This window comes from Capricornis sumatraensis, chromosome 17 (genome assembly GCF_032405125.1).
Source record: "Capricornis sumatraensis isolate serow.1 chromosome 17, serow.2, whole genome shotgun sequence".
NCBI classification, from domain to species: Eukaryota; Metazoa; Chordata; class Mammalia; order Artiodactyla; family Bovidae; genus Capricornis; species Capricornis sumatraensis.
In genome coordinates, this window is record NC_091085.1 from 70759932 (window position 1) to 71003500 (window position 243569).

At 48.2% G+C, this 243569-nt stretch overlaps 6 protein-coding genes across 8 annotated transcripts; 3 read left to right on the forward strand and 3 right to left on the reverse strand.

Annotated features, from left to right (window-relative positions):
- Positions 1–10337: 10337 nt before the first annotated feature.
- Positions 10338–21110, reverse strand: UNG (uracil DNA glycosylase). The gene is made up of 7 exons (XM_068989984.1): positions 20982–21110; positions 20121–20327; positions 19311–19406; positions 16692–16789; positions 15996–16084; positions 14811–14989; positions 10338–11445 (listed from the first exon to the last, which is right to left on the reverse strand). Exons 1-7 carry the CDS (start codon positions 21108–21110, stop codon positions 11305–11307), a joined length of 939 nt encoding a protein of 312 aa, XP_068846085.1. The 3' UTR covers positions 10338–11304.
- A 2317-nt stretch (positions 21111–23427) lies between these two features.
- ALKBH2 (alkB homolog 2, alpha-ketoglutarate dependent dioxygenase) lies at positions 23428–28148 on the forward strand. Of its 2 annotated transcripts, XM_068989571.1 has the most exons (3): positions 23428–23815; positions 25422–25620; positions 27435–28148. In XM_068989571.1, exons 1-3 carry the CDS (start codon positions 23539–23541, stop codon positions 27739–27741), a joined length of 783 nt encoding a protein of 260 aa, XP_068845672.1. In that variant the 5' UTR covers positions 23428–23538; the 3' UTR covers positions 27742–28148. The 2 variants fall into 2 exon arrangements, with proteins under 2 accessions (XP_068845672.1, XP_068845673.1); XM_068989572.1 differs by lacking the exon at positions 25422–25620 and having other exon boundaries at positions 27435–27726.
- Positions 27974–51846, reverse strand: USP30 (ubiquitin specific peptidase 30). 2 transcript variants are annotated; one of them, XM_068989569.1, is made up of 13 exons: positions 51758–51846; positions 49705–49814; positions 48230–48412; positions 41404–41507; positions 39611–39709; positions 38956–39001; positions 37640–37734; positions 35517–35576; positions 34946–35032; positions 33885–33965; positions 33078–33297; positions 30836–30956; positions 27974–30411 (listed from the first exon to the last, which is right to left on the reverse strand). In XM_068989569.1, exons 1-13 carry the CDS (start codon positions 51838–51840, stop codon positions 30147–30149), a joined length of 1554 nt encoding a protein of 517 aa, XP_068845670.1. In that variant the 5' UTR covers positions 51841–51846; the 3' UTR covers positions 27974–30146. The 2 variants fall into 2 exon arrangements, with proteins under 2 accessions (XP_068845670.1, XP_068845671.1); XM_068989570.1 differs by lacking the exon at positions 51758–51846 and adding an exon at positions 51639–51710.
- Positions 51847–63164: 11318 nt separating this feature from the next.
- Positions 63165–130155, forward strand: SVOP (SV2 related protein). Its single transcript, XM_068989625.1, has 16 exons — positions 63165–63199; positions 82979–83139; positions 85647–85732; positions 87406–87504; positions 90951–91022; positions 98591–98715; positions 112225–112288; positions 113714–113839; positions 115469–115597; positions 117239–117312; positions 121486–121562; positions 123793–123900; positions 125158–125269; positions 126210–126291; positions 128328–128417; positions 129949–130155. The coding sequence occupies exons 1-16, from the start codon at positions 63165–63167 to the stop codon at positions 130153–130155; spliced, it is 1647 nt and encodes a 548-aa protein (XP_068845726.1).
- A 6305-nt stretch (positions 130156–136460) lies between these two features.
- On the reverse strand, positions 136461–149775 carry DAO (D-amino acid oxidase). The gene is made up of 10 exons (XM_068990145.1): positions 149582–149775; positions 147465–147579; positions 146380–146456; positions 145270–145335; positions 143577–143631; positions 142008–142112; positions 141030–141112; positions 139078–139195; positions 138319–138417; positions 136461–137148 (listed from the first exon to the last, which is right to left on the reverse strand). Exons 1-10 carry the CDS (start codon positions 149773–149775, stop codon positions 137017–137019), a joined length of 1044 nt encoding a protein of 347 aa, XP_068846246.1. The 3' UTR covers positions 136461–137016.
- Positions 149776–165573: 15798 nt separating this feature from the next.
- SSH1 (slingshot protein phosphatase 1) lies at positions 165574–217117 on the forward strand. The gene is made up of 15 exons (XM_068990181.1): positions 165574–165642; positions 171356–171396; positions 191768–191871; positions 196428–196492; positions 196966–197087; positions 199140–199208; positions 200781–200846; positions 202335–202529; positions 203571–203664; positions 204556–204684; positions 207723–207769; positions 209570–209716; positions 211231–211431; positions 213843–214413; positions 215918–217117. Exons 1-15 carry the CDS (start codon positions 165574–165576, stop codon positions 217115–217117), a joined length of 3120 nt encoding a protein of 1039 aa, XP_068846282.1.
- The last annotated feature ends 26452 nt before the right edge of the window (positions 217118–243569 follow it).

The window sequence follows — 243569 nt, forward strand, 5'->3', positions numbered from 1 at the left end:
GGATATCTCAGCTGAGACAGAAGGCATGTGACTTCACCAGGCAGAGGTACAGGATCAGGAGGAGACAGAATCTCTCCAGGAACCCTACACGGTTGGCCTGGCACTGAGAAAAGGGTGCGGGGGGCGGGGCGGGGGGGGTGGGTAGCAGACAGGGACGGTGAGCAAGGTGGGGGCCACACCTCCTTCTTGGAGCTGGAAAGGGCTGGAGCTATGGAGAGAGCCCAGAGAAGATGCTATAGCCAGGCCACCCCGGCAAGAATCTCAGCTCTGCCATCTACCTACAAGCAGAGTGGGTAACCCGAGCCTTAGTTTCCCCAACTTCAGCAGCCCACCAGGGCGATTAAATGCACTCACAGGGTGGGTGAGTTGTTTGCTGTTGTTTAGTCACTAAGTTGTATCTGACCCTTTGCGACCCCATGGACTGTCACCCGTCAGTACACAGGATTTTCCAGGCAAGAATACTGGAGTGGGTTGCCATTTCCTCCTCCAGGGGATCTTCCCGACCTAGAGATGGAACCCACGTCTCCTGCTTGGTAGGCGGATTCTTGATCACTGACCTACCTGGGAAGCCACAGGCAGACTGTTTAGCCTGATGTAAATGAAGGCTGGCCCCTGCCTTGGGGGCCGGGAATCCAATACATTGTTTTCCCCGCTGTGGAGCTGTTGTGTGATGGCGACTTCTTCCTCCCGTCACCCCTGGCTCTGTTGGCTGAGCGCCTCCACTCAGGGTGGTCCCTGGGCGAGGCCACTGCAGCATCCAGCCTGGAAGGCAGTGGTGTAACTCGGGGCAGGGGGAGGGGGGGCACCTCCTTCCCATCTGAGCCATACACCACCCTGGGGACTGCGGTTCACTTTCAAGGCTGCCCCCATGCTTCCTGCCAGCTTTGGAAATGCAGTTGCCAACTTTAGAGCTGAATCGATTGAGCCCCACAGACGGGTGACTCACCTCCCTAAAAAGAAGCAACCTCTCCTCTGTCCTGTCCCTTCTGGACTGAAAACAAAAAACTGGCTATAGACACAGAGTCAGAGTCTGGGGGCTCGAGCCCTGGTGCCCTCACCCCAAAACCCTTTAACGGTGTGTACCTGAGTCTTGGGACCTCGGCTTTCTCATTCTGAAACATACCAAAGCCTGCAAAAATAATGAGGATATTTAGAAGAGCTCGTAGGCTGTACAGACAACAGTAGCAGCAGCGGTCTCAAGGGCCACTTCCTGCTAAAGTGCAGCCACACAGAAATGCCAGGGGGCAGGGACAGGGTCTGATGGTTGGCTCTGCCCATGGGACCCATCCCTCTCACCCTGGAATCCTGGTTTACAATCTCATGAAGTATAAGCAAGTCGGCCTCACTGATGAGGGATCAGGTTTAGTGCCAGAAATTAATCTAGGTTTTTCTTTTTTCTTTTTGAGTTTGAAATAATGACACCTATGGGCAACACAGTGTATTGGTTGAAGTACTGGATCTGGAGATGCTAGATTCGAGATTTCTGCTCTTTATTTCCTGCATGATCTTGAGCAAGTTTCCTCACCTCTCTGAGCTTTGGTTTTCTTGAGGATTCGATGGGGATGGCAAGAATGCCTTCCTCAGAGAGTTTTGGTAAGGTTTCAATTCACTAATATACAAACAATGCAAATCATGAAAGCATGTTTCTTTTATGCATTGCCCATTGGCTGCATTTCCCAGGATGCTTCAAGCCTTATGCTAAGTGCTCTGCCTAAGACCAACTTTAAGCCACAGTTCCCTCTCACGGGGACCAGTGTGCCAGCCTCCTGACCCATCTACCTGCCCCCAGTCATGTCTCTCCAGTCCATTACGAACAGAGCAATCACGGGAATCGTGTCATACAGTCACGAACTTCCATGATGTCCAGATAATGATTTCTAAGTGTATTTCCCACTAAAAGGAACCAGGACCCCTTGGAGAAATGACTGACTCCAGGGCTTGGGCAGACTTGTAAACACAGCAGGTACACCCTGAACAGGCTTCCCTGTCAAAAAAAAGATACCTAGGGCCAAAAATATAAGACGACACTTGCAGTGGATTGAAATACGTCAAATATACTGACACTTTTAAAAATCATGAGGTCATAATGTTATGAAGACAAACACAAACCCTGCCCCTCACTGACACCTTGGAAGGTTGCCGTGGCACCACTTATTACTTTGGAAACTGAATTACCAAAAAAAGGGATGTGATTGAGCATCTCTCCTGCCTTTGCTGTAGGAAAAGACCCTGTATACTTCAAGGTTACCAAACGGTGGGTGAAAGTTCTAAGTTATAGAACAGGGATGGCTCATAAACGCAGAATGATTGATGGCAATAGGAAACCATGATTCACAACCATAAACTAAATAATAATGTCCTAGGCTTCAACCATCGATGACTTGTAAAGCCATCTGGGGAAAGGTTGAAGAGGAATTTCACAGCAGAGATCAGGTTATCCCCAGACTCTGTGATGAGTCAATATCACTGCAAGTGGGATAATCAGACATTCTGTTCTTCTCGACAGGACACAATGAGAAGTATACAGCAACAGCTCTAATTTGGACCTGAGTTCATCCAGGACTCTAGACTTAACGCTTTATTAAGGACAGAGAAGCTTGCCACATGATGCCTTGAGGGTGCTTATTCAGCTTAATCAGCCAAATCCAGCATGGGAAAAATTCTACAGGACACAGGATTCCATTTCTTCAATAAGCAACTGTCATTTAATAAAGAAGGGTAGTGACTACTATAGGTGAAAAGAAACTTACTAGGACCTTTCGTGGGTCCTGATTTGAACAAAACAACCTCAAAGACAAAATCTTTGAGATGACCGGAGGACACTGAGCATGAGCTGGATACTAGATAAAGGAAACAGCGTTAGCTGCACTTGAGGTAGATAATCATGGCAATGACTTTATATTTTTATTCATTTAACTGGCTGTGCCAGGTCTTTAGCTGCAACTTGCAAACTCTTACTGGCAGCGTGTGGGATCTAGTTCCCCGACCAGGGACTGAACCTGGGCCCCCTGCATTGGGAGGGCGGAGTCTTTGCCACTGGACCACCAGGAAAGTCCTGGCACTGGCTTTGGTACAAAGTCCTCGTCTCTTTTAGAGCAATGTACTAAAGTATTTATCTGGCCCTGAGATTTGTTTGAAAATACGCCAGAGAAACGGAACTTGAGTTAATGATAGGAACCTGAGTTACTCAGTAACTCGAGTTACTGAAGTATTCAAGGGGAAAGGTATTGAAGACTACAATTTCTAAGAAATGTGTACAGGACTTCCCTGGCAGTCCAGTGGCTAAGCTTCCATACTCACAATGCAGGGGACCCAGGTTCGATCCCTGGTCAGGAAATTAAGATCTTGGCCAAAAAAAAGAAATGTGTAAAAAGCGTAGATAGAGAGACAGACATGTGATGAAGCAAATATAATAAATCTGTTAATGGCAGAATCTAAGTGGTGGGTGTATGAGTGCTCACTCTAACTTTCTTTCAATGTTGTTGTATGTCTGAAAATGTTCATAATAAAATGATGGAGGAAAATACAGGAGGGGAAGGTGTACGTGTGCGCAGGAGAAACTACAAGAGCAGGAGGTCGACCGCTATTGAAGGCGGTAGTGAACGCCTAGGGCTTGCTGTGCTACTCACGCTACCTCTGAATGCGTTTCCCAAAAAAGCTCATTTGTTGTACTAAAAAGTTTAAAAATACACAAAGCAAGATGGAAGTCATCCAGCCTACTGACTAGAACCTGAGTAGTCAATGGGCTCCCCAGGTGGCATTACTGGTAAAGAACCCACCTGCCAATGCAGGAGACTTAAAAAGAGACGCAGGTTCGATCCCTGAGTCAGGAAGATCCCTGGAGGAGGAAATGGCAACCCACTCCAGTATTCTTGCCTGGAGAATCCCACAGACAGAGGAGCCTGATGGGCTACAGTCCATGGGGTCACAAAAATCTGGACATGACTGAAGCAGCTAGAATACACACATAGTCACTGAGTCGTGTCCAAGTCTTGCGACCCCCTGGACTGCAGCCCGCCAGGCTCTTCTGGCCGTGGGATTTCCCAGCAAGAACAATGGAGTGGCACACCGGGTCAGAATGGCCATCATCCAAAAATCCACAGACAGCAAGTGCTGGAGAGGGTGTGGAGAAAAAGGAATCTTCTTGTACTGCTGGTGGGAATGTAAATTGATACAGCCACTATGAAGACAGTATGGAGATTCCTTAAAAAACTAGGAATAAAACCACCATATGACACAGCAGTACCACTCCTAGGCAAATACCCTGAGGAACCAAAATTGGGAAAGACACATCCGATGTTCACTGCACCACTATTTACAATAGCTAGGACACGGAAGCAACCTAGATGTCAATCGACAGATGAATGCATAAAGAAGGCGGTGTACATGTATACAATGGAATACTACTCAGCCATAAAAAAGAGCACATTCGAGTCAGTTCTAACGAGGTGGATGAACCCAGAGCCTATTATGCAGTGAGATGCATGGAGAGAGGAGCATGGAAACATATACACTACCATATGTAAAACAGCCAATGAAAATTTGCTGTATGACTCAGGGACTCAAAGCAGGACTTGGTAGGAACCCAGAGGGGTGGGGAAGGGTGGGGAGGCAGGAGGAAGGTTTGAGGGAGGAGACACATGTACACCTATGGCTAATTCATGCTGATGTATGGCAGAAATCAAACCAATATTGTGACGTGATCATCAGTCAATTAAAAATAAACAAGTATAATTTGAAAAAAAAAGAATACTGGAGTGAATTGCCATTTCCTTCTCCAGGGGATCTTCCCGACCCACCCCCAGGGATCAAACCTGGGTCTCCTGCATTGGCTGATGGATTCTTTACCACTGAGCTACCTGGGAAATTAAAGTGTTTATTTCCCCATAAAGATCAAGTATCTGGTATAAAGTCATACTCTAATTTCTATCTCAGATCTGAAGGTAACAAGAGGCTGAGGGAGTTCACGCAACATCCAAGCAGGGGCACATAAAACTCTTTTGCATGAACACAAAACGCCTTTCCAGAGCTCTTCAAATAAAGTCACGATCTGGGGATGCTTGCAACTCTGATCACTTAGGATGGGCTGGGTCTTTCCATTTAAAACCTGGAGAGGTCAGTCAGTAAAGAAATCGCATCTTGGAAAAGATGCCCCAAGACACTGTTAGAAGCAAAAATTATTTAGAAAACAATGTCTATACCTTCCAGTTTTTAAATTGAAAAAGACCTGCTTCCTGGGAACTCCCCCTCAGTCATGCCTGTGTCAAAATAACAGTAATGACTGATGTGAGAGACAGGATGGAGAACACAGTGCATTTTCAGAACAAAAAGTCTGAAGGACATAAGGTCTGTGCATTGTAAAGGGGCTTCCCAGGTGGCGCTAGTGGTAAAGAACCCACCTGCCTGTGCAGGAGACGTAAGAGACTCAAGTTCGATCCCTGGGTTGGGAAGATCCCCTGGAAGTGGGCATGGCGACCCACTCCAGTGTTCTTGCCTGGAGAATCCCAAGGCCAGAGGAGCCTGGCGGTGTATGGTCCATAGGGCCACAAAGAGCCAGACACTGAAGCAACTGAGCACGCACACACGTGCACTGTTAAAGGTAAGGCTCCCTGGAAGGAGGAGAGACAGACGGAAGGGTGGTTCAAGGAGGAGCCCTATTTTACTGCGTGCTTGATTCAAGACTTCCTTGGTACTACGCTTTTTAAAAATGAAACAAAATCATGTCTTTCTAGCCACAGAGGACACCAGAAATGCTTGACTCTTAAGAGTCTGTATTAAAAAAAAAATGAGCAAGCTTGAGAAATCAGACATCTATACGAAACAGAATTCTCGTCCTGAAGACAGAAGCTTTGGGAGTCAAAAATCTCCCCCCTTGCCTTTTAGTTAAGCCTAAACTCTTGGTTTGGGGAACTGATGAAAGTTTGCACAGGGATCCCCAGCAACGTAACCATTTATAGAAGCAAAGAAAGGTCCTTCATCTATGCTACATTTCCAGCCCTTTACATCAGCTTCTCACAACCAGCCATGCTTCTGTCCAGAGGCTGCCCTCACTACGTGTTAAATTCCTGTTCACCTGGACACTGGCTGTGTGGTCAATGACCCCAGGGAGAGGGGAGCTCACTTACCACTTATCTCTGCCTCTTTCCTTTCCCCATGTCCTTTCAACTGGGCATCCAGGCTGAATTTTCCAGGTTCCCTTTTTGCTGTGGACCTGAATGTCAGCTAGCCAGCTGCTCACTGCAGGGACTATAAATGTCACTTTCAGATGAACTAGCTCCTGCTGTTTAAAAATATCCCCGGGGCACTCCACTTCCAAGGCTCTGAAGAGCAAGCATAAGCCAGGCAAAGTGGGAAAAGTTCTGTCCCCTCCTTCTAATCCCATTCCTCGCTTTATTTCAAAATCCCTAGATGTCATTTAAAGCCCAAGCTGCCGTCAGCAATACAAAGTCATTTTGGCCCTCCTGACGTGTGCAGAAAATTAACCCCAAGCAGGTCGGGTGTTTGTGAAATGTTTTCTGGAACAAGCCCACAGTGAAGGCCCAAGACGATCACTTTCAAAAGATCTCCTGGCTTCTCTCTCCGCAAGAGATTTTGTAAAAACCCTCTAAAGCAAGATGCCACCTGATGAAATGTCTCCTATTTTTCAGGACCCAGGGGAAAAAAAAAACAGAACCAAACAGCTCCGTTCCCATGCAGGGTCAGATGGCTGTCTCGGGGACTGGCGGAGGACATAAATCGGCTCTGTGCCACGGTTACAGAGTGTTCTGCAGCTGGGGTGTGTGTGTGGAGGGAGCGGGGCTTGTAGGACAAAGGTCACGTCCAGATCCGAGCCAGAGCTGGGCAGGGAGGGGAGCCAAGGCCGCACAAAAGGGCATTCCACTGTGCTCCGAGAAAAGATAAGGGGACCGCAGTTCAGTGGTCTGGCAAGTGGAAAAACCCGAAGGGCGCTGAACTGATACACACGATTTCAGCGGTGGGTATGCCAGGTACAGCTTCACCCTGCCAGAGTGACTTCATTTCTGGGCACGTTTTTCAAGAAGGAAGAGTTAGCAAATAATGAGTCTCATGGGATTTTCTCCAGTGGACTTACAAGAAGGAAACGTATTTCTTATCTGCTGCCCGGGTCTCCTGAGGCCTGGGTATCATCAGAGGGAGCCTGGAGTTGGGGATGAAAAACATGCAGGTCAGGGACTCAGTCAAAGGTGGGGCTTAGGTTGTTTCTCGAGACTGCTTCACTCCAGCAGAGCTCACACAAGCCTTTGGAAGAGCCATCTCTCTAAACACAGACATGTCCTCCGATGTCTCTGGGGGGAGCCATTCATAACTCAGGGAAATTTTTTTAACACTCCATTGAAAACACTCTCCCTAATGACTCCAAAAAATTATGATCTGGGCAGAGGGTCAGTAAGTGGCAGGACTACTGGGCTTTGAAATCAGATCAATGTGACTCTGAATCCTTGCTCTGTCACCTGTGGCTTTGGGCAAATGGCCAAGCCTGTTTTTTCATCTCATGACTTCACCACATGGTTGAGAATAAATAAAATGCTACAAACTTCCCTGGTAGTCCAATGCTTGTGAATCCACCTTGCAACGCAGGAGAAGAGGGTTCAATCCCTGGTCAGGGAACCGAGATCCCACATGCCGTGGAGCAACTGAGCCCTCGCATTCCGGAGCTGAAGGGACGCAACTAGAGAATTCCATGTGCTGCAAAGCAAGATTCCTCACGATGCAACGGAGATCCCGTGTGGTGCAACTAAGACCTGAAGGATCCTCCAGCCTACCCCTTTATTGTACAGATGGGGAAACTGTGGCTTGAACCGGGGTTGGTGGGTCACATGATCTGTAAGCAGAGGAGGAGTAACAGAAATCCTCAAGTGGCCAAGACCTGCCACCTCCGGCCCCCGACCCTGCGTGGTGTAACCCCCGCCCTGGGGGTCCCAGGTGACACCAACGCAGCTCTAAACTCCAGCTGCCCAAGGGGGAGGAGATGGAGCTAAAGCACAGAGTTCCTACAGGTGCAGCGAGTTGCCTTGCACAGGGATTTGCCCTGAAGACTCTGGCTCCCCTACCCTGAATTCTTCCTACCTCCCAGCCAGCCACCCTGACACCCCTGGGGCAATCACTGCCTTTCCTGGCGGGGCCTCAGGGCCCCCTGGTGGCCGTTCAAGGCCCAAGCTGCAGAGTTGGCCCATTGCCAAGCCCAGCTCACTTGTGGCCTTTTGCCCAACTGAGTTCCAGAGCAGGGTCCCACCCTGGATGCTGCGGCCCAAACCCTCCTCCCGGGGAGGGAATGATTCCACCTACGGAGTCCCATATCAGCTTTGTCCCCAGGGTACCCCAGTTCTAAGAGTTCCATTTACCAAAATCTCCCTATGGCTCAGAGTATCTGATTGTTACGTAGGATTGATTCTGAGTTTCCCTGTTTGGCCCATGGGTCAGCAGGGAGTTGTAGCTTTTTGTTGTCAGTGCCAGCCTGGAAAGGGTCTGTCCTCCTCCTCCACTGATAGCTACAGGGCAGGTGAGAAAGCTGGATTTGGAGCAGGCCTGCTGGGAGGATGCTGATGCTGACGGCCTTTGGAGGCCCTGAGCTCTAAGGACCCAGCTGCTCTGAACCAATGTCCCTTCTCTGACTCAGTCAGGGTTCAGGTGGAAACAGTCAGCCAGAGAGGGTAAGGGATCTGTCACAGGTATTTGAACTTAGGTGACTGCTGTCTGTTGTTTAGTCCCCCAGTCGTGTCCAGCTCTTTATGACCCTCCCTCATCCCCCCGCCCCCACAATGGTAACCCAACAGGCTCCTCTGTCCATGTAATTTTCCAGGCAAGAATATTGGCATGGGTCGCCATTTGCTACTCCAGGGGATCTTTTTGAACCAGGGATTGAACCTCCATCTCCTGCACTGGTAGGTGAGTTCTTTACCACTGTGCCACCTGGGAAGTGCTAGGTGACCTGTAGGGGTTACTTAATGTAAGCTGTCTCTGGAGGGCTATATCCTTGAGTCTGATGCTGGAGCTTGAAGCCCCAGGCCAGGCTGTCGGGACAGAGGGATCTGAGGCAGCCAGGAGCAAGAAGGTGCTGGAATCCACAGGCACAAGCCCACGCAGAACTAAGTAATCTTAGTTCCCTGAAATGGTGTACCAAGAAGGGCACATAGCTTCTGTGGTATTGCCAAAAATGTATAAATTGATAAATCAAGGGAAAGACTGAGAACACATCACAGACCAGCTTTGAACGAGACATCATAGTAAAGTATAATGTGGCATCCTGGATCCTGATACAGAAAAGATATTACTGGGAAAACGAGAAACTTGAATAAAGCTCGTATTTAGTAGGGACCATTGTACGAACCTTTTTTTAAATATAACTGCAGTTTTAGTCCTTCTGGCTGCACGGGGGCTTCATTGCTGTGTGGGCTTTCCCCTAGGTGTGGCAAGCAGGGGCCACTCTGGATGCCTGGGCTTCTCTTGTTGCAGAGCACAGGTTCTAGGGTTCGTGGGGTCAGCAGTTGCGGCTCCCAGGCTTAGTTGCTACTCAGCATGTGGAACCTTCTGGGACCAGGGATCAAACCTGCACTCCCTCCATTGGCAAGCAGACTCTTTACCACTGAACCACCAGGGAAGCCCCCATGCCGTTTTGATTCCTGGTTTTGATCCTTGTACTGTGGTTCAGTAAGATACAAACATGAGAGGGAGCCAGGTGAAAGGTAAATGAGAACAGAGTTTAACATAAGTTTACAGGTTCAAAAGGAAATTCAGTGGGAAATCTGCTTCCCTCCTGTCCTTCAACTACCCAGGTTGCTTCCCCACAGGGATCAATGTTAGCAGTTTCTGATGTTTCCTTCTAGAGTAACCTCTGTCTGCCGCAATTAGTCTCCAGCCCATCTGCCCTATTTGCCATCTTGGCCTCTGACTCGCACGTGCTTCAAATGCCTGGTGACCCATGGCTGCTCTCTCAACATCAAGAGCGGGAAAAATATTTTTTCCAGCCAGAAGAGGTTCCCAGCAGATCCCAACCCCATCTAGCCCCCGCCCACGCTCCACAGCACCCAGGGTGCTACTCAGGGTGGGGAGGGGTCCCAGCTTTGAGCATGCCTCACCTCCTCCTGCTTGTGCCCCTCTCAGGAGGCCCAGGGCTTCTGAGGCTGCCAGGCAGTGGAGCGGGGGCAGGGGTGGGAGGAAGGGGGAAGCACAGGCAAGTGTGGCCCTTCCTGCTCACAATGACTGTCATGGTGACCCAGGGTTAAGACTAGTCCAAGGGCATTCGCCCAGGGCCCAAAAGAACTAGGCACAAGTGAAACTTCAACAGTCTTTTATTATCAAACTCAGGCAGCTTTAAACCCAACTGGCTTAACCCTTTAAACCCAGCTTACAGCAAATGTCATCTGGGGATGGAGGTGCACATCTAATAAAGGCTGTCTCTTAAAAGAGGATTAAAAATCTATATACATATCTGCGTATCTTTTAAAAAAGTAAAATTCACCAGTGTCACATAAAAGAAAAATCCTAAAGTGATTTCAGCCCAACTCCCACCCCTCTAAATGAAAAAACAGCATTGGCAGTCTCTGGTGCCTCAAAACCTCCAACTCAGGATGTACCCAGGAAGAAAGCATTTCTTTCCTCTTAAAACAATGCTTTCTGCTTCATGTTCAACTTCCATAGCTTACTCCTTAGAAACACCTGAAGAATTACGATATAAATAAGACCAGATTTGCTTTTCCCAGCTTCTATTCACTGAAAGTTCACACCAAGGATGGTTCCTTAGCAATATTCACCTCTACTACATGCAGGAAATCAATCCCTAATTTCTGGGAACTGACAAAACATGCTCAGTCTTCCTAAGGGCTCCATGAAAGACCACAGATCAGACTGAAATGCCAGGGTAGGCAAAGGGGGCCTTTCCAAATAAACACAGTCAGCATCCCCACATCTAAAGTCTAACCTATCAGTAAAAACAAGCAGCAGCTGGCTGTAACAGAAAGGGATTCTCTCCCTGCTCTAACCATGAAGGTGCTAACAAAGAGGACGAGTCAGCACTCGACCTCAGGTCCCTCCCGGGAAGCCTGAGCCACGCTGGTGTGGTCCAGTTATCTCCAGCTGAATAAAGCCGCCACCCCCAGGAAGCCTGGCTCATGGCGGCTCCACGTGAAACATGTTCCCTTGTGCAGGGTGCTTGAGAATCACAAGGGAGATTTTCTTCTTACTTTGACTTCATAAACAACCAATACTTCTATTTCACAGCGTTTAGAAAACCGCTCAGAGACCCCAACCCCCAGGGTCAATGTCACCCCCAGGATCCAGGTCACAAGGTCACAGGTCCTTCCAGTTGATGGGCTCTTTGCCGGACTTCTGCAGCAGCTCGTTGGTTTTAGAGAAATGCCTGCATCCAAAGAAGCCCCTGTACACGGACAGCGGTGAGGGGTGCGCGGTCTGCAGCACGTGGTGCCGCTTCTGAAAGAGGGGGAGACGGGCGGTGAGACCGTGGGGGCACATTTGAATTTTTAACCAAACCACTCTGGCATTTGCCCTTTCCTTCAGCTCTGCCGCTCTGCTGTGCCAGCTCTAAATTCACAGCGTCTGCACAGGTCTGTGCATGAGTTCATCCTCCAATGGCTGGTAGAGCCACTACCCAGGGAGGAGGGTCCGAGAAAGCAGAAGACCCCTCCCTCTCCACCTTCTGCTGGGCACTCTGTGTGGGTGCCTGTGTCCTCCTATGACCCAGCAGTCCCACTGCTGAGACTGCCTCTGGTAAGGGACTCAGCGATGCATGCATCTCCACAAAGATGCAGGGCCGAGCAGGGACACTGCTGCGCAGCTCCTAGCTGGTGAAACCTGCTATAAACCCAGTGCTGTGTGCAAAAGAGAAAACATATTTTCCTAAAGGTTCTGACAATGCAACACCGCATAGCTACCAGAAGAACAAGGTCAAGCTATACATGCTGATATGAGGAGCCCTCAAAATCTATCACAAGTGGAAAAAGAGAGACAAGAAAGGATAAATGCATTAAAAAAAAAAAATCTTCTGGGGGAAGGGGAGCAGATAAGACCCAAGACACTAATTATAGTAGTTCCTTTAGGGGAAGGAGTAGAAGGCATTTCTTTTCCATCCTGTACCTTGCTTTGCTGTTTCAATCATCTCACCACAAAAATAGAATATTTAAAATTTACTAAAATGTCACCTGTAGCTAACTGAGTGGGAAGATCCTGGGCCATTTTTGCTTTCTTCCTAATTATTTCCTGTATTTAACTAAACATCACCCAACAAGTAGTTTCTGTCTCAGATGGTGAAGAATCCTCCGGCAGTGGAGGAGATCCCCGGTCGATCCCTGGGTCGGGAAGACCCCCCGGAGGAGGGCAGTAGAACGGCAACCTACTCCAGTATCCTTGCCTGGAGAATCCACGGACAGAGGACCCTGGCGGGCTGTAGTTCATGGGGTCACGGGGAGTCAGCCACAACTAAGCAACTAACACAACACCCTGCGATTAATTGTCTTTCAAGACAAGGCTGCTTTCAAGGAGCTCGGTCCAGGAGGCGCTGCTGGGGAGGCTGGGCAGCCTGGATCCAGGTGCTGGCCCTGCCGTTCAGCAGTGGGGCACCCTCCAGAGTCGCTGACTGTCCCTAGGCCACTTTTCACCTGTGGCCTGGGAGTAACAGCAGTGACAGCTTGGTTAAGATTCCATGAAGAACAAAGCTGGGTCTTGTGCACAGAGCATCAGGAAGGGATGCAGGCCAGGTACTCAGCACAGGATCCGGTGGGCAGGGCAGGTCCCTGTGTGCACTCCAAAGGGCAAGTCAGCAGCCAGCCTGGGGCACACAAAGACCTCCACGTGCTGGACAAAGGCAGGCAGGAGAGTGGGGCGCCCACGAGAAACCCAGGTGGTTCGGGGGTCTGGAGTTCAGAGGCTGAGAGGCAGGCCAAGGCCACCCCCAGACCCCAGCTGGTGACCCCAGTCAAGGCCTTCCAGGGAGAAGGCGTCTGAGCGCTCTGGGCAAGATGAGATGAGGCCGACCTGAGGCTGAGATGGGCAGGTGGGGAGGGCGGGGCAGGGGTGGGGTGGGGTGGGGCGCCTGCAGCGGAAAGGGGGAAGAGAGAGGTCTAGATCACGTGTGATTGTTTACTTTCAAACTAAACCGTATTTAACACTACAGATTACAGATATACTGAGTGAGCGTGCTTCTGACCACAAACCTCCCTAAGACACAGACTGGAAATGACTCCCATACACATTTTGTTACCTAGGTAAGCAGACCTTACTGAGCAGTCAGTTCATTTATGCCGGGTTTTATTCGTACTGTTCCCTCCCCAAAAGAAAAACACCTGAAAATATCCTGCTCGTTCACAAAGAACCTCTACAGAGAAAAATTAAGATGGAACTCCACTTCAGAGAAAATGGAGAGGATAAATGACATGCGAGTCCAGTCTCTGGACCCGAACTTGATGGCTGGCTTGGTACCCTCGCCCGCAGGCCCACCTATGTCTGGGCAGGATGCTCACATCAGAGTCAGAAGCTCCACTCACAAGTGAGCGGGCAAGTGGCCTCGCCTCCCTGAGCCCGGCACAAAGGGGAGCCCACGTATCCCCCATGCCTTGCCCTGGACGTAGCCTTTGTTAAGATCAGGTGAGTCGCGGCCTAAGAAGGGCTGGACTTGCTCCGACGGGGGCGGGGCTTCAGCATGTTTGCGCATCTCTGACACACCATCAACTGCCAGGCCTCCCTGATTTCTCCTTCACTTATCCAAGTGTCTACACTATAATTTCTCCACCCAGCTTCACTGCCCAATTCAGTGCCTCCAGCAGCCCAAGCTAAGCAGCCCTCCTTGCTGCCCGCCTGCATGCCTCCCCGCCGTCCCAGCCCCACAACAACCAGTCTCCTTCAAACCAGCTTTACCTGCAGTCCGTGACAGGCATCCCAGAGAAACGCCAGGGCTCAGCCCAGAGTGGTGGCGACTGGGGTGGTTTTAGGACTGGGTTAAAGGGCATGAGGGAAAGGCTTGGAGGATGACTTCTGGGTGGGCTTTTTTTTATTTGGTCAAGGCGCACGTGGGGATTCAACTAGGGCTTGAATCCCAGGGCCCCTGCAGTGGAAGCATGGGATCTTAACTTTTTAGGATGACTTCTGGTTTTTCATCACAGTAACTGGGTATGCATGGGTGCCTCGCTAAGTAAGTGGAGAAGGAAGGAACAACTTGGGGGAGGATGCGGGGAGGGCAGAGAATGACAAGCTGAGTTAGTGGTGTCAGGGACTGGCAACCAGAGCGCTGACGGTGTTTCCACGGGGGAAGTTAAATCTGCGCTGAAGTGGGACTCTTCGTGTTCTGTATACACCCTCAAACTTGCTGAAAGCAAGACTCACCTGACTCGCCATCTACTGCATTGCTACATGAACGGAGCCCGAGGACCTCTGCAGCTTCCCATGTCTACGGCAAGCTTATGCCAGTGCCATCAACTGCATCCAAGCAGAAGCGGGCCGACCGCTTTCCTCATTACACAACTAATCATTTTATCTAAGGTGTGTTCAGTCTTCCTTCTTGCTTTTTTTTTTTTTGCCTCACCATGTGACACGTGGGATCTTAGTTCCCCAATCAGGGATGGAACCCAGGGCCCCTGTATTGTGAGAAGTCTTAACCACTAGACCGCCAGCAAAGCCCCTGAGTCCTGTTCAATTTTTGACGGGAAACCTAATACTATCATAGTTGTAAGGAAAAACAAGCTTCATTTTAAGAAATGGATTTTCTAGGACCACATAACTGAAATTCTTAGAATATTCTAGCCTGCTTTAAACTATTAAAAAAACAAAAACCCCACACAACATACCCTATCGATGGCACTGCCCTTCTTCTGAGCATAAGAGCCCCAGAGCAAGAAGACAAGGCCATGGGTGTTCTGACTGAGCCATGACACAACGGCATCGGTGAACTGCTCCCAACCTCTCTCTCTGTGAGAATTGGCCTGGTGCGCCCGGACCGTGAGGACGGCGTTGAGTAGCAGGACACCTGCGAACAACAGTGAGAAGCGGTTTCCAGGGAGGCTGACGCGCGGAACCCAAAATACGGCACAGATGAACGAGCCCAAGAAACACACAGACTCCCAGATCACAGAGAACAGACTTGCGGGTGCCAGGGGAGGGGTAAACTGGAAGTCTGGGTTAGCAGACACAAACTATACAGATGACGGGCAAGCAACACGGTCCTGTGCAGAACAGGGGCTCTGCATCAGTATCTTGTGATAAACCAAAATGAAAAAGAATCTGTATAATGGAAGCATTTTGCTATACAGCAGAAATAACACAACATTGTAAAATCAACTATATAGCAATAAAAATTAAAAAAAAAAAAAAAAAAAGAGGCTGAAATGAGTCAGCCCCAAAACCCAATAATGAGCTCAGTGCATGACAAAACCAGGTAGCATCAGGACAGGATCTGTAGGTGCCTCTGGGTGAGATTTATTTTCACCTCTACACTTTCAACATCTTCTGAGTATACAATCATACATTATATCCATCATGGGAAAGAATTGTTAAATATATATATATAAAGATATATATCCTAAGTGACATGAAATAACCTCAGAATTTAACACAAGGAAGCCAAGACATTTCGCTGCAACAAAAATCTCACTGTAAGAAAACAAAGAGTAAATATTCTTTCCTTCTTCTGGTTATAGTTTATTTGTTCAGAAAGAAAGAAAAAGTCCTGTAGATAGGTATTAAACACATAACACAAGCCGTGTATTGAAATGAGAAGACTGAGGCTGCCTCCTGAATGGTCCAAGTGGGTAACCGTGAAGTATGGATGCCAAGCAACCAATTTTCTCTTTCACGTTACAAATAAACATGAGAAACACTGGCTGCAGGATGAGACACGTCTTGACTTAAACTTAGCCATTTTACTAGAGCTTTCTAGTTCCACATGGATATCTTTTAAAAATATAAGCCGGCCGGACAGGAAAGAGAAGACTCTTGAAATCCACCCAAAACACATCTAGCCGTGGTTAGCTTACCTTGTTTGGCCCATCCGGATAAATCTCCATGACCAGGGTGAACAAAACCATCTATGTCTGTAGACAGCTCTTTATAAATGTTTTCCAAACTGAAAGCAAGTCAAAAGAAAAACAAAAACCCCACAATCTTAAGTACCATTCTGAAAGTTTAGGACCCACCAGCACACACACAAATTACGGCCTGCAAAGCCAGCCCTTGGGGCTGCCCGTCCTCCTTTCCGACAGGCACACCTGGGGAAGCCCTTTACCTCAGTCACTGCTAGCGTTTAGGGAAGAGAACTTTGGAAAACCCAGCAAATTAGCCCAGGATTTACCACCACCCTCAGGTGATGGGTTTAAAGTTTATATCTTTAATAAGTTTATTACATTTACAAATGATACATGAAATCCTCCAAAGCAGGGGTTCTTGACCAGAGGTGATTTCTGCCCTCCGGGGTACTTCTGGAAATGTCTGAAGACACTTTTTATCATCACAAGTAGGGGGCAGTACTGCTGACCAGAGGTGCTGCTGAGCATCGTACAGGGCAGTCCCAGCCTGCACCACAACAAAGACCCAGCCCCAAATGTCAGCAGTGCCGAGAATGAGAAATCCTGCTCCAAAGGTGAGTGGAGGTCCCACAGACAGGCGCACCTGTAACCTCCAAAGCACGCATCTGAAAGTAGTCACGACTGGAGACGCCAGTACAGCCTGCCTACCTGGGCGGGGGCGGCACGGGTCTCTGAACACTGAAGCAGAGCCCATGAGCTTGATTGGGTCCGTGATATGGATCCTGTCCCAAGATGACAACCTTCACCTGTGAACACCAGACGGTGAGGATCAAACAGTGCGAATGGACACCTGGCTGCTGCCAACTCACACAACGGGGCACTGAGGCAAGGGCAGCCCCAACCCGATCCCACTCAGGGTCCCGGAAGGGCGGAGGTGGGGCCTGGCCCTATGGCTCTGCATGACCAAGTTATCCTTCCCTCAGTCACCTCCTGCAACGTCCCTTCCCTTTTCCGACCTGGATATTTGAAACAATTGGGGATCAACTTTGCTTCCATCCCCTTTGTTTTTCAAATTACAAAAGGAGTTACGCCCTTGTCACAGTATGACCATCCAGAAACATGCCAAGCAGTCACTTCTGTCCCATCTTGATCCAACTGTTTATAATCAGCCATATAATGAGGGTCACTGGACTCATCACTCTGAAGTTTTTGAGTTTCTCATGTCATACATTGTGAGTCTCCTTTAAGTCAATAGAGCTCAACCATTAACGGGCAGTCAGTTGGTTTCCCAATTTTTTCCCTTACAAAAGACAATGAGGTACACTTCCTACTCTATGTATCTTTACATACTGTTGCTTTTTTGGCCATGCCATGTGGCATGCCGGATCTTATTAATAATTCCCTGACCAGGGATGGAAACTGTGCCCTCTGTATTGGAAGTGAGGAGTACTAACCACTGGATGCCAGGGAAGTCCCATTGTTGCTTTTATTTCTATGGAACAGATTCAGAAGAGTGGAGTTGCTGGTCAGAGGATAAGTGTATTTAAAATTTTCAGACATATTCCAGATAGCTTTTCGACAGATTAAAAGAAATTCCCATCCTCCACCAGCTGCATTATGAAGGTGCCTGTTCCCCTGGACAGGTACACCAAGGAGATACTGTGGGTTTGATTCCAGATCTCCTCATTAAGTGAGTATGGCAAAAAAACAAGTCATGTAAATGTTCTGGTTCCCAAACTGTCGAACTGCATGAGGTCAAAAAAAAGCACAGATAGTATTAAACAGTACTTTATGGCTAAAAAATGCTAACCATCATTTGACAGTGAAAGCTTGCAACAAAACTTCAATTTGTAAAAACTGCAGTTATCTGTGAAGTGAAATAAAACGAGGTCGGCCTGTGTCCTCTTAAGGGATGGCCCCAGAGGAGACTGAGGTCATTGTCAAGGTCAGTGTTAGCATACTACTAGGACTTTTTGATGGATGCCCACCCACCTCTCTTCATACCGGCACTCCTGTCCTGTTCCTTAACATCTTCCTCCATAGCTGAAGTACACTGTATCCTTAAGAATCCAGACTGGACCCAGCCACTTTCATGGACCTCTCTGTCCCCCTGGTTGGTATCCACGTGGGCCCCAGCATATTCTTGAAGAAACCTATCCAGGAGCAAAGCTTTCCCCTTCTGGTCCTAGATAAGGGCCTAGGCGGAGCCAGGTAACATCCCTGCCCTCCATACGCTCATGGGCAAAGAAGCCCCCAGGCCATCTGATTCTCAGAAGTCTCATGCTCGTTACTTATTCTTTCTTTACAGTATTGCTCGCTGATATTCAAAACAGCACATACTTTGAACAAGGGGCAACCCAGCACTGAATTTAATAGGACTTAAGGGTTTTTTTTAAACTCTATAAACAAGGAGATAAGTTCAAAGTACTTGCTCTAAAATGAAAATTAAGACGTTTGCTAAGTTCTAGGAGTGGCAACCTTATCATGATGGCTTCCTCAACAATTTTGCTTCTCTTTGATTGAAGACACTTACTAAGTCATGGGATTCCCACCCTCAGCTTATAAAATCAGTAAGGAAAAAGGAGAACAAAAACTAGAACACCTCCAGTGCAAGCAGATACTGAAGGTTTAGAGGGAATCCACATCACAAAGGTGGTAGGGGACAGGCTTCCTTCCGGGAGGCGCCAGAGACGGCTCCAGCTGGTTTCCAGAAGACAAAAGTGAGGAGAGTCACCAACCGGTCCTGCTCCAAACCAGGAGAACGGGAGGTGGGGGTGAGGCTGGGAAGCAGCTGTGTGTTCTCCTGTGAGCTCGCCATGAACTATGCGAAGGCACCATCAAGCTTCTGAACAGGAGTCTGAGGCGACCAGAGCTCCCAGCGCTCAGCCATTGCACACAACAAACTAAAGCAAAGAGATGTCTTTAGCAGACGTGTTCAAGCCAGAAGTCAGCAATAAGGCAGTGCGGTCACACAGAAAGAACAGAGATACCAGTCAAGGTGGAGTTGCTGGGAACCAGCTGAAAGACACTTAACTGCTTTCTGCCTCAGTTTTCCCACCACCACAATAATACCTCGCATGGGCATGGGGTCCATTCCAGAATGAAAAAAAAGAAAGAAGTCACAGCACTTACACATATGCACAAACTTCTCTTTTTTTGTTGCATAAATGGCACACACTAAGACAGCCTGCCAAACCTCACAATTTCAGTGTTCTTTCTACCTGATGAGCAGTGGTTTAACTCCACTGCCCCGAATTAAGAAATGCCATTTGAATCCCACTCCCGTTTCAGTAATTTTAGTAAAACTCAGCCACAACTTGTACTTACGTCTCTTATGTCACACATCTGGGTCCACGTGAAGACTTGATGAGGGGGAGGGTAAACAGGGTAATGTTTTCTTTCTTCTGCAACAAATCCCATAAGCTGACGGGAAGATAAACTAGGTTTACAAACCACATTCTCACAGGAAAGCTAAGAATTCAGTAAGAAAGTTTCAGCTGGAAGAACTATTACCTAAACCTTTTCCAAGTCTTATACCCAAATTCTGCTGGGGAAATCCGAAACAGTCCCCGCACCCCACCGACCTTTCAATACCCTCCGGCTTTCTTTGGGCTGGGTCCAAGTTGATTGGCTCTGCCGCCGGCCCTGATTTCCCGCGCGGGTGCAAACCGCTACCCCTTTTTTATCTTTTTTTTTAAACCCAGATTTTTAGTCTGTCGAGTTTGTGGTTTTACTTCGCCACTCTTTCCTTGAGAGCAGACTAAGTAACTGAAAGGGTTAGTAGAAGCTGTGATAGTTATCACAACATTGTAGAGCAACCACACTCCTATTTTTCAAAAAAATTTAAAACCCAGCACAGTCAAAACTAAATAAAAACAAACTTTAAAATATCAAAATGGTAGTGACATTAAAAAAGTTTTTTTAGTTACTTTTAGAAACTTTTAAAAGAAGCTATGATATCATCTCACAGCCTTTTAAAAACTTTAAACTGCAGATTGAAAACACCTTGACTGTATTTTACCTCCTGAGCATGAAAAGAACGTTGAAGGAGGGAAAGGAGGAACCAAGAAAGCAATCTCGTACAACCGTGGGCTTGGCCCGCTCTATGCACAAGATGCCCGCAGCCTCCAAGTTTACCTTTATGAAGTATGGCTTCCCGAACTCCCCGCTGAGGTGCTTCTTCCAACTCTCACCAAAACCCACTGGCACGTTACGCGCCGCGAGTCTGAGCAGCGCGGCCGCCTTGTTCCTCTGGATGCGGATCAACTGCTCCGGGCTCAGCGGCGACGAGGGCGGCGTGCCGGGCTCCTCCGGCCCGGCCCGGGGCTTCTTGGCGGGGCTGGCCTGCAGGTAGTCCCCGCAGAGGCGGCTCAGCAGCTGCAGCGGGCCTCTCCCGGGCACGCACAGCTTCCGCCCCCATCCCAACGGCCCCGGGCAGAGGACCCCCATTCGTGGGGGTTTTTAGGCCCGGGGACCCTGGGCTGATCCCGGTCAGGCACTAGCAGGCCGCGGCCCCCATTTTCGAGTTCGGTACCACAACAACGCGGGAGCAGAAGGGTTTGTGAGGAAGACTCGCGGCGCCTCGCGAGGGGTTGGCTGCGAATGGGGCTCGGGACGCCGACGCCCCGCCCCCTCGGGCCCCGCCACTAGCGTCCCCACGCTGTCTTTTCGCGGCAAAAACCTTCCCCGCCGGGGCCCACCCCTTCCCTCCTCTGATTGGAGGGCGGGCCGGCCCCCTCGCCTCTGATTGGCGGCGTGGGCCCTGAGGCTCGCCCCCATTGGCTGGCCCCTCAGCATGGCCGCCGATGGGGCGCTAAGGCGGCTGTTTTGAACACGTGGAGGCGGCCCCCGTTCACCCAGTCAGCTGCACATTCCCGCAACCCCCTCGGCCCGGGTCCCTCTCGCGCGGTCCGCCGCCCTCCTCACCCCCCTCACCCTCTTCGGCCTCCCTGAACCCTGGCCCCACGAGAGGTCCCCCCACCCCTAACCGCTTCTCACCGCCACATCCCCGCTCTGCGCTACGGCCGCCACGCCGGTCCCCGGGTCGGCCGGCTCGGGGCTGCAGGCACTTCGCTTCCTGGCGGGGTTAGGGGAGAAAAAGGAGTAGAGCGTCTTCTGGCCGATCATCCCGAAGCCGAGGAAGAAGCCAACGCGCGCCGCCCGGGGTCCCGCGAGTTTGGCGCCAGCCGCGGTGGTCAACAGTTGGCGCCAAGCCGCCCGCGCATGCTCCAAATGGGATTCTGGGCGGGGGGCGGTGGAGGCCCCAGCGCGCATGTGCGGGAGGGGCTGAGACGCGAGAACCCTGGGGCCTAGTGGGGTTTCGAATTGTCTTTGGAAAAGGGCGGAGTTCCTTAGGTCGGTTCGCTCAGCTATTTGACTCTTTTATTCATTATTCTCAGCCATCGTCCCTCTGCCCTGGGCAAGTCCGTCCACCTTTCAGCCAGTAAAAAGAACTTAAAGTCCCGCCCCATAGGGTTGCTATGGGAGTGAAATTAGCATTCAAATTAACTATACTTCAATTTTTTATTTTAATGGTTTAAAAAAAAAGTCACGGAACATCCCGAGTTTGTCCCTCCTGTGGTCTTTACACCTTGCGGGCGCTGTCCCCCTGCCTGGAAAACTTTTAAGTCTCTACTCGACACCCGTCCTCTGAAGGGTCTTCCCCTGCCCCACTTTCTAGCCGGACACTATTTACAGCTTCATCCAAAACGATCTTATTTAGGGACTTCCCTGGCGGTCCAGTGGTTAGGTCCCTGTGCTTCCGGTGCAGGGCGTACAGGTTCGATCCCTCATCAGGGAAATAGGATTCCACATGGTGCACGCCCCCCGCCAAGTGATCTTATTCTTTCCTTGCTTATTTCTGTCTTCAGCCGTTTTAAATTATTTTTAAAAATAATAACATAAAAGCCACTTTGAAAAACAGTTTGGCAATTTTGTATAAAGTAACACATACACTCGTCTGTCCTTAGGATTTCCCAGCTAAGAATACTGCAAAGGGTTACCATTTCCTTCTCCCAGGGGATCTTCCCCACCCAGGAATCGAACCCGCGTTTTTTATGTCTCCTACATTGGCAGGGGGATTCTTTACCATCTAGCGCCACCTGGGAAGCCCATTTAACACATAAACTTAACATGTGCCCCTGCAATTCCATTCCTAACTATTTATCTGAGTGAAATTAGAATCTATATTCACAGGAGAGCTTGTACATGAATAGATAGAGTGACCATATCTGGATTTTCCCCAAACTGGAAACAACCCAAATGCCCCTCAAGTGGCAAGTGGGTGAAGGAACTGTAGACAGAAAGTAATCAAAAACCAGCGATGATGAAAGCTGACGTTTGTTTGGAGAACAGAAGCATCGCCTCACACACCCTCTCATTATTTAATCCTCATGGCATGGGTTTTGTAGCTCATACTGTGCCTAGAAGGCAATTCAAGACCAGAGATGTTAAGGGATTTGTAGGAACCACACAGCTTCAGTGGAGGAGACAAGTGGAAGTTACAAGGGTCTGATTGCAGAATTCGTGCCCCTACCTACGACAGTATGCTGGTGGCCCAGCTCCCTGTCGGGACACCAAGTTAATCCCCAGGGACAGATGCCATCAACCAGCTGCTCCCAAACCACTGGTGATCCCGCACAGCTGCGAAACAAGTAACGACCCTGCACCACCGTGGTGCTTGCAACGCGCCCGGAGGGCCAACAGATGGCGCCCAAAGACCGCCCACGGCTTTGTTTTGCAAATTTGCCTGGATTTTCTCCAGAGCGCCGCTGCAATCGACCCGGAAGCAGTTCTGTGGTGGGGGCGGGTAAATGTTTTCTCTTCCCCGCTAGCCCTTTCTAGAGTGTCTACAGGAATCGGAGTTTAGCGGGTGCTGAGATTTTAAAGAGAACCCTCGGTACCACCACCCCACGCACGTATTACAGTTATTATTTTCTATCAGAATTCGGCGTGCTTATGACCACGTTTAACCGTTGTTAAACATTTAGATTCTGAATCATGTCCATTTAAAGATCTCAATACTTAATCTGTTAATACTTGTGTGGGAGGGCCCGTCAGTTATCCACTCCCGTCCTTTGCAGGGTGGCAGAGGGAGAGAGAGACATGCTTTTCTGGGTGAATTTGGGCAACCCCCACCTCTCACCGTGTCACTTTCCCAGGTATAAAGTGAGGGATTGGATAGTAGTTTCCAGGTTTGCCAATGGCATACGTATTCCTCGAGGGCGGGGAGAGGGGAGTTATTTCTTAAAAATTGCTCTTTTGAGGGGATGGGTGGCAGGCACGTGGGTTTTGCAAGCTAGGCAGCTGATTCTGATACCAACCCGGGTGTGGGAGACACCTGACCAGATCACCTCTAAGGGATCCTTCCAGCCTTAACCTCCTCTTACTTCCTTTATAGGACTTGGTGTTAAACTTTTAAAATGGAACGGTAAAAACAGGAGGAATGCCCCTGTGGGACCACTTTTCAGAGTAGATTTTGGTGTTTGGGACAGACCCTGGGCAATCTCTCTTGGCCTGGCCACCAGCTTCCAGGTCTTCGTGTTGTGGAGACAAGATGGACAGATTCCTGGTGAAGGGGGCTGTCGGGGGCCTTAAGAGAAGGATGGAACAAGAGCAGACTGGAGGAGGCCCAGCAGGGTTGGCAGAAGAGGAGGGAAACAACAAGAAAAACCCCAGAAGAGCAGCCCCGGGGAATGAAGTTGACTCAGCAGGCCTCAGCTGGCGGCGCATTCAAGCCGAGGGCCTGGACTGCGATTACACAGTCCTGTTTGGCAAAGCCGAAGCAGACGAAATTTTCCAAGAGTTGGAGAAAGAAGTGGAATATTTTACAGGTAAGCAGAGGGATGGTGGGGTTGTGTGTGGAAGGCTGATTTGAACACACTACTGGTCTGTGTTTAGAGAAATCTGAACTTAAGAGCCATTAATAACGGATTCCAGCACAAGCTGGAATCAAGATTGCTGGGAGAAACATGAGTAACCTCAGATATGCAGATGATACCACCCTAATGGCAGAAAGCAAAGAACTAAAGAGCCTCCTGATGAAAGTGAGAGTGAAAAAGTTCTTAAAACTCGACATTCAGAAAACTAAGATCATAGCAGCCAGTCCCATCACTTCATGGCAAATAGATGGGGAAACAATAGAAACAGTGAGAGACTTTAATTTTGGGGGCTCCAAAGTCACTGCGGATGGTAACTGCAGCCATGAAATAAAAGACGCTTGCTCCTTGGAAGAAAAGTTATGACCAACCTAGACAGCATGTTAAAAAGCAGAGACATTACTTTGCCAACAAAGGTCTGTCTAGTCAAAGCTATGGTTCTTCCAGTAGTCACGTATGGATGTGAGAGTTGAACTATAAAGAAAGCTGAGCACCGAAGAATTGATGTTTTTGAACTGTGGTGTTGGAGAAGACTCTTGAGTCCCTTGGACTGCAGGGAGATCCAACCAGTTCATCTTCAAGGAAATCAGTCCTGAATATTCATAGGAAGGACTCATGCTGAAGCTGAAACTCCAATACTTTGGCCACGTGATGTGAAGAACTGACTCATTTGAAAAGACCCTGATGCTATGAAAGATTGAGGGCGGGAGGAGAAGGGGACGACAGAGGATGAGATGGTTGGATGGCATCACCAATGCGACTGACATGAGTTTGAGTAAACCCCGGGAGTTGGTGATGGACAGGGAAGCCCGGCGTGCTGCAGTCCATGGGGCTGCAAAGAGTTGGACACGACTGAGCGACTGAACTGAATAATGGATGAGTTTGTTAATTAATACATACTCCTGGCGTCTCTGGGCCAAGCACCTTACTGAGTGCTTGCGATACAAACTTAATAATGGGAATAACCTGTGCCCTGAGAGCTGGGAAGTTACCAGGTAATCCCTGTGCACCAGTTCTCAGCATCACTTGGAGGACTCTGTTGCTTGTGAGCACTCCATTGCTGGCCCTGCCGCCTGCAGTCTAGTGTCCAGAGTTTCCAATGCTGCTGATGCTGGAACCCACGCTGAGAACCACTGCAGCATGGCAGAGCACGGGGGCATGTAGAAACGCCCATGGGAGACCCAGCCTCCATCAAGAGCTGCATCAGCGCCATCTCCCCTGGATGCCCACACCCCTGCATCCCCGCAGTTGGCAACATCACCGTGCTAGCGTGTAACCTCACTTCATATTGCTCCAATTGTAGTCTCTTTTTTTCTGGTTCTGCTGAGCAATTAAGTTACAGTGTTTTGTTTTGTTTTTTAAATTGGACTAGAGCTGTTTCTCTCAATGTTGGACAAGAATCACTGCCCTCACAGGAAGGCTTTGGGTGAGCCACAATCATTTTTGAGGAGGAGGTCCTCGGCCAGAATAATAGATATTACTCCTGTTGTACTTTAGCTCCCGAATGCTCAGGGAGCATGCTCAGTGGAGACTTCTGAGGCCCCATGTCTCCCTTGCACAGGTGCGCTGGCCAGGGTCCAGGTGTTCGGGAAGTGGCACAATGTCCCAAGGAAGCAGGCGACATACGGCGACACTGGGCTGACCTACACCTTTTCAGGCCTCACTCTGTCCCCAAAGCCCTGGATCCCCGTTCTGGAGCGTGTCCGGGACCGTGTTTCTCTGGTGACTGGACAGACTTTCAACTTTGTGCTCGTCAACAGGTGACAGTCTGTCTTTTCCTTTTTTTTTTTTTCCCCCAGGAGCATGGACTGCATTTTATAAATCTTCTGTCTCTTCCAAAAGGAAGAATTTAGGATTCCCCTATATTTTACTCATTTGTACAACAGATAATTCTTTAGTGTACTTGGGGACCTAGTAGTGAACCAGCACCAGCATTTCGTCTTTATGGAGTGCTCACCTCGGGGGCGGGGGGGGGGGCGCTTTCCAGGTGGCTCGGTGGTAAAGAATCCGCCTGCCAATGCAGGAGATGGGGGTTCGATCCCTCGGCTGGTAAGATTCCCTGGAGGAGAGCACGGCAACCCACTCCAGTATTCTTACCTGGAGAATCCCATGGACCAAGGTTATGGGGTCCATGACCTCATGGACTGTGGGATTACAAAGCGTCAGATGTGCCTGAGCACACATGGACGCACCTTGGTGGGGAGGGAGGCCGAGAACTGATGAACAGGTGAACAGGATACCTTCAGTCATTGATAAACGTCTTGTAGAAAATTAAACAGACTGATCTAAGAACATCTGGGAGGAAGGAGTCTGGGTTTCTCAACAGCACTCGATGCTTTCAGCCAAATAATCCTCTTCTTGGGGCTGACTTCTGTGGTGCCAGATGTTGGGCAGCATCCCTGACCTCCACTGACCGGATGCCAGGAGCCCTGTGGATGAGAAATGGTTGCCTGCCGTGTCAGCACACGGAGGATGCGGGGCCACTGCAGCCTCCCCAGTGGTGCACCATCCGGCCTGGCAAAGAACAGGATCCTGGCCCCAGATCACTGAGGTGCCTGTCAAAGGAATGATTTCAGTGAGCCCAGATTCTTGCATCTTCCCATACATAGAAAGCACGGAACTCATTAACCTGTGATGTCTGGGTTTTCTTTAATTAACAAGAATCTTTTGATGTTCCAACTACCTGGTTTTTGTTGCAAAACCCCTCTGTATCCTGGCTCATGCCTTATCTCTGGGGCCATCCCTCAGAGCTGAGAGACCGCCTCCTGGGCTTAAGTCCTCAGTTCTGCCTGCAGAATTAAACACGGTTTTCAACTTTTAGGTTGTGCATTTTTTCCAAGGGTCCCTTTGGAGCAATGGAATGTCTCCAGACATCGCTTGAGTGCCCCCGGGGAGGGCAGAATTGCCCTGGTTGAGAATTTGGGGTTTAGGGGAAGATGGTTAGAGGAGGGGTCAGGAAAGGGTGACATTGGAGCTTATAACTAAACTAAGGGACCATGAGCCCCACAGGCCTCTGCAGGGAGAGCAGAGGGAGTTTGGAGTGCCTGTGGAGAGGAAATCCCACTGGTGTATGAGGGAAAGGGGTGTGGGGTGAGCTCAGCTCAGAGGTGGGCAGGGGCCAGGCGAGGAACACAGATTTTATTCTGAGTTACAGAGAGAAGGCATCTTATGTGATAAAGGTTTACAAATATGAATCGGGGGACTGTAAGACGTGTGTTTGGCCTCTATCCATGTGTGTGGCGTTTTTGTTTGTGGCTGCACCGTGTGACTTATGGGATCTTAGTTCCCCAACCAGGGACCAAACCTGGGCCGTGGCAGTGGAAGCGTGGAATCCTAACCACTGGACCACCAGGGAATGCCCTACTGGTGGGCTGTTTTAAAGCCTGTGATCAAAGAGGGCTGATAACAAACTGAAAGGCTTGCTTCACTGTGTAGACCAGGTGTGGCCCTTCAGCCCCTGCAGGAACCTGGGTTTGTGGCACTGTTTCCTGGCTGGCGGACGAGGACCCTCAGTGTGGGTGACGTGTTTCCAGAGAGGACTGTTCTGTGAACTCTGCTCGTTTTCTCACTGCAGGTACAAAGACGGCCAGGACCACATTGGTGAGCACAGGGATGATGAGAGAGAACTGGCTCCCGGGAGCCCCATCGCCTCTGTCTCCTTTGGGGCCTGCAGAGACTTCTTCTTCCGGCATAAGGATTCTCGGGGGAAGCACCCCTCCCGGAGGCTGGCGGTGGTCAGGCTCCAGCTGGCCCATGGCAGCTTACTCATGATGAACCACCCAACCAACACTCACTGGTACCACAGTCTCCCGGTCCGAAAGAAGGTTCCGGCTCCCCGGGTCAACCTGACATTTCGGAAAATCCAGCCTACTACAAAGTGAGCAGCGTTGTTAACAGCAAGTGCTTCTGTTGGCTCCTTCGCGCTCCACTCCTCGAGGGAGCTGCTGTTTCTTTTACCAACGGGGAACACGGAACGGGTTTCACCCAAGCGCAGGGCTTCTTATGGGTACAACGCAAAACTCAGAGAAAGAGGACACTGGTATCATACTGGTGAATTACGAAAGAATACCAGATGATGTTTTTCCTAACAAAATGATTCTTTTATTGCTATAATACAGCAGATACAAAAGGTACCTTTAGCAAATACATAAATCAACAGTTATTATGGCATAAACTATGAGTATGACTCGGGTTTTTGCAAAAAGAAGTGACTGTAAATAACTGAATGCTAGAAATAAGATTATCTGGCTGCTAACTAACGCCTAATAATTTACAACGTGAGGAAGCCACCCTTAAGTCAGGGGTAGAGAATGTGCCAGGAGATCATTCACATTTATGGCCGTAGCCGTGGCTCAGTCCCTGGCCTCTGACCAAGGGTCTGCTTACAACCAAACGTTCAAAGGAGGCACTGTTCACACCCGGCACCTCTTTGATGGCAGGTTTCCGAGTACATGGCGGCAGAAGGGCAGGTGCACAAAGCTACGGCTTGGTCAGGCAGGTGAAGGCCACGCGACCTGGGCACGTGTTGCCCCAGGCTCGGGTATCACGGGGATGCTCCTTTCACCATCAGAGCTGGGGTCTGCGACGAAGTCGGGAAGGGACATCTGCGGGAGCAGAGCAGAAGCTTCACACTGCTCCCTTCTCCCTGATGCTCACGGTCTGGAGAACCTTCACAGTCTGTTTCTGTCCATAGCAGGACTTCCCAGTCCTCGGGACGCACACACACCTGGCCCAGTGGAATGGGGACTGCCCAGGCCTCCGGTGGGTTCAGCTGACACCAAGGTCTTGTCTGGGAGTGTCACCAGCCCGCCCACCAGGGGAAGCATGGTCCTCAGCCTGACCTCAGGTGACCTGGATGCACCTGATTCCAAATCTTACCTCTGAGGAGTCAGTCTGGATTTGGTATCCTTTCTTTTTTAAAGAAAAAAATCTAGCTAAAACAGAGATACCGCTATGTCCTCGAAATTCCTTTGGCCCTGGGCTGCCTTCATGAGACTTACCTGAGGATGGGGGAGGATGATCAGATGGGGCCTTGTGCATGAGGTACTGGAAACCAACACGTGTAGAATATGAGTCTAGGGCAGGATGATGGGGCCAGGTGTCAGCCGCCGTTGTGTGTTTCAAAAGTTTTCTTAAACTTCTTTCTTCCTTTTTTGTGGGATGGGCTGGACTTTGATGGCCATGGAATTGAACTCTTCACTTTACAGATGAGGAAACCGAGGTGTGGAGAGGTGGCGGCCCCGAGTGAGGTCTGCACCCTTCCTTCTGAATCCAGTCCTCGCGCGGAGGCCAGGATTGTCTGTCTGTTATGGCCCCCGGCTTCACCTGTAAACCTCAGGAGCTCCACGTGGGCAACAAATAAATGGGTGAGAGTAATGGTCCATGGTGGGTCCTGGCGTGAGAAAGGGTTTTCTATGGAGCAGGGTGGTCATGGGTACAGTGCAGAGGCCGCCAGGTTCTGGCTGTCCAGGCAGTTATGTAATAAGTGGTGGCCACACTTCTCAGAGTCCAGGACACGCAAGATGACAGCAGCAAGGATGGTCACTTGTCACTGATGAAGTAGGAAAGAATTCCCCTGAGGGGCAGGTTTGGCAGATGAGCTTTCACTACATATAAAGACTCTGAAAGGTTAGAAAAAGACATACAAAAAGGGAAGGCGGGTGTGCGCCAGGCGTCTTCTGAATTGTCCCTTTGCTCTCCATTCGGTCACTTTGGAACGATCAGAGCTTTGCAAAAATTGTTCATGTGACTCCCAGATGAGGTCTGTTTTCCAGAAGGGACGTGCTACAAAAGCAGTTGAGAGTGAAAGGCACTTTTTTTTTCTTTGAAATTGTTGCCTTTAATGATTTCACTAATTCATCCGTTTTCGTGGGCCTTGCTTGCTTATTAAAAATAAAATATCTACGCTGAAGCCCTGGAGGATCAGACAGATAACTCCCCTTTGAGAATACCTGATGCATCAGAATATATTAAAAAAAGGTGGCTTCTGGAGTCTGGTTCCTTTTAATTACCTGTATCGGATGAGTGACAAGACACGGTCTAGACACACATGGTGCCCGGTGCCACCCTGGTGCCCACGGGCAAGCTGTGCAGGGAGGGGGTAGGGGCCTCATCTGGTGTGAATCGGGGCCGCCAGCTCCTCTGTGGAGCCTGCTCTTACACCACACCAGAACGCCGCAGGACTCTAGTGGGGCTGCTCACACGTGCACACACACGCCACACACACGCACAGACACACAGGGCTGGGACGGTGCCGGTGGCTCTCCAGCCCTGGGGCGGGGCAGGGTCATTCCTCAGACTTGTACTCCCGACCCTGCGGCTGCACCTTGGAGAGGACACGCTCGTAGAACAGGAGGTAGGCACTGGAGGACAGCACCTCCTGCAGGCTGGCCTTGCGGACAGTGTCGTCAGAGACCCATAACCACTGGCTGCTGGCAGAGACGGGGTTCTTGGCCGAGGGCGGGGAGCGCCGGTAGGTCACAAAGTGTCCAGAGTGCATGTCCCCATGGTGGACGACCACGGCCATCAGCTGGAAGAGGTATGTGGAGGAGCTGAACGGTAGGAACAAAGGCCAGTGGTTTACAAATACGACGAGGAAGGTTTAGAGGCAAAAGCAAAGAGCAAGAGGACCCCAGGATTCAATGACGGGGGACTGATGATGGTGCAGCCTTATACAATCGTTCAAATGCAGACGTCCACTGACTGGCCTGGTGGGCCGTCCAGTTCTGTCAGTGTACCTACGTTGTGTGGTATATACACACGAACACACACCTTTACAGAGAGAAAAACGAAGATTTAACTAGTGGTCTCTGGGTGGTGTCCCAGAGGTAGAATTTCTTTATACTCTGTGTACACACTTTCTTACATATGTACATGTATACACACATACCCATAATATTTAAGATTTTGGACTTCATAATTCTTATTTTTAAAGCAATCAGTGAATGAGGCTTGTGAGTCTAAGGAGCAGCTCACCTGTAGTCAGGAACAGCTGGGAGGGGGAAAGGCATGGGGGTCGGCAGCGCAGGCAACAAAGATGGGGAACAGGCGCCATTCATGAAAATCTGTGTTTTGGGGCCCCCTGGGTGATTGCAAACTGCAAGAGAAAAAGGCCCGAGGCAATTAAGATGAGCAGCGGCTCTGGGTAAACAAAACGTGGTTTTTGCTTACCTTGAGATTTAACTCCCTGATAAGGCTACAAAGGAAAAACAGATAACTTGATTTTGTGCTATGTTGATTCATAAAACTCCCTACTTTTTTGTTTCCACCTGCTTTACTCCCAAACAGAAAAACCGTATCCCCCTCCCGGCCTCCTGCTCACTGTGACAACTCTGTGGATCTTTGAGATTTCCAGGCCTGGCTGCTGAAGACACGTGTCAGAGCCAAGCAGTGGCCCACTTACTGGCCTTCTGACCAAAACCGAAGCTTCTCAACCCTGAGGCCCTGGTCACCCTCTGTGGGCGCTATCCTGGGCACTTGCAGGATGCTGAGCAGCACCTCTCTCTAGCCTCCGCTCACAGCAGCGCCTCCTCTCCCGGCCGCGACAACCAAACACGTCACCAGCCCCAGCCCGGTGCCCCCTGGGGGCCAGACTCCCTGCTGAAAAGCACTGATCCAAACATTCTCTTTTCTCCGACTGTCAGCTTCTGAGGAGTGGCAGTCAGAGACAGCGGGGATGTGTTCACGGGTGCAGATGAGATAATTAAGGAGATGTTTACATCTCCTCTCCTTTCAAGTGTCATATTTGGGGGCCTTTAATACTGCCCAGCTACACTGTTGGCCTCTTTAACCACCCCGCTCTGAACACTAGCAGACCTGTGCCCCTACCTGGGAGAGGAGAAAGGGAGGCCAAGAGGCCCTTGATTTAAAACTGGGCCCTCTTCCACCCCTGCTGCTCTACTCTCAAAGTTAATCTGCGGATCTGCTGAGAAAGGACAGAGCTCCGTCCCCCTGCGAGTGACGTCCTGCCAGGCCACGTGGCTGGGTGTAGAGACGAGAAACAGCAGTGAGGGGCGGGGGCTGCCTGGCGGGCCAGCGGCTGAGACTGTGCTCCCAGTGCAGGGGGCCCGGGTTTGATCCCTGGTCAGGGAATTAGATCCCACATGCCACAGCTAAGACCTGGTGGGCCAAAGAAAAAAAGAACAAAAGCAGTGAGGGGCACTAGGTGGGGAAAGGCCAGGGTGCAGGGAAGACAGTCCTGGCTTGACTAGGAGCAACAAACAGGGTGGGGGGTTGTGGAGGGAGGGTGGAACAGGACGGGATGTTCAGGCTTGGAGCCTTTAAAGTCAGTGCGTTTTCCCTCATTAACGAAGAACTAAACACATTACATACAAGACCTTTACAAAACTGCCCCACACTCCGTTCCAGTTCCAGATGCCCCGTCTGGCACTCAGCCTCTGGGAGCATCGGTTCTCTCTTGAGTGAGACTGAAGGTGATAATAGCTACCTGGCTTCACTGGTGCCTGAGTCAAGGATTAACCTCAAGGGAGGATTGTAATGGGATCGGATAAATCAGCAATTCAGTAAAGAAGTAGCAACCCAAGTAAGATGTTTAGGCATCTTCAGCCAGGATACCGCCTCCTCTCATTTCCTGTCTAAAGGAGGTGATGGGAGGGAGGCTCATGAGGGAGGAGATATATGTATACCTATAGCTGATTCCCTGGTGGCTCAGATGGTACAGAATCCACCTGCAATGCGGGAGACCAGGGTTCGATCCCTGGGTTGGGAAGATCCCCTGGAGAAGGAAATGGCAACCCACTCCAGTATTCTTGCCTGGAGAATCGCATGGTCAGAGGAGCCTGGCAGGCTATAGTCCACAGGTCACAAAGAGTCGGACACAACTGAGTGACTTTGACACATAGCTGATTCACATTGTTGTACAGCATAAACCAACACAACATTATAAAGCAATTATCCTCCAATTAAAAATTGAATATATACACTAGGTGACTGTATGGGGGCAGAAAAGAGAAGAAATTCAGTGGAATGAGGTGAGTCAATTATTATTTAGCCAGAAGATCAGAAAGCAACCTTCCACCTTCCTGCCTGTGTGTTTCCATCCGTCATAGAGCTTTTAAAAACTAGGCATCACTGTATCATATTAACCCCTTTTATGAAACCCGCCTTCTCTCACCCCCAATCCTGCACCATCGGGCAAGCCTGGCCCTGGTGGCACCAGGGCCCAGAGGGTCCCTCTCTCTGCCCCTTGGACACGCACCTGACTTGGAGGCTGCCGGCCCGTCCTGCAGCTCCAACACGGGCCCTGCCTTCTCACACCGCTTGGGGCCGCGGTGACCGGGCTTGTGTCCCAGGAGGTGGTACTTGTAGATGTCCATCATCAGGAACTCGCCGAACTGCACGTGCTCGTGCCGCTTCAGGGGCGTGCCCTGGCTGGACCAGCTCAGCCGCTGGAGGTGGATGCACAGGCACTGCGGGAGCTGCGGCGGGAGAGACGGAAAGAGTGGAGGGCCAGAGCGGGACCCAGGGGGCCCCCAGAGCAGAGCCAGACCCGGGGGTCCTGGGAGCAGAGCCGGATCTCAGGGGCCCCCAGAGCAGAGCCAGACCCGGGGGTCCTGGGAGCAGAGCCGGATCTCAGGGGCCCCCAGAGCAGAGCCAGACCCGGGGGTCCTGGGAGCAGAGCCGGATCTCAGGGGCCCCCAGAGCAGAGCCAGACCCGGGAGTCCTGGGAGCAGAGCCGGATCTGGGGGGCCCCCAGAGCAGAGCCAGACCTGGGGGTTCTGGGAACAGAGCCAGATCTCGGGGGCCCCCAGAGCAGAGCCAGACCCGGGGGTCCTGGAAGCAGAGCCGGATCTCAGGGGCCCCCAGAGCAGAGCCAGACCCGGGGGTCCTGGGAGCAGAGCCGGATCTCAGGGGCCTCCAGAGCAGAGCCAGACCCGGGGGTCCTGGGAGCAGAGCCGGATCTCAGGGGCCCCCAGAGCAGAGCCAGACCCGGGGGTCCTGGGAGCAGAGATGGATCTGGGGGGCTCCGGGGACAGAGCTGGCCAGGTGTGCGGCATAGGCTCACCTTCCCCAGTTTTAACTGTTTGACAAATGTGGTCCTCTGGTGTTCCACCTTCTCCCCATTCAGCGTCCCTTTCGCCTCAATCTGAAATAAAGGAAATATCTCTCTGAAGACATTCTTGAAACAGGACCCTCAGAGAGAGCAGAGGGCCAGGCTGGAGTTACCCCAGCATTCACTGGGCACTTGGCATCCATCCATCTGCTGAAGGAACTCAGCTGCCCAGATATTTGCAAGTTGGTTTTGCTGTTTGAAATGGGCTTCCCTGGTAGCTAAGCTGGTAAAGAATCCACCTGCGAATCCACCTGCAGGAGACCCCAGTTGGATTCCTTGGTTGGGAAGATCCCCTGGAGAAGGGAATGGCTACCCACTCCAGTATTCTGGCCTGGAGAATTCCATGGACTGTATAGCCCATGGGGTTGCAAAGAGTCGGACATGACCAAGCGACTTTCACTTTCATTGTTTTAAAGAGGATGACATGGTTGGATGGCAACACCAACTCAATGGATATGAGTTTGAGCAAACTCCGGGAGATAGTGAAGGACAGGGAAGCTTGGCATACTGTAGTCCACGGGGTCGCCAAGAGTTGGACATGACTTAGCGACTGAACAGAAGCAAGAGTCATTAAACAATTGTGACCATGGCAGCAAGAGAGACAGAGGCCTCAGTGAGACTCCGGCACTGGCTGCCTGTCATCTGTTTTGTGTCTTCAAAAACTCTTTCCCATACACTTCCTCTTAATTCAGAGGATGACATTCCTGGGGCAGTTGGGCAGGAGTGAGACAGGTGGGCATGGAGGGGACTGTAGCAAATTGGAGCGGGCATGTCTCACCTCAAAGCATATGATTCAATTTTTTTCCTTTAAACATTCTGTGAATGAAACAACTCATCTGGGAAAAAGGTATAGTCTGTGGGCTGCCAATGTTCTAAGCAAGTGAGGTGGAGGTGGCTGTGGCTGCAGGGAGCCTCTGGGCCAGTCAACAGAGCTCAGGGCTAAGGGTGTGCGAGGCCCTGTATCTGGACACAGGGGCCAGCCTGGGAGATGGCGGCCAGGGCTAAAGTCATACCTTTGTACAGTTGTCACAGACGACATCCCGCACGGATTCCGATGAGATGAAGTGGTGAAGGCAGTGGTCCAGGGTCAGGGGATGACCCTATGGCACAAGAAGCACTTTCATGAATACAATTCAAGGAGAGCTGGACTGACACTGTTAACAGGGCGAAGCCCAGAGCTTTATTCTGCTTAGGTAGGCTGCGAGGCTACAGACACAAGTGGGTGTTTCCCGAACAAAATGGGGAGCTCAAAGCATCCTAGATTTGTAATTCTGGACGGATTCCAGGGTATGAGGACCCAATACTGCAGAAAAGTATGCGCTTCCGTGCTGTTTTACGCATCTCTGAACTTGAGAGGTGTGTGTATATGTATTCGAAAAAGCCAAAATTTCTGCAGCAAGAGAGAAACCACCTTCTTCTTCTCCCAGACAGGTCGTGGTAACCACAGATTAAAACTAAGACAGGTTCAACTAACTATGTGTCTGAGTCATGTGCAGTACCTGAGTTACACAAGACGCCTCAAAGCTCTTTCAGATTCAGATGTCTCTGAAACAAATTCGAAATAAACCAGAGGTCGGTACGTACCCATGTGGCGGCTGGAATACTGAGTGATAGACTGTCGAAGGTATCAAATCGAACGGGACTCTGAAACATGAATTGCAGGAAATACAGAAAGGACTGAGGTTCAATTCAAAGTTTTATAAGTGGGAAGATATATGCCTATAAAACAGTTTCATATTTACACACCCAACAGTAACAGAGTCAAACGTAATATACCTACCGAGAAGCAAAGTCTATTAAGAACAACTTTGTAAACATAAGAACTACAATAATACTAAAGGACAGCTTGGAAAAACTGTACAATAACATACCTGACCCAGCAAAATGAGGATATTATCCTAAGGAAATGATCATGGACAACATAACTACAAGGATGTAGTTATCACAGCACCATTAAAAACAGCAAAACACAAATGGGTGAAACTTCTAGGGAATGATAAAGTAAATTATATCATGTCCACATAGAGTGGAATACTATATTTAAAATACTGTAGTAGAAGTATACATGATTACACAGAAAGATGTGCATGTTAAGAGTTCCTGCTTTGGGGACCTCCCTGGTGGCCCAGTGGTTAAGAATCTGCCTGCCAATGCAGGACAGATGAGTTCAATCCCTGATCCAGGAAGAACCCACATTCCATAGAGCAACTAAGCCCGTGCACCACAGCCCTACATAGCCAATGCTCTAGAGCCCATTCTCTGCAACAAGAGAGGCCACCGCAATGAGAAGCCTGCACACCACAGCAGAGAACAGTCCCTGCTGGCTGCAACTAGAGACAGCTCACATGCAGCAATGAAGACCCAGCATTGCCAAAAATAAATAATTAATTTTATTCATAAATAATAAATGTCAAAATCGATAGAGAACTTATTAAAAAAAAGATTCAACATCATTAGTCACTCAGTCATGTCCAACTCTTTGAGACCCTGTGGACTGTAGCCTGCCAGACTCCTCTGTCCATGGGATTCTCTAGGCAAGAACACTGGAGTGGGTTGCCATGCCCTCCTCCAGGGGATCTGCTCGACCCAGGGATCAAACCAGCGTCTCTTACATCTCCCACATTGGCAGGAGACATGGAAGTTCTCATGATAAGGCCAATTAAAAGCACAATGACAGGAAAAAAAAAAAATGAGACACCATGTTGTACACAAGAGAATGGCTATAAATAAAAACTTAAGATAATAAGTGTTGGTGAAGATGTAGAAAAATTTGAAACTTCATTCACTGCTGGTGGAAATGGGAAAATAGTCTCGCAGTCTCTCAAAAGGTTAAACTTAGAGTTACCATATGAGCTAGCAATTCCACTCCTAGGGAAATACTAAAGAGAGATCAAAACATGTTCCCACAAAAATATGGGAACTATTCACAGTAGCATTATACATAATAGCTGAAAAGTAGAAACAACTCAAATGTCCATCAACAGATGACTGGGTAAACAAAATGTGGCCTAGTAGTGCAGTGGAATAGTATTGGTAATAACCAGGAATAAAGCGCTGGTACAGGCTACAGCATGGCAGAACCCTGAAAACATTATGCTGAGTCAAAGAAAGTCTCAGGGCACCAGACAGTGTACGATTCCATTTATATGAAATGTCCCGAACAGACAAATCTACAAAGACAGAAAGCAGGTTAGTGGTTTCCGAGGGCTGACAAGTGTGAGGAGAAATAAGAAAGGAAGCTAATGGGTACAGGGTTGGTTTTTGTGTGTGTGTGTGGTCGGGGGGATGATAAAAATATTCTAAAACTGACTGAGGTGACAGCTGTACAATTCTCTATTTTTGCATCATGTTCAAAATTTTACATAATAACATTTTAAAATCTCAGAAACAATACACACACCAGAACTAAACAAAACTAAACAAACCAGCCCTAGAATCTGTTGTGTTTACCAAGAGTATAGACCCAACCTTAGGACTCAAAACCCTGCTAATCCACAATGGGTGTGCTGCTCCTGGTACAGAAGATGCCATCTGAGAGTCAACTGGTATGTCCGCACTCAACACACGTGGGCAGTCAGCTGACTGTGCACAGAGACCCCAGAAAGTCACAAAAGCCAGACGCCAATGTCAGTCCGCACACTCTGGTTCCTGCATGAATCTTAAATAAAGCCTTGCCAGAAAACATCAGGCACTGGTGGTGTACTCACCTGGTGCTCACAGTGTTTGCAGACCATGTTACTCGTGAGTCGTCCGTGAAAAGGATGCTGAGACTTCCAGTGGTTGGACGCGGGATGCGGTGACCCTGAAACACAGAACACCTTTGGGTAGGCCACCTCTAGCTCTTTGGCACCGACCTCAAAATTCACCCTCCTTCTTAGTACGTGGTACAAACACCCTCTTCAGAGAAAAACGTTTCTGGGCTTCCCAGGCAGTCCGTTGGTTAAGACTCCAGGCTTTCACTGCACAGATATTGGACCTGATCCCTGGTCAGGGAACTAAGATCCTGCATGCCATGAGGCAAGGCCAAAAGAAAACAAAGGCAGGAAAAAAAAAAAAAAAGACTTCTGAAAACATCAGAATGAGCAGGTTCTAAAGAACTGGGGTTTGGAGGGGTAGGATGGGGGTTAGTGGAATAATCACAGCGGAGTGGTGTGCCAGTTAGAACCACGGGCAGAAGACAGGCCGGCCTGGGCTGGGTCCTGGCTTTGCTTCTTTAGTCACTGGCCCAGAGCCAGACTTCATGTTTATAAGCCTCAGTTTTCTGGAAATGGGGATAATTATGATCCCACTATGCCCCACACCTGGGGCTTCCCTGATGGCTCAGCAGGTAAAGGATCCGCCTGCAACATAGGAGACATGGGTTCAATCCCTGGATTGGGAAGATTCCCTGGGGAAGGAAATGGCAACCACACCAGTATTCTTGCCTGAAAAATCCCATGGATGGAACAGCCTTGTGGGCTACAGTCCAATGGGGTCACAGAGCCAGACACGACTGAGTGACTAAGCGCGTGCCCCACACCACCAACTTCACAGAGCAAGCTTCTGTGAGGTATTATGGTGACTGGCACACAGCAGGGACCCAAAAGATAACTGTTCTCATTACTACCAATGCGCAAAGGAATTGACGTGTCATTTTCTTAAGAAAACAATGATTTCCTTCTAGGGAGGCCTGGGATCATTTGCAGGAACAGCTGGCCACAGTGGAAACTCGGAGGACATGGCAACTTCGCCTTATTAAGTTACAGGACCAATTCAAGAAGGTAGAGAGACCACCGTCTGAGGCAGAAACAGGTCCATTAAGCAGAAACTGAGCAGGACTCGGCTGTGATGGAATACTTGAGGTGCTCACTGGGGGGACGGTTTAGAGCTGTTTCCAAAACACAAGTTCCTCTCAAATGCACACACTCCAAGTCGGGATGGATGTCACCGGAAAAAAACATTCTTTTTAGAAAACATAAAGCAAATTACTGTCCTATCGAAAAGGTACACATCTCACATGTTACAGTTTAAGGGAAACGACTACCTCTGGTGCGGCAGGTGATCTGTCTGGGAGTTATTTCTGTCTGCTGCTGCAGGGGAAGAAAGAGAAAGAGGCTGAAAACCCTACTGCTCTCCCTCTGGCCACCCACCCTCAATCCCCTCTTAAATCTCTCATTTCTGTCCTGACTGCCCTGTTCAAAAATCAACTTTGAGCTAAGCTTCCTAAAAGCAGCCTTAACTGTGCTCTCTGACTGATTTCTGTACCTATTCCTTCACCAAATGCAACTGAACACCTTTCCTCTCTGGAATATCTGCACCCCCGCTCCTTTGACTGGTTAACTTTTATCAACTCCCTAACATTTACAATGTGCCAGGGAAATGAGATTCATTGAGCATTCTTGTGGCTCCTTGCTCTCCTGTATTAAAAGGGTGGGGGGCGGGGGGAATACACTCTTTCCTCTCAAGGCCAATGCAAATTGCAGCAAGGGATTGCTTTCAAGAACTTCAACACTGCTAAGCACAGTCACTGCCTGCCAATTGTGATGTTTCAGACCCTCCCCCAGCCTCACTCCCACTACTGGCTTTTGATCGAATTTTACTTTTCAGTTTAAAGTTGTAGGAAAATCACACTTGTGTCCCCTGGACCTGCTCGATGTGCACAGACCACACTGGATGTACTGTGAGTGTTAACGGTTTACCTCCAGGGAATGCACATCAAACAGATGTGTGACCCGGGGCTGGCGGTCCCGCTCATCCTCCAGTGACGAAGTGATCACGTGGAACAACTCGTGGGCGTCCTGTCAAGAGGGCAGAGCACTCTTCAGAGTGGCTGGAGAGGCCGGGCAACGTCAGAACCACCTGCCGTGCGTACCGCCAGGCAGACCCTCTATGGCTAAGCTGGGTAGAGTTTGCTTTCCAGCTTCTCAAGACCCAGTGCGTTCAACAGAAATGGCTATAAAAGTGGCTGGCTGACCTGATCACTAACAGTGAAGGTGTGGACCAGGTCCTATGCTAGATGCTCTGATGTGCTCAGAGAGGAAGGGAACCACAGACAGACGTGCTTTCTCCCCCACCACACATCACAGCGCCATGCGGCTCAGTGTCAGACCCTGGAAACACTCCCCAGGAGCATCTGGGACCCAAGGGGGTCCTTGACAGGAGAGCAGGACTTAAGGAAGGTGGATAAAGAATGTCACCTGTCACATCAGTAAACAAAGGATGGTGTGGCCACCAGACCAGCGGCCCTGCAGTCGCCCCCACTGTGCACCCTGAGGGGATTCAGGATGGAGAAAAGCAGGATATGGGCCCGAGATAGCTAAGGTGCGCACTGAAGGAATGATTTCAGTGAGCCCAGATGTGTGCATCTTCCCTTACGTAGAAAAGTATTTAATTCATTAACTTGGGAAGTCCAGTTTTTCTTTAATTAACAGTAATCTTTCGATGTCCTGACTACTGTGGTTTTTTTTTGGCAAACACTTGATATATCCTGGCTCCTCCCTTACCTCTTCGGAGAAGCCCCCAGAGCTGTCTGAGAGGCTGTCTCCCTGCTTAAGGACTGCCTTCAGCATGCCAGTCAAATAAAACCTGATTCTCAGCTGTAAGGTTGTACGTGTTTGTTTTCAGCCAACAGGTATCTGATGTCCTGAAGGACTAAACTCCAGTCGCTCTCTCTGTTTAGAGAAATGTGAATTGTAGCTAAATAATTCCAGTTACCAGAGGAGGATTACAAAAGTAGCTTCTAAATGGAAAAATATTTTGACATGTAATGGATTAGTCAAGAAGCATCATGAGAAAGCAGAGATACTCTCAACATCGTGTTTAAAAAGTAACACATACATGGCTTCCAATTAAAGTGGAAATGGAGACCATCTTTAAAGAAACAGGGAGTGAGAAAGCCTTCCCACCTCACTTTCCTGAGTTTTTAAATGCCTCTCACTTCAGCCCCGCAGTTTGGGGAGCCCAAAGGCTCTGGTCCAGGGGATGGACAGTGGAGGCGGCAGCAGCCAGCACAAAGCAGGCCAGGGCCAGCCTGGAACACTGGCAGACAGGAGGAGGCGCTGCCGGAAGTGTGCACCCACGGGGGTGAAACCGTCGGTCCCCAGACCTTCACGCTCTCAGCCTCAGCGCTGTCCTCCGGGGAAGGGGAGGAGAAGGTAGAGCCACTCACCTCTCTCTGAAGGCCTCACATGTCCCCATCAGCCACTGAAGTGTAAAGTCACTAGAGAACTAAAAAGATCTCCCCCGCTTGGCAACAGTGTGCCTACGCCCTGTCCTGTGAAACTTCTCTGTCCCCAGTCACAATCTGGTCTCAGGACACTCAAGCTGTCTGAAACGTCACAGAAACATCCGTGCAGGCCTGGCCACTAACTGCGAAGTCAGTGCTGGCATTTACTCCTCCCGCTGCAGTGATGCAGCTGTTTCTGGAGCTCAGGTCCCAGCTCATGAATGGGAAGGAGTCTCCGAGGAAACCTGTTTGGAATATTGTGTTCACCTGCTCTTCAAATGAAGAGATCTGCCATCGGTACATTCTTAAGACGTCCAACAAGCAGCTTGCATCCAAGACCTCTTCGTCAGTGACCTCTTGGCAGGATAAAGCTGGAATCAAAAGAGGCAACACAGTTATTAAACAACTAGCCAAGAAAACCTGTCCAGAAAGATGTGTCAAAGCTAATTAAAAACAGAAGGACTGGAAAATTCACCCTGGAATTATATCTCTTTTGTTACTCTTCCTTGTAGCCTTACCCAGTTAGGATGCTGGTAGACACCTGGAGTTTCCTGAATGCATGTAATTTTTCACACGGCCGCAGCATTTAGTAACCGACTTTCAGATATCTGAATTACTATTATCAACAGAAACTTACTGTTGCAAGATTCATGTTGAATAAATGATTTTAACTCTCAACTTGGAGGGACAGGAGGGCCCTTAAACATCCAACTGGTCCCACCCTACACTTTCTGCCTATCTCCTTCTCTACAGGACTGTCCCAGGACCACCAGGCCTTGTTTGCGTTAGAGTTTCTGACTCTTGCTACAAAGCATCAAGCTCTATGAGGCAGCCTGAAAGAGTCCTCTGAATGGTTTACTTTTCTTTTTTCTGTCATTGTCGTTTCTGGTCGCGCCACCTGCCTTTTGGGATCTTAACTCCTAGAGTAGATATTGAACCCGGCCTTCAGCAGTGAAAACACAAGGCCTAACCCCTGGACAACCAGGGATTTCAATCTGAGTAGAATCAAGCCTAACAGATACACATAAAAGTTTGATAGGCTTATGAATTTATACTGCAATTAAATCTACATCAGGGGTTGGCAAACTTTTTCTGTAAAAGGTCAGCTAGTAAACATTTTAGGCTTTGCAGGTCTCTGTAGCAACTACTCAGCTCTGCCACTGTAACACAAAAAGCAGTCACAGATGATAGATAATATGTAATATTATATAGATATGCAATATTATAAAGATGGTATGTAATAGTATATATTACATAGATACATAAGTATTACATAGATAACATGTAAACAAATGGACATGGCTGTGTTTCTGCTGCTACTGCTAAGTCACTTCAGTCATGTCCGACTCTGTGCGACCCCATAGATGGCAGCCCACCAGGCTCCCCTGTCCCTGGGATTCTCCAGGCAAGAACACTGGAGTGGGTTGCTGTGTTTCAATAAAGTTTTATTCACAAAAACCGGTGGCACGCAAATTTGGCCCCAGGGCCAAAGTTTATTGATTCCTGATCCTGACCACCCTCTTCCCTGAGCATATTATTAAGGACCAATATATCACACTGAATCAGCACTGCCATGAGATAAAGAAGATAAAAATATAGGAGGAGCCTGCCTCTCAGTGCAGTTTCTGGGAGTTCAGTGACTCTCCAGATAAATTAAGCCGGTGTTTCTTCTCTGTGATTTGCAGTCAGTGAACTGGCAAGATGGCTGTGATCCTGAACACTGCCACCCCACGCATGTCGAAGCATGGCTGGTGACCTGAGGAGAAGCAGCAGCCTGGACAGCTGGTAGCCAGTTACTGGTGCAATAAACCCTGGCGTCAGACCCTTACCCTACCCATCTGAAGAGGTATTATTCCTTCCCTCTTCCTCCTAGAGCCCCAGGCAGCCCTGTTAGCTTTTTCCCTCCCAAAGAACATCTGAACGTCCCCTTTAGCCCAGTTCTGCCTACAACACTGTGGGGCAACGCGGCAATGTCTACTCATTTTCCTGTCTCACAATCCAGCAACCTGACTTTCTCAGGATCTGCCCAGGGAAACAAGTGACTGTGTGCTTGACAGCCATGTACAAGGAGGTTCACTACAGCCAGTTTATCTAGGCAAGGCACCAGAAGCCAATAGCTAAGTGGACGGGGGACGTGGCACAGCTGCAAACGTGCATGAGGTTTTGCAAACCACGTATGTGATACGGGATTAAGAGTCAAAATATATTAAAAAAAAACTCTTAAAAACTCAAAAACAAAAATACAGAAAACTGATTTCAAAAATGGATGAAAGATTAAAATAGACATTAAAAAAAACATATAAATGGCCAATAAACACATGAGAAGATGCTCAACGTGACCTATGATTAGGGAAATGCAAATCAAAGCCACAGTGACATCACTTGCACACCTACTGAGGTGGCTGTTATCAGAAAGACAGACAGGAACAGGTGCTGGTGAGGATGTGGAGGACTGGAACGTCTGTGCAAAGGGAAGGGAAAAGGCTATAGCCGCTGTGGAAAGCGGTGTGGCGACGCCTCAAAGTATTAAACGAACTGCCATCTGATCCAGTGAGTCCCCCAAAATCAAAAGCAGGGGCTCAAACAGATATATATGTCCACCAACGTCCACAGCAGCACTATTCACAATGGCCAAAAGGCAGAAACAGCCTAAATGCCCACTGACCTATGAACGGGTAAACAAAATGCAGCGTGTACATAATACACACGCACACACACACACTGGAAAGTCGCTCATATTCAGCCTGTAGGAACGACCTTCAGACACATGCTCCAGTGGGGATAAGCCTCGAACACATCAGGCTAAGTGAAACAAACCGGGCACAAAAGAACAGATATATTGTATGATTCCACTTAAGTAAGGCACACAGTCAAACTGACAGAGACAGAAAGCAGAATAGCAGTGACCAGGGTCTGGGGGTAGTAGAAAATAGGCAGTTACTGTTTAATGGATGTAGAGTTTCAATACGGAAGATGAAAATGTTCTGGAGATGAACAGTGGTCACGGTTGCCCAACAGTGTCAATATACCTATTACTACTGAACTGTTTACTTCAAAATGATTAAGATGCTAACTTTTAAGTTAGGAATATTTTATCACAATTTTTTAAATGGGCAAAGGATATGAGCTAGTAGTTCACAGAAGACAAAATACATGAGACCAGTAAATTCAGAAAAAGAAAAAAAACAGTGCATGAGGGAGAGATATGTGTATGAAACGGCTGTTTCTCTAATGCACATAAGATTATTTGGTCATAAAAAAAAACAAAGAAAATAATATACCATTTCTGTGGGTAGGTAGAAATGCAGTTAAATGCACAGAAATAGTCTGGAAGGTTACACTTATCTTTTGCTTCGGGAAGGAAGGAGGGGAACAGGGCTGGGATAGTGGTAAAGAGAACTTCAGGCCTCTCTGTAATGCTTTAACTTCTCACAAGGAGAATTTATTCAGGCTTTATCACGAAATTAAAAATTATATTTATAAAAACCAAAATAAAAGACACTGGGCTGGAAGAAGCACAAGATGGAATCAAGATTGCCGGGAGAAATATCAATAACCTCAGATATGCAGATGACACCACCCTTATGGCAGAAAGCGAAGAGGAACTAAAAAGCCTCTTGATGAAAGTGAAAGAGGAGAGTGAAAAAGTTGGCTTAAAGCTCAACATTCAGAAAACGAAGATCATGGCATCTGGTCCCATCACTTCATGGCAAATAGATGGGGAAACAGTGGCTGACTTTTTCTAGGCTCCAAAATCACTGCAGATGGTGACTGCAGCCATGAAATTAAAAGACACTTACTCCTTGGAAGGAGTTATGACCAACCTAGACAGTATATTCAAAAGCAGAGACATTACTTTGCCAACAAGGTCCATCTAGTCAAGGCTATGGTCTTTCCAGTGGTCAAGTATGGATGTGAGAGTTGGACTGTGAAGAAAGCTGAGCGCCAAAGAATTGATGCTTTTGAACTGTGGTGTTGGAGAAGATTCTTGAGAGTCCCTTGGACTGCAAGGAGATCCAACCAGTCCATCCTAAAGGAGATCAGTCCTGGGTGTTCATTGGAAGGACTGATGCTAAAGCTGAAACTCCAATACTTTGGCCACCTCTTGAGAAGATTTGACTCATTGGAAAAGACCCTGATGCTGGGAGGGATTGGGGGCAGGAGGAGAAGGGGACGACAGAGGATGAGATGGCTGGATGGCATCACTGACTCAAAGGACATGGGTCTGGGTGAACTCCGAGAGTCGGTGATGGACAGGGAGGCCTGGCGTGCTGCGATTCATGGGGTCGCAAAGGGTCGGACACGACTGAGCGACTGAACTGAACTGAACTGAAGAGGCAGAAGCAGAGCAGGCAGCATGTGGCAAGAGGACAACACCTAACTCTCTGTTGTGATAGCACCCAGCCTGCGTTAGGACACCCATGTGGACATGCCAGTTTTTCACAGTCTTTGGGATGGTAATCTTTTTTGTTTTTAAACAGGGCAGTAAAAGAAAAGAGTTTCAAGTTGCCTCTTATGTAAAAGAGAACTTGCTTTTCATAAAGGTTTCTGGTCAAGGTGAGATCATACCTCAGGTTAAGCAACACTCAGCTAACTGTTTTCAAAATCCAACTTTTTTTCTAATAATACACAATCATTATTGAAAGTTTTAGTAGGTTTTTTTTCATCTTTTAAAATTGTCACCTGTACCATACCAAAATATCCATGGCTAATGTTTTGGCCTTTTTCTGTCCACCCTTTATCTGTGTACATTTTCGCTTTCCTGAAGTCAAATTATACCATATTCTGTATCCTGCTCTTTTAAACTTAATAAGATAGCCGATGCCTCCTCCCAAATTAAAACTAAAACTAAAACACTTCAGAAAGATGATTCTTAATGGCTGTGTAACATTCCATTGCTGGCTTAACCACCCTACTGCTGGATAACCACATTCTTCCCTTGCTCCCCAAACCCCCATTACACAAGGTGGTGGAAGTCTTTGCTCATACACTCGGCCATCCATACCCACTTGCTCCATATCCTCAGAGTCTACCAACCAAAGATTGAAAATACTCAGGGAAAAAAATTCCAGAAAGTCCCCCAAAGCAAAACTTGAATCTTCCAGGCACTGGCAACTATCTACATGGAATTTACATTGTCTGACACGACTGAGCGACGTCCCTTTCACTTTTCACTCTCATGCATTGGAGAAGGAAATGGCAACCCACTCCAGTGTTCTTGCCTGGAGAATCCCAGGGACGGGGGAGCCTGGTGGGCTGCTGTCTATGGGGTCACACAGAGTCGGACACAACTGAAGTACTACTTGGCAGCAGTAGCAGTACATCGTATCAGACATTATAAGTAATGTAGAGATTATTGAAAGTTGATGGGAGGATGTGCACAGGTTATACACAAACACTACGACATTTCACATCAGGGGCTTGAGCATCTGCAGGTTTGGGTGTCTGCCTGTAGGAGTGTACAGATGCTACAGGAGGAAAAACCAGTTCTACAGTTAAAAAAAAAAAGTGGTTAAAAACAAAATGAGAGGAAGCAACTTAGATGTCCATCGACAGATGAATGGATAAAGTTGTGATACATATATACAATGGAATATTACTGAACCATAAAAAGGAACTGAGTCACTTGTAGTGAGGTAGATGAACCTAGAGCCTGACACAGAGAGAAGAAAGAAATCGAGAAACAAATACTGCATATTAACATATATCTATTATGAAATCTAGACAAACGGTACTGATGAATTTATCTGCAGGGCAGGAAGAGAGACACAGACGTAGAGGGTAGGCTTGTGGCCACAGCGGGGGAAGGAGAGGGTGGGACGGACTGAGAGAGTGGCCCCGACATACACACTGTCGTGTGTAAAACTGACCGCTAGCGGGAAGCTGCTGCCTAGCGCAGGGAGCTCAGCTCAGTGCTCGGTGACGACCCAGGGGGTGGAATGGAGAGTGGGAAGATGGAACTCAGGGCTGGAAAGGAGGCTCAAGAGCAAGGAGACATCTGTGTGCATGTGGCTGATTCGTGCTGTTGTCCAGCAGAAACTAGTACAATACTGTAAAGCAGTTACACTCCAATATATTTTTTTTAATGAAGTTAGATTGGTGGCTTCCTAAAACCTTTACCAAGCCCATGTACACAGTGGCTTTCCAACCTCAGGGCTAGTACGGGGCCATTCCCAAACTTGCCTGCCCTGGGAACAAACTCCACTCCCAGCTAGTATAGATCACAGTCCATTGAACTACTAGGTCAAATGGTCCTGGGTGTTTTGCAAGCTGCTACTATGTGGTTCCAAACTGCCTTCCGCCAAGGCTGTCCCAAGTGACACCACTAGCATGTATGAAAGTGTCACCCAGGGGCAGGTCAGGATTGTAGATTTGCTTTTGAATCTTTGCTGACAGGCCAAAAAGCAGTACCTCACTATTATGCTATTAATATTTCTTTGATGGTGGACACAGTGAATATTTACTTTGCTTGTTTTATTTGTTAGATACATCCTATGCGTTAGTCGCTGAGTCATGTCCAACTCTTTTGGGACCCCAAGGGCTGGATTGTAGCCCACCAGGGTTCTTTCTCCATAGGATTCTCCAGGCAAGAATACTAGAGTGGATTGCCATGCCCTCCTTCAGGGGATCTTTCTGATCCAGGGATCAAACCCGGGTCTCCTGCATTGCAGGCAGATTCTCTATGGTCTGAGCCACAAGGGAAGCCCAGATATAGCCTGTCTCTACCTAAATACAATCTGTATTATTGCTTTTGTGAATTACCTCATTTCCTAGGGTAAGATACTTTTTTTTTAACCTTGATGTTTTTGAAACTGGAGTATTTCTTACAATCCAAATGCTTAAATGGCAGTGGGGTTTTTTTCCCTTCCTTAAAAAGCTATTACTAAACTGACAATTTTTAAAATAAATGATTACATCTTTGATTTAAAAAAAAAAAAACAACAGCCTGAGTGTATCTATTGGGCCCTTAGTGCTTTTTTCATAAGAATGTGTGTGATTTTTTTCCTACAGGAAGGTTATTAACCCTTCGCCTGCCATCTGGGCTGCTGCTTTGAAAACGCACACAATCCCCTTTCCATTTCCAACTCAGTACCTTTCAGGAGGTGCAACAGCGTCAACGATAAGTACTGGTGTTGCGGGGGCTCCTTGTGACTCCCAGTGTACTGGGTGGTGAACTCTTCCAGCCACTTGATGAAGGTGGGGCAGGCGGACAGGCCCTGCAGCAGGGAGTTCATGAAGCAGGTGTTCCCCAAGTTGACAAGGCCAGGCACAAGCCCTAAGTGAGGGGGAGAAGAGAACAGCACATCACAATGGACCGGCTCTTTGTTCCTCTCCCATCGGGATCCCAGAGCTCCTGCACCATGGCCTTGGGCTGGAGACCCCAATCTCAGAAAGCCCTCATCCACAGAGCCCAGGGGGCCAAGCTTTACGTCCCAGCCGAGGCCTGGCCCTAACGCTGCTCCTTCAGGACATCATAGGCTGCAGAAGGGCAGGTCCTGGCCACGTGGGACTTGTGAAACTCACCAGAGCACCACAGTGTCTGGCACAGCCTGGCTTACATTAAATGTACAGAAACACTTAGTAACCTCTCTCTCTCTTTCTCTCCCTCACTCTCTCTCTCTCCTTTGTTAAGAAAGCAATGTTTCTCACAACAGAAGAAAACAATCATTTTGTTCTTGCTCCCTCAGGACAATGATTTTGTTCTTATAATCAGTGGAAAAGACACTGCTCCTGCCATTCTGATCAGTCTTTCTGCAAAGAGATTAACAAGATCTGACATACTTCCCTCTTCTGCTGAAACTGAAAACAACAAAAACAAAATTTTTATCATGAAAGTTCTCAAACATCCACAAAAGAAGAACAGATATCTAATGAACCCCAATAACAACCATCCCCAAACTGAACAATGATTCAGGATGGGGTGGGAGGTGGAAGGGAGGTTCAAGAGGGAGGGGACACATGTATACCTATGGCTGATTTATGTTGATGTATGTCAGAAATCAGCACAACATTGTAAAGCAATTATCCTCCAATTAAAAATAAATAAATTTTTTAAAAATGATCAATATTTTGCTACATCTGTCCCTTTTATATATTTATTTTGGCTGAATTTTAATCAATATAAGTAGAGCAACATTGACAAAAGGGGGCATTTTTAAAAATAAGAAAATAGTTTTTTTGTTAATGAAGAAATGAACTTGAAACATTTACTAGTGACTAGCAGCCATTTGGTGAAAGCACAAAGGCATCACACAATTAGGCAGCTGTACAGCTGAAAAACACAATGGCCATAATAATGAGGACGTTTAGACAATTAAACCACTTGAAATTTCCCATTACGAAGCATGTCTCAAACTCATGCCCTTAGTGGAGGTGAAATAGAAATCTTTTTACTACAGGATATAAAATAATGAGTCATTAAAATTAACTTCTGCTTAAAAGCAAATACTGTTGACAAAACTGAAGACACAAGAGAACCATACATGTCCTCCCCCTTTGGTAATGTTTTTGAATAATGAAAGGTTTGGGTCAAGTCTACAGACTATGATGCAAAGGCTTCATTCTTACCTTTTCTACGCTTCTTTCTTTCTGTAATGGGACCCCAAATAACATAGATTCCTGCTGCAAGAGCAGCGGCAATTCCACCTATAACACCCCAGTTCTTCATGACTTTGTATCTAAAAAGGAAAATAAGTTGACTGTCTTTCCTCATGACAAATACAACACGTGTATATATAGGGACAGGTACACAGATATAACATTTCATCAAAATAACCCACTGGCCCACCAAATACCTAGCTTTCAAATTAAAGTAACATACAGTATAGGATATGTCTTGAAAATCTACAGACACAGATATTAGGATTTAAAACCTAAGTCAGAGCACAACCTCCCCAAGCCCCACCTCACTCGAGAGCGGGGTTCAGGGCTTTCCTCCTGCTCTGTCTCTCATTCTACCACCACACTGGCCACCGCCCCAGCCAAAGCCATGCTCCTGCCCCAGGGCCTTTGCCTGGCTGCCCTCTCTGCCCGGGGTGCTCTTCCCCCAGGTCCCACTGCTTGGCTCATTCCCTCCCCTCCTTCCTTTTTTAAAATTATTTTTTATTTTTTTTCCTTGCCATGTGGCATGGAGGCTGTTAGTTCCACAACCAGGGATTGAACCTGTGCCCCCTGCAGCGGAAGTGCAGTCTTAACCACTGGGCTGCCAGGAAAGTCTCTCCCTCTCACATCTAACAAACTATTAGAACCTGCTCTCATGACATTTTACCCAGTTCTACTTTTTCTTTTCACCATAGTGCTCTCCACTTTCCAACATAACATTCACTGATTCACCACGTTTATTTTCAGTCTCCCTCAACTAAAATGCAAAGTCCCCGTGGACAGGGATCTTTGTTTTACACACTAACATATTCCAAGCGCTAACAAGTGTTTAGATCACACAGTAGGTTCTTGACAGTATTTACTGAATGACTGGAGAAATACAGAAATGGATTTATCTTTTAGGTTATTAAATGGGGGGAGATCTTTATACAACAGTATAAAGATAGATGTATAAAGTATAAAGATAAATAGATGTATAAATAGGTCTTTATACAATCATATAAAGATCTTCTAAATATTTATTAAATATTAAATATTTCTTCATTTGAAGCTTGACTTCAACACTGAAGTTATTCTTTTACTACAAATAAAGAAATTTCACCAGCAGTTTAAAACACTGTCCACACACAGTTATGTATTTCCACTAAATAAGGCAAACAATATATATAGAACCTATGCAGGAAGTGGGGGCTGAGGGTAGCCACAGTGCTGAGCTCTGAACCTGGAGCCCGTGGGAGGAGGGCAGACAAAGAAGGCACAATGGGACCCTGGCAGGACTGGGGACTCATACTGTCGGAGGTCCTGACAGGAGTGGGGATCTCAACAAGACTGGGAGCCTTAACAGCTTAAGGGGTGCTGATTGGTTTAGGAGCCCTTGCGAGATAAGGAGTCACTAATAAGGGATACAGACTAAGGGATCCCTGGCAAAACGAGGGGGGCGGGGCGGTGACAGGAAGAGGGGTACCGACAAAATGGGGTGGGGGGACACTAGCAAGCTCGGGGTACTCTAACAGGGTTGTGAGAATCATGGCAGGTTTAGGGGGCTGGGCAAGGTTTGTGAAACCCAGCAGGCCAGGAACTGACATAACTGGGGAGCCCAGAAGAACTGGGGGTATCCTGATAGGATGAGGGAGTCCAGGAAGTCCTCCGAGGCGCTGAGAGCTCCGAGAGGCCACTCACGGAATTCGGGGCCTTGACAAGCCTGAGTCTCCCTGGAAGGGCTGGCGACAGTGACAGGGTTGGAGGAGACACTGGCAGGTGGAAGGACGGGGGTGGAGGGGGCACTGATAAAACTGGGGGCCCAGCAGAACCAGGGAACGCGGACAGAATCGGCGTTGCCTTGAGGCCCTGGAGGCCCGACACCCCCACCCCCGCCGCAGGGCCTGGGCCTCCAGCCCTACCGACGCAGACGTCTCCGGAATGCCGACTCCGGCCCCGGGGACCCTGACTGGAGCGTGGAAGAGCCTCCACAGGCGCCCCGGCCCCGGCCTCCCCGGCCGCCCCGCCCCCCAGAGCTCACCTGACGGCGGCCCCGGTCCGCAGGAAGCGCTGGATGGCCCTGTCGGCCGCGGTCATCGCCGCCGAGGCCCGGGAGCTCAGCATCGCGGCTGCGCGGGAGGCGAGCCGCCGCCCCCGCCGCTGTCGCCGCGGCCGGACCCAGGCCTCCGAGGGCTCCCAAGGCGGCGGAACCCGTGGCCAAAGTCCCAGCTCCTCCGGGGAGGGTAGACCGAAGGACGGCCTGCCAGAAGAACCGGAAGTAGCTCTCACCGGAAGACTAGAGTCGAAGGACCACAACCTGTACTTCCTTTTCCCCCTTAGCAACGGATGTCGGCGTCGGTTACTAAGGGAGGCCCTGTGGCCTTCGCTTTGTTTTAAAGTTGAGTTCGGGCCCCGTTCTTATATACAAATGTCCCATTTGCAAAAGGGACCCTGGCTTACTTTTATTTTTCGGTGTGAAGAGGGCGATTCCCTCCTGAAAGCGGGATCACAACTTGTCTTCGGAGTGGAAACAGGTCGCAGAAGGGCCTTTAAGGAGCGTGTGGACCATCCTGATGGCATCTATAGATTAATCAGACCTTGAATAATAACAGCCACCAAACCTATTGTTTAATTCAGTGCATTGCTAAGTACTTCGCATGCATTATTCATATTTAATCTTCGCACTTATCCACATTTTACATCCCAGGAAACGCAAGAAATTCAGAGAAATAGTAAGTTTTTGACACAGGTGTAAGTGGTGGAAACAAGATTGTCAGGCAAATCTGTGTCTCAAGAATAGCACTGTCCAATAGCATATATGGAAGGCCATATTTTAAATTTTCTAGTAGCCACATTAAAGTGAAAAAAACAGTAGATTACTTTTATCAGTATCTTTCACTTGCCCCAATATGTTCAAAATACTGTCATTTGTATGTAGAAATTCTTAATGAGATAATTTACATTCTTAGGGAGTGGCAACCCACTCCAGTATTCTTGCCTGGAGAATTCCACAGACAGAGGAGCCTGGTGGGCTACATACAGTTCTGTTTTCAGTCCAGTCATTCAGTCATGTCCCACTCTTTGCGACCCCGTGGACTGCAACATGCCAGGCTTCCCTGTCCATCACCAACTCCTGGAGCTTGCTCAAACTCAGGTCCATCCAGTCGGTGATCCCATCCAACCATCTCATCCTCTGTCATCCCCTTCTCCTCCTGCCTTCAATCTTTCCCAGCATCAGGGTCTTTCCCAGTGAGGCAGTTCTTTGCATTAGGTGGCCAAAGTATTGGAGTGTCAGCTTGAGCATCAGTCCTTCCTAAGTATATTCAGGACTGATTTCTTTTAGAATTGACTGGTTGGATCTCTTTGCAGTCCAAGGGACGCTCAGGAGTCTTCTCCAACACCTCAGTTCAAAAGCATCAATTCTTAGATGCTCAGCTTTTTTTATAGCCCAACGCTCACATCCATACGTAACTAATGGAAAAACCATAGCTTTGACTAGATGGACCCTTATCGGCAATGTCTCTGCTTTTTAACATGCTATCTATGTCGGTCATAGCTTTTCTTCCAAGGAGCAAGCGTCTTTTAATTTCATGGCTGCAGTCACCATCTGCAGTGATTTTGGAGCCCCCAAAATTAAAGTCTCACTATTTCCATTGTTTCCCCATCTATTTGCCATGAAGTATGAGACCAGATGCCACGATCTTAGTTTTTTGAATGTTGAGTTTTAAGCCAACTTAAACATAACTTAAACAACATACAGTTCATGGGATCGCAAAGAGTCAGACATGGCTGAGCAACCAACACTTTTCACATGTTTGTACCAAATACCTCGCCATTTGCACCAGCTGTTTTTCATGTTCTCGACAGCCGCGTGTGACCAGTAGCTACTACACTGGATAATATTGGAGCCAGAGAGAACTTGCCCTCCCTTGTAATCAACTCCCCCAACTCCAGAGCAAGTAATTGCAACTGCTTTAGTAAAGAAATCAATGTTTTGGTTCAGTGATTCTCAAAGTTTTTCATCTCAGGACCCTAAAAATTATAAAGCTTTTGTTCATGTACACTATATCTAATTATACTTACACTACTAAAAATTAACATTGAGAAATATGGAGCATCCTGACTAGTACACTGGGTTTCACACTTCCTTTGTCTATAAACATAATAATTGAAACCTCTTGCCAAACATTTGCTAGCAGCTAGATCCTTGTGCTGAATACCTGTGTGCACTGTCCTATTCCATCCGCCCAACAAACCCACCAAGTAGGTTCTATTAAAATTTCCACTTCAGGGGACTTCCCTGGTGGTTGAATGGTTAAGAATCTGCCTTGCAATACAGGGGGCTTGGGTTGAATCCCTGGTCAGGGAACTAAGACTCCACATACTGCAGAGCAACTAAGCCTGCCCGTGGCAACTACTGAGCCCATGTGCCTCAAAGAAAGATACTGCATCCCTGTGGGAGAGTAAATGGGTACCATCTTCATCCTGGGCAGTTTGGACTATTTACAAAAATGGCGAATCTGCATACCCTGTGATCCACAGAGTAATCTATTTATCACACACACACATAAGAATAAAGCTGTTTATTGCAGCATTGTTATGAATAATAAACAATGAGAAGAAATCTAAATACCTAGAAAAATTATAGTAATCCCATACAGTGGAATACTATATGCTATGAAAATAATACTGCAGCTCTTGTGTATTGATAAGGGAGATTCTAAGATTCATTGTTAAGGCAGAAACAGTAAGGTGCAAGGCAATCGAAGAGAATGCTTTTAATTGTGTGAGTATAAATGTTTATAAATATAGAGATAATTAAGAAACTGGAGACACTGCTGGCCTCTGATAAGGCAGCTGTGGGATTGAGGGCAAACTTTCGTCCTTGGGAATTTTGTGCCATGTGGGTGCATTATTATTCAAAAAATAAGAAAAAATCCAAAAACAATTTAAAAACTTTAAACTTGAAAAGCATCATTAAAACACAGGGGTAGGACTTCCATGGTCGTCCAGTGGTTAGGAATCCGCCTTGCAATGCAGGGGACATGAATTTGATCCCTGGTCTGGGAAATAAGATCCCACATGCTGGGAGGCAAACAAGTAACTACAGAGGCCTAATGCAGCAACAAAAGATCTCCTATGCTGCAACTAAGACCTAACACAGACAAATGAATACATTAATTTAAAAAAACTACAGTGGGAAGACAGCATCAAAATTGATGTTCCTTCCTGTAAAAAAAAAAAAAATTCATTAGAAGCTCATGAAAATTAAAAAAGCAGGCCACTTAATAGAATAAACATGAGCCCAAATTTGTAAGAAGACATCTTTGTTTAACTGTCCCTGTGTCAAAAAATGGCTGGAAGGCTATAGCCCCCAAATGGTAACTCTGGTTCTCTCTTTGTGGTGAATCAGTAGTAAGTTTTATTTTCTTCTGAATGCTTTTCTTATTATCTGAATTTCTATCATGATCATTCATTTCTTTCATAACTAGAAACACTTTTAAGAGATGACTATATAAGTGTATCTCTATGCAGCGGCTCTAAATTGCTGCAACCTTTGTAACTGAAACTCTCCTTTTCTGGTAGGATCTCCAGTCTCCAGAGAGACCCTAAAACCCAGTTTTTAAGTTCGCCTTACCTCTCAGATCCTCACAATAAACCCACATTTAAGCCTTCCTAGGTAGCTCTTCAATATAAATCCTTTATAAAAATAATAAATTTGCAATAAATAATTGCGGGAATTACTACCTAATTTATGTGGTTGATCAATTCGTATTTCACATGTGTTAACTTTCTAAAACCAGCAAGCCCATAAAAGTTTCTAAGAACTCGTTTATGTTTTTTTGCGTGTCTCCTCCTATCTGCTGTGAATGTATATGTTGTCAAAGAGTGACTAGATTCCTGTTTCATTTTCCAGTAACAAAGAATGGCAGTAGTTTCAAAGTCACTTTCTCCTGTTCAAACAGAAGCCCTGTAAGACTTCAGCACGTTGGTTCCCAGAACATCTGATCATAATATCTTATGAATCACCATTATTTATTTTTCTAATCAGGAATGATCTTGACCAAAGAGGCATCAGAGGTCAGTTCATTGGCTGGTGAGGAAACTGAAGCCCAGAAGAGTTCACTGATAGCAGAATTAACTTCTGCCATTAGTTAAACTAGTCGCCTCATTTCCTTGCAGAGACTCTGTGTCTTTTTCCAATTGTCTTTTCTGAGAGTTTCAAACATGTGGAACAACATAGAAGGGAAGCTGAGTATAGTAGCCAACCTCCAAGACATGACCCCGAAGACCTTACATATCCTGGATTCACACACCCCATGTTAAATGCAGCGGACATATGTAACCAAACGATTATTGTGAGGGACGTTCCTGGTGGTCCAGAGGTTAAGAATCTGTCTGCTAGTGCAGGGGACATGGTTCGATTCCTGGTCAGGGAAGCCCCACATTCAGAGTGGCAACTAAGCCCATTCACCACAACCACTGAAGCCCACATGTCTTAGAGCCCGTGCTCCGCAACAAGAGAAGCCACCACAAAGAGAAGCTGGTGCCCCACAACTCGAGAGTAGCCGCCGCTCGCGACAGCTAGAGAAAGCCCACACACTGCAATGAAGACCCGGCACGGCCAGAAATAAATGCATAATTTTTTTTTTTTTTTTACATTTTATCTTTTTACTGTGAGAAGGTTGGCATGTAAATTTCAAGGTCAGGTCATAAATGGCATTCCTGTATCCACTTTGCTTTCTCTTGGACCACTTGCTATGGAAGAAGCCACTCACTATGTTGGTTGTGAAGATGCTCAGGAGAGGATCTGCCTTTTTCCTTATTTTTTATAATTTATTTTCAATGGGAGGATAATTGCTTTACAATGCTGTGTTGGTTTCTGCCATACAACACGGCAAATCAGCCATAAGTATACCTATGTCCCCTCCCTCTTCAACCTCCCTCCCACCCCCACCCCATTCCACCCCGCTGTGTTGTCACAGAGCACCCTGTTATGCAAACTGTGTTATGCGTTAGCTATCGGTTTTACACAGCTATCCCATTAGCTAACTAGGTAACATGTGGTATGTACATGTTTCAACACCGCTCTCCCAATTCATCCCTTCCTCTCCTTCCCGCACTGTGTCCACAAGTGTGTTCTCTGTGTCTGCCTCTTTATTTGTGCCCTGCAAACAGGTTCATCAGTACCATTTTTCTAGATTCCATATATTTGCACTAATATATATTTGTTTTTCTCTCTCTGACTTACTTCACTCTGTGTAACAGGCTCAGGGTTCATCCACCTCACTAGAACGGACTCAAATTCATTCCTTTTTATGGCTGAGTAATATTCCATTGCATACATGTACCACCACTTCTTTCTCCATTCATCTGTCAATGGACATCTAGGTCGACTCCATGTCTTGGCTGTCGTAAATAGTGCTGCAATGAATACTGGAGTACGTGTGTCTTTTTCAATTATGGTGTTCTCGGGGTATATGCCCAGTAATGGGTTTGTTGGGTCATATAATAGTTTCAGTCCTAGTTTTTTAAGGAATCTCCACACTGTTCTCCATAGTAGTTGTAGCAATTTACATTCCCATCAAGAGTGCAAGAGGGCTTCCTTTTAGGAGAGGATATTCTTATGGAGAGATCTACCTGTTAAGAACTGAAGCCCCTGCCAACAGTCATCACTAACTTATCAACCATGTTAGTCTACCACCTTGAAAATGGGCCTTCCTGTCTCATTCAAATCTTCAGATGAGACCACAACCCTGGCTGATATCTGACTGAAGCCTCATGAGCAACCTTGAGTTACAACCACCTGGATAACTGGCTCTTGGATTCCCAATCCAGAGAAATTGTGTGAGATAATAACTGTTAATATTTTTCAAAGGTCCTAAGTTTCGGGATAATTTGTTATGCAGCTATAGATAACTAAGACACTGGAAACAGTGTTCTTTAAAATGTGGGCCTTATACCACCTAGCTCAAAAATCCCCTGACTTCCTGGTTAAAAGTACATGTCCCTGCTCATACACTTTTGTAGGGAATGTAAATAGGTGTGGTCACTATGGAAAACAGTTCGGAGCTTGCTTAAAAAATGAAAATTGGAGTTGCCATGTGATCCAGCAATTCCACTCCTGGGTATATATTCTGAGAAAGCAAAAACACTAATTTGAAAAGATGTATGCACCCCAGTGTTCATAGCAGCATTATTCATTTACTCACAATAGCCGAGAAATGGAAGCAACCTAAGTGTCCATCAACAGATGAATGGATAAAGATGTGGAATATTACTCAGCCATAAAAAAGAACAAAAATCTGCCATTTACAACAATGTGGATGGGCCTGAAGGATATTACTCATAATGAAATAAGCCAGACAGAGGAAGACAAATACTGTATATTTTTCACTTATATGAGGAATCTAAAAAATAAAATGAATGAAAATAACAACAACAAAAAAAGGTGCATGTTCTTGGCTCCATCTAAGCCAAATGTATTAGAGGGTATCAGTGTGATACTCACGCGTCTGCATTTTGACAAACTGCTGTTGTTTGGATAATATCCTTAATTTTTTTGGACATATCCAGACATCACCTTTACTATTTAATTTAATTAGCTTTGTTTTTTTTACCTGGGGTGCCTATATCACATAAATATTTTATTTTATTTATCTATTTATTTTTATTTTTAATTTTTACTACATAAATATTTTTAAATTTCTTTTGTTTTTAATTTGTTTTCATATTTGGACAAAATATATTTTTCTAATATATATAAAAATAAGTAGCTGTATTTATTTTAAGTAGGATAACTGTTTACCCCATGTATCAACTAAAATCATCTTCCTTACGCTCAGAATGAAGTGTAGTATCCTCTATCTTAGGTAAAATGCTGAGATAGAGAAATAGAGATTATCGGAAAATGATAAGAGCTAAAGCACCCCACGTTTTCTCTGAAGCTGGACCAGCTCTCAGTGCTGGCACCTGTAGCATCTCCTCCCAGCCTCACCGCATTCTTGGGCAGCGGGCAGGCTAAGGTCTGATCAGCGCCACTCTTACAGATGAGAACACTGAGCCACATACAGGTGCCCAGGCCTGTCTAAGGTCACAAATGCTATCACAGAACGCAAGCCCTGTCTCCGGGCTTCCCATTCATACATTTTTGCAAGATATGCTGTTCCTCCATGGCCAAATAACCCGTAGAGATCAGGAGAAAAGGAAGGATACCTAAGATATAGAGGGCATATTATTGTGAAAGAATGTAATGAAACACTTAGACTTACTGGAAATTTTATAGTTTTGGCATAAAAGCTAAAAGCTAAAACTATAAAACTAAAAGCTAAAAGCTAAAACTATAAAACTCTCTAAGGAGGTTTTCTTGTAGGAGAAAAATCTTTGCAACCTTCAGGTAAACAAAGATTTCTTTGCCGCAACTAAGACCCAGCACAGCCAAACATATATATAAACCCCAAAGATTTCTTAGGTCACAAAAGCCCAAATTAGAAAAGAAAAAATATCTGATAACCTCAATCTTATTTAAGTTTAAACATTTTCTTTGAAAGATACTGTTTAGAAAATGAAAAGGTATGACACAAATTTCAGAAAATTTTAAAGGTGCACACATCTAACAATGACTTGCATCCATAATGTGTAAAGACATCTTACAATTCAGTAAGAAGACATACAATTTCCCCCAAACTGTCAAAATATTTGGACAGACATTGCACACCAAAAAAAGGTATATAAATGGCCAATAGGTACATGAAAATATGGTCAAATAATAATTTGTCACGAGGGAAACAAAAATTAACACCACAAGACACTATACTAGAATGATGACAATTAAAGAAATGGTCAATACCGTTTGTTGGTAAGGATTTGAAGCAACTGGAACTCTCTCATACATCACTGATGGGGATGTAAAATGATACGTATGCTTCCCAGGTGGCACTAGCGGTGAAGAATCCACCTGCAATGAAGGAGATGTCAGAAATGTGGGTTCCATCCCTGGGTTGGGAAGGTCCCCTGGAGAAGGAAATGGCAAGCTACTCCAGCGTTCTTGCCTGGGAAATCCCATGGACAGAGGAGCCTGGGGGGCTACAGTCCATGGGGTCACAAAGAGTCGGACACGACTTAGTGACTAAACAACAACAATAAATGCTTTGGAAAGCTAGCAGTTTGCTATGAAGATAAACATAACCTTACCACAGCGACCCAACCATTTCACTCTTCAATATTTATTTACCCAAAAGAAATGAAAATGTAAATCTATAGAAAGACTTGTATATGGATGTTCACAGTTACTTTATTCATAAGAGCTCCAAATTTGGAAAACTTTAAATGGTCATTTCTGTCCCCTTCTGATGCCTATGTCAGATGCTTTCTCTATCTCCTTTATACTTTAATAGAACTTTATTACACAAAAGCTCTGAGTGATCAAGCCTCATCTCTGGCCCCGGATTGAATTCTTCTCCTCTGGAGGCCAAGAATCCTGGTGTCTTTGCATGGTTCAGCAACAACCTTTCATCTTGGGGGCTTGTCTGATTTCTTCAGGACAAGATGGGAGCTAACAATTCCAGCCTCACTCCCTTGAACTGTATCCTGAAAAACTGGGATAGATTTGATCCCCCGGGCTTAAAGAAGACATACCTGGTCTTCCTATGTGATACTGCACGGCCACAGTATCCGTTGGAGGATGGCATCGGTGGCCAGTTGGAGGGTCTCTTAAGTATCATACTGTTTTACAATTAGACCTGTTCTGTAGAAAACAAGGGAAATGGGTAGAAGTAGCAGGCAGTGGCACCCCACTCCAGTACTCTTGCCTGGAAAATGCCATGGACGGAGGAGCCTGGTAGGCTGCAGTCCATGGGGTCATAAAGAGTCAGACATGACTGAGCGACTTCACTTTCACATTTCACTTTCATGCATTTGAGAAGGAAACGGCAACCCACTCCAGTGTTCTTGCCTGGAGAATACCAGTGACGGTGGAGCCTGATGGGCTGCCTGCCGTCTATGGAGTCGCACAGAGTCGGACATGACTGAAGTGACTTAGCAGCAGCAGCAGCAGCAGTATATATGTCAGAGAAGGCAGTGGCACCCCACTCGAGTACTCTTGCCTGGAAAATCCCATGGACGGAGGAGCCTGGTAGGCTGCAGTCCATGGGGTCATAAAGAGTCAGACATGACTGAGCGACTTCACTTTCACATTTCACTTTCATGCATTTGAGAAGGAAATGGCAACCCACTCCAGTGTTCTTGCCTGGAGAATCCCAGGGACGGGGCAGCCTGGTGGGCTGCCGTCTATGGGGTCGCACAGAGTCAGACACGACTGAAGAGACTTAGCAGCAGCAAATAAGTAAAATGAAGCATATCATACAATAGAATATTACTCTGTGATAAAAAAAGAATGCCCTATTAAAAAATGGTAACATTTATGAATCTCAAAGCCATGCTGAATGAAGAAGTCAGAAAAAGAATATGTACTTAATGATTCTGTTTACATAAATTCTAGAAAACACAAATTAATTTATAGTAATAAAAGCAGATTAGTGGTTGTCTGAGCAGCCAGAGAGGAAATTTGGGGATGATGGAAACATTTTGTATCTTGATTGCAGTATTGTTACACTTTTTCTTTTCAAGTGCATATTGGTTATTTACACGTCTTCTTTGAAGAAATGTCTATTCATATCTTTTGCCCATTTTAAATTGAGTTATTTGTCTTTTATTACTAAGTTCCAAGAGTTCTTTACATATTTTGAGTTAGTCTCTTGTTAGTTATACGGTTTTCAAATATTTTTTCTTATTCTATTGGTTGTCTTTTCACTTTCTTGATAGTATTATTTGTAGCATAAAAGATTTTAACTTTGATATAGTCCAGCATATCTGTTTTTTTTTTCTTTGTCTCTTGTGCTTTTCGAGGTCGTGTCTATAAAACCATTGCCTAATTGAAGGTCATGAAGACCTACTCCTGTGAGTCTTATAGTTGTATGTAAAGAGTTTTATAGTTTGAAATCTTGCACCTAAGGGTACTCAAAACCCTTTAGGCATGAAAACCCTTCTCTGGCTTACAGTTGTAGAGCAACCGACTGTCAATGTTTGCTTCAGACCCAGCACTTTCCAGGACACCGAGCTTTCAGTACTATAACTCAAGTCCTGAGCAAACCAGGGTGAGTTAACCAATAACCCTCCAACTTGCCAGCTCTGATATAAATTATTATCCCAACTCTCCATGGCTTAAGAAAGATACTGAATCTCCTCACTTGAAAGATGTGTGTTTTCAGTTTAACAAGCATTTATTGAGTGCTCACAACAGCAAAGCCCTGGGGTTGAGTGTAGTGAGGAATATTAAATTTCAATTTCAGTGTCCATAAATAAAGTTTTATTTTTCTAGGCCCTTGGGGGTACATCAGAAACCTTTAGGAAGCTTACCTTCTAGAGGCAGAGCGGGGGCGGACATTCTAGTGGAAGAGGGAGGTGTGCCACTGAACAAGATAAAGAGGAATTTGAAGGCAGGAATTGGGTTTTATTCATCTCTGATTCCCCAGAACTGCAGAGATCACTCGTGAACGATTGTTAAATAAATGAGCGATCTTTGGCTTTCTCCTACACAACTTACCCAATTTTTTTTTCTTGATTCATTTCATAAGATCTCATCTCCGTAATGACAATGTCATGTCTAACTTATTCTCTTATCAGTTACCCAGTGACTATCACCTTGCCCAGCATACAGTTGTTAGTCGCTAAGTCTCGTCTTGACTCTTTGCGACCCCAAGGACTGCAGCCCCCCAGGCTCCTCTGTCCATGGGATTTCCCAGGCAAGAACGCAGGAGTGGGTTGCCATTTCCTTACTCCGGGGGATCTTCCCCTCCCAGGGAACAAACCCTGCTTTGGCGGGCGGATTCTTTACCCCTGAGCCACCAGGAAAGCCCTGGCGGACAGTAGGTGCTCAATAAACAATGCTTCAACGCATGGAAATTTTGTTTTTCATTCTTTGCGTTTGTGACAGCCGCCTGGTTTTCAAGAATATCGAAGGCAACCTTAAATGAATCCATACACACAAACCTTCAGAGAGGCATCGTCAACCGAAGAGCCCTCATTGGTACCCAGACGGCCATTTCACAGGCTGGCGGGCGCCCTGTCGGCACCCCAGAGCATCACCACCAGCCCCAGAGAGCCTGTAAATTTCGCTAACCAGAAGGGCTCTCCCCGCCCCCTCTCCGCGCGCATCTCGCTCTGCCCTCCGCCGCCTCCTCTCCGCCCACTCTCGCCGCGGTCTCCTGGCGGCGGCGGCTTTGTCTCGTGGGCTGGTCCCTGGCGGCTCCCTCCCCTGAACAGCTGCCACCGAGGGAGGCAGCCGCGCGGGTCCGGCATCCTAACGCTGAAGCCCCCGAGCGCGCGCTCGCCATCCACCACCACCATGTAAGGGCCATGAGCAGGGCTCGTCCTGGCGCAGCGCGGACATGGAGGAGGACTTATTCCAGCTCAGGCAGCTGCCGTGAGTATCTTAAGGGCGAGTCAGAGGCAGACAGGCTTTTCTTAAAAAAAGAAAGAAAGAAAGAAAGAAAACCTGCAGGAGAGCATCTCGGCATGCCTTCCCGAATTTAAAGGGAACGGTTTCAGGGGGAGAGACTCAGGCCTGGAGGAGACAAGCCATTTTCCCAACCCCACCGGCTCAGCCTCTGTTATCTCTGACTCAGTCCGGTTTTTTCTTTTTCCCCCAGATCCGTCAGAATCTTAACGGGGACCTAAACGTGTAATATTTTCCCTTGGAATTGCTCTTCCTCCTAAAGGGATTGGGAGGGTCTGTGTTTTAAGAAAGCGTTAGCTGCTGTTTGGAAATGTGGAGTGAATGTATGAGTCCGTGCAATGACATGGGTCCTTTCCAGCCCTTCTCCTATGCTGTGAAATTCCGAATTTTCCTGCAAGGTCTTTTAGAAGGGAAACTGATGTTGCATATTGTTTTCTGAAAAGCTGGGATTCCTTCCTAGAGAGGAGGCTTCGGCGAAGTCCCCGTTGTTTATGAAGTGTGTGAATGAGAGGGCTGTGTATCTTTGGTGAAACCTCTTGCCTTCTTCTGAATGAAAGGTTTTTGTAACAGCTAGCTAAGTGAGGCTCACTGTCAGGGGCTATCCTTGGGAACTCAGGAATACACTGCTTAGAGGACTGGAATTTTTCTTTCTTTTTTTTTAATTTTTCAAGGATACCAAATTTGCTCTGAAAATCTTGGGGAAATACGGTCAAGCAATGGAAAGGGCTTGAAAAGGGGCATTCAAAATTCTCCAACCTCAAGCTGATGGTGATTTGTTAAGCAAATTCCAAGAGTATGAGATGGAGCAACAAAAAGAACATTAATGGGATTTTTGTTTTAACTTTTAGAAGCACTGGTCACTTGGATGGTAAAAGCAGACACTCCTTTGGAATTGTTAGAAAGGATACATTATTGTTAGTATGTATATTTTCTTGACTTAATTTTTTTTTTTTTTCTCTCTCTCTCTCTCTAAACCACTGAGGAATTCTCCCAAGTGACTTTTAGTGTGACTGCTACAGCTCTCTGAGGCTCTGAGTACTGAAGGGTATTGAGATGTCTACTTCTCATTCAGTGTAATATTAATTTGGATTAAAAATTTTAATTAGTGAAATGTTTACTTTTAAGCTTTTATTAATTGATCTGCAATGGCCTGTCTTATGTAACACGGCATTATTTCACAAATGCTGAAAGATGCCCAGTTATACTATCCAAAGTCGATCTATGAATCCATAAAAATGTATGTACCTGAGTGCAGATCTCTCAAGGAAAACATTTATTTTCATTGAAAATAAATATGTTAAAAACCAACCTATTACCTCAAAATAAAAAAATAATCCAGAAACTAAAATATGAAATTTGGAATTCAGGATAAGGATACATGTTGGAGCTGCAGTTTTACTAAATTTTCAAATGCTGTCAGGGCATGTGAACTTTGCAAATTACTCAAAGATTCATGTATATTTAATCTACTAATAGATAGACATACACTGGAGTGACAAGCCCTTCCTTCATTAGAAAAAAATCAAACCTAATAAGAGGATTTTACTTAAGCTTAAATTAATTTAGTTTTTATACTAATAATAGTACATATATAGAATAAAGTCCAAAAAGAAGCACAAGAATAAGTCTCTGTCTCCCCAGTGTTAAGTTTCTTGATAATTTTCCTGATTTTTACACACATAAATACATGTAATATCTATTAGAAAGGCCACATTGTGTGCTAGCTAAGAGCACTGGCTCTTGAATAAGACAGACTAGGCTTCAAATCCCTACTGTGCCATTTCCTGGCTGTGTGACTTTGTGCAAGTGACTTAACCTTTCTGAAACTCAATTTCCTTAGCCATAAAATGGGAATCATAATAGTACTTGATTCAAAGGCTTATTGGGAAGATCATGTGAGGTCATTGTGCCAAATGCCTGGCAGACAGAGACATCAATACATATGAACATCTGAAAAATAATTTATAAAATTATGATTATGATGATATCTGAAAAAAAGTTTGTAAAAACAAAATCTGTAGGCTCTTTCTGCTGGAGTCCCCCAGAATGTAATCTGCAACCCCCAAATTACATTTGAACAAGGTCAAAATTAGCCCTGAAACATGTTAACATTCGTTTATTTAAAAAAAAAAAGTAAAAGGAACGGCTGTGTAAATCTGAGTGGATTTCACATCACGACATAGGTGTTTTTTAAACCACACCCTGTGTATATTATTCACAGACTGCCGGCAACAGATGGCCTGAGAAAAATATGGGTTTTTTAAAAATCAGAGTGCCTTGTAGAGGATTGGCAAGAGTGGACCTTGGAACAGGCTCAGTCTTGCGGGAAGCCAAGTGTTAATAGATTTACAAGCCACTAAGTTGTTTACAGGGTCAGGGGAGGAGGAAGGAGTGAGGATGTCTAAGACACAGTCCTTCCCAGGACTTGGAGGTGCCTTCATGAACAGCTCCGCGATGGCTTGTGTGAGACCACAGACAACCTCTGCCTGTGCACAGCACTATGTGCAGGAGATTCAGAAGGCTGGATTTTGTATCTAGTTCTGCCTTATTGTGAGATCTTGTGCAAGTCAGATTTTCCTGGGTCTCTCCTTTCTGGGATGAGTTTCCTGAAAACAGATTATGCAGACTACATTGACGGATTGGCTCATCCATTCATTGATTCACTCATTCACTCAACAGTTTTCCTGAGCATCATCCTACATCGGGGAATTCTATGACCAAATAAGATACATGGTCTTTGCCCTCAAGGAGCTCACAGCTAGAGCTTCAGTGTCCAAGACAGTGTCCAATACATGTGGCTATTTAAACTTAAATTATGTAGTTGGTATATGAAATAATGTCCATGTGTAATACACAGTGGGCTTCCCAGGTGGTGCTAATAGTAAAGAACCTGCCTGCCAGTGCAGGAGACACAAGAGACAAGGGTTCAATCCCTGGGTCAGAAAGATCGCCTGGAGAAGGGCATGGCAACCCACTCCAGTATTCTTGCCTAGAGAATCCCATGGACAGAGGAGCCTGGAGGGCTACAGTCCATAGAGGCGCGAAGAGTCGGACACGACTGAAGCGACACGTGCATTCACATTATAAAGTATGATTTATAGGTAAAATAGGTCCTGTTTAAAAAGTCAATTCCTTCATTGCGTTGGTTGCATTTTGAGTGCCCAGTAGCTGCATGTGGCTCAAGGTTGCTTTAGTCCCATTGTGACAGCCTGGGCCCAGAGCACTTTTGGAATTGCAGAAGGTTCTATTGGACAGCACTGGTCCCATGGGAGAAGCGAATATTGAAGACACAGTTTCACAATAATTATGAGAATTGTCTTAGGGGCTACTTACTTCAGTTAGTATGATAATCCACCTTGCTGCAAATGCAAATAGCATTATTTCCTTCTTTTTTAATGCCTGAGTAGTATTCTGTTTCGTGTGTATCCCCCACATCTCCTTTATCCATTCATCTGTCGATGGACAGACAGTTAAATTGTTTCCATGTCTTCTTGGCTGTTATAAATCATGCTGCGATGAACACTGGGGTGCGTGTATCTTTTTGAATTATGGTTTTCTCTGAATATATGCCCAAGAGTGGGATTGCTGGATCATATGGTAACTCTATTTTTAGTTTTCTAAGGAAACTCCATACTGTTCTCCATAGTGGCTGCACCAATTTATATTCCTGCCAACAGCACAGGAGGGTTCCCTTTTCTCCGCACGTGGAGAAGGGGCGACAAGTCTAGTTCTAGATGGCAGAGAGGCAGATCAGAGAAGGCTTCTTGGAGGAAGTGACATTGGCGCTGAACCCCTAGACATGTGTAGAGATCAGCCAGGAGAAGAGATAGGAGGGAGCTTTCCAATAGGAGGAACTGTGTGAGGGGAAGAGCTCAAAATCAGGCCAGTGGGGCTTCATGAGCAAGTGAGTAGAGGGAAGGCTGCAGAGGATGGCAGGGACCAGGCCACACAGGACCCTGTAGTAAGGACAAGAAATTGGACATTTATCTTGTGTTTGCTTGATCCACTCACTCCTTTCTTACTAACCCTGTCTTTCAAGATTGAGCTTAGGGACTTCCCTGGTGGGCCAGTGGATAAGAACTCTAACTCCCAATCCAGGGGGTCTGGGTTTGATCCCTGGTCAGGGAACTAGATCCCACATGCCACAACTAGGAGTTTGCATGCTGTGAGTAAAGATGCCGCATGCTGCAACGAAGACCTGGAACAGCTCAATAAATAACATAAATATTAAAAAAATAAAGATTGAGCTTAAGTCCATCAGCTCAATGAATCTTCTGACTCCTCCTGGGGCTTCCTGGGGTAAAAGTGCAGGCTCTGAGTCAGGCAGATCTGGGTTCAAACCCTGGCTCTGCCACTTACCATCTGGGTAACCCTGGCCTAGTGACTTCATCTCCCCATGGTTGGGTGTTTATCTATAACGCTGGGATAATAGTGATATCTGCATGGCAGGGCCGTTGTGAGGATCAGGCAGGTCACACCACTGGGAAGTCCCAGCACAGTGCCTGGCTCCACATAAGGGCTCAACCAGTTGGCACTAGTGTTATTTGTCTTCTTTCACTCTGGACATCTTCCCCTCATCCTCCAGCTCGTTCAAATAGCAAAGCACCTGGAAGCCACGGTCTCCTTTTCAGAATCCTAAGATGTCCTGATGAAAGCTCACAGAAGCACACGTCCAAACATGAAGTCTGATCTTTCCTGCACTCTGCTCCTCTTTCAGCCTCTTCCAGTTGATGGTGACTCCATCCTCCCCATTTGGAGTCCGTTTTGACTCCTCCTTCCCTCAGATTTCACTCCAACCCATCAGGAAATTCTCTTGGTCCTGCCTTTAAACTCCATCTAAACTCCTATCACTTCTCTCCAACTCTACTGCTACTCCTTGGTTCAAGTCCCCGTCGTCTCTGAACCTGGGTAGATTCCAGGGGTTATCTTGCTGGTCTTCCCGGTCCTGCCCGTGTCTCCCTACGGCACATTCTCAACACAGCAACCAAACGTATTCTTTTTTAAAAAAAGAATTATTTATTTATTTGGCTGTGCTGGGTCTTAGTTGAGGCATGCAGGATCTTTAGTTGCAGCATATGGGATCTAGTTCCCTGACCAGGGATTGAACTCGGGGGTCCCCTGCCTTGGGAGCGTGATGTCTTAGCCACTGGACCACCAGGGAAAGTCCCTGGAGGGATTCTTTAGATGTCAACTCAGAAGCCTCTTCAGTTCCAAAACCCTTCTAGGGCTCCCATGTCACCTTGTCTTCTCTACTCTTTCACCCCCTCATGCAGCCATTCTGGCTCCCGTGTGCATGTGTGTGTGTGTGTGTGTGTGTGTGTGTGTGTGTGTGTGTGTGTGTGTGTGTGTGTGTGTGTGTGTTAGTTGCTCAGTTGTGTCTGACTCTTTGCAACCCCATAGAATGTAGCCCGCCAGGGTCCTCTGTCCATGGAATTATCCATGCAAGAATACTGGAGTGGGTTGCCATTCTCTTCTCCAGGGGATCTTCTCGACCCAGGGTTGAAACCCTGGTCTCCTAAATTGCAGACAGATTCTTTACTATCTGAGCTACCAGGGAAGCCCATGGTCCCCTTGTTGTTCTTAAGCACACCAGGTGGATTCCTGCTTGAGCACCCACTGTTCTCTCTACCTAGAAAGCTCTTCTCCTAGGTATCTGCTTTACTCAGATCTCAAATGTCACCATCTCGCCCAAGCCTACCCTCATCACCTCCTTAAAATCTGTAGCCCTCTCTTACTGCCATTAGGATTTTTGTTGTTCAGTTGCTCAGTTGTGTCTGACTCTTTGCAACCCCACAAACTGCAGCACACCAGGCTTCTTGGATGGCTACTATCAAAAATAAATAAAAACAACAAGTCTTGGTGAGGATATGGAGAAAATGGAATTCTTACACACTGACTATTGGTGAGAATGAGAAATGGGGCAGCCTCCAAAGAAAACAGTATGGAGGCTCCTCAAAAAATTAAGAATCACCATAGGACCCAGCAATTTCACTTCTGGGTATATACCCGCAAAAGAGTTGAAAGCAGAATATGGAAGAGATATTTGTACAGCCATGTTCATAGCAGCATTATTCGCAATAGCCAAAAGATGAAAGCCACCTAAGGGTCCCTTCATGATGGGTAGATACACAAATGTGGTCTATCCATACGATGGAATATTATGTAGCCTTCAAATAGGAAGGGAATCCTGAAACATGCTACAACACAGATAAACCTTGAAGACATTATACTAAGTGAAATAAGCATAACCTCCACTCTGTGAGGTTTCTAAAGCAATCAAGTTCATAGAGACATAAAGTAGAATGGTAGTTGCCAGAGGCTGGGGAAGGGGAGGAGGGGGATCTGTGTAGTGGGACAGTGTGTCCGTTTTTACAAGATGAAAAGAGTTCTGTGGATGAACAGTGGTAATGATTGTGCAATATTGTGAATATACTTAATGCCCACTGAACTGTACTCTTTAAAAACACTTAAAATGACAAATGATATCTTCTGTGTATTTTACTATAGTTGAAAAAAATCATAGCCCTCGTCCCCCATCCTCCAATACCATGTTCAGCTTTTCCTCTTTTAAGATTTTTTTTTTTAATGTGGACCATTTTTAAAGTCTACTGAATTTGTTAACAGTATTGGGTCTGTTTTATGTTTTGTGTTTTTGACCGTGAGGCAATGTGGGATCTTTGCTCCCTGACCACGGGTCAAAGCTGCACCCCCTGCATTGAAAGGCATAGTCCTAAGCACTGGACTGTCAGGGAAATCCCTGCTTTTCCTTTTTTTTCAATTGCATATTACCTTCCCACATACCATATAATTTGCTTATTTATTGTTCAGTGTCTGTCTTCATTTAGTTGTATGAAAGCTTCACACACCAGGGGTCTGATGGATCCCAAGTTCATGGGACATTGCCTAGATTCCATCCGATACTGGATTTTAGGGTAGATCAAGCCACAGGATTAAGTAAAAACGTTATGCATTGAAAAAAATCAGAAAAATCTGTTCATCAGCTTAATCATTCTCCTTGACAGCAGGGGCCACCATTATTAAGTTTTAGCAGCTAAAGCACTGAGTCCCCATGGAAAGATCAGACATAGCCTTGTTTCATTATATTCACTCTCCCTCCAAGTTGTGACAATCAAAACTGTCTCCAGACATTGCCAATGTCACCCCATTGAGAACCACTTCTCTGAAGCGTTTTAGTTTAGACAATACATTTTTCGGTCTCTCCATTTACAGAGCATCTTCAGACCTCTCTTTACGCCTCACTTTTCTCACATTAGTCATGTAGGGACTATGGCTTGTGCCCCTTCCTGCAGCTTCAGGATACTTTTGGTAAAAGACTGTAAACTCCCCGAGGGCCAGAATGTGGTCTGACACATAGAATGCCCTCCCTGCATGTCTGTCCTGTGTTAATCTTTGTGCATCAATCATGCTTTTTATTTTCTGTATTCTGATGTTTTGACCTTTTGGGGCCTTGCAGATTCTGGAGGGCTCTCCCCTCCCAGGGTTAACTAGTAAATAAGTCGCCTGCCAGTGGACCTTCTGTGTGCAAACCAACCAATCCAAAGCCACTAATCCACCTGCACTAATCACACCAGGGCCAAATACCAGGCAACTGGAGACAGTCCCTATGCTCAGAGCCTGGAGAAATGACTCAAACTAGCTGATCCTCAACTTGCTTGCCCTGCCTCACCTGCTCCTTCCTGTGGAAACCACAGCAAAGACTCTGCCCCAGATTTTATCTCACCCTTGCCTCCCCAGTTCTATTCCTGGGTCGGGAAGATCCGCTGGAGAAGGGATAGCCTACCCGCTCCAGTATTCTTGGGCTTTCCTGGTGGCTCAGCTGGTAAAGAATCCACCTGTAATGTGGCAGACCTGGGTTTGATCCCTGGGTTAGGAAGATCCGCTGGAGGAGGGAACGGCTACCCACTCCAGTATTCTGGCCTGGAGAATTCCATGGACTGTAGAGTCCATGGGGTCACAAAGAGTTGGACACGACTGAGCGGCTTTCACTTTCACTTGCCTCCTTACTGATCCCAGTGTTTCCCCATTTGGCTACCCCCTGCCCCCAAAATGTGGCATGCCCCCCTTCTTGGAATCTGTGAGTATAACAGAGTCTGAAGTCTTCAGTTGGCAGTCATCTCCTGATCTGTTTGCCACACCTAAATGATAATAAAACCAATATTTTAGGGACTTCCCTGGCAGTCCAGTGGTTAAGACTGTGCCCATCCAATGCAGGGTCTCAGGTTCGATCCCTGGTTGGGGAACTAAGAGCCCACGTGCCACACAGTCAAAAAATAAATAAATGTAAGTTTGACTCAGTGGGATTTTCTAGGCAAGAATACTGGAGTGGGTTTCCATTCCTTCTCCAGTGTTTTAAAACACTGCCCACAATCTGTTCATCCTCTTATAGCAAAATATGCCTGAATGATCTGAAAATCAACTCTGATCACCTTCCCCCGTCTCACTCTACTTGTAAACCTTTCAGGGGCATCCCACTGATCTCAGGAAAACATGGAAACCCTGTGGTCTCTGTATAATCCAGCCTGTCTCTCCCACCTCTACTCCTTGGTCCTACTCCCTGGGTCTGTGTCCCCCATCTCTGCGGGATTCTCCTGGTCTCCAGACCTCAGGCAAGTCTATCCTGACTACTCTTCCCTCCAGTTGTTCTTTATCTTGGCACCCTATTTGTTTCTCTCTCAAGGCTCATTCATTTGCAAACGTATAATGATTTCTTGTTTACTTGTATATTAACCGTCTTCTCAATAGGGAATCCATTTCAGGAGGGCAGGTGTATTTTATCCCGTTTTGTATCTCAGCCTTCAGCGCACAGTCAGCACTCAGTAAACATTTATTAAAATACTGAAGAATAGGGACTTCCTTGGTGGTCCAGTGGTTAACACTGTGCTCTTCCAGTGTAGGGGGCACAGGTTCGATCCCTGGGCACTAAGATGCCACATGCTGTGTGGCATGACCAAGTAAAATAAAATACTAAAGAAGGGGGCCAGACTCTTTTGAGATGCTCTCTCTGTTGACTCCTTTAATCTCCATGGCAACCCTGTGAGATGGGAATTACCATCTCCATTCTACCAGCAGGACACTGAGACCCAGAGAAGTAAAGTAACCTAACCTCAGAGCTGCCGAGTAGTGGGGGCAGGAAATTCAAACCCAGATCAGTCTGTTTGCAGAGTTGGCGCTCCTTTCTGTGACACCCTTACCCCATCTTTAGGCATGACTTGAAATGCTACCCTGTCATAATCACAATTAGGCACAAGCTTCCTTTTTCAGTCTGATAGATTCATGAACTCAGGGGATAAATACCCAGAAGCTCAGATGAAAATAGAAAAAAAAAAAAACTTCCTCACCCTAATCGCGTCTCAGACCCTAATTTAAGGTACTGAGGTGAATTACATGATGGTTCAAGCAAAATCTTTGGGTTGACAGTTATTTCCTCAAGCTCTTCCCTTCTTTCAATAGAAAAATTATGTAAAACAAATGTTCCCTGCTATTTTGGTAAATTATATGCTATATATACACAACAAATGCCAAGAAATTGTGAGCCAGCTTGTTTCAAAGCCCTCATATAGTTAACATATGCCACTGCTATTTTCTTTTTCTTTCATATTACATTTTTTTCCCCTTGGAAAATCTTGGCTTATGTCACTGATAACTGCTTTTAGGAACCCATCTGATTCAAAATGTAGTCTGGCTTTCTGAGTGTAATTTAATGTCAGAGGTCTCTCTTTACATCCGTCTTAAAACAAGTGTTAATAAATAAAGGGCCCTGGCTTCTAGTGGATTGCCAGAGAAGGAATGTGAACAGATCCTGGCTTAAAACGCCAGGGAGCTAAGCCATTTCTCAAAGTCAAATTTCACAAAGGTCAGTGTCCTCCATGCTCAAGGTACAAAGGTGACTTGAACGAAGCTGGGTTGGAGGAAAGCCAATATTGACACAAAGCCTCCACAGTTTTCTGTTCATCAAGCTCAGTTTATCTTCACGACAGTCCTGTAAGCCTGTCTTCATCCCACTTCACAGATGAACGTGTCTGTAACATGCTTAGCTAATGTTACAGATTGACAAGTGTTCTGTAAATAGTCACTATTGTGATTTATCTTGATTATTTAAATTAATAGATGTGCAGGTTTAAAAATTTACATATTACAGAAGGATCCAAAATGAAAAGTAAAAAGAAATTTCTTTCCCTCAAAACTCCCCATCCCCATCCGTCCTCCTTCCCAAAAATCAACCAGTCTCAGGCTTCTTAAGTATCCTTCCAGAATGTTCAATGGCAGCAGAGAAAATATTCTTGAGCACACTTGAACATGCACATGAATTCATGTACATGAATTCCCTGGGGACCTGGTTACAGCGCAGATGTTGATTTAGAAGATCTCGGTCAGGACCTGAGACTCAGCGTTTCTAACAAGTCCCTGGGGAGGCTGGGTCTCTGGTTTGAGACCATACTTAAATCTTAGTACCGAGAACCTAGATCGTGGGACTGTAGCACATTTAATAGTGAGCCCCGGCAGGAGTTCCCTGGCAGTCCAGTGGCTTTCACTGCCACGTCCCTGGATTTGGTCCCTGGTCTGGGAACTGGGATCCTACAAGCTGTGTGGCCAAAAACAAATGAGCCCCAACAATCTTTGCCTGTTAGTTCTTGCAACCGACTTGTGTGTCTGTTCATTATGTGTGTTTATGGTGTTAAAATAGTCGCTATAAAGTTTACTATTTCAACAGCTATGCGGTTAATGGGATGAATTACATTCAGTCGTGTCACCTTCACTACCATCCATCTCCAGAACTTTCCCATCTTCCTCAACTGAAACTCTGTGCCCATTAAACACTAACTCCCCTTTCCCCTCTGTCCCCCCAACCCCCAGAGCTTGGGGACCACTGTTCTACTTTCTCTCTGTGTGACTTTGACTATTGTAAGCCCATTTAGATAGGCGGACTAGTACAGTCATTGCCCTTTGGTGTTGGTTTTATTTCACTTAGTGCTGTGTCTTCAAAGTACATCCATGTTGTAACATGGGTTAGAATTTCCATCCTTTTTAAGACTGAGTAATACTTGGTTGTATGGATAGACCACAGTTTGTTTATCCATTCATCCACTGATAGCCACTTAAGTTGTTTCCACTTTCACCTGTTGTGACACAGATCAACACAAATTAAAAAAAAAAAAAAACTTTTTTTTTTTTTGGCCGCACCATGCAGCCTCCAGGATCTTAGTTCCCTGAACCAGGGATGGAACCTGCATTCCCTGAAGTGGAAGTGCAGAGTCTGGACCGACAGGGAAGTCCCAATAAAATGTTTTTTAAAAAAAAAAAAAAATTTTCTGTAGTGGCTGTTCCATCATCTATTTAATTACTCCTCTCTTGGTAATTATTTCTGGTTTAGTATTATTTGCAGCAAAGCTGCAAAGAGATGCTAGCACCAGAAGAGAATACAGAGAGCTGAAGTGGGGATGCTGAAATCAGATAGCTTCACCAAAGCCTAGACACTCACTGTGTGACCTTGGGCAAGCTCCCAGCCCCTTGTGCTTGAGTGTCCTCCTCTGCAAAATGGGGACAATGAAAGTGGGAATAAATAATTTAAGGATGCAAAGTGCAAACATTGGGCCTGACGCATGGCGAGCTGATGATCCACATCTGCCATCACTGGGAGGGTAAACCATTGCTTACCGTGACTGTCCCCACAATGAACTGCCAGCACAGCCTCACATTCCGGGTTGGCGCTCAAAGCACTGAAAAATTGGAAAGACATCATAGCTTGCATGGGTGCTCAGCCGTGTCTGACTCTTTGCGACCCCAGGGACTGTAGCCCTCCAGGCTTCTCTGTCCACGGGATTTGCCAGGCAAGAATACTGGGGCAGGTTGCCATTTCCTTCTCCAGGGGATCTTCTTGACTCAGAGATCGAACCTGCATCTCCTGTGACTCCTGCACTGGCAGGTGGATTCTTTACCACTGAGCCACCTGGGAAGCCCATATCACTGTTTACCTTCCCAGAAGGTTGCAGTGGAAGCTGTTATTCAAAGAAGGAAGCACAGAGCCCTGGACCGTCCTGGAGGAGAAGGTGTGATGAAAGGGAGAGTGTCAGACCACATAGCCATCTTCTGTGATGTTACCCTCAGAGTCAAAGGCGAGCCACGGACCTTCCCTTCACCCCTGAAAAGGCATTGATAATGCACGTAAATGTTCATTTCCTTCCTTCGCCTAGTAATTTTCCACATTCTATCTTCTATTAATACCTCAGGGGACTGTTTGTAGTTTTGAGTTGGGGGGTTGCTTCCAGGGGAGCAAGAGCCCTACTCTTTGTTGCTTCCTTCCTGGAACCCCATTTGTATCACCCCTCAGTGGATTACAGAGTGAAAATGTCTCCCCGCCTCACCACACCCCCAGCCTCTCACTGCACCCAGTTCATTTCATTTACAGCTTTTCTCGCAATGTATAGGATATCTGTGTAGCAGTATATGCATCCACATGCATAATATTATATATAAATACATATTTATATTTACAATATTAACATATACTGACATAAAATTATATGTTTATAGCTATAATATTTATATATGCATGTATTTATAATTATTCACATTTAAAATACAAAACTGCATGTGGATATATACATGAAATTTTTATTGAGGTATAAAAAATTATATGTGTATATCCACATGTATTTTTGTATTTATATATGTAAATAATTGTAAATACATACATATATAAATAACTACATACTTATGCATTTATATATAATACTTATATAAGGAGAAGAGGACAACACAGGATGAGATGGTTGGATGGCATCACCGATTCTATGGACATGAACTTGGGCGAATTCCGGGAGATGGTGAAGGACAGGGAGGCCTGGCATGGTGCAGTCCATGAGGTCGCAAAGAGTCTGACACAACTTGACGACTGATCAACAAAAAGTTGATTTACAATATTATTTTGGTTTCAGGTTTAAAACATAGTGATTCATAATTTCTAAAGATTAGGCTCCATTTATGTTATGAAATATTGGCTGTATTCCCTGTACTGCACAATATATCTATTTTATACACTGTAGTTTATATCTCTTAATTCCCTACCCCTATCTTGCCCCTAACCCTTTCACCCTTCCCACTGGTAACCACTAGTTTGTTCTCTATATCCACAGGTCCTGCTTCTTTTTTGTTAAATTCACTAGTATATTTCATTTTTAGATTCCACATATAAGTGATAATATACAGTGTTTGTCTTTCTCTGATAAATTTCATGGAGGTGACATTCACGGCGGTGCTAAGGGTTGAGGGTTTGGGGGTTTAGGGGAGAGAGGGGCATGGCAAAATAAGGTAAAATTCACCATTGAAACCATTTTTAAGAGTACAAGCCTGTGGCATTAAGTGCCTTCGCGTTGTGCAACCATCAATACCATCCGTCTCTAGGACAGTTTTCATCTTCCCGGACTGAAACTCTGCCTGTTAAACACGAAGTCCCTATGTCTTCCTCTCCCAGCCCCTGGGAGCCACCATTCTGTTTTCCGTCTCTGAGTCTGACTGCGTATGGAATCATGCAGTATTTGTCTTTTGTGACTGGCATATCTCACTTAGCATAATGTCTTCAAGTCTCATCCATGTTATGTAATGTGTAGAATTTCTTTCCTTTCCAGTTCCTTTTTTTTTTTTTTTTTTTGATGCACAGCTTGTGGGATCTTAGTTCCCTGACCAGGGATCGAAGGCCCTCAGCTATGAAAGCACAGAGCCCTAACTGCTAGGCAACCAGGGAATTTCCCCTTCCCTTCCCTTCCCTTTTATTTATTTATTTTTTTTTTTTGGACTTCCCAAGTGGCTCAGTGGTAAAGAACCTGCCTGCCAATGCATGATCTCCTGAAGGAGATGCCAGTTCGATCCCTGGGTCAGGAAGATCCCCTGGAGAAGGAAATGGCAACACACTCCAGTATTTTTGCCTGGGAAATCCCATGGACAGAGGAGCCTGGTGGGTTGCAGTCCATGGGGTTGCAAAAGAGTTGGACAGAACTGAAGGACAAATACTTTCACTTTTCCCTTTTTAAAAAAAATGATTAATTTTATTGAATCTTCACCCTAGTATGCACCTCTTTTTATAAAGCCATTTTTATTTTATTAGTTATTTTTAATAAATTATAAATCAATAATTTTTACTTATTTATTTTGGTCACACTGCACAGCATGCCGGATTTTAGTTCCCCAGCCAGGGATTGAACCCACGCCCCCTGCAGTGGAAGCAAGGATTCCTAACCACTGGACTGCTGGGGAGTTCCCTCTTCCCTTCCTTTCTGAAGCTGAATAATAGCCTACTGCATGTATAGACTACATTTTGCTAACACACTCGTCCACTGATGGACACTGGGGTGTTTCACCTTTGGGCTGTCCTGAATACTCCTGTCATCATGGACGTACATTTACAATGTTGTACAACCTTCCCTTCTGTCTAATTCCAGACCAATTTCATCATCCCCAAAAGGGAATTCTGTGCCATTAGACAGTCACTCCCTCTCCCTCCTTCCCCAGCCCCTGGCAACCACTGATCTGCTTTCTGTCTCTCTGAAGTTGCTTCACATAAATGGGATCACGCATATGTGACTCTCTGTGTCTGGCTGCTTTCACTCAGCAGGATGTTTCAAGGTTCTGACAGTGACTCGAGGACCTTACAGTGGTTATGCTGGAGACTGCTCAGAGCGGCTCCAGCGAGCAGATTTGATGGTTAGATATTCAGGAAATCTCAGAGCCTTTTATTTAACTGTTGAGAGCTTAAAGCGGGTCGTGGTGGGAGTTATTTACCCCATAGATATTGGCAAATGCTACACATCAGTATGGTCTTGGGGGGTTTATGTGAGACTGAGTTTGTAGGCACTGCTTCAGAGCCTCCCCATAATCTCCATCAGCACCACCCCCCTGCAAAGCTGCTGTTTAGTTGCTAAGTTGTATCCGACTCTTTGTGACCCATTAGACTGCGGCCTGCCAGGCTCCCCTGCCCATGGGATTTCCCAGGCAAGAATACTGGAGTGAGTTGCCCTCTCCTTCTCCAGGGGGATCTTCCCAACTAAGGGCTCAAACCCGCATCTCCTGCATTGGTAGGTGGATTCTTTACCACTGACATCCAGGCTTAAGCCTTGGTTCTTTCAAGCTGTATTGAGAGATGGAGATTGGAAAAGAGACCTGGTGGCTTCAAATGAATTAGAATCAAATGTTGGCAGTTTCATATAGTTCAACCTTCTAGTAGGGTCCTTAAGCTGGACAAGAAGCAAAGATAGTTCTCTCATTGTTATCTATTTATTTTTATCTGTTTTAGATATTTCAAAATAAAAGATTTTGTGGGGGAGGAATGGAAGGGTTTAACTGGTATCCTGTCTTTGGCCAGAAACACAAGGTTTTGACCAGACAGACCTAAGGGTGACCCCCGGCTCCATGCCTTTTTAGCTCTGCGAAAAGTGAAAGTGAAGTCGTTCAGTCGTGTCGGACCCTTTGGGACCCCATGGACTGTAGCCTATCAGGCTCCTGCGTCCATGGGATTTTCCAGGCAAGAGTGCTGGAGTGGACTGCCATTTCCTTCTCCAGAGGATCTTCCCGACCCAGGAATGGAACCCGGGTCTCCCGCTTTGCAGGCCGACGCTTTACCGTCTGAGCCACCAGGGAAGCCCCCGTGACCATGGTTAAATTCCATGACTTCTGGGGCCTCCGTTTTCTTGTCTGTACAATGGCTATAAAAATACCAACCTCACAGAGCTGTTGTGCTTCCCTGGTGGCTCAGCGGTAAAGGATCCACCTGCCAAGCAGGAGATATGGGTGTGATCCCTGGGTCGGGAAGATCCCCTGGAGAAGGGAAGGCTACCCACTCCAGTATTCTTGCCTGGAGAATCCCACGGACACAGGAGCCTGGTGGGCGACAGTCCATAGGGCTGCAAAGAGGCAGACATGACTGCGACTAAACAACGAACAACAGGGCTGCTGTGCAGAGCGAGTGCGTCGAGAGCAACATCTAGAATGAGGCACAGAAGCTGCCGGACGGTTGGGGGCGTGGTGGGGAGGGGGCGTGGTGGAGAGGGGGCGTGGTGGAGAGGGGGCGTGGTGGAGAGGGGGCGTGGTGGAGAGAGGGGCCTGGTGGAGAGGGGGGCGTGGTAGAGCTGGCGGCGAGTGGTGGAGTGATTGCTCCAAGGTTCAGTCCCGGCCGCTCTGCCTGCAGACCCTGTGCGCTGTACTCTGCCCCGTATTTCCAGCCGGAGACGAGCTTGACAGCTGGAGCTTTCCCAGTTCAGCCTCGCCATTGAATGGTGTTTCCGGTATTTACAAAATTACTATGATATCATCTGCCTTTTCTCCCAATTCACAAGCAAGGAATGTTCCCCCAGGCTTCTGGAATCTGGAGACTTACGCTTTCTATGCCAGAGCACTAGTTATTCTTGGTGAAACGTGCGGAATAAGGCAATAGTTAATTGATGATGATGATAGCAATTTTTTTTAAACGTAGAAATTTATCCATTTTAGGGTGGTGGGAGGGGGGTTCACGGTCGGGAACTCATGTACACCCGTGGCGGATTCATGTCAATGTATGGCAAAACCAATACAGTATTGTAAATTAAAAAATAAATAAAAAGAAATTTATCGATTTTTACCTTTCAAAAATGCCCAAATTTGCCTTCTAGTTCCTCATCATCAGGCTTCCTTGATGGCGCAGTGGTAAAGAATTCACCAGCCTATGCAGGACACGCAGGTTCAATCCCTGGATCGGGAAAATCCCCTGAAAGAGGAGATGGCAGCCCACTCCAATATTCTTGCCTGGGAAATCCTATGGGCAGGGGAGCCTGGTGGCCTACAGCCCACAGGATGGCAAAGAGTCAGAGACGATGGAGTGACTGGGCACTCACACACGCCCTCATCAGCCCTCTGCCCTCTATGCCCTTGGCATCGCAGACTTCTTTTTTCAAAGCCCAGGGAGGAATGGGCATCACTCATTCCATATGGCTGTCTCCTGGGAAGGTAGGGACTCATCTCTTCTGTTACCGCCGTGACCTTGCAACTCATCGCAGGGCTGGCAGAAAGCAGGAGTTTTGTTTCAGGGTGAGGAAGCTAGAAGGAGACAGGTTATTATGTTTTTGCCTGGGTCTCAGATAAATAAGTTGCTGCTCAAAGAAATCAAGGCATTTCCCAGAGTCACAAGAAGCTGCACAGTGTGAAGGAATGTATTGTATTGAGAGTAAAGTCCATGGGGTCTCAAACTCAAATGCCTATGAGGGCAAGGGGAACAAAGTGCCAAGTGAGAGGAACACAGAGTTAAGTGTAAAGAAAAATGGCAAGAGACCGTAAGGGCTGGAGGTCCTTTGGAGAGGATAAGACTGTCAGTCATCTGGGGATCGAGTGGCCCATATACAAGGGACACACTGCTCTGGTCTAGCCATGTTGGTCCCTTATTAGAATGTAGGTCCCAGATGGCCAGATATTCTGTTTTTTAAAGAGACATCAGGGATCTGGATTTCTTTGTGAATTCTTCTAATTTTAAAACTTTGATGTTCACTTTAAATTAAAAAAAAAAATTACTGTGTGGGCAGCTTTTTGTAAGCATAAAGCAATCCTTATGTGACCAAATTGTTACTTACATTCATTTCAGTTCAGTTGATCGGTCGTGTCTGACTCCTTGCAACCTCATGAATCACAGCACGCCAGGCCTCCCTGTCGATCACCAACTCCCGGAGTTGACTCAAACTCATGTCCATCGAGTCAGTGATGCCATCCACACATCTCATCCTCTGTCGACCCCTTCTCCTCCTGCCCCCAATCCCTCCCAGCATCAGGGTCTTTTCCAACGAGTCAAACCCTTCGCATGAGCTGGCCAAAGTATTGGAGTTTCAGCTTTAGCATCAGTCCTTCCAGTGAACACCCAGGACTGATCTCCTTTAGGATGGACTGGTTGGATCTCCTTGCAGTCCAAGGAACTCTCAAGAGTCTTCTCCAACACCACAGTTCAAAAGCATCAATTCTTTGGCGCTCAGCTTTCTTCACAGTCCAACTTTCACATCCATACATGACCATTGGAAAACCATAGCCTTGACTAGACAGACCTTTGTTGGCAAAGTAATGTCTCTGCTTTTTAATATGCTATCTAGGTTGGTCATAACTTTCCTTCCAAGGAGTAAGCGTCTTTTAATTTCATGGCTGAAATCACCATCTGTAGGGATTTTGGAGCCCCGAAAAATAAAGTCTGACACTGCTTCCACTGTTTCCCCATCTATTTCCCATGAAGTGATGGGACCAGATGCCATGATCTTTGTTTTCTGAATGTTGAGCTTTAAGCCAACTTTTTCACTGTTCTTTTTCACTTTCATCAAGAGTCTCTTTAGCTCCTCTTCACTTTCTGCCCTAAGGGTGGTGTCATCTGCATTATCTGAGGTTATTGATATTTCTCCCAGCAATCTTGATTACAGCTTGTGCTTCCTCCAGCCCAGCATTTCTCGTGATGTGCTCTGCATATAAGTTAAATAAGCAGGGTGACAATATACAGCCTTGACGTACTCCTTTTCCTGTTTGGAACCAGTCTGTTTTTCCATGTACAGTACTAACTGTTGCTTCCTGACCTGCGTATAGGTTTCTCAAGAGGCAGGTCAGGTGGTCTTGTATTCCCATCTCTCTCAGAATTTTCCACAGTTTATTGTGATCCACACAGTCAAAGGCTTTGGCATAGTCAATAAAGCAGAAATAGATGTTTTTCTGGAACTCTCTTGCTTTTTCCATGATCCAGCGGATGTTGGCAATTTGATCTCTGGTTCCTCTGCCTTTTCTAAAACCAGCTTGAATAACAGGAAGTTCACGGTTCACATATTGTTGAAGCCTGCCTTGGAGAATTTTGAGCATTACTTTGCTAGCATGTGAGATGAGTGCAATTGTGTGGTCTGAGCATTCTTTGGCATCGCCTTTCTTTGGGATTGGAATGAAAACTGACCTTTTCCAGTCATGTGGCCACTGCTGAGTTTTCCAAATTTGCTGGCATATTGAGTGCAGCAGTTTCACAGCATCATCTTTTAGGATTTGAAACAGCTCAACTGAGATTCCATGACCTCCACTAGCTTTGTTCGTGGTGATGCTTTCTAAGGCCCACTTGACTTCACATTCCAGGATGTCTGGCTCTAGGTGAGTAATCACACCATCGTGATTATCTTGGTTGTGAAGCTCTTTTTTGTACAGTTCTTCTGTATATTCTTGCCACCTCTTCTTAATATCTTCTGCTTCTGTTAGGTCCATACCATTTTTGTCCTTTATCGAGCCCATCTTTGCATGAAATGTTCCCTAGGCAAACCATTCAGTATCACTGTAATCCAAACCTATGCCCCAACCAGTAATGCTGAAGAAGCTGAAGTTGAATGGTTACTTACATTAGATACAGACAAATGAGTATAAATTCTGAAACACATATGCTTCCAAACGGAATTTAGGTCTAGGACAAAGATATCTTTATTCACATGGCTTACTATGTGAATAGGGCTCCCCTTGGAGTTGTGCAGTGCCCAACCTGTCCAACTGTACTAGACAGCCCTGATACATAACTCTTAAAGTTGTCACCCTCCCCACAGCCCAACTCAACAGAAATGCCAGCCCCTACCTCTTTCACCCATTCACGGACCATGAGAGAACTCTCTGGACCACAAGAGAAAGCTTTTCACCTGTCTTGGGCACAACTATACCACAAGGTCATCGAGGAGGAGTTCTAGCCATCATGACCAGATTTGCTCTCTCCTCTAGGGTGGTGAAATTCCGTCGCACAGGCGAGAGTGCAAGGTCAGAGGACGACACGGCTTCGGGAGAGCATGAGATCCAGATTGAAGGGGTCCGTGCAGGCCTAGAGGCCGTGGAGCTGGACGATGGGGCGGCCGTGCCCAAGGAGTTTGCCAATCCCACCGACGGTGAGGGGGCCCTGCAGTTGGGGCAGGCCATCGTCAGGGGCTCTGAGGCTCCAGGGTTGCTCCTGCAGGTGGCACTCAGAGGGGTCTTGTGAAGGGGCAGGCAGGAGAGCCTGGAGGGCCCAGGGTGACACTGGCAGTGGGGGCTGGACCTGCATGGCCTTCTCAGCAGGCGAGATTGCATCACCATCCCTGACAGTCAGCATCGTCGACTAACACTTGGCCGAGGATGGCAGCCACAATGATGACGGAGAGGGTGATGGTGGTGATGACGAGCAGATGGTGCTGATGGTGGTGATGGTGACTGTGAAGATGATGACAGTGATCAGAGCCACAGACGCAGGCTGAGGGTCTACTCTGTGCCAGGCCCGGTTCTAAGCACTTTACATGTACTACCCATTTCATCTTCACAACAGTTCTGATTAGAACTATTGCAGTCATCTTCCCCATTTTGCAGGAGAAGCCACAGAAGCACGGAAAGGTTACGTATCTTGCCCAGGGTCACACAGTTAGAACTTAGCCAAGCTGGATTCACACCCAGGAAATCTGGCCTCAGAGACCACATCCCTACCTGTGACCTTGTGCTCCCTCCGAGTAGAGATGGTTAAAGGAGATTTGAAGTGCTCATGGGGGACCTGGTCTCCCCACACCACCTGATAATGCTGAGGCATGAAAACGTTCCATTCATTCCTCCAAGGGCCCAGATTCCCAACCAGAGAGAGGGTTAACAGCTTGAGCCCAAGGCCGTTGTTGGCAGATCTAAGGAGGCAATGACTGGAGTGGGAGTGAGGCAGCGGTTAGAAGCAGTGGCCTCAGGTCCAGGCTGATCTGGGCTAAATTCCCAGATCTGCAGTGTGCCAGCTGTATCAACACTGGGCAAGTCCATGTCCTCCTCTGAAAAATGGGGCTAAGACTGAGCCTTTAACTAGTAGGTGTCATAGGGACTCAGTGAGATTATGTACAGCAAGCTCTTAGAGCCTTGGGTCCCCAACCCCTGGTTCCAGTCCGTGTTCTGTTAGGAACCAGGCCACACAGCTAGAAGTGAGCGGTGGGTGAGCAAGCTTCCTCTGTCTTTACAGCCGCTCCCCATCGCTCCCATTGCTACCTGAGCTCCGCCTCCTGTCATATCGGCAGCGGTGTTAGATTCTCATGTGAGTGAGAACCTAGCCATAAAGTCAAGACGGAATACTCTGAGGTCACTACAAAACAGAGACAAAGTGCGCAACAGATGTACTGCGCTTGAATGATCCCCAAAGCTGCCCCTGTCTATGGAAAAATTGTCTTCCATGAAACAGCTCACTGTTGCCAAAAAGGATGGGGACCACTCTCTTAGGGCACTGCCTGACACACACTGAGCTCCCAGTAAATATATAATTATATTATTACTATTACCGACCTTATTACCGATGCCGTCACAGGACTCACTCTGCTTTCTCCTCAATATTATTGAAGGAAACCAGACCCCGCTGGTGTGATAACCACCAGTTCATACTTCAGGAGAAAATGACGGTTGATGTAAGAGGCTCATGATTGAAATCCTAACAAGATGACAACTCCCAGCAGGGGCAGATAAGATCCTCAGAGGCACCCCCACAGGACGGCCACCCAGCATGCTCCTTTAGTGTTTTTATTTTTCAGTTAATTTTTTTTTGTCTTGGAATATTTTAAAAGTACAGAAAAGTTGCAAAGATAGCACAGAGAGTGCTTATAAACTCTTTTTTTTTAAATCTTTTTTGTTATTTATTTACTTATTTATTTATTTTTGTATACTCTTCATGCAGCTTGCCATAAAGTCAGTATCTTACCTAATCATGACATACTTGTCAAAACTAAGAAATTGAGACTGGTGTGATACCCTCCATGAAACTCCAGACTTGATTCAGATTTCACCAGTTTCCCCAGCAGTGGTGTTACAGGAGTCAATTCTAGCACACCACATTGTGTTTGTCTTTCAGTCTTTCTCAAAGCCACCTATGAGCTCCGAAAGTACATCCTTATTTTTTTCTGAGCACACAGATACCATGTGTTTATTTGGAAAGCACTGGGACGTGATCAAAATGTACAAAAAAGTGAATACTGACACACACATGATCCTATTGGCAGTCTATGGGCATTCAATCTGACTTCCTCTGCTCCATCTTACTTTGTTTTCTAAAAATTAAATCACAATATATTGTATGCATCTTTCTATATCTGGGCATTTTTTAATAGGTGGGTTGTATTTTAGGATGTAGATATATAAACATTCATATATAATACATTAAATAATTTAACCAGTTCCTTGTTGATAGGCATTCTGGGTTGCCCACTTATTCCCTTTGTAGAAACCACGTTGTATTGGACTTTGTAGCACACTTCACACTTGCCAGAAGGTTTTCCTAGGATAAGTTCTAGAAGCAGCATGCACTGCTTTAAAGAGCTTGGCCAGGGATCCCCCTAGATCCCCCCGGAACTAGGACAAGGACAAAATGCTCTAACTCCTTCCTTCCCCTCCCCTTTCTCCTTCCCAGATACTTTCATGGTGGAAGATGCGGTGGAAGCCATTGGTTTTGGAAAATTTCAATGGAAGCTGTCTGTTCTCACCGGCTTGGCTTGGGCAAGTATCTCTGGGGACAGTGATGTCATCTTCAGTCTCCAAGGAATACCATGCTGCTCAACTGGGTTTCCATGCTCTACAAGGGAGGACACGGTTCCCTCCTCTTAGAGTCTTTGCTTGAATCGACAAAGTTTGAGTGACCCTGGGTGATAATGAAGTCTGAGCCTAGGGGGAGTTGGGTGTGGTTGACAATTGCCCTCAAGGAGGAGTTGAAGCTTCCGGTTAATTAAGTGGTTCTCAACCCTTTGAGGCTCAGGGCTACTCTAAGATTCTAATGTCATCTGTGGGACTCACCCTAGAAGAACATGCACAGATCAAAACGTGCCTTCTCTTTCAAGGGGCTCATGATTCCTTATTAAACTTGCCAGATCTACCTATAGCAAATGATGTATCTAGATCATTGCTGTTGTTCAGTTGCTAAGTCGCGTCCGACTCTGCAGCCCCACAGACTGCAGCCCACCAAGGTGCCTCTGTCCATGGGATTCTCCAGGCAAGAACACTGGAGTGGGTTGCCGTGCCCTCCTCCAGGGGATCTTCCTGACCCAGGGATTGAACCTGAGTCTCTTGCGTCTCCTACGCTGGCAGCTGGATTCCTTACCACTAGTGCCACCTGGGAATCCCCACTATCTTCCAGAGCTTTCTCAAATTCATATTCATTGAGTTGGTGATGCTATCTAACCATCTCATCCTCTGCCATTAATCTAGACCATTAATACAAGTGAAATGGATTTTTATGAATAGTGCAAAACTGAGATTCAACTACCTGTTTTTCCAAACAGTCATCAATTTCCCCACCTCATTTCCCCCACTAATTTGGATTTTATCATCCACCACATGCCCAGGGCCACGTGGGTTTCCTTCTGGACTCTCATTTCTGTTCCTCCGCTCTGTCTGTGTAATCCTGTAGAGGTACCAGAGTGTTTCATCCCTGAGGCTCGCTAGTGTGTTTTAATATATTAAAAGATCACACTGTTTAATGTTAATTATACTGACAGTTCTCCATAAACAATGACCAAAGAGAAATTAGTTTTTAATTGAGCTGCAAGAGAAAAAGATCACTGTCTCTCTACCTCTATAAAAATGTTTTTCTAAAAAAAAATGTTTTTCTGATTTTCAAAATATGCTACTTTCCCACTCCGTTTGGGGAGTGTCCCTAAATTTTTTTTCAAACATGGGAAAACACACCCAAAGAATGTTAAATGTCTAGTCGCGAGTTCCTGTGTGATACCACACTGTTTTAACTTTTGGAGCTTTCAGCGTGTTTTGATGGGTGATAGGGCACTCAGCAGAAGGTAGAAGAGGGAGTCTCTCTCTCTTTTTTTTCTTTTTTTAATTAATTGATTTATTTTATTTAAAAATTTTGGGGGGGCCATTCTTCTCAGCACACAGAACTTCCCAGACTAGGGATTGAACCCAAGCCCCCTGCAGTGAAAGAGCAGAGTCTTAACCACTGGACCACCAGGAAAGTCCAAAGGGATTTTTCTACGCACTCGCTTGGGGCTGTGGACTTGTGACATTTTAAATTACCGTTTTAAATTTTCTGAGATCATAAGGCTCTAAGGTTTGAATTCTTCTCTCCTGCAGTAAGTTACCATGAGAATTTTTAGTGAGGGGCCAGCCGTCCCCCTACCCGGGCAGCATCCTGGCCTCATGTGTTTGCTTGCTCCCTGCAGATGGCCGACGCCATGGAGATGATGATTCTGAGCATCCTTGCGCCGCAGCTGCACTGCGAGTGGCGGCTGCCCAGCTGGCAGGTGGCGTTGCTGACCTCGGTAGGCAGCCCAGCGGCCCTCTCCTCTCGTGCTCAGTTCTGGTCCCCCGGGGGGGTGTTCTGTCGGATGCCCCCCACTTCCTCCTGCTGCTGCCAAGGGCTCAGCAGACAGGAATTAAACCCTCAATGGGATCACCAGGACCTCAGCGTCCCTTCTCCCTTCTCCATCTCATGCATCTTGGCAGGTCTGCAGCCAACTCTAACCACATCCGGGGGCCCCAGATATCCTGCTCAATTGTGGGGAACTTGGAACCCACCTGATCGGATCACGTAAACCTTATAAACCTCGCTCTTCCAAAAAGGAGACACCAGTTCCTTCCACATGAAGGTGACTTCAGGGTTGGAAACAGCATAGTACCTGTTCAGTCAGCTGTAGGAACTGGTGCTCCCTGGAGCTAAGGCTTGGAGGAGCATGAAGCAGAACCCTTCATTCTTGTCTTGTTTTCTTCTTGAACTGGTATTTTCATTCAGTTTCTCCACATAATTTTATCTTAATGCAAGGTTGTGAAAGTGAAGGTTGCTCAGTCGTGTCCGACTCTTTGCAACCCCGTGGACTATACAGTCCATAGCATTCTCTAGGCCAGAATACTGGAGCGGGTAGGCTTTCCCTTCTCCAGGGGATCTTCCCAACCCAGGGATCGAACCCAGGTGTCCCGCATTGCAGGCGGATTCTTTACCAGATGAGCCACAAGGGAAGCAATGTAAGGTTTTACTAGGCTTGAAAGTTTCATCAATCACCCTATTATAATTTTTGTGAGATTTTCAATTATCGTTTTTAATTTTTTGAGACCATAAGGCTCCAAGATTTAAGATGTTTCTCCTGCAGTAAGTTAACCATGATAATTTTTAGTAGTAAACAACCGATCAAAACAAGATATAATTAATTTTGATAAATACTTGCTAAACGTAAGTCATTTTTATCAGGAATGCACCTCTTGAGGAGTATGGAGTGTTTCTCAACTGTGTCACATATTCTTGAATTATTGTTGTTGTTCAGTCGCTAAATCATGTCTGACTCTTTGCAACCCCATGGACTGCAGCACGTCAGGCTCCTCTGTCCTCCACTATCTCCCAGAGTTTACTCAAACTGATGTCCATTGAGTTGGTGATGCCATCCAAACATCTCATCCTCTGTCGCCCCCTTCTCCTCCCGCCTTCAATCTTTCCCAGCATCAGGGTCTTTTCCAATGAGTCAGCTGTCGAATCAGGTGGCCAAAGTATTGGAGCTTCAGCTTCAGAATCAGTCCTTCCAATGAGCATTCAGGGTTAATTTCCTGTAGGATTGACCGGCTTGATCTCTTTGCTGTTCAAGGGACTCTCAAGAGTCTTCTCCAGTGCTACAATTTGAAAGCCTGTTGCCAAAATGAGACAGAGTTCAGCTGTAATGCTATTTCTGTTTTTCATTTTTACTGGATAGATATGAATATGAAAGGTTTTGTTCACATATAAAAAGTTTTGCTGGAGAAACTGAAGGAGTTTTATAATAACTCAGTAAACTAATGCCACTTGATTCTTTTCAGCAACTTCCAAGTTTCGTGCTGAAGAGCACACAGCAGTCGTTTATGAAAAATTATTTTTAGTGATCTAATTTGCTGACAGCTTGATTAGCCTCTCCTGCAATTTGGTTAAAAATAATAAAATGGAATTGGAATCAAGATGACTTGTGAATGGATTTGTATCTGTGTCGTTGGTGTCCTTTTGGAGGCAGCCTAGAGGGTTTAACCTCAAAGCAATGGCTATGAAGTACATCAGGGGCCAGGGTATGAAGAAGTAGGGGAAGGGTGGTTGAGAAGGGGACCCGGGAACTGGTGAGACCCCCTAACCTATTCTCGGGAAAGAGTTTCTATGGAAGTTGAGGATGTGGAAATTAATTCCTTTGAAATTATCCAAATTTGCTCTCCCTTGGAATGCCTCTGTGTAGCCTGTTTGGAGCCCACTGCTCTAGGACGTGCCTGGAGGAATTCTTTTGGGTTCAGCCCACACTAAGCAATGCTGTTCCTATCTCTGGGCCTCAATTAGTTGCCTTATCTGTAAAATGGGATAATAATGGCACCCACTTCGTGGAGCTCTTGGGAACATTTGGTAAGGCGTATGTAAAAGGTTCCAATACTTTGGCCACCTCTTGTGAAGGGCTGACTCACTGGAAAGACCCGGATGCTGGGAAAGAGTGAAGGCAGGAGGAGAAGGGGACGACAGAGGAAGAGATGGTTGGATGGCATCATTGACTCAATGACCATGAGTTTGAGCAAATTCCAGGAGATGGTGAAGGACAGGGGGGCCTGGTGTGCTGCAGTCCATGGGGTCACAAAGAGTCGGACACAACTGAGCAACTGAACGAGAGCAACAAATGTAAAGAACATTCAGTGTGGTCCCTGACACTTGGTGAGTGCTCCAGAAAGGACAGAACAGTGAAGAAAGCTCTAGGCAGCCTGCTTGGGCTTAAGACCTGTCTTTACCCTCTCCTCCCTGGGATCAGAGCAGGTTTCCAAAACCCTTCTTTTTCTTTTTTAAAACTTTTTGGCCGTAGCATGTGGCACATGGATCTTGAGTTCCCCAACCAGGAATGGAATCTGCACCTCCTGCATTGGAAGTGCAGAGTCTTAACTGCTGGACCTCTAGGGAAGTCCCCTTAAACTCTTCTAAGCCTCAAGCTACCTATCTATAAAATGGGTATGAGTAGTCATACCTCTTCAGCTCTGATCAAGGACTAACAAGGGAACCAGAATTTTGCCCAGCACGCAGTGAGCACTCCAGGGGTGCTCTCTCTTGCTCATGGCTTCCAGCTCCCGTCCTAACCTCCTGTCTCCTGTTTTCATATCCTCCAGATTTTATTCAGTACCTGGCAACCTTTAATATTTTCTTAGCCATAAGACATTTCTTGGGTTCTGTAAGAAACTGGAAAAATACTAGCTCTGCAGCCAGGCAGCCTGACTCCAGCCCAGGCTGCTCCACTAACACATGTATGACCCTGGCCGCATGACCTCACCTCTCTGAGGCTCCGTTTCCTCATGTTTGAAATGGGGATCATGGTAGCACCCACCCCGTAGGGTTGTTGTGAGACTTAAACAGTAACAGGAGACACATAGGCTAGTGTTTGCATCTTAACAAGATCTCAGGAATGCTTGCTTGCGAAGTCGCTTCAGTCATGTCTAACTCTTTGCCACCCTATGGACTGTAGCCCAAGCTCCCCTGTCCAAGAAATTCTCCAGGCAAGAACATTGGAATGGGTTGCCATTTCCTTCTTCAGGGGACCTTTCCAACCCAGGGATCAAACCCATGTCTCCTGCTTTGGCAGGTGGGTTCTCTACCACTAGCGCTACCTGGGAAGCTATAAAGCTTGGTTCATTCTTATCACTAAGAGTGTGACCCCACAAGCTCACTTCGGTGTTCCCTTTCTCTGCGATGCTCCGTGTCAGTGTCTAACAGAAGCTGTCTTTGCCCCCACAGGTGGTCTTTGTCGGCATGATGTCCAGCTCTACCCTCTGGGGAAACATCTCAGACCAGTATGGCAGAAAAACAGTAAGGCGACTTCCCCTAAGCTTGTGTTCTCTGGGTTTTCTCCTTGACAACAGCAAAACTTGTGCCAATTTTTTTTTTTGGTGGAAGTTTCATTCAGAGCTACATTGAAGGGCAAAGAAAGACATTGCTATGAAGTTGTGGACTCTTGGAAAAAAAATCACACCTCCTTAGGGGGCCGAAGCATGTGTGTTTCAGAACATAAAAGATGCTGGTAGTGGTGCTAGCCCCATCCCCTTGGTGCTTAACCCCTCTGTGCCTCAGTTTCCTCATCTGTAGATGGGAGAGTAATAGTCTTCCCCATAGGGCTCCTAAGGGGTGTAAATGACCCTTGTACAGAAAGCCCCTGGTTCAGAGGAAATGTTTCCTCAATTCCCGTTACCTGTTATTCACCATGCTCGTGGTGCCGATAAGTATGGCAAGACCAGTGCTAAGATGAAGGTGTATCTGGCTCCAGAGTTCACATCCTTCACCCTGACCTGGGTTGCTGAGAGACATCACCAAATAGGATGCCGGAATTTGGTGGATCAGTTGAACATTCATCTACTCTAAATAGATGAAGCCTGGGGGGCTACCTGTAGGGGGTGCCTCCAGCTCTTCTGACCAGCTTGCTAAATCCCACACCCAACACAAAGCTGGTGTGACTGGAGAGAGGGAGAGAAAGTGCCCCCAGATTATAGAGCCTCTCCTCCCCAGCATGGAACTCTGGCCCAATATCAGGAAGGATGGATGCGGCTCTAATTATAAAGCTTCCCCAGAACTCCTCTAGGACTAGAGGGCGAACCAGACAGCTGGCGAGCCTTGGCAAGCTCGGAGAAGCTCCTCCTAGCTCCTTGGTCTGCCTTGGCCCAGCTGAGAGGTTTCTGTGAGAGCCTCTGCTGCATGACTTTGCAGGAGACTCAGTGGGCCACTTCTTTCTAAGTCGACTTTTTTTTTTTCTGCACTGAGGAGAAGTGGGATCTTAGTTCTCCAACCAAGGATCAAACCTGAGTCCCCTGCATTGGGAGCACAGAGTCTTAACCACTGGACCACCAGGGAATTCCCTCAATGGGCCACTCTGATCCCTACAGAAGTTTCTACAGCCTGGGGACGTGTGGCAGTCATGGAAAGGAAGGGCAACCATGGGTGTGTAGCTTCGTGGGTATGGAAACACATGCATCTGAATTTATATCATAGAGACCCCTGTCGAGTGAGGTAACTTTGGGCAAGCTGCTCTCCCTCTCTAAGACTCAGTTTTCCCATCTGCAAAATAGGATTGACAATAGTAGGAACTCACAGGACCACTGGGAGGATTAAATAAGAATATGTATATAATACATTTAGAACAGTATTTACTGATGAATAGTTAGCCTGTGATTGGTGGTAACTACTATTGATTGGGACTCAAGAAAAATTTAGAATGGGATCAGGTCATCATCTAGTTCAAAGGCTCTAGGACCATGTTAACTTTAAGGAATAAAAAGGGGTGGCTGGCAGGCACCAGGCCTCTCATTTCAATGTTCTGAACACGCTTGGGTTTCCTTGCCCTGTGAATATTTTCACTATACTTGAGCATGATTGGAGAGTACCAGGGGCTTGGGTCAGGCAACCCTGCAGGTGACTGAGCAGTGCTCCTGGCAACGAGATCAGTGTACTTCTCTGGAGCTGGGGTTGCAGGTCTGGCATCCAAGTGACAGCTAGACATTCAGCATCTTAGAGCCAGAGCTTGAAACCTTTCCAGGCTATGGGTTCCAAACAGGTTGGCTGTGAGCCAAAGGTGGCCCCCAGATGTGTTTAATTTATCCCATGCAGTGCTTAATGGGATTTTTGAATCAGTTGCCTCTGTTTCAAAATGGCTGTATTTTGCATAAAAATAAAAAGAGTTGTGGATTTTTGGAAAGCTGGGCAATCTGGTGGCTTAGGACCCACATTCTGTGATGGTAGCTTTTGGCTGGAGCTGAGGCTGGCAGGGTAAGACAAGTTCCCTTTCATTCACCCAGGTCCACCTGCATCAGGCCTGTATGTTCTCTACCGGGGGTAATGGGGAGCCATTGAAGGTCTTGGAGGAGGGGAGTGTCTCATTCCAAGTACAGCGTTAGAGGTTGGAAGTACTTAGCTCCAGTATTGACTCTGCTGATCCTGGACAAATCACTCATCTCCTCTGGCCCTCAATGTGCTGTTTCTAAAGTGGACATGAAAATAACCTCTTTCCACAGTGCATGGTGAGGACCCAGCATCACAATGAGGCAGTGATTTCAAAATGCAAACGAAAGTTCCATGAAGTTAGAGCCTCTGGCTGTCCTGTGGCCTGCTGTGACGCAGGATACAACCAAGTATTTAGCAGCCAGTAGGCCATCAATATGTGCAGAGTGAAAGGATGAATGCCAGGCCCACAAGAGGTACTCAGTCCATGCACAGTGAACCAACGAGTGAACGAATGAATGATACATTTCAGTACCTCTAGTGCGGCGTGCACAGCAGGTGTTCAGTACTTGTGTATTGAATGAATGAATAGTATGTGATCAGTATCCCTAAGGGTCTGGCATACTGCAGGCATTCAATACCTGCTTATTGTGAAGTGAATGAGCAAATTAGTGAGTGCCTAATGTCTACGCGTTCCATCTCCAGAACCAGGCGTACAGAGGCTGCTGAATAAATAGGGAAGGAAGGAGGGAAGGAAAGGGGGGAAGGGTAGCAATCTAGAAGGCAGAACAGATGTTAGGCAGAGCGACAAGTGCAGTTAATGAGAACCCAGAGGACATTTCCGCAGAGGCCCTGAGCAGCGCTTGGATGGGGCTTGCTGGCAGCACTCACGCCTTTGCAATGCCATGACGGCCCCTCCAAATGGCTGCTGAGTCCTTGTTCTCTGGGCACCTGGAAAGCGCTGGCATCAGCGGGCAAATGCAGGGCCAGCTGCACTCTGCTGTGACCTGATAGGACCAGTCGGCCTGCTTGTCTTTGCTGCCTGGCATGAGGGCATCCAGTGACCTCACCAGGGCAGCACGGCTGCCAGGCAGCCCCGGGAGAGAAATATAGCTCCCATGTGTCAGTCTGGGCGCCCTTCTCTCTCCCCACTCTTCTCCAGCTTTGTTTTCCTTCTGTTCTTTTATTTTCTCTGCCGCTGAAAGTGAAAGTCGCTCAGTCGTGTCCGTCTCTTTTCGACCCCATGGATATACAGTCCATGGAATTCTCCAGGCCAGAATACTGGAGTGGGTAGCCTTTCCCTTCTCCAAGGGATCTTCCCAACCCAGGGATCGAACCCAGGTCTCTCGCATTGCAGGGGGATTCTTTACCAGCTGAGCCACCAGGGAAGCCCAAGAATACTGGAGTAGGTAGCCTATCCCTTCTTCACCAGTGGATCTTAACCACCCAGGAGTTGAACCAGGGTCTCCTGCAATGCAGGTGGATTCTTAATCAGCTGAGCTACAAGGGAAGCCCATAATTTGGGTTCTCTGTTGCCTGGAAAATCCCATGGATGGAGGAGCCTGGTGGGCTGCAGTCCATGGGGTTGTGGAGAGTCGGACATGACTGAGCGACTTCACTTTCACTTTTCACTTTCATGCATTGGAGAAGGAAATGGCAACCCACTCCAGTGTTCTTGCCTGGAGAATCCCAGGGACAGGGGAGCCTGGTGGGCTGCCGTCTATGGCGTCACACAGAGTCGGACACGACTGAAGCAACTTAGCAGCAGCAGCAGCAGCCACTAATGATGTCTTATTTCTGATTCAAGACTTCTCAGGTTCTAAGGAAGACGATCCCTAATGAAGGGACATATGTATACCTATGGCTGATTCATGTTGATGTTTGGCAGAAACCAAAAGAATGATGTAAAGCAATTATTCTTCAATAAAAAAAAAAGATAGTCCCTAGTAAGTTAGGCCAAATCGGAAGAAAGGAACTAAGCCTGTGGCAGGTACCTGTATCCTTGTTGTTGTTTCGTTGTGTAGCCCTGGGTTTAGAAAGGGGAGCAGAAAGGTTGCTTTTTAATTTATTATTATTTATTGCAGTAGATCCAGATCTTCCTAGACTTTAATCATTCCTGCCCCACATATTCTCTTATGTACTTAATATCTTTCTTTATATCAATATTAAAAAAATCCTTAGATGCATGTGTTTTGAAAAGGAAACTTGATTTAGAGTCTTAAATGGGAAATCAATAGCAATTGCCCTAAGTAAGATATACCTGCAAAAATAAATACAAGGAAAACAATGTTATAAAATTCTAGCTGGTATGGTTGCCTCATTGCTCTCTCTGTAAAAGAATAAGATTAGCGGATGTTTGAAAAGATGTTAAAGATGGTTACCCGGGTGAAAGGATGGTGGGGGGGGGGGGGTAAGGGATACTTAGAGAGTTTGGGATGGACATGTACACACTTTTGTATTTTAAATAGATAACCAACAAAGTCCTACTGTGTAGCAAAAGGAACTCTGCTCGATGTTATGTGGCAGAGTGGATGGGAGGGGGGGTTGGGGGAGAAAGGACAAATGTCTGTGTGTGACTGAGTCCCCTTGCTGTCCACCTGAAACTCTCACAGCCTTGTAAATCAGCTAGACTCCAATATAAAATAAAATTTTTTAAATGGTGTTAAGATAGACCAGCATCCCACGGACACTTCCTTTTAAGCATAATCAGAAGAGTGAAGATTAAAATGAAAAGTTAATCACACTCTTACAAAGTGGTGCAAAGTCATTTAAAACATTCTCTCTACAACCTAAAACCATTTTCCAAAAGACTGAGGTCATGTGTGGTAGACTTCCAAATTCCCTCTCTAGTCTCTTTTAATTCATTTTCATTTTAAAGCTAAAATTAGAATATCTCACACTTTCTCCCTGAAGCAAGGGTTGAGGGGTAGGGGGGTGCCGAGAAGGCGGTGGACAGAGGGTGAACTCAATCCTGCAGATCCAGGAAGGGTGCTGCAAAGGGCCGTGTTGGGGTTCTTTAATGGACTGGGCCCTGGCAGTCCGGAGTCAATGGTAAGAAAGTGAAACAGGCTGATATTCCCTGGTTTTCTTAGAGAACCAATAAAGCCCTTGACACAGGGCTTGCATCGCTGACGAAGGCACAGGGCGCCTTCTCAAGGGGGTCTTGGAAGCCCGGGCAGGAGAGTGAGCACAATGGGTCTCTACGCTCCAGAGAATTAGCCAGAGAGAGAGAGAAAGAAAGACAGACAGAAGGACACGGGGACCCAAGCTCTGATGGAGCAAAGGTGCTTTAATAATCTTTCTGTGAGTACATATAGGCTGTTGTACAAGAAATTTCTTTCGACAATGATAAAGATCAGAAAACCAAACATACAGCAACCGTTACCGAGGGAACAAGGGATTAAGAATGGTCACGAGGCCAGGAGACAATCCGTATCTCAAGAAAGGGGATCGAGACTAAGCAGTTTTGTCGTTAAGAGAATGTTTACTAAACGAGATTCAAGCCTGTCTCACATAATGAGCTCAGTTCCTGGGAGCAGCTTGCTGCTCCACTTGACAAGAAACAAAGGACTTATGAGAAACAGCACGTAGAAATCCTCCTGTTAAACACTCCCTGACAGGGTAGTCCGCCCAGACCTCATGTGGCAGGTCTAATATTCATGGTACATTTGCATTCTACTCCAGAACACTTTTGGTGTTGGTTGTGTTATAAAAAATGCCATTTTCAATCACATTCGCCCTTAATTTTTTTCTCCATCTCTAAGCGTAATTAACACTCCAGGAATATATGCCAGATTTCTCCTGCAATGTTGTGTTCCTAGGAGAAGGGAATGGCACCCCACTCCAGTACTCTTGCCTGAAAAATCCCATGGACGGAGGAGCATGGTAGGCTGCAGTCCGTGGGGTCGCAAAGAGTCGGACACGACTGAGCGACTTCACTTTCACTTTTCACTTTCCTGCATTGGAGAAGGAAATGGCAACCCACTCCAGTGTTCTTGCCTGGAGAATCCCAGGGACGGCGGAGTCTGGTGGGCTGCTGTCTATGGGGTTGCACAGAGTCAGACATGACTGAAGCGACTTAGCAGCAGGTGATTCTCAACCCCATAAAATACAACATCTTTTTTTTTGTTTCCCAGCCATGCGGTGTGGCTTGTGGGATCTTAGCTTCGAGATCAGGGATCGAAAATCCAGGCCACAGCAGAGAAAGCACCAGGTCCTAACTGCTGAATTGCCAGGGAATTCCCTACAATGTCTCCTTTATTTAAAAAAAAATTATAAAATTTTTGTAGTGCCCCCAATAATCCAGAAATAATTTCCGAGATAAAGTAGCCTAGTCATGTATACAGTTTTTTCCATTTAATTAATTGTTTTGGCTGTGCTGGCTCTTTGTCGCTACACGGGCTTTTCTCTAGTTGCAGCAGCAGGGGCTGCTCTCCAGCTGGAGTGCACAGCCTTCTCGTGGCAGTGGCCTCTCTTGTTGCAGAGCGCGGGCCCTAGAGTGTTCGGCCTTCGGTAATTGTGGCTGTGGGCTCAGTGGTTGTGGCTCCCAGGCTCTAGCGCGCAGGCTCAATAGTTGTGGTGCCTGGAATTAATTGCTCCCTGGCACGTGGGATCTTCCTGGACCGGGCATCAAACCTGTGCCTCCTGCATTGGCAGGCGGATTCTCTACCATCGAGCGCTCAGGGAATTCCCACTTACACAGCTTTTAAAAAGGAAGTCAGTTATAATATCTTAACTAGGCCACAAGGGAGGACATTTTTTAAAGAAGTAATTAATAAATTTCCTTTCAATATGCAAATAGTCACATACTACTCTGCCTAGATCCTGAAAGGAGTTCATATTCGCCCCAATTATAAGTAAGTTTGGATTTAATGAAATCTCGATGCTTTTTCTTTGTATATCTGACATTTCAAAATAAGATTCGGATCTATTCATAGACACACATAGTCCCATGAATGCAGACGGATGCTGTGTTCACACTCGGTCACTCAAATATCACACATGGCTTTTCCACTGGCAACACGGGTTTCCGAAAAGATAATTCTGTAAAATTCCAGGTAAAACAAAGTGTATCTTACTTTGATTGATCTAGAAGTTGCTTTCCTGAAAAATTACCCGCAGGAATTCTTTTGGAGGGTGTGACCCACCTTCCCAAATCCTGTTTATATGTAAACCAGAAAGGTCTAGGTGCAGAGAGTCATAAACAGTTAGCAACTGCATGGTTTAGTATCTGGTGGGAAGTTCGATTCAAGCTTGTGTGAGGTAAGTCTTCATGTCTCATGTGCTGTGGGACATCTAGCATCTCTAGGACCTGTCTATTAAAAAAAAATCTTGGCTGCACCACACAGCATGTGAGATCTTAGTTCTCCGACCAGGAATTGAACCCCATACCTCCTAAAGTGGAAGTACAGAGTCTTAACCACTGGCCCACCAGGAAAGTCCCTGGGACCTGTCTCTTAACTGCCAATCACTGGGACTGCTAAGAACACCCCACAGTTTTCCCACACTCCCCCTCAGAGTTGGCACCACCACCCAGAGAACACCTAGTATCCCTTTGGCTGTGTGGATTACCCTTTACCGCGACCCTATGGTGACCTTGAACATGTGCAGGGGCGTGTGACCTGGAGATGCTGAGAAGCCCTGTGACTGGGTGTCTTCCTTCTCCGCAGGGACTGAAGATCAGCGTGCTCTGGACCCTGTACTATGGCATCCTCAGTGCGTTTGCACCCGTGTACAGCTGGATCCTGGTGCTCCGGGGCCTGGTGGGCTTCGGGATTGGAGGGGTCCCGCAGTCGTAAGTAAAGACCCAGCTCTGGCCACCCAGCCAGGCAGCCAGGCAGCTATGTTCATGGGCTCGGAAGGATGCAAAGATGGTACATACACGAGGGCTGCTGCTACCCAGGGACTCTGATGGAGCCAGAGAAGAGTGTCACTGTCAGTACTGTAATGATTAACAGCAGCAAAAGCAACACGATAGCTGGAAAGACAGAGAGGTGAAATGATAATCAAAACAGTAGATCTGGCTTTGACGGGACATTTCTCTCGGACATAGTGCGGCAGCCTCAGAAGATGTGCAGGGGTATTGAATTAGAGCAATTCCCATTTTACAGCTGAGAAAACTGAGGCTCAGCGGGTGAAATCATTTGCCCTAGTCACACAGGGTGCAGTTGGAACTAAGACCTGGAAACTGTCTGCCTGCAACATCCATGCTTTTAACTACCCTGCCTGCTCCCTTTTACCTGTTTCTAACTTGACCACAAGGCAGGAAGTCAAAGTGAAAGGGGAAGTCGCTCAATCGTGTCCAACTCTTTGTGACCCCTTGGACTATACAGTCCATGGCATTCTCCAGGCCAGAGTACTGGAGTGGGTAGTTTTCCCCTTCTCCAGGAGATCTTCCCAACCCAGGGACTGCACCCATGTCTTCCATATTGCAGGCAGATTCTTTACCGGCTGAGCCACAAGGGAAGCCCAAGAATACTGGAGTGGGTAGCCTATCCCTTCTCCAGCAGATCTTCCTGACCCAGGAATCGAACCGGGGTCTCCTGCATTGCAGGCAGATTCTTTACCAACCGAACTATCAGGGAAGGGGGTGAGGCTAACTATTTTGTAAGTTATGTGTTATTTTGTTGTTACTGTTATTAAGATACTGAGAGTAGTCAGGATTGTAGGAAGACATCACTGTGTCCTGGGAGACTGGGGAATTCTGAAGCCGAGATTGGCAGCTTGTGGCAGCTGGACCGAATCTGAACTGCCAACTGGATCTCTAAATAAAGTTTTATTGGAACACAGCCACACCATGCACTGACGTGTTATCTACACCTGTTTTGGTGCTTCAGCAACAGGGTTGAGTAATCTCAGTAGAAACTCTGTGGCCTGCAAACCTGAAGTATTTACTGTCCAGACCTTTGTCAAAAAAGTGTTGACCCCACTCTAAAGGATGGTGATTAATAGCCGATATTAAGGGGCAAGTGCTGTTTTAAGCAGTTTGCCCAGACTGTCTCATTTAATCTCCCCAATTTCCCTACGAGGTGGATTCTGTTATTAATCCTATTTTACAGATAAAGAAACTAAGGTTACAGAGAGGGGAGGTAACTTGCCCCAGATGACACAGTTACAAGAGGTAGGGTTGCAATCGGAACCCACACCCTCTATCTCCAGAGCCTGGGCTCTAACCATTGATTTCCACTGCCTTGCTATGAACAATTAAAAGGACTTAGAGAGACCCAAGGAGATGGGGAATATGTAGGATATTTCATAAGAAGGGAATTTCGTGAAAAAGAGGAAGCCATAGCTGAGTCTGAGGAAGGCTAGTGGTCCCGTTCAGTTAGCTTGTTTGGCTGAGAAATGTGAGAATCGAAAACCCTGAGATGGGCCACGTAGACCAGGTGGCTGCTGCCGTTTAGTTGCTAAGTCGTTTCCGATTCTTTGTGACCCCGTGGACTGTAGCCCACCAGGCTCCTCTGTCCGTGGGAATTTCCCAGGCAAGAATATTGGAGTGGGTTCCCATTTCCTACTGCAGGGACTTTTCCCCACCCAGGGAATGACCCACACCTCCAGCTTGGTAGGCGGATTCTTGACCACTGAGCCATTTAGGAAGCCCCGATAGGCTAGGGCAAGCTTATACAAGGTCTTGAATGTCAGGTCAAAGGGATTGTCTGCAGATGAGTGGGAAGCCACTGAAAGATTTCAAGCAGGAGAGGTACTTTAAAAGAATTAATCTGGCAGTGATGGGTTGGCTAGGCTGAAAGTAAGGAATCCGGTTGCAGTAATTTAGGACCAGGGAGTTTCTTTTTAATTTTATTCATTCATTCAACCAATTTTCTCCCCCCTGGTACCACATAGCTTGTGGGATCTTAGTTCCCCTCCCAGGGATCAAACCCAAGTTCACAGCAGTGAAAGCCCAACTGTTAACCACTGGACCACCAAGGAATCCCCTCAACCGGCATTTTCTTGAGCTCCTGTGGTGACACAGGCCAGTGCTAGGTACTGCGGGTACAGCAGTGAGCCAAACAGACATGGTCCCTGTTTCAGGCTGACATCCTGGGACACAGACAGAAATCGAGATCTGTGTGCAAGAGGCCACGAAGATCAACACCTGTAAAGGAGTCAGAAAAACAGGGCTGGGCAGAGGGAGAAGCTAAGCTGCAATGTGATTGTAACAGCTGATGGGGCCTCAGCTGATCCTTAGGGTTCAGAAGCTGGGATGGCCCTTTAGATGTCCCATACTGAGGATGGGGGCTGGACCTTTGTCCGTTCACATCAGCCACCTTGGATGTGGGCTGCCCTCAAGGAGGGAGCATGACCTTGGGGGAAGTTAGCTACTTTGGGCCAAGGCAGTTCCTGCAAGGGGCTCAACCCCGAGCTCTTAGCAGGCAACGTATCTGGTCATGCCAGAGGGACTGTGTGCCTCAGCCCTGAAGGGGGGATCCAGGCGATACGTCCGTTACAGTCCCTCCCCTGGACCCTTCCGAGGTGCTCGCGTGCGTGTGCGCTAGGTCGCTTCCGTCGTGACTCTTTGCGACCCTATGGACTGTAGCCTGCCAGGCTCCCCTGTCCATGGGATTCTCCAGGCAAGAATACTGGAGTGGGTTGCTCTGTCCTCTCCAGGGGATCTTCCCGACTCAGGGGCTGAACCTCTTCTCTTACACCTCCTGCATTGGCAGGCAGGTTCTTTAGCACTAGCACCTCCTGAGAAGCCCTTTCTCCCACTTAGAGACTCTCAGTTCCACTCAGCCCTTGCCTGGGTTATTATTCATCATCGATCCTCCAGGGCTGTGCAGAGTAGGTATTTGACATAGACTCCTGGATTGGGGATGAGCTTAAGAACCACTGGAGCTTAAAGCAGAGGCCATTACGCCAAGCCTGTAGGGGCTGGCAGGGGCTTGTGGTCAGTCTGTTCCACTTCTGGCCCAACTCCAGGAATTCCTGCTGTTCCAGCCACTGCCCCGTTCGTGAGCCATTCATTGACTTTGGGACCGTTTCCCCCTCGTGGCTGGAAGGGATGAACTCACAGAGGAACACGTGAAATTCCTCTCCCAGGGATGCTTGGGGAGATGGCAGTAGGTCCAGCCTCCTCACATCCCCGCCCTGGAATTTCTGGCCATAGGAGGGTAGGGAAAGGAACCGGGGCTTATGAACATCCCCAGTGATTCTTGTTGAAGATGGTGCCCGAGAAGTGCTCTTTTCTGGGTCATCTTCTACATTTTCTGGAAGTAATACAGAAGGTATAAGAAATAAATCTCAAATGGTGCTGGAAAGCAAGAAAAAGGTGCTGTCAGTGAAACAAATTCTCAGGAACCTGTAGAAGGCTATAAGCTGATGAGATTCCAATGGCTGAGTCACTGGAGGGGAGAAAAAACCACCTCCGGAAACTGCAAAGGGAAGAGATCTTCAGCCAGGGAGGGCAGGACACCAAGGGAATAAAATTAAGGACACAGAGCAGCTGGGAGGGCCTTTACCCCCTTACCGGATATCTTGACGGTTCCAAGTTGGCCTGTCTGCCCCCTTCCCCTGCTTCCCAAATGTCATGCCTCCCCATTTAGCTGTTCATCTATTTAATGCTGCAATAGCACTTCTGTCTGTTTATTGAGCTATTACTACATTCCAAACACACGACCATTCTAAACTTGCAAAACCTTAAGGCGTAGATATGACGACCTCCATTCTCCAGGTAAGGAAACTGAGGCTTTATAGCAGTAGCATGTGTAAGATCACATGGTTAGCAAAAGGAGGGCAAATAAAAACCACACACAAAATTACAGAAGAGGGTCTTCCCTGGAGGTCCAGGGTTTAAGACTACACTTCCACCGCAGGGGACACTGGTTCGATCCCTGGCCGGGGAGCTAAGATCCTGCATGGTGCGTGGCGAGGTAAAAAAAAAAAAAGTTACAGAAGAAATATTTTAGCCATCCAGGAGACTCACTTGATTCCCAGGCACTTTCATGCCAGCTATTTACATAAAATAATCACGCCTTAATTATGCAAAGCTCTTATCTAGTTATAAAAACGGCTCCCCTAAGTTCATTATTTGGAAACATTTAGTTGAAAATATTTTTGTGTAATTAAATGTAACTAAGAGTTTCCATTCCTCTAGAAGGACTTTTCCCCGTTGTGCCACTTCACAAAATCAAGTGAGGAAGATTTTGCTATATTATTTTTAAAAGTTCAACAATCAGAAATCCTTATAATATACTCTGTATTTAGTATAAATGCAAATTATATTATTACAATTTTTTAATTGAAAAGATGTTTTTCTCTTAGTTTCATTGAGATGGAATTGACATACAGCACTTATAAGCTGTGGGCTTGCCAGCTGGCTTTAATCCCTGGGTTGCAAAAACCCCCTGGAGAAGGAAATGGCAACCCATTCCAGTATTCTTGCTTGGGAAATCCCGTGGACAGAGGAGCCTGGCAGGCTATAGTCCATGGGGTCGCAAAAGAGTCGGACGTAACTTAGCCACTAACAACAACAAAACAACTGTTTAAGGCATAATGACTTCTGAATCTCGCAAATGATTAACAGTATGTTTAGCTGACATCCATCAATTCATATAGCAATTATATTGTTAATAAAGAGCCCATCCCTCTGCCCTAATTTTTGCCTTTCTAACTCCTCTCCCTTAATTTCTTGTTTCTTTTTTTGCTTCACCGAAAGAAGGTGTTCACATGGGTCCTTGACGATAATAACAATGACAGTATCATTGGTAGTGATGCTGATAATAATGAGTGGAGTACCTCCCTGGCGTGGGGAGCCATGCCAAGCCCTCTCTTCACACTACCTCTTCTTGTCCATCGAACAACCCTACTATCCCCATTTAACAGATAAGAAAACTGAGGCTCAGAGAGCCTGAGGCATTTACCTAAGGACAGGTGGTTATTAAGTGGAATGTAGTTTCCTTTTGCTTTGTAACAAACTACTCCAATGCGTATGGCTTAAAATGACAATGGATTTAACCCATGATTCTGCAGTTTGGTATTTTGGTGGCTCTCACCTCTGCAAGACTTACTTTTGTGTCTTTTGTCAGCTGGCGAGTTGGCCGGGCGCTGGCTAGGCCAGCATGGCCATAACTGACTCATCTCTGTTCCCTAAGTCTCTCCCCCGCCTTCCCCTTCGGTAACCAGAAGTTTCTTTTCTGTCTCTGGGTCTATTTCTGTTTCGTATTATATAGGTTCACTCGTACCTTTTTTCTAGTTTCCACATATAAGCGAATTCATACGATATTTATCTTTCTCCCTCTGGCTTTCTCCACTTAGCATGGTGATCTCTAGGTCTGTTCCTGTTGCTGCAAATGACATTATTTCATTCTTTGTTTGTGGTTGAGTAATAGACTGTTGTATAAATAAACCACATCTTCTTTATCTATTTCTTTGTTGATGAACAGTTAGGTTATTTCCATGTCTTAGCTATTGTGAACAGTGCTTCAGTCAACAGTGAGGTGTATTGTCTTTCCAGAGTATGGTTTTCTCTGAATATATGCCCCAGAGTGGTATTCCAGGATCACATGATAACTCTATTTTTAGTTTTTTAGGGAGACTCCATACTGTTCTCCATAATGGCTGTACCAATTTACATAGCCACAAGAAGGAAGAGGCTTTAATCCAAGCAAAAGAGTTAAATGTAACTTGATCATTGCAAACAATACATTTTTGGGGGAAATAATGAATGTTTACTCATTTAGGCCACAAAGCAGTTTATTTTACAATGAAAATTAAGTGATAGGATAGTGGAATCCAGTAGTAGTTTTAGAGTATTCATTTTTTTGGCAGTGTTGACATTTTAAAGTTTTTGTTTTGCTTAATTTTTAAATAGGCTTAAGTGCTAAGGAGTAGAGATAACTCTCGAAGACATGTCTACGTTCCAGAAAAGAGAAGTGATATTTCTAGCTAACACTAAATGAAAACTAAATAGTGTCTAAATAAGAAAAGTTGGATGTGGGAAGATCTATTTTAATAGAAAGAAAAGCAAAGCAACATGGATTGTTCTCTTAGGGTTTGGTGTTGGGAAGCTTTTTGTTCACTTTCCATTTTCTTACATAGGGCCATCCACTGAGCCTGAGAAGGGGGTGATTCAGTGTTTTAAATACCGATGTGAAGAGGAGAGGCAGGAAACAATACATTTTTGTTTTAGAAACTTTAGAAAAACGCACATAGGAACCCCAAAACAATAATCACCTCTAATTGCTCAGTCACTCAGTCGTGTCTGACTCTAAGACCCCATGGACTGTAGACCTCTAGGCTCCTCTGTCCATGGAATTTTCCAGGCAAAAATAGTTGCACATAGTTAAGTAACTAAGTTCAGTCTCTCAGTTGTATCCAACTCTTTACAACCCCATGGACTGCAGCACACCAGGCTTCCCTGTCCATCACCAACTCCCAGAGCTTGCTCAAACTCAGGTCCATCCAGTCGGTGATGCCATCCAACCATCTCATTCTCTGTCATCCCCTTCTCCTCCCACCTTCAATCTTTCTTAGCATCAGGGTCTTTTCCAGTGAGTCAGTTCTTCGCATCAGGTGGCCAAAGTATTGGAGTTTCAGCTTCAGCATCAGTCCTTCCAGTGAATATTCAGGACTGATTTCCTTTAGGATGGACTGGTTGGATCTCCTTGCAGTCCAAGGGACTCTCAAGAGTCTTCTCCAACACCACAGTTCAAAAGCACCAATTCTTTGGTGCTCAGCTTTCTTTATGGTCCAACTCTCACATCCATACATGACTATTGGAAAAACTATAGCTTTGACTAGATGGAACTTTGTCAGCATAGTAATGTCTCTGCTTTTTAACATCCTGTCTAGGTTGGTCATAGCTTTTCTTCTAAGGAGCACGCATCTTTTAATTTAATGGCTGTAGTCACCATCTGCAGTGATTTTGGAGCCCCCCCAAAATAAAGTATGTCACTGTTTCCATTGTTTCCTCATTTATTTGCCACAAAGTGATGGGACCAGATGCCATGATCTTAGTTTTCTGAATGTTGAGTTTTAAGCCAACTTTTTTACTCTTTCACTTTCATCAAGAGGCTGTTTAGTTCTTCTTCATTTTCTGCCATAAGGGTCGTGTCATCTGCATATCTGAGGTTACTGATATTTCTCCTGGCAATCTTGATTCCAACCTGTGTTTCATCCATGCCAGCATTTCACACGATGTACTCTGTATATAAGTTAAATAAGCAGGGTGACAATATACAATTTTGAAGTACTCCTTTCCTGATTTGGAACCAGTCTGTTGTTCCATGTCCAGTTCTAACTGTTGCTTTTTGACCTGCATATAGATTTCTCAGGAGGCAGGTAAGGTGGTCTGGTATTTCCATCTCTTTAAGAATGTTCTAGTTTCTCATGATCCACACAGTCAAAGACTTTAGTATAGTCAATGAAGCGGAAGTAGATGTTTTTCTGGAATTCTCTTGCTTTTTCTATGATCCAACGGATGTTGGCAATTTGATCTCTGGTTCCTCTGCCTTTTCTAAATCCAGCTTGAACATCTGGAAGTTCTCAGTTCATGTACTGTTTAAGACTAGCTTGGAGAATTTTGAGCATTACTTTGCTAGCTTGTGAAATGAGTGCCATTGTGTGGTAGTATGAACTTTTTTTGGCATTGCCCTTCTTTGGAATTGGAATGAAAACTGACCTTTTCCAGTCCTGTGGCCACTGCTGAGTTTTCCAGATTTGCTGACAGCATCATCTTTCAGGATTTGAAATGGCTCAGCTGGAATTCCATCACCTCCACTAGCTTTGTTCGTAGTGATGCTTTCTAAGGCCCACTTGACTTCGCATTCCAGGATGTCTGGCTCTGGGTGAGTGATCACACCATCGTGGTTATCTGGGTCATGAAGATCTTTTTTGTTTAGTTGTTCTGTGTATTTTTGCCACCTCTTCTTAATATCTTCTGCTTCTCTAAGGTCCATACCATTTCTGTCCTTTATTGTACCCATCTTTGCATGAAATGTTCCCTTGGTGTCTCTAATTTTCTTGAAGAGATCACTAGTCTTTCCCATTCTATTGTTTTCCTCTATTTCTTTGCATTGATCACTAAGGAAGGCTTTCTTATCTCTCCCTGATATTTGGAACTCTGAATTCAAATGGGTATATCCTTCCTTTTCTCCTTTGCTTTTTGCTTCTCTTCTTTTCTCAGCTATTTGTAAGGCCTCCTCAGACAGCCAGTTTGCCTTTTTGCATTTCTTTTTCTTGGGAATGTTCTTGATCCCTGCCTCTTGTACAGTGTCAGGAACATCTGTCCATAGTTCTTCAGGCACTCTGTCTATCAGATGTAATCCCTTGAATCTGTTTGTCACTTCCAGTGTATAATCATAAGGAATTTGATTGAGGTTATACCTGAATGGTCTAGTGGTTTTCCCTCCTTTTTCAATTTAAGTCTGAATTTGGCAATCAGGAGTTCATGATCTGAGCCACAGTCAGCTCCTGGTCTTGTTTTTGCTGACTGTATAGAGCTTCTCCATCTTTGGCTGCAAAGAATACAATCAATCTGATTTCGGTGTTGACCATCTGGTGATGTCCATGTGTAGAGTCTTCTCTTGTGTTATTGGAAGAGGGTATTTGTTATGACCAGCGCGTTCTCTTGGCAAAACTCTGTTAGCCTTTGCCCTGATTCATTTTGTACTCCAAGGCCGAATTTGCCTGTTACTCCAGGTATCTCTTGACTTCCTACTTTTGCATTTTAGTCCCCTATAATGAAAAGGACATCTTTTTGGGGTGTTAGTTCTAGAAGGTCTTGTAGGTCTTCATAGAACCGTTCAACTTCAGCTTCTTCAGCATTACTTGTTGGGGCATAGATTTGGATTACTGTGATACTAAATGATTTGCCTTGGAAACGAACAGAGATCATTCTGTCATTTCTGAGATTGCATCCAAGTACTGCATTTTGGACTCTTTGTTGACTATGAGGGCTACTCCATTTCTTCTAAGGGATACTTGCCCACAGTAGTAGATATAATGGTCATCTGAGTTAAATTCACCCATTCCAGTCCATTTTAGATCACTGATTCCTCTTGCCATCTCAAGGTACATTGACCACTTCCAATTTACCTTGATTCATGGGCCTAACATTCCAGGTTCCTATGCAATATTGTTCTTTACAGCATCGGAGTTTACTTCCATCACCAGTCATCATCCTGCCTCACAAAAAAATATAGAAGATGCAGGCTAGCACCCGGGGAGATGGTTTATTATTTCCAGTAGAGGGCACCGTGTATCTCAGCAGAAATACTACTTACCTATGAGCTGGAAGCCTGCCTTACCTGGCATCCTATTTTTGTCTTTAAGAGTGACAGAGTGTTTTAGCCACTCTTAAAGACAAATACCCCAGGTAGCTGCCCATCTGTTCTACCTTGAGCCCTGCCTCAGAAGTTTCTTCAGATTTGTTGTCTAGAATCAGCTTGCTCACACATCTGACCTTGACGCTACTCTTTCTCCAAAGACCAAGCAGAAATGCCAGATGGAGGTCCCAGGTTATTTCTCTCCAAGCGTGTGATCCAAATGGCAATCTCTAACTGCCACGTGCCAAAAATGCAAGTACTCACAGAGGGGATTTACTCACGTCTGTATCGTTTGCTTCTTGGCGTTGCTAATTTCATTGCTCTTTCTTTGACTCTTTAACGTGATTGCAATAATCCCCTACTTTGAATGAATCCCAAATTACTCTTTTTCATAATGAACTGCTATAAATAATGGCCAGACGCGGGGCACAATTACAGGAAGAGATGTTCCTTGTGGCATAGGCTACAAAAGCAAGAAATTGAAAACAATCTAAGTTCATCAATAGGATTGGAGCTGTTAAAAAATAATCTGGTAGATCGATAGAGATTATTATGGAAAGACTTCCGAACTGTCTTATCAGGAGCAGGTCCCGACATAGGCACTCAGGAGCAAGGACTTTCCCCTGAGAGAATGCAACACATTCTCCAGATTGTCCTGTTCAAGAGACGAGTGAACTGTCGTTTGTTGAGAGCTGCTCCTGGGAAGTTTAAATTCCTTGGCACTTCTGGTCTACCACATGGGTTGGCAAAGCAAGCTTTAATGACCAGGGAAAGCACTCAGGGAAGACTTCCAGGTGCTGACAGTTGCGAGTTGGACTGGCATAGCCGGAAGTGGTAAGAATGGGGCCATGTATATGAATGGAACATTGGCCATACACTGCATGTGTGGGAAGGAAGGAGAAGGGAAGGGAAGAAAAAAGATATCGTGGTTAAATTTATTATTACTATTGTGCTCAGTCGTGCCTGAATTTGTTGCTCCGTGGACTGTAGCCCACCAGGCTCCTCTGTCTATGGAATTTTCCAGGCAAGAATACTGGAGCAGGTAATCATTTCCTCCTCCAGCAGGTCTTCCCGACCCAGGGATCAAACCCATGTCTCTGCCATCTCCTGCATTGACAGGCGGATTCTTTACCACTAGTGCCCCCATGGAAAGCCCAGTTATTATGTAATTAATTCCAGCGTGTAGACCTCACAGCATACATTTCATACCCATGACTCATTTATTTGCAGCTGGAAGTTTTTACCTCTTCATGTCTGTCACCTGGTCGTCACTTTCCCCACTGCCCCCCGCAACCACCTGTCTGTTGTCTGTATCTACGACTCTGTTTCTGCTTGCTGCGTTTGTTTATTTGTTCTGTTTTTGAGATTTGACATGTAAGTGAAATCACACAGCATTTGTCTTTCTCTGACTGACTTCTCTTAGTATAATACTCTCTAGGTTCATCCATGTTGTTGCAAATGACAAGATTTAATTCTTTTTTAGTGGTTAATATTGTGTATATATAAGTGTATGTGTGTATGTGTATATATATATGTTTATAGCCACATCTTCGGAGAAGGCGATGGCACCCCACTCCAGTACTCTTGCCTGGAAAATCCCATGGACGGAGCAGCCTGGTAGGCTGCAGTCGATGGGGTCATGAAGAGTCAGACACGACTAAGCAACTTCACTTTCCCTTTTCACTTTCATGCATTGGAGAAGGAAATGGCAACCCACTCCAGTGTTCTTGCCTGGAGAATTCCAGGGACGGGGGAGTCTGGTGGGCTGCCGTCTATGGGGTCGCACAGAGTTGGACACGACTGAAGCAACTTAGCAGCAGCAACAGCCACATCTTCTTTATCCATTTGTCTGTTGTTGGACACAGGTTGCTTCTGAACCTTGGCTATTGTAAATAATGCTGCGGTGGACACGGAGGTGCATATATCTTTTTGAATCAGTGTTTTCATTTTTTCAGATGAATACCCAGGAGTGGAATTGCTGGATCATATGATAGTCCTCTTTTTAATTTTTGAGGCAGCCCCATAATGTTTTCCATAGTGACTGCACCAATTTACATTCTCACCAACGCTGCATGTGGATTCTTTTCTCTCCACATCCTCATCAATGCTTGTTATTTGTTGTCTTTTTGATAATGACCATTCTGACAGGTGTGAGGTGATAGCTCATGGTGGTTTTGACTTGCATTTCCCTGATGATTTGTGATGTTGAACATCTTTTCATGTGCCTCTAACCATCTGTTATGTCTTCTTTGGAAAAATGTCTGTTCAGTTTTAAATTTATATATTCATTTACATAGAGAAGGGGCTGGAAGTTTGCAAAGCAAACCGCTATTAGTCATGGCTTTGGGGCAGGGGAATGGAAGCAGGGGTAAGGAGGAAGAGGAAGATTCTTCAGATACTTTGTATTCTTGCATATTGCTAGATTATTTACAATGAGAATGCATTCGTGTACCACTTTAAAATAAAAAGGTTGCATGCTCTAAGTTCATTATAGCATGTCTAAACAAATCCTTGACATCTAAGGATTAGCTTTGCCCTCAGAATATACTATAGCACATTTTTTCATGGTTAGTAACCTGACTTTAATTTGGTGGAGAAAAACGCAAACACACTTCTTATTTCAGTATTATTGATTTTTAAAAATAATACAGGAACACCATTTGGAGAATATTAATAAAATTTCAAAGTCATTCGTGATAATCACTGTCATCTTTTACAATGCTGGCAATTGGTCTCCATTCTCAAATCTGAGTTAATGAAATTCCTAATGGTTTGTGTTGAGAGAGGTACTTGTAGGAATATAAGTTGGAACAACATTTTTGGGAACCACTTTGGTGATATTTATCAAAAGCCTTAAAATATGCATACCCTTTGACTCAAGTTCTACTATAAGAATCCATCCTAAGGAAAACACATGCGGACAAAGATTTAAGATAAAAGATGCTTGTTGAAGTATTGTTTATAATTCTGAAACCACCTAAATAGGGACGTGAATGAAGGGGTGCATAATATAGATAGACCTGGATTAAAAGTATGGCTCTTCTACTTGCTAATTTACTAACTATGTGATCCTAGTCAAGTAACAACTGATCTGACTGGCTTCCCCGGTAGCTCAGTTGGTAAAGAATCCACCTGCAATGCAGGAGGCCCTGGTTCGATTCCTGGATCAGGAAGATCCACTGGAGAAGGGATAGACTACCCACTTCAGTGTTCTTGGGCTTCCCTGATGGCTCAGCTGGTAAAGAATCTGCCCACAATGCAGGAAACCTGGGTTTGATCGCTGGATTGGGAAGATCCCCTGGAGGATGCAACAGCTACCCACTCCAGTATTCTGGTCTGGAGAATTCCATGGACTATACAGTCTCAAAGAGTCTTCACTCACTCGACGCAGATACAGAGATGAAAATAGGAGCTAAAGATACACACACACACACACACACAATGGGAATTATAATTACCTACCCTGTTGATTCTCCATGTTTGTCGTTTATTGAGGAAGATAATTCACGTAGATCGTCTAGGAAAACATTTGGCATATAGTAGGTCCTCAGTAAAAGGTAGCTATTATTAAGGAAAATATGGCCCATGAATATGGTGGAATATATGTGTGTAAGGGGATAAATAGCTTGGAAATACTATTAAAATAGCACAGAAATACTATTTATATATTCAATAAAAACAGGGCACAGAGGTTTTTTTTTTTTTTTTTTTGGTCATGTGGCATGCAGGATCTTAGTCCCCTCACCAGGGACTGAACCCATGCCCCCGGCAGCGGAAGCATGGAGTCTAACCTACTGGACCGCCAAAGAAGTGCTGGGTTCAATATTCTTGAATATAGTCTCAGCTAGGGTTTCAAGCAGAGAGACGGAGAGATCAAAGAGAGAGAGACACCAAAACAGGGAGAGACTTACTGAAATATACTGAGAAGTAAGACCAAATGACATCGACTTTTTTCTTTGGCTGAAAAAAATCCAGAAAACCAGAGCAATCTTCCCACTCAGCCCTGACGTTAATTCCCTTTCTCTCTTTTGCTTTCCCAGGGTTACACTGTATGCTGAGTTCCTTCCCATGAAAGCCAGAGCTAAGTGTATTTTGCTGATTGAGGTAAGGAGGATGGTCTGGGAGTCTGAAGAATACTCAGTCTCTGGGCAGATTTCCTGTGTCTTGAGCCACAGGATGAAGAAAGTGGAGTTTAAGAAAAATACAATATGAAAGGATTAAAATGAATCGGTTATGTTGATTTCAACATGGTGGTTTTGCAATATGGATAAATTCCTCCAACAACAAGCAAAATCAGCCTACCATCCCTGGGGAAAAACAAAACAAAACAAAACTGGTGGCAGGCAGGTAGAATGTCCTTCTTGAACTAGAAATGACTTTTATCTGAGAGTAGGTTTTGAATAGTGTAGCTTGAGGGGACCAAACTCCTGCCCTTCACCCGTCATCATTCATTACCTCTGTTTCTATCCAGACTCACTCGTGTCATATGTGAGATCCCCATTCACGGCCACCTCTGTGGCCAGTAGACTGCCTTAAAACTCTCCTGGACCGGTCAGTCCCTCTCAAGCCCTCCCTCTGCCAGGGTCCTATGACCTGTTGTCCAACTATGATCTGGAAGCCCTCAGGACAGATTTCCAACTGCTTAATGGCCCTCCTCCATGCAGTGGAAATATTATTCATTTGTCCCTGCTGGACACTGAGTCAGAATCTTCCCTAATCACCATGACCACATGACAGTATTTTTTTTTCACATGATAGTATTGATCACATTGACCCCACTGCCCAACCGTCCTGACTGTGTCTACCCCTGACCAATCAGGGGTGGGGGTCAGCTGATGCTGGTATGGATGAACCAGTTTAAATACTGAAATGCGTCTGCTGATGATGCTGAACCCTGAGTGGCCCTCAGTGCCTGCTCCCTGTCCTTTCTGAGGACCTTAAGCTGAAGGGTGCAACCAGCCCATGCCCATCCTGGTGGAATAAACACCCTGGTCTGTCTTTCCTCTCATCTCCTATGGGGTTCCCCATTGGCTGCACCCAGTGTAAAGCCAGAGGACGAGGAGTCCGTGGATGAGGTCCAAACAAAGAGCAAGGTGGGAAAGCATGGAGTGACTCAGAGAAGCAGACAGATGTTCAGCTCCACAGGGGAGTGGCAGTTCTGATAAAGGAGACCGGGGCACTCTTGGACAAGGAAGGTGAATAACGTTAGTCAAAAACCAATGTGTCCACTTCTCTGTTGACCTCACACAGCATTGATTGTTTTGATCTCCGTAACCAGAGCTGCCACAGTGCACACTCCAGTGGGTGCCATGCAAATATTATGCAGTGTGGGTGGCACCCGCAGGAGTTGGACAACGTGGAGGCCCTGGCCCACCCATATGGACCACAGGAAAAGGGACGGCCATTCTTACTTTCCTGACCTCAAGGATCCTCTCGCCCACATGGATAACCTTGTCTACAGTGGCCCTGGAATTGCACACTGTGTTGACCAAAGCTGCGCCGTGACTGACCCCCTTTCTCCCCTGCCAGGTGTTTTGGGCCATCGGGACAGTGTTCGAGGTCGTCCTGGCTGTGTTTGTGATGCCCAGCCTGGGCTGGCGCTGGCTGCTCATCCTCTCAGCTGTCCCACTCCTCCTCTTTGCGGTCCTGTGTTTTGTAGGTATCCTTTAAGGGACCTCAGCCTTTGCTTTTGGTCTCTTGCCATTCACTGTATTTTGGTGGGGAGGGTGTGGAGGAGGGCACCAAAGCCACGTTTAAGATTATTTCTTTTGATCAAGAAACGAGACAAAGGAACAGGGCCAGGGGTAGGCCCGGTATAGGGCGTCAGGTTTCCTCCAGACAGACTCTGCTAGGATGTCCTTGAGGGAAATATCAAGGGGCTGGGAGATCTCTTGCCCCATCCCCCCATGCAGGATCTCCACTTAAGGGGAGTGTGTTCAGAATAGCTGGCATTCTTCAGTTGCAAGTGACAAACACCCAATTCAACCCATATGAGAGAATTTTAAATATCTGGCTTCAAGCATGGCTGGGTGCTTTTGTAACAAGAAAAGCCTACAAATTCAGTAACTTAACACACTAGGAGTTTATTTCTCATTCACAGAGCAGTCCAGATGGGCGCTTCTGTTTGACAAGTGTGATTCTGGGCCCAGCTTCCTTTTAGCTTGTAGCTCTGCCATTGTGTAGGGCTTTGTAATCTTCCATTGTTGTTTAGTCACCAAGTCATGTCCAACTCTTGGCAACCCCATGGACTGTAGCCTGCCAGGCTCCTCCATCCATGGGATTTTCTGGGCAAAAATACTGGAGTGGGTTGCCATTTCCTTCTCCAAGGGCTCTTCCTGACCCAGAGACAGAACCCATGTCTCCTGCAACGGCAGGTGGATTCTTTACTGATGAGGGCATGACTTGGCCAGGAATATTCTGCTTATATGCCATTGGTGAAAGCATATCACATGGCCTTGCCTAGGTGCAAGAGGTGCTGGGAAATGTAGTTTCTGGCTGGATAGCCATATCTGAAGACAGCTCTATACTATGGAAAGGGAAGCATGAATTTTAATCTCTGCTACATTCTTATTTTACTGATGAGGAAACTGAGGCCCAGCGAGGTCGACTGACTTGTCAAAAGGCACACAACTAATAAGCAACAGAAATCACTTGAACCAGATCTTCTGACTCCAAGTCTCATACGCTCTTATTTCACAGATGACTGTTTCTTTGTTTTATGGAGATACCTTTATCTAGTCACGTGAGGTTGGGACTCTATTAGGCCTAAGGTATTTCTGGTTTCTATCTCTTAGATTGAGTTTGCAAGATGATGCTAAACACAGGTGAGGTGTGGTTTCTTGAGAGGTAGAGGTGGTGATGATGATGGTGTTGAGAGGTGAAACTTTTTATATTTTGGCAGCAGTCTTAATTCAGCTGTCACCTGGAACTCAGAAGCACCAAATTATGGTCATAGCAACAACCACAATAGCAGCTGTATCAACCATTCCTAGCACTGTGCTGAGCACTTAGGATAATCCCATCTAATCCTCTCAACAATCCTAAGAGGGGGGATCTGTTATTATCCCCATTTGATGGATGAGGAAATGGAGGCACAGAGAGGTCAAATTATTGTTTAAGGTCACAAAGCCATTATAATCAATGGCAGCACCAGGACTTGAAGCCAGGCTTCTGGCCCCAGAGCCTCTGGCCTTAAGGACTTCACACACAGGTGAGAGCATATGGGTGGGACCAAGGGTTCTGTTCCACCCCAACCGGCCACATCTCGGTCTCCTGTCCCCATAGTGGCTGCCGGAGAGTGCGAGGTATGATGTGCTGTCCGGGAACCAGGAGAAGGCCATCGCCACCTTAAAGAGAATAGCCACGGAAAACGGAGCTCCTATGCCTCTGGGGAAACTCATCATTTCCAGACAGGTCAGTGCCAGGCGGACAGACTGCACGTGTTACCACGTGAGCTGGGGAGCTTGTGTACTTGAGAGGGTGGGGGTGCAGTGGACAGGACCCGCAAGGGGAACTTGGCAACTTCAATCTGTGTATTTTCATTGCCAAGTCTTAAAAGTGCCACCTGGAGCGTTTAGCCAGTGACTAGAGAAATATTATCGGAGAAGGCAATGGCACCCCACTCCAGTACTCTTGCCTGAAAAATCCCATGGACGGAGGAGCCTGGTAGGCTGCAGTCCATGGGGTCGCTAGGAGTAGGACACAACTGAGCGACTTCACTTTTCCTTTTCACTTTCATGCATTGGAGAAGGAAATGGCAACCCACTCCAGTACTCTTGCCTGGAAAATCCCATGGACGGAGGAGCCTGGTAGGCTGCAGTCCATGGGGTCGCTAGGAGTAGGACACAACTGAGCGACTTCATTTTTCCTTTTCACTTTCATGCACTGGAGAAGGAAATGGCAACCCACTCCAGTACTCTTGCCTGGAAAACCCCATGGACGGAGGAGCCTGGTAGGCTGCAGTCCATGGGGTCGCTAGGAGTAGGACACGACTGAGCGACTTCACTTTCCCTTTTCACTTTCATGCATTGGAGAAGGAAATGGCAACCCACTCCAGTGTTGTTGCCTGGAGAATCCCAGGGACGGGGGAGCCTGGTGGGCTGCCGTCTATGGGGTCACACAGAGTCGGACACGACTGAAGTGACTTAGCAGCACCAGCAGCAGCAGAGAAATGTCATATAATGTCCCCTCATGGGTCATGTAACTACTCATGCTTCGATTTTATCTTTGAGCACCCAGGAAGTCTGATTAGCAGATGTGGTTGCTCAACAATAAAACCACATTAGGAAGTGCCGTGATAGACTTATATCCGGGGCACTACACTGTGCTCGTGTACACATCCTTAATGGATGGCGCATCGCTCCCCATGGCAACACCATCAGGGACTCCACCGCAGTACAAACAGCTGAGCACCTACCCCAGGTGCAAGGGGGGATAAAGGAGCCAGGTTTGAAGGCTGCAGTCCCTGCCCTCAAGAATCAACCCTGCAGCTTATAGAAACATCACAAACACCGTTAAGCAAACAACAGAGCTTACGAGGAAATTATTTTAAAAAATAAAATTATATTTCTGATTGTTTCTATATTGGGTGAAAAGAACTGAATGGGATTTCACCAGCTCGAGAGGAAGTGTTAGGCGGGGTCTGATAGCGTGGAAGCCAAGAACATACCCCAGACTTGCTTTGGGAAGCACAGGGGTGGGGCAGGGGGCCTCCCAAAGAGCCTGGGGGGCAGGAGGCTCGCTTAGTTGCCTTTGGGGAGAGACTGCGTTCTCCCCGCTCCCTTCTGTGTGAAGATGCTCTGGATGGAGAAAGTATACAGTGATTTCCAATGTGTGTTGCAAAGCGAAAGTGACAAGACTGGACGCCCCAGTGGGGGGCTTCTCTTTGGAAAGGAGCGGCTGCCGCAGGGGCCTCCCTGTGTTCCAGGGCACCCGGCAGTGAGTATTTTTTTTTGGGTGGCGGGGGGTGGATATGTCCTTCTGGGGTAGGTGCATGGCCACGGCCCACACATCTGCAGGGGAGGAGAGTAAAGGGCATTCTTTGTCTTGAAACAGGAAGACCGAGGCAAAATGAGGGACCTTTTCACACCCCATTTTAGATGGACAACCTTGTTGCTGTGGTTTATATGGTAAGAGCTGTTTGTTCATGCTTGGGTCCCCCTCATCTGCACCCTGTTTGGGGTTTTGTTTGAACTCGATGCAATGACAACTCTTCCATCTTGGGCAATATTTGCAAAACTGAGCATCGTTTTCCTGGCCTCTGTGTTATTCAAGTATCCCCTGTACTATTGTTTGCTTAGTATTCTTTTATTTGACTCACTTTTTACTCTGATAATTTTTTGAAAATTGAAGTATAGTTGATTTACAATGCTGTGTTAATTTCTGCTGTATAGCAAAGTGACTCAATTATACATATATATGTATATTCTTTTTATATTCTTTTGATATATTTATACACATATGTATATATGTATACATTCTTTTTATCTTCTTTTTGTTATGGTTTATCCCAGGACACTGAATGTAATTGCCTGTGCTATACAGTAGGACAGATAAATGTCTTTTAAAAGGAAACTTTGTATACCTGCTTTAAGGAAGAACTGTAATTGCAGACCGTACACAGAAGTCGCTTTTAAAGATAAATATGGTCAGCCCTCCCTAGCCGCAGGCTTCACTCAAGGATTCAGCCAACTATAGACGGAAGATAATAGAAAAAAAAAAAAAAATTCCAGGAAGTTCTAAAAAGCAAAACTTGAAACTGCTGTGCATTGGCAACTATTTACATAGCATTTACATGGTAGTTACAATTCTTTACACAGCACTTACACTGTATTTGGTATTAAAAGTAGTCCAGAGATGATTTGAAGTATACACGAGGATATGTGGGATTCCCAGGTGGCTCAGGGGTAAAGAGGCAATGCAGGAGTCCAGGATTCGATCCCTGGGTCAGGAAGATCCCCTGGAGGAGGAAATGGCAACCCACTCCAGCATTCTTGCCTGAAAAATCCCATGGACAGAGGAGCCTGGTGGGCTGTAGTCCATGGGCCTGCAAAGAGTCAGACAGCACTGAGCATGTATGCACACACATGTGTAGGTTATGTGCAAACACGGCACCATTTTATATAATGGACTTGAGCATCCAAGGATTGTGGTGTCCGCAGGGGCTCCTGGAACCCATCCCCCACAGATCCTGAGGGATGACTGTACAGTAAAAAGTAGCTAAATTGATGGTTTACCAAGGCGGGAGGCACGAAGCCTCTGTGCTTAAGAGACAGACAGAGAGGAGAGGTGTTGGGGACTTGTTAGCACATAAGTAAGACTGAGATATGATTAAAGAGTCAAAGGGAAACTTAGGGGGATCTTATTTTCACAAAGAGATTCTTTTGCTGTATCCAGCCCACTCTCCATTTATATTACCTTGGGTATCACCCAGCACAGGGCCCGTATTTTGGGAACCCCTGATTTGATCAACATGGGCATTCTCAGAACTTTCCGTTTTTATCTAGTTCCAGTTTTTCTTAAATAACAACCATGGCATTGACTGGAGGGCATTTGTAGTGAGAACTCACCTGACACCCCACAGCTAGTCAAATTTCAGCCATTTTCTCAACTCTTTCAACTGTGTAATTTCTATGGCATCAACAGTGCGGAAAATTAGCCCGGTTGAGGCTTTGTGACATGTTTTCACCAGTTCTCACTTTTCCTATTCGCCTTTGAGCAGAGGTGCTAATGAGCAGGGGAGTGTCCTCAAAAAGGGCAGTTGCAGCGGAGTAGGGGCATGGAGTGTAGCAGGGGGTGGGGGGAAAGCTTTGATGATATACAGCACCAGGTTCCAGCCCTGCCCTAATGTCCCCCAAGAACTGAATCAGCTCACCAAGGCTTTAACACCTGCTGTGTGCCCAGTCCACGTATGGAGCTGGCAGGATATTTTAAAAGGTGGGGAAACAGAAATGAGAGTATATATCTGAGTGCATGTGATTCTGTTGGACGGACACTACTTAAATCCTAAGCAGTTGATTACAGCCCAATTTTAGAATACTATAGAAATCACATTTGGGAGCACATATTGTAAGGCAAGGAAATTAATCACCGGCTTCTGATAATGACTGAGCTCCCACGTAGCTGTACTATAGGACACGATATTCTGACCCTACAGACTTGAGTATTCTGGTTCCTGGGACAGTTGGAATTTAGTTAGCTGCGTCATTCTGATCTGAAATGCCCATGAAGTCTGCGGACTCCACACTTGACTGGGCACAGAGCAGGTGTTTAACAAATGCTCGGTGAAGTGATCCAGTTGAACACAGAGACAGAGCTCTGCAGTTTCCTCGCCCCTGCTATCCAAAAGTAGCGTATTCCACATTTGAGTCAGTTCTGACAACTATAATGAAGGAGACCTGGGTTCGATCCCTGGGTTGGGAAGATCCCCTGGAGAAGGGAATGGCTACCCACTCCAGTATTCTGGCCTGGAGAATTCCATGGACTTTATAGTCCATGGGGTCGCAAAGAGTTGGAGACGACTGAGTGACTTTCGTTTTCACTTAATGAGGTGGATGAACCTAGAGCCTGTTATACAGAATGAAGTAAGTCAGAAAAAGAAAAACAAATATCATATACTAACGCATATGTATGGAATCTAGAAAGATGGTATTGATGAACCTATTTGTAGGGCAGTAGTGGAGATGCAGACATAGTGAATAGGCTTGTGGACACAGACCAGGGAAGGAGAGGGTGGAATGAATGGAGAGAGTACGTGGAAACATATACACTACCGTATGTAAGATAGGTGGCCAGCGGGAATGTGCTATATGACCCAGGGAGCTTAAACTGGGGCTCTGTGACAACCTAGAGGGGTGGGATAGGGTGGGAGGTGGGAGGTGGGAGGGAGGTTTAAGAAGGAGGGAGCATGTGTATGCCTATGGCTGATTCATGTTGATATATGCCAGAAACCAACACAATATTGTAAAGTGATTATCCTTCAATTAAAAATAAGTAAATTAAAATGTTACAAAAGTAGAGTGTTGCAATGAAAGCTTTCTCAAGCTGAAGTGGCATAAAGCGAAGAAATAATTACCTGAGGATACATCTTGCTTGAGGCTTCCCAGGTGGCTCAGCGGTAGAGAATCAGCCTGCCAAGCAGGAGACACAGTTTCAAACCCTGGGTGGGGAAGATCCCCTTGGAGAAGGAAATGGCAACCCACCCCAGTATTCTTCCCTGAGAAATGCCACGGTCAGAGGGGCCTGACAGGTCACAGTCCATTGGGTCACAAAAAAAGTCGGACACAACTTAGTGACTAAAGAATGAAGAGCATCTTGCTAATCAAAGAAATAATACATGGAAATAAAGTACAGATGCTCACAGACAACAGTTCCAAGGGAATGGCAGCTTGAATCTGAAAAGGAGTGTATTTCTAGGTATAACTGAATCACTTCGATGCACAGCAGAAATTAACACAACATTGTAAATCAACTATACTTCAGTAAAATAATTTTAAAAAAAAAAGGTAATGGCAGCTTGATGCTGATGCTGAGTGTAGTTCTCGGGGAAGGAGCTTGGTGGCGCCACTGTCGCTGCTTGGGGCAAGAGTTGCCTCTATAAAATAAACACTGGATGCTATTTTTGCTTTCCTCCCTTTTTTTGTAAAAGTGAAAACCTCTTCAGATTTCTTCTGGTGAGCAAAAACAGGTACTAATACAGATTTCGTAAAAGTGAAGTATAGCGAAGCAAGCTTTCAGAAAGTGGGGAATACCTATATTATTAAATGTATCTCCCTTCTCTTCCCTATTCAGCTCAACCCAAAAGCTCTAACATCTGTTGACATCTGTCAAAATGATTGTTTTCTACCAAATTTTGGTTCCCCCATTTTTTTTTCCCTCCTTTTGCCAGTTGAGTGAACAGCTTGGGGGTGGCTTGTTTGTGATATAATTCAGTTCTTTGGTGTTTGTATTTTTTTTTTTTTTGGCTGTGCTGTGCAGCATGTGGGATCTTAGTCCCCTGATCAGGGAGCAAACCCATGCCCCCTGCATTTATCTTAACCACTAGACTGCCAGGGAAGTCCCTATAATTCAATTTTCTTGATCTTTCAAAGGACACAGGATCACTTCCTTTTAGTCCATCAGTATGTTTTGTACCCGCTATCTTCTTGCTCAAGCAGTCCAGGAAAACCCCCAAAGGCCCAGTGTGGCCTGAGCCCAAAGCCTAGTCTCTGCTGCTATGGGTGGAAGTCCTTTGCAATGGAATGGGAATTGGGGCTTGCATCTCTCCCATCATTTCCTTACGCTTCTTGCTTGCTTCCTGGCAGGTTTTCCAATGCGTTTTCTTACTACGGATTAGTCCTGCTCACCACCGAGCTCTTCCAAGCGGGAGATGTCTGCAGCAGTGAGTATGACAGCCATCTAGCAGTTAACACCCTCCACCTAACACGCAAGGTCATCCACACACTCCCAGCCCTGGTCCTGCCCTCACAGGGCCCAGCCTTGCACAGACTCCCAGGAGCAAGTTTCTGCAAAATCTGAATATGAAAGAGCTGGGTTGTGGTTTCTGAGAGGTTCTGTAGAAACCTGGACAATCTTATTATCATAGGCATGACCTTAGAGCAGAATCTTATCTTACGTCCCCTGAAGAGGTCCATGAAGTCCATCCCTGAGTTTTACGGTTGTGACCCTGTGGAGCCATCCTCTGTGTGTGTGTGTGTGTGTGTGTGTGTGTGTGTGTGTGTGTGTGTGTGTGTGTGTGTGTGTGTGTGTGTGTGTGTTAAGTCTGAGAACCAGGTTGGAGCTCAATCCTGGCCACACAACAGAATCACCTGGGGGAGCTTTTAAACATGGCAGTGCCATTTAAACAATGCCTAGGGCAATTTAATCAGCATCTCTGGGGGTGTGGCCCAGGCATGAGTGGGTTTTTAAAGCTCCCCAGGTGATTCTGTTGTGGAGCTGGAGATGGGACCTGTAGGACAAGACGAATGAATAACAATCAAAATCTATATATAGATGTCTGGGCTTTCAAACTGATCTATCTTTAAGAGAATATTAGATTCCTAGCATTGAACTCAGGATGAGAGATAAAGGGATGGAGCTCTTGTCTGTTTGTAGGATTTGTCCAATTATCTTTTTCATATGAAGCGTTCTTAATCTGAGTTAATTGTTTTGTTTATTGGTATGAAGATTGGTATTATTAATGAGATAGCAGAGTCCCATCTCCCTGGGGGGTGTGAGAGAGTCTTAAAGGAACTGCCCTGAGGAAGCAGTTCAGTTATAAGTTTGGGGTTTGGTATGGATTTAAGCCTAAATCCTTTGCTCCCGTGACGGAATACAAATTCATGTGCCTGACTCACAGTGAGGCCAGACAAACCAAATCACTGGAGTTTGGAGCAGAGAAAGGTGTGTTGCAAGGCCAGGCAAGGAGAATGAGTTGACTCTTGTTCAAAAACCCTGAACTCCCCGGTGGTTTAGGGGGGAGATTTTTATAGGCAGATTTTGGTGGTGGAGGAGGAGAGCTGCAGGTTGTGTGGCTTTCTTCTGATTGGTTGGTGGTGAGGTAACTGGGTGATGTCCCAGGAATCTTGTGCTCACTCTGGAGTTGCCACCCTCCTTCTGGGTGGGGACCTTAGTGCCTACAGAACTCAAAGATATTCTGATGTGTATTCCTTGAGGAGAAACCAGGCTGCACAAGTATGTCTTGACGACTCCTCCCTTGTTTCTGCAGCCCCTCCCTTCGCAGGTTAGCAACGTGCCAAAAATTGGCAGTGTGCGGAGGGCTGATAATCGAATGCATCACTGCCAGACACAACTTGCATTTTTGTGGACAAGAATCCTTGGCATTAGTGTTAGTATTCTATCATGTGAAGTTGTGAAAGAGCTTAAGGATGTGAAAGGTGAGATAACCTGTAAGGATTCACAGGACAGGATGCTACGCCATTTCAAAGTCTTTCACTCTATTTCCTAACAGATGACATGAGGGCAAAAAGATCACACAAGGTAAGGGAGGTCAGGAGTGTGGGGCAGAGTAAGGGGCCATGGGTAAGTCAGAGTTTTAAACAGGGTGGTCAAGATGGAGCAGATGAGATTTAAAGAAAGACTTGAAAGAGGTGAGTAAATAGTCACGGTGTGTGCTAAGTCACTTCAGTTGTGTTCCACTGTGCTAACTTATAGACTGCAGCCCGCCAGGCTCCCCTGTCCATGGGATTTCTCAGGCAAGAATACTGGCGGGGGTTGCCACTTCCTCCTCCAGGGGATCTTCCTGACCCGGGGATTGAACCCACATCTCCTACATCTCCTGCACTGGCAGGTGGATTCTTTACGACTGTGCCACCTGGGAAGCCCCAGTTCTGGTCTAAGCACATTCATGTACACAGCCTGCTTCCAGCCTCTCAACCATTTTGCCCCCGAGGGTGTATTAGCCCCGGGATTGTCAGGAAGCTGGGGCTTAAAGAGATGGAGCTCTGACCTGCGGGTCGGGGGGAGGCACGCTGAGTTGGTCTGAGTCCTGAGCCTGTGCACCTTTCCCAGCATCCCAGCCGGATCACCCCAGGGAAGGAGACATGGGGAATGGGAGGGTGCGATTCAACACCGGGTGCCTCTTCCTCTTTCTCCCTCTCTCCACCTCCCAGTCTCCAGCCGGAAGAAGGCAGTGGAGGCAAAGTGCAGCCTGGCCTGCGAGTACCTGAGTGAGGAGGACTACATGGACCTGCTGTGGACCACCCTGTCTGAGTTCCCAGGTGAGGGGCCTGCGCCAGGTGGGGCTGGGACAGCGCAGCCTGGGAACGAGGCTGTAACCTCATGCCAGCTGGAAGCAAATCCCGTCTCTGGGATTTGTTTTCAGCCTTTAGCTACAAGCCAAGAACTGTGAAGGGGCTGACATTGTACTGTATGCTTCACAGAAAGCAAAGGTGATCTGTCTTTTTCCGTCATCCTTTTTTTTTTGGCTGCACCCCACGGGATGTGGGATCTTAGTTCCCTAACCAGGGATTGAACATGAGCCCACAGCAGTAAAAGTGCTAAATCCTAACCACTGGATGACCAGGGATTGTCAGTCTTATGCCAGTCTTATAGACATATGTCCGTTTGTCACTAGGGAGGTCACTTCTGGCGTAAACTTAATTTTAAAAAGCTATAATCTTAATCCCTGCCCAAGATTCACAGATATACTTTGTAATAGACATATAACCGACGTGATGAGTTTGAGTAGGCTCCGGGAGTTGCTGATGGACAGGAAAGCCTGGCATCCTGCCATCTATGGGGTCGCAAAGAGTTGGACATGACTGAGCAACTGAACTGAACTGGAAACATATAACACAATGCATTTTTTAAAAAATCTAAGCACCAGGTTTTTATTGTGCCTGTACAAGCACTCTGAATTGTAGGCCATTCTCGCTTTATTAAAATAGCATTATTTTTAAGCACTTCATCACAGTAATCACACACATGGAAAAAACAATTGTACTAGGGATTATAATGAAACCATAGTCTACTACCCTAGCTCCTCCCACCCCTCATTCGATTTCCCAGGAGGAGTCACTTTTGTTTCTGTGTAACTCAATGCATTTTAAAGCAGACTGTAGACGTCTAGTAACATTAATGACATTTACGGAAAGTACAGTTTTAAGTGATTGTTTTTACACTTTTGTAAGTTTTGTTATCATAATCAAATATTGATATAAAATAATTTTTGCCTGTTCCATGTGGTTTATGGGATCTTAGTTCCCCAACCAGGGTTTGAACCCACACCCTCCACAGCGAAAGCACAAGAGTCCTAACCATTAGGCCTCCAGTGAATTCGCCATATAAAATTTTTTGGCTCAAAAAAATGAAGTGACATTGCATCACTTCAGCCATATTCTAGTCGTTAGAAGTGGGTCATGAGACCTAGCCCACTCTCAAGGGGAGGGGAGTACATAGCATGTGAAGACCAGGATGGGGGGGTCGTGGGGGCCGTGTCGGACGCCACCTCCCATGGCACCCCTGCTCCCTTGCAGGTGTCCTTGTGACTCTCTGGATTATTGACCGCCTGGGCCGCAAGAAGACCATGGCCCTGTGCTTCGTCGTCTTCTCCTTTTGCAGCCTCCTACTGTTTATCTGTGTCGGAAGGTGGGTCATGACACCAGCTTTCTGTGGCCAGCTGGCTTATTTCTCAGCTGGTGGTCAGTGGCTCCTTGGACCTGCAAGCCGTGGATTACGCCCTCTGGGGGTCATCTGAAAGATCCCTCCAACCCCTCACTAGGACTGAGTCTATTGGCTGCCTCATAACTGCCCCATGCTTAAAGTTGGGGCCTCTGACGGGGGTGAGGGTAGGAGGGCACTTTGGTCCCAAGTTTGCTCCGTCACCATCACATTTAGACGTTTGACATCATCTCCCAGTGAGCGCATGCATTTAGCTGTTTAATTCATATATGAATTATAAGTGTTCATTTGTTCCATGGCACTATTTCAAGGTCCTTTTTTATAATCTGCTTTCGGCATTGCTCCATTTTTTCCATCTATCAAGCACCTCCAAAGGTAGAACTGGCCTGTGCTGACCTTGGAGAGACCCCAGACCAACCTGCAGATGAGAGATCTGTGAAGAGTCTGGAGATGTAGCTTAGATCTGGGAATGCTGATATTCAAAGACATTGTGGGAACGATGGAACAGGGGGGTGGGGATCAGGATTGTCCTCAAAATACTGAAGAGAAGTTTACTTTCTCTGGTTCAGCTGGTTCCTAGCTCAATTCCTGTCCCCACTAGGTCCTACCTGGACTTTGGATGCTTTATGTCACTTCTCCCCAACCTCACCCCCACCCTGGGCACCACCGATGTTTCCATCTCAGCCTGGAACTTTGGAGAATGATAAACTTATAAAAGCCGGCCTTCAGAGAGACCACTGGGGTGTGTGTGTCTGCATGCCTACCTGAATGTGTGTTGGGTAAGGTGGGCTTTGCCAATTTCTAGGGCATAAATTCTACCTGGGCAGAGAAGACTGCTGAAAGAAACTGTCAGAAAAAAAAAAATGTTAATACTTGCTCATCTGCTTTTTTTTTTTCCTCTTCCTAGAAATATGCTCACTCTGTTACTCTTCATTGCAAGAGCATTTATTTCTGGAGGCTTCCAAGCAGCCTACGTTTACACACCTGAGGTAGGAGGGTGGGAAGGGATGCCTGGGAGCAGTGGTGAGGAGGGGCAGATGGAGGGAGAAGCTCTACTTCCAGAAACACGAAGCGTGGGCTCCTCTGACTGAAATTTGTCCTTGAGAAAGACTGAAAAAGCACACCAACCTCTAAAATATTGCCTGAAGTTACACTCCACGTGACAGCGTGTCCGTTTTCCCACACTCAGGGATGATGGGTTACTTGTTTTATATTTATTTTATCTCACCTTATTTTAGATAGGGGCAAAGAGAGGGAAAGAATAGTATGTATCAGATGCTGTGCTGAGAAGGACCCCCCTCCCCCTGCTCAGGTCTGCCCAGCTCTCCAGAGCCCTCACTCTGAGTCATCATCCTAAGTCCTGACACCTCCACCCAACCTTCCAGGCCCAGCTCCAACCCTGCCTCCTCCAGGAAGCCCTCCAGGATATCCCCCCTCCCCTGACTTCATTTTACCCTCACTGTCTGTGTCCCTCTTTGGTATTTTTAGTCCTGCCACATGGCCTGTCCCCCAAGGAGACTCCTACTAAGGCTCCCTGTGGACAGGGCCTGGGTCTCCTTCGCTTTGACCCTCATCTGGCCTAGTGTCCCCTCAACAGAGGCTTGTGGATTGATTGCTGGAGCCTCACAGAAAGGAATCAGGAGAAGGCTGCTGGCCCTGCAGAGATTGGAAGGCCCGGCGTCTACAATGGCAAATACCAGGAATCAGCAAACTACGGGCCATATTCAACCTGTTGCCTGTTCTTGTCTAGTCCAACAGTTAAGAATGGTTTTTATGTTTTTAAACAGTTGAATGCCAGATCAAAACAATATTTCGTGACATGTGAAAATTATATGGAATTCATGTGTCAGTGTTCATTAATAAAGCTTTGTCAGAACAAGCCACAGCCCTTCCTGTACTGTTGTCCACAACTGCTTTTGTGTTACAGGAGCAGAGCTGAGTAGTTGCTGGAGACCAGCTGGCCCCCAGAGTTCAGATTATTTACTCTCTGGCCCTTTAAGAAAAACTTTGCTGACTCCTGGCTTAAGCTATTCCAGCTGGCTAGGCCCAAGGAAGAATTGGTTAAATGAATGATGATTGATCCAAATGATAGAATTCTACATAGCCATTAAAAATCACACACTGGAAAAGACCAAATATGGACATCGGAGATGTCCGCAGTCTTTTTCTACGAGGAAAAACAAAAATCTTCAAAGTAGCATATACAGAAATAGCTAGTGGATAAAACTATATCCCCTCCAGGATTTGCCTTATCATAATTTAGGAGGGAAAGGAAATGAATGTCATTGAAACTAACACAGGCAGGACTTTCCTGGCAGTCCAGGGGTTAAGACTCTGTGCTTCAAGTGCAGGGGCACAGGTTTTATCCCTGGTCTGGGAACTAAGAGCCCACATGCCATGAGGCATGGCCAAAAATTTTTTTAAAAAGCAAAAACAAAAAACCCAACACAGGCCACTGTACTTGGTCCTAGATGATTGATTCCATCATTCTACTTTAGTCTGTGCTTGAAATTCTCTATGATAGAAAAAAAAATAGGAATTTCATACTTACTCATTTATTTATTCAGCTATAACCCCCCAGGGCAGAGGCTTCTCAGATGATTCAGCAGTAAAGAATCTGCCTGCCAATGCAGGAGACCCTGGTTCAATCCCTGGGTCGGGAAAATCCCCTGGAGGAGGAAATGGCAACCCACTCCAGCATTCTTGCCTGGAAAATCCCATGGACAGAGGAGCCTGGCAGGCTGCAGTCCATGGGGTCGCAGAGAGTCAGACGTGACTGAGTGAGTGAGCATGCACAGCTCGCAGGGCAGAAAGGACCCCCGTTCCTAGGTTCCCACTGCCAGCTTCCCTCCTGCCTTCTTAGTTGAGTTTCCTGGCCCCTTTGGGGTAAGACTCCCCACCCCGCCCTCACAAGACTGACCCTAACTCAGGCCCGCCCACAGGGTGAATTCCATCATTCCTGAGCTAGAGAGGAGGGAGGGGCCTGCATTTTCTCATGGCAGCCACTTGGGCGGCTGTGTTTCAGGTCTACCCCACGGCGACCCGAGCGCTGGGCCTGGGCACCTGCAGCGGCATGGCGAGGGTGGGCGCCCTCATCACTCCATTCATTGCTCAGGTAGGTGTCACCCCAAATATAGGGGGGGTGGGCGTGACCAAAGCCAATGGTGGCAAGCCGTTACCAGACGCTGAGCCTCTGCATGGCACTTGGTGTGTGTGCGTGACCTGATCTCAACTTAGCAATCCGCCCTACGAAAGCAGCCATATTGTACGCAAGGGAGAAAGGGGAGGCTCAGAAGAGTCACAGGACTTGTCCAAGCTCACACAGCTGGGAGGTAGAGGGGCTGGGAGTCAAACTCTGCCCTTTCTGATGATTTGGCCAAGGACAGTTTGGATTAGAATAAACAGACCACCACGCCTTAGAGGGAAACTAATGTCCCAGTCCCCAGTTTCTGATTTGGATGATTCAAATGTCCTTGCGGAGTTTTTCAGGTCTTTGTATCTTGAAGCATTTCTGTCTATTTGGGGGGAAGCTTATTTTATTGGAGTCTTTTTGCTTTTTTAATATCCAATTCATTTTTTTTCCAGTTTTTAATAATATTTTTTTAAATTGAGGTAAAAGTCATGTAATATAAAATTAACCGTTTTAATTCAAGGACTTCCTTGTCAATCCTGTGGTGAGGACTCTGCATTTCTAATGCCAGGGCCCGGGTTCGAACTCTGGTTGGAGAACTAAGATACCACAAGCCACGTGGTACAGCCAAATAAATAAAATTTTAAAAAGAAAGTGAATGATTCACTGGCCTGTAGCACTTTCATGATGTCGGGAACCACTATGTTGATCTAGTTCCAAAGCATTTTCCTTGCCCCCAAATAAACCTCCGGATCCATTAAACAGGTACTTCCCAGCTCCGGCCCCTCCAGCCCCTGGCAACCACTGGTATGCATTCTGTCTGTGTGAATTTTTTCTCTTCTGAATCTTCTGTGTAAATAGAATCCTAATATGTGTTTTGGCCAAGTTGTTCTGTCCCAATACCGTTGTGTTTGAACATTGTCCATTAACTAGCACTGGTTGACAACTTGCCAAGTGCCTGCATGTTGCCAAGTGAGGCATCTTCTCATTGGGAGGTGACCTCTGCCCTTCTGCCCATTTGGCAGCTGAAGAAATGAGGTTTAGACCTGCTGCGTGATTTGCCTGGGTCATGAAGATAAGAAGCCAGCAGATGTACTGTTTTGAGAGGAAATAAACAGACTCTTGAAGGACTGTGGTTAAGACTCTGCACTTCCAATGCAAGGAGCGTGGGTTTGATCCCTCATCAGGGAACTAAGATCCCACATGCCTCCTGGTGTGGCAAAAACAAAAACAAAACAGACTCTCGAGTCTGATGGGATCTGTGTTCAAATCCCAGCCCCATCCTTGGTCTTTATGAGAACTCGGGTATGTTACTTAATCCTTTTTGAGCCTGTTTTTCCCTCTGTAAAGTGGGGTTGGAGTATGTACCTCATAAAGCTGTCATGAGGACTCCGTGGGAGTCCAGTGACAAAGAGGGCTTCCAGGAGGACCTGGCATTCTCAGTATCGTCTGTATGATTGGTGGGGCCCGTGCGTCATTAGGGACACTCTCACCAGCGTGTGTCTCCCTCCCCCAGGTGATGCTGGAATCATCCGTGTACCTGACGCTGGCCGTTTACAGTGGCTGCTGCCTCCTGGCCGCCCTGGCCTCCTGCTTTTTGCCTATTGAGACCAAAGGCCGCGGACTGCAGGAGTCCAGCCATCGGGAGTGGGGGCAGGAGATGGTTGGCCGAGGGGCGCATGGCACAGGTGTTGCCAGGTCGAACTCGGGCTCTCAGGAGTAGTGACCGATGGGGGGCTGCACTGGTCTTTGAGGCTGTACAGCATGAGGAGCTGGTAGAGCCCAGCGGGGGCACCAATCATCACTGCCCACATCAAGAACTCATCCAAGGGTACCACCCAGACCAACAAGGTTTTGTGTCTTGACTGTTTGCTCATATTCATCAAGATCCACCCGGGGATGGGGAGGCCTTTGCTTTGGGAGGTTCTCTGTGTGTGTGGAGGCCTGTTAATAACCTGTGACTCTGCATGGGAAAACTGCCACCTCAGAAGTGCCCAGTGACACCAGCCAGCCGGACACCATCCAGAGTCAGCCAGTCACACCCTTGGTGAACAACAACCAAAAGATCTCTGTAGATACAGTCCAGGCCCGGACGGACCCTTGTGAGATCTGGTGTCCAGTAAGATGACACAGGCCAGGCACCCACTGAATCTGTTCCTAGGTTTCTCCTGCATCCCCAGCCCCAGGCTTTCTTCTTTGAAAGCAGGTGACCTGGGTGTGGCCTGAGCAGCTTTTTCTTGGGTCTGAGAAATGCTCCTGGGGAAGGGGCCCCTCAGTTTGCATCCCCAGGGCTTGAGTAGCAGAGACTTTGGAAGATGGATATGCATTTGAACTTGAGTCTCTTACATGCTTCCACCTAGCCTCTTCTTGGAGTCACTGTCTCTGGTTCCAGGGGATCCAAATGTGACCACGAGAACAGCTGGGCTTGCACCAGATGACAACCTCATAGAGTTGTTACCTCCAGGAATTGGAGGTGGAGGTGAAAGGAAAGTGAGAACCAAGCCCACAGCTGAAGCAGGGGCCTGCCCTTCAGAAGTAGAAAAGGCCACTCTGGGGGGCTTCTTTTCTGGCTGCCTCTTCAGTCAGGCTGACTGCTGACTCTTGGGGCAAGAAAACAGTTAAGTCAGGTTTCAGCATTTGGGAGTTGAGTGTGGTATGTGGCTAGGGAAACAGAAAGAGGCTTCCCCCAACCACCCACTCCCATCAGGGTCAGGGGACCAGGATCCCTTCCTCCCTGGATTCTCTGCCACCCCTGCAGTCAAGGGCTGGTTTGGTCTTTCCGTAGAGGCAACTCCTTGGGTTCCGGTGATGGACCACATGGCAGAGATGCTGTGCGGAGGAGGAATGGGAATTCCAGATGTATGAAATGTGTATTTTCAAAGAGCAGAGAGGTCAACCAGGTTTGGGGGTTGCCTCCAGAGGAAGGGCAGATGCTGTTCTCAGCAGACAACATCCACTGCCAGGGTTTGGTTTCTATGAGCCTTTTCTCCATCATGAGGCAGAAACCTAGGGAAGGAGGGCAGAAGCTTCCAGATCCCATCAAAGGCCAGAGAAGAATGACCCTCTGCTTGGAGATGTCTGCTTGAAGTAAACATTTCGAGGAAGCCAAATGTGTACGTTCATCTTTATTAAAACATGTTGGTGATGGACATTGAAAGGATTGGAGTTTGTCTGTTTGTCATAATGTCCTAGGGATGGTTCGACTTAATGGTCTTGCCAGCTTTGTCCATTCAGGGTAAGTTTGATGCTTTTGTATGCTTTAATATGATGATCTTTCCAACAAGGGGGGAAAGGTGCACAGTTGGCTGCTGACTTTGAGTCTGTTTGGAAGCAACACTCTCTGCTAATGGTGTAGAGATCATAGTGGTCAGCTTCTTCAGGCCCAGGCTCTAAATCAACTGCAAATGATCCCATGTCCCTGGATATATGGTCTGCAGCACCCCCGGGGCCCAGGCAGTCAGAGGGGGCAGTTTGGCAGAGCTTCCTTTCTCTGTCACCCACATTTCTTGGACCATGAGTAGCTAAAGCTCTAATTATTTCTGGTCTGCTGAACTCTCCTGGGTAACAAAGAACCTTTGCTTGTCTTTTTTGCCTTTCAGCTGACCAGACACTGCCAGATGAGAAAGTCCACTCTCTTCACCCTCAAATAACCTGGAGTAACTGGGGACTGTGGTGGGGAAGGAGAACTTGGTGGGCATAGATGTGTTCCAGGGGCTGGAGTAAAGAAGCTTGTAACTGTGGGTTTTCTCAAGAAAATGAAAGGTGAACACTTTTGGTCTTCTAAATTGCATGCCCTTTTATAAAATCGATATTATTGAATGAAATAAGAGCTGCCACAAACATTGTGCAAGCCTCTGAAACACATGAGACCTTTAGCTGAAAACCTTTGTATCTAATTTTGAACCATCCAAATGCTTCCCTTTCCATTAATGGAAATATCATCTGTCTCTCTCAGTGTTAGGAAAGACTAGAAAATGGTAAAGAATGTTCAAGGTAGCCAGGATTACATGGTTTCTTTCTTTCCCTTACTTTAAGTGTGCTCAGGAATACACACATGAGATGTGTTGGCAGTGAGAAAAAAAGAGTATCTTAGAGATGGACTTTGAATATGGATATGTAGTATTTTTAAATAATGGTAAGCAACATAGAGCCTTGAAAGATGATATCAGAAGTCTTCCTTGGTTATGACAATAAACATCAAAGGACTGGAATAACCTTGAGCTGTCAGTAACAGCAAAACCAACCAATAGTAGTTTAACCCTTTAGAGTATTAATTGTTCATTTAACAACAGGCCCAGAGTCAGACAGTTCCAGGGAAGGTTCTGCAGCTCAACAGTGTCATCAAGGACCCAGCATTTTTGTTTTGTTTTGTTTTCCCTCCCCACCTTCCTCTGCATGTCAGCCATTGACCCTAAGTGTGAAACCTCATGGTGGCAAAATGGCTGCCAATGTGCCAGGCATCAAGTTTTTTTTCAAAAGAGGTAGAATGGGGAAGGAGCAGTCACAACAGGTTTTCTTTCGAAAGAGTCTATTGTTTTGGCTGGAAAGAGAAGTCCTACAGATTTACTATTGCTTTGCGTTAGTCAGACCTGGGTTACATGCCAATCCCAGCATGAGCTCTCCCGTAGTTGGGGAAGGAAGGGCTTACCTCCCACTGGATCAAGGGATACCCAGAGCCTCTTGAACACAAAATTGAGATTCTGTTAGTACAGAAAAGGAAGGCAATGATGGTGGGATGGGAGATAGCCAAGAGAAACCTTGACACAGAGTTCTCATGAAGGCTGTTATAGTTGCAAGGAATAGAACAGCTTTAAGAAGTAAAATTTTAAAATAAGACTGGGAACAGTAGTTAACTTCCTGGGGAATATAAATGTGGGAAACAGAAGTGTAAGGAACAACAGGAAGAGGGGAAGATTGTGGCAGAGTACAGGACATGGGCCCTGTCCAAAGGCAGTAGCTGCTACTCAGCTCCAACTGATACTGTACCATAAGGTCACCTGATTTTCAAGACAAAAATCTGGATTCTTATGTGAAATCTCCAAAATATTGAATGCTAGATCAAAAAAAATTTTTTTGACTTTAGTGTGTTGGATTGTTAAAAAATTTTAAACGTGTGAGTCTAATAAAATTCATCTGTAGGCCAGATTTGGTTGATGGGCAACCAGTTTGCAGCCTTGGAAAGTTCTCTGAAATAAATGGAACTGCAAAATAGCCACCAGGGCTGGAGCCAGCCCTCTCTCTGGATCTGAGGCCTTGGTTTCTGTCCCTCTCTGCAGACTGGCTTCCTTCTGCCCCCTCGTGGCTGCTGCGTGTACCTAACCTTGCATATGGCTTCCACTCACCAGGGTTCAGCTCTGCAATCATAGCTGACTCAGCTGTTCAGTGTCCCACTTTCAAAATCTGAAGAGAGGAAGTTGATTGGTCCAGTTCAGCATTGGTCCAATTGGTAGGGTCAGGGAGGGGTGGGGTCAAGAGGTACAAACATGGCAGCTTTGGTCATGACAATTATTGGTATGCCTGGAACCCATAGCAACACATAGGTAAACTCTCAAGTCTGTTCATCATAACTGTTATGGGTTATGTCTTGGCATATGGAATATCTACCATGTATTGGTATGATATTCAGCACTGAGGATGCAGAAAAGAATTAAGACATGATCCTTATCTTCATGAACTCATAGTGTAGTGTGGAGAAAACACTGCACACTGGGACACAGAGCCATACGGGCATTAATGGAGGAATACAGAGTGCTGTGGGAGGCACACAGGAGGCCAGTCCCAAAGCTCTAGAACATTCTGAAGTCCCTTCTGGCTCCTCATGATTACAGTCTAGATTCCATGATTACAGTCAGACTTAGTCACTGTTGGTACTTTACTGTATTCCGATTCCTTGACATTTGAACATCTAGATACATCACATATAATCATTCTCCATTAATCAAGAATATTTGATGATGAACCCCTTCAAATATTCCTACCCCCACATGCCAGAAAACAGAGCACTTCCTGAATTAAACAATTCTACTCACAAAGCATCAAAAAGGATAAAACAGAATAAATTTTACAGGAGTCCAAGACATTTACAAACTATAAAACAATCCTGAAAGAAATCAAAGATCTAAAAAAATAGAGACATTCCATGACCGTGAATCTGAAGATTTAAAACTGTTAAGGTGTCCATATTAGAACTCCTAAAATTGACCTCATAAATTTAACAAAATCCCTATCAAAAATCCCAGCTGGGATTTTAAAACTTACTACAAAGCTACAAGTAATCAAGATAGCATGGTTCTAGCATGAGTGTGGAACAGGCATTACATGTTGTTCAGTGTCTCACCTCTTTGGCCTCCTCCTGCCGTGAAATCTGTTCCAGCGCTCCCTCAAGTGCTTTCTGTGGCCTCACTGCACCATGGTTTCTACATCCTCACTCGCGCGAGCTGCATCACGTTAACCCTTACTCAGGACTCCCCACACTCAGGCTTTCCACACCCTCTCCCTCACTAGCAGCCTCCACAACCTTCCTCCCTCGGAGCCTCCTCACTAGAGCTTCCACTCCCTAACTTTGAGCTCCCTCCCTCAGAGCTACCTCACACCCTGCCATACTCAAAGATTCCTCACGCCTGCCACACTCAGAGCTCCCACACTCAGCACTTCTTCTACCCTCCAACACTCAGAGCTTCCTGAGTGTTGGGAATCTGGGAAACATTCCCACTTTCACCCTCCCTTAACACAGCTTCTTCTTACCTCTCTTCATGCAGCGCTTCCTCACACCTTCCCTCACTCAATGTTTCCTTAACCCTCCTCACTCAGAGCCTCTTCACTCAGAGCTTCCTCACACCCTCCTCAGTCAGCATTCCTCACTGAGGGCTTCCTCAGACCCTCCTCACTCAGCATTTTTTCACAAGCTCCCTCCCTCAGCGCTTCCTCACATCCTTCCTAACTCAGCATTTCTTCACATTTTCCCTGACTCAGAGCTTCCTCAGCCTCCCTCACTCAGCACTTCCTCAATCCTCCTTCACTGAGCACTTCCTCAACCCTCCTCACTCAGAGCTTCCTCACACCCTCCTCACTCAGAGCTTCCTCACTCCCTCCTCAGTCAGCATTCCTCACTGAGCACTTCCTCACACCCTCCTCACTGAGCACTTCCTCACACCCTCCTCACTCAGAGCTTCCTCACTCAGAGCTTCCTCTCTCAGAGCTTCCTCACACCCTCCTCACTCAGAGCTTCCTCACTCCCTCCTCACTCAGAGCTTCCTCACTCCCTCCTCACTCAGAGCTTCCTCACTCAGAGCTTCCTCACTCAGAGCTTCCTCACACCCTCCTCTCTCAGAGCTTCCTCACTCAGAGCTTCCTCACACCCTCCTCTCTCAGAGCTTCCTCACTCAGAGCTTCCTCACACCCTCCTCACTCAGAGCTTCCTCACACCCTCCTCACTCAGAGCTTCCTCACTCAGAGCTTCCCCACACCCTCCTCTCTCAGAGCTTCCTCACTCAGAGCTTCCTCACACCCTCCTCTCTCAGAGCTTCCTCACTCAGAGCTTCCTCACACCCTCCTCTCTCAGAGCTTCCTCACTCAGAGCTTCCTCACTCAGAGCTTCCTCTCTCAGAGCTTCCTCACACCCTCCTCACTCAGAGCTTCCTCACTCCCTTCTCACTCAGAGCTTCCTCACTCAGAGCTTCCTCACTCCCTCCTCACTCAGAGCTTCCTCACTCAGAGCTTCCTCACACCCTCCTCTCTCAGAGCTTCCTCACTCAGAGCTTCCTCACTCCCTCCTCACTCAGAGCTTCCTCACTCAGAGCTTCCTCACTCCCTCCTCTCTCAGAGCTTCCTCACTCAGAGCTTCCTCACTCCCTCCTCTCTCAGAGCTTCCTCACACCCTTCTTACTCAGAGCTTCCTCACACCCTCCTCTCTCAGAGCTTCCTCACTCAGAGCTTCCTCACACCCTCCTCTCTCAGAGCTTCCTCACTCAGAGCTTCCTCACTCCCTCCTCTCTCAGAGCTTCCTCACACCCTTCTTACTCAGAGCTTCCTCACACCCTCCTCTCTCAGAGCTTCCTCACTCAGAGCTTCCTCACTCCCTCCTCTCTCAGAGCTTCCTCACACCCTTCTTACTCAGAGCTTCCTCACACCCTCCTCTCTCAGAGCTTCCTTACTCAGAGCTTCCTCACACCCTTCTTACTCAGAGCTTCCTCAACCCTCCTCACACAGAGCTGTCTCACCACTTGGATTTTCTGAGCTTTCCTTCCTCTGCAAACGCACTGGGTAACAGCTCTGGCTGTACTTCTTCGTGTCTGCTGTCCTGCTCCAGACAGGTGACCCTCCTATGTTAATAGATTCTGCTACCCAACTTAGGAGGAAAAAGGAAGCAATGACACCATATAAGTGGACTCGAGAGATACCTCGGCCATCAGAAGAGCCATACTCACTTCTTGGAATTAACCTTGTAGTTTCCTTTCACGTTGTGCTTCTTGCAGAAAGAAGTCAGGAGTGGGGTGGGGTGGGGTGGGGCAAGTGATGGAGCACAGTTTTTAGTGACTGAGAGAAGCAGGGAGTTAGTGAGGGGAGGCGGTGGTCACTGGCATCTTCAGAGGTGGGATAGTGGTGTCCTGAGCAAATTCCTTTCTTCCAGAATTTTCCCAAAGAGCTTGGCCACCTCTTGGGCACAGCCCCAGTGGATGGTGAGCCCGAAGCCTCCATGGCCATAGTTGTGGATGACCTGGGAGAGGCAAGAGAGAAGTTCTGGGCTGCCCTGGAAGATTCAGGAGCTTCCTGAAGAATCCTGGGCCAAGCCTGATGGTCTTAGAACTTCTCTTGGTACCATGGTAGGATGGCAGACCCCAGGAAGAGCAGTAAGGGGTGGGTGTTTGGAAAACTGGAGTTCAACATTCTAGACTTTTCTACTTGGAAGTGGACCTGCTTTGAGCACTCAGCACAGAAAAAGTTGAATCATCTAGAACTTGATCAGAGATTTCCTTCACCCCCACATCAAATTATCTGAAGTTCCCTAAATCACTTTCCTCATTCCCATACTGCTCCAGACAGCTGAACCTCCTGTATTAATAAATAGATTCTCCTACCCACCTTGGGAGGAAAGAAAACCAGGGGTACCATATAGGTGAACTTGGGAGAGGTTAGACCCCAGAGGCCTTTTTCAAAGCTGAAACCGTTAACAGGGAGTTACAGTCTGTATGTGACTCTCCCCCCAACTCCCCCACCCCACCCCTGCACAGACAACTTCTCTTACAGATGGACACCCAATTCTCTGTACACATACATTACATACACAAAACTCTCCTACACACACACACGCCATATGACCGGGGTAAAGGAGGAAGGGTGACCTAGATTTCTTCAACCCCAGACAATCCTCATCTTTTCAATAAGCCCAGTTCCCACCCTATGAGAGAGGAGATGAGGGGCCCTCAAGAGATGATGGGCAACCCAATATGGACATCTGAGAAATAGCACTGGACTCAAATTCAAATTACTTCCCAGCCTTGCCCTCACCACTGGTCTGACAGAGGCCAGTGAATTCCACCTCTGGGAACCCCAGTTTGCCATCTGAAGCGTGGGGACAACCATCCCTGTCCCAAAGCGCTGTAGGGGAGATTCAATTGGGTCATTCTTGTCGTGGACACAAACTAGATGCTCAGTAAACACCCCCTTTTCCTTCTACTTCACACAGACTTTAGCAGATGGGAGCACTGCCCTCTGTATAACCTTGAGCCTGTCCTTTGCCATCGCTGGGCCTCAATTCCCCATTTATAGAGGAGGGGCTATTAGCCATTATGGCCCCTGCCTGAAGTCAGTATGACTATTCCTCAGAATGCTAGTGCATTCTTAGGTGTCAGGAGAGGGTGTTGCTTTCCTTGCCAAGAAAACATACCTCTGTGTTTGAAGATCCAAACTGAAGCTGTTCTCTTTCTAGTCGAACCTGGGGGCGTACTGGCCGGAAGCCAGACCATTCACCGATAATTTTTGCATCCTGGGAGAAAAAGCATTGGTAATTCAACTCTGGATTTTTTTTTCCCTGATGCCATTTGTAGGTGGTCGAGACAGCTTTTGGAACCTCACCACCATCACCAGTCATGGTTTTTTATTAGCCACCATCACCACCAGCCACCACCATAGTATGGTCTCATCACCATCATTATCACCACATTCAGATTTGTTTTTCTTTTGGCCAGGCCATACTCCATGCAGGATCCTAGTTCCCTGACTAGGGACAGAACCCACACACCTGCAGTGGAAATGTGGAATCTCAAGCACCAGACTGCCAGGGAAGTCCCATGAGCTTTCCTCACCGCCAGCACCAACCACTCCATCCCACCGTCACTGCTGTCACTATTGTTGTCAACACCAGCAGACACATGTGAAAACAGATTTCTGCAAAGAGTACAACTGCTCCACGCGAAGACAGCCTATGGTGTCTGGGGGATGGGATGTCACCTCAAGAGAGAGCAACCCTTAGCCATGACTGGATAGGTTTCATTGGCCCACAGCAGGACTTCCATTGCCAGTCCCTTCTTGGAATTATTTTGCTCAGTTGTCCCAGTCACAGTTATCTTCCCACCCTCAAGTTTCCTTATGATCATCAAGCTGCTAGGATCCTGGTCTAGAGCAAGAATATCTCTCTCCACCTTACCTTCAGTGTGGGCTCCAGTCTGCAGCAGCCTTCCCAAATGGTGTTGTGATCTGGGATGTTATTTGTCTCACTCCAGTTCCCCAGCTGGAAGATGCCGCCAAGAGTTATTGCCTGGAGCCTGGATAAAGTGAACAAGGTCAAAGATGAAGGAAAATGAAGCCTTTGAGATAAGGGAGGAGGAGTCATTGCCATGCTCACCCTTATCACCGTATTTACCTAGATCAACATTATAATCCCATAGATATGGAAAACAAACTTATGGTTACCAAAGGGGGGATGGAGGGGAAGGAATAAATCAGGAGCTTGGGATGAACACACACACACACATACACACACTATAAGACAGATAACCAAGAAGGACCTATTGTGTAGCACAGGGAACTCTACTCAATATTCTGTGTTAAATGAGGAAAGAGCCTAAAAAAGAATTAATATACGTGTAAGTATAATGGAATCACTTTGCTGTACACCTGAAACTAACACAGTATTGTAAATCAACTAGACTCAATAAAATAAAATATTAAATATAAAAAAACCTCAAAAAACCCCAAACATTATCATCCCTACTAATAACACCAACATCACTACAATTGCCATGGTTATCACCATCAACAGCTACCACCTCCACCCTCACCATGAACATCACAGTCTTTATTGTCATCCCTTCTAATGTACAGCATGATAATGATAGTTAACAATACTGTATTATATCCTTGAATGTTGCTAAGAGAGTAGATCTTAAATGCTCTCACCAAGATCTACACACATATGTATGTATCTACTTACATACACAAAACTATAATTATGTGACGTGATGAATGTGTCAACGAACCTTACTGTGGTAATCATTTCACAGTATGGACATACATCACATCATCATGTTGTACATCTTAAACGTACACCGTGTTATATGTCAATGACATCTCAGCAATATTGGGGAAAATACTCTCTTCTCCATCAACATCATCTTCACTACTGCCTCCCTTGCTACCAGTAACATGTCGTCACCATCAACTCCTTTCACCATCTCTACCACCACTATTAGCGTTGCATAAGCACTATCCTCTCTGCCGCACCACTAAAATTGTCGTCGAGGCCGTCAGCACAGTCACGCCATTAATGTGGCCTTTGAGACTGTTGTGACTGCCAAGTTTTAAAAAATGGCTGCACCCGGTCTTCGTTGTGGCACGTCGGATCTTTGACTATTGTGGCATGCGGAATCTTGTTCCCCAACCAGGGATCAACGTCGACCCCCTTGCATTGGGAGCAGAGAATCTTAGCCACTGGACCACCAGGGACGTCCCCGCCTCATTAGTAACAGTCAACATGAATAGTGTCATCTACATCAGCACCAACTACCACCCCCAATTCCCACTCACTTACCATCCATCATCCACACTGATCTCATCTATAACAACATGACCCTGATGCCGGGAAAGATTGAAGGCAGGAGGGGAAGGGGATGACAGAGGATGAGATGGTTGGCATCACCGACTCAATGCACATGGGTTTGAGCAAGCTCCAGGAGTTGATGCACAGGGAAGCCTGGCGTGCTGCAGTCCATGAGGTCGCAAAGAGTCAGACCCGACTGAGCGACTGACCTGGACTGATCCCTGCTCCCGCTATTCCTCCATCAACACTACTATCATCAGCCCCACCACCACTCCGTTTATGGCCGTTCACAACGCTGCTCATGTTACTGCCGTCCGCATCCACTACCTTTGTCTCCAGCCTCATCGCTACTGTCATCCCAAATCAGGTTCAACATAAAGCCCAGGTAAGGCTAAGTCCTGTCTTCTCAGGGATTGAATTTTTGCTCAGCCTCACTTAAAAACATTGGAGGGAAAAAAAACCTGAAAAGATGAAGCAAGAGCCCTGGAGCAAGCAGGAAGGGCATAAAAAGAACAGGAAGGTATTCCCTCCTTCGCCCTACAATGTCAGATTCTTTTTACCCTGGGATGATGTATGGAGACTTGTAGATGCCTCTCTCAGGGTCATGGGTGATAACGAAGTGTTTCAACCATGGTGCATCCACCTGTTGATTGAGGACAGAGAAGTCTCACCAGGAGAGTCAGATCAGTGGGCTCCCTTCCCCTGGTCCCTTTATGACCACATGTTCTGGTAGGAGTGGCACAGTCATCCCTTGGCCTTCCCATGACTCCTCTGTCCCAAGTCTGCACGTGACCACTTACTTTTGCAGGAAGAGCTGTCCTAATGGACAGTCACCCTTGGTGACTCTCCCAAAGCATCACACATTCTCATCCACAGAGAAACCCAATACACGTGTAAATGCACACACACGTTCACTCACCTTGGGAACACACATACCTATGAATGCACTCGTGTGTGCTCACATGGGCACACATAAGCACACATACTCACAAATAGGCATGCCTCGCACATAGACAGATGTACACAGTGAGAGGTGGGGTGGAACAATGCTTACACACTCAGGCACCTGGGTTCTAATCCCAGTTGCACCAATTACTATGGTATGTATGGACTTGTACATGTTACTTAATCCCTCCATGCCTCAGTTTTCCCATCTGTAAGATGGTAATGGTGATGTGATAGTACCCATCTCAAAAGGTTCCTGTGAGGGTCAAATTAATTAACAAAATGAAGTGCTTGGGTCTGGCATTAGCAGACATACGCTCTTTTTATTTTGATACTGGCATATGCAGCTCCCATGTACGAACAAACACACACATATACATGCTTTACTATTAAGAACTCTGCCAAAAAATAAAAGAGTATATTTGGGAGGGTTGTGTTCTTGGTTCTTCTTGTTTCTTTAACATGCAAATTCCCTGAAGACCTGGTAGGGGCTCCTCTCTCAGAAGTCTTGATTCAGCCTCTATCTTTACAGATGAAATAAGCAGGCAGAAACAATCTATCAGCAAGAGCTCATCCCTCACCTTCAGACTTACCTTAATGATCTGCCCTCGGCCTGGCTGCAGCAGGGGATCTGGTTGCAGCGCCCCAGCCCACACCCCAGTGCAGTTGATAATCACATCAGCGCCTTCTCTTACCACCTGGTAGCAATCAACAGGGCAGGTGGGTTGAAAGGGATTGAGGACCCTAGGATCCCTTGGCTTCTTCCACCCTGCAGCTCCCTGCTCCCTTTGGAACAGCTAGGGAGTGGGGCTCAATGAGGAATCCATGGACCTGCCTCCAATACTGCCCTGCCATTTACCTACTGTGTGACCTCAGAAATGCCCTATGCCCTCCACAAGGTTCAGCTTCCTTAGCTATTAAATGGGGCTGGTACTGTCTGTTCATAGGCTGCTGGTTTCAGTGTGATATAAACGCTATAATGTGTTTGGAAAGGAGTACTACAGAAGGGGGAAACCTTGGAACCTTCCAGAAGAAGTCAGAAAGGATGCAGAGATAGTTTCTCCCTCGTCCTGCCTCCTTTTTATTTCATTCTCTTCCTCCTTCTCTGCCAAGACATCTGCAGAAGGTGGGTTGGAAGCCCTAGCTCCATGCATTTGTATTCGATGCTCCATAACTCAAAGACGTAGCATCATGGGTACCCAAACTCCCAGCCCAGCCCCAGTGACTCTCCTTACAGGTCACTCCTGAAACACACTGGTATTGTTCATAAGCTAGTATTTGCTACACTGGACTCTGAGCCCCTTGGGAATGAGAGCTGTGTCTAATTCAAGTATGCATTCCAAGTGCCCATCAGGGCTTGACCTAGAGCAGATGCTCTTTTATTTTAGTAGGTACCAAGGGGGCTTCCCTGGTTGCTCAGTGGTAAAGAATCCACCTGCCAAAGCAGGAGACGTGGGTTCAATCCCTGGGTTGGAAAGATCCCCTCAACCCAGGTTGCCATGCCCTCCTCCAGGGGATCCCCTGGAGGAAGAAAGGGCAACCCACTCCAGTATTCTTGACTGGAAAATCCTATGGACAGAGGAGCCTGGTGGGCTACAGTCCTTGGGATCACCAAGAGTTGGACACGACTAAGTATGCACCCATGCAAGTACCAAGAGTCTTCCATGTGCTAAGCACTTTTCTGGGTGCTGGGATTGAGTGATATAGCAAAGCTCCTGGTACGTAGCCAGGGCCTGCTAATGGTGCATGCTACTATCATTATTACAGATGGTGGTGTCACTCTGGACCTAAGTCACTTTGTTTTGTATCAACATCAACCCAGATGTTGTTAAGAAGCAGCCAAACATCTAAAACTTGAGGAGTGGGCTGTGGCTGAGAGTGAGACGAGGCAGCCAGCTCTCTGGCCCTAAAATCCACTGAGGCCCAGACACAGGTTAGCCCCTAATGGCCACCATGTTTCCATTGTTCCTTTGCTTCTGCCTCCCACATCAAGGCAGAATGCCCGAGTCCTTCTGGGATTAAAAATAGGCCTAAAGTCTTGGACAGGCCTCACAGGAAATCTGGGAGCCTGAGAAGGCCTTCCCCAACCCTGTAACAGGAAGCAAAGGCCTCCCTTCTTTTCCTCTCTCCCACACCCAGCCCCTTCTGGCCCTTCAGCTCACCTCCTCAAAAGACTCCACCTTCCGCAGGAAGAATTTCACTCCTCTCTCAGTTAACCTGGGATGATCAAACACATCCAAAAATCAAGCATTCAGTTCTCTGAGGACGGCAGGTGGGGGGTAGACATTTCCCAAAGAACCTTTTGAGGATGTTAGTCCTACAGGATGCTCCTTGAGAATATGACTATACAGTCCAGTCGGTTCATTAGCACCTTGATGGACCAGTGGCCTCTGAAATGTCCCTTGGGAAACCTGAGATGATCCACGCCCCTCATTGAGCAGATGGAGATGGAAGAAGGGCCTTGTTGAAGGTCGTATCGTGAGTCAATGATGGGACTGGGACCGAAACCCAATCGAAACCGAAACTCTTACTACCCGTGATGCTGCTCTGTATTATCAAAGGGGATGAGATACAGAGCAGAGGACGGGCAGGGTTGGGTCAATGCCGAATGCTCCTTTGTCAGCAGCAGAGCATGAGGAAGGGGGTAGGCTGGGGACACCCACCTCTCCCCTTAAATTTCACAGAGGAAAAAAATGTATGTCACTATTAGGAATATAGTAGAAACATTAGGAGAAGAGGAAGTAAAACACTGTACAAGCTAAAGCACAATCTCGTAATTACTTTACCCTTCTAGTTTCCTCAAGATATCAGTAGAAAAACTGGGGACACTCTTCCCTGGAGAGGCTGGACAGGAGTCATGAGTGTCCTAAGGTTAGGAGATGTAACCATGTTTTGATACAATGATTTCCAAGCCTGGTTGATGATTAGAGTCACTCAGAGGACTTTTTAAAATATAAATTTCTGACTCCCCCCACCCCAGAGAATCTGATCAGTAGCTATAAAATAGGGTCCTGAAATTTATATTTTTAAAACCTTTCCAAGTCATTTGAGGAAAGTCACCATCCATTCCAGATTTTTAAATATTAATAAAATAATAACATACAGGAAATTTATGGAATCTTCCTTAATATGAATGTTTGTGAATATAGATACAGATATAGCTCTCAAGCTAATGTTTGCTAATTGAGAATACTACAGGATTCTTATCAACAAAAGGAACAAGACAGGGACACCCACTATCATCTGCATTAGTTAGTGTTGTTCTGGAAGTACTGGCCAGAGCAGTCAGACAAAAAACAAACATGAGGTATAAAAATAAAAGCCAGCTTATGCTTGATGATGATGTCTATATACCTGGAAAAACTTAGGAGAATCTATTTAAATCTATTACACTAACATCACAGATTTTGGTGAGGCTGACAATAAATATCACATGTAAAAAGCTTCTTGAGTGGTTTCAACCAGGTGTGGAAAGCACTGTCCTACTGCACAGAGGTGGTCAGGACCACGGATAGCTCCCACCAAACCTAAAGGTTTTCATCAACATTTACGGCTTACCAGGCGGCGCAGGGGTAAAGAATCTGCCTGCAAGAGACACGGGAGATACGGGTTCAATCCCTGGGTTGGAAAGATCCCCTGGAGAAGGAAATGGCAATCTGCTCCAGTATTCTTGCCTGGGAAATCCCATGGACAGAGGAGCCTGACAGGCTATACACTCCATGAGGTCGCAAAGAGTTGGACATGACTGAGTGACTGAGCACGCACGCAGTACAAAGATAAATCCCATGAACTGTCATTCACTACAACCCTCGTTCCTGGGAGCTGCTTTCTTCAAAGTAAAGTTGAAAATCTCACCTTTCAGTCAGCCACTGCAGATACTTCCTCCCCTCCAAAATCAGGCTTGTGTTGAACCAGCCATAGCTAGAATCACAAGAGGCAAAAGGTGGGAAGAGAGGATTGGAATCAGAGCTGTATTTGAAGGCTATCAAATAGGGGTGGCTGTCACATTCTCTGGGCCCATAAAAGGGTAGAGCAGGGACCGTCAGGTGACATTCAAGGGAAAGCAATTTTCAGCTCAAAGCAAGGAAATATTTTCTATCAAAGCCCTCCTTGACATTGGGGTGCATAAGAGGGATTTGATGTGAATCTGTAGAGAAGATTCAGACATGGAGCAAGGTGAGGAGAGGATCATAGAAGCATCAGACTGTAGAAAAAAGAATAGAGGGGTTTGGACAGGGTTGGAATTCTATTGTGGTCACTTTGCTGTGTGACCTGGGGAAGTGACTTGGTCTTTCTGAAGCTCAGTTTCCCCATCTACATAGTGGTATGGAACTTCCAAGGGCTTCCCTGGTGGCTCAGTGGTAAAGAATCCACCTGCCCATGCAGGAGATGTGGGTTCAATGCCTGAGTCAGGAAGATCCCCTAGAGAAGGAAATGGCAACCCACCCCAGTATTCTTGACTGGTAAATCTCATGATCAGTGGAGCCTGGCGGGCTACAGTCCATGGGATTGTAAAAGAGTCAGACAAGACTTAACAACAACAAATGGAACTTCTGGGCTTGAGATCTGTATCCATACCCCCTACCACCATAGTCTAAGGCACAGTTTGGATAGATGGGTTTCCAGAAGGGGTTGGACAGAACACTGAGAGATCAGAGTCCCAGGGGCTCTAGGCCTGGGATGGAATAGGAAATTTGGCCTTCCCTCGTAGATCAGTCAGTAAAGAATCTGCCTCCAATGCAGGAAACCAGAGTTTGATCCCTGGGTTGGAAAGATCCCCTGGAGAAGGCAACGGCAACTGACTCCAGTATTCTTGCCTGGAAAATCTCATGGACAGAGGAGCCTGGCGGACTTCAATCCATAATGTCACAAGGGTCAGACAAAACTTAGCAATTAAACCATATTCCCTATAAGTCTATCTGAATGGTGTGGCCTCAGCTCCTTCACCCATGACAATAATCTTACCTGTAATCAGGAAACATGTCCAGCTCTCTGGGAGTCAGCTTCCGAAATCCCAGAACTATATCCTTCCAGTAAGGGTCCTTTAGAGGAAGAAGAGAAGGCGGCACAGAGATGGATGAACATCAGCAAGACTGATGATAACTAATACTTATGTAAGTTTACCATGTGTAAGGCACTGTTCCAAGCATTTTATTCATACCAATCCATTTAATCTTCACAACCCATTGAGGTAGATGCTAGTTTTAGTCCCATTTTACAGATGGGCCCATTGAGGCTCAGAGAGTTTAAATAAGTTGTCTGTGGTCACCCAGCTAATTAATGGTGGCACTGAGATTTGAACCCACACAGTGGGGCTTCAGAATCCATGTTCTTAACCATGGTGCTACGCGAGGGTAAGAATAAGGCTGAAAATGAATGATATGGTAGAGTCATAAATAGGGGAGGGAAAATAAGGGGTGACAGTGAAGGTCACCAGGGATGATAGGGGAAAGTTGCAGAGGGAAGGGTCAGACAACCCAGTAGGGGGAGATTTTGGCCTCACCACTGACCACCTTGAATTCTCCGAGACTCAGTTTTCTTGTCTGTATAATGGAGTTAATAATCACTCTCTCTTTCTTTTTTTTTTAATAATACTCTTAGAAGGCAGTTTAATAATAATAAATGGAAAGCAAAAATAATTTTTAAAGCAAAAATAGAACTTTTTTAAACCTTAGTTATTTCTTTCTCCTTTTTTTCAAGACTTTTTTTTTTTTAATGTGGACCATTTGTTTGTTCAAGTCTTTACTGAATTTGTTACAATATTGCTTCACTTTTATGTTGTAGTGTTTTGGCTAGGAGGCATGTGGTATCTTAGCTACCCAACCAGGGATCAAACCCACACCTCCTGCTTTGGGAGGCGAAGTCTTAACCGCTGGATCACCAGTGAAGTCCCACAAAGATAGAACTTAAAGCAAACCTGTTTTGAACGCAGGAGTCTGCCTAAGGGGCTTAAAGGACCTCCCTCTCCTCCCACCCTGCTTTGGCATGCCTTGATCTGTGATCAAGGCTCTGCTGTATGTACGGTTCACGGCCAAAGATGTCTCACTCACCGGAACGGCTTCACGGAAGAGGTTGTAGCCTGAGACAGGGGACAGGCCCATGTTTGCGGCGTTGGGAGAACCGATGAGGCTCAGGAGATAGTTGAAGGTCTGCTGGTTCCAGTGCCTGAAAGGATCCCCCAGAGTCTTGGTCACCTAATACCCTGAGCTGGACAAGAGAGCTCCAAGGGTCGGCTTGCATGGAACTGTGCTCAGGCTGGTAGGATGTGTCCAAATCCAGAAATTCACCCCATTCACTCTGCAGTGACTCAAGTGCTAATCACCCTCCATAAACTTTTTCATATTTCAACATTAACAGGGAAGAGGAGGGACAAAGGATCCTCCACCACCACAGAGAACAGGCTTGTGGTTGTCAAGAGAGGGGGGCTGGGGGAGGGGCGGAGTGGGAGACTGGGGGTGGCAGATGTAAGCTATTATATGTAGAATGGATAAACAGCAAAGTCCTACTGAACAGCACGGGGAACTACAATATATTCAATATGCGCGTGCTAAGTCACTTCAGTTGTGTCCAACTTTTTGCAACCCTATGGACCATAGCCCACCGGACCTCTCTGTCCGTGGGATTCTCCAGGCAAGAATACTGGAGTGGGTCATCATGCTTTCCTCCAGGGGATCTTCCTGACCCAGGGATCGAACCTGCATCTCTTACGTCACCTGCATTGGCAGACAGGTTCTTTACCACGAGGACCACACCCACTATACTCAGTATCTTATGATAAGCCATAATGGAAAGGAATATTTTCAAAAAAGGTGTATATAGATTATATGAATGCATAACTGAATCACTTTGCTGTACAGCAGAAATTAAAACAATATTGTAATCAAATACGCTTCAATTAAAAAATTTTTTTAATGCTCCAATTTCCAGGGCAGAAATGGAGAAACATAGAAAACAGACCTAAGGACATGGCGGGAGGTGAGCAGGGAGACGGTGAGATGTATGGAGAGAGTAACATGGAAATTTACAGTACCATATGTAAAATAGACAGCCAGTGGGAATTTACTGTGTGACTCAGGGAACTCAAACATGGGCCCTGTGGCAATCTAGAAGAGGGAGACGTGTACGGAGATGGAAGGGAGGTTCAGGAGGCAGGGGACACAGGTGTACCTATGGCTGATTCTTGTTGATGTATGACAGAAAACCCACAAAATTCCATAACGCAAATATCCTTCAATTAAAAAAATTAAGTGGCAAAAAAAAAGACAAAAAAGAATCCTCCATCACGACTATTAATATTTGGAGCCCACCTCCAGCTTGGGATCATGTAGCTGCCAGTTTAAATGAAAGCTTTGACTGCTTTAGGGACTGGAAGTCCTGTGGTTCAGGCTCTTTCTCTGGGAATACCCCCCACCCGCCCTCAAGCCCCCATAAACACCCAGACATTGCTTACCGCTTCCAAACGCTTTATCTTTCTCCTGGGCACACAGCTCGACCACGTTTCCTAGACTGCCTTGCAGTTAGGGGTGGCTGCGTTAGGGGTTCTTGCAGCCATGTGGCTGCATTCTGGCCAATGGACTCTAAAGACTCCTCCCTTGTGGCCCTCATGCTCTCTCCTTCCACATTCATTCACTGGCTCCTGGCAACATCGACAGCCACGAGCAGGATGGCAGAGCCATGAGATGGAAGGAGGTCAGGCCCCTGAATTGCCACTGATCAGGAATATTGGTTTCATAATTTATGGGCATGAAGATGAAATCAAGCCAATATTCATTTGAGGGTTCCTGTGTTGAAGCAGTCGGTGGCTTCTAAACTGAAACAATGACCTCTGCCACTTCTTTGCTAACCTTGAACATCAATCCACGCACTTAGACGTCTTCCTGATAGCTGGATGCACTGGGCACTGACTGCCACCCAGTTTAAGGAAGAGATGGAGACAAAACCTTCATCTGTCTGGCACACATGGCTTCTTGGCCTTTCGGCCACAGTTAGGTGTAGCATCTGTCTGGCACACAGTAAGGACTTAATATGTGTTAGTATTGTTTTTACAGCATGTCAGGACAAAGCCTTCAAGAAGAGTCATTCTTGGGGACAGGAACCCTGAGAGGGGACATCCTCTCTGCAGACTCTGCCCCACCAACCCCGACCACCCACTAGGGCCCTCACTCACGCCTCCTGTGGGTTGTTGGGCTCCGAGAGGTAGGGCTGCCAGAGGCCGGCAGCCACGTCGGTGGTGGTGAGCGGGGTGAAGCGGTCTGCATAGACCATCACATTCAGCGACTGTAGGACCGAGCGATAGCACTCATGGATGCAGAGGGCTGTGGACAGCCCGATGACGCCCGCTCCGATCACGACCACGCGCATCGTGCCAGCCTGCGGGAAGGAAGGGTTGAGGTGGGCCACCATCACTGTCACCTTCATCGTCATCAACACCATCCACTGAAGGCTTAGAAGATGCCTGACACTGCCCAGCCCTTTTTATACTTGATCCTTTTGTTGACCCTTACCCAGGGGAAAACTGAGGCCCAGAGAGGCAAAGCCACTTGCCTAAGGCCACACAGCCAGTAAATGATGCAAGTTTCTCTGGGGAGCCTCCTCGAATATCCTGTCCCCAGGCTGGGAGAATAAAAAGTACACAGCAGAGTGCCTAGCCCAGCTGTTGGCTAGGTAGTCTGGTGGTTAGGACTGTGTGTGTGTTTAGTCTATAAACCGTGTCTGACTCTTTGCAACCCCGTAAACTGTAGCCCTCAAGGCTCCTCTGTCCATGGAATTCTCCAGGCAAGAATACTGGAGTGGGTAGCCATTCACTTCTCCGGGGGCAGGGAGGATCTTCCCAACCTTGGAATTGAACCCTAGGCCTCCCACACTGCGGGCTGATTCTTTAGCATCTGAGCTACCAGGGAAGTCCAGTGGTTAGGACAATGGACTTCAAATCTCAGATGTCAGCTCTGCTGTCTGCTGGCCATGACCTTGGGTAAGATGCCTCTCAAGACTCAAATTCTTTCTCTGGAGAAATGAGAAAACTAACTCATGCCTCAGAGAGTAGATGGAAGTTTTCACAAGGCAGCAAATGTAAAAAGCTTAACACAGTGTCCAGGGCAAAAGAAGCGATTTCCTGACATTTCTGGGGCACCTACTGTGGGCCAGCCCTGTGCTAAACACTTCTTGTGCGTCACTGCACCTAAATCTCCCACATTCTTAAGAGTTAGGGGCTGGTGTTATTGATCCCATTCTGCAGATGAGGAAACAAAGACTCAGAGAGGTGAAGTAACGTACAGAAGTTCACACAGCCAGTAAATGGTGCTGCCAGAATTTCGTTTTAATTCACGTAAACTCGATACACATTTACTGCACACCTACTGTGTGCCAGGCTGGCAGCTGTGAGCATCTGGGATGCATTTTTGGGCCTCAGAACTCAGACCTTCAGAGTGCATCCCCTCCAGGCCTGCCTGGGGATACTGGGCTGCTAAATTTCTAATTTCTCCTCAGAAATTTAGAAGACCTAGCAGCTTTTGACCTTGAAGCTGCTTGGTCCGTGCACAGCAGGGAAATATTTTGCCGGCTCCTGCTAGGGCAGAACAAGGGGACTTTTTGTGCCCGGAAGGGCCAAATTCAACTTTCCCTCCTCTTTGCTCACAACTCTCCTCCCACGGACCTTGCCTCCTGGCAACTGCAGCCCGTGGCCCTGAACGGCAGGACATTCTCAATATGGCCTAGTTTTATAAAGGAGAAAACGGCTCCAGCCCACAAGAACTGGACTCTGTTGGGATTTCAGCAGCCAAGTTGGAGATAAACCCAAAAAAGGGAAAAGCATCGTCCTCTGGTGATTCTCCTTCTAGCTGCGAGCCTGGTTTTGGTGGCGGGGGACCTGCTCAGGGACCCCCTCACCATCTCCTCCACCCCTTGCCTCAGGAGATCCAATCCCTTCAGCCATGAAATAGGGTTAACCCCCATCTCCCGGGTCAGCCTGAAGACTGAATAACTATCCTGGTGAAAGTTCCTGGTATGCGGCCTGGCCTCAGTCTGTAGTGACCTCTTTCTGTCCCCCAGCACCTTGAGAATAACAAGGGAAAGAACATTGGGTCTGGAGGAGAAGACAGCAAGGGGAGTCAGATCTGGCTTCACTGCTGGCTTGCTGTGTGATCTTGGCCAAGTTATTTCCCCTCTCTGGGCTTTCTGTCTCTACATAGGCTCTGGAGATTTGACCACTTTCGTACCTTGACAAGAAGAAGGCTGGAATAGAGGCTTTACCTGTATTTTCCAAAATTCCCTGTAATGAAGGAGGTGTTATGGTGTGGAGGGGTGTCAGTGACAGCCCAGGCTGGGGGTTGAGCAGCCTGGCACACACCCTCTGTGTGACCCTGGGTAAGTCACTTCACTTGACTGAGTGAGAGATCTCTGGGCATGGAGAAAGAGACTTCAGACCAAAGCCGTCACGTGGCATGTCTCCGGTAACAGGGCTGCTCAGGGATGGCAAAGCCTCTGGTTGGAATCGAAGGCAGGTGCCCAAGAGAAGAACATGAGGCAGGACCCAGAGCAAGTTCTAAAACCTCTGGCCATTACAAAGAGGGACAGGTAACAGCATGGAGCTCAGTTTCCCCAGCGTCTAAAATCTTAAAGATAAGCACGATAGCATCATGCAGAAGAAGAAACTGGGGCTCACAGAAAGAGGGTCCACTCAGCCAAACTCACACATTTGTGATCAAAAGATTTGTAGAGTTTTGGGGTTAAAAAGTCTCTGTGAAAGGAAAAACCTGCCAATGGGGAGAAACAGTAGCAGCTGTGAGCTTTTTAACTCTTAGTATGTGTCACTCATCGTGCTAAGAACTTGAGATGCATTATCTCCTTTAATCTTCTAACAACCCTCGGGGTTGTCATCATGCCCATTTTACAGATGAGGCGACTGAGGTTCAGGCACCTGCTGGTAAGAAGCAGAGCTTGGGCTGGCCTGACTCACAAGTCTATGTGCTAATCCCACAATTTGATAAAAACATGAAATCAAGCAGGTGAAGAGTAACAGCCAAAGCTTCTGGGTTTTTTTTTTTTTTTCTGCATTAAAAACAAACAAACAAACATGAAATTCAATGAGTGTAGGAATTTTTAGTGTGTTGGTGGTAGGCACAGAATTAAAGGAAAATGTGTCCTAAGTCAATTATCTCAATCGAATAAATGAATCAGATTTGACACTAATGGCAGCAACTGTGTATTTCTGCATGTATTAAAGTGGAATATCAATGGATAAGGTCCTTATCAGAATTGGCAGTCAGACTGTAGGATCTAACAGAGCCAGCCTTGGGTGAAATCATTTATGCATGTTGATAATTATTTCTTTGACTCGGTTTGCACACAGCTCTGTTATCCTTCTACCATTTTCTTATTGTTACTGATGTTTCTATTAGTGTTGCTGTTTTCTGCTTTATGCTGTTAGTTTAACCAAACATGCTTGGAGTGTACATTCAGGAAGACACAAACAGCTGGGGTTGTTAGGTGTGTGTGTGTGTGTGTGTGTGTGTGTGTGTAATTATAATATCTACCTGTACGTGGAGCATGAAGGGAATTCTGGCCGTATGCCGCTTGCCAGACATACATGGAAGCAGTACAGACATCCTCTTGCTTTATCCTCGCAACTGCTCTGAGAGGTTCTACAGACTGGGCACTGAGGTTCAGAGAGGGGAAGTCACCCCCCTAAAGTCACCCAGCCGGTGTGGCACAGAGTTTAGCTGGACCCCGTTCTGTCTGAGCTTCCTGGGCTGCACCATAGATCTCTTAGGCAGCCATCGAGAAATTGGCACATGACATTGATTTTTACTTTCCAGTCTTCTAATAGTTTGCTTATAACCTCCCTTGTCCCTAGAACAGACCTTGAAGCAGCTCATGCCTTTGATAGCTGCATGTGCAAAAAACAGGAAAGACTTGTTTTGTTTTGTTTTTTAATCAAGTCACAGGTGAGTTATCTGAATAAATATCATCAGCTCCCTATGGCTACCTCTTATAAAGTTTCAGAGTTTATTTTTAAAATGAAACATATACTATCAATGCTGGATAACCAGGCCACCGCTCCCAGCCTCCCAAATAATAATAATTAACCTTTTATTGAGTACTTGCTACGTGCCCAGTTCTGTGCTAAGCCCTCCGCAGTCATCACCTCTTTTAATATCCAGGTTAACCCTGAAAGAGGTGAGTTATGATCCCCATGTTCTAGATGAGGACACTGAGGCTTGGAGAGGTGAAGGCACTTACCTGTGGTCCCTGCAAGGTTGTCACCTGCTTCGGGCTCTAACGTGGACCTTCTCTGGCGACACCGGGAGGAACGCTCAGATCTTTTGTGCCCCCACACCTGCCCCCAGTCACCTGGTGTGCCAAATCTCTGCAGCAAAGAGGCAGCTGCTGTGGGCCCAGGGTCCTATCTGCTGAAGGGAGGCTCCCGATTCTGGGCGTCCTGTCCTCGGCCCGAACTGGAGCTCAGGGTCAAAGTCTGAAGGGATGGACAGGGCACGGCAAGGGGTGGGGCTGGGCACCCGCTGCCGCTCTCAGGGGCTGGATCCTGGCCGGGTTGGGAGACCTCACCTCCCCTCGCTCTGGTCCCTGAGAAGTTGCCTGACTTTTCTGGCTGACCCCAAGTCCCCATGGACAGGCCTCAGAGAAGGAGGGAGGAAGAAGGGGGGTTCTTGGAGGGCTGATGGGCACAAGGAGATCTGTCTCCCGGGCCAGCTGGAGACAATCCTCTTTCTTCCCTCTTCCTGTTGCCACCCTGGGGGAGGGGATGGCGGCCTCCTGAACCACTGTGCATCTTGCCTGAGGGGGTGGGGGAGTGGTCAGGCTGGCGGCCCCTGAGGGGAGGTCAGAGGTACAGGACAAGAGCTCCTGGGGCCAGCCAGCCAGCCTAATGCATTCTGGGATGCCGGATGGATGAGACTCAGGGCCATGCCTCTTTGGGCCAAAAAGATGGGTAGGTCTTTGCTCCTCTATCCCAGAGACAGGCGTGGCTGGACGCCAGGTCCCTCCTCTGCCAGAAGGGGACCTGGAGCAGTGATTCTTAGAGCCTAGAGAGCATCAGGCACCTCACTGTACGGATGGAGAGACTGAGGCCCAGGGACAGGGACCAACCAGCCCTGGGTGAGTCACCCTTTGGGTTAGCTTTGAAACTCCAACCTCTAACCCCCTACCTTCAGCACCCTCAAATAACAATGTGCAGATGACATAAGAAAATGCCTGAAAAGATTAGTGCACTCCATTTTTCTTGAATAATAAAGAAGATGGGGTGAACTCCACCATTTGCTTATATGATTCCATTTTATTTGCATTTTTTTAAACAAATGTCATGGGTCACATTTATCTATTTATGGCTACACTGGGTCTCTGTTGCTTCGCACAGGCTTTCTCTAGTTGCAGTGAATGGGAGCGACTCTCCAATTGTGGTGTACAGGCTGCTCATTGCCGTGGCTGGTCTTGCAGAGCACGGGTTCTAGGCCTTCCCCAAAGAATATGGAATCCGCCTGGACCAGGGATTGAACCCATGTCCCCTGCCCTGGCAGGTGGATTCTTAATCACTGGGAAGTCCCATGTATCACTATTATGTCTCACAACCTTAGGAAATTGCTTGTGCCTCTAATTCATTATGGGAACACTTAAAAGTTAGCAAAAGTCAGCTAGATATCTTTGTGCCCTCCCCATTCCAACAATGATTTGGGTTTTGTGAATTTCAATGTGCCAGTTCTAAATATTTTGCCTAGATTATCTCGTTTAATCTCGCAGCAACCCTAATAGTAGGTAGGGTCGCGATTAACTTTCTCTTCATAGTTGAAATTCAAAAACTTGCTCCCAGTATCCACTATAGCTAAACGTATGTCTATCTTAAACCCCAGCAAACCTCCTTTTATGTACATATCCAAGAGAAATGAAGACAAACACCACCCAAAAGGACTGTACAAGAACATTCATAGCCCCAAAGCAGAAACAACCAAAATGCCTATCAATTAGAGAATGGGTAAACAAATTGTGACATTTTCAGACAATGCACACCATGGAATATTGCACAGCAATGAGGAAATGAAATGCTGCCACACACAGCAACTGGGTGAATCTCATAGTCAATTTGTTGAGTGGAAGAGGGAGGGAAGAGCCCACACAACGTAGAAGAGGTGAAACTAGGAGATGGTGGTTGAGGATATGGGAAAGATGCTTACTTCTGGGGCACAAGGAATTTTTATTGGGATACTAGAAGCATGTCCCTTTTCTGGGTGGTGGTTGTGGGAGTGTGTCATATTCATTGGTAGGACTGATGCTGAAGCTGAAGCTCTAATACTTTGGCCACCTGATGCGAAGAGCTGACTCATTGGAAAAGACCCTGATGCTGGGAAAGATTGAAGGCTGGAGGAGAAGGGGGCAACAGAGGATGAGGTGGTTGGATGGCATCACCGATGCAATCGACATGAGTTTGAGCAAGCTCCCGGAGTCGGTGATGGACAGGGAGGCCTGGTGTGCTGCAGTCCATGGGGTCGCAAAGAGTCGGGCATGACTGAGCAACTGACCAACAATAATGCATACGGGAAAAGCCATCAAGCTGCACATTTAAGATTAAGATGAAAGGACTCAACATGGAAAAGAAAGTGGTGGGGAGAGAGGGAGTAAAAAGAAAGAAGGGAAGGAAGGAAAAAGGAGCGAGTATGAGAAAGGAAGGAGGGAGGGAGAAAGAGAAAAGAGAGAACTTGCCCGTAGGAACACAGCCTACAAGCAGAGGCTCAAATTTGAACCCAGCCTAGTGTTCCCAGATCCGACAAATAAAAATAAGTGTTACAGTTTTTAAATAATTTTTCTAGTAGGACTTCCCTGGTGGCTCAGACGGTAAAGGGTCTGCCTGCAATGTGGGAGACCCAGGTTTGATCCCTAGGTTGGGAAGATCTCCTGGAGAAGGAAATGGCAACCCACTCCAGTACTCTTGCCTAGAAAATTCCATGGACTGAGGAGCCTGCTAGGCTAATAGTTCATGGGGTCGCAAAGAGTTGGACATGACTGAGTGACTTCACTTTCTTTCTTTCCTGTCTGTACCAGAAAATCTGCCATGGGGAAAAAAAAAATACAGGACACCCAGTGTTGTGTCCAGTGACTCTCACCCAGGCAGTCTGTATCCAGAGCTGGAACACGCAGCCACCACCCTGGAGAGTTTTACTGAGAGTCGAGAAAGGCATCAGGCACCCAGGGCTCCCCCACCCCAGCGTGGGAGCCTGGCCATGTCTTCAGAGTCCTGCGGTGTGGGCAAAAAGCAAATTCATTATTTACTATATCCCCCAGAAAAGATGTGAGATTTTTGTCTTTATCAGAAGGGAGTATGAGTTTTGTTTTTTTAAAAAAGAAAAAAGTGTTGAGAGACACTGAGCTGGTTGAATCTGCCCATCTTATGGTTGGGTAAACTGAGGCCAGAGAGCAGGAGGGATGCACCCTTCTTCTTGCAGGGGTATAGGGCTTACTTGGTCTGCTGATGACAAGGACATTGAGAAACTACTCTGAAGTCCAAAGTTCACTGATCATACTGATAGGAGACTCCAGGAGTCTCCAGGAGGCCCCCGAAGGACCTTTGGAAGCGATTTCTGTTTATGTGGCTGGAGCTGTTGAAGATTCTTCTGACCCATTGGCTGGCTGATAACAATATGGCCTTCTAGCAGCTCTGAAATATACTCAGGCCAGGACAAAAGGATCCTTGGCCAGGAGAGTTCTCTGCAGGAGATTGAACTCTGTGGACCAGGTGAAGTTACAGAATAGCCAGTTAACCTCACACACCCAGACACACTCTCTCAGATGAAATTAGTTTTATTAGAACTTTTCTAAGTATTAGCATCATCATAACCTCTATAAATGTGTATAACGCTGATAGTAGAGAGAAGAAAGTACTAGTTACTTCCCACCACTAATCCCACCACCAAGAATACGGGCCATTAACATTTTGAGTGAATGTCCCCAAATGTTAAAATACATTTTAACATTATGTTAAAACATTATGGGGCTTTTTTGACTTCTATTCTGTTATCAATATGGCATATCCTGAACACCCTTCCGTAGGACTGTCACCAGGGGAATCCGTTTCACACAGGTGGCCATTGTATGTGGATATAACAATTTTTTTCATGGAGTTTGGTCTTAGTGTTTATTTATTTGTTTGTTTGTTTATTTTGCTGCATCAGGTCTTAGTTGTGGCATATGGGATCTAGCTCCCGGACCACTGATTGATCCCCGGAGCCTCCTGCATCGGGAGTGCGGAGTCTTAGCCACTGGACCACCAGGAAAGTGCTAAGATGTAACAATTTGTCGTACAAAGCTTGATAATCTCTTGAATCCATCCATGTTGCTGCCCCCAAAAGTTTAAACATCTCTTGTATGACAGACAAACTGGAGGCTCAAATGTCACCCTGGCCAGAGGTTTCCCTGACCACTTAAACAGCCGCCTCCATCACCATGTCCCCAAGACTGCTCTATTTCTCTCTCTAGCCCTTTCTTTCTTATAAGGTTTTTTTGATGTGGACAATTTTTAAAGTCTTTATAGAACTTGTTACAGTATTCCTTCTGTTTTATGTTTTGCCTTTCGGCAGTGAGACACGTGGGATCTTAATTCCCTGCCCAGGGATTGAACCCACATCCCCTGCATCGTAAGATGACGTCTTAACTACTGGACTGCCAGGGAAGTCCTTCTCTCAAACTCTTTTTTACTACTTGATATCATATTTTATTTATCTGACACTCATCTGTGCATGTCATGTTCTAAGAACTTTACTGGAATTGATTCATTTAAAAATGACATATTTAAATAGTCATATATTATATGCATATGTTAACATGTGTTATGGCAAATCTATTCACTCACATGCTGTTTGGCTTTATCTCCCACCTAATTGGATGCCACCAAGGACAGTGACTCTGCTTGTTCCCTGATGGACCCCAGATTCCAAGACTGGTCCTCAGCAGAGGATGCACGCATGCTCAGTCACATCCAGCTCTTTGCAACCCCATGGACCATAGACCGCCAGGTTCCTCTGTCCGTGGAATTTTCCGGGCAAGAATACCTGAGTGGGTTGCATAGGCACTCCGTAAATTGTTGTCCAATGAATTGAGTGAATGTGAAAATGATATAGTGCCCAAGAATTGGCTACAACATATTGTATTATGACATTCTAATAATTTTTAATAGTTGTTAAATAGCACAATTTTAACTGAGTAAAATTTTAGGATCTAATTGACTCAATTGAATGATTCACAAATGATTCACAAATGGATAGAATGCCATCCAGCAAGTAGAAAGACGCTCTGAGGAGCTGGACAAAAAGGAAGCCTTTTATAGTAGAAAGGAGAAAAGAATGAATTGTTTTAGGCTTAGGAAACCTACCTATGAGGGACAGAAGGGGGCTGTGGCAGATTACCTCATTGGTACTGACCAGAAAAGTCCAGACTGACCAGTTAAGACTACGTTCCTGGAGGACTTTGTAACTGCAATTAGGTTAGATATTAAGTCTTGATTTCCTGATGTGGGGTTTAGCCTGGTCAACTACAAATTGGCACTTGCTATTAGGACTTGCTACCTCTATAAGGATTATATCATGAGCTGTAACAGCTGCTGACTTTCAACACCCCTTGAAAGGAGTTCAGGGTGAGGGCAGAAATAAGACCCTCTGTGCTCTGGGAAAACCTGACGGAACAGGTCTTCAGATAGATCTTTTCAGGAGCTGATTTTATGGACCCAGTTCTTGCATCTCCTCATACCTAGAAAAGCACTGAAATCTTTCATGGTGATGATTGCTCCTCATGACCACCAGAAACCTCCTGCAAAAAAATGTGTGCTTGATTGCACGTACTTCCCCTTCACCAAAAGCACGTATGTGCTGGCCTTCCCCCGACCCCTTGGGAGTAGTTCTCAGAACCATACAAGATGCTGTCTCTTGGGCTAAATAGTCCTCATTTTGCCCCAAATAAAACGTAACTCACAACTCCGATGTTGTGCATTTTTAAAAAAAGTCAACAGCACAAGTAACTCCATTTAGGGTCTGTTTTTTTTTTTTTTAATACAGTATATATGTATTGTTTTATATTCATTTTCTATAGCTCCTACAACCAATTACTAGAAACTAGTGGCTTAAAACAACAGGAATTTATTTTCTTGTATTTCTAGAGGACTGCAAGGAGATCAAACCAGTCAATCCTAAAGGAAACCAACCCTGAATATTCACTGGAAGGGCTGATGCTGAAGCTGAAGCTCCAATACTTCGGATACCTGATGTGAAGAGCTGACTCATTGGAAAAGACCCTGATGATGGGAAAGATTAAAGGCAAAAGCAGAAGGAGGCCACAGAGGTAGAAAAGATTAGATAGCATCACCAACTCAATGGACATAAGTTTGAGCAAGCTCCAGGAGATGGCGGAGGACAGGGAAGCCTGGTGTGCTGCAGTCCATGGGGTTGCAGAGCTGGACACGACTTAGCGACTGAACCACAGCTACTAGAGGTCAGAAGTCTAAAGTCAAGATGATGGCAAGTCTCTGTTCTTTCTGGAGATGATGAGGAGGGAATTCACTCCGTGGCCTTTTTCTGCTTCTAGCGGCCACCTGCCTCCCTCGGTTCATGGCCTTCCTCACATCACCCCAACCTCTCGTGTTGTCACAGCTCCCACTTCTCACTCTGATCCTTCTTCCTCCTTCTTATAAAGACCTTTGGGTTTGTATCAGGCCCACTTAGATAACTCAGGATAATCTCCCTACCTCAACACCCTTAACTTAATCACAGTTGCAGTCCTTCTTACCATATCGGGTAACACATTACAGGTGTACATGGACATCTTTGGGGAGCCGTGATTCAGTCTATCAGAGCTTTGTTATTTAATATTTGTGAATTCCAAATCACTTGCTCTGAAAATGGAATTATCAGTAGGGTTTTCTTCTCTTTTCCCCTCCTAGGCTATCCTGGAAGAACCTCTGTCTCTCATCTGACTTCTAAAGTAGAAAAGCAAGTGTCCAAGTAACCAGCTTCACCACGCCCTAGCTCTGTGACCATGGGCGTGCGACTAAACCACCCTGTGCATCAGCTTCCTCAGCCATAAAAGAAGAACCACAACCATGTGACAAGAAATAAACAAAGGGGTTCAAGCCAGGACAAAGCAGAGAGGCTGCAGGAGCCTTGATAAGGGATACCTAATCTGGCCTCAGGTCAGGGAAGGCTTCCTGGAGGAGGTGGCCCTGGGGAGTAGCATGGGGGACATTCACATAAAAAACCCCTGTCCCCAACACATTTGCAAATCACTTTGCCTACCACCTAGCATACAGCAAATAACTCATTAACTGGCTATTTATAATAGTTGCAAAACTGAGACTACAAGAACTATGGTAGTTAAATAAAGTATGATGAAAAAAATAATTATGATACTGAGCAGAAAAGACTCTACTGCATACAAGAAAACTCTGGAGCTGGGTCTTCCACCAGGTTCCCCTCCTCCACTCCTGGGATTCCCTGAAGCCTAGACCAGGGAGCTCTCACTTCTTTTCTCCCTGCCCCATCTCCTTACAGGCCACAAGGCAAGCCCACAGGTCTTTTCAGAGCTGGGTTTTCACAGAAGTGTTTAGAATGATCAAAATTTTAAATACAGACAGGGTCAGATGAAGACAAGATCAGTGAAAGTGCCGAACTGGAGGCTGAGGCAACGGGAAAGCCCAGTAATACAGTACCCATCCCATTCAAAATGTTGACATTTTGTACATTGAAGATTTTTGGCATACCGTTTGATTCCTGAAACTATAATCTTTCTGATATTCCCTGGTAGTCCGGTGGTTAGGACTTGTGCTTTCACTGCCAAGGGCCAGGGTTCAAGCCCTGGTCAGGAAACTAAGATCCCACAAGCTGTGCTGTGTGGCCAAAATAGGTGAGGAAAAAGAAAAAAAAAAATGTAGTCTTTCTCTTGGTTGAATTTTTGTTGTTGTTGTTTTGGTTGCCCCTTTACATTTTGGGTTCTCACCCTGGTCCCAGCCCAGCTCCTGAGGCTTTTCTTAGAAACATGTGACAAGACAGGGAGTTGTGGCAATGTTGAGAGAACTTGCTGTGTGCTTGGGGGTAGGTGGGGGGAGAGGTGACATCCTGGGAAAGTGCTGAGTCCAGTCTAGGGAGCAGGGAGGGATTTTTGGAGGTGGTGTCTGGCAAGAGTTAATGTGGGAGGGAAGAGGGCCCCTCAGCTGTAAGAGGAAGTGAGAATGGGTGGGGATGGCCTCTGGGCCAGTGGGTGTGGGTAGAGAGGTAAGCAAGGCCAGGGTAGAATCATTAGGGTTTAGGTTTTTGTTTTTTTTCCCCCAATTGAAGTATATAGTTGATTTACAATGTTGTGTTAATTTCTGCTGTACAACAAAGTGATTCAATTATACACACACACACACACACACACACACACACACACACACATACATGTATGGGCCTCAGAGGCGGCACAGTGGTGAAGAATCCGTTTACCAATGCAGGAGATGCAAGAGACTCAGGATTTGATTCCTAGGTCAGGAAGATCCCCTGGAGTAGGAAAAGGCAACCCACGCCAGTATTCTTGGAAAATTCCATAGACCGAGAAGACTGGTGGGCTACAGTCCACGGGGGTCTCAAAGAGTCAGACATGACTGAGCACACACACACGTGCACACAGACACACACATAGACACACACACATATACATTCTGTTTTAAGATATTCTTTTCCATTACGGCTTATCACAGGATACAGACTATCCGTGCTACACAGTAGGACTTTGTTATTTACCCATTCTATATATAAAAGCTTACATCTGCTAACTCCCATCTCCCACTCCATCCCTCTCCCAACCCCTTCCTCCTTGACAACCACCAGTCTATTCACTATGTCCGTGATTCTCTTTCTGTTTCATAGATTGAATCATTTGTGTCATATTTTAGACTCCATATATAAGTAATAGCATATTGTTAGGGGAAGCACACTGACTGAAACCAGCCACCCTGGCCAGGCACCATAGTAACCATTTGCATGAGTTGTTTTATGACAGGAGATCCTGATAAGGAATACAGAACTAATAAGCCACCACCAACCGGAAGAGTTTGGGAAAGGTCTAAAGGAGACACCGCGTGTCCGTCCACTTCCCAGAATCCCTCTCTCTAGCATCCATCTTGGCTGAGCGATGAGTGCGCCACCAGGAAAGACTCTGAATTAGAATGATTGGCCAAAGACCACCTGGAAACCAATCTTTTCACCATAAAACCTGACACTGCGAGCCACGCGGCAGAGCAGTCCTCCTGGGTTCCCGTACCCTACTGCTCTCCACCCGGGTGCCCTTTCCCAATAAAATCTCTTGCTTGGTCAGCACATGTGTCTCCTTGGACAATTCTTTTCCGAGTGTTAGACAAGAGCCCACTCTTGGGGCCCTGTAGGGGTCCCCGCTTCCTACAACAATATGGTATTTGTCTTTCTGACTTACTTCACTTACTATGATAATCTCTAGTTGCATCTATGTTGTTGTAAATAGCATTATTTCATTCTTTTTCATGGCTGAGTAGTATTCCACTGTGTATATGTATACAGAGGGTAAGATATATATATACACACAGTGTAAGATAGTTGGATGGCATCACCAACTCAATGGACATGAATTTGAGCAGGCTCCCGGAATTGGTGATGGACAGGGAAGCCTGGCGTGCTGCAGTCCATGGGGTGGAAAAGAGTCGGACATGACTAAGCGACTGGACTGACTGATAATGCCCTAACATATAAGGAAAATTCATTATGATGAAATAACATCCCTGGAGGACACGGGGAAGTCTCCGTAGTATGTCTGTCTTTTTCTTTCTTTCTTTCTTTCTTTTTTTGAAGTATAGTCAATTTACAATGTTGTGTTGAAGTGTCTGGGTTTTTAAAATTTTTATTTATTTATTTATCTAGGCCACATGGCATGTGGGATCCTAGTTCAATCACGAGGGATCAAACTCGTGCCCTCTGAAGAGGAAGCTCGGGGTCTTAAACCCTGGACTGCCAGGGAAGTCCCACATATCTGTTTTCAAATGAATGTGTTCAGAATTGAGAAGTATATAGTCATTAGTCAGTTGAATACTGCCCATAATTTTGTCTCAGGCTTGACATTTAAAAATAGGTGCTAAATAAATAGAGCAGTCTGTCTACCAAGATGCCAGTGTGTTGGGTCAACTTCTCCAATATTAGGAGTTATGTTTCCCTCTATAAACTCTTTCCCAAATGGTGAATAGCTCCTGACAAAGCTCTCAAACAAAACAAAGTATATTCTGCCCTCTGTTTAAACATAGTTGTGTTTCTTAAAATTCAGTGAAAAATACTTTGTGTTGATATGTCAAATGGAGTCAGATAATTATGAAGGGTGCTTTCACCCACACAGGAGTCTTATGGGAATTGAGCAGTTCTTCTTGGGAGTTGGGAAGGGTGGAGGGCACTGTCCTGTGAACTGTAGGACTTTCAGCATTTTCAGCATTTCCGGCTCCTGTCCTCTAAACACCAGAACCACCAACAACTCTCTCCATCTGCCAAGCCATTCAAAAATACTCACACAAATTAAAAAAGAAAATAAATAAAGCGGGGAGAGGGGAGGGCTTCCTTGGCAGTCCAGTTAAGACTCCCTTCTTCCACTGCAGGGGGTATGGGTTCATCCCTGGTGGGGTAACTAAGATGTCACATAAAAAAAAAGAAAAGTCCAAACCACCCCCCAACCCGCCACACACCCCGTTGAGAAGAATGATACTGAGGGAATATGGAGGCGGTCCCAGCCCCTGGATCTACGGGAAAGAGCGGGAGTATCGCCCAGGCTGCCTGTGTTGCTGGTTTGGCAGTGAGATGCACGGAACAAGGACTGGACCAGTAAATTTGCGGTTGCCTGCGTGCTTGGGCTGGGTGAAAGAAGAGAAGTAGGGGATTTGGGTGAAACTGACGCTAAGTCAAGCCGCCCTCTTAGTATCTTCCTGCATGTCTCTCTCTCCCATCCCCACACTGGTCACCTCCCGCAGGACAACAAGAGCAGCCCATCCCTGGCCTCCCTTCACGCCTCTGTTCCACAGTCCATTCTCTAAGCCTTAGCCAGAGCTTTCTAGAGAGCACCCTGACTCCCTCTTCCCCATCCCTGGGCTTCAGCGGCTGATGAAAATCTTTCCGTTTCCGGCCACTGTGCAGGCTCTCCCCTGGAGATCACGCCCAGCAGTCCACTCCCACTCTCACCCGTTAATCCTGCTCATCCGCCAGGTCTGAGAGCAAATGCACCCTTTTCGGAGACACCCTCCCTAACTTCCCAAGGAGTTAGCTGGGTTTCTGGACACATGGTAGGAATTCATATAAAAAGATGGGCAAAGTGAGTTTCTAGCAATTTAATTTACTTCCATAAAATCCCCTGAAAAGTGAAAGTGATGTTACTCAGTCGTGTCCAACTCTTCAGGCTAGAATACTGGAGTGGGTTGCCATTTCCTTCTCCAGGAGATCTTCCCAACCCAGTGATTGAACCCGGGTGTTCTGCATTGTAGGCAGATGCTTTACCATCTGAGCCAAATCCCCTAGGGCAGGTCAATTCTATGTTGTTTACTGTCGAATACTCCATGCGGGGCACTTGATAAGTGCTCAATAAATATTTCATAAACGAATGAATGAACGAACAAACGAATTTATGCAGACCCCTCCTCGAGGTTCAAGGCGCAGGGACGAGCATGTTTTTATTTTCTGTCTCTATGCCTGCTTGCTCCGCGCATTCCAAGCTGCGCGGCCACGGAACCTCAGTTTCCCCGGCCTGCGCAGAGGAGGGGCCTCTTGGGGAGGACTTGCTCGCCGTCGGGCGCGCCCCCGCTTGGCGGGCTGGAGCGGGAGCGCGCGTCGGGTGCGCGCGAGGGATGTGACTGGCTGGCCTGGGCCTCCCGCCGCCCCTCGGGCTTCCCGCGCCGCGCACGCGCACGCGCGCCCCGCGAGGGCCACGCCCCCCGCCCGCGCTCAGGCCCGGCGCGCGCCGGCGCGGGGGGCGGGGGCGGCGGCGGCGGACGCCGACGGGGAGGGGCGGGCCCGGCCCCGCTCGGCCCGGCCGCCCGCGCGCGGCTCCTGGAGCGCCCCGGGCCCGGCCCGGGCGGCGGCGGCGGCTTTAGCCGGAGGCCTCAGCGGCGCCCGGGCGCCGTACCGCGCCGCAGCCATGGCCCTGGTGACCCTGCAGCGCTCGCCCACGCCCAGCGCCGCCTCCTCCTCCGCCAGCAACAGCGAGGTGAGCCCCGGGCCCGCGGCCCTGGCCCGGCCGAGCAGCCGCCGCGCGAGGCCTGGGCCGCGAGTGCGGGGCGCGGGGCGCCGGGGGCTGCGCCGGGACAGCTTTGAGGGGTCCTCGGGCCTGCGGGGACCCCGCTGGACGACCCCCTGGGTTGCCGGCCTGGGGTGACTGCAGTGAGACTGTGCAGTGCCGGTGTACCCCCATCTGGGGTTGACTCTGTGTGTGTGACCCCTATTTGGGGGTGACTGTGCATGAGACGTTGTGTGTGACCCCCGTCGGGGGTGACTGTGTGTAAGTGTGACCCCCGTCTGGGGTTGACTCTGTGTGTGTGTGTCAGTCCTGTGTGGGGGGTGACTGTGTGTAAGTGTGACCCCCGTCTGGGGTTGACTCTGTGTGTGTGTGAGTCCTGTGTGGGGGGTGACTGTGTGTAAGTGTGACCCCCGTCTAGGGGGTGACTAAATGTGTGATACTGCCCCCTCGCCCCATCAGGGGTGACTCTGCAGGGTACTTGTCCTGAGACTGAAACTCCTGATTGGGTAGACTGCGTGAGATGCCGGTTCTGAGATTCCGGACCTTGTGTGTCTCTTCCTGTGTGTCCCGGCCTGTCCCCTGGGGGCCGTGCCTGTGTAGTGCTGGGGGGAGAAGCCGCAGGGGTGCCCCGTGAAGGTGTGAAATTGTTTCTGTAGTGCACGCCCCTGGCTGTGGGTGTGAGTGGCAGTCCCTTGTCACTGTCTGACAGTGAGCTCAGGGTGCTGGGTGACAGTGTCTTAGGTCTCTGTGTGCAGCTCAATCTGGGCTCTTCCTGTCCCTGATATCGCCCCAGGCTGGCTGTTTATGTGCAGCTGGCTGTATGGCTGAGGCCGATTCTGGGGTTCCTGTGATCGCCCCCGTGCTTTGGGGGGCTGAATGTGCCTCTCTGAGCAGTGCGGGTTTCTCTGGGTCTGCCTGTGACCCGGCCTGGCTCCTTGCCCTGGAGTCCCTGGGGAATTCGTCCTCTGAGCGCACAGCTGGGCTGGACTGAGCTCGGCTGGGCCTCGGGCCTCTGAGCAGGAGAACTAGTTAGGGCCTTGGGTCTAAACTCAGCATCGGTGGCCAGGCTGAGTGTTGACCCGTAGACACCGCAGCTGGAGGAGGAGACGGGAACTGTTTATAGAGAAGGGAGAGGAGGCTGCTGGGGGAGGGCCCTGCAGGCAGGCCCAGGAAGTGACCCCGCCAGCATCTGGGCAAGTCAGGCCCCTTCTCCCTGGGGGAAGTTGACTGATAACACTGATAACGTTTGTGTGTGTCTGTGAGAGAAGAGGACCTGTTTGGGGTTTAACAGCCCTGCCTGTCGGGCCGGCTTCTGGTGGGCAGCTCTTCAGCCTGTTTCTTTGGGACTGGCAGGAACATTTCTCAACCTGGCTGCAGGTTTGAACCTCACAGCCCTGGCCCTCTCAAGGAGAGGCCGTTCATGAGTTATCTTGCCTGCAGACAGAAGGTTCTAACAACCCCTGCTCTGCACGGCAGCCAGTGGCCTGCAGCTGGGAAGTGAGTGCGGCAGCTTCTCACTTCCCCGCAGAGACATCTGTTCCCTTACATCATTTCTACTACTGCTGTCTTGCAGTTTACAAAGTACTCCTCTGCACTTAATTTCATGGTCCCTTCTCAAAAACAAAGGGTGAATAAATCAGCTCCAGGAAGAGGTTATTCGGACAGCCTATCAAACCTGAACGTGGAGTGAAAGTGAAAGTCGCTCAGTCCCGTCGCACTCTTTGCAACCCCATGGGCTATACTGTCCGTGAAATTCTCCAGGCCAGAATACCGGAGTGGTGGGTGAAAAGTGAAAGTGAAGTCACTCAGTTGTGTCCAACTCTTTGTGACCCCATGGACTGTAGCCTACCAGGCTCCTCCCTCCATGGGATTCTCCAGGCAAGAGTACTGGCGTAGGTAGCCATTTCCTTCTCCACAGGATCTTCCCGACCGAAGGATTGAACCCCGGTCTCCCGCATTCCAGGCATTTAACCTTTGAGCCACCAGGGAGTGGTGGGTTGCCTATCCCTTCTCCAGCAGATCTTTCCAACCCAGGGATCAAACCCAGGTCTCTCACATTTCGGATTCTTTACCAGCTGAGCCACCAGGGAAGCCTAAGAATACTGGAGTGGGCTATCCCTTCTCCAGTGGATCATCACGACCTAGGAACCGAACCGGGGTCTCCCGCATTGCAGGCAGATTCTTTACCAACTGAGCTATCAGGGAAGCCTGTCAAGCCTAGGCCTCTGATTCTAAACCCCACCTTCCTTGTGTTACTTTGCATCCAGTCTACTTCTGCTCTAAACACGTTAAAAAAAATTTTTTTTTGACTGTGTTGGGTCTTTGCTGCCCCAAGGCACGTGGGATTTCAGTTCCTTAACCAGGGATCGAACCCTCCTCCCCTGCATTGGAAGGCAGATTCTTACCCACTGGACCACCAGGGAAGTTACCACATGTAAAATTTTTTATTATTATTATTTTTAACCAAGATGGAATTCACATACCATAAATCCGCCATTTTAAACTGTACAATTCAGTGGTTTTTAGTACATGCCCAAGGTTGACCAGCCATCACCACAGATTCCAGAACGTTTTCATCACCCCCAAAAGAAACCTCACAGCCCTTAGCCATCACCCACAGCCTCCCTCCCACCAACCCCTGCCCTGCCCTGCCCTGCCCTCACCAAACTGTAGGCAACCACTAATGTTCTTTCTGTTTCTACGAATTTGGCCTGTTCTGGGCATTTCATGTAAGTGGAGTCTTACACTGTGTGGCCGTTTGTGTCGGGTCGGTTTCCCTCAGCCTCATGTTTTCGGGACTCATCCACGTTGCAGCGTGAGGCAGGACCTCGTTCCTTTTTATGGCTGAGTAATATTCTATTGTATGGATGTGCATTGTGTTGGACCTGGGGGTTGTTCTCACTGAGTATATTTTCACTTTCACTTTCTGGGCTTCCCTGGTGGCTCAGCCTGCAATCCTTGGGTCGGGAAGATCCCCTGGAAAAGGAAGTGGCTACCCTCTCCAGTGTTCTTGCCTGGGAAATCCCGTAGGCAGAGGAGTCTAGCAGGCTACAGTCCATGGGGTCGCAAAGAGTCAGACACAGTTGAGCAGCTAGCACTTTTTTCTTTTCGATATTCTACTGTATGGTGGTACCTTTTGTTGGACCTTGGGATTGCTTCCACTGAGCATATTTTAAATTACTATAGAGAAAGCATTATTTTCACCAAGTGCCAGTGACCTCCGAAATAATAAAACTCAGACAGCTCTTCCTTACCTTGAGTAAATCAGCAGCATTAGTGGCTCCAGGAGCTGGCAGAGGCTGGGGTGTTCCCCAGAAGGTGAGGCATCTTCCAGGTTGGGTGAGGCATGAAGATGGCAGGGAGGACGGGCGAGGGCAGCGTGCGTGCCATCTCTGAGCCTCTGGTCTGACCTTCCTCTGGTTACTTCCCCTCTCTGGGCCTCAGCTCATCCGAAAGTTCCTGCTTCCCTCTCTCGTGTGTTCCTTGGCATAGGTAGCTTCCTTCTCTGGAATAATTGATCTCTCGTTGCCTTTCGTCCCAAGACCGTCAGAGAGGGAGCAAGAATTAAGTGATTTTGCATCCCACCTCTTCCACTTCCTTACTCAAAACGCGCATCCTTCATTGAGTCAGACACGCTCAGGTCACTTCTTTGCTTCCCCAACCCGTGGTCCTGCCCGGCATGGGAACTAAGGGAAGTCAGCCCAACCCGCAGAGCAGTGCTTCCCTCTTTTTGGTTTTGTTCCTTTCCGCTCCATCTTTATCTCACTTACATCATTTTACCGTGAACCTTGTCTCATTCTTTTGTGAGAACAGGCAGAGAGCCCAAGAAGAGATAAAGCAGTAGCTTTCACGAACTGTGATTTTTGACCACCATTCAAGGTGACTGATTTTCACGGGTGGATCTCCAGTCGCTTTGGGGAGGGGAGTATCGGATCAGGGTTTTTCAACCTCAGCATTGCCGACGTTGGGGCCAGAAAACCCGTGTTGCAGGGGGCCTGTCTTGTGTGTTGCGGCAGGTATAGCAGCACCCTGACCGCTACCCACTAGATGCCACTAGCATCCTCCCAAAAAAGGCTCCGGCCTTGCCTGGCATCCCCCGCCAAGAGCAGTGGTCCCCAGTTGAGCACCACTGGGTTAGACCCAACAGTCTCTTCCGAGTTTGTTCCTGTGGTCGTGTGAGTTGTTTCGTGTTATTGTTTCACTTCGGTGGCCCTGTGGTCAGCAGCGCCGTCCCCGGTGTTTCCACTTCTCCTTCAGCATGGGGAGGGGAGCATGAGAATGAACTGATGCTCTCTGCCTCTGCCCAGTGCAATACGTACATGATCTTATTATGGCGTGGGGATTCCAGGACCCTGTGCCAGGCTCATTCATTGGTGAAATTGCCACCTGCGGTGTGTGTCCCTGGCTGCCCGGAGCCCTCCACACATGACCTCTGTACCCTTTTCCCACCACTGCTAGCTTCTGTCTGGTTTCTGTCCTCAGTCAACCTTGCATCTCTCCCAGCCATCGCTGCTTTCCAGGTTTCTCTCTTTCCCATTCAATGGGCCCTTCTGTGTAACGTACTAAACATGCCAACTCCCAGTGGTGGAAAGTTGTTGGGGTTTGAGTTTTCTCCTTGAAAGAAAAAGAAAAGAAAAATTACAGTTGGGGCTTAAATCATGGTTACTTTTGGAGCCTTTAACCCTCCTGGTCTTGTAACCTTTAGAAGATATTAAATATCCCTTTCTTTCATGTCTGGAAATACACTAAGAGCCTAGGAAGTTTTATATTAAACATGAAAGCCTTTTTGAGAACCTACCAAAAGCTTTGACACCCACTGACAGCCTGATCCTGGCTATCTTCTGTTAAGAAAGACTTGCCTGGAATGGTGGTGGTGGTGGTTGTTTCTTAAACTTGTGTGTTGTGGCTTAAAATGGTGTTGATCATTTGTGATTACCAGAGGGTGGGGATTGAGGTGAGGGGGAAGTGGATAAAGGCAATCAAAAGACATAAACTTCCAATTATAAGTAATAATAAACTTCCAAAAATAAGTAATACAGACACAGTATACCACATGATAAGTAAAATTAACCCTGCTGTATATTGTATTTGAAAGCTAGTAAGGGAGTAAATCGTAAGAGTCATCAAAAAAAAAAAAAAAATGGTGTTGATCACTCAGCTGTTGCTTAGACTGAGGAAGGAAACAGAGCCTCCTGAAACATCACCCCCTTCCCCGGTGATCCAGCGGTTGAAGACTCTGCGCTTCCAGTGCAGAGGACAGGGTGCGATTCCTGGTTGGGGAGCTAAAATCCCACATGCCTGCGTGTCCAAATAAACAAATAAAATTTTAAAGAAAGAAAAACTGGATGAGCTCCGAAGCAGCACTGGAAAAGGGAGCGCTCAGGGCGGAACGAATGTGTGGAGTACCTGGGCTGGCTAGGAGCACTGCGTTAGCAGGCACCCATCTGCGATGCCTTGGAAGGCCAGCGGGAAAGCTCCAGGAAACCTGAACATTCCTCCACAGGAATTCTTCAGGGGAACAGCAGAGCAGGACTGGCCTGGGAAGGGAGCGGTGTTTGGAAGGAGCCAGGTTTCCCGCACATCTGGGCCTTTTGCAGACGCCAGAGCAAAAAATGTGAGCCTTGTGTCCGAGGCTCATTGATAGCGGCGTCTGGGCTGTGACCTTCTCTTCCTTTCTCCGCAGTTGGAGGCCGGCAGTGATGAAGATCGCAAGTTAAACCACAGGTAAGCAGGCTTCACGTTTTCACCCTGGAGTCTTTCTTCCAAGCAGGTAAGAAACACTCTTGTGCCTTTCCAAAAGGGAGAACCCTGGAGAAAGACTACACCAGCTTTTCAGTAGGAGGAGGGCTTTACAGATGAACAGATATTTAACTGTAAACAGCTTTGATAATTATGGAACATTCAGAGAAGAAGAAAAATAATTGCCAGTATTCCACCACCCTGGTTTTGCCTTAATGAGTATCTTTACAAACTTCCTTCCAGGTTTTACCTCTGCTTTAAAGAAAGTAATCATTCTAATGTGTTTTCACTTTTCCATCCTGCTTTTGGGAGGGTATTCCTTTTGAGGTAAGTACATTGCTGATTCGAAACAGACATTCAGCCCCTCAGTTTATTAATTCAGGATGTGTGTGTGTGCACCCGTGAGCATGTGCCTGTTGAGAGGTTTCTCAAGCTTGTAGTCCTCAGTTGCTATATTCCCAAGTAGACACCAGAAGTATAGTTGTTTTTCTTTGCCAAAAATTGGGTGTTGTATTGGCTTGCAGAAGCTTTAGTACTTATTATATAATGCATTCTTCTGTTCCAATGACCTGGTTTTAAACGCTGGCTCTTAAGAGTTTAAAAAAGTAAACAGCTAGATTAAGAGAAAAAAAAAAAAGAAACTGCACCGAATTTCAAGAATACTGTTCTTTTATTATTGTCTATTTCATCTTGGGAAGGGGAGGAGAATTAACTGGAAGAGGACAGAAGTGTTGAGAAACAAGGGTCCGCCATTCATTGCCGAGAGCAGGCTTTCCTCCTGGGTAAATGCTCACACAGGAGTGGTGGAGCTCCGCCCTGCCTGTCTGTGAAGTTTCCTGTGTGTTTGAGGGAAGGAGGCACCCTGGTTTCTGAAATTCACGTGTGCAGGAAAATAATTGTGTTAGTACAGTGGCCAGGTCCTCGTTTTCACGTTACGCTGGAGGGATGACCAGGCGCTGAGACACATCTCCTTCAAACTGGGAGTTCTCATTGCTGAGTCTCGAAGGCTGGAATCAACCGGATTCCCAAGTGGGGGCAGTCACGGGCCGTGTTGTGAATCAGCCGGTGGAGGCTGGGAGGGGAGTGGAGGTCTACTCCGGAGACTGTTGGGGCAGGGAGATCGGGGCAGAGGGCCTGCGAAGCGCCCTGCGCCCCCAGCTTATCTCCAGCCCTTCCCTGGACTTGGACTCTCTTCTCCCCCTCAAGTTGGTCCCTTTCTTCCAGGGCTCTTCCCCAGGAGGTGGCACTTCGGTGGTCTTTGTGGCAAAGAACTATTTTGTTTTTTACTTGCCCTTCCTGCGCTGACAACATAGCACTTTGAATTGTTTCCATTAATAAAGAACTTGTAGCTAGCAATGATAGGAAAACGTGTATGTGCTGCTGGCCAATAAAAGGCCCCGTTCTTTGCACCGTTCGGAGCTGAAGAGGGCCATTCAGAGGGAAGTAAAGGCAGCTCTCTGTGGGGCCACATCTCGTCCTCACAGCAACCCCAGGAGGAGGGGGTATTCCCACCCTCTACCCCTCAAGTCGCAGGTTGCGTTCCAAGTGGGGCCTCTATTGTCCGTAACATTTGAATTTGTCATAGGACTCCACCTTTCCAGGGAACAGTTTCGTGATTCAGTTGGACACCAGTGTTGCAGGTCAGGGATGCGGACTTGCTGAGGTCGCCCAGGTGGTTAGAGGCAGCATCAGGGCTGGAACCCAGGACCCCTGCTGACTTGTGACGGTGCCTCCCAGGAGGTCAGATCACCCTGGTGACCCCGGTGAGTCCCTCTTCGCTGCTCTCAGCGAGTCCCCAAGGCCATCGTGAGTCCTGGGAGACCCAGGCTGGCTCTGGGTCTGATGCCTGACCTGGGCTCTGATCCCGTCCTCACAAGCCTCCCCTTTCTTCTGCTCTTCACTCACCTTGACATTCAGGCCCCGTTTCAGGCAGAGGACAAAGTCCTGCTGTGTAGCCCTCTGAGCCCAACGAGAGAAGTGCTGAGGTCCCCGTGTAAGCGGCGTGACCGCAGCTCATTGGCATCTGCGTGGGGATTTGCGTTTCCAGACCTCTGCTCTCTGAGCTTCTCCTCGAGGCAAAAATGTGTGGAATGGCTGGTCATTCTTTACTCTCTGGGGGGAGGAGAGTTGGAGCGAGGAGATATCTCTTTGCTTCACATTCATCCTGAAGTTAATCTGACCTGATTTGGTGTCTAAAGGGTGCTGGGGTGGGAGAGAATCTGGGGCCCCTCAGGGTCGTCCTGTTGCCTCGCCCCTTTGTCTACCCTTAATGGACAGCTTCATCTTGCCGATCCTCCAAGAAGTGATCTTGGACCCAAAGTGTAGCCAGTGAACTGCTGAATTCGTGGGTCAGATCTTTCTCACCCTGCCCTCTTCCCCACCCCTTCCCCCGCTGGGAGCACCATGGTCAGGCCCCTGTACCTCCCCTGTTCACTGAGGGGCCGCCCATCAACCCATCCTTGGACCTCAGTTTATCATCCAGCTGTCAGAGGGCTGGCAGTCTGGACGCGCCCCCAGCTTCATCCTCCTGGTCCACACAGCCTTTTTTGCCTTCAGCCTCACCGCTGGCCTCTCCTTGCACAGACGTGCTGTTTTTCAGTTCTGCCGCTGCTCCCTGAGCAGGCTCCTTCTCTAAGCCAGTTTCTTTTCCAGTTGGCTGCAGTCCTCACGGCCAGCTCTGCGTGCTTCCCCGCAAACCTCTGTGGCTTCCCTTTCCTCAGCAGGTGACTCCTGGTTTCTTTCTGGGCCAGGTACCGCACCTGCCTTCCCTGGGCAAGTACCTATGTTTTTGTCTCATCCCTAACTGTTGGGGCTTCCCTTAGTGACAGGGCCTTAGTGCTCCGCCTGCACGTAGCACTTCAGGAATTTTCAACATATTAACTTGGTTTTGATTCTGCAGTAAATTGCATTCATGTACAAGAAAGACATTTCGAGGAAAGATGATGGGGTTCGGAGCCTGGCTCCTGCACTAGTAGAGAAGCCCACACGCCTCTAGGAATTGTCTCTGTAGGTCTCTGTCCTTGCATTGGTAAAACAGAGAAAGCGCTGGCCTTTCAGGGTTGACCAGTAGTTTGTACGGAGCTCCCTGCCCAGAGCCAGGTCCACGATGGACAGTGGCTGTGATCGGTCTTCAGAGGATGGTGTTCCATCAGTGTTAGTTTCACAGGCCAGCAGTAGAGAGTCAGACTCCCTGCAGGCGCCGGGCTCACTGCGCGGATGCCCAGTGACTCGGACCGGGGACCAGCCTGCATCGATCGCTCAGCTGGTGACGTCCCCATCCGATGGGAACAGGAGCGCACCTCTTGCAGAATCTTGACTATCACCCAGTCGGTTTCTCCGAAGGCCTGGGGCCCGTCTGGGGAGCTGCTGTCTGCCCACGCAGAGGGAAGCTGAGGGACCCAGAGCCTGCACTGAGCCCTTGCTCCCCCTCTGCCCTGCCTGCTCTCTGTGCAGCCTGCTGCCGGCCTCCGGCAATCCCCTCTGGGAAGCTGCGCTGTTCAGACTGTGGGAACCGGTGAGCAGATGGCTCTGCCACAGCAGCCCCTGGCTCCCTCGCCATCCTGGGAGCTGCCTCGGTCTGGCAGGAGACTCAAGTGGTTGTGTGCCAGGCAGGGCCCCGGGGAGGGAATAGGGTTGTGTTGTTTCCAGACGGTGGATCTGGAGTGAATGTTTTGCTGCTTTTTTTTTTTTTCTAAATCCAGCGTTTCCAAGTCAAGCACGTGAACTGATCATCAGAGTTCTTTTAATTTCTTTTCTTGCTTGCCCCAGCAAATACTTGGGCCAGAGCAGCAGGATTTTGTCTTCTCTCTTTTACCCAGTTTTAGTGGGAAACTGAACTCCCGTGCACCCGCCTTTCCCTCGCTCCTCTCCCCATTTCGGAAATCCCCAGAGGACCCCGATCTCTGTGTAACCTTCTGTGTAACCTTCTCTCCCTTCTCGTGGGTGAGTCAGGATGGGGTGTGTCCCATCACTCTGCAGACCCCGCCTCCCGTCTTTCAGAACCTCTTCTTCAATGCCTATCTACCCTTGGAGCTTCCTCTGACTTCCTCGATGGTTTCTCAGCCTGGACTTTGACTGTCCCTGTTGAGAGTCAAGTCTGTCTGGTTAAGTCCTGCCCAGATGTGTTGTGCTTCTGCCACGTCCAGGCTCTGTGTAGGAGGCTGCCATATCAGTGATCTACTGCTGTGTAACAAGCCACCCCAGTCACACTCAGCAGTCAAAACGGCACACAGGTTTACTCCTCAGCTCGCATGAGCCAGGAACCCTTGACGTGATTGAGTTGGATCTTCTGCTCGGGGTCCCACATGGCTTCAAGCAAGGTGTTGACCAGGGCTGGGGTTGCATCTGTGCCTTGGGTCCTCTTCCAGGTTCACACTGATTCTTGGTAGAATGCATTCTCTTGTGGCTATAGACATGGCTGGCAGCTTCTTCAAGGCCTGCAGGAGAGTCTGCTGCCATCCAGGAATGCCATCAGGAGAGAGATGATTGCCTTTGCCGTCAGTTATAAACTAATTAAGGGAGCAGCTCTCCCATCCTGGTCCCTGGTCCCAGCACACACTCAGCACAGGGTGCTTGCCCGGGTTCTTCCTGGGTAGAATCTGCCCAGAAGTCTCAAGCCACGGGAGTTCTCGAGATGCTCCAGTCTAGCAGAGAGAAAGATGCATAAACAAGTGGCTTTCTGTTCAGTGTTGCAGACATGGTAGGGTGTGTCACGTAGAGGCGATGCTGGCTAGTGGGAAGGGGCCAGGAGCCCCAGGGAGCCGGCAGGGTTCGACCACCTGCCAGAGACCGTCCTGTTCTCGCAGCTCCGTGCCCGCACGCCCCTTCACCCCTGAAGACCTCAGTCTTCCTCCCTTCCAGCCTGAACCCCAGGGCCCCACTGTGAGCGGTGTGCCCTGTCCCGTGACCTCCCTGACTGTGGGGCCCTGCCGTGAGTGGTGTGCCCTGTCCCGTGACCTCCCTGACTGTGAGCTCGAGTGAGACTGGTATTTGATGTCCCTTCCCAAGCAGTGGGTCGCCTGGGTGGGCACCAGGGGTGGGGGGTGTGTGCACGTCAAGGCTCCCATTCACAAGGGGCCTGTAGGTGCTGGGAACTTGGGCAGCTCGTCTCATTTCTGTCACCCCCATGAGATGCCGGCCTCATTGTAGGAAACCGCAGCTCCCTGGGGCCGGAGACAGGGTTTAGATTCTGGTGGCTGTGATCAGAAACCTGCGTCCCTTCCTGTCCCCTCCCTCACAGCTTTACTAGCAGCCGCCTCCCACCCCCCACCCCACCTTGAAACACTGGGGATGCACACACTTGGAACAAGTGAAGAGTTAATTTGATTCTGTTGGAATGTAATTAACATTACTAAGGTTAACTTAAAATGAGTTTTGCTCAGAGTCTAGTAGGTTTCATTAAACGTTTGAAATAGCAGTGCTCAGACTTCTAAAGCGTGCCTCGAGGCCCTTGTCTCATTTTCCCGTGCACTTAGCACGCCAGGGAGACGTGTGCACCGGTGAAGGTGCGTGTGAGCCCTTTCTTCATAGTGGTACCCACGATCACCCTGTGGTAAACAGGGTGTTTACCTGCTAAAATGGGTTACCTGCCTTGTAGCCTTTAGGCCAGTTACTAAATGTCTCTGGCCCCCACCGCCTCCTCTGTTAAGTGAGGTGAGATTAGATAACAGCTCCCAAACCCAGGAATAAGCATCTTCAGGCCCACCAGTTTAGTTCTGTGTCACCGTGGTGCAGCTTCTAACCATCCTCTGTAGCTTTGTAATAGCGCATCCAGAGTTTCTTCTTTATTCTCAGGCTGAGAACAAGGTCAGCTGTATTTGGGGAGGTAAGGGGGGCCATCTCGCTGAGTCACCCTGAGATGGTGAGAACTGGTGTGGCCTCTGAGAGGAAGTGGACCCTCTGCTTGGACCCACTTCCCCCTTAATGCGCTTTGCCCTGGGAGCAGGGCCACGTCCTTGGTGGTGACTGCCTGGGCAGAAGGGACTCCCGCCTTCAGAGGTCATCTTGGCATATGTTGTGCTGCCGTGAGACACTCTAGATTTGGGCAGCTTATTGGGAACATTCTTAAGACTAAGAGGGGGCCCACCAGAGTCTTTCTGCTTTGAGGAAGGCTACAGGAAGAAAACAGGATTAATCAAAATAGGATTAATCTGGGTTGGGAGGTGCCACTCCCAGGGGCATGCCAAGTGATGGGGCGGGGGGTGGGGGGTGGGGGATAAGACCAAGAGTCTGGCCTGCGAGGCTTCCACATTGGATCATGGAAAGCCTTGGAGAGGGTTCGCGCTCCCGCAGTGGAGATGGTGTGTGTTGATGAGAGCGCCTTGCCAGGAGCCCGCCCTGCAGTGTTGGGCAAGAACCAGGGATATATGACTGCCGTGTAAATTACACAGTCATGTTCCTGGCTGTGCTTGGCTGGGGCGGGGCCTCTGGGCCAGGTCTGTACACCCCCACCCAACCCCATGTGTGACTGTGACCTCAGGCCAGCCCTCCTGCCCTCCCTGAAACAGGAAGAATCCTCCTGGGCTTCAGGGAGCTTCTGTGAGGCTGAGAGGGTGTCCTATATATTGTGTTATGTGTGGTCCTTGTCTGACAATGGGACACCGTTATTTTCACTGATGCTGGGAAGCGACAGTCCCTTCTGCTGCCTTCCTGACCTACTTACCCCCACCCCCCCGCCCCAGAGGCGTTCTAGATCAAAACCCCAAAAGGTCAACCTAGTCGAGCCCAAGGGAAAGCAGCAGCCGCTGCCGGACCTGCCTTCCTCCAAGTCACATGGAGCCTGGCACCAGGTTTCTGTCCGCAGAGCATCACTTCTTGTGTGCCTTTGTTTATTTTTACAATTAAAAGAATTTTTTTTTCCTTGAGCGGCAACTTTGTGGCAACTTTTGAAGCTGTTTTTTTATTTTTAAGATTTTGTTTCAAAGAAGGCCCAGAGGCCCAGCCTTAGGAAATGCCCTGGGGGCCTCCGTGCACTGGCAAAAGTGACCCCCACATGCTTGCTTGCCGAGCTTTGGGACCTGCTGGGGAGGGGACTGTTGATGTGGTTTGGAGGGAGCCGGGCCTGCTGCCACCTCCGGAGATCGCTCATCCCTTCTCCCCAAACTTCCAAGCCCACGGTTCTGTGCCGTGTGTGAAGCCGGTGGAAGTTGGGAGTAATCTGTTCAGGTCTGCAGTGGAGACCGCTGAGCCCCACGGCGAGCGAGCTTCCTCAGGAGCCCACTTGCCAAGCCCGGGCGCCCCGTGTGGGCCCCGCACGCCGGGTGGGGGGAGGAGTATATCGTGAAACGACCTGGTAACGGAGGCGCTTTTTATCTAAGAGTGGTTTGCCTTATCAAGTCAGCCCAAGTATATTTGGTGCCTGTGTATGTTTTGGGTTCTGTGCCAAGTGCTGGGAATTCCATGTTAAATATAAAAAGATGTTGTTAACGTTCCAGAGGTACCTTGTATGTGCCATGTCCACTGTGGCCCCCAGAAGGGATTTGAAACAGCGTGTAACATTCGAAGCGAATCGTCTGATTTAAAATTGAAAAGTGGGACCTGGAGAACCTGGGGGAAAATAAGCCAAGTGAGGGGACAGTTGTATGTGGAATTCAAGGCATAGTGTGGGTTGGTGTAATTACCAGAGTTTGAGTTTCTGAGGAGTCAAAGCAAAGAGAGAAACAACCATCAGTTGCTTGGTTCATGGTGTCCTTAAAAGACCACCAGGTTGGCCCCCCTGAAGAACTGTTCCTGAGGGTGGGTATTTGTGAGGAGACCCAGTGTGATGGGCGTGAGTCAGCTTGTCTTAGGCTGAGCCCTGAGGCCCATCCCACCAATTAACCTGTATGTTTGTGGTCTGGAGAGGTGAAGTTGGCGGCAGTACGTGGTGCCAGAGCCGCCCAGCCACCCAGCTGCCAAAAACAGGATGCCAATCCGCATCCTGCAGGCCTGCAGCATCCCAACTCTGCCTGCCCGTCCCAGCTCCGTGTGCCGGTCACAACAGGAGGCTCTCTGGGGCAGGTCGCCCCCCCTCCCCCAACTTTTCCTGCTCTGGTGGTCTCAGAGCAGGAAAATGCTAAAATTAGGATTCATGTGGGCCAGGGACCTGCGTGTGTACTTGAGGCCTTCAAAATCTGGACACCCTGAGACCGGGAGGAACTGGGAGAGGGGAGTTTCCCATCATCCTCCACGGCCTTATGCACAAAGCAGGGCTGCTGCTGTTCTGGAAGTGCGGAGGGGAGGTGGTCCTGAGGCAGGGACAGATCTTGGGCGCTGAGGGGCAGAGCATCCCTGAGAAGGAACCGGGAAGCCAGGACGTCTGCCAGCGATGATGACCAGTGTGAGGGTCTTAAGTGTTTATCACTGGCCAATAAGGAAAATTGCTGTTTAGTCCCTCAGTCACGACTGACTCTTGTGCAAACTCCTGGACTGCAGCCCACCAGGCTCCTCCGTCCGTGGGATTCTCCAGGCAAGAAGACTGGAGAGGGTTCTCATTTCCTTCTCCAGGGGATCTTCCTGACCCAGGGATCGAACCTGCATCTGCTGCGTCTCCCGCATTGGCAGGCGGGTTCTTTACCACTGAGCCAGCCACCAGGGAAGCCTAAGAGGAAAAATGAGAGGGAGTGTTTTGCCAAAATCCAGTTAAGTGGAATTTTTTTAGAAGTAATATTAAAAATTTAGAAGCAATTGAAAACATACATAAAAGTTGCAAATGGAATACAGAGAACATTTTTCTGAAACGTTTTGAGAGTAAGTTGCCAGCCAGATGCCAATTGAATACAAGCAAGGACATTCTACAGAGCAGGCCATTAACCCAGCTTGACCTGATCCATGACTCCATCTAATCCTCAGACCCCGCTCGGGGTCCGCCATCTGTCCCAGTGGTGTCCTTTGTTGTAAAGGGTCCCGGCTAGTATCGCCCACTGTGTGGCATGGTCCTGTCCGCTGCACCTCCTTCAGTCTGGGACATTGCTCAGTCTTTCTTTGACTTTCACGACCATTTAGAAGGACGGGCCTGTTAGTTTGTAGAATGGAATGACCCTTGGTTTAGGTTTGTCTGATGTTCGCTCAAGTTGAGGTTTGGGCCGTGCAGTGCCGAGTGATGTTCACCGTGGCCATCTGGTGGCTCTGCTGGGCTTCCTCCCTGCACGGGTGTTCTCTTCCCTTGTGTCGCGAGGTGTTTCTTGTGGGAATACTTTGGAACTGGCTCAGGGCCCAGTGCCCCTCAACCTTTCCATTTATTTCTGTCTGTGTGGACACCTGTTTGTTTCACACAGTGGTTCACAGTCTGTTCATTGTATTCTGGACTCCAGGGTTCACATTGCCCCGATTCGGCCCGTGGGGTCTCGTCAGGTTGGCTCCCGTGCCCCTGAGCGTGCGCATCATCGTTTGAGCACAGCCTTGTTTTCCGACACCAGATGGCAGACCGTGCCTTGTAGTTTTTGCCCCGTCCCTGGAATCCATCGTTCCTCCGCGCAGCCCCAGTTGCTTTTAGTAGAAAAGAGATTTCAAAGTAGGCAGGTGGTTTTTATGATGTGTGGAAATAGCAAATCACTATGTTGTATGCCTGGAACTGGGGCTTCCCAGATGGAGCAATGGTAAAGAGTCCTTGCCTGCCAACACGGGAGATGGCAAGAAAGGCAGGGAAAATCCTGGGAAATCTCATGGACAGAGGAGCCTGGTGGGCTACAGTTCATGGCAGTCCATGGGGTCGCAAAGAGCATACACACACACGCCTGGAACTAACAGTGGTGCAGATCAATTATACATCGACAAAATTTTTTTAAAGTAAAGAATTTATGAATCATTTTAACCCTGGTAAATAATCATTGAAAAGGATAATTAATGGATGAGATTAGGAGCTGGTGCTACACCTAGAAATCTGACAGTGGAATGCAGAACACGGGAAGTGGAAGATGCAGGTTGCCAAGTTCTGTTTGTTTGGGTGTTAGTTGATTGATGGGCCCAGCTGAGAACTAAATGTCCACTAATTTGAAAAAAAAGCAGAAAATATTTCCCTTTTTTTCACGTACTCTGTAAAGCCTCCTTGAAGCTCGTCCTGCTCTCTAAACCCAAATGATATTAACAAGGGCTTTTTTTTGAAGAAATAAAATTACACCAAATTAATCTGGAAAACAAAAGCAAAGACACTGAGGTAGGTATGCTTATTATTACTATTGGAGGTGTTCTCTGCAGGTCTTTCCAGCGGGCAGAATTTGGGACCGTGTGGCTGTATGTGCACACACAGACACACACACACGTTATATATTTGCATCTGTATCATTCTATTTATGTTGAAAACCGTGAGTTCAAACTGAGACCTGCAGTTCTGACCCAACATCTCTGGGTTCGTTCTAGCTTTTTCTTGCTCCATGTTTGCAACCCCTTTTCTCATAGAGAGAGACAGCTGCCTCCCGTTGCCCCTGAAGTGTTGCTTCTCTGATCAGCCCCGTCTGCCACCAGCCTCTCGACTCTGCGGCCACCTCTCCGCTCCTTACCACCCCCCCACCCCCACCAACCTGGAGGCCCTCCGTGCTCTGCCTGCCAGAGGGTTTTCAGTCTGACTTGTTGGGAAAAAGAGGCAGACTTGCTCTCTTGATGCTGTTTTCCCAAGGTGTCCATTCAGCAGAGGTTTGACGCTTTCTGGTGAGACTTTTGGTGTCGTTTCCTGGCTTTTCCCCTTCTGGGCCACCAGGACTTGGATAAGCCATGTAACCTCTCCGAGCCTCAGTTTCCCTGTGTCTGAGATACTCACAGATGGATGCTGAGGGTATCCATGACGTGCCCAGCAGGACACACAGCAGAGATGTTTCTTACTGACTTTACCTTCGCTGAGTGCACAGTACCTTCTGGGCGCTGAGAGATGGAGGAGTCACAGCTTTGACGCTCCAGACTCTGGTGACCTGGACAACTTAGTTGTTGCCAGGAGGACCCGACCTCCGTGTGGCTGTAACAGCATTTATACAGCAGCGAATCTTTTTTTTCTTTCCCCAAAGGTTGTAATGCTTAATCAGAGGTGTCTGATAATTGATTGAAGCTTGAGAAATATTTTCCCAGGTCACATGTTCTCATTGAATAATCGGACATCTCGTTAATTTATTTTTAAAAAAGATTTGCATTAATTTATTATCTTAGCCTGCGGTGGGTCTCCGTCGCCGCACTTCGCCGCCTTCTCCAGTTCCGGCGAGTGGGAGCTCCTCTTGAGCGGCAGTGCACCGGCTTCTCGTTGCGGTGGCTTCTCTTGTTGGGGAGCACAAGCTCTGGGGTGTGTGAGCTCAGCAGTTGAGGTGCTCGGGCTTAGTTGTCCCGCGGCATGTGGGATCTTCCCGGGCCGGGGATCAAACCTGTGTCCCCTGCGTTGACAGGCAGATTCTTAACCACTGAGCCCCCAGGGAAGCCCTTGAATTGGTTTTTTTAACTGAAGTTTGGTTGATGCGTGACATCCTGTAAGTCACAGGTGTACACCGTGACGATGCGCGCTTTGTAAAGAGTGCGCTCCCTTTGTCGTCGTTGCCAGCTTCGGGCTGTGTCCCGCGTCGCACCCCAGCTTCGGGCTGTGTCCCGTGTTGTACCGTACATCCTTGTTGCTTGCTGTACACATGATGGTTTGTACCTCTTAGTCCTCTGCCCCTGTGTTGCCCGTCCCCACTGGTAACCGCAGATTTGTTCTCTGTATCTGTGGTTCTTACGTCTTCTGTCCATCCTGTCCGTGTTGAGCACCCAGTATTGTAGCCACTCAGAGATGACCAAGGTGACTTAGTCACAAAATGGCTTTGAGGCTGGAGGAGGTACATAGCTCAGTTTGTGAGTATTTACTTCTGAGTATAGCCTCTGCTGTATGTCAGGCAGAGAGGGAGACTTAAAAAATGATGTATGTCCTGGCCCTAGAGTCCCATCGTGGAGTTAAATATGCTGACGTGAAGATAATATCATCGCCAGTTCGTAGGTAAACAGGGCCAGGAACACAGTTTGGGTCCTTAGGGTTCTGTCCCTTTCTAAGTATATGACCTTGAACGAATGACTCACCCTCTCAGTGCTCAGTGAGAGAAGGTGCTGTAAAGATGTTGAAAAGCGTGGCTTGTAGCCAGGGCCGCAAGGGAGGGCTTCCTGGAGGAGGCATGAACGTGGTAGGTGGGCAGGACGTGAGGAGGCTGTGTGTAGAGACACAGCGTAGAAGCGCTGACAGGCGCAATGACAGGTGGGGTGGAGCAGAGAGCGTGTGGCGTGTGGGAGGAATAGTGTGAGAGGCGATAGGAGAAGCTTTTTATTATACATCACTTTTGCTAACTGCATTATAAGCCTTGAGGTCAGAGCGTGTAAAGCTTAGGTTAGCAACATGAATGGCTGGGGCTGCCACAGCAAGCAAGTGCAAATGGGTTCTCTAGGTGAGGCCGCATCGTCAAAAGCCCTGGAGCTGGGATCTATGCAACAAGGGCAGTGGCTGGGAATGGCATGGAGCAGGTTAGAGGCCAGGGGTCCTCTGTTCTCCACCCTGATTCCCACTAGGCTGCAGGCTCCCAGCGTAGCTGTGCCATCCAAATCATAGCTGCTTGCCACACGTGGCTGAGTAAAGCCCAGTATTCTTGGGCTTTCCTGGTGGCTCAGACAGTAAAGAATCCACCTGCAATGCAGGAGACCAGGCTTCCATCCCTGGATTGGGAAGATCCCCTAGGGAAGGGAACTGCTACCCGCTCCACTATTCTTGCCTGGGAAATCCCATGGTCAGAGGAGCTTGGTGAGCTACAGTCCATGGGGTCGCAAAGAACTGGACATGACTGAGCAAATTTCACTACTAAAGTCAAATAAAAAGACAAATTCAGCTCATCCGCCTCACTCATCACCTTTCAAGTGTCAGACTGTAGGCCTCTCCGGCTGTCCTATCAGACGGCACAGGTGGAGGAGGCCTCCTTCCTCTTGGACAGCATTGCCCCACAGGGACGCTGAGGACTCCGCACAGAGCCGGGCACACGGAGAGTGGACGTTGCACGGCTCACACAGCTGAGGGCCTGGGAAGGAAAGGGTGCCCTCGCCAGGTTAGGACTGGGCGACCCATGAATATGGCATGGGGCTGCCTCCCAAAGAAGGGGCCGGGACCCGGGGACAGCTGAGACAGTCCGTTCTTGGAATTTCTGAGTTGTTTCGGAAAGCGTTTCCTTCATGTGCCTGTTATTTCTGGCTGGCTAGGTTGTCTCTGCTGCCACTGCATTTCCTGCACCATGTGGCCTTTCTCCCTCTGTGCTCACGAAAGGGGCTTCAATTCTGTGTACCAGACATTCCCAGGCGGATGCACCAGCTCCAGCCTCCACAGACGGGGCCTTAGGGCTCATGGGGGCCGTCGAGGAGCCCTCCCGAGGTTTGCGGAGCCAGCCCAAGGCAGAGTATCTGCTGTCCTACTTAGGCAGGGGGAGAAGCCCTGCTTTTGCGAGCTTGCTGGCATATCCAGCTGCTCGCCCCCGCCCGTTGCCATGAAGGCACGCTGTGTAGCTGGCTGCAGAGGACGTCTCTTACTGTCCAAAATACTTGCGGACATTCCTTCTCTCTGAGAGAAGCCCACGCCTTCTAGCCAAACAATACATGCCCCAGCAGCAGAGACATTTGTAGCGAGCCCTGCCAGCATTGCTTGCTGCTGACCCCATTCCCTGAGTATAAGGCCCTGCAGAGCTGGAGTTTCCCTGTGGTCAGCACTCTGTGTGGAGCGGAGCCTTTGAGGAGAGGGCTCTGACTGGTAGGTGAATCAGGTGAGCTGTGGTCTTCACTCAGAGCCCAAAGAATGGCCTTTGGGACAAGGCCTTACCAAATGGCCCTGTGAAGCACAAAATGGAAATAAGGTGTTGGTACACCCTGGGGTCTCTGTGACTTTTGAACTTGAGTTCAAAATGAGAGAAACGTCCGCGGGAGAACAGGGGAGAGTGTTCTGTCTCCATCTGCAGGGTGCCTGCCTTACTCCTATAGTATGTCTTCCATTCCCTTGTTGCTGTTGAACCACTAAGTCATGTCCAGCTGTTTAGAGATCCCATGCACTGTAGCCCACCAGGCTCCTCTGTCCATGGGATTCTCCAGGCAAGAACACTGTAGTGGGTGGTCATTCCTTTTTCCAGGGGATCTTCCTGACCCAGGGATCGAACCCAGGTCTCCCTCACTGCAGGCAGGTTCTTTACCAATGAGCCACCAGGAAAGCCCAGTCTTTGTTAACCTCAATGGAATTAATGGAACCCCCTCTTGGAGTGTACATGGGGACCACCTTTCCTATAGTGACAACTTTATGAGTATTCCGTAAAGAATTATCGTCGAGTCCACTGGACAAACCAGTCTATTCCATAATCACTGTGCAGAGCTGTGTGCAATCGAGGGTTAATTCTATCCATGCAAAAATTATTCAGTTCATTTCAAACATTTCAGTCAGTATGAAACCTTTTTAAAATTGGAGCATAGTTGATTGACAGTGTTGTGTTCATTTCACCCTTTTTCAGAGTCTATACGTTTAAGTCCATGTTCTCTGGGGTTTCCCCCCGACCAAGATGTAGCATCAGAAATCCTAAAATAATAACCAGTTAAGCAACTTCTTGTATCCTCTTCTATAAAATGAGTATCATGATGCCTGCTGGGTTCTCCTTAGGAGAGCTTCTTGAAGATCAAATAGGCTGACATCATCCAGAGAGCTTTGTCAACAGCTGAGCTTATCAGAGGTCTGGCTCATTGTTGTGATTGTCATCTCAGATGACTGTGAGGCAGGACTGCCTTTCAAGGGCAGGAACACCTGTGACTCTGAAAGCATTTGGTAGGAAAAGGGCATGTGTAGTTATCTGCTAACCTGTTGTGCTACTTCCGAGGATGGTATTATTTTATTTGTTTTTTTGACCTGGCGTGGCCTTCCTTCATTGCACCCAATCGTGTTCATATCCTTCTGAGAAGAGCAAAAACATGGGTCGTGTACCTGCTGTGTGTAAGGAACTCTTATGAAGGGAGCAGCTTCCTCTGTGTCGTTCTTAGCCCTGACTGTGCTTCAGTAGCAGTTTTGGGACTTTAAAAAAAAAAAAAAAAAAGCGGGTGCCGAGGACTTGTCACAGACCTTCCGAATTAGAACCGGCTGGTATTAGACCTGGACGTGAATGTTTTAGAAGTTTTGTAGATTCTTCCCACGTACAGCCAGAAGTGGAAATTAGAAGCGTTAGTATCATATTCTATTGTGCAATGTCTCTACACTGAGTGTTTCCCTTCTTCAAGGAATTATGTTTCCGAGTGGCCTGGCACACATCCAGACTGCCCAAATGTGGACCCATCCCTTAAAGATTGCTGTCTTTACCTGGGCAGCATTCATTTGGGCTTGGCGTACTGTGATTCTCCTTACTCTGCAAGTACTTGGCTATTTGAATGGCTGAACAGAGCCCTGTAGGTGAATATCAGAACATACGCATAATAGACCAGGTGTTAGAACCCAGAAATATGGATTCCCAGACCAGTGCATTGTACGTTTTTAAACTTTGACATGCGCTTAGAGTCACTGAGGCGGTGGGTGAAAGATGAGGTTGCCCAGCCTCTACTCTGGACACTTTCAGGAGCTGGACTGACCTCCTTCATTTGTGAGAAAGAAGAGAATGTCTTCCCGCAGAGCTGGGGGAGGAGACGGGGTGGCACGTGGTGGGCGCTCGGGCAGTGGCGGTGCTGTTGCTGAGAAGCAGCTTCTTGGCCAGCGTGGCTCTGCCCCTCCCCAGCCACCCCCTCCAGGACCCCCATTCAGTCCAGAAGGACCGGGTGACATGTCCTGTCCCGTAATGGTGATGGTGGCGCCCCTGGGGCTGACGCCGGGTCTTCTCTTTCTGAGGCTGTTTCCCATCTCTCTCCAGTGCCTGATGCGTCCACATGCTGGGAAGAAGGACTGGGGACTGGTCCTCTCCTGACTCCTCAGTGCTGCTGGGCCTGGCCCCAGAGGGGGCTGCAGGGCCTCCACTCTGGTCCTCCCTCTGAGACGGGCAGCGGCAAGGGCATTCCAGGGGTTAAGAAGGTGGGCATGGGCCAGAGAGACATGGGTCTCAGCCTATCTCATAAAGATTATGCTCCTGCGGTTGAAGTTTCCTCAACCACAGAACAAGAACGATCGTAGCGTGTGTTTCCCTTGATCCTCTTGTGAAGGTTAATTTTACCATTTGGGAGCTGGAAGAACCTTGCAGGCGAGACCCTCCCAGAAGTCTCTCAGAGCCCTTCCTTCACAGAACGTTGCAGAACCCACCGCTCAGAAGCACTCTCTTCCCAGCCCTCCAGGGTTCCTTTCTCAGGGAGCTCATCCCATCCTGCCTGGCATCGTATATGTTAGTTGCATCCTAACATAGACATTTCCTCTGCCAAAAGAAGCAGTAAAAGCAGAGCTGGCTTCCGCCAGGTGGGTTGCAGCGTCTCATCCCACACTCTCTGGGACAGCCGCCTGCTCTTCCTTCAAAGCCCACCCTGTGCCCCTTGCGAAAGGGTCTCAGAGCCCCTCCCCTCCCCTCCCCTCTACCTGGAATGCCATCCCCCCCCAACACGCACCCCAGATCTGCCTCGAGGAGCTGTTAGCACGACTGAAGGACTTCCAGGACGTATCTGTGCTTTTAAAAAACACCCAATAACCGTGGCAGCTGCCCACAGTCCCTGTTGGGCGAATGGATGGTGATTTGAAAGAAACAGAAATCCTTCAGTCTGTCGGTTTGAACAAGAATGGGGTCCTCATGGCTCGGGGTGGGTTTCTGGGCCGCCAGCTGTTTTCCCTCGCAGTTTCTAACGCACACCCTATCGCTTGTTCCCGAGGCCCACAAAAAGCCGTAGGAGTAAAAGTGATTAGAGGAACTTCAGCTGTTTTGCTCCCTCTGAATAGCCCTCTTTCATCAGGATAGGCAGGGACAAGGGCCTTTTTTAAACCCAAATATCAGGGAAGGACGAGGGTTCCAGCAGAGCCATTTGCCGTCGGTGGGAACGCCATCCTTCCTTCCATCAGGACGGGCACTCTGCCGCTTCCCTGGAGGGCTCCCTCCAGCCTCCTGTTCAGACGTCCATCCTTCTCCGGGGAGCGGGGAGGGCAGGGGCTGGGGGCAGTTCAGATCACACGATGTGACCACGGCAGGCGGTCCGGGACCTCTTCTCTGGTGCTGACATCTGCCTCTCCAGCCAGCCACCCCCCACTACTTCTGCTCCTCAGAGGTTTCCAACAAAGCTAGTATGTATCGCCACCGCCGATTCCTCTTTCCGTCCCGCGTCCCGGTTTCTGGGTGACGCTGGCTGTTGCTGCTCGGAGGGTGGGGTTTTCCGGAGGACCCTGTCTGTCTGTAGTGCTTATGACCCCACGTCATCTCCTAAAACCGGCCTCTGAGATTCCTCTCTATTGTGGAGATAAAAAGCGGGGAGGGTGGGGGGCTGAACTTGTTCTTAATCCCCCGTTGGGATTTTTCTTGCAGCGACCAAGAGAAACATTTCCGTTTTGTTTGCCTGCGTCTGAGTTCCCGGAGCTTTAGTCTAAAGAGCTGTCTTTCTGGGGACCAGCATCTTTGGGGAAAAGGCTGATTTCACTGGGATGAGGATGGGTGGTTTGTGGGTGTGTTTTCCTCATCCAGAGAACCTTGAAAAGGAGGTGCGCCATCCCCGAAGTGGGGGTGTCTGGAGACTGATGAACCCGGGGACCGTATGGTGTCAGAGCCCTGGCTGCAGGACACAGTTGCTCACATCGGCCACCCAGCGGGCGAGGGAGGCTCTGAGCCCAGGGTGAGCTCAGAGCAGAAGACGGGACGCAGGGCCATAAAGAATATCCGTGTCCCATTTTCGTAGGTCCCGTGGCTGCCAGGCTCTGTGGCCTCTGGGCCCCGGGAGTCATCCAGCGAGGTTTTTTTGCTTGTGCCCCATCTGCTTACTGTCTGAGCTGCAGGGCTGTCTCTGAGCCTGGGGAGGGTGTGTCCTCTGAGCCTCCCTGCCTGCAGCTTCAGATCTCACCCTGCACAGAGGAAGACAGAGGCAGAGTGTCCCTGGGGAGCCCAGGCACACAGCCCCCTGAATTGACATGTAGCCTCAAGGCTCTTGATTCTGTAACAGCCTCAGAAACACTGAGGAACAACTGGCCTCAAAAGCGATCACGGGATGAAACCAGCCTATTCTTTTGCGTTGTTCCTCCTCCACCCCCACCCCACCCCCCAAGGAAACATAAGGGAAACCAAGGGGAATTTTTGCCCATGATTTCCAAGGCAAAGGTCACCGTCACTGGCTGGCTGTTTCCAGAGGTCTCAGGTTTCTGGTCACTATGGGTTTGTTTTTTTTAAAACTTATGAACAAAAAGAGGTTGATGATGCCTTGCAAAGTTCCCCCCCCACCACCCTGCCAGCTGCTTCGATGAACTGATTGCTGTGTGAAGTTTCATGCGTTTTGTTGGAGTCTCTCTGGCAGCGATGAAAGTAGGTAGTAAGTGATCCGTGTCTTACCTAAAATAGCATAGTTCAGAAAACAAACTCAGTTGTAAGATTTTAAGGAAAGGGTGAGTGACAAGTTTCAGGGGTAGAAAAGTGTTGGACAGTTCTCTGCCATTTGCTCGAACTAGACAGCCTGGGATGTCTGTCGGCCAATGGATGCTAACAAGCTTTTTGCCTGCCGTGGGTAAGTGAGACTCCCAGAAAGGGTGCATCTCGTTTCTTCCATGATTTACAGTCCTAGACTCAGCGCTTGAAACTGGCACCACAGGTACAGGACTCACAGGGTGGAAAGGGTGACTCGGCAGCGTGTGACGATGGATGAAGAAGCGCCGTCCAGGTGTGAACTGTTTCCCATAGGAAAGAGATAGAGCCAGTTGTCAGTAGGATAAGGGGGCAGAACTAGAACCTTAACGTTTGCTATTTGAGCCGTTGTGATTTTTTAGCGTGCGAGGCGGAAAAACGAACGGATTTCGTTGGCGGTCTTCATAGTGTGGAAGATAACCGTTTTTTTTTTTTCCAATTCCAGAAACTGCTGACTTGGCACTGGCCCCTGCGATGAGGTTTCTTAGCTCCTGGAGTTGTATTTTAGACTTAGCTGAATATTCCAGGATGACAATGTTAAACTACCAACTTTAGCTGTCCTGGGCAATGATGACTTTGTTGTTTTATGTTACACAAGATGTTCTTGTGTTTCTGTCAAGAATTGATTTGTTTTTGTTTTTTTTTAAGTGCTTCTGTTTCTTAGAGATTTTTCTTTCAATCAAATATGTTAATTGGTTGCTCAAGAGAAAATGAATAATATATATGGCTCCCTATAATTTGAACTGCGATCTTTCACAAAATTAATAAAAATGAAATGTTTTTGCATTATGACTTTGAAAGTTAAAATATCATTTACAAAAGTTAATATTTGCTCAATACAGTAAATTTGGAAGATGCTAAGAAGTAGAAGGAGGATAACCTTAGCACTATTAATAATTTTGGTGTGTCTTATGTGTAGTTTTCAGAGATAATGGTTTTTTCTAAGTAATTGGTGGTAATTAATAGCTAATATAGTCTATCAGTTCATACAGGCTGGATTTCTGCATAAGCTGAAGATTTTCTTGGTAGCCAAGTCATGAAAGTGAAATTTTTTATTGTAATTCTTAAAATCTTACGTTGAATATGGATATTCAGTTCAGTTCAGTTCAGTTGCTCACTCGTGTCCGACTCTTTGCGACCCCATGAATCGCAGCACACCAGGCCTCCCTGTCCGTCACCAACTCCCGGAGTTCACTCAGATTCACATCCATTGAGTCAGTGATGCCATCCAGCCATCTCATCCTCTGTCGTCCCCTTCTCCTCCTGCCCCCAATCCCTCTCTATTGCCTGTTAAAATAACAAAGACCAGAGATTCCCTCTGCTGAGAAGTTCACTGGGTTAACTTGAGCTTTTCTATGGGAATAGTGAGCAAGCCACCCGTTTTTCTTGAGATGCAAACAGATAGTGAAAGTGTGATTTCATCTTCCTTATGCTCTGTAAACCGAAGACACCAGGAAGCAGTGAGGTTGTTAAAAGTTCAGAGCGCTGAGGGAAGAGATCAGCAGCAAAAGTCTGAAAAATTCACGAAAAGAACCAGCCTCTGCTCGTCAGAGAGCTGGTCTCTGTTTCCAGAAGACATCGTATTACAGTGGGTCCCGTCACAGTGTCCTGAAGGAAGGGGCTCTGAGTGCTGGAGGAGCCTGTGGAGACCCTCGGTGCTGTAGCCGAGGTGTCCCACTTTGTCCTGAAACTCTCCAGCAGCAGGCTTGTGGCAGAGTTTGGGGGGAGCAGTGTGTGGAACTACCATAGGAGCTGTTTCATCCCGTTGGCCTTTCACATGCCACCCTCCAGCTTTTCCTCTGCAGGTTGTCTTCGCCCATTTTCCTCTGTGAATTCCAGCCTAACTGTGCTCTGTTTTTTTTTCCTCTCCCCAGCTTAAGTGAGAGCTTTTTCATGGTGAAAGGAGCAGCCCTCTTCCTACAGCAGGGAAGCAGCCCTCAAGGCCAGCGGAGTCTTCAGCACCCCCACAAGCATGCAGGTGATGGCTCTAAACTGATGCTTTTACCCAGGGAGTTACCTTCTGTGTGGCTGAGCAACCCTGCAACACTGTGTTCAGCACTTGGCTGGTTCTCAAGGCCAGGGAAATAGCGCAGCACAGGTTGATAATGACAGGTGCAGGTTAGAGGCTCTTTTCTTGAGGCCATGTGTGTTTTCCTGACGGCACTGGGAGCCAGCACCCTTTGACCATGCATGTGTATATAAGGTCAGCAGCTTTCTGTTTGAATGTAAAGATTCCCTACTCAGTCTATCCGTTAACTGCAGATTTTAAGTTACAGTATCCTGGGCTTCTCCTGGTGGCTCAGACAATAAAGAAGTTGCCTGCCTTGCAGAAGACCCGGGTCTGATCCCTGGTTTGGGAAGATTCCCCTAGTGGGAATGGCTGCCCACTCTAGTATTCTTGCCCGGAGAATTCCATGGACAGAGGAGCCTGGCGGGCTGTAGTTCATGGGGTCGCAAAGACTCGGGCATGACTAAGCAGCTAACGCTTTCCCTTTCTTCACGTGCCTTTTTAACAGATGTACCAGAGCATCTTATGGCCAGATGTTGTCCCCTTGAAAATTATTGCCTTGGGGTGCGAGATGCCTAGCCTGTCATTGCTCTGAGCACTTGGAAAGCTCTCATCTGGGGAATTTATTTACAAACCTTGGGCACATGCTGGGTTGGAAAGTCTTTATTTTTTAATGGTGGGTGGTTTTTTGAAAGTAGACAGAAATTTTAAAATGGGATCAAAGCAAGTATTCACTGAGGCACAAAAGCAAGGAAATAAGAAATGTGTCCGAGGACTTCCCTGGCAGTCCGGTGGTTAAGACTTCGCCTTCCAATGCAGAAGGTGCGGGTTCAGTCCCTGGTTGGGGAACTGAGATCCCTTGTGCCTTGTGACCAAAAAACCAAAACAGAGAAACAGGAGCAATATTGTAACCAGTTCAATAAAGACTTTAAAAATGGTCTACATAAAAAAAAAAAAAGAAAAACCTTCAAAAAAAAGAAAAGAAGTGCCCAGGAAGTGGAAGACAGGGAAGGCTGACATGCTGCAGTCCATGGGGCTGCACAGAGTCGGACTGAGTGACTGCACAGCAACAGCAAAGCAGTAAGACGGGTTTTCTTAGGTGACTTGACCCTGAACCTGAAGGCATTTGGGAGTAAAGGATTAGGGAGGCATTTGCGTGCAAGTGGATCTTTGTAGCCAGTGGGGAGCCTCTCCAGGCACTTCTTGGATGGGCAGCGCACGTCTGAATAGGCGCTGGAAAGACCTCGCCTCTCAGAACCACAGCGAATCAAAGGAGCTGGCAGTTGGGGCCAGTTCTGTTGTCACTTCGGTCATCTTGTTTGTCTAACGTCAAGTCAATCAAGCCTCATCTGGGAGCTGAGTCTCTAGGCTAGAATTTCCTGTCTTAGATTTTATAGCAAACCCCAAGGCTCAGTCAATATTGTCACATGCTGATATTTCTAATCAAGATTTAGGTCTGTCGTAAGCTAAGTAAACAATCCTTCTGCACAGGGAGGCAGTGTGTTTTGTGGAAAGAATATTTACTCTGGAGCCAGACAGACCTGGCTTCTGATCCAGTTCTGCAAGCATACAGAACTTTCAGAGTCAATTTCTGAGCTTTGGTCTCCTAATCTTTACAACGGGCATCAAATACCGGTCAGTAACTCAGATGACAAGAAATGTGAAATTTATGCACGTTAACAGGCCTGCCTTCTCCTTGGTGCTCTGCCTGCGTAGCTGTGATCGTTGCTACAGTGCCTGCTGGTACAGTAAAACTGCAAACAGGACCTTTGCTTCTTAATCTGCTAGCCGTTCTGCCCTATAAGGAGTGTAAACTGTGGTTCATGGCTTAACCATAATGCATGAGCAAAGCCAATGCTCAGTTTTGCTCCCTAAGTATTAAATGTCTCCTTCCTCAAATTCAGCGAATATTTGCATACTGTGTGCAATCTTGGGGAAGTGACTACAAAACCGTCTTGTAAAATCATTCCACCCGGTTGGTGAATCTCTGGAAGGTAACACAAGGATGGGAAGGGAGCCTGGTGTGTTGGCTTTTCTGCCATGGGGTCTGGGGGGCGTGGACAGTGAGCTCAGAAAAGCAGGGCTTGCCCATTGGCCACAGATGCTCAGTACATGATTGTGGGTCAGGCACACACTGGACTTCACGGCAAGTCCCCCAGACGACCCACAGGCCCCTAAGCAAACCCCATGCCAAGCTGAGGACATGACTCCACGTCGAGTGATTCCGCTCATGTTAGCCAGTCCAGTTGGGCCGAGACTCTTCCTTTCCAGGGCTGACCTATACTTCAGGCTCAAATTCTCTGCCTTTTTTTTTTTTGCAAGTGCTTACCGAACACTTTAACATACAGAGACTGTGTGAGGCTGCCAGGCCCGGGGTTGGGATTTCTCTCTGTCAGCGATTCCATGTCTCAGCAGACCGTCCCACTGAAAGGCCTCTGCTGCTGCTGCTGCTGCTAAGTCATTTCAGTCGTGTCCAACTCTGTGCAACCCCATAGACGGCAGCCCACGAGGCTCCCCCGTCCCTGGGATTCTCCAGGCAACAACACTGGAGTGGGTTGCCATTTCCTTCTCCAATGCATGAAAGTGAAAAGTGAAAGTGAAGTCACTTAGTCATGTCCAACTCATAGCGACCCCATGGACTGCAGCCTACCAGGCTCCTCCATCCATGGGATTTTCCAGGCAAGAGTACTGGTGTGGGGTGCCGTTGCCTTTTCCAGAAGCCTCTATCTGTGTGGACAGCTTCGTTTTCACTGAGCCACTCATCAGACAAGGGACTGGTGTCCGCCTTCATCCGTGTGCTTTTGTGACTCAGAGTCGGGGGTGGGGGCGCCCAGCCGTGGTGGTTGTGTGCCATCCTGATGTTGGTAACACGACAGGTGAGCATGCTGCTGGGTAGAGAAAAGGACCAAGGACCGTCCCCTCCAAGTCCTTTCTTATGGGATGTGGTGCCAGCGTAGGGTGTTGTACTCTGTGGGATCCTGGAAGAGAGAAGACAAGGGGGCAGGTTTCCAACAAACTTGACTCGTCTCTGAGGCTGGAAGTGCCGTTTGCACATCATTTGTCAGCCTTCTCTAAGATTAAAAAGATGCTTTTTTGCCAAAGGAGCATGCCCAGGGGCTTCCCTGGCGGTCCAGTGGTTGAGACTCTGTACTTCCATGTCAGGATGCCAGGGGTCTAATCTCTGGTCAGGGAGCTAAGATCCCACACACCACATGGCCATAAAAAAGAAAATTTCTTGAACTAAATAAAAAATGAAAATGCAACATACCAACTTAAAAAAATCATATGGGAAAATCAAGTTTGAAAAAAAGGAACACAGCCAGTGGATTAATCCCTCTGGGTTCTAATCATGATCTGTAGGATCATTTTTTTTCTTAAGATAATTGTTTCTTAGGAGTGTTGCACAACCTGAAATGATTATGGATTTTCTGTGAATTACTTCTTGCACTTTTCTTCCACATCAGCATCTTTACAGTTGAACCATTTCTTCAGAACGATCCCCACACAGACATATTTGAAATATATACATAAGCTAGGAAAAAAAGCGGCATTGCAAACACCCTCACTACTTTCTAGTTCTGAAGCTCAGTTATGGGGTCCCCTGTGCCTGGGAGACGCAGCCCTTCTCCTGTGGGTTGGATCCTGCGTGGCTGTGGAGCCTCACCATCTCCGAAAAACTCTCTTCCCCGCCCTGCAGCCCAGAGGCACCCCCCAGGGACCCTGCGGCCACTCAGTGATGATTGGAGGCTGACCCTGGATTCCTGTCTCTTTTCAATCACCTGGGGGAAACAAACAGAGAGTATATGATTTTTAGCAGGAAAAAAAATGCCATTGCTGTTTACTCAAATTATATCTCTGGGTACCCAGCACATACCTTCTCTCTGTGCAGTGACTTAAAACATTTTCCCTCCTGGTTATAGAAGTCATGTCTTTCACCCTCTTTTAAGGAAAGTGGAGTGTGCGTGTTAGTCACTCAGTCATGTCCAGCTCTTTGAGACCCCATGGACTGTAGTACCATCAGACTCCTCTGTCCATGGAACTCTCCAGGCAAGAATATTGGAATGCATTCTCTTCTCCTAGGGATCTTCCTGACCCAGGGATCAAACCCACGTCTCCTGCACTGAAGGCAGATTTTTTAAGCAGAGAATAACCCCAAGTCCTTTTTCTTTCAGACCAACCCTCAGCAAATCCCTCTCTTCAGCTGTGTCTATTGTTGCTGCTGCCTCCACCCCTACAAAGTCACATTTGCTTGAATTTAATAACGTTTCTTCTCTAGGCTTATCTGTATTTTTGAGATTTTGTATGTAATAATAATAAAAAACACATATTGCATTTAGTTCAGAAAACAAAAGCAACTTTAAAAAACCCGGCAATGAACTCTCTCTCTCACCCATACTCATTTCAGCATTCAGGAGGGGACTAAGGGAAGTCCAGGTTTTCCAGACCCTCAAAACCAGCCTCTCCTGGGTGTCTGCCTGGAAAGTAGGTGGGTGACCTATTTTAAACTTTCTCCATTCATCCAACAGGGGACCTGCCTCAACATCTTCAAGTCATGATCAACCTTCTGCGTTGTGAAGATAGAATCAAGCTGGTAAGAAGAGACGAGAGTGGCAAGTTTTCATTTTTAATGGTGACATTTGGTAGGCACTTATTGACGAGCAGGGAGTTGGAAGGGAGGTTGGGGAATGAGGGGGTGGGGGTTGGCTCTCTTACATTATAGCAAATTCTCCCAAGCTGTTCACTAAGGCCAAATTCCCCATCTGCTCCTCTGTCCCCCAGAAGGTGCAGGAAAGGGTGGATAAGGTCTCTGGGTCAGTCTGTGCTGAGCTGAAATCGTCTTTCTCTGGGTTTTATTTGTTCACCCGTATTTAACGAAGTTTGAGGGTCTCCTCTGAGCCAGGCGCTGTCCCTCATTCTGGGGATATAAACCAGATGTAAGACTTTGATCTTAATGCCGAAACTCTCAGGGGAAAGATAAAAACAAAAGTCTCCAGTCTTGGGCTGGTGGAGGAAGGGGCAGCCACCTGGAAAGGCAGGCCAGCGAGAGCATGTCCGCCCATCTAGGCCGTGCGCTTGGAGAGTGCCTGGGCGGAGCGGGTCCGCTACATGGTGGTGGTGGACAGCAGCGGGCGCCAGGACACGGAGGAGAGTATCCTGTTGGGAGTCGACTTTTCCAGTAAGGAGAGGTGAGTCTGCTCTGCACGGTGGCTCCCCTCTGCGGCAGGGCCAGGAGTTGCTGCTGGAAAAAGGTTTCCAGGGTCCCACACCCATGGTGGGAACAGTAGATGACAAGGTGGTCAGGCCCTGGGGACCATGGAGCCCCTTGTTTTAGCTCTCATGTGCTGTGCTGGTCCAGTCTCTGCTCTCAGAGAGCTTAGGGTCTACACTCTGCTTAGAGATTTATCCCTGGGTCCCAGGGGTGCCCTAGAAGAGGGCACCTTAACCAGCAGGGCTTCCTGGAGGAGGTGACAGCTGTGATGAATACCCCAGGGCAAGCAGGAGCCAGGCCAGGTAAAGCAGGAAGGCGCCTTCCAGGCTGACCATCCCATATGGAAGTATGTGATCGATGGGGATTATATCAAGGGCCTGATTCAGTATTAATATCCCGTGGATTCCCAAGTGCTTGTTGATGGGTCCTGGGTCAGAGGCTTGAAGAGGGGGTTGGGAATTTCCCAATAACTGGAGGCCAGGTTTCTAATAGTTATATCATAGACCTTATTATGTGTGTTAAATGGAGGTGAACAACTCTCCTTACGTATCGGAGAAGTTAATGTGAGTGAGATCATTGCTGAACCTGAATTTGTTAAAACTGGATTAGAGTAGACTCTCTTTATTCCTCATTAACCTGCTCTTCATTAAGCAAGCCATGTGCTTGCATTCTCCTGAGTATGAGGCAATAGGCTCAGCCCGGGCACACAGGGCAGCAACAGTATCCACGGTTCTCGGCCTCAAAGAGCCTGTAAGCTCAGCGTGGAAAGAGCCGTCACCAGAAGTCAGGGTGATGTACCCAGTAATGGAGAAGTGTGGAGTGGTCATGGGAACCCAGGAGGGGCATGGGCCTGGCAGGGAGCCTGCCAGAGGCCTTCAGGAACAGGTGATGGCTAAGCCCAGTCTTAGAGGACGAATGGGCTTGTCAGGTGAATCTGGGGTTAGGGCAGGTCAGAGGATGCGTTGGAAGAGCATTTCAGGCAGAATTGATAGCAGAAGTCACGAGCCACAGAGGCAGTGGTTGGCGTGGAGACCGTGCTGTCTCGTCTTGTTCTTGCGAGGGGGCTGCCATTAGTCCCACCCTTGCGACCAAGACTCCATTGCTTGTTACAAGTAAATGAAGTAATAGGAAGGCAGATACAGAAGCGGAGGGTTGAAAAGATCCCCCACGGCTGCTAATACTCAGAGGATTGAGTGGGTTTCGTGAACCCGAGGACTGCCTGTGGCACGGTTTTGTGTGCATAGCTGTAGTCCCTTGGGGCCTGTCAGCCCATAGCAGAGAGATGTCCATGTAGGGTCCCCGGAGGTGGTCTGAGCTGGCCCTGGAAGTGACGGCTGTTTCTCACAAGCCAACTCTTTTTCAAATGCCTGAAGAATTTTCATAGGGATCCGAGGAGACCCTCTGATAAAACCTTTCCTTTCCATCTGTGTTTCTCAGCAGTGCCAGGCTATGAAACCTGAAGTGGTCAGGTATCATATCGCTGTTAGGATGGGCAAAAAAAACAAAACGCAGATTAAGCTTGATTTTAAAACACCAACTGCACAGCAGCTACAGGAACAGAGGTCCAGAAGTGAACTCCAGTCCTGATGTTGGCAGTTTCCCCACCCCTGCCACCCCAGAACAGGAGACTGAGGATAGCTGCCACGATTCGCCTGTGTCCCCCAGACTGTGTGGCCTCGTGCCAGGCGCGTGCCTGCCATTGTCGGCTTCACTCCTGCTGCACTGCGGGCATGTGGTCCACTGGTTGCTCCTGGCCCCTGAGAGCTGTAGCTGAGACCTAGCATTTATGGAGTCATGGTCCCCTGTGACTGTCTCTAAGCTGGGGTTTCTGGACATCCTAGGCCCGTGTCTTCTCGAATTCAGTGGTAGGCTGTCCCTGCAGACAGATATACCCCTAGGGAGCAGGACCCGGGGCAGGTGGTGGTTCCCCGCTGTGAGCTCCACCAGCTGGGTGGAGACACAGCGAGGAAAGGCCTCGTGCAGGAGGGTGGACCCTAACTCCAGACGTCTCCTCTTCCCTCCTGTGTAGTAAAAGCTGTACCATCGGGATGGTTCTCCGACTGTGGAGCGACACAAAAATCCACCTTGATGGAGATGGGTAAGGAGACCTCTTTAAAAGGGCTTCTCTCACCGTAGACTTTGAAACACGAGTCAGTTTGGACATCGTTGGGTAATCATTAACACAGTCTCTGTGTGTGACGTTTATCACGTCAGGAGGAGTAACACTGCCCTCCCGTGAGGCACACAAGGCAGGGTCCATCTGGGACATGATATCAGGGAGTTTGGGCTTTCCTGATGGCTCAGTGGTAGAGACCCCACCTGCCAGTGCAGGGCACATGGGTTTGATCCCTAGGTTAGGAAGATACCCTGGAGGAGGAAATGGCAGCCCACCCCAGTATTCTTGCCTGGAAATTCCATGGACAGAGGAACCTGGCAGGCTATAGTCCATTTGGTCGAAAAGAGTCAGGCACAACTGAGCACGCACACACCTCTAATGAGAAGGGAGTCTGGGTTATGAGGTGCCAACAGAAACATTCTACTTTTGGGGAGATCTTCTGCTGTATGAAGTTCAAGAATAGCGTTAAACGGACGTTCATCCATTTGCCTTGAGTTGTTAAATGAACACTCGCCATGTGTCCTCCCGGGACTGGTCCCTGCAAGTGCACGGGTGATAGGGTGCGGCTGGAGTTCCAGGTCTCTGAGGGCTGAGGGGAGACATGCAACCAACAGGTGGAGTGTGTTTCAGGTGCCCCTTGGGGGTGCTGAAGAGGCGGAATCATCCCAGTGGCCAGAGGGCAGTCCAGATCCCAGAGCGGCCGCGAGGTGGGGGGACCTCAGGTACAGCCAAGAGTGGGAAGAAGCAGGAGAGGAAATGATCTCCACCTGCGATTCCAGCAAGAAAAGTTATGTGGCTGTGTAGATAAAACTGGGAGGGAAAAATGAAAATCAGATTTACTGAAGACATGGGCTTACGATTACTTTTCTAATTCTTTAAAATTTTTATTTGTTTACGTTAAAAAAAATTTTTGACCCTGCTGTGCAGCTTGCAAGATCTTAGTTCCTCAACCAGGGATCGAACCTGTGCCCCCTATAATGAAAGCAAGGAGTCTTAGCCACTGAACCTCCAAGGAATTGCCATATATATTCCCCTTTTAAACTTTTATCTTTCATTAATGTGTTTCTTACGCAACTCTAAAAAACATAGATGGAGACTTCCCTGATGGTCCAGTGGCTGTGACTCCAGGCTCCCAATACAGAGAGCCCCTGGTTTGATCCCTCGTCAGAGAACTAGATCCCACATGCCTGCAACTAAGACCCTAATGGAAAAAAAAAAAAAAAACCTAGATAGTGTGTGTGGGGCCAGAAGGAGGGGAGCGGGGTGGGCAAGTGAAGCGAGAGTGTCCAGTGCTGGGGTTGCCCTTTGCTGGGTTTTCGGTTTTTGGCTGACTTTGTGTTGCTGGGTTAAAAGCCAGTCTTCCGGATCTGAGAACCTATTTCTCTCTTTCTCTCTTTTTCTTTTTTTTCGCTTTTGCCCTTGTCTCTGTGGCCTATGGTCCCTCATCAGACAGTGTGAGGCAGACTTGTCCTCAGGGTGTCCCCCACCACCTGGCAGTGACGTGGTTGGGGGCTCCGCCTTCTCACCACGCCGTCTTTTGTTTTTCATTCCCAGTGGATTCAGCGTCAGCACCGCTGGGAGGATGCACGTCTTCAAGCCTGTGTCTGTCCAGGCTATGTGGTAAGTGTGGTTTCAGGGACTTTTAACTCCTTACAGATATTTTCCTAGCTGACAGCATGAATTAAAAAACCCCATCTCCTGAGAAGCACGTTTAGGTATGTTTATTTTATGTGTGTGGCAAAATACATGTAACATAAAATTTACCATTTTAAGCTGTTTTTGAGGGGGGGGCCACTCTGTGCAGTATGTGGGATCTCAGTTCCCCAACCAGGGCGTCGAACCCATGCCCTTTGCATTGGGAGCTTGGAGTCTTAACCACTGGACCACCAGGGAAGTCCCTTAAGTGTTTTTCAAGGTTGCAGTTCAGTGACATTAAGTACATTTCCAGTGTTGTACACCCATCATCACTGTCCACTTCCAGAACTTTTCATCACTTGAAACAGAAGCTGTGCATTTATTAAACGTTAATTCCCCATTGCCCTCCTCCCAGCGCCTGGTAGCCTCTATTTTCGCTCTCTCTATGACTTTGCCTGTTCTGGGTCCCTCATGTAAGTGGGGTCATACAGCATCCCATCCTCTCATGTCTGGCTTCTTGCACCTAGCATGATGCTTTCAGGGTTCATCCATGTTGCAGTACTTCATTCCTTTTTAAGGATGAACAGTAAGTTTGTTATATGGATATACTGCTTTTGTTTATCTGTTCGTCTCTTGATGGACATTTGGGTTATTTCCTCCTTTTGGCGGCTGTGAATAGAGCTGCTGTGATCTCTGGCAGACAAAGTATCTGCTGAATCCCTGCTTTCAGTTCTTTGGGGAAGGTACCTCGGAATGGAATTTCTAGATCATGTGGTGATTCTGTCTCCAGTCTTTGAAGGGGTGCCCCCGACACAGTGTCTTACACTGTAGCCATTCATTTGCTGATCATTTTTCCATCCAAGGCCTCATTTGTCCACCCTTCATTGATACCTGATTCACCCCATTCACTGAGAAATACTCAGCAGATATTTTTGTAAAAAGAAGTAGGAAACGGATAAGTAAATTGGCTGCTACCATATGCGTTGGCAGTTTCGTTTCTTCTGCCCCACTCTGCCTTCCCAAACCTCTTCTGCAGTTAGTTCTCATATTAAAATTAGTTTCTAGAACTCATTTCCCTAGGTAGGAAATTTGAGCATCTAAGCTATTCTGACATTGATGGGAGGGAGCTGAAAATTAACTGACTGAGGATACAACCAGCCCTCTGTGCCGCGTGTTGAGGAAGCTTTCCTTCCAACTGCTCTGCTAAACTGGGGTCCCTGCCTTCAAGGTAACTGCAGCCTCAGCAGTGAATCCGTGCTTGGGAGCCCACCCGCGGATGGAACGTGACCTGGGAGCCTGCCCGACTGGGCGAGTTAGGAAGCTGTGTTGTTCCCTCCTTGGGGCCGATGGCGGGTGCTGTCTCGGCCCTCAGGGTCACTGCCCCGTGTCCTGGAGGCCCGCAGAGGTGCCTGGCGGCCGTGCGGCCCCCTCGGGTTTCCTGTCCCTGACCCTCTCCCCCTCCCCTGGCCCCAGGTCTGCCCTGCAGGTCTTGCACAAGGCCTGCGAGGTGGCGCGGCGGCACAACTACTTCCCAGGGGGCGTGGCGCTGCTCTGGGCCTCCTACTACGAGAGCTGCATCGGCTCCGAGCAGAGCTGCATCAACGAGTGGAACGCCATGCAGGACCTCGAGTCCACGCGGCCCGACTCCCCCGCCCTGTTCGCAGACAAGTGAGTGCCCCGACCCCGGACCCTGGCCCGCACAGCATCCCGCCCCGTCATGTCCCAGAACCAGCACCGCAGGCAGGGGTTCCTGACCTGCAGCCCCTGGGGGTTGTCTTTGGCTGGGGGGAGGATCTGTGACTTCCACTCCCCCTTTGGAAATTATAGACGAATTCAGGTGTGAATGCATTTCTGGGGAGCGGCTCCATAACTGTTCATCAGCCTCCCTGTGCGGTGCTCCAGCCCCTCTTCCCCAGGGCCACAGACGGGTTTGCAAAGCCTCTTCCTCTGCTTACAAGAGTGAATAAGTTTATAAGATGAATGTAACGTCTGGTTCCTCGGGTCCCGAAACACGACTTCATGAAAGCAGGCCCGGAGCTGCCTCTCAGAGGCTGTAGAGGTGCCCCCGCGTGCCCCGAGGCCACACTCAGTCAGCTCTAGTCCCAGAAGGAGGGAGGCACTTGCCTCTTCTCTCCTGGTAAAATCCTCGTCCTGAGTGTCCTGTTCCTCAGGGACATCGCATGTAGGAGGGCTGTAGATGGAGGGGAGGCCCAGCATATGTGGGGAGGACAGAAGCCACATGTATGAGGCCTCCAAGAAATTACAAGAGCATTGGCCAGAATACGTGCCTTCGAGCATAAAGAAGGCACATCACGTGCGAGAAGGGTTGTTCTGTTCAGTCCGTGTGGCCCCAGGGTCAGGATCAGGCTGGCCTGTAGAAGGTGCAGGGAGGCTCGCAGATGTTGATTCCGTTTAAATGTGTAAGGAGGTAACAGGAGCCAGATGCAGCTGGGCCATGGGCTTCCTGAGGGCCCCGGGGGTTCCAGCCTCCAGCCCTGAGAGTCTGGGGCTCTGCAGACCCACACAAGGAGTGAGGGTGCCTCGCCACCAGCGTTTGCATCCTCAGGGGACATCCCTGCCCCTCTCCCCTTCTCACTGAGAACGTGCCTGAGCCGTGCCCCGTGCCGCCCAGGCCCAGCTGGGGTTTCTGTGAATGCTGACCACAGGCCTCTTCAGTTCTGCACATCCCTAAACACGACTTCTCCCCAGGCCGACCGAAGGGGAGAGGACGGAGCGTCTCATCAAAGCCAAACTCCGGAGCATCATGATGAGTCAAGACCTGGAGAATGTGACGTCGAAAGAAGTAAGAGCGCGTCCCTGCTGGGCAGGCTGAGGTGGCGGGCGTCCCTGCTTCCGATTGCGTAGAGCCGAGAGGTTGAAGCTGCCATTGTAAAAAAGTCACATACGATCTGTTTACGAATTAGCACATGTAAAAAAAATCCTTCCAAAGCCAGAGGAAACTACCCTTTATTGTTTTTCTGGATCGCTTGTTTTCTTCTTTCTGTTGCTTTTTGTCCACGGAATGCTGTGAATTATAGTAACAGCTGAATTCAGCAGCAGGTTGACGGTGTACAAAGCAGTCTTTTTATGAAATAATACACAATGAAGCCCATCATGGTATCTTCCAAAGCGAGATGAAACTGATCTTATGTTTTCACGGTGATAGGTTTGAGCATTGGAAAAGCATTAAGTGCTCTCAACTCAGTAGAAAAGATCCCAGGGAATCAAATTCCTTCTTTGAAATAATAAACGTCCCCCAGTCAGAGTCACTTTGAGGCCGAGTAGCCTGTATTCCTGCCACCCAGGCGTGTGTTCGCTATGTCTAAATGCATATATGATGACTCTTGAAAAAAGCCCCCAAATACTTCCTTTGAAAACAGCCACAGTTGGGCTTCTCAGGATGCTCAGAGGTAAAGAATCTGCCTGCCAATGCAGAAAACACAGGTTCGATCCCAGGGTCAGGAGGATCCTTTGGAGAAGGAAATGGCAACCCACTCCGTATTCTTGCCTGCGAAATCCTATGGACAGAGGAGCCTGGGGGGCTACAGATCAAGGGGTTGCAAAGAGTCAGATGCGACTAAGAGACTGAACAACAGCAGCAGCGTAGTTCATGTTGTGACCTGACTTCTTTGAAGGAACTGTTTGTCGTGGGTTTTTTTTTTTCTAAACCCTCCTAATATTTTCCACTCTGCAGATTCGTAATGAATTAGAGAAACAGATGAACTGTAACCTGAAAGAATTCAAGGAATTCATAGACAACGAGATGCTCCTTATCTTGGGACAGATGGACAAGCCCTCTCTCATCTTCGACCATCTTTATCTCGTAAGAGGCACAGTGTCGGGCGGGGCCTGGCTTGGGGCGGGGGATGTAAATCAGACCGGGATTTGTTTAGAGTTTGCAGCAAGTCATGAGCGGGGAGAAACTTGAGCTCCTGGAGCCTCCGTCGTAACTTTTACGGGAACTCCCCTCCTGGCCCTTTTCTCTGGCCTTCAGCCTACTGGTTTGCTTACCGAGCCGGACATTGGAGCCGAGGCTCCCAGCTGAGCTGCGGGGAGTTGTCTGAAGAGCTCTCTGGCGTCGGCGGTTGGTTGCCCTTTTCAGACACACACCACCTTCCCGCCTTCCTCGGTCACTACCAGAAACCCCCTCCAAATGGTCTGCGGGCTGGAAAAAAAAAAAGCCCAGTTACTGCAGGGAGCACACATGCCTAACCCCAAAATTAGGCCTAGGTGGCCCGAGACGTGAGAAAAGGCAGAGGCGGCAGCATTGCCCCGCCCTCCCCGCTGGTGCACAGCTGCCCCCGGCCCTGCTCCCAGAGCCCCTGGAGGGAGCAGACCCTGCGGACACGCAGCCGGCGGGGTCTGCACATCCATCACTCCCGCCGCCCCGTCTCTCGCTCAGATTTTCATAAAGCTGTCCATCTCCATAGAAGGCAACCGGCACGTTTTCAAAGTCAGGGGGACCGTAGAGGAAGGCACGTTCCTACAGTGAGGGGTCCGCAGGGCATGATGGAAACTGGAAACCACCCCCCTCCCCCGCCCCCGCCAACCGCAAGCAGGGTCCCGTTCCACAGCCTGACCAGCTAGGTGCCGGGGAGCCATCCTTTCGGCCTCACTTTTCCTTCATTCTATACCTCAGGGCAGAAGGGCCTCCCCAAGCGGCTCAGTGGTGATTCAGGAGATGAGGGTTTGATCCCTGGGTCGGGAAGATCCCCTGGAGGAGGAAATGGCAACCCACTCTGGTATTCTTGCCTGGGAAATCCCAAGAACAGAGGAGCCTGGCAGTCCATGGGGTTGCAGAGAGTCACAGAGCAGGCACCCACATAGCTCAGCGGACCTTTACAGAGCTTAAGTTAGCGTGTGTTTAAAGCACCGAGTATAGTTTCTGCAGGCACTCATAAATGGTACCCATGGTCAGCAGAAATCACTTCCTTGGGAAAGTTGACAGAGCATATTGACTGCTGAAGGGGTGACCGACTGTTTTCTGCCTGTAGGAAGTAACCAGTAGTTCCCCAAATGTGTATGTCGTGATATATACTTAATGGAGTATACATATGTTTAACATGTTTTTATATACTGATCTATAACCCCGATCTATAGATATTTACTGTAGTATGTATGTAAACTGGTTATAAGTGTGTGGATTTGAAGCCGGAATCTTGAAAGCAGCCCTGTCTCTACTCTTCTCCCTGCGGAGTGGGTTATCTTCCCTAGTGGACACACAGCCAGAGGCACCTTGGCTGGCCTCTCCACCAGGTGGTGATCACGGCAAGGGGATGCTCGCAGCCCTAGCAGAGCTCTCATTATTTTTTTCGGTGTGGCTCGGTGCTTTATGTCACTTTTTCCATGAGAGATACCAAAGGAATTTTTATATTTGAGCCTCTCCCTCCAGTATGAGAAATCCAGCTAGTTGCCCGCACACTGCCAGCTCCACTGGGGCCGTTGCCTCCAGAGGGGTCCGCCCTCCCAGGAAGGGAAGTTTACTGGGAGACCACAGGGCGCTGCTGCTCTTCTGACTCGGGGTCCATCACATTTCCTAAGAGCAAAGTGGTGTTTTTATCTTCGGGCTTTTTTTTTTTTTTCCCCCTTCTGTATTCTTTGCCTCCTTGGAAATGGAGGGTTTGTTTTTGTAAGAAACCATTTTTAAAATATGAAGTTATAACCTGTGTGACTTCCCTGACGGTCCGGGGAAGTCTGAGCTCCCAATGCAGGGACCTTGGGTTCAGTCCCAGGTTATGGAGCTAAGATCTTGTATGCTGCACAGAGTGGCTGGAAAAAAAAAACAAAAACATGATATAGACCGTTAGAAAATATAAAGGGCTTCCCTGATGGCTCGGCAGTAACGACTCTGCCTGCAGTGCAGGGAATGTGGGTTTGACCCCTGGCTTGGGAAGAGCCCCTGGAGGGGGAAGTAGCAGTCAACTCCAGAATTCTTGCGGGGGAAATCCCGTGCACAGAGGAGCCTGTCAGGTACAGTCCATGGGGTCTCAGAGAGTCGGACACGACTGCGTGACTGCATCCCCACCAGGAAATGCAAGTCTAAGGAAGAAAAGCATTCTCGATTTCACCAATCTAGAGGCAGTCACTGTTAATACTCTGGAATGTTTGTTTTTCTGTCTTCTGGGTTTTTTTTTTTTTTAATGCATTTATAACTTCTTAAAAAAGAAAGAGAAAGAAAAAGAAAGGAACCATACTAGTTGATTCTATAGTTTTGTATCCTGCTTTAGAAAACCCTTTTCCACTCTGTGGCCTTTCCCGGTGTCATTAAATACCCTGCAAAAGTAGGATTTATTTCGGCGGCTCCGTCATGCGGACCCATCATCATCTGTGTTACTCATTTCTTCTTGTTGAACCCGTGGGTGGTTTCTGCTGATCTGTTATTATAAATAACCATAAATATCCCTGCACATATATTCCTGTGTGAATTCTGGGTGTTTCCTTGGGGTAGCCTTTTATAAGTGGAATTTCTAGGTCAGACGGTGGGAACTTTTTTAACATTGCCAGATGCTTCCCAGAAAAGGTAAACCCATTCCTGCCTGCAGTGAGTGGGGTGTAGAAGTGCCCTCTCCTGCCTGGGAGGTCAGAGGTCACTGCTTCTGGTGCCCAGGACCCCACCGGAGACCTGGGAAAAGGAGTGGTGAGGGGGAGGGCAGGGTTTCCTCGACCTGCCCTTCTCTCCGACGATGCCTTGAATTCTCAGGGAACCTGCCTTGATACTGGCCTCTTTCCGTCGGCTTCCTCTGAGGCCAGGGGCTGTTGAGATTCCGCACCACCATCAGGGCTGGCGCGCACCGCGCATCCTACAGGCAGCCCTGAGGTGACGTGCAACACTCACGGGGGTCTGTGTGGTCTGTCCCCCAGGGCTCTGAATGGAATGCATCCAACCTGGAGGAACTGCAGGGCTCAGGGTGAGTCTGCCCCCCTTGTCTCCCCTCGTCCTTCCAGGCAGCTTAGGAACCCTCAGCTCAGCCGTCCAGCTGAGGCCGAGCCCTGGTGCCCCCCACCCACCCGCCCGGAATTGCCCACACCCCAGTCTCCAAAGCGGCCACTAGCTTGCTTGATTGGCATAGCTAAACCAGATGTGCTTCAAAATGCCACCTCCTTGAATGATTCAGGGACTTGAGATATTACTGGGGTTTGGAAATGTGGGTGTCAGGGAGAACGATTTTAAGCCACCCTCGAACTGTACAGGGCAACCTGGATCCTGGGAGGGCCACGAGCCGCCTCCCACTGCCCTATCGCCCGGCAGGGATGCTGAGCGTCCTGTTACCTGTGAGCCAGTCAGCAGTGCTCCCCAGACCACTCCCGGTTCTATCTGAGGTGGTGCTTTTGAGCCTGACACCCACAGTTAGATACTCAGCGTTGGCAAAAACATACAGCTCAGTCTGAGAAACGCTCGGGAGCAGGAATTAAAAAAATGTATAAATCTAGACCTTTAAGAACAAATGTCTGGACATCTTTTTAAAAAACAACACAGCCACAAAATCACCATCCTGTGTGTCTGACATGATGGCATTCTTGAATTAACTGCATTAAAAGTCAAGACTAAACAAATCTTAAAATATATCTTCAGAGCTACTGGTTAAGATGTGTTCTTTCAACAGAAAGGGATCTTGAAGTGGAGGGTTATCCTGTCTATGCTTTATCTTGCTGGGAATAAATAAATGATTTTAAAGGTTTTTCTCTTTTTCTAAAGCATTTATAAGTATTCTCTTATGAGATCTGTTTGAGGTGTTTTCAAACTCCTGAAATTATTTTGGTCTTCCAGGAATGTAAGTATTAAAGTAGAGAACTATAGAACCTGGGTTAACTGGGTTAGCAAATCCTCCAGACTGTTTATTTATTTATAGCCTATCTTGTTTGAAAAAGGATTTAAGGCAGTTCCCAAGGGCATAAATAATGGATGGATATATTCAGCTTAACTACTTAAAAGTGGAGACATTGGTTTTTTTTTTTAAGCCTCTGTATACCCATAATAGTTATGAATTCTGAAGCTTTAAGAGACTTAAAAATGTGTTTAAGTAATACATATGATGAATTTCTAGAATTAACATTGCTTGACAATGCTTTGAATGAAACTTTCTTTTTATAAGTTTTTTAATGCAGAAATTTGTTTTTTTATCATAAATATAATATATTCTCATCATACAGAGGGCATTTAAAAGATACCAGAATGGCAGCCCACTCCAGTATTCTTGCCTGGAGAATCCCACGGACAGAGGAGCCTGGCAGGCAGTCCAGGGGGTTGCAGTGAATCGGAGATAACTTAGCGCCAGACTTTCACTTTCAAAACAAACAAAAAACCAAAAAAAAATATGAAATTCTGCCATGAAAACACAGATCTTTTATAGATGTGTATTTAATGTTCTCTCTGCACAGTTTTTTTTTTCCCTTTTGTGCTTTCTTTTTTTTTAAATTTCTTTTGAAGGATAATTGCTTTACAGAATTTTGTTGTTTTCTGTGAAACCTCAACATGAATCAGCGATAGGTATACATATATCCCCTCCCTTTTGAACCTCCCTCCCATCGCCCTCCCCATCCCACCCCTCTAGGTTGATACCGAGCCCCTGTTTGGGTTTCCTGAGCCAGACAGCAAATTCCCGTTGGCTATCTAATTTTACATACGCAATTTTTTATTACTCTGTTTTTTTGTCAATCCTTGTTCTGATTTTCCAAATTTGTTCTTTATCTTTTTTTTCTCATTGCAGTGTTGACTATATTTTAAACGTCACTAGAGAAATAGATAATTTTTTCCCTGGCTTATTTGCGTACCATAACATCCGAGTCTATGATGAGGAGACCACAGACCTCCTCGCCCACTGGAACGAGGCGTACCATTTTATAAACAAAGCAAAGTAAGTGGGCAGAGAAGCCAGAGAAACCAGGCTGGGGAAGACGCTGACTGGCAGCCACAGGGGACCCCAGACACAGCCACCTCCTGGCTCGAGGGTCCAGCGGCACGCCACAATCCTCTGGTTGTAGAGCAGAGGACCCCAGGCACCGGCAGGGCCAAGTCGTTCATCTTCTCCGGGGCCCCAGATGAGCACCTGCTCTCCCACCTGCCGTGCCATTTGACCCCCATTTCATCATCAGCTCTGGCTCCAGGCACTGCTTCTGTATCAAGCACACACTCTCAGGCGCTCTGCCTGTGGGGAGTTGCTGAGCCAGTGGAGTGGGGGGAGCATGCGGGCCAGACATGACTCAGAGGACCTTTGGGGCTGCTGCCCCGGAGGAATCTGCCCAGACATCTACTCTGGCAAGTGCCCGGAGCCGTGGCCGCCTGCACCTGAGTTCGCTGGACTCCGTTCACGTAGGATGGGGTCACCCATCCCCCAGCGCCCTCAAGCCTGTCTCCAGCGTCAGCCTGTCTTGTCCTCACCTTACCCTCCCAAGGAACACCTCTGTCTCCCTGAAGTAGGACCAGCAGGAAACAACTCTTTTGAGACGCTATCAAGAGACACCCCCAGCCCTTCTGCTTTGCACCCCTCCAGCTCAAAGCTCCATGATGTAGGACCAAATCTTAGTTCCCCTGGTTCCTGGGGCATAGACTTCAGCAGTCCAAAAAAAACAAACTGAGATCTGAGGACGAATTTCAAGCCTGGGGTAAAGGAAGTGAGCCTGTCCCTACCTGACAGGTGGGCTGCTTCTAATGTAAGCAGGCAGGCTGGCGCCCTACCTCCTGTACAAATAAACCCTCACAGGTGCGGCCTCCCCAGCCTGTGCCCACCCCTGCCGCCCCAGCCTGTTCCCCCTCACCTTTTTGGAGCAGCGGCAGCTAGAGCAACAGTGTTCCTGGCTTGCCGTGTCTGTTAAATCTGCCCTGCCCGGACCCGTACCGTCTCCTCACAAAAAGCCTATCGGCCCATCTGTTTCCTTTGGCTTCTTTCTCTGGTGGCTCCTTAGCTCTCCTGTCTGCAGAGGTGCTCTCTCTCCCGGGCCCTGGAGCTTTCCGTCCGCTGACCCCATTTTTCTGCAGTAACCCACTCCCTGTCCCCATCTGCTCTGCAGATAACTCCTTTCGCTGCTGCCTGCCCAAGGGGCTCTGGTCTCCTGGCCCGTCCTGGCCAACCCGGGAAGACTCCTGCTTCTTCACTGGAGATGGCCTAATTCAGGAGCTCTCTCCCTGCCAAACTTGGGCCCAGCCGGAGAGCTCCATCTCGATTTCCCATTATGTGCTAATTGATTTGGCAGCCAAGTTATTTCCTTCTGAGGGTCTGTGGACACCTGCTACCTAAACCTCAGGACCTTGGAGGGTTTGGGCAATGAGATAACCTCAGGGTTTTTTGTTTTAAAAATATCTGTCTCACGGAGCCTGAGAGAATGCAGTTGCACCAGCTCGTGCCCTCTCCCCCCGCCCTGGCCATTGCAGGAGGAACCGCTCCAAATGCCTGGTCCACTGCAAGATGGGCGTCAGCCGCTCAGCTTCCACGGTCATAGCCTACGCAATGAAGGAATTCGGCTGGACCCTGGAGAAAGCCTACAACTACGTGAAGCAGAAACGCAGCATCACGCGCCCCAACGCGGGCTTTATGAGGCAGCTGTCTGAGTATGAAGGCATCCTGGACGCCAGGTGGGTGACCATGTGCCAGGAAGAACCGACCGGCAAAGCCGGGCTCCAAGAGCCAGGGTTGGCTTCCACAGCCAGAAATCCTGCCTCGGGGTTGGCGGGGTGGAGGGGAGCCCGTCTGAGCAAAACAGCTATTGTTTGGGGTTTGATTAGCGGTTTCCAGGAGGGATCTGTATTGATTGTGTTGGCACGCACAGAAAGCTGTTCTGCGGCTGGAGGGAGCAGGGCACGGCTTCTGATCCAAGGCAGGACTCCCACGTGCGGCTCGGCCCTGGGCTGCCCCGTTTCCTAAGCATCTGCTCTGTGCCCAGCCCCGTGCCAGGTTTCAACGCAGGGCAGCTCCAGGGACTGCAGGGGCAGACCCGGGCCCGCCGCTGCCAAACTGGCAACTCAGGCCTGACTCATCCATCTGCCCCGGTCACAGTCTCCTCTCCTGAGTTAAGAATTGACCCCATTCCCCCTGCCCCTCCTCCTACTCTTCTCTGGTGGCTCAGCTGGTAAAGAGCCCGCCTGCAATGCAGGAGACCCTGGTTCAATTCCTAGGTCAGGAAGAGCCCCTGGAGGAGGGATAGACTACCCACTCCAGTATTCTTGGGCTTTCCTGGTGGCTCAGACGGTAAAGAGTCCACCCGCAGTGCGGGAGAACTGGGTTCAGAAGATCTCCTGAAGAAGGGAACGGCCACCCACCCCAGTATTCTTGCGTGGAGTAGCCATACGGACAGAGGAGCCTGACAGGCCACAGCCCGTGGGATTGTGGAGAGTCAGACGTGACTGAGCGACTCTCGCCACCCCCTCGGAAGGTGGCTGTGAAATTCCCACGAGCACCATCCACATGCTTTAGTAGACCCATCTCGTGGTCAATGATGGTGTAGCTGCTTTTTAATGCTCTAACCACCACCACCCACCTACCCACCTACCCCGCCATGAGAAAGGTCTGCAAAGGACAGAGGATCCCTCATTTACGGGGAGTCAGGAACGGACACTGGAGGTTGAGGTGTCCCATGTCACACAGCCAGAGGGCGGCCCAGGGAGGAGGGGCGTTCCCCAGGCCTGTCAGCCTCTGGGGGTCCCATGCAGGGTGGTCCTGCCCCCATGAGGGGGGGTCCACTCACTCTCCCTGCTCCTTTTCTGCTCAGTCTGCCCAAGGCGTCCCTGACAGCTGTTCCTGCTCGGTGCCATGGGGAGGCCGCAGGCTAAGTCCGCCAGCTTCTTGGCCACATCTGAGGAAGCAACCAGGGGTCTGGAGAATAGCTCTGGACATCTCTGGACTCCTTCACTGTCAGCCGGAGAGCAGCTGGACGGATGTGCAGGCAGGGCTGAGTGGGAGGGGATGGGAGATATCAGCTCCTTTAGCCCTTCAGTCACTTGCTACCATCAATAGCTTGCAGCCCAGCCAGGGGTCTCCAGGCCAGGTTCACAGCTGCACAGCATTTTGACCTTGAATCCCAGCCCCATCTGACGGCCCTCCTGGCCTGGCCTGGCCTGGCCTAGGCACGCAGAGCAGACGGCCGAAAACAGCAGCAAGCCCTTAGTTTGCACATCCTTTTATGTTTACATCTCTTAACCCTCGGCCCGCGATGGTGGTGAGTCTCTTAAGGTTTGCAGAGGTGACTCATTGACCTTATTTCATTATGAGCCTCTTATTTTCTTTAACCCTTTATGTTTAAAAATTGTTATATAAAAATAATACTATAGTGCTATAAGACTTTTTTAAAAAGTGACCTGTAATCTCTCTGGCCTACACAAGTATTTCCGATTTTCTGGTGTCTTCCCAATTTTATTCAGGTACATCACGTGTTAACGTGATCACATGAATGTGTGTAATTTTTTACCAGCTCTCTGCTTTCATCCACATTATTTCCCTACAAAGGCAGTAGGAAAAGATACAGTTTCTTCTTTGACCAGTGGGGGTGGAACAGAGACTGAGCATCAGTGGTGTGAGCAGGTTCACCAGTGAGCTGGGGCACTGGGGCCGTGATGGGATTCAGGGCCAGGTTCACCAGTGAGCTGGGGCACTGGGGCCGTGATAGGATTCAGGTCCAGGTGCACCAGGGAGCCGGGGCACTGGGGCCGTGATGGGATTCAGGTCCAGGTTCACCGGTGAGCTGGGGCACTGGGGCCGGGATGGGATTTCAGGGCCAGACCCCCCACATCTGCAGCATCCTCATCATGTGACAGAGCTGTTCACGTGATCATCCATGGATTGCTCCTGGGGGAGCCACGATGACTTGGGGTCCCAGGGCCTTTTCCATCATCGTTGAATTCTTAGGGATAAATGATCCCAGAGGGGCTTCACCCAGATGAGCCCCTGGCATCCACCCAAGCCTTGGGCTGCCCCCCTGCCCCACCAGCCTCTTCCAAGGACCCTCTGGGCACTGGCCTTGGCTCACCTTCCTCCTCCTCCTTTCTCCCAGCAAACAGCGGCACAACAAACTGTGGCGCCAGCAGGCCGATGACAGCTGCCTCCAGCAACCTGTGGATGACCCCGCGGGGCCTGGGGACTTCCAGCCAGAGACCCTGGACAGCACCCCGGAAGCCCAGCTGCCCTGCTTGGACGCGGCCGCCCCGCTGCCTCAGTTCCCAGGCAGTGGGGCCCTCGGGGGCCCCGCTCTGCCCTGCTGTCTCCGGCGACTCTCAGACCCCCTGCTACAGGCCCCCGGCGATGAGATGGTTGGCCCCGTCCACCTGGAGTATCTGGAGAGGGACGCTCTGCTGGAGGAAGGTGCTCAGCTGGCAGAGGTGTCCCAGCCAGCCAGACCCCCCCCAGAAGGTCCCGGACTCTTCGAGAGGGAAGTGACGAAGAGACCGGAGCCTGGGAGCCCCCAGGCCCAGGGCAGCTCGTCACCGCAGGCAGAGGAGATGGAAGGGGAGGAGGCCCTGGGAGCCGGGAGGTGGGGGCGGCCGGCAGCCCAGCTCGATAACCTGCTCAACCGGGAAAACCTAAATAACAACAACAGCAAGAGGAGCTGCCCGGACGACCTGGAGGTAGGCGTGGGGGGGCGGGGGGGGCATGCCTGCCACTTCCGTTCCGCCCGGGGGCAGCCCCTGCTCCATGCAGCCCCTGGGTGGATTTCCGAGAGGTTCTGCAGGCCCTTCGGGAGGGTAGACAGTGGAGGACCAGAGGCCCCGAGGAATGTCTGTACACCGCTCCCTTGACCCCGCTGCCCCGTTGCTGTGTTAGGCAAGGCTTCTAAATTTTTTTTTCTTACGTAAAATATAAGACATGTAAATTGTTAACCCAGCTTTGATCTTTACCAGTGTGTGGCTGTTCTTCTTTTCATCTCACCCCCATACACTTTCCCATACCCCGGATTGTTGTTCAGTTGCTCAGTGGTGTCTGACTCTTTGCGACCCCATGGACTGCAGCACGCCAGGCTTCCCTGTCCATCACCATCTCCTGGAGGTTATTCAGACCCATGTCCATTGAGTCGATGATGCCATCCAGCCCCATCTCATCCTGTCGCCCCCTTCTCCTCCTGCCTTCAATCTTTCCCAGCCTCAGGGTTGTTTCCAGTGAGTCAGCTCTTCACATCAGGTGGAAACAAATCAAATCCCCAGTCTGTCGTTCCCATCACAAATGCTTCCATATATATCAGGACCACAGGACCACTGCCACCTTGGGAAAATTGATAGCTGTCCCGCAGCACCATCTGACATAGTCTTACAGACCCTGTTGGTGTATGAAGCCCACCTCCGGCTGGTTCCCTTGTCGAGGCCACGGGCACCTGCGTTTGGGTCTGTATTAGAGTCATTCCCAAGCTGTCTTTGCCCTTCGCCACCTCTCTGCGAAGAGCGCAGTCAGGTGATGGTTTCTCGGAGCCGAGCTCTGTCGTGCCAGACAAGCAGGGTCCATCATCAGGCTGCAGACCCCAGACCCTTTCTGAAAGGGAGACCTGGTTACTGTGCCAGAAACGTTATTTCACCAATTCCCACGCTGCTCTGAGGGCTTCCCTGGTGGCTCAGTGGTAAAGATTCCACCTGCCAGTGCAGGAGACATGGCTTCGCTCACTGGTTTGGGAAGATCTCCTGGAGAAGGAAATGGCAACCCACTCCAGTGTGCCTGCCTGGGAAATCTCATGGACAGAGGAGCCTGGTGGGGTCACAAAAGAGTCAAGACATGACTGGGTGACACGACAACAACAACGATCCTCTGAGGGCAAAGTCACCCTGGTTTCCAGGCGAAATCGGGGTGCTGGAAAGGGTCATTTGGTGCAGGTGGCAGAGGCAAGGGTTGAGAAGGGAGGCCCTTGGAGGTCCCACTCCTGGCTGTGTAGCCAAAGGATTCGTTCAGGATCGTGGGTTCACAGCTTGCAGGAAGTTCAGTGTCTAACTCGTCTCCGAACCTGCATCAGTCACAGTCGAGCAGGTTCCAGTTCCGAGCGCTCTCTGCCCTGACACCAGCTGAAGGGAGAGCACCGCCTGCCCCCCTCCTTGTATTTTTTGGTCTTCAGCTTGTACTGCACCCTCACCGTGTTCTTGCCCCTTGCAGCATGACGCGATCTTCGGGATCCTTAACAAAGTGAAGCCTTCCTACAAATCCTGCGCCGACTGCATGTACCCTGCAGCTGGTGGGACCCCCGAGGCCTTCGGGGAGCGATGCAAGAACCCCGGTGCTCCCGCCATCTGCACCCAGCCCACGTTCCTGCCCCAACTCACGTCTTCCCCTGTGGCCAGCAGGTCCCGAGCTTTGGAGAAACTGGCCTCTGGCCCAACCGAAACCGCCCCCTTCCTACCACCAATAGGCTCGAGGAGGCCAGACACCAGTGGCCCAGGGGCTGGGGCTGCCCCGGAGCCCCCAGCCAGCCTTCCGGAACCTTCCAGAGAGACTCACAAAGCCCTACCAAAGTCCCTCGTGAAGAATTCTCACTGTGATAAGAACCCTCCTGGCTCGGAAGCAGCGAAGGAAGACTTGTCACCCAAGAAAGATCCGAAGCCGGCCAAGGACCTGCGGCTGCTGTTCAGTAAAGAGGCCGAGAAGCCCACGAGCAACAGCTACTTGGTGCAGCACCAGGAGTCCATCATCCAGCTGCAGAAGGCGGGCCTGGTCCGCAAGCACACCAGAGAGCTGGAGAGGCTGAAGGGCACACCCACCGAGCCGGCGGCCCCATGCCGGGACGGCCCGGCCGCCATCCCTGAGGAGAACCAGGACTCGCCTCTGCCCGGCCGAGCCCCAGGCCCTGAGAAGCCCGAGCCCGGCCCTCCTCTGCTCGAGGGAGCCCCACTGAAGAGCCCCCCGCCCTTCCTCTGCCGCCCAGACCACGCCAGTCACTTCTCCAGAGACTTCCTGAAGACCATCTGCTACACTCCCACCTCGTCCTCCATGAGCTCCAACCTGACGCGGAGTTCGAGCAGTGACAGCATCCACAGCGTCCGCGGGAAGCCAGGGCTGGTGAAGCAGCGCACACAGGAGATTGAGACCCGGCTCCGGCTGGCAGGCCTCACCGTCTCGTCCCCGCTCAAGCGCTCCCACTCCCTGGCCAAGCTCGGCAGCCTCAACCTCTCGACCGAGGACCTGTGCAGCGAGGCTGACGTGTCCACCGCAGCTGACTCCCAGGACACCAGGTTGAGCGAGTCTTCCCTCTTGCACGAGCCCCCAGTGGTCGCCAGGAGTTCGGCCGCAACCTCAAAACCGTCAGGGAAATCTGCCCCGGAAAACTTGAAAAGCCCTTCGTGGCTGGGCAAAAGCTGACCCACCTCTGGCTGCGTTTGGACTTGTGCGATGCCCCCCTTAGCCTCCCTGTGGATTTCTGGTCCACCCCTGCCATCTGGATGTCCCTTAAGCAACTGGCGTTATCCTCGCTTTTCCTCCCCTTCTCTTTGAAGAGGGGAGAAAAGGCTACAAAATTGCCGAAGATACAGCACAAGAAGAGAGAGGGCAGCGTGGGTGTTTGTGGCCTGGGAGAGCCAGCGGTTGTCAGCCAGTAGACTCTGACCCCTAAGCGAGTGTTTCCAAGAAGACTCATGTTTTAAGGAGAGCATTTATACGGAGATGCGCAGGCATCAAAAAACCCCTCCATGCACAACCTGCAAACGAATAGCCGTGGTGTGGCGTCAGCACCGCAGGGGCTCGTCTTCGCTCATGCAGGCCCTTGTGGGGAGACCCATGGATGGCACTAGAATTCCTACCTCTGATCCTGCTGTGCGCGTTTTTTATTTTTAAAAATCCAGTAATGACCAAGGCTTGTTCCAGGGGAAAATGCTGTGTCAGAAAAGGTTTTTTTTTTCCTAAAGAGAACTTTTCTGTTGTTGCTGTCAGGACCCACGCCCCCTTCCCCCAAAAGTGTCAAGACTTTTAAAGTTGCCCGCACCAAACACCGCTACTTAAAGCGACAGGAAGGCACAGACGCCGTCGTTGGACCGACTCCGGGGCGCGTGGAGGTCCTCTGAGCTTTGACTTCCCGGTGCTGGCGTGTTGTCACAGCTGAGTGATGCGGGTCTGGCCAGCCCTGATGGAGGCAGTGGGCAATCTGTGTGTGGTCCTCGTTGTCCACCCCCCATCTGGGGAGAAGGACCCACAAAGTTATCATTGAGTCTCACCTGCTGCAGAAGCTCACACGGTCCTACGAGGATTTCAAAGGCGCTCTAGCATCTGGCGGGGCTGGGGAGGGGTTTCAGAGACATGGGTCACCCCCCCGGAGCCCCGGCACTCAGGTTCATTAGGTCACACGTACTCAAGTCTGGGGAGGAAAGGGAGAGGTCAGCAGTGAGAGACGCTCAGTTACTCGAGGAGCAGCTCGGCAGCAGCTTCTCTGAGAAGCGGGACTGGTGGGAAGCTGCTCAGATGTTTACAAGTCACCCCTTCCTGTGGTGAGAACGCTGCTTCCTGCTTCTCCACGGCTCTTCCCAGCGGGCCGGGAAGGCTTGAGATCCCGCCCGGCTCCAGGGGTAGCCCCTCTGAGGATCTTGAGTAGAGGGACTCCTCTGATGTCAGCAGGCAAGACAGGGTGTTAAAACATTTTGGAGAGAGAAAAGAGGTTGGTTAGATTTAATGCAGGGGTCAGCCAACCATGGCTGGGGTGTGTCGCCCCATGAGCTAAGATTTTTTTTTTTTTTCATATTTTCAAAGTGTTAGCTAAAAATTACCAAACAGGCAACAGAGACCATGTAGCCTGCAAAACTGAAGATACTTTATAATCAGGCCATTTATAGAAAACCTTTCCTGAGCCCTGGTTTTACTTGAAAACCCAGGGCTTGCCCCAGGCCCTTGGGGAAGAAACTCTGGGGAGTTAGAAGGCCTCCCTGCCTCTTTTGTCACCTCAGGCCAAACCCTGTCCTCCTCCCGACCCAGCCCTTGCCAGCCCACCCCCAGCGTCTCTCCCCCGGGGGTCGAGGGGCCCCTACTGGCTGAAGCTTCCCCACGGTTGCAGCTTGCCCTCAGATGGGTCCATCGGATTATTTCAGTGAAACTAGACATCCTTCAAGGGCCAGCTGAATTCCAGAAGTGGGTAAATGAGTCTCGTCTTATGTTGGTCCAAACTGGGCCTCTCAGAGCAACCCATGCAGAGTTTTCAGAAACAAGACCAGTCCATGTTTCAGCTCGTGGGTGGAGCTTTTGCAAAAAACCCTCTCTAGAAACTTTCTCCCTGACCTTTTTTTTTTAAAGTATATGTTATTTCACCTTATAGGAGTTTGTTTCCCCACCGCTGTCAATTGGAATCACCTTAGATGATCTGCCGGGGCTGATCAGAAAACCCAGTTGGGTTTCCGCCTCTCTCTTAGCCACCACAAGAGCATGGTCTCAAAAAAAAAAGTATCAGGTTCAGTGTTTTGCCAAATTGCATTTCATGTGGTGGGTCAATTTTTGTGTCAAAAGAATCCTGTAGATTTGATGATGACAGGCTTATGTTGTTTGGTTTTTTGTTTTTTAACCATGCCTGGGTATGATACATTTTTGAAGACCTTCATTTTGAAAGCCATAGTTTTTTTAATCCAGGTAAAGGATGGGAGTAGGATCACAAAGATGAGGGGGTCTTTGGCTTTTGGCAGAGTTATCCATTCACTATCAGAAGTTAGTCTGTTAACACTGAAACTAGGGCCCAGGTCCCCACTGTCAGAACAAAGCGAAGCCTTCTGAATAGGAAACATTCTAGCCTGGAGAAGAGAGTGAAGGCTTTTCTCCCAGATTAGTGGCATAGAGACCAATGTGGATTGCTGTTTTAAATGGTACGCTAATAAGACCAGAGTGTTCTACCAGTCTTGGGGGCGTCTTGACAAAGACAGATGCATTAGTGGTGTCTGAAAAGAAAGCTTGCTCCATAAGCTTCTTGACCAAGCTTTGTACCTTAGCGCGTGGGGGAAATTCTGAATGTGGGCAGCAGAGGTTTATGCTGTGAAAGTCATGGATTTTGGTGACCGGCTGTCTTCATGGAATGCCTTTGTTGAACTAGGCAAGAGCAGAAGGTTTCTGAATCAGCTTGGTACCCCATAAATTCAGCTGCGTCCTCTTCCCCCTCCACTTCCCTGCTGTTTTCCGTCTCATTTGCACGGCATGCCAGCAGGAGATTCAGCTTGTCTAGGTCTTTCTCTTGCGTTGATTCACGGAGGTCATCTCATTGAGTTTTGTTGAGTCAGGGTGGGGAACTGGTCGCAGAGAGGGGAAGCCGTGCTGCCCTCTGGTTGGCGCGTGACCTTGCCAATTTCCATATCTTTGTCTCGTGGCAGCATGCGTCACTGCATGAACGTCTTGAGAACAGGCTTCCTGCCCCCGGTCTCCCCTGCCTCCTTGGTCTCAGTGCAGGCACCCGTGCCAGACTCCAGGCTGCCAAACAGCTCTCTGCTGGGTGGGGGCACCCATTGCATCAGGCAGGAGTCTACTCTGTCCAGCCCCCTTGTGCTCCATCTATCCCACCCTGTCCAGCTAAGAAAGCATTCCAGCCCTTTCTAAGCATGTTCCCTCCTGGATAAGCCCAGAGGATGGATGCCTAGGATGGAGCCAGAACAGTCATAGAATTAACATCAGGACAACCTTGTATATCAGCCCTGCACTCAGGCCCCATCCCAGGGGGGGCCCCTGCTCCTTAGTGAGAGGAAGTGCTGGCATCTAGTCGAGATCACGTGCAGAATTTCACCCAAGGTGTTGGAAGACCAATGCACTGTCTGCCACCCGGAAACGCTGCTCTGGCTTGCCAGCCAGCAGGGCTTCCCTGGACCCACTCGGGCAGCAAGTCCCTCTGGGCCCCTCCGGTAGGGGAGCCAGGTGGCGGGAGATTTGGGACATCTGGCCAGCATGGTGCAGGTTCACCTGCTCTTGTCCTACCCCAGCATCTTGGCCAGACGAAGGTACTCACGGATCCCCGTGTTCAGCTAACTTGGTCTTTTTATCATCTGCTCTGGAGAAGGAAATGGCAACCCACTCCAGTATTCTTGCCTGGAAAATCCCATGGACAGAGGAGCCTGGTAGGCTACAGTCCATGGGGTCGCAAGGAGTCGGACACAACTGAGGAACTTCACTTTGTTTCTGCAGATGAATACCTGTGTGTGTGAGATCGTGAGAGATCGCACAGATACATATATTTGAGTCTATACATCTGTCACTTGAATGAGAGCATCACGTGCGTTCCCCTCCCCTCATCGACACACACACCTGTCACCCAAGCTGTGGAGCGGGTCACCTTGAATGGTCTGGAGTGACACTGTGCGGTGGATCTGGATGTGACCGCCTCGTCTTTTTGTCCTGTAGTAGGCCCCCGTGGCCCCGGCAGGTGTTAGTCTCCTAGCGGGACCCTTTAGAGCCAGACCCCCGTCCTCCACTATCCCTCTTGTCAGCCACACCGCGCAAGGAGATGGCCGCTCCCTCCCTCCTCTTCAACACTGTAATTATTGTTTTACAATCGAGTGCCTTAATAATAGTTTACAAATACTGTGTATTTATGGGCAGCCGCTCCGCTTTCGCCTTCTGTGATTGGATACTTTGCCTTGTCTGTGGTGGTTGGCGCTGGGGCTGGAATTTGCCTGCCCCATACTTGGGCTGATCTGCTGGGCGGCCTGCCCACAGCCAGGCCAGGGGCATCGCTAGAAACAGCGCTGGCTGGCGGTCCCTATGGGCGAGGCAGGCGCTGTTTCAGCCGAGGGCCCGTAGTAAGTGAAGAAAAGACAGGATTGGTAGGCCAGCCAGCTCTGGCCCCTCTGGACCACAGCCCTGCCCCTTCCCTATGTCCTCCCCATCACACAGCTGTTCTCCTGTTCAGTAGAGTTTTTATTACCGTCTTGTCCCCCCCACCCCCCACCCCCTGTTTTCCTCTGTTTTGGTGTCCTGAGCTCTTTGCAACAAAATGCAGGTACAGATCTTCCACAGTCAGGAGCCCCCCTCCCCCCAAGATAGCCTGCCCTTTGGTTTTCAGAAGCTGCCAGTGGGTGCCAGTGTGTTGTGTTATGGTATCAATGATTTTTTATTATGTATTGTTTTTCTTCTTGGTTTTTTTATATTACATATTTAAAAGGCAGTATCTTTTGTACTGTGAATTTGCAGTAGAAGATGCATAAAGCACTTTTTTTTTTTTTTTTACTTCTGTTGGTGTGTACTGTATATAGTCTGTGTGCTTCTTGTGAGGAAAATAAACTTTCTTTATAAATGCTTGATGACCTCTGAACTTGTGCAAAAAAAAAAACGCAGCAGCCCCTCCAGCCCTGGCCAGGAAAGTCGAGACACAGCTGTGTGCTGGCCCCATGCTAAACAACTGGACAAGTGAGACCAGAGAAAACCAGGAGAAAGGTCAGCTGCTGCAGGAATCATCTTTTTTTTCTTCCTGATCTTGCCAGTAAGAAAGAGCAGGCCAACTTTTGGTATACAAGGTGGTCACTTGTATAACAAAAATACCTGTCCTGTCTGCCCCCACCTTGGGTGAGACTTGAACTTGAGAGGTGTGCTGGAGAAATTCACCACCTTAACTGCTCACACAGAAGAGGGGATGGGGTGGAGGGGGCTCATCATGGTTAATGGCCAAGACAAGAACCCCAGGGGACCCCAGTCACCAGACACAGCAAAGGCTTAGGCCGAGCTCAGGCCACAGTTCACTGCAGATAGAGCTCTGGGGGCTCTCCTCCCATGGTGTCTGGGCCAAGCCAGGCTTCTGCCAAAGGAAAACCCTGCCTTCCTGGAGTTCTGTGCATCTAGCAGAGCAAATGGCGCTCATATTTCCTCTTTGCTGCCTTTGGGTGCCATACCTGCGGGTCCCACGGGCAAGTCACGTGAGTAAGTGTCACCCACCTGCCACTAGTGCCTTGACAGGACTGCGAAATTCCAGAGCCCGTGAGTCCAGAAACAGTGCCCACTCCATTTAGTTCACCTAGACTTACTCCACCCCTCACCTGTACTCACAGCAGATGGCTAGATAAACCAGGATGCAAGGTTTTCACTTTACGATAAGAATTATAACCATCAATGGGAACTTCCCTGGCAATCCAGTGGTTAAGAATCCACCTTTCAATGCAGGGGACACTGGTTGGATCCCTGGTCAGGTAACTAAAGTCCTACGTGCCATCAGCAAAAGAAGATAATAAAAGGATATTGTAAATATATATATATATATACATACTATAAGCATCAAGCCGACCAGATTACTCTCATTTGCCGATGAGCACATTGAGTCCTGGGAACATCTGCACTTGAAGCCAGATTATGGTTGCTGTCACTCGGTTGTCTGACTGTGACCCCATGGACTGTAGCCTGTAAGACTTGTCCGTGGGATTCTCCAGGCAAGAATCCTGGAGTGTGTTGCCAATTTTCTCCTCCAGGGGATCTTCCTGACCCAGGGATTGGACTCACCTCTCCTGAATTGGCAGGCAGATTATCAGTGAGCCAACTGGGAAGTCCAAATTATGGTTAGGAAATGCTTATTCAGTAGAAAATTAAAGGAGGTGAGTGGGGCGACTGCTGACTGGTCCCATCAAGCTGTAATGTAGCCCTCTCTGTATATGAGTTTTTGGGAGTGAACCACTGAGGGTCATGGTTCAGGACACTCCTAGGCAAGGTGGAGACCCCTAACACATTCTCTTCAGGCTCCCAAGGTGAATCTGAGCCAGAGCAGGGGGTCCAGCACTCCTTGCGATTCCCGTGGATTCCCTGAGAATTGTGATGGCCACGTCTAGAAAACCATTGAAATAGGAATGCGGTGCAGTTGAGTAGGTTTTCCCTCCACCAGTTACAATCACATTCCACACATGTTTGCTGCAGACAACACCCACCCTTCCACATGGCCCTTCCAGAATGTGGGTGTTCCCTGATCACCAGATACTCTCTTCACTCAGATCCCTGGAGAACCTTCCTGTGACTGACAGCCTGATCTTGTCCTCAGAGTAGCAAGCCTGAGGTTGCGTGGGTCCCCAGATCTCGCCTCCAGGGGCCGTGGGCAGGCAGGGGAGCAGCCACATGCTCCTGGAAGCCCTTCCTGGCTAGGCCTCAAGAAGCTCCAGGAGGCAGAGCATGGAGTTCCCTGCATTTCAGAAGGATTCACTGCATCATAGGGAAGCCCCGTCCAAAGGTGTCTGGCAGTGGTGCACCAGGTCAGCCCTGCCCAGGACAGGCCACCCACCCACTGCTACGCCCTCACATGAGGGAGCAGAACTATATTCCTGAGACTTCCGCGTACCCAGCATTTTAAATGAACCCTGTGGAACCCTCCAAAGGCCCTTTGATGTTGCCCTCAGTTTTCAGTTGAAGAATCAGGCCTGCAGCATATAAGTCATTTGGCTGCAGTGACCTCTAAAAGGGGGTGAAGCCAGGAGGTACTACTGTTCCTTCTCCACCCACAACCCTCCCAGAGCTGTCCCCCCACCGCAGAAGTAGAAAGCAGCAAGCTTGAAGCGGCATCTGATCTCCCAGTAGGTACCAGCAGGAAAACCTCGAGTTAGAAATGAAGCCTCCAGCCCCGGGGAAATCTGACCCACTTCAAAGGCTACCTTGGCTGGTGGTACAAGGTGTGTTTCCCGCCCCCAGATCGAATTCACTGTATTTGACCTTTAAAGGGAAGCTGCTCACACACCCTGAAGTATTCTGGCAAAGGGTCCGGTGTCAGCCCCAAATTCCTCTTTGTTGTTAACTGTTTCTGCAAGTGAAGTGTCAGCAGAAGCCCTAGCACAGAAAAGGATGCTTGGGAATTGGATGCTAAGAGACAGATTCTCCCACAGGCAGCTGGAGGTGCAGAGCTCCCTCTGGTTTTGAAATTGGATCTCACAACAGATGAAGGACAGTGCTACCGACCTCGTGGGGCCAATAATTTGAGAATTAGCTGATAATGTATGCACACCTCTTCTCTGCTGGCACAACACTTGCTGAGTCAGTGGCTGTTACTGTTGGTACTGGCGGGAGGGGAGAAGGAAGTCAACTGCACCCAGCATCTGGGTGCAGGTGCTTCATGTCTGCAACTGAGATGATCCTCACGGTAGAGGTGACCTGTTTTACAAATGAAGAGGTGGAAGCTCCAGAGAGGTTAGGTCACCTGGATTAAGGCCACACAGCCAGGAAGGGACAGAAGCTCAGGGTACCTGACTCCAAATTCATACACTTTCTACCTCAGCATCTTCTCTCCAAAAGAGCCAGCCCCTCGTGGGCTTTGTACATAGTACGTGCATGCTCAGTTGCTTCAGTCATGTCCAACTCTTTGCAACCCCATGGGCAGACTCTTTGCAACTGCCAGGCTCCTCTGTCCATGGGGATTCTCCAGGCAAGAATACTGGAGCGGGTTGCCATGCTCTCCTCCAGAGGATCTTCCCAACCCAGGGACCGAACCCGCATCTCCTGCATTGTTGGCAGATTCTTTACTGCTGAGCCACTGGGGAGGCCCAGTGCATAGCAAGCACTCAGTATCAAATGAGCATAAATGAATGAGATATGCTGTGAAAATGAGTGCCAAGTGTCATTCACCATGGCTGGGAAAGCTTGGGGGCACCCACGACTGCCTAAACCAACACACACACACACCCCACAGCTGGGAAAGCTTGGGGGCACTCACAACTGCCTAAACCACATTCTTGCAGGCCTGGGCTAGGAATCGACCACCTCGGGGGCCCAGGACACTGGGCTTGGCTCACTGGACTGGGCCCCTCCACCCCACCCCACCCTGCCCACCCCAGTCTACACTAGGTGTTTGCCATGCAGGAATCAACGAATCCGGAGTTTATAGTTAGAGTCCAGAAGAATCTGAAAGGTCATCCAGACCAGACTCCTTTGTAACATCCATGCATTCAGTCATTCTCCCCCATTCATGTGCTCCTGCCTGAGGCAGAGAGGAGCCTCTGTTTCACCCCCGGGGGTCCTGAGAGAAAGCCCACCTGTGAAAGTTAGGAAGAAAATATACAACGTGCCAGTGGCTGTGGGGCTAGGTGGTTAGGAGTCCAGGTCGATGTTTTCCCCTCCCTTTATCAATACCAGAATCTCTCCAATAGGACTGTTGTTACTGTCATACTTTAAAAGGAGAATGTAAAGATTTCATAAAACAATGGGCTTCCCTGCTAGCTCAGCCTGGCCAAGAATCCACCTGCAATGCAGGAGACCCTGGTTCAATTCCTGTGTCTGGAAGATTCCCTGGAGAAGGAATAGGCTACCCTCTCCAGTATTCATGGGCTTCCTTGGTAGCTCAAACGGTAAAGAATCTGCCTACAGTGTGGGAGACCTGGGTTTGATCCCTGGCTTGGGAAGATCCCCTGGAGGAGGGCATGGCAACCTACTCCAGTATTCTTGCCTGGAGAATCCCCAAGGACAGAGGAACTTTAGCACTGAGCTAAGATTTGTCCTCCAATCTCCCAGGCTTCTGGTTCTAGGGAATTCAGCGCAGCATTTGGGCAGGGTGGGTGGTCCTTTCTCCCCTCTGATGGGGTAACATGGGCTGCCTGGAGCAGAGATCACACTCAGATCACTGCAGCTCGGAGGGGCCAGGCTGGGGCTCACTATTCTGGTCTGTATGCTTCTCCAAGCCATCTGTGCCTACCCTCTGAGCCCTTGGGGCCTGGCTTCCTGGGCAGCTACATAGAGCCCTGCACTTACAAGGGCCCCGTGACTGGCCTGATGCTCCGCCGTCGCCGTCTTCAATTCTTTAATGAGGCCCAGGCCTTTTCATTTCCCACTGGGCCCTGCAAAGGATGTAGCCAGTCCTGGCAGCATCACCACACTTAATCAAGGGCTTGGGAGCAAGACAGCCCGAGGTCTTGCCCCCTAATTCACCCACTCTGTGACCCAGAGCGCTGGCTTTCACCTCTCCGTGCCCCCTTTTCCTCATTTGAAGAACAGGGATGACCTCATAGGGCGCCACAAAGATGTGCGCCGTGTCATCGGCACACAGCAGAGACCCGTGAACGTAGATATTATTTGCTAGACGAAGTACTGAGCACATGTCCTGGCACAAAGCCCTCCCTCCGTGAGGAGCCACTGTAATCGTGGGAAAGACAGCAATCAGCCGCCCGCAGACCAGCCCTGTTGACGGCAGCTCCTCTTCCCACGCTGTTTCCTTAGCATCCTCTGTTGGGCAGAGGGAAGCCGCCGCGAGCTGCCAGAGGAGGGCCTCGGCTGGGCTGTGCACACGTGTGTCTTCCTTCTCCTCCCCTCCTCTCCTCCTCACTGCTGACCCCATGGAGGATGCCATCTCTGCCTGCCTCCCGACACAATCACCATTTGTCCCCCACCTGGACCCAAGTGGTTCTTCTTCGCAACAGGCCTTTGGGGAGGGGAACGGTGTGGGCGGCCTGTGAGCGTGGGCTTGTCCCTGCTGCAATCCAGAGGTACATCCTGTTCTGGCGTTGCCATGGCACAGCCAAACATCTGCCACAACAGACGGCTGGGGCTGGCGGCTGGCAGCGAGGCTGCGGATGGGTGAAGGCCGGGACGTCCCCCACTCTACCCCCACCCCGACACACATGCACGCACAGACTTACATCCACGTGCAAACACATGCACGCAAGCATGCACGGATGCAAGTTGGCTTTCCAGGACAGGCAGATTTCCCTTAGAGAAGGGTTCCCAGTTCTCTTCCTGGAGAGCAGCCCTGGCAGGGACCGGGTTGTCCTGAATTCTCGTCCTGGTCTAGCCCACAGCCAGCCTCCCAGGTCCCGGTCTGCTCCCGAAATGGAATTCACTTTCCTGGCTGTTAATGCTTTTCCTGATTCGAAAGTAAAACCCGGTCGTTGTAACACCATCACATGATGTAGCTGACTGACAAGAGCTGCCCTCATGGTGTAGGAGCACGTACCTCTCATTAAAAATACACAGGCAGGGACTTTTCCCTGGTGGTCCAGCGGCTAAGACTTTGCATTCCCAATGCAGGGGGCCCGGGGTTCGATCCCTGCTCGAGGAACTAGATCCCACATGCCGCAACTAAGAGTTTTCCTGCCAAAACCAGAAGATCCTGCAGGTAGCAACGTAGATCCTGCATGCCACAACTAAGACCTGGCACAGCCAAATAAATAAAATAGGAATACTTAAAAATACCCGGGCAGAAGATGCATGGAGCAATACCTGACCCGCAGTACACACTGTACACATGTCTGTTAAATAAAACAGTTTGTTAGCATGATCTGATTCCATCTTGCCATGCAGGCATCAGGAACACATTTTCTAGAGGAGGAAACTGAGGCCAAGAGGTGCCCAGTTGGATCTGAACCCAAATTATGCCAGCCCTAGTGTTCCAAGCCCAGATTGCTCCACCCTCTCAAACCCCCACCCTTTGCTGCTTCCTGAACACCTTGCAGGGTCCCTTCCACCCCTCTGATCACAGCCCCCAGCCCTGACCTCATTCCTGCTGGAGGCCCCAGGGGTCTAGCCAAGGCCACAGACCCGGCCCTAGACTCCCTGCAGCCCCCCCAGTTCTGAGCCCTTTGGAGATTCGTTTCACAGGTTTGTGCCCACGTTCTCTGGGTGCTGGCACTCTCTGCCTCTCCCCAAGGCCTGGACACTGGTGGCATCACACCCCTGTCCTCTGCCCACTTGCTGTGCCCTGCCGTGGGGGCTCGGTTAAGACCATAATGTTAGTAATAGCAGTGACATTTCTTGAGCCATTCTGGACAAGGTGGACTTCGTTATCACCATTTTTCAGATGAGACTCAGAAGGTAGATGACTCTGGGGCCAGGTGGCCAGCCAGAAGGTAGACAATTCCAGAGTCAACTCCAGGAAGCCATCCCCAGCAGCACCTCCTCCTGCCCCAATTGTAGAATAAATGGCTGTTCTGTCCCAGCAGCCCATCGACACGCTCAAGACCAGGATCCTGGAACTTCCCTGGCCAAACAGTGGCTAAGACTCAATACTCCTGATGCAGGGGGCCTGGTTCAATCCCTGGTCATGGAACTGGAGGAGGAAATGGCCACACACTCCAGTATTCGTGCCAGGTTAATCCAATGGACAGGGGAACCTGGTGGGCTACAGTCCATGGGGTTGCAGAGTTGGACACAACTGAGTGACTGAGCATGCACTCAGGGAACTAGATCCCACATGCCGCCACTAAAGGTCCTGCATGCCACAGCTAAGACCTGGTGCAGCCAAAATAAATAAAAATAAATAGTAACAAAGACCATGAACCCCCTGAGGACAGAGGCTGGCTCAAGTTTTTGTGGTCCACCCTGTCCCTGTACCTGACAGAGTAGGTGCTCAATAAACATTTGTTGAATGAATAAACAATTAAATGAGTGCATGGTGGAGCTGTTCTCTTTTCCCTACTTGGGCCAGGAGAAATTTGGGAGAATTAGGCCTGAGTTTGATTCATTCCTCTGCCACTTCCTGGCTGTGTGACCTTGACCAGTTATCTAACCTCTCTGAGCTTGTTTCCTTCTGGGCGGAGAGTCGGAGATGGCCTACCATGACCACACATATTAATAGTAGATGCTCCATAAGCAGCCCTGTAGAGAGACAATTCAGGCCCAATGTCAAGCTCCAACACAGACTAGCAAACACAGACCTTGGACAAATCACTTTCCTTCTCTGGGCTTCATTTTCCAGACACACTCCTTGGGGGTGATAACAGCACCCGTAGCTCCGTGGTGGTGAGAGTGAAGGGACACGGTGAGCGTCCTATGTAAGTGATGCTTTGGAGGGCTTGTGTGATGGAGAGTGAGCTCTCTGGGGGCGGGGACGGCTCCTAACTCTCCCACCCACCCTCTGGCCCCGCTCAGTGCCAGGCACACAGTAGGTCCTCACACGCTCAAAGGAATGGAATCTTGTTTCAGCTCTTTGTGCTGCAGCCCCAGAGAGCCAGCGCCAGCTCCTGAGCACCCTCCCCTCCCAGGCCAGCTCTCCTGTGTTTTTCCATCTCATTTCCGACAAGCTGGAGTCGGAGCACCAGCTCCACCCCTGCTTTGTGCTGAGCCTGGTGGAGGCAGGGTGGCAACTGCTCCTCCAGGATGCACCTCCCAGTGGGCACTGAGAAGGAGGGCAAGACGAAACCCCTCCAGGGTTAACCCTGCTTTCCCAGGGTCCCAAGCTCCTCAGACAGGAAAGTGTGGGGCTTCAAGCCCAGAACCCCTACTCCTGGCTGTGTGACCGTGGACACATCGCCCCACCTCTCTGAGCCTCTCTTCCTGTACAATGCGGCTGCTGCTGATGCTGGGAAGCCCCCTAGGGTTGCTGGGATGCAGGTGAAGTGTGGAGCACACAGTTGGCACTTCACAGATGCACCGGGCACAGCTGTCTCTCACTTTTTATAGTACAGCTCTTGTCTTCCATAGATGGAGAAACTGAGACCCAGAGAGCGCCAATGTCTTGTCCAAGGTCGCAGAGACTATATCTTGCTGGTTTCAGCTGTGGCTTTAGCTATTTTCCCTGCACAACCCCAAATACCAGCAGAGCTGGGCCTCTGGGTAGACAGACAGGGGGTCTCCTGGGCTGAGTCGATGGGGAGAGGGTGGAGTGGAGCCGAGTGTCAATAGGAATAGCCTCCCTTGTTGAGGGCCTTACTCGTTTTCTCAATAAATCCTGAAAAAGCTATGATTTTACGGATGAGGAGACTGAGGCTCAGCGAGGTGAAGTTAATTACTTGCTCCAGTCACACAGTGGTGGGAAGAAGGGTCTTGACCGCAGCCCCGTATCTGTTTGTTGAATCAAGGAGGAGACAGTGGACAATGGAGGAACCCTGAGTTATGTGGGTTGGGTCGGTTGCCTCCCCAGCCCCAACCCTGGGATGAGAGGTGGGGGTGGTGGACACCATATCAGCAGCATCTGGGGTTGGGGTATGGTTAGTAGCTCCCAAAGTATGGGAAAGGGGAACCCTGTCATCCTTACAGACCACCCCTGAGTCAAGAAGCCTCCCGGAGTGGCAAATGAGCATCCAGCTGACTTCCGCGGCCTCAGGCGGCGGGGTGGGCTGGGCGTTACATCCTGCAGCCCCGCCCACGGGATGCGGCCAGAGCAGCACCGCCCAGCCCCAAGCAGATGCCCACCTGGCCTCCTCCCTGGGACTGCCCTGCACCCGGACCCACTGGGTCAGTCGTGTACAGTCTGGAAGAGAGAGCATTCTCAGTGCGCCTCCCGGACTCCTGGCGTCCAGGCGCACCGTCTCCAGGGAGCCCACCAGGGCACAGCGGGAGCCGTCTCGGTCTCCCCACGCGAGGACCCACTAGTTTCGAGGTCCGAAAGGTAGAAGGCAGAGCCCTCCACTCGAAAAGGTGAGCACTTTTGGGAGCGTCCCTTCCCTGCATTGGACCTGCAGGCTGCTTGGGCCGTTAATCCTCGGGGGCATCTGGGCACCTGCGTTCTCAGTACCCTTGCCCATTTGTCAGTGACTTCGGGCCCTCTCTGACCCTCAGGTTCCTTTTCTCTGCCACCATGGCTTGGAGCTAGGCCTTCCACCTTAAAACCCAGAGGTGACTTCATTTTGTGAAAGGCTGTACCTGTAGGATTATAGCAGTGCCTGGTCCATTCAAACCTCCTTTCCCTTTGAATTCTCACAGTAACCCTCCTGAGAGGTGCTGTTACCCATTTTACTGACATGGAAATGAGATCATGGGACTTCCCTGCTGTTCTAAATGCTTAAGTCTCTGCACTTCTACTGGAGGGGCCATAGGTTTGATCCCTGGTAGAGGAACTAGATCCCACATGCCACTTGGCATGCCCACCCCCATAAAAGAGAGTCGTGAGTGGATGGATGTTGTTGTTCAGTCACTCAGTCCTGTCCGACTGTTTGCAACCTGCAGCACACCAGGCTTCCCTGTCTTTCACCATCTCCTGGAGTTTGCTCAAACTTGTGTCCATCGATTCGGTGATGCCATCCAACCATCTTGTCCTCTGTCATCCCCTTCTCCTCCTGCCTTCAATCTTTCCCAGCATCAGGGTCTTTTCTAATGAGTCAGTTCTTTGCATTATGTGGCCAAGGTATTGGAGCTTCAGCATCAGTCCTTCCAATGAATATTCAGAGTTAATTTCCTTTAGGATTGAGTGAGTGGATGAAAGTTGCAGAAATGGGGCCCAGAAACCCCCCACCCCCGAGGCCTGACTTCAAAGCCCCATGCTCATCCCACTGAAACACTTCCTCCTCAGATCATCTGCTTGAACCCCAAATGGGCTGGCTTCCCAGAGGAAAGGTCAAGGGGTCCTTGCTCCTGTTTCCGGTCAGCACCCTCAGGTCCCTGAGACCACCTTTCTGCCTTATCCCTGGGGAACATCCTTGGGAGGAGGGACCACGGATGTGGACATTGGGTCACTGGCCCAGCCTGTCACTGCCTCACACACAGAGGAGGAGGGCCCCTCACAGATGTCTAAGGGGGATCCCCGATGTGGGAATCAGAGTGAGGTGAAGAAGTGGGGGTTGTGTGGGGAGCGGGAGGTGAAACATGTTCTGCGTGGAGGGGGGTACTGGTGTAGAGGCCCAGCGATGGGGGCCAGCGCTCTGGCTTCTACAGACTCTCAGCAGTCAAGATAGCAAGTAGAGGCTAGAGCAGTGCTCCCCAACCTCTTTGGCACCAGGGACCGGTTTCGTGGAAGACAGCGTTTCCGCAGACCGGGATGGAGGGAGGGTGTGATTTGGGGATGATTCCAGTGCACTGCATTTATTGTATACTTTATTTCTATTATCAGCACATCGCTTCTACCTCAGAGCATTAGGCATTAGATCCCCGAGGTTGGGGACTCCTGGGCTAGAATGATGAGCTGGGTGCAGACTCTGCAGGGCCTTGTAGGCCACGGTCCGGGGTCTGGCTTTGATCCTGAGGGCGCTGAGGAGCTGAGGAGGTTGCGGACTCTGGAAGGACATGATTGACTTTCCCTCCTGAGCCCCATTGTTCAGTACAGTTGCCCCCAGCCCCATTGTCATGGACTGGATAGTTCTGCCCCTCCCCCAAAGTCATGTTGAAGCCAAGTACCCATGTATGGGACTTGTGAGGGTGATAAAGAGTAAATCTGGTCATAAGGCTATGAGGCCCTGGAGCTTCCCTGGTGGCTCAGTGGGAAAGAATCCAGGAGAAAGGCAAAGAATGCAGGAGACCCGGGTTCGATCCCTGGGTCAGGAAGATCCCCTGGAGAAGGAGATGGCAGCCCACTCGAGTATTCTTGCCTGGGAAACCGCATGGACAGATGGGCCTGGTGGGCTACAGTCCATGGGGTTGCAAAAGAGTCGGAAATGACTTACCAACTAAACAACAAAATGGTGAACCCCTAACTGTAGGGCTGGTGCCCTTATAAGAACAGGAAGAGACTCAGAGCTTTCTATCACGTGAGGATATTGTTTATAAGCCAGGAAAACGGGTCAAACCAGGAACTGAATTGGCACCTTAAATTTGGACTTCCCAGCTTTTGGAACTCTAAGACAAAAGCATGATAACTTCCCCAGCCAGGGATTGAACCCGTGCCCCCTGCATTGAAAACGTGGAGTCTTAACCACTGAGCCTTCAAAGAAGTCCAATAAACTTCTTTTGTTTGAGTTTCCCAGTGTGATATTTTTTTATGACTGTATTAGTCATTAGTCAGCCCAAGATGACTAACACATACGGTTCACTAAAGCAAAAATTCAGTTCCTTGGGACTTGCCTGGTGGTCCAATGGCTAAGACTCTGAGCTCCCAATACAAGGCACCTGGGTTCCATCCCTGGTCAGGGAATTAGATCCCACATGCCGCGGCTAAGAGTTCACATGCTGCAACTGAAGATCCTGCCTGTCGCAGCTAACACCTGGAGCAGCCAAATAATGAGTTTTTGTTTTAGTGACTCAGTTCCTTACTGCACTAGTCACGTTTCAGGCGCTCAGTACCTACATTGGTCACCATACCGGACAGTACAGATACAGAATATTTTCATCGCTGCAGGAAGTTCTGTGGACAGCGCTGTGCTGGAGAGGTCACTCAGGGTTCTGGGAGGAAAATGTTGTTGGAGAAGGAGACCAGTGAAGGCGGGGTACCAGGAATCCAGTGAGAGGTGCCAGTGACCAGCGCCCCCCACTCAATTGACCAGCGCTCAATAAATGACCACTGAATGGGCGAATGGGCTGGATTTGAGTGAGGTCATGGGGATGAAGATGAGACGATGACCTCGGGAGGCCAGCAGGAGGTTGAACTGATAGAGTGAGGTGACTGGTTCAAGGGCCAAGGACGACACCTCGGTTCTGGCTCAGGCAACTGAGTGGACGTTGGGGCTGTTTCCTAAGGTGGGGACCTGTGAGGGAGGCAGGTGGGTGGTGGGGGACAAGGATGAGCTCATGTCTGGGTGCTGGTGCCGTGGCCACGTGGAGATATCCGGGAGCCCATTGGATTTCGGTGCCCAGAGGCCGGCAGTGAGGTGTGGGCCAGGTAGAGGTGTGAGAAGAGACGCCCTGCCCTCGTCCTGGGAGAGGACTCAGATAAAGAAGAAGGGGCTTGGCGGGGGCTGCCCGGGAAATGACAGAGCCCGAGCAGCAGCAGCAGCAAAGCCAGGGGCAAGCAGTGCTTGAAAGGCCAGGATCACTAGGCACCTGTCAACCGGGACCAGCCAGCCCTGGGTGCAGCCGGGTTTCTGGTGACTTTGGAAAGAGGTGATTCGGGGCGGGAGAAGAGAGAGAGAGAGAGAAGAGGACAGTGACAACTGGCCCGGCCAACTGGAACTGAAGAAATGGCTGCAGGTCTCGAGAAGCTTGTTGGTGAAAGAGTTAAGGCTGTTACTGAAGGCGATGCTGGCTGGAGGAAGGGAATTTTTTCTTGGAGATGGGAAAAACCCAAGCTTGGTCACAGGTCACGGGGAAACGGGGTGGGGTGTGTTAAAGATTAGGGGGAGGAACAGGTACCGTTAATTCAGCGAGGTCCGGTAAGTGGGGTTTGAACCCTGCTTGACCGTCTGCAAGCGATCCAGTGGCTGACCTCCGCATCCCAGCCAGGTGGCTGTGTCTTATTTATCCCCACTTCAGAGATGAAGAAACTGAGGTCAGCCGCCATCACTCTGGTCACCCTCTCCTAATTCTGCAGAGGCTCCATCTAGGCCAGCTGGGCCTGGTCTTGAATCCGGCCCCTCCGGCTCTGACCCCAGGGTACGTCCCAGACTCTTCCTCCTTTGGGGCTCAACAAACCATAAAGTGATAAAGGAGCACCACGATTCCCAAGTGGGAACCATTTAGCCAGAGAGAAAGAACAAGAGATGCCATTCATTTAGTGCTGGTATTTCCAGACTTACAACACATGTATGCTGTTGGCTCCGTTCCCGAGTCCGGCACCGTTCCCGAGTCCGGTGTCCCGTGGGTCTGAAAGTGAAAGTGGCTCAGTCATGCCTGAGTCTTTGCAACCCCATGAACTGTATAGTCCATGGCATTCTCCAGGCCAGAATACTGGAGTGGGTAGCCTTTCCCTTCTCCGGGGGATCTTCCAAACCCAGGGATCGAACCCAGGTCTCCCACATTGCAGGTGGATTCTGTACCAGCTGAGCCACAAGGGAAGCCCTTCTTTCACTGGGACTGCCCCATTTTAATCCTGAGGACCACTCACTATGCTCAGGTTTTGTGCCATACACTTTGCTGAGCCTTTAGATGTGATCTCATTGCACCTCACAGCACCCGTGAGAGACAAGACTCTCTTCAGCATGTGTGCATGCGTGCTCAGTCGTGTCAGAATGCTGACACCCCACCAACTGTAGCCCGCCAGGCTCCCCTGTCCATGGGGATTCTCCAGGCCAGAATACTGAAGTGGGTTGCCATGCCCTCCTCCAGGGGATCTTCCCAACCCAGGGATCAAACCCACGTCTCCTGCATTGGCAGGCGGATTCTTTACCACTGAACTACTGGGGAAGCCCATGTAGAGCCTCTTACTCTGCCCTTTTTAAGGAGAGGCAAGGGAGGCACAGAGAGACAAAGCAACCTGCCTGAGGCCACTCAGCATGTCTTTGGCAGAGACAGAAATCAAAATGAGGTCCATTTGCTGCCAAAACCTGTGCTCATGTGCCAAACCGCTTCATCTCTTTTCAGATTATAGCAGGAAGGCTTCTTGTTTTTCCCTCTCACCTCTGGTTTGCTGACTGAGGCAGAGGAAGAGTTGGCATCCAGCTCTCTCAGGCTCTCATTCTCTTCTCCCTTAGGGATGGAATTCTCCCAGGCTCTGGGGGTAGGACTCAGTTTTATCTGCAGGGAGACTGCAGCAGTCTGGCTGGACAAACCCATGTTTGCATCCACTAAAAGCTTTTTGAGATCTGGAAGCCGTAGGGAAATAGGGACAGATGGAGCCACAGATTTATTCCAGAAATTGTCTCATTTTCTTTGCAACCTCTGATAATTACTGTGTTGGAGGCGGGGGTGGGGGGGAGGTCAGGAAAATGCCTGGTCATTTTCCACTGGACTCGTGGAGGGAGAGGGAGTAAGGGATAAACGTCTGTTGGTAATTAACAGGAGAAGGCATCTCCCATGGCCCTTCCAGCCCTGGATACTGGAGAGAACCCTCAGTGTCTTAATCAGTGTAGGTGACAGAGAAGATTGGAGAAATGGATGAGAGCTGACCCCTGGCACTAAGCTGGGCAGTCTGCTTCTTGGGATCAAACCCTATAGCAGACTGCTAAACCTCTGGAAAGATAGCCTGTGTTTCAGCCATACACGTGCTCAGAAGCTGAAGTCTCGGTTTCACTTCCCTGGGGGTGTTGAGGAGAAAGAACCTCGCAGGATGGATTTGTCAGTGAAGACCTCTCCTCCTTCCTACTTCATTCAGTCCCACATCGTGGCACTCTGAACCTCAGTTTCCTACCTATGCAACTCAGTCCCACGCCCACCCGCAGAAATAGCCGTTGCTCAAAGTGAGATAACGTCCTCCCAGTTCCTGTCTGGGTATCTGTGCTGAAGCCAACTCAGCCTATCTTAATGTGGAAGGACACATAGATTGTTTACAGTTGCTTACTATTGTAAACAATGCTCTGATAAGCAACTCTGTGCCTAAAATCCTTTGTAGCACCTGCCATCTTTCCTTAGACCTGGTTCTCAGAAATGGCAACCTACCTCCAAGGGGCCCCCCCCAGCCATCTACAGCTCCTAATAGTCCCAGCCTTTATGTCGCCTTCCATACTGAATTATGCTGACCTGAGTGGACAGTGTGACTTTCTTTTTCACATTTTTATTTAATCTATTTGGCTGCACTGGGTCTTAGTTGCTGCACTGAGTCTTAGTTGCAGCACGTGCGATCTTAGTTTTGGCTTGTGAGATCTAGTTCCCTGACCAGGAATCAAACCCAGGCCCCCTGCATTGGGAGGGAGGAGTCTTAGCCACTGGACCACCAGGGAAGTCCTGACATTGTGTGACTTTCAAGGCTAAGTTATAAAAAGCATTGCAGCCTCTGTCTTGGTTTCTTGAATCTCTTAGTCTGGGAAAGCCAACCACCATGTCCTGAGGACACTCAGTCAGACCTGAGGAGGAACTGAGGCCTCACACCAACAGTCCCCCTGTTTGTCAGCCATGCATGTGGACCAATTTGGAAATGGAAGTGGGGTCTCAGGCAAGCCTTCCACTGACTGCAGCCCTGGCTTTCACCCGACTTCAAACTCATGAGAAGCCCTGAGCCAGAACCACGCAGTGGAAGCTTCTTCCAGATTTCCAGTCCACCAGACATGATAAATGATATTTCAGTTTTAAGCCAACCTGTTTTGGGCGATTTGTTTCACAGCCATAGGTAAATAATATGCTGAACCGAAGACCAGAGCATTCTTTAGACACATGATGGAGAGTGCCATTTTTTTTTTCCTTTTTATATTGCCAGATTGTCAGCACTGACTTTGACATGTAATTGACCTGATGATTGAAAGTGGCCTCTTGATAGGAGCTCCAATTAGCTCTGGAGATGTGGAGTATATTGGAAAGTCCCATATGTGACCAAAGCTTCCCAGGTGGCGCTAGTGGTAAAGAACCCACCTGCCAATGCAGAAGAATCAAGAGATGCTGGTTTGATCCCTGGGTCAGGAAGATTCCCTGGAGGAGGAAGTGGCAACCCACTCCAGTATTCTTGCCTGGAGAATCCCCATAGACAAAGGAGCCTGGTGGGCTTCAGTCCGTGGGGTCACAAAGAGTCAGACACGACTGAAATGACTGAACACGCATACACACATGTATGTGATCAACAGCCCTTTCCAGGGTGTTCCCATATGCAGATTGGTTTTTGATTTGTGCTTGAACCCCTCCAGGAAAAGATGTTCACAACTTGCTTCTGTGCCCAGCTAAAACTTCTAGTAACCTGAGTTGCACAGCAGAGAAAGCCCAGGCTGTTGTCACTTAATTGCTCCTTGCTTTCTCTGGATTCTCAAAAGCTTTTGAAAGCGTCAAAGATAAAAACATCTGGCTCACGAGGACTGTTTCACCAGAGGACATACAACTCGAATAAGGGTTATTATGAGCAAAGTGGCTTCCATGCCTCTGACTCATGTGCTCTGAAGATTCCCCACATGATGTACAGACCTGGGGAACCTGCCTGAGCACTTGGAGAAATACCAAGGGCTCCATTCATTCGATCATTAATATGCTCAGTAAACATTTATTCAGCATCTCAGACACTGTTGAGATGATTCAGAGGCGTGTAAGTCATGGTTTTTGTGCTTGAAGTCATTCACAGAGGCAGCAAACGGTGTAAAAAGTCCATAGTTTTAACTGTGTACTGGGTTCAAATCCCAGCTAACCTGTCCAACAAACTGTGTGACCCCGGACTGGTTTCTGCCCTTCTCTGAGCTTCAGTTGCCTCTTCTAAAAGGAAAAGATGATAGTAGTATCTGTTTGCAATGGTTTGAGGTTTACATGAGATATGCCTATGAAACAATTGGTTCTGGACCTAGAACCTGGCATGAATTAACAAGTACTGAGTTTTTTACAGTTGGTATTAAAAGGTCCCACAGGGCCTTGAATGAGCTCACATCAGGAAACACGACAGACTCATATAAGTATATTTTTAATTTTATTGAAGTATAGTTGATTTGCAATGTTGTGTTAATTTTTGCAGTGTAGTAGAGCCATTTGGTTATACATCTATATATAATATGTATTCTTATTCTTTTCCATTATGGCTTATCACTGGATACTGAATATAGTTCCCTGTGCTATACAGTAGGACCTTGTTGTTCATCCATCCTATATATAATAGTTTGCATCTCCTAATCCCAAACTCTTTATTCATCCCTCCCACTGCCCCGTGGCAACCACAAATCTGTTCCCTGGATCTGTGAGTCTGTTTCTAACGAGTACTGACTTCGTTACTGTTGGTAATACAGTAATACAATGCCTTGAATGAACCCACATCACAAAACAAGACAGATTACTATTTGAATCCCGACTGTGTGACTGCACACACATGCCTGCAGCAGTCGGAGCCTCTATTCTTGATCTGTTGCTGCTGCTAAGTCGCTTCAGTCGTGTCCGACTCTGCGCAACCCCATAGACAGCAGCCCACCAGGCTCCCCCGTCCCCGGGATTCTCCAGGCAAGAACACTGGAGTGAGTTGCCATTTCCTTCTCCAATGCACGAAAGGGAAAAGTGAAAGTGAAGTCGCTCAGTCGTGTCTGACCCTCAGCGACCCCATGGACTGCAGCCTACCAGGCTCCTCCGTCCATGGGATTTTCCAGGCAAGAGTACTGGAGTGGGGTGCCATTGCCTTCTCCAATTCTTGATCTGTAGACTAGGTCTAATCAATGCATCTTCCCAGCTATTGTGCAGATTAAATAAGACAGTGTCTGCGTATGGACACTCAGCACACAGACCTGTATTGTACAGTCGCTGTTTCTGTAGCTACTGTAGCTATGATCAGAAAAGCAAATTATTGCAATGCAGTTTTATAATTGCTGTAACCAGGTCTTTCCCATGGTTCTTGAGGACTGGGCATGGATTTCTGAGGAACCAGTCTGTAACCCATTTGTGTAGCTAGGAACTGACAGAGCAAGTCCTCACTTGACTCTGGGGCTGGAACTCTGGCTGCAGAGGCAGGACCCTCGGTGGCGGGCAGATGGTCCTGGAACTTCCAGGAATGATGGAGCTGTTACGAGAGTTTGTCAGACCACGGTCCACGATTCTGCTCACCATCACCTAGCTAAGTGAAATTAATCAATGCAGTCACGTCTTTGAGCCTCAGTGTCTTCATCCATGAAGTCGTGTTAATGATGACCGTTGGCATGCGCTGAGCGCCAGCTACGTGCTGGACCTTGTTTTCAGTGTTCATATTCATCAACTCACTTAATCTTCATAACAGCCCTATGAAGCAGCTGCTAGTATCACATCCCCATTTTACAGATGGGGAAGGCGTGGCCCAGGGAGGTTAGCTCTTTCACTCATAAGTGGCCTGGCCAGGATTTAAACCCAGGCAGTCTGAGTCCTCAGCCAGCGTTCTTTTAACTCTGTGTGTGTGTGTGTGCTCAGTTGCTAAGTTGTGTCCAGCTCTTTGTGACCCCATTAACTGTAGCCCACCAGGCTCCTCCATCCATGGGATTTCCCAGGCAAGAATACTGGAGTGGGTTGCCATTCCCTTCTCCAGGGGATCTTCCCCACCCAGGGACTGAAACTGCATCTCTTGTGTCTCCTGCATTGGCAGGCACATTCTTTACCACCGTGCTACCTGGGAAGCCCTTTTAACTCTGCAGCTTTATTTTTTAAAAAAAATAATATTTAATATAACGTCCATATTCCATCTACTTCTCACACTCCCGGGCTTCCCTGTTAGCTCAGCTGGTAAAGAATCCACCTGCAATGCAGGAGACCCTGGTTTGATTCCTGGGTCAGGAAGATCTGCTGGAGAAGGGATAGACTGCCCACTCCAGTATTCTTGGGCTTCCCTGGTGGCGCAAACGGTAAAGAATCTGCCTGCAATGCAGGAGACCTGGGTTAGGAAGATCCACTGGAGAAGGGAATAACTACCCACTCCAGTATTCTGGCCTGGAGAATTCCATAGGCAGAGAAGCCTGGCAGGCTACCGTCCATGGGGTCACAAAGAGTCGGACATGACTGAGCAACTAACACAGTACTATTGCCAGGCACTGTTCTAGGTGCCGGGAATACATCAGCTGGAAGAATTTCTGCATCCTGCAGACACAGAGGAAGAACTCCCTAGACCCCTACATCACACGGTTCCTTCCTGCTACCAGCAGTTTGGGAGGCAGAAGCATCTGTGTCTCAGAGCATTCGTTCTCCATCTCAGCCTTCCTTTGGGAAAAGCCATTTTTCTCGCCTCTCAGAAATGGAGGGACACTTCCTTGGGAAAGAGAGATGATCCTCCATCCAGCTTTTTCTGCTGGGAAAGGTAGCCGCTGATGGGGACTAACATCAAAACCTGTAAAGAAAAAGGGAACAAATCCAAACCACTTGACAGGGGCTCCTGTGGCCCTGAGAACCGCAGGCTGGTATGATGTCTCTCTGCGTGTTCAGGGAGTTCTGATTCTGTACGGGAGCACAGTACCCACTAAGTTCCAAATGCAGCCCTGAGACAACAGTGTTTGGGTACGGGGTATGGGGAGAGAAGAGTTTAGGTGCTGAGTTAGGAAAAATTTTTTATTTTAGCTGCACCATGCTGTATGGCACGTGGGATCTTAGTTCCCCGACCAGGGAGTGAACCTCATCCTTGCCAGTGAAAGCACTGGACCCAACCAGGTCCCAACCAGGACCCATGGTCCCTGGTCCCAATCACTGGACTGCCCACGAATTCCTGCAACATGATTCTTGTTTTGTTTCTGACTGCACCTCGCACCATGTGGGATCTTAGTTCCCCAGCCAGGGATCGAACCTGCATATCCTGCATTGGAAGTGTGGAATCTTAACCACTGGACCACCCAGGGAAGTCCCCTTCCTTCAACACGATTCCTGATTCTGCAAGATGGAGTCATAATCTCAGGTTTCCTGCTGAGCAGAAGCCTCAGTTTCTTCTGTAAAATGGGCGAATAATGGGCCCTATCTCCTAGGTAAGCTATGAGGATTAAATGGGATCTTTCCTGTAAATCCCCTGGCCCAGCCAAACTTAATAAAGTTCTGTGTTGGCTTCCCTGGTGACTGAGACAGTAAAGAATCCACCTGCAATATGGGAGATCTGGGTTTGATCCCTAGCTTGGGAAGATCCCCTGGAGGAGGGCATGGCAACCCTTTCCAGTATTCTTGCCTGGAGAATCCCCATGGACAGAGGATCCTGGTGGGCTGCAGTCCATGGGGTTGCCAAGAGTCAGACAATGCCTGAGCGACTAAGCACAGCACAGTACATGTTTGACTCAAGGTTTCTCAATCTCACCACTCTCGACTCCTGGGACCTAAGCCTTTTTTGTTGTGGGCTGGGATGGGGTCTGTCCTGTGCACTGCAGGATATCAAGCAGCATCTCTGATCTATACACACTAGATGCCAGTAGCACCCTCCTAGCTGTGACGACCAAAAATGTCTCCAGACAATGCCAGATGTCCCCCGGGAGGAGGTGAGGAGCAAAACTGCCCCGAGCCTGGTTGAAAACCTCTGGTCTAAGCCTTTCTTGTTGCTATTATGAACATTAGTTCCCTTCTCATGTGAGGCTGAGGCACCTGATTTGCAAGGGGAGGCCAGGTTGAGCTTTGGAAGCTGCAGCTCTTGCTGCTGCAGACTGCCTGGGCAGTTTGCAAGGTTTGTAATAAACCTCAATCTCAGTAATGAGATTGACGCGGATGAGTGATTTTTTTTTTTTTTTTTTACCAAAATTCATGTTTAAATTTTGGAAACTCTTTACAGGAGCATTGTCTGGAGAAATTGTTCCAGCTGGGGCTCTGCTGAGGTTGTCAGAGGGTGACACTGGGCTTGGAGTCTGGAGAGAACACCTTGAATTTATAGAATTTCTCCTTTCCCTTTAAAAAGGTAATGTTTTTCAAAATTTATATCATTGAATGAACTTTGCAAAAGAAGTAGAAAACTCAAAACAGGAAGTGTAAAATGGAAACTCACCCGTAACTGGGATCCTGTCACTCAGAGATAATTTCTATTGCAGTATGTGTAAAGAAAATTACCAGCCAGTATCACTGATGAGCATAGATGCAAAAATACTATTACAAAATGTGTGTTTTATAAAGACAGGACATACTGTTTTCTGACCTGCCTTTTTCATCTAACAGCGGCTGGAACATTTTCATGTATCATTAAACAACAAATATTCTTCCATAAAATTTTTTTATTTTTCCTGCTTGAAAACCTCCTGTGGCTCCTGGCAGCCTGGAAATAGTCAGGATTCACAGGAGGAAAAGGATGAAGCCACACTCCTTGACTCATGTTGTCCAGGTGTTACCTGGACACATGGAGGCAGAGACCATGGACCCCATGAAAGGAGAGGGCAGTGGTTGGGTTCTGGGAAGTCATTTTTGCCTCCAGGGTGAGGCGCAGACATTTCTGGCTGCTGTGTATCGTCTCCAGTGCCTAGCCCTGTCTGTCTTTCTGATCGTGTCCCTCATTCATAGCCTTCTGTCCAGTTCCTACCCTGGAGTGTATTGATATTAATCCATCTCATCTCACTGTTACCCTGGAGGGTTGTTTCCCTAGCAGACAGTGGTGTGATAAGCATTCTTCTGCATAAACAGTTAATCCTCATTATTTGTGGACTCTATATTTTCAAATTCAGCTCGTTAAAATTTGTGACCCCCCAGAAAACCATACCCGCTGTCCTTTATTAGTCATTCGTGGGCATGTGCGCATACAGAGTGGAGAAAAATTTGAGTTACTCAATGCACAGGCTGCCAGCTGAGGTTGAAGGAGGTAAAGCTCTGTCTTCTTGTTTCAGTTTGTACTGTAAACAAGTATCCTTTCCCTATAAATCGAGGACCACATTTTTAGCATTTGTGT

Excerpts from the sequence above, each read along its gene's own strand:
- UNG (XM_068989984.1), bottom strand. The coding sequence starts at position 21,110 with ATGATCGGCCAGAAGACGCTCTACTCCTTTTTCTCCCCTAACCCCGCC. Across the intron at positions 19,407-20,120 it reads GGAAGCCATACTTCATAAAG|CTTATGGGATTTGTTGCAGA; the intron begins GTAAACTTGGAG and ends TCTTCCCGTCAG. Across the intron at positions 16,790-19,310 it reads AGATGTGTGACATAAGAGAC|GTGAAGGTTGTCATCTTGGG; the intron begins GTAAGTACAAGT and ends TGGTGTTCACAG.
- ALKBH2 (XM_068989571.1), top strand. The coding sequence starts at position 23,539 with ATGGACAGATTCCTGGTGAAGGGGGCTGTCGGGGGCCTTAAGAGAAGG. Across the intron at positions 23,816-25,421 it reads AGAAGTGGAATATTTTACAG|GTGCGCTGGCCAGGGTCCAG; the intron begins GTAAGCAGAGGG and ends TCCCTTGCACAG. Across the intron at positions 25,621-27,434 it reads AACTTTGTGCTCGTCAACAG|GTACAAAGACGGCCAGGACC; the intron begins GTGACAGTCTGT and ends TTCTCACTGCAG.
- USP30 (XM_068989569.1), bottom strand. The coding sequence starts at position 51,840 with ATGCTGAGCTCCCGGGCCTCGGCGGCGATGACCGCGGCCGACAGGGCC. Across the intron at positions 37,735-38,955 it reads GATCACCTGCCGCACCAGAG|GGTCACCGCATCCCGCGTCC; the intron begins GTAGTCGTTTCC and ends TCTGTGTTTCAG. Across the intron at positions 30,957-33,077 it reads GCCGGCAGCCTCCAAGTCAG|TTTGCAATCACCCAGGGGGC; the intron begins GTGCGTGTCCAA and ends TTTCTCTTGCAG.
- SVOP (XM_068989625.1), top strand. The coding sequence starts at position 63,165 with ATGGAGGAGGACTTATTCCAGCTCAGGCAGCTGCC. Across the intron at positions 113,840-115,468 it reads TCTTTGCGGTCCTGTGTTTT|TGGCTGCCGGAGAGTGCGAG; the intron begins GTAGGTATCCTT and ends CTGTCCCCATAG. Across the intron at positions 128,418-129,948 it reads TCACTCCATTCATTGCTCAG|GTGATGCTGGAATCATCCGT; the intron begins GTAGGTGTCACC and ends TCCCTCCCCCAG.
- DAO (XM_068990145.1), bottom strand. The coding sequence starts at position 149,775 with ATGCGCGTGGTCGTGATCGGAGCGGGCGTCATCGGGCTGTCCACAGCC. Across the intron at positions 139,196-141,029 it reads TCTCCATACATCATCCCAGG|GCTCCAGGCAATAACTCTTG; the intron begins GTAAAAAGAATC and ends CACTTTATCCAG. Across the intron at positions 138,418-139,077 it reads GACTGGAGCCCACACTGAAG|GATGCAAAAATTATCGGTGA; the intron begins GTAAGGTGGAGA and ends TTTTTCTCCCAG.
- SSH1 (XM_068990181.1), top strand. The coding sequence starts at position 165,574 with ATGGCCCTGGTGACCCTGCAGCGCTCGCCCACGCCCAGCGCCGCCTCC. Across the intron at positions 204,685-207,722 it reads TCTTCGACCATCTTTATCTC|GGCTCTGAATGGAATGCATC; the intron begins GTAAGAGGCACA and ends TCTGTCCCCCAG. Across the intron at positions 209,717-211,230 it reads CATTTTATAAACAAAGCAAA|GAGGAACCGCTCCAAATGCC; the intron begins GTAAGTGGGCAG and ends TGGCCATTGCAG.